The 288,358-nt window shown below is 31.7% G+C and overlaps 4 protein-coding genes and 1 pseudogene across 5 annotated transcripts; 2 read left to right on the top strand and 3 right to left on the bottom strand.

The window, feature by feature from the left end:
* Positions 1 to 57,616: 57,616 nt before the first annotated feature.
* On the bottom strand, positions 57,617 to 195,524 carry LOC136984818 (ribosomal protein S6 kinase alpha-5-like). Its single transcript, XM_067281961.1, has 15 exons — positions 195,181 to 195,524; positions 106,841 to 106,909; positions 91,017 to 91,235; positions 85,758 to 85,873; positions 84,177 to 84,287; positions 82,749 to 82,832; positions 81,425 to 81,528; positions 80,697 to 80,847; positions 80,453 to 80,614; positions 80,262 to 80,381; positions 80,087 to 80,163; positions 79,859 to 80,003; positions 79,591 to 79,761; positions 74,593 to 74,802; positions 57,617 to 61,536 (listed from the first exon to the last, which is right to left on the bottom strand). The coding sequence occupies exons 1-15, from the start codon at positions 195,344 to 195,346 to the stop codon at positions 60,637 to 60,639; spliced, it is 2,805 nt and encodes a 934-aa protein (XP_067138062.1). The 5' UTR covers positions 195,347 to 195,524; the 3' UTR covers positions 57,617 to 60,636.
* A 7,368-nt stretch (positions 195,525 to 202,892) lies between these two features.
* Positions 202,893 to 224,856, bottom strand: LOC136984821 (thioredoxin-related transmembrane protein 1-like). The gene is made up of 8 exons (XM_067281964.1): positions 224,673 to 224,856; positions 214,581 to 214,696; positions 212,312 to 212,357; positions 212,048 to 212,176; positions 209,163 to 209,208; positions 206,152 to 206,253; positions 205,880 to 205,987; positions 202,893 to 203,169 (listed from the first exon to the last, which is right to left on the bottom strand). The coding sequence occupies exons 1-8, from the start codon at positions 224,822 to 224,824 to the stop codon at positions 203,011 to 203,013; spliced, it is 858 nt and encodes a 285-aa protein (XP_067138065.1). The 5' UTR covers positions 224,825 to 224,856; the 3' UTR covers positions 202,893 to 203,010.
* A 19,519-nt stretch (positions 224,857 to 244,375) lies between these two features.
* Positions 244,376 to 246,953, top strand: LOC136984816 (insulinoma-associated protein 1a-like; annotated as a pseudogene).
* Positions 246,954 to 271,589: 24,636 nt separating this feature from the next.
* LOC136984802 (cap-specific mRNA (nucleoside-2'-O-)-methyltransferase 2-like) lies at positions 271,590 to 274,844 on the bottom strand. Its single transcript, XM_067281946.1, has 2 exons — positions 274,824 to 274,844; positions 271,590 to 274,725 (listed from the first exon to the last, which is right to left on the bottom strand). Exon 2 carries the CDS (start codon positions 274,602 to 274,604, stop codon positions 272,376 to 272,378), a length of 2,229 nt encoding a protein of 742 aa, XP_067138047.1. The 5' UTR covers positions 274,605 to 274,725; positions 274,824 to 274,844; the 3' UTR covers positions 271,590 to 272,375.
* Positions 274,845 to 274,979: 135 nt separating this feature from the next.
* Positions 274,980 to 286,320, top strand: mRpS2 (mitochondrial ribosomal protein S2). 2 transcript variants are annotated; one of them, XM_067281974.1, is made up of 4 exons: positions 274,980 to 275,075; positions 275,152 to 275,247; positions 285,518 to 285,795; positions 285,871 to 286,320. In XM_067281974.1, exons 1-4 carry the CDS (start codon positions 275,033 to 275,035, stop codon positions 286,249 to 286,251), a joined length of 798 nt encoding a protein of 265 aa, XP_067138075.1. In that variant the 5' UTR covers positions 274,980 to 275,032; the 3' UTR covers positions 286,252 to 286,320. The 2 variants fall into 2 exon arrangements, with proteins under 2 accessions (XP_067138075.1, XP_067138074.1); XM_067281973.1 differs by having other exon boundaries at positions 275,152 to 275,252; positions 285,523 to 285,795.
* Positions 286,321 to 288,358: the final 2,038 nt, after the last annotated feature.

The following is a 288,358-nucleotide window of genomic DNA, read 5'->3' as shown; positions in this document are numbered from 1 at the left end:
ATAATACAATAATTTAAAAAAATATATCCAGCAACGAGTTGAGTAACTTTCCTGGCAAAAACATTTAAAATTGTGTGTGGCGCCATCTGTTATCAGATTTTATTTGAAACGTTTTATATTTTTTATTATTACAAAATAGGAAAAAAGTTTAATTTTGAGTTTAGAGATAAGTTTTATGATAATAAAAAAATTATAAATACTAAAAACAAGGAGAATCTCTGGAAAGTCTGACTTTACTGAAGGTATCTCTATCTCCGCACCCCTTGACCTTTAACCTCCAAAATTTAAAAGCATCAACCCCCCTTATACACAAAACTCCATTCAAAATTTCAGAAATTTTTGACAAAAAGCAAGGAAGTTATTAACGTTCAAATGCCTCCCCGAGACCAAAAAAATGTAAAAATATTGGGGGTTCGATTGCCATACTTTCCCTCTGTTATTCATAACGTACAGGAAATTAAAAATACATGAAACAATATACCAAACTAATCAAAACAGTAAGCTGCTCAGCTCATTTAATGTCACTCCTGCCCATACATAACTATAAATTAGTCTTATTTAATGATTCAGCATGACCTTAAAATCCTGAATTATCTCAATATATAATTTAACATATAGTTTATATATTAATAATCTCTTTACTTGCAAATTATCCAAAATTATGCCACATAATACTCTTGTAATATTGAATTATCTGAATATAATGTTCAATATGTACATTAAATACTAATTGTCTTGACGTAACTATTTAGTATACTCTCAAATAACTTTATTACACTTTTATAACCACCGAATTACTCAATATAGAAGCGCAGCATTTAATTACCCAAACATTTAAATAATATACCTCCACATATAACGATGTATATAGTTATTAAAATAAATTAGTGTGCCCAAACTCCTAAATTCAAGACCAGGATTTTTATTCTCATAATGACACGGCTGTTACGTAACACGGGAAAGTATTGTAATCTCCTGTGTCAAATTTGACCCTCGGGATTTGCAAATCATCTCGTTTTGAAACCGAAAAAAGTCAAAAATGGGGATAAACCCGTGTGTGTGTGTTGGGGTGATTTTGTTTAATTAATGTCTGAGGATGGGGTGAAGATTAAGGAACGAAATTTGGCACAGTAACTTAGTATTATATAGGGGGGGCATTGATGCTATTAAATTTTAGAGTAAGGAACTGGAGGAAGTGGGGCATAAAAGGGATCGTGTGTTGTTTGTTTTATTTGTTAACGGGTGGGAGATCTGTCGAGGGGTGCCTTTCTGGTGGACTTTCAATGGGAAACTGGCCCTTATTTAGGTGTTACAGAAGCGAAAAAGCCCGGAAACTCCACGTAGCCAGCTCGTTAGCGAGGCGCGAACCCACGCCCGATTACCAGTGTTTTATCCACTCGGTCACTGGTGGGCATCATGTGTCGTATCTTGAGTGGGGTCGTATTTAATGAAAATTTTACTCGTTTTTGACGTTTATAAATTTTTAAAAACTTATTTCTACACTCAATATTAAACCTTTTGTCTCTTTATAATAATTAATAATATAAAAGTTATTTTTAAATAACAGATAGCGCCACACACAATTTTAACTTTGTGTTAACGTATGTTAAGCATAAAGTCCAGCAACGAGTTGCTGGTTATACTAAACCGTTGAATTTAGATAGCACATTCCATGCAAGAATCATATTGCATATAACGATCCATCGTGTCAATTATTATAATAATATTGACCTTAATGATTCATCGTGTCTTTTAAAATATGAAATAAATCCATAAAAATCAACTGTATTAGATGAATCTTCACTTCGATTTAGCGTCATTAATCTTGTTCAATTTATTAATTCACATTCTCCTCGAGTTAACGTCATATGATTATGATGTTGTTATATTTATGTTTAGAGTTTTATAAACTTATTAAACTTGCATTTAATTTGAAAACAATGTTGTTGAATTTTGTAATTAATTTGTAAAGTTCTGAAACATATTTAATTTTAAATTATTGAATTCTAAATTATATAAATGTTTATTATTATCTGTTACAAATCAATAATTAACTTAAGAGACTACAAATTAGAAAACAATTTATATTATTGCTTCGTGCATTATTAATTAGAGAGCAATTTATGCACTTACTTAGTTCTGATTTGTGCGTAAGTTAGTACATAGGTACTTTTATAATTATCTATAATAGTATGTTACTACTTACGAGTTATATAATTCTCAGCTCAGTTATACTCGCTAATCTAGTCAAAAAGTAAGTATACAAAATTATGTTCTCTAATTTACACTTAAAAGTAAGTACAGTACTTTCGTACTGTTCTTGCTTACTCTTCTTTGCTTACTATTTCTTTGCTTACGTTTTGCTTACTGTTCTTGCTTACCCTTCTTGGTTAATGTTACCTTAGGTGCCAAGATGGCGGCTTGTCTCTGATTCCAGCAAGGAAACAGTGGGACGCACGTTCTAACCTAACCTATTCTAATAATTTGGTTGCTAATAATTATGGTAATTTATTAGAATATTGGTTAGGTTAGAACGTGCATCCCACTGTTTTCTTGCTGGAATCAGAGACGAGCCGCCATCTTGGCACTTAAGGTAACATTAACCCTCTTCTTTGTTTACTGTTCTTGCTTACTATTTCTTTGCTTACTCTCCTTAGTAAGTAAGTACAGTAAGCATATAAGTACTGTACTTACTAATTAAACTACATTGATAGTGAATGATCCTTTAAGTAAGTCATCTTTTTAACCAAAAAGTACTATACTTACCTTTAACTGTAAATTAGAGAACATAATTTTGTATGCTTACTCTTGACTGGATTAGCGAGCATAACTACTTTTTGTATGCTGTGGATTACACAATATAATTCGCTTACTTACGTTTTTGTTTTTAAACTGGTACACTTAGTATTTGCAGATTATGAACAAAGCTCTATAATTTACCTTATAAATTCATTAAACGATTATTTTCAGTTCTCATCCACTTCAAAAATTCAAAACTAATGATGTAAAAATGAGTAAAATTTCTGTATATTTTCGATCCATTTTTCATTCTGAACTAAAGATAATGTAATTTATTATTTTTCACTTTTTACTATAAATATTCATAAAAGTAAGAGAGGACAAGCTTTTAGCTCCATCCTCATGCAAACTCTCTAGCGAATATTCAAAATAACGTTTGCTATTTAAGAAATTCGCTAGGAAATATTTTGTAACGACTTTATTTTAACAGAATATCAAATTTTGCTTACAAAATATACTTCTGACGAGGGGAAAAAATGTATATATATATATATATATATTTCAGAACTTATAGTAAATTTTATTTTAACTATCCTCGCCATATTTATTTTCTATTTATAAAGGTATAATGTATACTAAACCATTTTACTTTAACATCAATTTCCCATTTTCAAAAACGATTTTTAAGTGAATATTTTATATGTTCTCATTACAGTGTGTGTGTGTATATATATATATATATATATATATATATATATTTCCAGTTGTTGTTTTTAATTTTTGATAGAATAAATTTCACTTTACAAATGGTAAATTTTCTTGTGCAATTTTTATTTTATTTTCTTCGTAAGAATTTTAATGGCACAAGGAAAAAATTTAATATATATTTCTCCACTTGAATATATCAAATTTTCGTCTCAACTTATCTCCAGGAAACCAATTCTTTGCTATACAATTTTATTGTCGCTTTACTCGTTACCTAGATGCACATTTTATTTATTCGTAATTGGGGAATATTTCAGTCTTATCGGCTCGGACCAATATTTTTATTTGTTACTCTTTAATAGAGAAAATATTTTAATTATAAGAGGGGAAAATATCTAATTGATAGATTGGTGTATAGTATGGCCGTTGAGTCAGTAAACTCTGTTAAACAACGAAAAGACCTAGTCTTTTTTTTATTACAGCCTTTTTATAGCATCTTTAATGTTTTTAAGAATTTTTGTTTTCTTGATAAGGTAGAAAGTATTGATCTCTTCCTCCTCAGAACTCGCCAGTGATCGGGTGGCTAAAACAAACTAGTGGGTTTGAGCCTCACCAACAGCTTGTCGTGTGAATTTTTTCGGGTTTGTATCGTCTGACCTCTAAATAGGTGCCAGTTTCTGTAGTCTTATTCAAGTATTTTGTCACTTATAAAAGCTTTAATTGTTCAGGATGAGATTTTACTTATTTAGGTAAAGGTAGGATAAGAATAGAAATCAATGTCTTTAACGAAAAAGATACTAGCTACTACAAAAGATAGCACAGTGGTAAATACCTAGCGTTAAATAGGGAAGAAAAGAAGTGAATAATTCTCATTAATTTTACTGAAACTTCAATAACAATGTTTTTTTACTTTTTGTTGAATCAATCGGATTTGTTTGACTTACATATTTCAATAAAGTTTTTATTAGAAAACACGTATGCCCTCTTTGTGGACCTGCCGAACCGATGATGGACATGATTAAAAGTCATCTTAGTGCCCACAGGCAGAACGAATAAGTGGAGGAAAAGTTAATTATGGCCAGAGGTAACCATGCGACGACGATTGCACAAATGGTTATTTCTGATTCAGCTGAATCGATGGTTTTGAAGCCATCGCGCAGCACCACACAGAATCAACAAAACATTAATGCTGTTAAATTCTGGAGTACAGAACTTGGGGAGGGGGGTCGTGTGTCGTATTCTAGTGGGTAAGACTTGATTACAAATTCGCCACATACAGTTCTAACTTTGAGCTAGGATCACAGTGTTTTCTGTTTTTTAAATGAAGATTTTATATCAAAAATTCAACAAAATTACTCCTTGCAAGCTTCTGTCATTAGTTAATTAAATTTAATATCCTAGTATAATTGATAATTATCGGGATTTCTTCCCGATCCACTTAATCTCCTGTTTCTAAATCAGATAAATGCCGAAAAATCGGGACGTAATTCTTCTGATACGAAACCTACAGGTGTGAGTTTCGTTCATCTAATTATTGCATATTAAACTAGATGTATCAAGTATGATAAACTACACACTACTGTACGTTATAAATGTAGTAGATAGGCGCTTTTTAAGCAAGTAGGTGAATTCTAAAATTATTTTTTCGGGGTTTTTATCATAAAAAGCCTAATATAGGACAGTATAAAGTTGTCAATTTGTAAAAGAATAATAAAATAAAAATACTTAAATCTTTAACATATTTTTAATGTAAAATTTCCATGTAAATTAACATAATTTGGTGTTTTAATTCACTCGTGTACGTCAAATAAATCACATATTTACATTACTAAAGCCTATTTTATGTATGTAGCTAACTGTAATTATATATTTTTGCTTCGTCAGTATGCATGCCTGTCCTCCGATTTAGCGAAATATAAAATATTGGGGAATAATCACGTAGAAGCGAAGATAAATGTCGATTTTCCGATTATAATTCTACTAGTTGCTCCATTTTATTTACCATTCTCCAATAACATCAACCAGATTTACTTAATTAAATCAACGTTTTTTTATTTACAAAATGTGCATTTTTAAGTATTTAGAATTATAATTTAAAGAGAAAATATAAATTAAATGAAGTAAATTTCTTTTTTAAATATCTCAAATTCATTCATGTTTGATCCATAAAATATCTTAATCCTCTTAATTTCCGCACGACGTGATCACTTGAAGCATATTCGTTTAGAAATGGTGCCACTGAATTTTCGACATATTTTTATTTTTTCGAAGGGGAAAAAATATTTTAATTGGGTTAATTTTTGTATTTTAAACCATTTTAAACCATTTTTTCATTCACGAAATGAAACTTCTTCCATTTGAATTCCCTTTAGAGGAGAAGAATTATCATTTTGAAAGCGTTTTCTTCCGTGATTAATTCTTTAAATATTCGCGAAATTTATCATCGATTTAATCCTATTTAAACATCATAATCAAATTATCTATTAAAATATCTTTTTGGTAAAATTAAACCGGCAAACCGCAATTAACATTTCTCATCATTATCTCTTATGAACGTTTATAGAACTAATTTGCATAATTTTCGTGCCGAAACTTTCCCTATAATAAGCAATTTTCCCCGAAAATATTAATACTTTAAAATTTCTAATTCAGTCAAAGTTTAATTTTATTATTATTACTATTATTATTATTTTAATTTAATTTAGAATCTCGTGTTATGTACATACTAAAATAATTGGAAATGCAAATTTTAATTAATGCCAGAGTTGAATATTTGCATATATTTAACCGGTTTCTCGAATTTTCGTATTCATTGTGTAAAAATAAACACCGCACATTCGAATTCTTTCGAATTCGAATAATAATCGAATCTCGAATACTCGAGTATTATTTAGTAAATTTAATTATTTTACTTGAGTACATAATGAACTTAATAGTGGTGTTTTGCTTATACTGGAATCGCTCATAGTACTGTTTTATTTACACCGGAATTGCTCATTGTTGTGTTTACTTATATTGGAATTGCTCATTGTTGTGTTTACTTATATTGGAATTGCTCATTGTTGTGTTTACTTATATTGGAATTGCTCATTGTTGTGTTTACTTATATTGGAATTGCTCATAGTACTGTGTTTACTTATACTGGAATTGCTCATTGTTGTGTTTACTTATACTGGAATTGCCCATAATTGTGTTTTACTCATTCTGGAATAGTTCATAGTGGTGTTTTACTCAATCTGAAATCGCTCATTGGGTGTTTCATTTATACTGGAATCGCTGATAGTAATGCTGGCATTTTATACTGATGTGAAAACACTCACTTTTCTCACATAGCATACATAAGTGCAGCAATTTTTATCAATTCAAATACTTTGAATTTGTTAAAGGAGCAACTTCTCTTTCTGAGGAACCCGGGATGGAATCCTTACGGGTCGAAAAAAACAAAGGAATTTTTTGGGGGGTGGTCAGTCTAGAAGGCCTGGCCAAACTCGTAATGGGCTTGTTAAAAGGACCTTCTTAGCGTTTACAGTGCAGAAAGAGTTAAAATATATGAAAATTACTCACAGTAGAGGGTAACTTTTATGTTTAAAATATACTTATTATTTATCGAAATTACAAAAATGCATTATTAATTGCAAATTTTGTGACTGAATTAGATGCTCGGGATTTTTGGAATTACTCGCAATACTTAATTTATTACAACATTTTTTATTTAAATTAAAAATAGCTAACAAGAAAAAAGAGGAGGCTTTAAAGTCGATGAAGGTATCGAATGGCCATTAACATACACAAAAGATATAATTCTAGAAGTAAATCCCGAGAGACAATGATAGGTGTAGTGAAGATAGAAATGGTTGCTTGGCAATTGACGTGGACAAGTGGGAGTTTTATTGGTTTGAGTTAATCCCATTTGATCCGTGTATATGGCCTCCTTTTCTTAACCGTGTCTTTATTTTCTTTCTCTTCTTTCTTGCATCTCAACTGCTTCATTTATACATTGTGGCTCTTTTATGTTGGTCGAATGAACGGAACAAAAGTGCCATTATTTCTCCATATATTTTCCTCCGGGCATTAAATTCACGACGTCGATATTTCAATAAATGAATTCTAATCTCTTCTCGAATATAATAAACATGTTTTAATCGATTTCTTGACATGATATTGGACAGACACTAAATTTACTCGACTTCGTTCGGCTTTACCACGCTCTTTTGTCTAATAAATGTTTATGTTGTACTTAATTTTATTTAGTGCTGCTGTAAACTTATTTATAATGATAACTTCTGTAATTTTATAACGGTTATCGATCTGTTTATATGTAAATTTTTTAATTATAAAATAGCATATGCGGCATTTTCTCTGTTTAGGAAGCGAATCTTCTTTACGTTATGATAACGACTTCTATTTAGCGTTTCGAAATTCGCGCTATATCGAAGAATTATGCGTACTAACGAGGTGTATACACGAATTTGGCTGTGAGAGAAGTCGTTACTGAAGGTCTTGTACTTAATATTTTTGAGAAGAGGGGTGCGCTTTATCGAGGTTTTTACTACGTAAGCAAAGTTAATATTTGTAACTTATTATGCAAAGGCCAATATCTTTCGTAATATAATATTTGGTCCTTTACGTTTGGCTGTCTGTACGTTTTTTATCTTTAAGTATATCGAACACTTTATATTTTTACATTATGCTCTATTTTATTAATAGACTTCTGTTTCAAGATGTTAATTGTTTTATTCCTCTGCAAGATCGCAGCTTGAATGAAAATTAATTATTAAATTTTAAGTGCGTGATAGTGAATGACATATGATAAATGCTCGTATATAATAATAGTATCATTAATTTCGTTTCACTAGAATGAAACAAGTATTTTTATACTGACGAGTCCATCAGATAACAAAATTTAGCTTTATTAACTAATTTATCAGCGAAAGAATTTATGGAATATTATCTTTAATGTTGAAATAACACGGTAGCTGCCCTTCTGTACAATTAATTATAATTGAAATATCTCTTTAATGTACAGTACATTGCATATTAACGTACAATTTGATACAATATACAGTAACTCTACAAAACAGTCTGAGAACACTGGTATATACCTAAATTACATATGTCTGTAGTATAACTGTATGAGTCTACCTATCTGTAAAGCGTGTACATCACCGGTATATACCAGTACACGTGTACCCGGATTAATATAAACCTTAAAAGTTTCCGTATGAAGTTGGTACCAGCTGTGCCATGTTTGGATCTGTATTACAAACATATATGACTTTATACAGGAAGGTATCGTTTAACAGTTCATACAGACATGTCTGCAATCCATGCGAAACCATATACGTTCCTATCATGTGGTATATGCTGTGCCATACCGTATGTGGTATAAACGTGTATGGTTTCACGTGGATTCTCTGAGCTGGTACACGTATATACTTATTATGTATTTGTCTATAGCATACCAGAAGCACACACTTTATATTGTATCAGCGCCAGATATGTTTGGAAATATCTAGGTTTATATTAACAAATGGAATCACACGTGTATAAGCCAATGTCATACCATCTATCCACGTACTTCTAAGCCAAGTGTGTATTTATTATAATCATTTTTTTCATTTATTATTAAAAAATAAAAATGAGAAAATCTTATTAAATAACAGAATGAACTGTTATTACTTTAAAATTCCATCAATACTTAAATATAAAGGCACTACAAAACATCCCTATTTTTGTAAGCACGTTCCTCTTCACGACTACGATTTAATCTATTCAAATTGCATCTTCTAATGTAGATGCAAAAAAAAAATTTATTTAAACACATTCTAAACCTCTTCTAAACATTCGAATTCACATTTATTCAATTATTTTCTAAACATGAAAGAAGTTAATGAATATTCACGAAGGGACATTGATCTTTTACAACTAATTACACGAAGGAAAAGAATGAAAACTTTAAAATAAACATGCGATAAACATATTGTATACAACAATATATAAAATAATAAATTTAAAAGAAAAAAATATATATATAAGAATACAACCTTGTTTACTGTTTATTAAAAGCACGTTTCCTGTTTAAGAAAAAGACGAAAACAACAAGAAAATGTTGTAATATATTGGATTACTGTTTGTCTATAAAAACACGTATTTTTATAAATTTACAATAAGGTAATGTTTATTTTCTATTTCTCATGCCAGAAACCGAGTTAATAAACAACATAATTTAATATAAATTCTTAAAAACAACTTCCTCTTCCTCTTAACTGGAAAATATATGTTGAAATTATCTATTCAAGTTTCTTTTTTCAATTCAACATTATAAAGTTTTTAATGGAATTACGAACTTTTTCTGTAAATACTTCAGAAACTTTGCACACGTTTTGTACAGGAACTGAAAAATTCATGTGTCAATTTCTACAGATTTATATTCTCGTTAATGGTATATTTATCTTGTTCGTCTTCCGTTCAATTACAGAACTGAGAGTACATAAAATTGTGTATACATAAAAAGAAATACGCTATTGGTAATTCATTTCATAGCTCAGTTTAGCTTTAAATAAATAAGTTAAATAATTTTTAAACTTTGTTAATTTTTTTTTAATTTTCCGGCTGTTGTATATAAGAGAGAAAATACGGCAATCGATCAGAAATTGAGATGCAATTTTAAAAAAAATTGCACATCCTTCTGCTTGTCTGTTTTCCCTTAATCGCGAGAGGAAAGTCGAGACCAAATATGGAAGCAAGATGCCCCGATTAACTACATACAAACAGTTATTACAGTAAATCATGAGGCACTTGTTTATATGTACACTGTTATATTAGTGTATTTGTATGTACTTTAATACATTAGTGTACAAATATACTTAGAAATAAAAAATTACATTGCTAGGTTGATAATGTTACAATACTGAGCATAAGTTTGAATTGGTAGTATGCAAAGAAATTCGTATCTGTGCTTTTCCATTGTTTGTTTTCGTTGTTAATAAAAGATAACAATAGAAAAGTATATAAATTGATAGTGATACTTAAATTTCTGTCTCTATTCTTTATATTTTTATCAATAATATTAATAATATAACACACCAGAATTTTTCTACCTCAACATGCCTGACCCTCTAAAAGATATAACATTGGAATGTATATAAATTTACACTTAAGTCATATAAAGAGCTACACAAAGCTACATTGTCTATCTGTACTGTAAAATTTACCATTTATATCACAGAATTTCACCATTGTTCTCTTATCACTATCAATAGAAAGAACCGAGCAGGTAAATTTACACTTCAGTTACTCTACAGATATACTATACATACAAATTTACATTCTTGACACTACGCAAGTAAATCTATACTTTATCCATCACCTAAACTAAAGTTATTGAAGTTAAATTGTACAACTGCCACCATCAATAAAGGTTATACAACAGAAACTTTCACACCATCGACGAAAAACATCACTTTATTCACCATCGACATGCAGTAACTGTAGTATATACAACTCCACCCCTCGGTAACTATAGATTAAAATCTTTGTATAGAAGAAAATTATAGTTTTACACACTACAAATTACTCAAGGAAATTTGATTTTTTTTTCTTTTTTTGCATTTCAAGAACAAAAAAAAAACGACTAACGAGTTGCATAACTGTCCCGGCATGAAAATTAAGATTGCGTGTAGCGCCATCTCTTATTATATTTGTTAGAAAATCTCATTACACGTTAATTATTATAGAAGGACAAAAAGATTATTTTGAGGGTAGAGATGAGTTTTTTGTAAAATATTGTAAACGCCTAATAACGTAAAATCTTCATTATGCCCGATTCCATCCCTTTATCTCTCTACCCCCTCGACCTTTAACCACCAAAATTTAACAGCATTAAGACCCCTAATATACAAACCACCCTGCCAAATTTCATAAATTTTCGACAGAAGACACAGGAGTTATTAAGCTTCAAATTAAGTGAACGAAATCGTCCCCCTCACAAACCTCATCATTTCAAGGGTCCCCCGAGTCCAAAAATTAAAAAATTTTGGGGTCGTATTTATATATAACAACCGGGAAAATAAAAATACAAAATTTATTCCATAAAATTCTGAAATATTACAGGAATTTTTTTAAAGAAGTAAACAACTTTAAACACGTTTACAACACACAACTTACCTCTCACAACTGCACTTGTATAGCGTAAGCGGATACATTTTCAGTTTACGCCATTACAAAACGACAGCCATGCATATAAATTTGCATCTAGTAAGCAAAACTTTAAAGGAATTTATAAATTTATAATCGATAACAAATCGAAAATATGCGAACGAGAACCGACATTGAAAACTTCAAAAAGTTATACACGGTAATATTTGGGATACAAATTTTTATTATGATCTAAAAACACCCTCCAGAAAAAAATAAAAATGTAGGAAAAAAAAAAACATTTTTTTTCTACATTTTTCTCCACGTTTTCTGGAATAGTTTGATGGCATTTTTTATATCAGGAAGTGGATATTTTATGTTTTTAGATATACGCTCCATTTAGTTCAATTTTACTTTTATATAATAAAGTTTATAACATATCAGTGGAATTTTTAAGAATGAAATTTCTTTTTTAGAAAGGGAAAAAATGTATTTTATATATTAGGCGCTATATCACGTCATACTTTTGAAAGAAAATTGAACATCTTAAAAGTAGATTGTAAGAAATATCACATTATTATTATTATTATTTTGTTTAGATTTTCTGATAAATAAACTATAAACTTTCTGTAAAAATTAGACGAATTTTATTTAATTTTTAACTTATTTATATCGTGTTTTTTTCATCTATACGTACTTTTTAATTGGGTGATAATGCGCATTAATGTGACTGCAGCGTCAAATTTGCCCTAGCGACTGGATTTCGAAGCGAGATTTTTCTCGAAAATCGGAGCTCGTACTAGGAGCAACACGTATGCCAAATTTGGTGGAGATTTGCCCAATTGTTTTTTATATAGAGAGCTCCGAACATCTACTCATTAATTATGATCACCCTCTTGCAAAAAGAGCAAATTAATTTTTTTTTAAATGGCAAAAATATTTAATTGAAAAAAACTTTTATTTTTCAGAATAAATTCGAACATTTCTTTTAAAATTTATAGTAAAATGTTTGTTGTAAAAATTAAAAAATTACAAAATAGTTGGGGTTCTTTTCTGTATGTATGAATGTTAGCGTATGTGGGAGGCACCATTTTATTCACTTACTTTGAAGCTTAATAACTCCCGTGCCTCTTGTCAAAAATTTGTAAAATTTTGCAGGAGGGTTCGGTGATAGGGGGGAAGTGTTTCTAGAAATTTTCAGGAAAATCGGACGATTGGTTCGGGAGATATGGCCCCATCTTCCCGGTAGAAGACAATAAACTGTATAAAACTGTATAATTTTTTTAATCGTTTTATACATTTAAAATTTAGTCATTTTACATTTTTATGTAACCAGATGAAATTTTATTGATATTTGTTTTAAAAAATGAAATATAACACTTAAAAAAATTATATTAATTAAATTTTCTGCATTTTTATTAATTTTTTTTTACTATTTTTTTTTTTCCTGAAAACTTTATTGAAAATTTTTTAATTTTTTCCCCCAACAAATTCTTTTTGAATATTTGGGTTTTTACGAAAGTTTTTGAGAATTTTAATAAAGTTTTTTCCCAATTTTTTTTATTCATAAACGGTTTAGATTTTAACCGTTTGCTATCTGTCGCGGTTCATTGGAACCCCTGCAATAGACCATGACTATGGCACAGGGATCCATTATCCTGTACTTTGTATTTGGTTATAAAAATCTATTACAAAACTTATTTAATATATCAATTAACCGGAAATAGTGTCTAATTTAATCCCTAATTAATCGGTGTTTCTACTCCTAACCTCTCCATATCTGGTCTCGATTTTAGTGGTGTCTTGCACCTGTACATAATACTTCTACTGATAACAACTGGTCATCTTACTCTCGAGAATATTTTGGATTGGAATCACTTCCGGTTCCTAAGATTTCCGTATCAGGCCTCGATTTTAGGGATAAGACACTACCAAAATCGAGAGCATTAGGAATTAACTATATAACTTTTAAACTCGTCTCACTCACAATTTAATGGGATTTAATCTGCGAAAAATTCGCCATTTTAGAGGGAAATTAGTTTTTCAAAGTTAACTTTTTGATGAGGGTTTACTTTATTTAAATTATTCATAAATACGTTTTTTTAAAAAAACCCACCCCAATCGAAATTTTTATAATAGTAATTCAGAAAGAAATGATTATTAATAGAAGTAATCAGTCGGAGGGTGTGACAAAAATCGAACAATTGTTCACACTTTGCAAGTGAAAGTAGGTTAAAAATGTTTGATAATAACGTAATTATAAAGGTTAATGTAGATTACGGTCAAAGCAATTTCAACTCCCGTGCAGAAGGGGGGAATGGAATTTGCGGGTTTTTAACAATTGCACTAATTTTCTTCGTTAATAATTAAAACCCTTTCCGCTAGAAAATCACCCCTCGATTGGCTGCCTCTTCAAATATGTACTTTTTAATAATTCATTTATTTTATTTTAATTTTTGTTTTTAAATATTTAAACAACTTCCCCGTGTAGAAACTTTAGTAATAATGCTCTCTCGATTTTCCGGGTGGTTTAAGTGTAGCAATTTGCATCGGGATCCAATAAATTCTGTGACTTTTTGAATATTTTATGTGGTGAGTAACTTCTCCAGAAATGACTTTTATTAGTGCGATTTTCCGGCGATTTACACATTTGCCGGAAAATCGAGTCGTTCGGATTTATCGGTAAAATGACTTCGGAATATTTCCTATTAAAATTTGCTAGAGAACTCCGATATTAATTATAACGTCTCGATTATCCGGTGAGTTTAAAATGCCAAGATTCGAATCAAGTCTGGGAGTTTTTTGAGTAGTTTTCTGTCGTGTGTAAGATATTTACTCGATTTTCCGGTATAAGCGCACATTTCCCGGAAAATCGAGCGATTGTTGCTGCTGTTAAAAATGGAATTGTATCTGAAAATCGAATGGAAAAAATAACTTTAAATATTTTTACTAAATAAAAAAAAAGTGTGTAGAAAACTATATTTTCCGGCATTTTTATTTTTCCGATAAATCGAGACGTTGTTTTTATACACGAGAAAATAATAGAAAATCAAACTAGTATTCAGTTTTCTAGGTTATTTTTAAATATTCGTAAACAGATATAAAGTTGTAAACGTGCATTTTCGATTATCCGGTAAATTTTCGCATTTTAAATTTGCCTTAAAATCGAGATATTAGAGTTAAGTTTCGATAATTCAAGCACGATCACAATAATATAGAGAATATTTATTTATAAAATGATGATGATGATATAAACTCGATTTTCCGTTCTCTTTATTTATGAATGTATTACTGCGAAGATTAATTAAACGGTATTTAGCGGGCTTTTATTTAACTACACGTCGTTTTAATTAATATTAAAAGTAAATTAATGCAAGAAAATTAAATTAAAGCATCCTTCCGTAACGGTTTCTTGCACATAATTCGATTTACCAGAAAGTTTCTCGATTTTGTAAACAACATTGTTCATAAAAAAACTAATGTTTTTAAGAATTTTAATTCGATTTTCTGTAAGTTGTTGAAAAAATTAAGCAAGAAAATTGACCGGTAAATCGAAAAATTGTATATTATTTTATTTTATAGTTTAATTATCCGTTTCCCGGATAAAGTTAAGAGAGACAACTGAAAATTCATTGGAATATCGAGTTAGTCTTCTTTTAAAAATCGATTATTATTAATAAACCACATGCCAATAATTCACGGAAAATCGAAAATTCCACTAATTAAATTTTGCGTTTTATAATTGTGTAATATTAATTCGATTTTCCGGTAATTTACTTTCAGAAGGACGAAGTTAGTTTTTGGAATGTCGTTTAAGTCATTTGTAGCAACACTTTTTAATAACGTTAACGAAAATTTTTACCGGAAAATCGATGTCATAGATTATTTTTTCCTTGTTTTTTTCGTTCGCTATTTCGATTTTCCGGTCAATTTCCGCTTAGGTCTTGAAAGTTAATGGAAAATCGAGTTAAAATTTTTATCAGACTTTAAAAGTGAGTTTGATTTGACAATGACTTTTTCATTAGCTTGGTCTCGAAACCGGAACTTCGGTGGAAAATCGAGTTAATCAGCAACTTTTAAGGTGAAAAAATCGAGCTAACACAATATTAAACCGATTTTCCGGGCTATTTGTGCTTAAAGAGGGAACCTACAGTCGAAACAAGTTCGTTGATTTAACATTGATTTTTATAAAATTAAAATACTTCTTTAAAATGTCGCATCGTAACATAAGCGCGCAGCCGGTTAATCGAATATCAAAGGAAGTACTGTACAGACTGTCATATTTCTGACAATTCACGCTTAAACATATTCAAATTCAATTATATAATTGTTCCACTACAACAACCCGGAAAATCGAGTTAGCAGCTTTTCATTTTAAGCTAATTTCGGAATATTCAAATCGATTATCCGGGAATTTTATTTTATTTTTAAACCTAGAAATGTGTAAATATTCATTCTTATTTTGTTACTTCGATTATCTGGCAAACTTCTGTTTGCGAAATTGAGCGAAATGTTTTGAATTGAAGTGGCTCGCATTAACCCGATTTTCCGGTCGTTTTCCGTTTTAGAACTATATAATTTAACGGAAAATTTCGCTTAAAATGAAGTCGAAATAGTATTTTGATGAATGTTTGGAGAAATGCCCGGATAAACGAGTATTTGAAAATGAATAAGGATAATTTATCGCAAAATCTATTACATCGATTTTCCGGTAAGAATGCGTTAATAGTAATTAAAATTGTAGTTGAATCTTTTTAGAAGTAAACTACCGGAAAATCGAATTAATTAAACAGTTATAAATGGAAAATTCGATTTTCCGTGAAATAGTCACATGGTTTATTAATAAATTTATCGATTTTTCTAGCAACTTCATTTTGTCCTTCCCCTTCAATTTTTACTTTCTCGGCTATATAACGGATCTATAAATTCCCATGGCACTGTTTGTTTGTCTGTCCTTCCTTAATCTCTAGAACGGTTTGGACCGGAAGTCACTTTTCCTATATTGAAAAATTTTTTTTCCATTATGACCTCCATGGATGTATTGTTAACAGGAAAAGTACTGATGTACAGGGCAATACACTACTAAAATCGAGAGTATTGTGACAGCCCGGCATTGTGAGGGTGCTATTAAATTTTGGTGGTTAAAGGTCAAGGGAATGGGAAGATAGGGGGGTTCACTTGCTAATTAATAATATAAAAAGCTTTAAAAATAATAACTGATAACAGATGGCGCCAGAAGCGAATTTAATTTTTCTTGCCGGGAAAGTTAAGCAACTGGCTGCTGGCTTACCGGTCATTTTCTATAATTAAATTTTTTTTTTCGAAAAATCGTAATAGAATAAATGAATTTTATTTAAATCTCACTTCTAGTGCCATTTTTTTCTTGTTAATAGTCGCAGTTCGGGGGAGGAAGGTTTGACGAGAAGGTGGACAACGTTGGTGACAGACATTAAAGTCGTTTCACTCAATCCTGAATGAGATGAAACCTGAAATAAAAGGCTTTTGATAGCCTGATAAATCTGAATTAGCTCAACTTTAGCATCTGTTCATTGGCATCGTTAATGCTAGTTACTAGATAAGATTTTTACTGTCACGTTTATTTTTCCATCCCGCTAAATGGAATTACACCGAGTTGCGTTAGATACAAACAGATAGAGAAGATGAAAAGAGTAAAAATTTATGGGTATAATCCTCTTATAATAGATAATCTTACGGCTATATTAAGCAGCTCGAACTTTCATGCTAGAAGCAGTTGTTTAATAAACAGGTTACAAAATTCCCTAATTGTATATATTTTACATATTTAAAATCCTAATAGAAATTCTCGAATTTTCGATACTAAAGTTGAATTTGGGGTGCAAAAAAAATGTAAAATTTATTGATTTGGCTAATGAAATTTCGAGGCACAGAACATGAAAAAAATGCGGAATTTGGAGGCACGGGAACATGAAAAATGCGGAATTTGGAGGCACAGAACATGAAAAAATGCGGAATTTGGAGGCACGGAACATGAAAAAATGTCGGAATTTGGAAGGCCACGGAACATGAAAAAAAATGCGGAATTTGGTGGCACGGGAACATGAAAAATGTGGAATTTGGAGGCAGGACACTGGGAAGCAATGGGAGAAAATGCGGAATTTGGAGGCACGGAACATGGAAAAATGCGGAATTTGGAGGTACAAAATGAAATTTTAGTGTTTTTTTTTGGTATCTCCAAATGCAATTTTAGTTACAAATTTTTTAAAAATCTAGCAAATTTAACGTCCCAAAATTAGAAATTCGAGAGCACAAGAAGAAACACTAAAAACACGCGCAACCGTACTTATGTGAATGTGAAAACACACAGAACAGATGAGATGCAAAAAATGAAAACACACGAAAAAAAATTCCTTATTGGACTCATACTATTTATTATTTTTCCATTCAAATACATGATGTAGAACCTTAATATAATGCACATTTTTCCATTTGTGGATTCGATTTCCTATAGTCCTAAAAATTGAAAATTTTTTCCTTTTTTTTTATTATTATTTTTTTTTATTTCATTTTTGAAAATTACTTTGCGTGTTTGATAAGAAATTGCGTTTTGGAAAACAGATTGCTTTTTCTTATTTAACGGTATTGTTCTATAATAAATAAGGAAAACAAAAATAAAATTACAATGTAATCAAATTCTTCGCTCTTCTATGACTGATTCCTTGGCTACAAATTAAGCAAATTCGTGGCAATTAATCATATTTTTTTAAATGGTTTTTACGTATATGTAAACAGAATTTGTATTGTCTTAGCTCCCTGTACAGTACATCATACAATAGAGTCGTGCTGTCTTACAGCTTCCAGGGGAATATTTTTGAACTGAAACGACGTAACTTTCATTCTAAATCGGAAGATCTTGTGTAGTTAATCGGGAGTCTCCTACCTACCCATAAGATATTACACCTATTTAACTTCGTTCTCGAGATTAACGAAGGACAGACATACAAACGGACAGTGTGAATTTATAGGTCTACAATTTGTTTAAATTTTTGCTCGGTTTTTTTAATAGTAACTAAACAGTAAATTAAAAGCAGTAATAGTATTTTTCAACGTTTTTATTCGTCCTTTAAGAGAGTTTTATTGTAAAATAAAAATAAAAAATCAAAAAAGTACAAAAAATTCCAAGTTTCAAAGCTTAAAAATATAAAATATATTGGATACAACATTTTCGCATCGAAAATAACGTAGAGTTTTCTAAGTTTTTGGCACTTTTTCTTTAACTATAAGAAGATAGATTCGAGTGGAATACGTGACAGAGAAATATGGACAGGATTAAAGAAAGATGAATAAGAAAAAGGTAATAAGCATAGAGGAAATGTAGAAATATATATATTACTAAACAAAAGGTTATATGTAAAAGACGGTAGAAGACAGAATGAGATGGAAATTTATTGGCTCTATAGCGTAGGAAATAAATTGTATTCCCAGGAATATTACAATAAATTTGTAACGATGTATCAAAGAAAGATAGAAAGAATTGGAGCAGAGATGTACTTGAAAGAAGACTGCATACAGTAAATATGAAGTAGATAAGGATAAGTGGAAAGATTGGAAGTAAATAAGTTTTCTGCTGTATCAAGAAAACATAACAAGAAACAAAAATTCTAACCTTTAAGTTACTACAGAATTTCCTTTTAAAATATTAAGAATTTCACGTGGAATATATATATACATATACAGATTGTTAAAGATTTTACAATTATAATAATAAGAGTTAGAAGAACAACAATGGAAATAAGACTGTGGTACTTAAAAATACAGAACGTGACTTTTTCGGAAGAAAAGTTAAAATTGTGTGTGGCGCGTGTGTTATAAAATTTTGTTTTAGAAACTTTTCATATTATTAATTATTATAGAATTGAAAAGATTAACTTTCAGGGTAGTGATAGTTTTATAGAATTTTAAATGCTAATAATACCTCACTCGAGAAATGACACATGACCACCTCTATCTCCTCACTCCCTCGACCTTTAATCTTCAAAATTTAACGGCATCAACCTCCCTTATACACAAACCTGCAAGCAAATTTTCAGAAATTTTCGACAAAAGAAACACTAGTTATTAAGCTTCGAAGAGAGTGAACAAACTGCTACCCTCTCCCACACATTAACATCTATACATACAGGAAAAAATACCCAATTTTTTTGTATTTCTCGACGTTCCAACGTCCCCGAGTCCAAAAATGTAAAAATTTTGGAAGGGTCATACTTTTCCTGTCAAATATATAGCAATATAACGAGTAGTGTCTTGCCCCTGTACATCATACTTTTTCTGACAACAACAGAGTCATGAGGCCTCCTGCTCATATCTGGTCTCGAATTTCATCTATCGAACACCATTCTCGAGATTAAGGACGGACAGACAGACGACAGTGGAAATTACTTAACATTAAAAAATTATTTTCTATAAATTTTTCTATTAAATCCAACACGAAAGAAGACGTAAGAGGAGGAGAATGAAGTAGGGGAGGAAAAAAAATAGAAAAATTTTGTTTGTTATCTAAAAATTTCTAGAAAATATCTTTAAAAAGTTCTACAACTTTTTAATCCGTACTTCAGGTATCCAAGACTTGAAGTAAGAAACTGCAAGGCTCTTAGACATACAATATCTTTACAGTTTTTTCTTCTAGATTTTTTTTATTAGATTTCGAAGATATATATATATATATATTAGATGTACAGTACTACAAAATGAAAATTGTACTTTTACTTTTTTATTGTTGTTTTTTTCCTGTGGAATGAAATGTAGAATATCTGATCTGTTAAACTTAATTTTCTAAAAAAAATGGGGTGAGATTGGAAGTAGTAACTGATGTAAAAAGGAGCAGGAGGAAAGTCAAATTCTAAACTGGATTTTTTAAAAAATAAATGAAAAGTAAAAATAGTCAATAATATTTTAATAAAATGCATTTTTTTTCCTCTTCTTTTCATTTGAATTTCTGTGGAAAATTTATCATCGTTATTGCAATTATTGGAGATCGATGAATTAAGAAAATGCAAATATTTTTTCCTTTGTTCTACTTTAATTTATTATTATTTCTTTCTTTTTTTAAGGAAACTAACAAAGAAAAATACAATCAAACTGTAAAAATTTAAATATAATTTCTCTTATTTAATTATAAATTTTCTTAAGCGTGACAGAAATAAATTTCTGTAATTTCCATTGAAATTTTATTTTATTTTTATTTTTTTCCTAGGAAAATGCTTTCGTAGTATTTTAAATTGCAAACGATCTCGTCACGAAATTTTTACGTGGATCGTAAATTATCTTCAATAAAGTCCGTTTAAAGCAGATATACATGATGAATTACCCGCTTATAATGTTTATATGCAATATTAACATTGGCTGATTTTGTAGAAAACTGGAAGAAATGAAATGTATACGTTTGTTGCTTCATATAATTTAGGGTGCTACCCGTATATGGGGCTATATATATATAGTATATTTACTTACACACACATACATATGGAAGTCGAGAGGGTAGGGAATAGGAATTCTATATTTCATTTGTTCAAAAAAACAAAAGATAATGGGGTCGTCTGAGAGGGAAAAGGGGGCCGTTTTTCCCCTTAGTCGAGAGCTTGTATGGGGCCTCGGGGGTAGAACGGGCCTTATATAAGAGCTTGTATAAGCTCTTGTAAATGAGGCCCCGGAGTAGTGCGTGTCTTGTGGGGGGGTGTACAAGCTCTTGACGTTCCCCACAGGTATCTGATGATTTTTGAACTCGTCGACTAAATTTATTTTCAACGACAATGCTGTGGATATGTCGTTCTTTAACTTTTCAACCACCTTTGTAAAATTGCCTATATTTTTGTATGCAACAAAGCACGTGGGGATCATCATCTAGACAGGTGACACTAAAGATGTTGATTCCTATACACTCTGTCGAATACAAAGAAATATAATACTTTGCAAAGACGTCTGGTGGTTGTAGAAAAACATATTGTTTGAATATTACATTTTTTCCCTTTTTATCCCAGACTTTTCATATAATCCGCATATTTATATGTACGAAATATATTGTAATGTTTATGTATTTTATATCCAGGTAGACAAAGTAATTTATGACTTTGTTGCAGAAAACAGTATAAACCGGCGGTTCTCAACCAGTGGTACACTGGTACGCAAGTAAAAAAAGGTTGAGAACAACAACGTTTCTCGCATTAACTTATAGTAAAGTTTTAATTATTCGCCACGTGTGTTAAATATTTTAAAAGAAATAAAATTAGGGCTTAATTTGCAAGTATATAAAGCATATATATAATATATAAATTTCCTCGTAAGAGTAAGTTGTAAAGTAAATTTTACTGCTGTTTTGCCTGAGGGGGGGGAAAACCTTGTGTTTTACATAAAAATGAAGAATTTATTTTATCCACTATCTTATTTTTCGATTATTTATAAGGGTAATATTTCTTCTTTGATCAAATAATACAAATTTTTTTTTCTTACGTATAATTTAAGAGCACTTTCTTAAGCAGAATGAAAATTTATTCTTGAAACTTTTACAACTAGGAGCAACTTTTTCTTTCTTTATTATTATTATTATTTCAGAAAAAGCCAGTACTTTATAACGTGAAAGTAACTTAACTGATATTTAGTTTACTGCATTGTTTAAAATCAACACGAGATTGGCATTGTTGAGAAAACAATGTTAAAATTCTTGACTATTCGTAACTAGTTGGAAATCTGCATAACATAGAAATATTTGTTCGTATTAAAGCTACGATAATGGAATTTATTAATCATCACTTTAAAATTTTGATTATCAGATAATTCCCTTATTAAAATCTATAAATTACGTATTAAAATCCACCAATTTTTTTTTCTTTTTCTAAATTATAAGTAACGAGGTTTCGTTTAAACCGAACAATATCTCCATAATAAAATAATGGAGTTCGGTGCGCGTTATACACGAACACACTCTTTATTAACGTAAAGGCGCGGTTATTAACCGTCTTAACACGAAAAAAAGCAGTATATTAAGTAAGACTATACTAAATTAACAGGAAAAAAAATATATATTGAGTGAGTTAAGAAGGTCTTTCTTGATAAAATATTTAAGGTAATTCACTAGACACCGTCATTTCCCTTTAATCTTCGATAGATGTCATTCGAATTTTACAGTAATAATGAATTAATTTGTGTTTTAAGTGTTCGAATTTAATAAAAAAAAACAATTAAATTCTACTCTCCTGTGCTGAATTTAATACTGTGTGGGACGAATATCATTGGAGATAAATGAGTAAACAACGTTAAAGGATACATATATATGTTTTTAATCATGCAAGGATAAATAAATATGTTTTATGAGAGAGAATATTATGGAAATTCGAATATTTTTATTTAATGGAGCATTCCATCTAAAATAAGTCGATAGAATTCACTCTCAACTAATGTTTATGTTGTTCGTCAAATATAGGATTACTTTTAAATTAAATGAGAGAAATATCTATAAAATTAATCTTTGAAAAGATATTAAAGATAAGATGGAAAATTTGAATGAGAATCATTTGTTTTTTTTCTTATTTTTTGTATACTTAACTGATTAAATTTAAAAATTCATTATTTAGATGGAATTTATTTTTATCGTTTGCTTGAGAATATGATCGTTTCCAAATCTACTTCTGCATTTTTATCTGTTTTTTTTTTAATTCTTAATATTTAAATTATTTTTGCGCTAATTAAAAAATAAATTCGATTGTTTTTCTAATTTTTAAATTAGATTAAAATTGGAATGTTTTCTTTTTACTTTGATCTATTTGAAACGTACTCTAGAGGATGTGTTTTCATTTATTTTTCTTCTTTCAATGTATTTTATGTATTGTTTTCTAAGATATTTTATTAAATTTTTTTTAAGATTAATTTTTTTCGTGATTCTATAATGATAAAAATAATAATATACAATTTTTTTTGTGTGTATTGTGCCTGCCCAATTGGATTTTCGACGCCCACTGATTAATTCATGCGATTTCTAATATAATTATATTCTGGATCACGTGAGAAAACGTTATTGTATGACGTTCCCCCTTCCCTCCATTGCCCCTTGTTTCCTCAGTTTCCTTCCTCCCCAGCGCTTCTTGTTTTCCTAGTTTCCCTTCTTTTCCAGAGCCCCTTCCTCGAGTCTTCTACCGTACCCTTGAGGGGTAGAAGACTGTAGGGGATACTAGAGGGGAAGGGGGCACTAGAAATGGAAGACAAGATGGCAATGGTCTGAAAAGTTTGGGAAACAGCTCTGTATTGTTTGTGTAAATGTTAAATAAAATACAAGTGAATAGTGTAGTGTATCGTACACCTTTCACTTTCAATCACTGCGTATAATGTATACGAATGTATGCATATGTACAGGAACATTAACAATATACACGGAACTGTTTTAATACTTAATTATTTAAATACACCATTTATTAGTAAAGCATACATAATTTTGTAGTCGTTTCTATTATACATCTGTATAGATAAGTGTATTGATCCAGTCCTTGGTATAAGTTTTATACAACAAACATTTAAATCTGTTACAACACCCACGCATAATTATCATAAATATAAATACATGCATGAATACACACAGTACATGCAAAAAATTTAAGCCAAAATTTAGATTTAAACACCATCAGTATGAGCTACACATAGCGTATGTCATTACATAGTTTATATTAGTGTACTGTACTATATACTGTGAAATGTACAGTGTATGTATGTACAGCGTTTTATGTACATTAATACGCAATAATATACATACCGTATTTTAGCTGCAAGTTTCAAAAATTATAGACCTATAAATTCCTACTAGTGTTCGTCATTTTGTCTGTCCTTCCTTAATCTCGAGAACGGAGTTAGTTAGATAAAATTCGGAACTACATACGGAAAAGATAGGGGCAAGAGGCCCGGATTAACAATACAGGAACATCCGGTTTGTACCGGAAGTCACGTTATTTCAATTTAAACATTCTCTCCTGAACAGAATTAGATACGTCACTGGCATGGCTCTATTCTTAACAGGGAAAGGATGATGTACAGGGGCAAAACACTACAAAAATCGAGAGCATTGTGACGAAAAACTGCAGCGCGAAATTGTGATGTCACAATAAATAATTGCTCGTGATTGCGTGTGTGTGTGATACACTGTAGTGGCGTGTTTAATACATACATATATAAAGGAAAGAGAGGGGTCAGTTTACCACTGTACAAACTACACAAACTTAAAAGACAAATAACTCTGCCAGAAAATGTTATAAAAATAAATATTAAATGAATTATTTTAAACATTTTAAAAGGCGAAAAATGTTTAAAAAAATATATTTTTATTTAATTATTTTAAAAAAATGATTTATGATTTTCTTCAACGACGTTAATTTTTTTAAATAAAATAACATTAACGATAATTGCTTTTTATTTAAAAAAAAAAAATCAATAAAATTCAGTTTTAAAAAATATTTATTTAATTTTTTTCCCTTAAATTTTTACTTGTAAAATTAATCACCAATTTTGAAAATTAAGGGGAAAGAATTGGTAAATGGATAGAAATTTGATTAAAGTTAAAAATTTTAATTTAAATTGTTTATTATTATGGGAATTTTCGTGTAATTCTAATTAAGTTTTCGTACTGTAAAAAATTCAAATTTAAAAAAAAAAAATTATATTATTAGAACTAATTATCTAAATCGAATGATATGCAAAATTAATTTTCAAGCTCCTTTTTTAAATAAAAAAAAAACACATTATATATTATTTAATTTTTATAAACCTTTAAAAAATGCCATGTTTAATTAAATAGAATTAATTTTTTAAATACATTTGTTTGTTTTATTTATTAATTTTTGTTTAATTTATGCCTTTTTTTTTAAAAAAAAAAGTAATTTAATTTAGTTAAATATTATTCTTTTGTTTTAAGGATTTTAAAAGATTTTCTTTGCATTTTTATAATAATTTTAATTGCTTTTTTTATAATATATTCTCATAATATACGTAATATTTTTATTTATTTTATTACTAATTTTTATAACCTATTTTAAATTAAATTATTTTTACATTTTAAGAATGTTTTTTTTTATATTTTTTTACGTAATTCATAATGTAAAATATATACATTAAAATATAGTTTATTTGTTAAATATTATTCCCGTATTTAGAGGATTTTTTAAAAATATTTTAGGGTGATTTTTTTTAAGTTCGAAGTATATTTTTATTCCTATTTTATTATTATTATTATTTTTTTTCCTATCGATTTGCATGACATATATCCAAAGAAACTTGAGTCAACAGTTGAATTACAAAACAGAAAATCCTTGGATTTTAGATTTTGAAGTATATCACACTTCTGTCAAACGCTTATAACTGATTCATTCCTTTTTTTTACTTTTTTTTTACCTTCGCGTATATATCAAATATTCAATAATTCAGATTTTTATGTAAATAAAAATAACGGTTTGTGCTTTTGTTTGGGAAATATAATAATAAATAATAATAATAATAATAAAACAAATTGGCGGTGGATTTTGAAAGAAATTTTAATTGTAATCAGTACACCACTAAGTGTTGATTAACGCTTCGAAATCGTCTTTAAAATGTCAATAATGTTAAAACAGAGAATTTGTTATTTCTTTTTATACAGTAATTATGTGTTTCCCACAGCTCTTGTTATTTTAACTTTCTGAAAGTGTATAACTTGACGCTGCGCCAGGCGATTTGTTGCCATGAAACGCGATGCGATTTCGTTGGTGTTACATAAGCGACGCGATACAATTTGTTGCCGTGAGGTAAGCGACGCGATGCGATTTGTTGCCGTGAGGTAAGCGACGCGATGCGATTTGTTGCCGTGAGGTAAGCGACAAGATGCGATTTGTTGCCGTGAGGTAAGCGACAAGATGCGATTTGTTGCTCGACACATTAAAATCATGTACACAACTCAACGAATTTAATCGATTTATTGTGACGCGACGCGATTTATAGCATTAAAATACATATACATATTTCTATATAATTTTCTTGCCAAACATTTCAAAACAAATTTACTTTTCTACATTGACTCTTATTTAATTACCGAGCACTTCTGTATTAAATCGTTCATCTCTAATTAAATCAGGTTGATACACAAACGTCACCTAAAAATACCCCTAAGTACAGTACATTCAACGTCGCATCGATTTTTTTCAGTGATTATTCTTATTTTTTCCCTTATATATATATTTTTTCTATATTATACACAAGATAAATTTTGTTTTCCCACAAATATGAGAAAATAAACTTTATTTCCCCCACGTATTACTACTGTAAACTACATTTACTTATGGAAAAATAATAATCATAAATAAATTCGTTCCCAATAGAAAAGTAAATGGAATTTTTTCAGAAAGGAATATTCTGTAAATATGGGAAGATATAATAATAAGTATAAACTTTTTTCCATAGTTTATTTCGTTTTTATCTTTCTCATAAAAATATGGAATAAAATATGGAAAATGCCTGCTTTTTATCAGCTGTGTTTTCACATTTAGAAATTATAAAAAAATATTTAAAAAATTGTAAAAAATGCAAAAGATATCCCCCTTAATACTCTGAAAATATTTATTTTATATTTATTACATTCATGTTTATTGTAAGAAAGTCAACGTACAGTACATATCCTTTTCATATTTCACAGTACATTCGCTTCGTATTGTCGAAGAAATAAACATGAGAAAGTAAAGATCTATGAGAAGAGAACTTTATTTTTATATTTTTAAAATATTTATCTGTATCTATATATATATATATATATTGTTTACATCTAACACGTCACGGATTTCTATAGGATCGCCTTATTAAATCTAGCGATATGGATGCGATGTATGGCAAATCCCTAAGCAATCTTTTAGTAAATCTTTGATACTTAAGTGCATGTGTCCTTAAATATCTCAATTTTTTCGCTACAATTTTTCTGATATTTTCGATCGGATTTTTGTTCCAGCGAATGTAATCCGGCTACCATATTTTGTAATAACGTTATAGCGCGACAAAGTAAGGAAACGGGGGCGCGTGTTCTTGTAAATAAATAAATAAAAAGTTACATTTTTATTTATATTTTTTAAAAATTCGAATTGATATAAGTGGGCAAACTTTACCGGAAATGATCCCGAAATATGTCCTCTTTTTCTATAAACGAGTTGCAATTCATGTTTCTATTCATAAAGATGGATGCTGCTCTATTGAATGGAATAGATCCTTGTGAAGTAAATTCAGGCATATGGTTTGATATCAATTTTCACCATTTTGTTCTATGTGTCGACTTTATTTTATCAAGGAAAGTGAATTTCTTTTTAGTATAAAATCTTTCACGAAGTTTGCTACAGTTTAATATATTCGAGCAGATCGATAGAAGCTCTTTACAAAACTGTAGATGCATAGGATGAGCCTGAAGTAACAGGCGCTGGTTTTATTATTATTTTGATTACAGTATTAATTAAAAGTCTTCTTCGTGTTATTAATATTTTAATTATTTAAATGTTAAAGGTTACAACCGTAATAACTCTATGGTTACAAGAATTAAATGGTTTTTCTAAGGCCATTTTGGCGTTTAAGTTTTGTATTATAATAACATTTGATAAAAGGAGCCCACTAGACGAGTCAATAACACTACCAACGCTAGTAGTTGGTAGTGGATTCGCGCCTCTCCTTGTTACGTGGAGTTTTCCGGGTTTTCTTCACGTCTAAATAGGGGCTAATTTACTATAGAAAGTCCTCTGAGACACATCAACCTTCTGCAGATCGCGTTACTGAATACAAACAAATAAAAATAAAGGCTCTGTATCTTAGTACACTAGGAATACAATGGAATAAATAATTTGCAACAAATATTTATGAGACCATTTCCATTACAAGGCACAATTTCTCGTTTGGCAAAATGATCCTATTCATTCCTGTTTAATTATTACTACAAGTGGTCCATTCACATCTGTACTGTTTCGTTTGGTGTGTGTAAATATCGCAGGTATATTATGTTCTATTAAAATTTTTTTGCTAGAATATGAAATTTCTAGTTAACCCGTCGCTTCTGGACCACCCTTTATAAGTTATCTTCTCTTATTCATTTACGTATTCGAGTGTTTACGACGAAGTAGTGAAATTTTGATCGTTCTTCCAAAATATTTTTTCAAGTTTAATATTTAAGTCGCAAATTTTCCATAAAAAATCCATAAAGGTAAGAAATATTAAAAAAATGGTAAACGATCCTTCATCTATTTGATGAAATGCATTTACTTGATGAGAAATCTCAATTATATATAGATGAATTTTAGTATTTTTTTTCTTTTGTTACACTAGTTATACATTTTTTAGTTATTGAAAACGTTTTTAATAACATATATTTATGTTTACATGAAATTTAATGCTATTAATTAATTATCTAAGTAGAGCTTTCATTCGATATGGATAAAATTTCACAGGCTAATTCAAATAATAATGAAATTTTCAAATTTTTCTACTCGATTTTTCTACTTAAAACTATTTTACTGCTCAATTTTTCACATAAAAAATAATTTGGAAGTTTTCCTGTATGTATCGATGTTAGTGTGTGCGGGGCACTATTTTCTTACCTAATTTTTAACTTAATAACTCTCGTGCCATTTGTCGAAAATTTCTGAAATTTTGTAGGAAGGTTTGTGTGTTAGGGAGAAAAGCTTCTAGAAATTTTCGGGAAAATTGGATCATTGGTTCGGGAGATATGCTTCCCCTTCCTTACTATCTCCCGAAACAATCTGAAGACTTAAAGGTAATGGTAGAAATTACTAGGGATGAAAATAAATAATGTCTGGAAAGTATGGCTTCCGTTGAAAACCGTTTCGTAACTGAATTACAGACCCAAAAATCGATTAATGACAGATTAATAAGTATATACATTTTATGAGACACTTTTTTAAACGGACACTAATTAGTTTGCATATTAAGTATCGAAGTGGGATTACTTCTTACTTATTTTGTGTCTGTAGCGAAGCGATTTTCAATAAAGTTATTCTAATTTTCACTTTAAACAAGTGATGACTTTACTTTAAAACTCTACCATAATTACCATAAGAAACTGTCACCTTATCATTATTATAAAATATAACAATAGTCCTATACATTATTACAATGAATCGTATTATAAACAAAACATTAAAACCAAAAAATTGCAACTCAATATTTTTATCATCAAGTGGCAATTTAAGGCATACAATATAAAATAAACCAGCAACGAGTTGCATAACATTTCTGGTTAAAAAAGTATTTATTTAAAACACATTAAGTTAAAGTCTTGTATGGCTCCTTCTGTTATGAGATTTTATTTAAAAAAAATAACTTTTATATTATTAATTATAATAAAATGGTAAAAGTCATAATTTTGAGGGTAGAGATGAGTTTGTTAAAATGACACATGACCTCTCTTATCTCTTCACCCCTCGATCTTTAACCACCGAAATTTAATAGTATCAATGATACTTTCCTGTGTTATAGACACGAGAACCAAAACAATGAAAAGCGTACATAAACACTAATATAAGAAAGTATCACTTAAACACTAATGACAAAGCATGACAGAACCATCTATACACTAATACAAGTACTGCTTAAACACTAAATACAAGTAAGTACCGCATAAACACAAACATTTAAACACTGCTACAAAAGAATAAACACTTAATTGTCGCCATATTTTTTTTCTGTAGCAGCATTTATCATATATTTTAAAAACTTCGTTTTTTCTACAAAAAATAAATGCAAATATAAAGATGTAAACAGTAAGGTTTGTAAGCTAAAGAGTCAGTGGAAAATGCTGATGTAGGCAGCAACACAGTTAAATATTATCAGGAAGTATTACCTAGACAAGCGAAAAATAGAAAGTCTAGATCAATTAAATCAACTAAGAAAAAGAATTTTTTTTCTTTATTTTTTTTATATTTTAAGTGAAACTTTCTTTACGCAGCGATGAAGTAGTTCAATTAGTTGACATCGATCAAAACAATATTCCCCCTTTAAGTCGGAAATACGTAACCAAGCGTACGTAAAAGATATTCAAAAATGCAAGAAACCATCTGAAAAAATTCCTTGATAAGAAGTTTTTAATGAAAATGGCAAAATTAATAAAATTTCAGATAACGATTCTTACCTCAAAGAAGGGGGGAAAAAATTAGGGAAATTTTCGACCCGTGGAGAGATTCGGCGATAATCCGGGAAATTTGAAGAAAATTACGGGTTTTTAAGGATTTTTCGCTGATTAAATGGTCTGGTAAAAAGAAATTCTCCTCCTTTTTTCTTTGACATCTATATAGAAACAGTTTTTAAATGTCTTAATTGAAAGATTTAAATGTTGATAGACTGTATTTAGGGAAATTTCTTTTAATTCTATGATTTTTTCCGGGGATTTGTTTTATTTTTCGTTAAAATCGAAGGCATTGGGAAAATTTAATTTTTATTTCCTCGTTCAAGAGACGAGGGAATAATTAAATTTATAAATTATATTTATATTTTACTTGATTATTTTTGTTAGTATCTATTACGAAAAAGGTAACTTTACATAATTCAGTTTTTTCCCCCGTTTAAAGAAAATATAATAGGGAATTCTAGGGAATGTTAGGGAATTTTTCAAAACAATATTTCAGCTTTTATTCGTTTGTTTTTTAAAAAGCTCGAAGCTAAATTATTAATTTAAAATTCTTCAAACTGCTTAAAAATCCCTGCTATCTAGCAGGGATTTTTAAGCGGTTTGGGGAATTTTAGATTGATTTAGGAATTTGGGGAAATTAGGGAAATTTTCAGGGAAATTTCAAAACACTAATATATCTAAAAAAGGCTTTATTACGTTTAATATGCGTAAAATTTACGTTTGAATTTTTTTTAGTAAGAATTCTGTCTAAGAACGCTTTAAAATATTGACAAATACGTGCTGGAATTATATATAAATTCATAAAAATGTGGTTTCAAATTAAATTATTTAGTGTAAATTCAAGAAAATTAGAAGGAAATTGGAAACTTTGATTAGGCTAATGATAGCAAAAGTTTCCTTAGCACGTTGTGGATAACAAATTGGAGAAATTTGATCTCTGAGGTGGTGCACGAAGTGAGATGCAGACCATAATTTGTCTTTTAATTATTCGAGTGGGGATTAGCATAGACTACACTTAAGAAATCTCGAGTTGGAGATGATCGTCTCCATATTTTTCCCTCCATCTTCTCTTCTAAGCAAATAATTTCTGATGTTAACTAATGTTAACAAGTTTATTCTTAACTTTAAGATAGTAAAGGCGAACATCTTTATTTATTAAAGAGGTTTTTCTCTGCTGGCACACATCTGTGTTCATCTTAGTGTCTCTTCTCACGTGTGTCACGCTAATATTAATTAATACGTCTCTTCTTGCCCCATTCGTGTTAATGTCTGTCTCTTCCAGCCACGTAATTGTCTTGTGTTCTCGTATTCATATAATCATTTTTCACGGTCTTACTATGACGTGATAATGTCATAGCATAGTTAATGTCAACTTTTCTTATATTTATGCTACTAACTCGATCACGTTATCGTTGTGTTACTTGTATTGTTAATCTTCTGTGCGGTATTATACTCACGTTACGATACTTATCTACACAAACATAACAGCATATTAATATTAGCATTACAAATGTATACAAACTAAACAATTTATCTTTAAATCTATTTATTTAAAAAACAATCCAAACACGCTTAAGCGAAAATACATTTTAAATTAGAAATTTACTTGTTTTAAACGACCGATTTTTTTTATTATCGTACATTCAGAATTCAACCCATATTGGTTGGAGGCCATAGGATTTATCCTAGAATGACCTCTCGTACCTACCAATATTTACAGTAGTAAGTTTCGCCCGCACGCGATCGGGATATACAGTACATTCTCTCCACCCCCACCAACGAAATTACAAAACAGCAGACGAATACAAAAGGTAAAGACACAGAATAATTATAATACCGTAGAAGAAACAAAAGTAGTAGTGTGTCGTCACCAATAAATTCCAAATACGTTAACGTAGCATCGTCTAGATTGGTATTTACAGCCCCAACTTGTAATAGAATAATGGCGGCGGTTAGTGCGCAAGCGTGGTGCAACCATTAGCGGAGTATTTCAATCCCTGTCGTAGCTCAAGTCGTAACTCTTACTTACCACTCAGCCCTGTTTGGCGGGTTAGGGCCGCTGGGGGAGATGTCATCCAGATATTTATGAACCTCTCCCTCGTCACGACTTGCCTTTCACACACACACATACACACACAATTCCATCCTTTCTCTTTGTTAGAAAACCCAAACAACTTATGCATCCTGACGTCGAATTGTTGCATGCAACTTTCGCAATTAAACCATTCAAACTTTATAAGTTTAGGGAATTGAACGACGTTGTTTTCAAATGCCAACACTCCCCCCGGCCATTTTAATTGTAAAACTTTAAAATATTAAGATTTATTTATGTTCGGGAGGAATAAAAATAGAACAATTGCTGTATTATTTATTTATTTATTTATTTATTTAAATATTCGCTGAATAATTTAATTTTTTTTTTTTTTCAAATAAATTTCTAGTGTTTGAATCTTTCTTAAGCCGCATTTTTTAAACACTTAAACGAATTATATATATATTTAAATTGTTTGTTCTTTTTATAAAACATCGCGTTAAAATTTTTTAAAATTAATTAATTAATTAAAATTAATAATAATAATAATAATTTACGATGATGATAATTAATTTGTCCGTTTTTCTTCTTCTTAATTGTATTTTATTACCATTGTTGTTATTATTATTATCCTAATTAAGTTTTTTTTCAAATTACTCTCTTAATTGTTACTCTTATTTGTTTTAATCGTTTTAAAGTCGTGTAATTAAAGTTAAAAATGAGCTGTTGTTACTGGTTTGTAAGTAATTTACAAATAAAATATATAATGATGCACGTTTTAAGGATATAATTAAAATAATTGTATTGTTTTTACAGCCGCTACAATTAATTGATGTAAAATGATAAAAGTGACCATAAACCCTTTTTTTTTAATTATTATGAGATGATTATTATTATTATTATTAATTGTTCTTTTTTGCATACAGAAAACAGTAAGAAAAGTACACCACTCTTAGTGTAATCAAAGAAATACTTCTATTGTTTCATTTAGTACAACCAAAGTACTACTTTTTCTGTTTGTTTTCTTTTATTCAACCGATATGCTGCTTCAAGTCACACCTTTTTCCCTTCCTTATTGTATAAATTACCTATTACATACGTAATAGTACAAAGAAACAATACAAAAGCGGTGTTAGAACTCGCAGAAACGAGGAAGGAAAGAGGTAACAATTACACTACAATAAGTTAGTAAACCGTTTCCTTTTATTAAACCAATAATTCTATAGAGATTTTAGTGTATTGGTGGCAAGCAAATTGTCATTTTTTTTACAAATTACCAGCAGCGTTATTACCGTTTGTTTCCCTGTATCGTAACCGTGACACTGTTTATACAAGTCAAAACACCATTTCTGTATTGCTCCCTAAGCATTGTATACGTAGATAAGTTATAGTACAAGGAAACAATAAGGAGAAGACATAAACTTAGGCGTCAGAAGAGTGTTTAAAGCTTTCAAACTTTTTAAAATAGCTTTTTTATTGATTTCTGACGGAGTTATAAAACGTCCAATTTAGTAAAGACGGTGACAAATATAGTAGATGTGTTTCGATGCATTAAATTGGTTGCTCAATGGCAGCCATTTCGTTTGATGAACCATTCTGACAGACATTGAACCATGAAACCGTCATTGCAAAAGTAAAATCGATAGAAAATTCATTTACATTAATTACTGCCCCTTTTTTTGACATTTCGACGTTTAAAATATTCCAGAAAAATTATAAAATATTTTTATTATCCATTAATAAATCATAAATTTTAAATTTTACAGGTAATTTACAGTCAAATCAATTTATTTTCCACGCGAAGGGTGCTTCAGAGTTGACAGTTTATAGGCCTACAATTTAAATTTATACTGTCAACACGTAAAGTTAAGTATAGATATAATTAAAAATTGGTATAACAATGCTAAAAAATGAGCTTAGTTGTTATACTTCCAAGAAAATCGAACAGTAAAATCGTACATAATCGTAAAAGAAAACTAGCCGTAAAAAAAAGGTAGAGAAACGAGATGCGTATAGAAAATATAGTATTAGACCGGCAGACAAACAGACAAACGTTGGAAATGTCTCTTTCGCTGCTACTTCATTGCATTTGGAATCGCCAGTACTTCTGTGCAGATAGCTATCTATTCCACTATTCATCGGGGTAGAGGACAGAAATTACCCCAATCACGTCTCGCAGTTTAGGGGATTTTTTCCCCTCCCCCTCTCGCTCTAGCGGGCATTGCAAAGTTAGAAGGCAACTCTTGATGACAGCTGGCAAGTGCTTGTTAGTGGCACTCCAATCGCATCCAACTAGGAGCAGAGGCAGCAGCGCTCCTAGTTCTTCTAGTGGAGGTGAAAGAATGATCAGTCAGTAACAGAAAATGGCGGTTCACGGGAGCGTGATAATACTGCTTTCCAACCAGACAATGTCGTTTCGAAAACGTTAAAGATCTGTCTTTTGAATTTCACTGGATGGAAAACGTTGGAAATTCTCTATTTCTTTATTATTATTATTTGGTTTTTTTTTAATTCTCTTTTAAACGTGATTTGGAGTTAGTAAATCGTGGATGATAAGTTAAATACTTGATTCACTTTTCGAGCGGAAATTCCAAGTTTCTGACTGTTTTATATCGATCGGTTGGTTGTTTACTTGATGATTTAACTATTATTTAAAGATTAAAACGTTTCCAAACTCAATTTTTAGTGGTAAAAATCCTCTAAAAATCGAGTTTATAGGGGGTTTAAATCTCGACGTTTTCAGACCTGCTGAACCCAAATAAAGTCAGAGGGGGTAGCAATATTACGTTTAATATCTCGGAATAGGGTAAAGATTTAGGAACGAAATTTGGCACGTTAACTTGTATATACGGGGCATTGGTGGTGTTAAAATTTGGTGGTTAAAGGTGGACGGGGTGGGGAGATAGACGGGGTGACGTGTCGTATCTCGTCTACGGTCGGACATAATGAAAATTATACTCGTTGTTGGCATTTATAATATTTTAGACGTTCATCTCTATTCTCAAAATTAAGCTTCGTTGCCTTATTATAATAATTAATAATATATTGTAACGGATGGCTCTTTACACAGGTTTAACTTTGTGTTAGTGTCGTAGTGGTCCCTTCATAATGATCCTGTCTGAGTGCCCACTTTCAATCTTTTAATTGTTCCAAAGTACAAATTAAAATCGTTATTTTTAACATTTAAACTTTAAAAAGCAAAGTAATTTCTGTGTTTTTATCAAAATTTAAAAAATTACACCACCCACCGTAATGATTTTAATCAATTAACACGATTGATGTCTGTCATATTGGATTGAATACCAACATAACACAAGTTAATACATATTTTAAAGCGTTATAAGTTAATTTTTTGAGAATAATATGGCAAAACCTTGATCTCCCTGAAGGAATAAAAGGAAACACTACCTAGCTATATCCCCCTTTTTTACTTAATTATCGTAAAACACAAGTCAAGATAGATTTCTGAAAAGGTTAATAACTCCCGTGCCTTTTGTCGAAAATTTCTGAAATTTTGTAGGGAGATTTCGGTATCAGGGGTAAATGTTTCCCGAAATTTTCAGGAAAATCACATCATTGGTTCGGGAGATATGCTCCCACCCAGCAATCAGAGTGGCCAGCTCTTTTAATATAGCTATACACTATTCAATATTACTTAATTGTGATATATATTTAAGTAATACTAGAGATAACGCCCAGGACCTATTGTTGGAATGTTTTTTTTTAAAAAATCAAATAGAAAATCGGTATTAATCGAAGAGAATTTTGATGGAGTAACATACCTAATAATACAGGATAAAATACTTATCTCGTGAAATTTGTTTTCAATCAAAATAAGATATTTATTACTGTAATCTACGTCATATTTTGGCCACGTAAAACCCTTATGTGGGGCTCTATATGATTTGCTTCTTCATTAATAACCCCGCTTCTTTGTCAGACTTGTCTCTAATGCGCTATAAATATACGAGGAGAACTTAACGACATACGCACCTGGCGACAGCTAACAACACACCTCTCTACACAGATAAATCTGACACCGACCTTATTGTAACTAAATACGAGAGTTTATTCCTTTTGTTCGTCTCCCTCACCTCCACTTCCTCTAACGAAGTAGAAGGGTCCCACCTTTATATAAGGACACGTAGTCCTGTGTTTATCTTCATCCCCACTAATTTCAGTGAATATATTCGCTTCCTAACTTCTACATTAACTAAATACGAGTTAAATGGGGGTGAATATATTCAGGTGTTGCTCCATTCACCGTGTTCAATCCAAAAATTCCATTTAATCCCGAAAACACGGGAGGGAGATGCTAGAGAATTTTTCTTGTTTTTAACAAATAAAGAATGATTTTTTTTCTTTCTTTATTTCTCTCGTGTTTTATCTAAATTAAATTTAATTAGATACAAGGAAAAAAAGGATGCAGAGTTGCCGGTTGATGTAATTATAAATTAATGATCTATTAAAGTTTAGTGAGTTATTTTTAAAGACTTTAACGTTACCAAATAATTTGCTTAACACCGGGATCAAATTTATTATCTGAAAAAAATGCAGGAAAACAAATTTCTAAGCATAAAAACAATGTAGTTAATGCTTATTTCTCGCAATTGTGCTCCTACTTTAACAATTAAAAATGAATGTACAGCATTAAGTTCTTGTACAATATTATAAAAATATTAATAAAGTCACGCTTTACACTCGCATCTATTACGTTAAGTTGTGTTTACAACGCCATTTATTGTACTTTTCTTATGGCAAACACGGGAAAATCGAACGTGGGAGGGTGTTTGGGTGTTTAAAGTTGTGTTAAAAACTCAATTTAAATGGCTTCGACGTCCATAAATTTCTGTCGGGAATGCCATTTGGATTGGCCCAATCGCTAGGAAATTAGCCACAAGAGGAGCGAAAACTTAAGGTGGACGTTATCGTTACGTTTTCGATTATCTCAGTTTTGGTACAATGATAAATTATGTTCATTAATTTCTGTCCACTTTAATCGAGTTTTCTATTTTCAGAGTTGACTCTTTCGCCTCCATCGATTGTTAATTATTCTCATTTTCGTGTCTTTCGTCCTCTCCAATGGCGATAGATTCGAGAGAACGATAAATTCCCCCCCCCCTTTCACCAATTTGACTCCGCATGCCAAGGCATTAATGCCCTCCCCCCATTTCTGCATTTATACTCGATTGCCCGGTGGGATTTTTTTTTGTTTTAAACTTGCAACACGATTAATTGTACTTTTTTTGCGGTCGGTGTTAAGTTTTTAATTATATTGCCGTTTGATAATTTCAATTATTTGGCGGTTAAGGTGTTTTAAATTGCGTTTGGGCTGTCGTAATTTTTAATTGCGTTGAGAGTTGGGTGGTTTTAATTGTGATACAGCAACACCTATCTGAAACACTTTACAAATCCAAGGCCCTAGTCAGTTTTGCGCGTAAATATAAGGCCCTGTTTTTCGATTTTCTGCAGCAATTTTCATTGATATTCACTATAAAGATGCTAAAATAATATTTTAAAGACAATTGTCCTTTATGCTACCGAACTTTGGAGGTCAAAGGTCGAGGGGGTCGAGTTGGGATCGGACTTAATGAAGATTTTACTGGTTACTCTTGCCGGGAAAGTTAAGCAACTCGTTGCTGGATTGTTTCAGATAATACGTACAGTATAAACCTCGATATAACGCTTTCCTAAATGTTAAAGCCCAATGATGGGTCTTCCTCGTGAATACACATTAAACAAAACAAAACAAATTCTTAAAAAACAAATAAAAAAATGAAAAAGTATTGATTTTTATAATAAAAAGAAATAAATTATATTCTTTTGTATTTTAAATATTTAACGTTTAATCAATTATTTAAACGAAGAAACAAACACAAAATTTTTACCTTTTCATAAATTTTTATGCAATTTTTTTATATTATTTTCTTTTTAATTTATTTTTCCTCGAAGATAAGGACTTGATTAATGAAACCAAACTTTATCATTTTGTTTTGTACCCTTTTTTAAATTTAGAATTGTATAATTAAATTTAGTCGGGTCGAAAATAAATTAACAGCACGACACAACTTTATTATCAACTGTCAAGTAATCGAGTTAAATTTATAAATAAATTACAAAGTTAGTGTTAATAAAAGATTTATTATGTCTTCTATACAATTTTACAGTCTTATAAAACTTGTTGAAACGTAAAATGTATATATTTTTTATCCTAAAGTTTATAATGTAAATCAGGTAATTTTATCGACCCCCTTCGTGTGCAGCTCGCTCTGTAACAATTTCAAGCACCCCTTTTTGTTTTCTGCTCGCTCTTTAACAATTTCAAGCACCCCTTTTTGTTTTCTGCTCGCTCTGTAACAATTTCAAGCACCCCTTTTTGTTTTCTGCTCGCTCTTTAACAATTTCAAGCACCCCTTTTTGTTTTCTGCTCGCTCTGTAACAATTTCAAGCACCCCTTTTTGTTTTCTGCTCGCTCTTTAACAATTTCAAGCACCCCTTTTTGTTTTCTGCTCGCTCTGTAACAATTTCAAGCACCCCTTTTTGTTTTCTGCTCGCTCTTTAACAATTTCAAGCACCCCTTTTTGTTTTCTGCTCGCTCTGTAACAATTTCAAGCACCCCTTTTTGTTTTCTGCTCGCTCTTTAACAATTTCAAGCACCCCTTTTTGTTTTCTGCTCGCTCTGTAACAATTTCAAGCACCCCTTTTTGTTTTCTGCTCGCTCTTTAACAATTTCAAGCACCCCTTTTTGTTTTCTGCTCGCTCTGTAACAATTTCAAGCACCCCTTTTTGTTTTCTGCTCGCTCTTTAACAATTTCAAGCACCCCTTTTTGTTTTCTGCTCGCTCTGTAACAATTTTGGCACCCATTTTATATCCAGCGTGCTCTTAAACAACGTGGTTGCCATTTTGAATCAAATTTAATTCAATATATGCAATTTTTTAAGCAATTAGAACGTTTATTTATTAAAAATTTCATTGACTAAATCCCATACATCTTGAATTCTATTGAATACAAAATGTAGCTCGTTCCTTTCCTTATATTTAAATTTATAAAACAATCGAACGATACGGACGCCATTTTGAATAAAGTTCAAAAACGAACCTGCCTGTGTTTCTTGATTTAAAATCTTATTAAGGTACACTTTTATTGTTAAAAAAAAGCTACATATTTTAAATTACATCGCGTACAAAATGGCATTCATTCCGTTCACACTAATAAAAAAAATAATCAAGATACTGTATTAACAAAGTCGCCATTTTGTTTCCATGTGTATTCGAGCGGAAAATAATGCAAAAATTTTGGAAATAAACATAAAAATCTTTAATCAAGAGTAATAATATTAATAATTTTTGTTTATTTTATTATTTTTTTCTCTCACTTTTCCATCTAGTTGATGATTAATATCAGAAAATTTTTAACTTAATAAATCTTCCTGATTAATCGCATGGTAAATAGATGCAATTAATCAAAACAATTTTCTAGAATAAATTGTCTGACATTCTATTTCGTAGACTGTCATTGTCGAGTCAATTTTCTAACCATTAAAAATTTTATTTTAATTTTTTTTTTTCTTCTCCTTCTCCTCCTCCTCCTCCTCCTCCTCTTCTTCTTCTTCCTGGCATACTCCGGAGCGAGAAGAATTTGGGATTTATGTAAATTATACGAAGAACAAGTAATTGATTTGTCTTTTCTTTTTTCTGAAAGTCAATTTGTTGAAGAAAAGTTGCCTTTTTAGTAGATGGAGGTTTCCTATCGAGATGACAAAATAATTGACGTGATATATATATAAAAAAGTGGGTATATATATATATATAAGAATGGACAGACTAACGAAGGGTCTTTTGAAAGACAACACGTTATAATTTGGCCCCCCTCTTTCTTACAGAATGGTGATTACAGATTACATAGATCAAGTATCTTTATGCTCCAATGGTTAAAGATAATGAATCTTTCCAAGCATGTCTTCCACCTTATTTCTTACGATATCCAGTCTTATCTCGTGGAAAAATATAAGGAATTAATGAAGAATTTGCTTTGTTAAACGTGTTTATATGGCAAAGAAAAACGATTTTTTTATGGTTCCGTTTGTGTGATTTAATAACAATTCGATTTTTTTTTTTTTTTGGATGATGATTTTGTTGAGATTAGGTAAAATTTTTTATTTACATTTCTCTGAAAATTTGCTTGTAAAGAAGGTAGTTTATATACAAATAAGGATGGGATGAGAGAGCTTTTTTTTATGCAAATGAAGATGAAACAGTGATCTTTCTTTCCATTCTCTTAGATTTATAAGGATGCGGAGATGAGGATGCGGAGGAAAATCGTATTTAGAGAATGTAAATATTATGTAGTATTTAGATTAATATTTATGCAAGTGAGGATGAAGTAACTATGGTTTTTATCATCTTTTCTTGCAATTTTATAAACTTTCTTATGAAAATATTTAGTGTAATACTGTAATTTCTATGCATGTATCAAATCGTTGTTGCATCCTTAAAGATGAAGATGAATGAACAAATATAGTATTTAGTGTAGGATCCATTATATAAGCATATTTTAAAGGTTTATATTTATAGGAATATAAGCAAATTTTCAAGATGTATGTATGTACAGTACAATTCTACTTGTTTGATTTTTCTACTGATTTATATCTTAACAAAAGCATAAATTTGGAAACATTGAGAGCAGATTTGGATCACCCCACTACAAATTCGCACCGTCCTGTATAAATTTAAAAGCATTTTTATTTGTTTTTTTTTTAAGAAGAAAAATCCAGCCACAACTCCAATTTTTTTGGTCAGTAAATCAGTCGAAAATGTTCCATCTTCATCACTTTTATCCACAAACTCTCCATCACGAAACATCTTAAAAATGAACACGGTAGATGTGGCACACAAAAGGAAATGATATATACTGGTCATCCTTCTTTCGTCTGCCAGTTGTACAACCTTTTCGACTAGAAGAAAGTCAATCCTTCTGACCGTATTTCCCAATCGTGGGGTATGTATGAACAGCTCGTGCGAACTATATTGTCCCACAACACACATAACTGCAGCTGTATTGATATCAATATGTCATTTCCTCCGCACTTCTATGCGTTTCTTTGACGTGAAGAGGTATCCAATCATTGTGTTCGTTCACATGTGAAACATCTTTTTTTAGTACGAATCTCTACAGAAGGAACCTTTCTCAATTTTATTTTATTTTTTTATCTTCTTTCCTATTACTTCATCTCTACCGAGTTATTGCTTAGCTCGCTGACTTCTTAAGAAACTACAAGAAATTCGCTAAGTACGTTTTTAATAGGCGAAAAAAAACAGCTGGATTATCTGTTTTGTGGTTTTAAAAAGTTTAAAAGTATTAAATATATATATATATATAAGTTCGTTTCAAAGCCGGAAAGTGGAAAGAACTTATTTTCTCAATAATTTCACATTTTAAATGGCTTAAAATGATGCAAAAACCCGCGTAAAGCGTATAGTTTTTACTCTTAAAGCGTTATTACGAGGTCTTCTGAATTTATAATCGATTTTAAATCGTATATAATAAAGTATAACCCGCATAAAACGAATAATTTTTATCTAATTGATGTTGAAGTAATCTAATATTTTAATCGTAGAATGGATGCAAAAAAAACCGCATATAGCGTAACGTTTTCATACGTAAAAGCGCAATTACGAGGTATTTTGAATTTTTATAATCATTTTTTTAAAAATAATTTATAATTAATTTAAGTATTCCTTATAATGTCGACTCGTGTAGACTCGAACTCGACACAGGACGTGATCTGAATCTACAGCATCCTTCCTGTTTTCCCTCTTCTTCCCCCTTTATCTAGAGAATGTTTCATTATAAAACACAGACTTCATTAACTACAGAATTTATTTTTAACATTTAAGAAAAGTACAGGTGGGAAATGGAAAACTTACTTTCTTTTTCCCCCTTTCCTCCTCCTCCTCCTCCCTATTTTTCAGTTTACTTCAAGAGCATCAATCTTACGCCACTGAAGATAAAACAAGGGTAAAAAAATACAAGAAAAAAATAAAATAAAAATGTTTACTTAGCTGAAACTTAATTAATTAAGTTTTCAGTTAATCATTAACAACTTTATACTATAAACTGTCAATCTCGTATGATCTGAGGGAGATTCAAAGTTTACAGCACATCCCCCGCTTTACGACGGGTGTATAAATTTTAATTTACGAATGCGTTTACGATTTTATTCTTTTGTAGATCGTTTATACACAATACTGTGTACTCAATACCGAATTTTCGGGAACGTAATACAAATTTTAGATATCGTGAGTAATGTAAACAAGTTGTCTCGCTTTACGACGGGATTCCAAAAATCAATTTATATAAACGGGTTTTCTGCTTTATATTGAATATTATTTTTAACTCTTAAAGGCAATTTTATATCTCATAAATCTTGCATTTAATATTTTCTGACTGATGAATAAAAACATTTTCTTTACTAAACCCCGATTTACTGTATAAATTACTCTTTTTTTTTTAAATATTTTTCTTAGCTTTATATTAATTCTACGACTCGATTTTGCTGGATAAAACTCGCTTTTTCGGGGTTTTTTCCCCTTTTAATTTAATTATTTACCTCGTTTAGACGAACGAAACGTTAATTTATAACTTTTAAACCTCTCTAAAACGTCCTAAAATCCTCTTTATAACGTACACAAAGACGTGTAACGTATCTTTATATAAAAATTTTTGATTTATTTCTGTTATTAAATAAGGATTTCTTACCTTTCTTCACTTATATATAAAAATATAAAACGTACGTATGTCTGTACTTAGCAATTTTAAACGTATCTGGACTACTTTCGAGTGATTTATTGCTATAACGACTTGTATGAGCCCATAACGATTTTGTCGCATTTATAGATCGATATGAGAGGATTTAAAACATATTTGGACTCTATTATAACGATTTCCTGCACAGATGTACCTCAATATAACGATTTACGACAAAAGTTGACCCCTACAAACGATTTAAATGCTTGTGGACTCCTATATAACTCCTATAACGTCTTGTATAACGATTTATAACATTCGTGATACAGAGAGATTTATAGCGTGTATGACCTTTATATAACGCTTCAAACGTACATATAACGAAAGAAGATCTTTATATAGCGATTTATAACTTATTCGGACTCCTTTATAGTAGCTCGAAACCTCTGTATAGCAACTTACAGCACGTATGGAGGTTTAAATGATTTATGACCCACGAGGCCCCTATATAGCGATTTAAACATAGTATACTTGAACCATTACATAACGATTTATTATAAATGTGTTTTATGCAGCAAATTACGACATGCATGGACTTCTATATAACGACTTAAAGGTTCTATAACTTACAATGTAGATCCTTATATCAACATAAAACTGTGTAACCCCTAAATAACGATTTAAACAGAATTCAAATCAATATAATAATAATCATCGACAAATGTGGATCTTGTATGACAATTTTTACATATATTATTCTTACATAACGATCTACAACGTATATGGACCCCCCTATATAATAATTTTTACGTATATAGCTTTGGTGTAACGATTTAAAACCTATATGAATCTTCAGTGACAATATTCCATATGTATCACTTCTATATAGCGATGTAAACATATTAAATCTCGGTTAATGTTACCTATGGTTCCAAGATGGCGGCTCGTCTCTGATTCCAGCAAATAGAAGAAGGAAAACAGTGGGGAGGCACTTTTTAACCTAACCTAACCTATTCTAATAAATTACCATAATTATTACCAACAAAATTATTAGAATAGGTTAGGTTAAGTTAGAACGTGCGTTCCCACTGTTTCCTTGCTGGAATCAGACGAGCCGCCATCTTGGAACCGTAGGTAACATTAACCTAAATCTCTATATAACGGGGGGTTGGTGTTGCTCACGTCCGTAGGTTTAACCATTAAGTACCCTACACGTGACCCCTGGGTGGTGCTAAACGAGCAGCAATCTTCTGGCAGCCAGTCTATCTGAAAAGATCTCCTGGCTACTCATACATGACACCGCAAACTTTCTATATAACGATTTATTACGTAAATTATATTTTTAAAAATACAGCAACGAGTTGCGTAACTTTCCAAGGCAAAAGAGTTAAGATTGCGTGCGGCGCCATCTGTTAAGAGATTTTATTTTAAAAACTTTATATAATAATTAATAGTATGAAAATGTGAAAGCTTAAATTTAAGGGTACAGACGAGTTTCATAAAAACATTGTAAATGATAATAAGTAAAATCATTAACTCACTCCAGATATGACACGTGACCCAGCTCTCTCTCCTCTCTATCTCCCCACCCACTCGACCTTTAACCTCCAAAATTTAATAGCATCAATTACCCTAATAAACAAACCTCCCTGCAAAATTTCAGAAAGTTTAGACAAAGGGCACACGAGTTATTAAGGTTCAAAGTGGGTGGAAAAAAACCGTACCAGATGTCTACCCACACACCCATAGACACAGAAAAACCCCCAAAATTTTTGCAATAATTGCAAAAATTTTGGACACATTTCAAGGTTCCTCCGAGTCCAAAAATGTAAAAAATCTCGGAGGGTCGTAGTCATACTTTCCCTGTGTTAAATCCTAGTTTTACTCTCCTGTATGTTGTGTATAAGTACACTTAGTACATAATTTGTGCTGATATTTATTCATAAATTGCAATGATTGATCGATGCCCTAATGTGTGATAACAGTAATAAGCGCAAGATATTGTCAGAGTTATAAAATGCCTTAATTATAGATTCCTGTTATAAAGTTTGGACAGAATTTACGTCATCAACATCGGACACCGTCAATACATCGAGTTTCTTAAAGAAATCGCATTTAGTCTGTTATTATGTAAGAGAAATTCTACTTTAAGGTCAATTCCTCAAGAGGAACTTCCTTAGTAAACTGATCACTTCTAATGGAGTGTCCTGTTACGTAACTGGGATATTTTTCCTTTTTTTTACTCAAAAGAAATAAGCAAAAATTCTGTTTGTGTAACTCACTGGGCAGTTGTCTCGCTTGCTGTTTTCTTACGAAAAGGGAGGGGAAAAAAATAAAGAACACAGCGGAAATGGAATGACAAAATGAGTTTTCTAACTCGAGTCAACACTTCAGCATGATACTACAGATATGTCAACATCCCGTACATTGATCAACGAGAAAATACCTTCTTCGCTGCCATTAATACACCAAGTATCTTTATAAACTCACATAATTACCTTCTTTATAAGAAATTCGACATAAAAGTACACAGGAATATACTGCATCGTACTGTAAATTACTTGTCTTTAGCAGCGTGCCACGGAAGAAAAGTTCGATATTTGTAGCAGGTTGGACCTCTATATAACGTTTTACTCCGTATGTGTACCTACAGTGCCTCGATAAGGTAAACTGCTGATATATCGATTCTTTGCGGATAATTACAATGAGATATTTGAGACCCCGATGTAACGATTCGTGACGTATAAACTTCGTATTTCACGCGGATCGTTATTTAAAAAGTGTATAACGACATATCTTACAAGAACCTCCCGTTTAGTGATTAAAAACGAGCGGATTCCTAGATTAATTGTCATTTTAATTAATTGTATTACTTAACTTGTACTCGCACATTGAGTTATTTATCTCATAAATCATAACAAAAGGAGAACAAAGGTACAGATTTATCAAATAAGGCAGATAAAAACACTATAATAAGATATTTCCTCGAGAGATGACGATTAGTCAACATCAAATAATGAATTCCACGCTGCACCTTTCTAAATGACACTCTTCGATATCATTATCTCTTCTATTGACAGTTATCTCTTCGTTTTCGACAGTTCGGTTGTCTGTTCGATTTGCTTTAGAATTAATGAAGTTAAACATACATTTCATTTTTACCCTCCATTCTGTGTATTTTTAACTGACTTTTTGTGTGCTTTTTACACAGATCGTAATAAGCAGGAAAATACTTCAAAAAAGGGTAATCAGAACACACGTTTCAGACATTAAACATAAACGCAAAGCATCAAGGAACAATGCTGTAGATAAAAATAGAGTGATGCTGTATGGAAACATAGAACAATTTTGAACACTAGCTTAGTGTCAAAGTGGAATATAATATACAAAATACCGAATACGTGAACAGAAAATAGCCTATGTTACGAAATAATACAGCAATAACATAAGACACTAATACACAGTATGGAACACACGAAAACACAGCACAAGCATACTATAACATTTAGTACAGTGAAGTGGAACACTGGCATAGAGCAAAAACAACAGAGCATTTAACAACAAGAACACGAACAGTGGATTTTACTAAAGTAGAACACTAGCATTAAACACGCGAAACATAAACACAGAGCGACACAATACGAAACACTACTACATTGTCAAACGGAAGAGTAGCACAGTTACAGCGTAAAAAACATCGAACACTACAAGCATTACGTGTATAGGTGGCGTGCTGGTGTTCTCGGTCAATACGTCATACTACACTAACACAAACTTAAAAGTAACTTTAAAAAAAATATCTTATATGCGCATAATTTATTAAAAACTAAATCAATTAACAGGCGACTCGCTTAAAATTCCGATATCACGCATTAAACTGTGTTAAATATTTTAAGAAATTCAATAATTAATAAAGGAAAAGGGGGAAGAAGCGCGGGGAGAAAGGGGAAGAGGGAGTGCGAGCGAGAGAAGAGAAAAACCTCTTCCCTTCTTTAAAACCAGAGTTGAATTTTTAACAAAATATAAATCCATTTAACATAGGAAAATGTTTAAATAATTCACAATTCTCTCATCAAATATTTAAAAATAGTTTTTTACTTTATAGTTTTACGTTCCTCCCCCCTTTAAAGAAAGAAAAACTGCGACTCGAAAATATACTAAAAGCATCTTTGCTCTTTAAAACTGGAGTCAAAAGTTCGCCTACGAAACTCGCTTTCGGGAAATTTAAAAGTTTCTTTTCCTTTTTTTTACAGTCATTTCTCTTAAAACTTATAAAATACAACTTTCCCTTTCGTCTTAATTAACGTTTTAACATTTAATTAATCGATAAATGCTTTCCTTAAGTGTTAAAAGTCCATTTTTTTCAAGAAAATCGTATCGCTTTCTAGCTGCGATTTTCTCGCTGAGTTAGTGTACACTACTACTACTGTGTTGTTTTTTTTTTCGTAGCTTTTTAACTAGCGATCTTATGAATTTCTCTGCGTAATTAAACGAATTTGAGATTATCTCGTTGTTTAACTGAAGATTTTTGTCCCCTCGTAATTCTCTAACTGAATATCTTACTGTAACGTAAATTTGCGATTTTCTCGCCGTCTACATTTCGCGATTTTTTAAACTCTATCGCTCTAACTACAGATCGTCTCGTTCTGTAACCGGCGATTTTTCTTTTATATCTGTATTATAGTAACTAACGATTTTGAATTTTCTCGCTTTGCAACTAGCGACTTTTCACCTATCGCTCTAACTAGCGATTTTGCGATTAATTTTCACTTAACAAATTGCGATTTAGCGATTATCTCTTTATCAAATTGCGATCTTAGCGATTCGACGTCTCTTAAAAATGCATTTATTATACATTCCTGATTTAATTTTCTATGTTTTTTTAAATGGTAATTAAAACTTTTCTTTAAGGAAGGGAGGGAAAAAAAAGGCGAATATTAAAATGCTGGACGCGATTTTCTTAAAAGGTAACGAGATATACAAACGTATGTCATTAAAAATGAAGCAGTTTTAATTATTTTCCGGTAAACAAGGTAATTAAGAATTTTTTCCATAATTTAATCTTGCCGTTTATGTATAAAAATTCATTTTTTCCCCGCTTATTATTAAGCGTTAACGTTATGCAAATTGTCTGAGTGTTTTTAGGGACCGTCCCGGTTTTTATTTCGTAACTCGAGCGTAAAAATCGTTACGCATCGATCGTTTAAAGGTGATGAGATCTTCTATTCACTTCGTAACTTCTACGTTAGAAAGAAAACATTTTTCGCTGTGTAACTAGCGATTTTATGGCTTTATCGCTCTCTAATTTTGAGATTCTTCTAGTTTTGTGAGCGAGATTTTTTTCGCGACTCTCTTAGTTTTGCGAGCAAGATTTTCCTCGCGACTCTCTTAGTTTTGTGAGCGAGATTTCCTCGCGACTCTCTTAGTTTTGTGAGCAAGATTTTTCGCGACTCTCTTAGTTTTGTGAGCGAGATTTTTTTCGCGACTCTCTTAGTTTTGTGAGCGAGATTTCCTCGCGACTCTCTTAGTTTTGTGAGCGAGATTTCCTCGCGACTCTCTTAGTTTTGTGAGCGAGATTTCTCGCGACTCTCTTAGTTTTGTGAGCAAGATTTCCTCGCGACTCTCTTAGTTTTGTGAGCAAGATTTCTCGCGACTCTCTTAGTTTTGTGAGCAAGATTTCCTCGCGACTCTCTTAGTTTTGTGAGCAAGATTTCCTCGCGACTCTCTTAGTTTTGTGAGCAAGATTTCTTCGCGACTCTCTTAGTTTTGTGAGCGAGATTTCTCGCGACTCTCTTAGTTTTGTGAGCAAGATTTTTCGCGACTCTCTTAGTTTTGTGAGCGAGATTTCTCGCGACTCTCTTAGTTTTGTGAGCAAGATTTTTCGCGACTCTCTTAGTTTTGCGAGCAAGATTTCCTCGCGACTCTCTTAGTTTTGTGAGCGAGATTTCCTCGCGACTCTCTTAGTTTTGTGAGCAAGATTTCCTCGCGACTCTCTTAGTTTTGTGAGCAAGATTTCCTCGCGACTCTCTTAGTTTTGTGAGCAAGATTTCCTCGCGACTCTCTTAGTTTTGTGAGCAAGATTTCCTCGCGACTCTCTTAGTTTTGCGAGCAAGATTTTTCGCGACTCTCTTAGTTTTGCGAGCAAGATTCTTCTTGTAACTAAAGATACTGTAATTGTATAATTAGAGAAGGTTTTAGCCTGCGATTTATTACGATTCGTTATAACTGGCAATTTTGCTATTTTGTAGTTTAGTATCCAGCAATTTTGCGATTTTTGTAGCTCTATAAATAGCAATTTTCTGACATTTTTTTCGCTTTGTAATTGAAGGCTGCGATTTATAACTTGCAATTGTGTGATTTCTCCTGTGTAACTGAAGATTTTAAGATTTTTCTCGTTCCGTGATTCTACTTTCGTTAAAACTAGCTATTTTTCTTGATAGTAAAGTTACACAATGCGTGAGTATAGTGTATAACGTGCGAGTATTCGCAGCATTTGTGTAATATCAAGCGATATTTTCAAGCGAGAAAATTTTTAAAATGTTGATACAGTTGAACCTCTGTAAAAGGCCTTGGGAACATACATAAATAAGTTTATACTTGATTTGGGCTTAGAAGTCACGTTTTTGCTTTACGTATTACGAAATGAATCTTAACACCTCAAATTAGAGCCGATAAAGTCGAAATGCATTTACTAGTTACGCAGCAAATAAGAAAGGAGAAGTCACCATTTTATTCGCCATTACGAAACAAAAGTAAAAATGAAAATTTATCGAAGAAAATCGTTAAAGATTATGAAGTTTACCCGATATTATATTTATCAATATAAGAGATAAAGCATCATTTGACCATATTTCATAACTATTATAGTCCGCTGACGTCGATAGAAAGCAGAAAGGAACAACTACTACAACTACTTCTACAGCAACAAATTGAACAATCTATTGTCTGTCGAAAACAGTAGTCGTTATACAAGTGACAAATGATCTTATGTCGTATTTTTGTCTCCATAAACCTATCACAGAATAAAGTTACGACAAAAGATTTACACACAACTTCCATTGATTCCGACAAATCTGCTTTACTTCAAACTCCTCCATGTTTATGGGTAATGGTGCAAGAAGAGGAGGAGGAGGAGGAAAAAAATCTACCCGCAATAGGAAAACATCCCCCAAAAAAACCGTTTCTACTAAAATATATGCAACTTGCTGTATATGCCAAACGTTCTCCTTTGTACAGCTTGCAAACTCCCCCCCCTTATCGATTGTACTGTATATCTTTTGGTATTGTAACAATCGTTACGTTTGAGGAATGGCATCGTAACTCGAAATCGCTAAACAAATAATGTCACAAATATGTCTCATAAATAACATCTGTATGTAACTGGAAATTTATGTATCTTGCTGTCGTTGGTATGCTTTTAAGTATAAAAAAAAGCCTTTCCACTCCCGAATTTAGATGCTGTTACGTAGTTCTGTACACCGGAGTTCATAATTGTGACTCCGTTAATTATCTGTGTTGATATTGCTATCAGACCATTGCTATTAACTAGTCGAGTTAATATTGTTAATCGGTACCTCAATAAAACCGTGTAATTTAATTTATAAACGCAATGTATACTTGATTTAATTTGACGAATTCGCGTTATATCGAGGTTGAATTGTTTAATTATGCCGAGTTGTGGGCTGTGTTTTTCATTAATACTTCCGTTGGGGACATCCATTATTGTTTAAGGTGAAGGGGGTCGTAAAAAAAGGTGGAATAATTGAAGATTGTCCTCAATTAAAGGTGTTATTTTAGGGAAAATGGGGCTGTCCATTAATTACGTGTACAGATTTTGAGCCAGTTTTCAACCCCTGACTTCCCGCTGTGTACAATGATGCACTTTTGCAAACCCATTTTAATTATGTGTGCAATAGTTCGTGGATCTCCTGACATTGTAGAAATTCTGTATAATTTAATGTATTCTAGATCCTAAATCTTGGATTCTTCCATGGTTCTCATCGTTGATACAGGAGAAGGTTCTAGAAAACACGTGTTTTTGCAATTCGGTGACGTAATGGAAGCACAAATTAAATTATCCGAGTTTGGTATCGATAATCAAAACAATTATTCTCGTTGATAGTTTGATATCATTAATCAATCTCAAACGAAACCCTTAATTCCTTCAGAAAACACAGAAGTGATACGTCATCCAAGCCTTTTTATTTAATTATTTAAGGCGCCGGTGTGATTTATTAACACAAAGTTAATCAAAATACCCCTAATCCCCCAAAAAAAGAAGTTAGGAGAAGGAACCTCCGCAACCTCTTGGCATTATTGTGGCACCTAGAGCAACATTTTCGTAATTAAATTGCCATCATCAGTGAAGAAGGGGGGTGGAATTAATTTCTCCTCCTCTGACCTTTCACTTCAAAACTGTAGAAATGATTGATTCCAATCGAAAATTGACCACTCCAAATTGTAATTTGTTTAATTTGAATTTAGTTTCGGGGGTGAATATTGTCATTTCTTCGACGTCTATCGTCTACCTCTTAATTTTCGACGTCTCTACCGAAATGTCATGACCCGAACAATAAACAGAATAATTCTTTATTTCTATTTTTAGAATCGTGAAAGAAATGGAAACGTTTTGGAGTCTCTCTTAAGAATTTCAAGGGACTTAATTTTATTTGGATTCACGTTCTTAGCTATGAAAGTTTCTAAAGAAGTACTCTACTGGGATTCCAGGAAAAACGGAAGAAAGTTATTTAAAAATGTGTTGTGCTGTACTTACGTCTATGTTGTGTGCTTATATTTGTGTGTCTACTTCCATGTATTGTGTATCTGTCAACGTCCAGTGTGTGGATATAATTCGTCTTTTGTGCTGTGTGTGTGTGTGTGTGTCTTGTATTACCATTTTTCTCGCTATTATGTGTGTTTATACATGAATTTTACTGTTTGATGTGTTTTATATGTGCGTTATGTGTTGCGCCTGTATTTATGATTACGTATCTTTCTTGTTGTTTATGTATTTTATGTGTTCGTCTCTCTTGTGTTGCGTATAAGAATTTTAGTCTGAATGATATAAATAAGTAAAACTAAACAATAGAACAGTAGAATATGTACTATTGTACTGTAACCAATAATAATGAAAATTTTGTGTTTTCTTTGTGATAATACCTGCAATACCAGTCTTAAGAACCAACACGAAAACTTCATTAATGGAATTTAAATTTTACAAAGAAAAAAGTCAGTAGAAACAATGAAAAAACAGTTAAACTAAGAACAAGACTTCAAAACAAGACAAATAAAAATACAAAGTAGAAACAAAACAAACACAGAAGGAACAAAGCAAGCAAACGTAGGAACAAAAGAAAAAAAAACAGTGAAAGAGAGAGGGAAAAAATAATAAAATTAATGAAAAAACAAGAAAAACACAACGCAAAAACAGAGGAAGAACAATAGAAACAACACAGAAACCAGCGGAAGCAAGACAAAATAAAAATACGAGACATAAAAATAAAAACAAGTCAAAACAATGCAAAAAATCAGCGAAAACAAGGCAAAACGTACTGTACCATTTATGTATTATAACTTAATGATTACCATTAATTACATGCCTACTGTTTTTAATCACGCAGTTAAAACAGGAGGAAACATCTATAAATGAACACACAACTTGGTTACATAAATAATAAATTCATAATAATGATAATCCAGAATAAGAAGAAAATAAAGTTATTTATAACAGGAAAAATATATATATATTTTTCAAAAAGTGTATTAATATTTGATGATCATCAAATTAAATTGCCTTTTTAATAATATAAAAAAGTTGATTTTCCGAGAGTTTCAATGTAATTAATATATAAAATTATTCTTTTTAAAATATTTTCAATGAAATTACATTCAAAATTCAATTATTTAATAATAGAAAAATACGGTTAAAAAATAATAATAGTGAATAATTAAATAAAAAATATTTCGAATATTTATTTAAGTTTTAAAAATATTTAATAAAAATTAAACTTTAAAGTTACTCTTTTTAAATATAATTTTATTCATTTCTTATTTTTTATTATCATTTAAACACGAAAACGAGTGAAGTTTTTTAAAAAAAAATATCAAGAATTAAGCCTGAAGGGTGTGAGAAATAAAATAGAAAAAATTTCCAGCAAAGAGTTGCCTAACTTTCCAGGCCAAAACAGTTAAAATTGCTTGTGGCGCCATCTGTTATCATATTTTTAAAAAACGTTTTACATTATTGTTATTAAATGTCAAAAGGCTTCATTTTATGGGCAGAGATGATTTTTATAAAATAATTGTAAGTGATAATAACGAGTTAAAATCTTCATTAATCCCTCTCTCTATCTCCCCACCCCTCGACCTTTAACCTCCAAACTTTAATAGCATCGAAGCCCTTAACACGCAAACCTCCCTGCAAAATTTCAAAAAATTTCGACAAAAGGAACCGGAATTATTAAGCATTAAGTTGGGTGAACAAAATCGCCCCCCTCCACACACATTAACAGCCATACATACATAAAAAATAATCCCCCCCCGAAACTTTTTGCATTTCTGGACGTTTCAAGGACCGCTGAGTCCAAATATGTAAAATATCTTGGGGGTCATTTTTGACCGGTTCCCATACTTTCCCTTTGTTAAATACAATATTTTTGATTAATTCATTAAATGAAAGAAAAACGGATGCTTCCATTTTTTTTGTGTGTGTGTTATTTATTTATTTTCTGTGGAATATAAAACAAGGGATTGATGTTTTCATTAATGTTCGACATCAAAACAGGTTTGGGAGACATAAAAGTGTCCACTTTACTATATAACAGAAATAGGAAAGGATAATAAAAACAGAGGTCAAACAAAGTCTGTCTAGTTATTGGGATCAAGATATCTACCAAAAAAGTAAGGGAAAAAAACAAAAGGGAATACCTTCCTTGTAACTAAAACAAGTCCTCATAAAGTATAAACCCCCTTTATTACAAAATTAAGCCATTAGTTGCCGAAGCAAACAGTTAATCGAAGAGTTAATACTGTACCATAATTACGCGATGATCATCGCGGTATCGTTCGCTGGAAGCCCCGGAATTATTCAAATGACGTTATTTAAAAAAAAAAATCTTAAAAAGTCTCGGCAACCAATTCACTAAACCCAACTCTTCCACTTAATTTGTTAAAATGGCCAATAAGATAATCGCGTTTAAGCATCGTAGGGGAATAAATGAGATGGAAGGTATCATGGCCTTTTATGAGGCATTAAATTAATAGCCAGGTAATTATAAGGCTACCGTAATTAAAGAAGAGTTGGGAAAGGAGGGTTTTCCTCCTGAACAAAGAATAAAAATCGTCTTCGTAGATTGGTGCCAGATTGTTTTCTGTAAAGGTCGACTCTGCCGTTTCCCTTTCCCCCCCTCCCTCGCAAAGAATTATGCTTTCCGCATAGCAGCTGTGATAAATGGGCATCGTCGCAGCTGCTGAATGCAGTTCTGCAGTTCGGATGGGGATGAATGAAGCTGCACCACAGAAAACACTTCTCTAATAAATGTTTCTATCGAACACCAGAACTTCTTTCTGGTTGCGTCATCCTTATTGATCTTATTTACACTTTGTTCTGTCTTTAATAAAATTTCGGCCTTACGTAGGAAGAGGGTATTTGAAAAGATGCCCCGGGCATATCTTATCTGTTAAGAACTGTTACCTATTTATTTTTTTTAACGTGGTCCTTCGGGCCATTCTGGCTTATTATTCCCCTTTACAGTACTCTTCCTGTGCCGCGTGGAATGGCTATTTTTGTGTTACTTTGAAGGTATTGTAGTCACGAAATTTCCAGTTGGGTATTGAGGTAAACGTAATCGAGGTGTCTTGTGCGAGAAGCTCGATTTTTACAATGTTTAATAATGTTTTACGTGATTTTTTTTTAATTAAAAGATTACGATTTAGGGAGTTAATTGTAAATAATTTCCCGCTTTATTACCATTTGTAATGTTTGTGGGGAAAACGAACTTAAGGGAGATATCACAATACTGAAAAATCGGGAAATTTAATACTGAGTTTTTAGGGAATTTTTTTTTTTGCACTTCAGGGAATTTGTTTTATCGAAATTAATTACACGAATTCCTAAGCGGATAAATTAAGCGGTGGTTTTTCTCTTCTGGTAATCAGGGAAAATTTAGGGGGAAAAAAGGGATTATAGGGAAAAAGGAAGAAAAGAGGTACTTATATGAAAAGGAATAAAAAATTCGAGTAGAATGTATAAAATTAAGAGACTTTTTAACGTGAAATAAAGGTTATTTAAGGGAAAAAATAAGGGAAATTTGAAAAAATTAGAGAGAATATGGCATCGTTTAGACTTCTTTTTCATTTTTAATCAAAAAAATAATTAATTTTAGCAAAACATTATAACGTAACGCTCACAGTTATGTGACAAAATTTACTGTTTTATGTATTTATAATTCACTAATTACAGTAATAAAATACACTTACAATAGAGGAATTTAACTTGGTGCCTCCATCTACCGGCATAAATATAAATTAAAAACAAAACAAAAAGAAACGTTTTGTCGTACGTTTCTAGTAAGAATTGGTAAATTTTTCCAAAGATAAAAAGTTCTATAATTGAATCAAATAATAGTAAATTATCCAGTAAAAATAATTCTCGAATTAACAAAGGGCGCAGACAAGTATTGCCAACATTTCGGTCACGCAAATTTCAGGTCCTTAGGGAAATGTCTAGTGTTGCGTAGGCAAGCAAACAATTGGCTGCAGGGCAAAGCAGGCAAATTGCATGACCGTAATAATAATAATATATTATCGATTGGGGCGACGATCCCTCTTTCTTCCAGTGTCATATAAATTCGTTAACCGCTCTCTTGTTCTACCTTTTCCACTTGTTTCTGGCCATTTGAAAAATTAAATTAGCTCGAAAATTTCCCGTTTAATCTTCGTTAAAATGCCGACTTTTCCACGATACAAATTAACTGATAAGTGCATTAATTAGTTAAATCCATTTAGAATTTCGCTTTTATCGCTCTTCTTGCTCCTTGTTAAAGTTGGAAAAATCAATGAAGGGTCGGCTTCGCCGCATTACTTTTCTCCATTTTTAAATGACTGCACGGTTCGACTGCCGCCATCTGGAGGCCGATAGCTGAATTATTAAGCAACAGTCTCCTGTATATTGAATCATTTTATAAAACAATACTTCATATTTTATAAGAATTTGGTCGGATATCAACGAAGATGGCGGAGGAAATTGGTTCTAAAGTGGCACTGTTGTGAAGTTGAGTGAGGAGCCATTCTGAAATTTGAAAATGCCAGCAATATGAAGTTTACAGTCAGAAAGAAAAAAAGGGAGTAAAGAAATTTTTCACTTTTGCTCTGTGGTCTGAAGAATTATTGAAGAGAGATCCTTTAATAGTTCTAGATGTAACAGTTGCTGTGTCGGCATTCAGTTTGAAAACACCACTTTAAGCTTAATGTAAAAATGTGTGTGTTTGGGCTTTAAAATTAAATTATTCATATGATTTAAGCTATAAATCTAAAATGTTTGTACAATTTTGAATAACCTTGTTTATATTCTTGCAAATTTCCAATCATTAGAGAGAATATCAACAAAGATTTATAATTTGGTGTGTGCATATTCCATTATTTAAATAATCAGAATTGTGCATAATTCAATCTTAATGATCTATTCAGTTTTTCTCATATAATTATAGTTAATAGCATTTTTAAAATATTGTAAATGTATCTTAAAACCTTTGCTAGAACATTTTATTTGATCAAAAAAACTGTGTGATTCTCTAAATTTGCTAATCACATCTGTAGCTTGGGCTCTGTCTCTTAATTTAAAGAAACTCGGCTTGTTGATCTCATTTCTTTTGCGGCGAGTATAATTATAATCCATAATCCGAGCGACTCGAGTGTATCGTACGGTGGCGGCCGTCCCGATTTACTCGCCGTCGATTAAATACCGAACGTAACTTAATCTCTGTCTGTTTTTTTATTTGTGGGAAAGTGGCATGTGTATTTTTCCGCATAATTAGCATTTGGAAAGTTGTTTCGGTGTTTACTCCTGCCAAAATTGTTAACTTTTATAAGAAGAAATACAAAAAATGGAACAACATAATCATATACTTTATTGATCATTCATAAACATACAGTTTATAATGTTGATAACATCCTTTTGAGCCGACAGGTACAAGCTCTGACATTTATAAGGAGCGATGAAGGAAGATAAATCTGATAATGAGCGGCAACAATCACAAATTATGACAGATTATGATTACTTAGAGACAAAAAAAAAAAACTTTAAAATAAGGTAAAAGAACACTATCAACCTGGTGGAAGATATATATATATATATAATATTTTATATATATAAATTTCCAATATTGCAAAGATTTCATTAACAGGTCAATAGTGGAATGTGTTTTTTTTTACAATTTTTTTTAAAATATTTTTTGATAAATAAAAATTATATTAATTCTATGTAAACATCCCTGTTGTAAATCACAACTCTTTACATTCACATATATATATATATTTCAGTATATTAGAAACTATGTAACTATTTGCTCATTCACCATAATTTATTTTAAACTTAAAATAAATGGATACCGAAAATATTGAGTGCATTGACTATTAGAAATTTGATATTTTAAGTCTAATTGAATTTAATTAAGTTACGGGAACTTAAAATTGACTCCAAATCATCCCGGAGATTAGTTTTTGGGGAGCGAAAGTCTACGGATTGACCTTCTCTAGAATTAAAGGGAGGACACGATCGAATTTTGTGAATTTTCCCCCGCACGACAATGTACAAAATCGAATAATCCGGCGCGGATTGACGGTCGATGCTCCCTGTCTAACATAAATATATTTTAATCAATTGTAAAAATAAAATTGAATCATTTTTATACATTATATAATGTGTGTGTATAAAGTATAATTATAATTATAATTATAATTATTGACTAATATATAATATTTACCATTTTATAAAAACAAAAATAAATAGTTAAGAGTTGAATTTCTCGAATTATAATTTTTCTTTTAAACTTAATATATTATATATATATACATATATATGATTTTGTATCCATTAATAGAAGGCACAATTTCCACCACACAGCGATATGTGTTATTAAATTTTCTTTAAACGTGAATCTAGAGGGAGGAAAAAATCTCTACGAACTGTGGCAATGTCAAATCTCAAAGACTAGAGAGGCTATTTTTCGGACGCTCGATCTCGAGCAACTCAAACTAAGGACGTGGAATACCGAAGAGGTACGTAAAACGTATTGATTTAGTATACTATTGCTCATGAATAGACGGAGATAAATTTTGACAATTGGCACATTTCTCTTTGCTGTTTACTATGAGGATAACATTGTTTTTTTTTTTTTGTTTATACATGATGCATTTCTGCGGAAAAATATATATATGTATATATAATTTTATCGTTTTATTTTTAAGCTATTGCATCTACGATGACGTTACGGTAGCATGTACGTATTTATGATTATAAGAAACACTTTTTTGTCTTCTCGTAAAGATAAATATCTGACTAATCTTACAAGACATAATCTTTTGAAAAATTAACATATTGCACATCTCTGTATCATTTTCTTCTTTTTCTTCCTATGTACAATTATTATTATTATTATTATTATTAATGTATTTATTTTCTTATTATTATTATATTTATTTTTAAATATATTTGCAAATTCTTGCAAACTTTACAGTATATATATATATATATGTATGTATGTATAGGAAGTGATATGGAATATTTATTATAAAAAATTCAAATTGCTTACACTTTAAAAAAAAAAAAGAGAGAATGTTTACAGTGATGATTTTTTTTTTCGTTCCCTCTTTTCCATTTAGATGAATTTTAACAAATATATTACAATGGATCAATTAAAAATAGCATTTCATAAAAGTTTTGTAACCTCTCTTGTATATGAAAAAGCTTCTGCCAAACGTTATCACAACACTGCCTTCGACAGCTAACTAAAAACTCAAGAGACATAAAATTTCATTGAATTTCTCAGGAATTAAGACTAGTCTATATCTAGAATGTTAACAACTCTTGCCCATTATTTTAAGTTGGAATAAATAATAATAATAAATCTAACTCTTTTTTTTTAATTGTTTTTAAATAAATTACATATTTTCTTCAAATTTCATTAGTATATATCTTAATTTCTTTTATTTATTTATATAATATAATAATAATAATAATATATATATATATATATAATCGGTTTGGCTAGAAAAATTGACTTTCAAATGCTGCTGTAAAAACCAATGTTATATGAAAGGAGATGGGACAACAATTAATAGTTTGCTTTGGTTACCAGCAGCTTATTTTTCTCAACCATATCCCATAATTTGTATTTTTTTTTTTTTTTTAAATGTATACATATATAATTATTTATTCCCTGAAATCACATTTTGTGAATGTACATTAAAAATAATTAGTGCAATCTTAAGAGGCACCTATTATTATGCAATAAGGCAATACGACCCGTCCGACGCTCGGAGGGCGACCCGCCGAACGTTTAGTTTATAAATATATCGACAGCCATCTTCGCGGTGTTGCGGGATCCGGCGGGTCGCCCTCGCCGCGTCTCGACAGAGACTAATATAGAGATTTTTTTAAAGTTTTTACATAATATGAGATGATATTCAATATAAAAACATTTTGAAATTTTTTTTCTTTTCTTAATGGAAGAAGTGAAGCTATATAAAGTAAAATATGATATACATATAAAGCATTTATGTAAAAGAAAACATGATTTAAACCAAAAATAAAATAAAATAAAAGTAAGCCTTTACCTTTGTAAGAAATTGCATTGCTACTGTGTTAGTTTGCATTTTCAGGCAATCAAACTCTGAAATGATCTGATGTATTTCTATGTCGTTCTACAAATTAACGTAACTCATTACGGTGTGGACCCTCGAGTTTTATGAAAATCGGGCAAGGTGCCGTCCAATACAATTTTGTTTGCAACAAAGTCCGAGTTTTTGGGCGAGTAACTTTGTCGCATCGTGTAAGAATTAAAGCAAAATTTACAGATAAAAAAAGCTCCTATATTTGACTATGCTATTTACAGTTTTGATAATGATCAATCAATCACTATTGTTTCGATTTTCACCTTCTTTGCCTTCTTCTGTAGCGACGGAGACAGGCGTTCTTCTATCACGATGCAGTCGTCGTCGCACTTCGTGGCTTCCGTGTTTGCTAGTTTCCTTTTCCTAGAGCGTGTCGTAGGTCCCACAACGATTTCGCCAGAAACGGCTGGATTATCGTTCGCAAAAACTGCATCGGTCATTGCACAATGATGTTTCGAAGCATCACCTTGTTGAGATGGAAGAGTCGATAGGTAGGCTGTGACTTTTGTGTCGGAATAGTTGAAAACGGAGCTTAGTCCTGCTTGAGAGTCGTCTCTTGTGGGAATGAATCCGAGTGACTGAACAGAATCACAGGTTTTTGTTGGAGTGGATGAGACAGAAAAACACGAAGATGACGATGACGATGATCTTGCCGAACTAGTAGGAGAGTCACAACTGCTGCTAGTGCTACTAATGGAGGAGTAACTCTGAGCATCGGAACTCTTCTTAAGTTTTCTTCTCTGGGCCAGGGGAGCCGCAGAAACGTCCAAGAGCCTGAAACCTCCTCTCGTCGCCATGTGAAAAGCATCGAAAGTGGCCTTCAACGCACAGTCGGCCACCCTGGGAGAAGACAGCGAACTCAATACGTCGGGAGTCATCAGAGGAGTACCAGAGTAGACACTGCGCGACTGACCCTGAACCCAAGGATGTGTCCTCAGCTCGGCCATGGTTAAACGCTGACGAGGATCAACAGTCAAGAGACCTCTAATTACATCTTTGGCTTGGTTCGACACCATTTCCCATTGTAATCCAGAGAAATTGAATTCACCTTCTTTGATACGGTGCATTATTACAGCTGCACTAGCTTCTCTGCTGTAGGATTGAAAGGGTGCCTTTCCAGAGAGCATCGTATACTGCAGAAGGAACAAATTATTATTATTATTATTATTATGAAAAAATTTTAAATTATTTTAGCAATAATAATTTTTTGGATCATTTCTGCTTTTGTGTATGAAGAAATGTTAAATGGAAAATATTTTCTAATCACCATTTACCTGCATATAACAGACTAATAGTAGAAGCAATGGTCCAAGAATATAGATTTTTCCTTTGTATCCAAAGATATACATACTTTATATTAAAATTTTTGTAGTTGTAAATTTTACATGAAAAAATCAAGACTAAGCATGCAGAATATTTTCAGGACCCAAAATTTCCCTATTGTTGTCTATAGGCTTTGCATAACATAGCTGAGACACTAATCTATGTTATTGCAGCTATTGCCGTAATGTTATTTTTCTGCTGCAAATTTCCCCAAACCACATTCGTGTATTCAGGTATATTCTGCATCCCTACTTAACTATTCTCGATATAACTTATTTGTTTTACAACACAAACTGTTTTCAGGCATTTGTCAGAATTGCTTAGTCTTGGGAGTCAACATTTTTGTGAGAGTAAAAATTAAATTTTAAAAAAGTGCCTTAAATGTTCATTCTTACAGTTCAATTAAGAAATTGGTTGGCTCGAGTCTTCAATAGTTAAAATAATTTAATTTTAAAAAATTTTATTGTGGAAATCTAGAGATAGAATGAATCATATTATTACTTGAATTTAATATTGAGACAAAAGTTTTTAATATAAATAATGAAAAACAAAGCTAATGCAGGAAATTATTTGAAAGGTTTGTACAATGATCTTAACATTGATTATATTTGAAAGAAAGAGGTCCAAATTGTATTCTAAAAGCTCTGCAAATTATTTTTTATATCATGTTTCTTTATTCTTGGACTTTTTAAAGGGCATGGCGGTTCTAAAATCTACTAACTCGATAGCTACAGCATTTATATCTGAAGTAAGTTAACAGTTAAAATTACTACTAATACTATAACCTAATATTTTAAGCTTAATTAAAAACAATCCTCGACGTTAACAAATACTAGAACTAGTTTTTTAAAATTATATTCTGGAATTTTCTCTCTCTCTCCATCTCCATCTCTTTAGTAAATTGATTTTATAATAAGATACATACATACATACTGTATAATTATATTTAATTTAGTTGCAATTTCACTGGTGATAAATGTCTGTAAAGTGCAATTCAGTTGAAAGAAGAGTGGGAAAGTATGTAAATTAAGAGAATAAGGGATAAAAGTAAGATATGCAATATCTCTAAATGTAGCCCCAACATGTACATAATGTAACCATACACCTGAGATGGCTTTCAAATTTTAAAAGGTTTCATGATGGATAGCTTGTCATCACTACTTGAAGCATGAAAGAGTGAAGAAAGAAAGTTGTTTGGTGCAATTGTACGATGTCTCATATACAATGATGCATGAGATATCACCAACTTTTGGAGACCAAATGGAATAGAATCCTTGAACTGTGGGACATCACATTATTCTTGCAAACTATTGGGTTGTTCGGAAAGTTCGTAGCGATTTTTGATAGCTGACAGTTGAGACACCGATTGACGCAAAAATGATTAGAATTGTACAAACCAATGAATATTACGATAAATGACCTTGAGACGCGTCCGTTACAAAAAAACCGTTAAGATTATTCAAATAGCGTTTAATTTGGCTCATTGCAAAAATGGATGCAAACAACGTGCATTATCGACACTTGTTTCTTTTCTTTTTTCGTAAACGCAAAAATGCTGTACAAACAGCAAAAAAGATATGTGATGTTTATGGTGGGAGTGCTGTATCAGAATCAACTGTTCGAAAGTGGTTTGCAAAATTTAAAACGGGTAATTTCAGCCTTGAAGATGCTCCTCGCTCAGGAAGACCTCCTGTTATCGAAGAGGACCATATCAAAGCATTATTGGATGAAAACCCTCATTACACAACTCGAGAGATTGCAGACATAGTGAAGTCATCAAACAGTACTGTATTTCAACATCTAAAGAAGCTCGGATACGTGAATCGTTATGACATTTGGATACCTCACGACTTAACGGAAAAAAACTTACTGGATCGCATCTCCATTTGTGATTCTCTTGAAAGACTAAATGAAAATGACCCTTTTCTGAAGCGTTTAGTGACAGGTGATGAAAAGTGGATCATTTATAACAACATCAGCCGAAAACGATTGTGGGGTAAGAAAAATGAATCACCATTAAAAACTCCAAAGGCCGGTCTTCATCCAAAGAAGGTCATGCTCACTGTCTGGTGGGATTGGAAAGGAATCCTGTACTATGAGCTGCTTCCACAGAATCAAACAATTGATTCTGATAAGTATTGTTCCCAATTGGATAAGCTGAACATGGCAATTAAAGAAAAACGTCCGGAACTGGCCAATAGAAAAGGCATTGTGTTTCACCAAGATAATGCCAGACCTCACACGTCTTTACGAACACGCCAAAAATTATTGGAACTAGGCTGGGATGTTTTACCCCACCCCCCTTACTCACCCAACCTTGCCTCGTCAGACTACCATTTGTTCCGTTCTCTACAAAATTCCCTTCATGATAAAAACTTTGATACTTTGGAAGCTTGCAAAAACCACGTGGATCAGTTTTTCGCAAAAAAAACTGGAAAGTTCTACGAAGAGGGTATCATGAAGCTGCCCCATAGATGGCAACACGTCATTAAAAACAATGGCGCGTACATAATGGAATAAAAATATATTTTTAGTATTAAAACAATTTCTTTTATTTCTCTTAAAAATCGCTACGAACTTTCCGAACAACCCAATATGTTATGGCCCACACACGATAAACGACACTGTTGGTGTCCTTACAATCATTACAATATGCAAACACAACAATGAAAAAGTGGGGTACAACAAACCTCTGTGTGGATAGAAGTGACAGATGCTTTTGTGAAATCTGCAGTTTAGGGTCGATAATTAATAGAATAAATTATAAAATTTATTGTTAAAATTGAAATTAATATTCTGTTAACTTTAACTAAATTTTATCAGAGGATGCGTCACGCGGAACTTCCTTTGAAGGGGAGAAAATATGGGAAGTGAAAGTTTATTCATATGTGTAAATTCTCTATAATTTGTAAAGAGAGAGAGATTTAGAAACATAAAGCATTATGTTAAAGTGTTGATACCAAATGAAGGTAAAGTCAACCTGAAGAAAAGGAACATGACAGAGAAGGGGAAAGAAATTCTGGTTCGACGGAAATCAACTTCCTTTTGTGAAGCCTTATCTCATAGACATTTGATGTCATTTTTAAGCTGTTACCCCTCAAGTGACCCCCTTTGTGCATCCTTTCACGTGGGAGAAATCCATCTGTTTGATTGGACATTGACAAAGAATATTATCACAATTTGCACCAAATTTGGGGAGTTAGCCATTACCCTTCATGAGAAGGAGGAGTTTCTCCATGAGATACTTGTGGCTGAACTCCTAACTATCTCGAGAAAGAGTACGTATTATCAGGCACTCCACTGATAGAAGAACCCTATGGAATCAGGAATATCTATGAATCAACTCCCGGGCAGGGTGCCCCAGCTTGTTTCGTTTGCGTTTATTAGCGAGTTCTGTGCATCTATTTTAGGCTTATTGTGCCTTTCGATTGCGCTCATTCATTTTGCGCTTTAACGAATCCTCAGGGGAAGCGGTTACTGAACCTCCCAGTGGTCCTGCCCGCAAGTAGCCCCTAGTGGGCAAAACTAATCAGTAACTGCGATTGTTCAATACGATTGAAAAGAGTCCTTTTAAGGACTATGGCCAAAAGGCCAAAATCTTCAGAAACGGACGACGAGACGTCGTCCCTCGAGATGGAAGTGTCTCTCGAGTCAGAGAGAGTGATTCGTGCGGAAAGTATCCGCGATAAAATCAAGGAATATATGGTGGAAAACAGCGCTTGCAAGATGACCCAAAAGCACACAGTGTTCATCTGCGAGAAGATCGAGATGATCATAGATTTGGTAAGGCAGAGTGAAGAAGATCCGCTGCGAATTGCAATGGACGACATTAACCAAAAACTGGACAAAATCCTTACAACGCCAACAGCAGCACCAGTGCAAAGTTATGCACAAGCGGTTGCGAAGACAGCGAAGCAGAAGCCCAAAGAAATAATACTAGTAGAACCCGAACAAGAAGGTGAAGATCCAAAACGAACTAAAGATCGTTTAAAGAAGAACGTAGACCCACGACAGCTCGGAGTGGGAATTCAAGCCATGAGAAAACTGCGACGCGGCGGCGTGGCAATTGAAGTCGGCTCTGAGGAAGAAAAGAAGAAGCTAAGAAAAGAAATAGAAGAAAAGACTGGTTTGAAGACTAGAGAGCCAGCGAAGAGAAGACCCCGTATAGTTATCTATGGAGTTGCCAGGGACACTCCGAAAGAAGAAGTACTGGAATGTTTGTATGAACAGAATGACATACTAAACTGCAATCTGAATACTGATGAATTTAAAAGTGAAGTAGAACTGAAATTTAAATATGGTAGCCGAGAAAAACAGACAGTCAATTGGGTGGCTGAAGTCAGCCCAAGGGTCCGCCAAGTACTGTTGCCCAAAAAGAAAATCAATCTAGGCTGGTCTAGATGTGGCTTGGAAGAATATATAAATGTCACCCAGTGTTATAAGTGTTGCAAAATCGGGCATATAGCTAAAAACTGCATGGAAAAGGATATAGTCTGCAGCCAATGTGGACAAAACCATAGGTACAAAGACTGCTTGAATAAGGGCCGTGCTGAATGCTGCAATTGTAGGCGGGAGAAACTTAAAGAAACAGGTCACAATGCGTGCGACAAAAAGTGTCCCTTGATACAAAAAGTAAGACGAATGATAATTTCTAAGATAGACTATGGCTGTAACTAATCAAGAACAGTTTAAAACGATCAAAGTTTTACAAGTAAATACGCAGAAATCAATAGGGGCAACTACAGCGTTGTGCAAGATAATGGAGAAGGTAGATGTCGCACTTGTTCAAGAGCCCTACTGTCGTAGAGGCACTCCGGGCTGCCTGAGAACGTCGTACCAGACGCTATTTGACAATAGTGAGACACCAAAAACTCTGATGATAGTTAACAACAGATCAATCCCAGTGCTATACTACGCACAATGGAGTAACAAGAGCATGACTTGTATTGAAGTGGGACACGGAAGAAGTAGTATCGTTATGGTTACCGTTTACTGCCCGATAACAGAGGACCTTGGTCCATTATTGAGTGAGCTGGATGAATTGATTAGAAACTTTAAGCATAAGTGTATAATAATCGGAGGAGACCTTAACGCCCACTCACAAATGTGGGGCGATCCCGGCAACGATGAGCGAGCTGACCTTTTGCTCGACTTTGTGAGCGCTAATGAACTGCACATAGTGAATGATCCTAACTCCCAGCCTACTTTTGATGGCCCAAGGGGCCATAGCTGGATTGATATCACGATGTGCAACACCAGAGCTTTAAGGCTAATCCAAAGTTGGGTCGTGGCTCCGATTACCAGCCTAAGCGACCATAATTACATCTTTATGGAAATCGGACAGTGCAATTGGATGGAAGAGGAACAAACGGCACATTATGCCATCAATAAGGCCGACTGGAAGCTCTTCCAGATGAAACTGGAAGAAACGATAGAAAACTTAAGTCTGGACAATATATCACATAGTATAGAAGCAGAAAACAGCATAACTAGGTTTCATAACAGGGTTATTGACATATGCAATGAGACTATTCCGAAAAAGATGAACAAGAAGAGAGCAGTCCCGTGGTGGACTAAAGAACTGGGCGAGATGCGGAGAGTAAACAATCAACTCCGTAGAAGGTATCAGAGAACACGAAACAACCAAGAAAGACATAGAAAGCGAAGTGAATATATGGACCATTGCCAGGCCTATAAGCAGAAGATAAAGGATGTTAAAATAAAATCATGGAGAGAGTTCTGCACTAGCAGTTCAACCAAACCATGGAATTACATCTATAAGGCGTGCGCGGGAAAGCTGAAGCTACCGCAATACCTTACAGCCTTGAAAGTAAACGAAGAGTATACAGAGGGATATGTGAAAACAGTACAAGCGTTGATGACGGGGTTTTTCCCGGAGGATGACCCCGCAACCGACACGACCGAGCATATACAAATAAGAGAAGAAGTATGCACTACATACACAGGGTCGATGGACCCGATGTTTACCGAAGAAGAGATTAACAATGCCGTACAACGGCTCAAACCAGGCAAAGCACCTGGACATGATGGTGTGGTGGCAGAAATAATGCACAAAATTTGGAATATCAACCCCAGTTACCTCAGCAAAATATACAACTTATGCCTCAAGTTTGGAATCTTTCCTAAAATCTGGAAGATAGCCAAGTTGGTCATCATACCAAAGAGCGACCAAGCAGAAAAGAGCCTGGTCAAAAGTTACAGGCCCCTTAGCCTGCTACCAGTGATGGGAAAAGTCTTGGACTTCCTCATCAGCCAGAGGATAACTCAACATCTCGAGGACATAAATTTCCTCAGTCCAAAGCAGCACGGTTTCCTTCCGAATAGGTCAATGGAGGACGTCATCTGCAAGGCCATCAATGCTATAAAAAGTACATTAGACAAGAATAAGTATTGTTGCAGTATAAGTTTGGACATACAAGGGGCCTTTGACCATGCGTGGTGGCCCCTTATCCTAAAGACGCTGAGAAAAGCAAGCTGTCCCGTGAACATCTATGAAGTAGTCAATGACTACTTAAGCGACAGAAAAGTCATCTATAATGCTAACGGCTCAAATATACATAAGATACTCAGCAGAGGCTGCCCTCAGGGGTCTAACTCGAGACCTCTATTCTGGAATATAGTGTACGACAGTTACTTGAAAACGAACAAAGGAGAAGGCATTACTGAGTTAGCGTACGCTGATGATACAATAATAATATACGGCTCAAACTCAAGAAGAGAAATAGAAAACACTGGTGACAAAGTTCTAAATCTAATAACAAAGAGGGGTAAAGAACTCAAGCTCTACTTTAACCCCCAAAAGACAAGAGCGATCATATTCACAAGAGGAAGAACTCCCGACCTATATAAGAGACCACCAATAATAAAGATGGAAGGACATAACATAAAAGTGGAAAAAGAAATGAAATACTTGGGAGTGGTGTTGGATCACCGTTTAACATGGTTGCCACATGCTACTTACGTACGGACAATCTGTACAAGCCTATTTAACGCTCTAGCAAGAGTGGCCAAAGTGAAATGGGAACTAAAGAGTGAAGCTATTGCAACAATCTATAATGGGGCATTTATACCAAAGATAACTTATGCAGCGGGTGCTTGGTATGAAGCCGCTGAAAAAGGAACCATCAAAAGAAAGCTAAGGAGTGCACAGAGGGTTGCACTATTAAGAATGACTAAAGCATTCCGCACTACCTCCACGGAAGCTTTGATGGTGATTGCCGGGACAACACCAATAGACTTAGTTCTTCGGGAAAAAGCTAAAAGTTATAAGTGTAGAAGAGGACACCCAATAAGCATAAGTGACCAGATATATCATGAGAGGGATTACGAGAGGCAGCCTACGGCCGCCATGTTACCTAAACTCTATAATCGCAAAGCTATTAAACTTGCGGAAGAAGAGGATAGAGATGAAATAGAAATTTACACTGATGGGTCTAAGGTTGAGAACAGTGTGGGAGCATCGTTCATTGTAATAAAAGATAAAGAGGAAATTCATCAAGCTCAATATAGGTTAGACGATAGATGCTCTGTGTATCAAGCAGAACTGTTCGCCATTCTCCAATCCATAAAATGGATTCTCTCCACCAGTGTTTCTGGCCCAGTGATAATAAACACAGATAGTCAAGCTGCAATCTACACACTGCGGCAATTCACTGATAAAAACATAATGGCCATGGAAGTCAAGAGTATCATAGAGGAACATGATCTTAAAATCAAAGTGAGATGGGTAAAAGCCCATATTGGAATTGAAGGGAATGAGAGAGCAGATGCTCTCGCCAAAGAAGCCACTCTACTTACTGATGTCTCCTATGATAAAATCCCAATGTCATATATTAAAAGACTGCTACGGCAGGAATCAATTGATGAATGGCAAGAGGAGTGGAGTTATAGCGAGAAGGGACGGCATACATTCTGGCTGCTCCCAAATATTGAAGAGATAATAAACAAATTAAGATGGCTTCCACAGGATTATACCATTACACAGCTATTATCAAACCACTGTAACACAAAAGAATATTTGAGAAAGGTCGGCAAGCAACAAGAAATATCTTGTGAATGCGGTAAAGGTGACCACAGCCTTGAGCACGTTATACAAGAATGTACAAAGTATGAGAGAGAAAGACTACAGTTACAGCTCCTTGCTAAAGAGACCATTAATGCCACTAACTTGGACTTATACATGATAATCCGGACCAAAGACATGATCCAAGAGGTGAGAACCTTCACGCGGAGAGTACTGTCGTGAATGAGGGAGCGAGTTGCTCCCCTGGCGACAAGAGTTGCAATTTTGTAGAGGCAGGATGCCTATGTATTATATGTAAATAACTCTTTTTATGTATGTTTTATGGCTTTATGTGTTAAATTGAAGTTCGAATTAAGAAAATGTCTCCCTTGTGGTGCGAGCAGCGGTACAAGGGTGTTACTGATCCCCGAAAGGGGAAATGATGATTACCTAATGAAAAACAAAAAAAAAAAAAAAAGAATCAACTCCCATATCACAGACAATTGGAACATTAAAGAAAGACCTCGATACTTGAAGACATTGAGAAATACTTCTGAGGTTGTATGTCTTGTTAGATATTTGTAACTCTCTCCACACACGACTTAGAATAGACTTCCATGTCTGTCTTACAACTATATGTAAGTTAGGCTTAGGTGGAATAGCCATTGAGATATTTGTAAGATGGAATTATGTTATTCGCATATATCCTTTGTAATCATTTAATTTTTGTATATTTTGTATCTATCATATAAATGAATTTAATAAATATGTTTAACAATTACAAATATATTTATCTTTGACTCAAATCCATCCAGGACCCTCCCACTCATTATTCCTCGCGAGATATAATTTGCATTTCAGTCCACACTGACTGACTGGTGTCAGGAAAAAACAGACAACAGGGGCTCCAACATGTCCTTGTTTAACAAAATATCTTTGCAGATACCTGTCTCATCTTAAAGGAAGCCATACCATTTGACAACCGGGAACTGATCGTGCAACCGATATGTCGATTAAGTGACAGAAGGTTGTTTCTAACCTGTTCTGCCCCCAATTCTAATCTCACACTTTTGTGACTCTTTCCAACACAATACCAAACCAATTTTGCTCATGTTACTGCAAAGATAGCCACCATCCACCTACTTCATGTTTTAAGCACCAAAGCGGATGCAGTGTGGTATAGCATTTATCAATGGTTATCTGAGAACTGTCATATCTCACGAAACCAAACTGCTATCAATAATGCAATATATAGATGATCTGCCAAGGAGAGATGCCTCCTGGGAGAGTTTTCTATGGGAAATTAATTTCTGTCCATATAGAGTTTTCCAAGTTCACATGTGTTACAGTCTATTGGAATGTGGTCGTGGGTTTGTGCATCATCCGTGTTCAGTGACCCAGCCATTGGCAGGGCCTTGTTGATAGTTTGTCTAAATACATAGTGGTGTGTATTGCTGCATACAACTCGTGCACTCATGGAAATTATCCAGGATTTATTCTGTAATATTTCCACAAGTTTTACATTGTTCTATGATTTTTCTTTCATGGTTATGCAATTTTGCTAATTGATGACTGTAAATTATAGAAAATTCGTTACTCTAGATTTTCATTTTAATTTAATTTTTAAGAAATCATAATACATTTCAAAATTTCACATAATAACACCACTGTAACGCAAATACAGTGTTTTACTGATTTAAAAAAAACATATATATCTAGGTAAGTTATGTCTATTGAATATATTGCCAATAATATCATGTAGAAAATGAGAAAAAGAATGGACAGCATCAGCATTGTGTACATTTACAGAAACTGGTATAGTATGGATAATCATCAATATATATTATAAAAGTAAGTGTATAATATGCATGCGCTAAAACTCAAAAACAAGTCCCGGTACGATCAAGGGAGTTATATGGTGTGGTAGCCCTCTATCCCCCATCCATGAAGAAGGTTCCTGTTTTTACCTGAAGAGCTACTGTTAAAGATATAAAGGCTGAAAGTTTCACCCTCTAGAAATTTCTAGAACAGTCCAGAACATTCAAGAGTATTCGAGAGCATTCCACAACGTTCCAGGATGTTCCCAAACATCCCGGAACATCCAAGATCATTGTGGAACACTCTCGAATGTTCTGGAACAGTGTGGACCATTCAAAGCCTTTTTTGTGTGGGTGGGACTACCCATTGGTGGGAGTATATAAAGCAAGATCTGTGATGGGTTTGAACGTCTTAGTGTGCGTCACGAGAACGCACACTAAGAAGGGATTTTTTCAAAATTCCTCCCCACGGAGGAGAGGGACAGGATTGAGGCTTAACACTTCCATCAACAATGGAAGTGTTAAGAGAAAGCGACGTGCAAGACGCAGATGCAGTTTTTTTCATTTTTGCGGGAAATAAAACATATTTTCAGACCCATCTAAAAATTCTCTAATTAGTCTGGAAACAGGGGGACCCAATTCTTGCAATCTATGAAAATGGGTAAGGTTGACTATAACGTAATAATCTTAATCTTCGCTATCATTACTTTTGCCAGAGCAACACCAGGCCTATCTGCTATTTACCTCATTACAGGTATATTGAAAGGATGACGATAAGAGCCAGAAAAGAATGAAGTGAAGCATTCTATTTTAATCTTGCTGCAAAGTTTCTGCTTTGTAATTACCATATATGCCAAACAAAAGAGCATTTCTTACCAAATATTTTCTAAGAATTCTGATAAGTCTCATATACTTGGAATATCATTTGTTAGACATAGTTTCAAACAACAAATATTTGAAGAATTATTCTGTAATAACAAAACTACTTTTAAAAAGTTAAAAAAAATAAATTTTTAACCTTTTAATTCTGTTCTCTGTTTAATATTTTCATGCAATTTTTATTGAATGATAAAACACTGTACAGAGATGGGTATAATTGAAATTCAAAAACATTGAAAACTTCTTCACAATTACAATTATTAAGATATGAATTATTACTAGTAGATAATATTTTTTCCATTAAAAATTTTTCTATATATGGAATAAAAGTGTTGACTGCATTCCAAAGATAATTTTGCTTCAGAATTACTGAAAAGAGTACTACAATAGATAATTGAATTTGGTGGTTTTGTTTGCCTATCTGCTTTGCAGCCATCCAGTTAACTGTGAAATTAATGTGTGATTTTGACTATATGTTAATCTGGTTAAAATATTTGAAAATGGAAGAGGACAGCAAAGTTTACATCCCACTTTTATACATCAGTTACCTGTGAATGCAACAGCAAACATCATTTATAATCAGTATTTCAACAATCATAGTAATTGTTTTCAATTTGATCAATTTTCTGGAACATTTACAAATGTTCTATAATCGAACCAATATGCAATAACAAATTTGAATTTAAAACAGTTCGAACATTTGGTTAAAAAATCTAAATATATAAAAATATTTATAACAATGTCTGAAATGTTATCAATTTAATACACCTATGTACTCAATGAAGACTAAACATAGTTGAAAACAAAAAATTGCATCTAAAATCGTACACTAGAAGACGTTCTTCTGGTTAAGTCTTAATCCTTTCCCTCTCCCCCCGAAGGGGAATTTTGAAAAATCCCTTCTTAGTGTGCGTTTTCATGATGTACCCTAACTGTGTACCAAATTTCATCTCTTTGGCAGTTTGCTCTGAGCAATGTCAAACCTAATCAGTCAGGACAAGTAATTTTATATATTTAGATTTATTATATATTTCATCGAATTTTCATACTATACATATATTTATGATGTAAATGCATGTATTTAATAAATTTTCTATAACTAAAATTGCTAGATAACATATTTCAAATTCCTAAAAATAAATTTCTTTTCCTGAAACTAAATCCGGCATTCTGCATTTGTGTCTGCCAAATTCATTCTCAAATTTGGTTTGTATCATACTGAGTAAAAATTTGTATTGTTAAACTTAACTCTATATTAGTACGTATAACCAACAAGCAATGAGGTAGGTCTATAATGTGAAATGAAAAACTTAAATCTAATGATCTGAGATTTGGGGTCCTGATCATATTTGAAATCAAGACCTCTCGGGACCAATAGGGAAGTCAAAACTACACGTCAGCAATCTAAAGAATTACTGAATAATGCAAACAAAACAATCAGAATAAAAATTATAGTTAGAAAGGTTGAAAAGTGAAGGATGTGATTATTGAATAACAATAAATTCTGAATGACATAACTAAACAGTTTATATAATTGATTAAGAAATTAAGCATTTTATAATTCAAAGATCGGTAACTGTTGAACTCCATTAGAGAATTAACAAGTAGTAATAAACTATTTAACCATGATGGCTGCACAATGCTTAATGTGGGAATAGTGAACATTTACTATTTTAAATACCTTTGAAGTTTTAAATTCAACCTTCAAAAAACAATCTATTAGGTTAACCTATTTTTGTTAGTTTTGCATCCCCTTAAATATTATATTAATTTAATTCTTAGATATGAAGACATGCAAGTTTTTTGTTATTTCCACAGTCTTCTGCATAAAAAATAATTTTGTTGTAATGCTGCATCATAATATCATTAAATTAAGCAATCATCATCTGCAGAGATGTAGCTGTCCATGTAATTTGGTTGATTTGCAATTCAAGATAAACTAAGATAAATGTACTTTGTAAAAGACATCTTAATATTTGCTACTCTTATAGGAAATTATTCTACAATTCTGGAGTTCATATACAATGAAATTGGCCTCAAAGTATATATATTTATATTTCCAAAACTGTCTACTTCTAAAAACACTTTCAGATGGGTATAGAGCATTGTTATATAAAGTTTAAAACATTTTAAATTTTAATACTTACCAAAATTACTCCCAGGCTCCATAAATCACAGGATTCATTATAACCATTATTATCAGAACCTGTAATGGCTTGTTTTAGCACTTCTGGAGCAGCATAATGAAGTGTAAAACATGGAGTCTTCATTGCTTGATTTTCAGGTTTAAATCTTGCAAATCCAAAGTCTACTATTTTAATTTCGGAATTTTCAGATTCGTCAGAAAACAGGAGATTCTGTAAAATTATTAATGATCAAAATCAGTAACGAAAAAGTGATATTGTAGTAAGATATTCCTCTACAATGCGTTCTGCTGTCAAAAAAATGTAAAGATTTCAAGGTGTGCCATGAACTATTACGCTTGAAAATTAAACACATCTTTCTTTACAGTTCAAATAACGTTTGTATTTAAAAACTTAAAGTCTAGTATAATTACAATTTAATTAAACTATTTTCAATAATTAATTTACAACTTATGCTTTTCCTCTCTGAGACGTGAACGTCAAATGCCACTTACAAGATAGCAGTGCTCAATGTTCACGCTTTAGAGACGAAAACTTCGGCTGCAACCTCGCTATTATCTGTGTTCTTTGTTTTAAACACAAAACTCTGTTAATCAATAATCGGAGACTATTTCTGCCATACTAGACAATATTTATATCAAATTAATCAATACTTATATGCAACTATTATTTATATTCTAGTAACATAACTTCTATTTTCTTCGTAAATATTTCTACGATGACTGGATTACCAAAATAGACAAATACGATCATAATATTTTGTAACAATAATTATCAACAAATTACATGCCAAATATTGTGCGAATTTTTTGTAGCTTGTCGTTACAAATAATATTTAGTGAACTATATAGCCATTCAAAAGGATGCAATTAAAATTCACTTGCTTCTCTAGCATCGAGCGCGATTAGAGATCTCTTGCTAACATCGCACGGAGTGCACCGTAAACTAGTCCTGGAACTAGCCGACATTCTGTGCAACACTTCCTTTTTCCGTTTCGACGACAAAACATATCTGCAGAAACGTGGTGTTCCGATGGGCAGCCCGCTGTCGGGCGATTTATGCGAGTTGGTCATTAGAAAACTGGAACAAAGAATCATACCCCTCTTTATAGGAGGTATGTCGATGATATCTTTATCTTATGGAAAACTAAGCCCAATATAAATAGATTCATCGATGCAATGAACAACAACCCATATGGACTCCACATCAAGCTTGACCAAATAAGCAACACAAATGCAAACTTCTTAGACATCCATATGCAAATAGATGGCAACACAATATCCACTAAAGTCCATTACAAACCATGCTACACTCCATTATTCATCCCTGCCGTTTCGGAGGACCCCTTCTCTTACAAGGTAGCTGCCTTCCGTGCCCTTACGAAAAGAGCCTTCACGCACCACTCCAGAATCGAGGACACCATATCTGAATTAGAGCGCATCCAGATCATAGCCACAAGACACGGCTATAGCCGTACATTAGTTCATAACCTTGCGTCTGCACATTTGCATCATACTGACAACACCAACACACGCACTAACGACTCCAATACCACTCAAGCACTTGTAGTAGTTGAATATAATAAACACCTAGACTCCATTTACAGGGAAATTGCCGCATACACCAACAAAAAGATCGCTTACAAAAGACGTAACACTATATATGACCTCATGCGCAATTCCAAGGACATCGTAGATAAAAGAATGGCACCGGGGGTATACTCTGTTCCATTATGGGATAGCAGATTCCAAAGAGAGCTTGTATACATCGGTTCAACGAAACGGTCGCTCGACAAGCGTCTACGCGAGCATAAATATGATATCGACTGCAACAGAGGCACCACTACCCTCTCTGCTTATGCCTCAACCCCGGGCATAAGTGCTGATCTGCAAAACGCGGAATTGATTAAAATATCCCACCAATTGGACCATCTGCGATCCCTGAAAAGTCTTGAAATATACAAGGCTGGACTGCACACAACCTGCATCAATTCTAAAGATGCATGTAACATTTCTCAAGCTTGGAAGTTTTGTTACGAAGGTGATGTTCCCCATAGCTCCATTTAATTTGTTTGTATATGGATTGTAATTTCGTTGTGTTTTGCGCCACACGTATTACGCATGCCAACACGTAACACGAATGCGCAACGGTTCTATTTGAAAATTTGAATACGTTCTGGAACAGTTTTGAATCTTAATAGTTAGAACCTGATGAAGACCGAGTTAACGGTTGAAAACGTTTGTTTTCAAATTTTTATTACTGGTTTTTAAAAGGTTGAATGTGAATTATTCTCTAGCATCAATTGAGAGCATCAGTTTTGCCTTAAAATTGACATCATGCACATTTAATAAAAGCAATCAGTGCTTTGTTTTAAATGATTTTTTGATACTATTCAAATACGTGTAAAGATTTTCGTTCGGAACACAATTCCGAGTGTGACAATCGATAAATTAAGACACACTTTACTCGAGTATTATTCAATATACTTTTGTATAATACTCGAGTAAAATTCCTTCTAGAATTCTAGAACAATTTTAATTTTTCTATTGAATAATAAATTAGTATGTCTCCTACAGTTATTGATTTAAAAGTTGTTAAATTTATTCATAATTAAAAAATAATATTATAGATATATATTAGGCCAAAAAAACATAACTCATATGACTGTGTATTACAAGAAAACATTTCTTTCGAAATTTTTTTTATAAAGCAGAGAGGTGGGAAGCCATGACATTGAACTTGCCAATCGGCCATCTTACTCATTCGACTATGTTAGCCCACAATTCATTTTTACAAACTCTATGTATAATTAACGTTGATATCTTACAAACTCTTGTGCATTAGTCAGGTAAGTGTTCTATAATGTATTGAAAAAATCAAACAAGGCAACAATTAATGGTCACTCGAAAGAACATTTGATATATTTTTGTGCCTTAATTTCAGAGTATTTGAAAAAAAAATTTAATGAATGTTGGGATTAGTAATATAAAGAATCTTTAAACCCAGTGCTGAACAAGATTTGTTTCTGTCAAAACAGACAGGAACAAATCAGAGTGGCTAGAATAAGAAAATTTTCCTGATGTATTTTTAATTTCAGTTTATTTATAAGTAAATTGTAAACTAATTTTTTTGTAAAATAGTTTTTAAAATCTGATTATCGATACTGTATTTCACACAGTAAACAAATAAAACTGAATTATTTTACTGGTATTAGCCTTTTATGTAATGAAAAGGTTGCAAGAATTTAGCATTTCTTTCTATTAATAGATTTGGAATAGACATTCTCAATAAACAAAACTTTTGACATCTTATGTATAGAATGAAACCATTATGGAATTTGGCACATTTATCAAGCAATAGATTTGGATATAGGTTTAAAAAAGATGTAAATGACCATATTTCCTTGATTAAACCCCAGTCTCAAATAAATCACAAGTTGAAAAGCATGGGAAAACAATGTTAAAGTAGTTTAGAGTGGTAGGTAAGGAGTTTAACTAAAATTCTACCTCTTCAAACTGTCTATAATTGGGCAGTACTTTCAACTCCAAGATTCGTGGGAAACTTTTTGAAAAAAACTGTGACTTTTCCTACGCTAAATATTCATAATAGACTTTATAAGTTGAGATCTTGACTCCTATGATGGCATCACAAACATCAGTAGACATGAATAAAACATACTCATCAAATTGGAAAGCATTGAATCAAGTTAGCTATGAAAACAGTAATCATTTTAAGTGTTTACAATAAATACAGTCAATAAATGGTTTTGATAGTTTGGAAAATGTATCATTGATTAAGGTATTTCTTTCAATTTTTACTTGTTTGTCTCCTGTTGCATGGTAATAAACCCCAGTTCAAAACACTCCCAAAATTTCAAATAACTCCCCAAGAATTTAATCAAGGAAATACTTATTAGAAAATATAAAATTATTTTCTTTAAAAAAACTTAAAACATATACAGTAAGACCCTGCTTAACATGGGGGATGCGTTCCTAGACGAAAAAGCGCTAAGCAAAACAGTGTTAAATGAGGTCATTTTAACATAGAGTAAATAGGGAAAGGGGAACATGCGACTAAAAATAAACAAATTTAACTATAATTTTAAGTTATATTATTACGCAAATTAAATATAAAAATATGTTAAATAACACACAAACACATGCACACAGAAATCTAAAGTTCATTTTTTGTGATGAAGATCCTGGCTTTTCTGAAATTCTTGTTTTTTTGCAATAAAGTCATGTAATTTCATTTGTCACTTATTTTTTTCTTTCCTTAAGCAAATGTCAGTAGCAGAAGATCACATCCAAAATGCCTCGTTTTGCTTTTGTACTCCTTTCAAAATCTGGATCATTTGCTACAATTTGATCAAGGATTTCGGTTATCATTACCAAACTTTTACTAAGAAAATCTGTAGAAAAATTCTTTGGGTTCTTTGTTTTCAGAATCACTATTTTCCAGTTCTTGAAGGTCGTTGTTGGTAAGACTCTCACCAGAAACCTGCAGTAACTCCCCAATATCCTGCTCGTCTACATCTCCTACTCTGGCTGTATTTATTAGGCTGACAATTTGGTCAACCTAACGATACAGCGATAGGCTCTTCTTGTTGAGAAGATCCTATCGCTGTATCGTCATCCCAATTCTTGAATACCTTCAGCCATAACTTCTTCCACACTTCATTCGGGCATTTATCGGTGAAGTCGATATTGCCTATGTCAAACATAATGTTATATTTTTTCCCAAAATTGCACAAAACAAACATAGATTTAAGGGAAGTACAGCACTATGACAAATTGCTACCTTTTGCCGATTATTTACGAACACGAACCAATCATATTATGTACGAATCAACGAAATGCCACGATAATTTGAATCAGCATAAATTTTAAGCTTTTTTTAGGCTTCGAGCAGACCGGATTATATTGAATCAGTGTTAAGGGGGGTCTCTTACTGTCTTACTGTATTAATTTACTTTCTTATATATACATAAAATAGACAAACCTCTGGTTTGAGATCTCTATGAACAATCCCTCTTGCATGCATGTAACTAACTGCGGATACTAACTTCTGGAATATAGAAACTGCTTCTTTCTCAGTAAATCTCGATTTTCTTCTTATTTTTTCTAGAAGTTCTCCACCTTTTAGGAGTTCCAATACCATATATGTATGGGTCTGAATATTAAAAATATATGTGAAGTTAAGAGTTGTTTGAAGAAGATTAATAAAAATATCATTAAATGTGAATGTTATAAATATTCTAAAAACCAACCTCGTCTTGAAATACTTCATAGAAATTAACAATATTACGATGTCCTTGACAAAACCTAAGGAGTTGAATTTCCCTAGTGCTATCAATACGACGGCTAATAATTTTGACAGCGTAGGCAGCACCGGTTCGTTTGTGAATACATTTTCTACATATTTAAAATTATAATAATATAATATAAAAGTATTAAAGTATCTAATAAGTAACAGTAATATTTACAAATGGCATTACCTGCATACAGAAAAGCTACCATCTCCTAGAAATCCTTCTTTAATGACAAGATCATAATGTTGGAAAAATGGCGAATTCTAGAATTAAATAAGGAAAAAAAAAATGCACATCTCTGTTAGTAATTTGACAGAATTTAAAAACAAATTTTTATAATATATTTTTATTAAGTATTTACTCTGAATTTCGCTGCCACTAAATGAGATGTATTTGGTTTATTCTCATGGGACGGACCAAAAATATCATCACTAACTGCATTTTCACTAAAAAGTACTGAAGGTGCTACGTAAGAATAACCCTGAAGAAGAAAGCAAAATTTTTATTATACAGATATTTGAAAAAACAAAGATCAACTTAGAAATAAAATACCTTAAATAAAGTATCATCACTCAGTGGAGTTGCAACAGGGGAATTAGTGGGTTCCATCTCCGTGAATTCGGCAGAAAAGTTACTCACGTCAAGTTCCCCCGTAATCTTAGGCACAAATGGTGCAGGAATTTTCTTCTGGGCAAGCTCATCCCAATTAAGACCCTGAAAATATAATCAAATCGTAAAATTTATAAATAAATCATCCTATATTAAACTTCAGAAGGAAGAGAAAATAATTAATTACCTTAAAAAATTTATGCCTTTTAAGTTCAAGTGCATCTCCGACACCTCCACCCAAACGTTTTCTAGGATCTTTAATCAGTAATCGTTGTATGAAGTCCTTGACTTCTGGAGATAAATGTTCGGGAATGGGTGGTTGGGTCCTCAAAATACGCCTAAAGATGGATTTTCTTTAATAATTCCAATAAATTTTTTTAAAAATATGATTAATTTTATATAAAATCAATATATTTCATGTATATTCACTGTTACATGTATTTTACATTCTTATTAAAAGTGATTATAAATACAAAGTAGAAGAGAATTGCACCTGAACAAAATTAACATTGGCACTGCGCCAAGGTCATATTATTATTACTATTTTTTTTCGTTTTAGAATTAACAAACTTGGAATTTTTATTTGTAATTTTAATGCATAAAATTATTTATGAAAGAGTTATAAGACGACTACTTTATCTTAGAATATAACTATGAGATTTTTAATGTAAGAACAATGCAGATGAATGATTCATTTTTTGGTAGAGAAAAATTGAAATTACATAGTTCAATGATACAAGTACATTAGAACCAATAAAAACTTTTTGATTTTCATTTACATTTAATTACTACTATTTATAAATATTTAACAGATTTGTATTCGTATTAATAGTTAACTTAAGAATCAACTGGTTAATTAATTACAAAAATTAGCATTTTAAATTTTAACTTTGACAAAAAATTAAAGATACTTACTTAGAAATTTCAGATTGCGTATTCTTTTCGCCTTCTACTGTAAAAGGTGATGCACCCGTAAGCAGTTCGTACGTCAAGACACCAACGCTCCACCAGTCGACAGACTAATAATTAAATTATTATACGTTAAATAATTTAAATTCACAGAATTGTTAAAGAATTAATTGATCAATCTCTTAATATCTCAAGCCATTTTCAAATTCTTGTTTGGAGAAAAAGTGATGCAATTACACTTCTAACAAAGAAAGGATCTAAAGTGTTATCGTGAAAAACAGTGTGATACATTGCTCAAACATATTTGACAAATACTAACCAATGCCAAAATTTGAGCTTATAAACCAAATTATGTTTAATTGGGACATATATGTGAATCATGCCAGTTTGTGTAGTTACAGATAAACACAAGAAAAACTCTTCACATTTTTGTGTTACATGACGAGTTTGAAGTATGGAGCCAAACAAAAACAAACAAAAAATGTGCTATTTCAACACAATCTACTGTAGAACATTCCTCAATGACACTCGAGTTAAAACAGACAAAAAAGGTTAAAATTATATGTTAACACATCATACTTTCACAATAACTATCATCTAATTGACAATTACTGCACATTAATTTACATGCCATATTTAACATTAACCATTGTTTGATTGGCACACAAACAAACTTCTACTGGCATCTTCTGTTGTTCATAGAACCTGAAATTTTCAGCACAAACACCTCCAATCATCCCTAATCTATCTAACAGACAAACTTGCATACTGAAACCCACAACAACCATGGAGTCTTCCCTCGTAAGAGACTGAAAACATCAATCAGTTAATTTTTGTTAGACTTTTTAACATTAAAAGTATTCGATCAATTACATCATCACATATATTTGCATGTAGAAAAAGATTTTTTCCTCGTTGCAAAATCTATATTTAGAACAAATATATTTTAAATTGATTAATGAGATGCCGCTACAATACTAGATATTCCAATCTGACTAAATGGATTTGTTCGTCGACGTTACTTCAAAATGATAAACTAGTGGGAACAAACGACAATTTACCATCGATCTTTGGTGAATGTTTGCAATTTATACAGATAATTTTCTATTGAGTTAGAGAATGCCATTTCTTGCCACAGATTTCAATAAAACAACTTTGTGATATAATGTGAATAAATATATTACGATATTTACTCGTATTCATTTGCAAAATCTCAACCGACTTTACGATATTTATTTGTTAAATTAAGATTAAATCAGATTAAAAGAAGATAAATATTACAAGGCTATAGTGTGTATCTTCTTTTAAACAAACCAAAAATAATACTTACAAAATCATGTCCGACATTGCCACCTTTAACTACTTCAGGAGCCATATATTCTATCGTTCCACAAAAAGAGTAAGTTCGTTGGTCCTGAAATAGGAAATTGTATCAAAATTTAAGTAAAACACTGCATTATAACTTTATCGCGAGACTAAATGCTTACAATTTTAAAAACATTATAATTAAACATCCCAAAACTTTCTACAATACAATTTGATGTTGACTGAAACAATTAATAAAGTTCAAAAATATATTTGCATCATTTAGAAACCTGGTATATTTTTATGTTGAAATTAGTTTTTAACAGAATGTAGATAAACCATCCATTCATCCATTTTGTATCTTATATAAAAGACAATTTGCTAAAACTGCTTACTAAGACCATTCATAAAATGAAAATGAATATATAATCATTCAATTCCTAACCCGATTATTTAAATAAAGCCAAATAAACTACCACATTATCGGGCTATTTTAAGGATAATTTTAATAAATATTTGTAAATTTATTTGATTAGAGATAGGTGGTTAAGTTTCCATCTCTTGATAAATTTAATAATTACAAATAAATTAATACTTAATTTTTACTTAGAAAGTTCTGGAAGAAAAAAATAGGTCTGAGCATAGACTCGAACCTGCAACTCCTGCAAACTGTGCAGATGTGTTGTCGGTTATACTACCTGGACCCCATGCGACCTTCACGAGTTGTGGGTTGCTCAATGTTGTAACGTGGTGCAAGTGTTTGCTAGCACCACATTACAACATTGAGCGAGAAATACAAATCAAGTGTTTACATTTACTTAATTTTTCAGTGATTTTTCTCTCATTTTACTTTAACTTTACGTTAACTAGAAACCCTTCTGAAAAGTGAATTTTGTTTATAATTCATTTTCAATGACTAATAAGTAATTGGAAACAAAGTATCTTAAACCAAAATGCTTTGTTTTATACTTTCAAAAAGAAGAGAATTCCATTTGAGGTATAATATATATATATATATTTTGATCCAAAGGAGGAAAAAATTTATGTATCTTATTCCAATAAAATTAATTTTATAGAAGTAAGGAGTTGCACGACATACGAATAACGATTTATAAATTTTACGAGCGGACTCATTTTAAATTATTGTGGCATTAAAATTTGTGTTAACACTTCTGTTATTATTACACACATGTATATGCAAATAAAGTTGACCCTTATATATATATAATTATACTTATAATCAGTTAAGTGAACTAAATTTAGTAATAACCTTCAGATATTGAGATAAAAAGGGCTTTAAAATAGATCTTTAAACAACAGATAATATGCTATTATCGCTAATAGTTATAATTTAAAATATTTGATAGTGTTTAGAAAGATATTTTTACTTGATAAATTTCGGTTTAAAAAATTTGACCCCTATAGTTTAAAATTAGAAAAATGAATTATTTACCGTTTCATGAGGTAGAAATTCTTTACTAAGTCCAAAATCTGTTAGAACAACATGACCGCTGGAATCTAATAAAATATTCTCCAATTTTATGTCTCTATATATGATGCCAAGCTAGAAAATATTGAATTTATTTTTTAGTTTTAAATTCGAAGACAATTATACGTTCGTACAGTTATAATTTTAACATATTTGTCAATGAATTAAGTAAGAATCATATAAACTTCATCTCTTAAAAATTATCATACAAATATATACATTAATAAACATATTTTATGCGCCGAATGTTTTATAAATAGACTACAATCAATGACTTTTTTATTTGTAAGCTGATATTTCATTGATAAAACAAATACAAAGAACAATATTTTTTTATATTAGAAATCATAAATCCAAGTCATGCAATTAAATGACATAATTAAAGTATATATATATATTTATTTATTTATATTCCTTAATAAAAGCCAAATTAACATATTAAAAATACTGTAATTATAATTTTTAAACTTTTTAATATTAACCAGTTTCTTATTGAAATTTTATAGCTTAATTAAAACAGTTACATCAAAATAATGAGTGAGGCTGAAACTGGTTATGGTTTATACAACACATAATGTTTAATATATTACATTTCAAAGCTGTTCTTTCAGAATGCCACTGAGGTGGTTCAACCAGAAGATTTAAAAGCATTCTGTTCTATTAAAAGTATTGATTCCTATATCTATAAACATCTCAGAACTGTTTTTAATAATAAGCAAAGCAATTGCCGTAACGAATTGGGCTACTTTATCGCTATTATTAATAATTAATTTTTATGTTATTTGGTAAGTTAGAGGTAGGTGTTAGGTGCCACCTCTAAATTATTTAGTAAATATTAAATTTAATAAGAGATGGGGCCTAAAGCCTACCTCTAGTGCCATATAACTTAGAAATTAATTATTAATAGTAGCAGCAAAGTGGCCCGATTCGTTACGGCGATCGTTTCGCCGATTGCTATATCTTAGTCTAATTCATTTTGTTTAAATTATTTATGTAGAGTCATTATTATTTTCTTTTTAATACCCGATATATAATCTAATCATTTAATATTTTGTGATTTGGAAACGTAATTACTTTAAACAATGTGCATATGTAGAAGTAGAATTAAAAAATAATTATTTTGATTTAAGATGAACTGATAAATGCAAACGCTGTAGACAAAAAATGGATAGTTTTATACATATCACATGATTTTTATCGCTTCATCTATCATTACATTTTATTCAATGAGGATTATTTAGTACGTTGGCAAGAAAAATTATTATCTGCATCGAAATATTATCTATACTGCAGTCGTATTCTTTTTAAATTATAAACTTCAATACTAGTAGAGATGGTTTGTCATTATTGTGTATCTGTTACTTGAAACTTTAGAAAATCTTAGCTCATTAAAGCCTTTACCTTCTTGTTTAAGTAATGTTTTATTACGTTCTAAATGTTTATTATAAGCAAAATCTTTGTTTAGTTTTGAAACTTTACGAATTTCTATTTTTAAAAACTTGACATAATATACAGTATACTTTATTGAAATATATAAAAATATACCTTATGTAAATGTTCCAAGGCTAAAATGATTTCGCCAATGTATATTCTAACTTCACTTTCCATAAAATGTTCTCGGTTATATAGATGAGTGAACAATTCTCCTCCACAAATGTAATCTGAAAAATTTTTTAAATTTATTAATAGAACTTAACGATATTTAGTTAAGTGCTAAATTATGGACTTGAAAGTAAATCATTTTGACTAGCTATTTAATTATATAAATGTAGATTCAACTCAGAAAATTACATTTAAGACGAATTTCTATTTTACCCAATGAGCGAATCATAGACTCATTTGGGAGATATCTTTAGAATATCAAATTCAAATGCGTCGCGCTAACCTTGTGTAGCTTTGCAGATAATATTTAGAACGTAACACTAATGTTTTCAACCCATTTCTAGGGTCTTCTTCGGGTGTTCTGTAAGTTTTTCTGGAGCAATATGAGTTAGATTCTGATTTTTAAATGTTCCAGTCTCTAATGCTTCTATCTTCAAAATTTATTTTGCAAAGCTACACAAGGTTAGTGCAACGTATTTGTATTTATTATCGCTTTATTTGTTGGATGGATTTGAATATCAAATTATAATTACCAGTGTCTTCTAGTATATATCTTCTAGATAACTATCGGTAGCTATTATTTACATCCCCGCTAAAAAATGTAGTGTTTCCTCTCATATTTACTTTAATGTAGATTATATGTGCACGTCCTAGAACAGTGGTTGCCAAAACAGATGCTATCATCCCCTAGGTGGTGACAAGTAAACCTAGAGGGATGCTGGAGTCAGTGCCCTAACCAAATGATCCCTTTAATCCATTAAACAGGTAAGAAGAAAAATTGTATTTAATGGTTTCCAGATATGGAGGAAAATGTACAGTAAGCACACAAAGTGAGGTTTGTAGAAAAGTTTTTCTAAGAATATTTCCAAGCCTTTCTCACACAAGGAAAAACAAGTTAGGAGCATTGGGTATAAGTTTATGAAACCAAGGGAGCAGAGGCTCAAAAAAGTTTGGGAATCACTGTCCTAGAATATTTTGTTTTGTAGTCGACAATGACATTTCAGGTACAACAGACAATTGGAATTATCAGAACAACACTTTCCTCTATTAATCCATTGTATCAAAATTTGACGGCTGCATGCTTATATCTTATTTAATATGCCGTGAATGAGTTTTAGGTACATTTTACAACCATATTCAATATAGATTTACTAGTCAGGAAACTAGACATTTATGTAAGAACATAAGTATATTTCATTTATATATAATGCATATTCATACTAAGTTTCATTTAGGTCATGCATGATAATACTACAAATCTCTATCATCACAACATATCAACTTAGTTAAACAACCAAATCAATTGGGACAGATCCTTATCAGTTTTTATAATCATTAATTCCATATTATTTGCCTAAAGCTGACACTTCAGTAAATTTATAGTAATTTAGAATAGAGTTAATAGTGTTCTAAATATAAGATATTTATATATAGTAAATTTATAATGTGTTAGTCTTTAACGTAAAGATGACTGATAAAATTTTCTACAATCGAAATAATGTTTTTGATCAAATTTGGACTAGTGTATCTGTTAACAAGAAGACTTTCTTTAATTACTATAATTCATTTTATATAACTGTACGATGATTTAACAGTTTAGTCTAGTTATATAATAATACATATGTAACTGCATTCAATATTTGTATACATCTTATTATTCATTTACATGGCTTCGATCTTCCATAACTTAAAGAAGCTGCGAATGTTTCGTAATTTATGCAATGTACCGTCCTCTAAGCTAGTACCATTACGCCGACACGTCTTTCTCGATCTATCGACAAATCTAACGTAAATACATTAATGTAAAATTGGCCACAAATTGATTAACCACAAATAGTTTTTGTTAGAAATTTCATAAAAGATGAAACATTATAGAATATTTTCAAGTTCTCCGATATAAAGCCTTATTACCGTCCGAGCACGTAAAAACATCTACACTAAATTATTGATAAATTATCTTCGATTAACTAGTTTTTGGACCACCATGTAAATGTAAAGGTTCCAAGATTGTATCTACAAATAAAAAAAAAAGTAATGTGCTCAAATCCATTGAATAATAAGTTAACATACTTCCATTCCTAAACTGTATTGATATTATTCAAACGGCTTTCAAATTATACATATAAAGTTTAGATAACGAAGCACTAAATAGCTATTTTATTGTTAGAACTATAACTGATCAAGACGATTTGTAATGATGTTTGGAGCAATCATCATCATCTCAGTTTTGTACCGTGTTTTAAATATAATAAATTATGACTCATAAAATTTAGAAAATTACAAATATATGTTGAAATATTCATTATTGTTTTGTACACAATTTGCTTTCATCACCGCATATTTTAACGCGCGTTACTTTATCATACTAAAAACTCGTCATTTCAGATTTTAAACGTATCTGAGACCCGACGAGTTAATTTAGACGGCGTACAAATTAAAGCGGTACAGTAGTTTAATTTGCCTTCTTTCCGGTAACTGTTTTTACATATACAATCGAAACGGTTACAAGGAAATTATGTAAAAATAAAAATTTATAATAGATGCTGATGCAAAAGAAATGAAGGCATTTTAAACAAAAATGAGGTCAGGAATACAGATTTAATTTGAAATATGTAAACATATGAAATAAGCCGAGCCGTCGTATGTAGGTCATTAGTTCAGTGAGAAATTGCAGAGAAACTACTGCTACTAAGTATAAAGGGAAACTAATTTTTATAAAGTGATTTCTGATGTATGGGAACTTCTAAATATAACGTTTGAACTGAAAATAAACTATAATTGTTCTTAATATTTAAAAAAATGGAGCTACAAGCAAAATGTAATGTATATAAACATGTTCCATATAAAAAAATCTTTTGATCGGTTGCAAGATATGTTCTTTGTTTTCAATTAAATTTAAACAAGTGTACTAGTTTTACTGTAACTATTAAGAAAACTTTAAAATATTCTATATATATATATAAATAATATATATTATATGAATGAACATAACTTATTACTGCTCAAAAATAAAATTATACTGAAGTTATGCCGATAAATACAACAGTTTTTGTAATTTACTTTAGAAGCTACTTATCTGCGTGTTAAAAAAATCCGATTGTTATGCTTCTAAAATTAATTTGTCGGATCTTTTATCGAGACACAATTTTAACTATTTGACAAAACTAATTCGAGAGAAGAAAACCTGCCTTATTACAGACAATTTTCCTAATACTTTTGGACTTCTTAAGCCTGTCATTAGAAGACGAGTCCATCTTAAAAATATCCTCGTAAATACAAAGAAACTTGTCGACCGTTTCCTACTTTATTGGAGACGTTTAGAATGCCTTCCTTAATTTCTAAAAACAAGGTTTAAGCAAACTTGAACATTTGAAAAAGTTAAATTTGATAATAAAGAACTTTCGTGTTGTTATAAAACTCCGATAAAAAGTTTTTTCTTGTGCTTTCTGTATCGTCAATGCTACAAAAGTTTAAATAATACTCGTCGGTATTCTGTAAGAAAAACAACCCACTTCGACGATTTTCGTCGTCTCAAAAACATACAATAAAAATATCACCCGAATAGCCATTCTTGTATTATTTGCATTACTTTTCTGTCTAAAATATGCCAAATTTTTTTTGTTAGAAGCATTGTATTTACATTGATGCAGATTTTGTAGGCAGTAGATCCATAATTACTTAAATAAATTTAAAATTACTCTAATTATTAGCATATTCATTCTGATCTATGGCTAAAGCTAAGAGTAAATAAGTCTAAGTAAATTATTACTCATTTTGTATATAATGAGCAGCATTATTATTACTTCAATATGAAAATTAAGAAAGAGATTACAGATTAATAATTTAGATAAACTAACATTGTTGACAATTTATAGCTCATATACATATGATTAAACCAAGTACAATAATTTGGCTTTTGGTTTATTTTAATTAATTGATTTAAGTTTAGTACCAGGAATGGGCTATAATAACTATAAAAATTTAATTTCTTACAACTACAAAGCATTTGCAAAGAGAAAAATACTAATTTAAAGAACATTGTTTATTATTTAAAGTTTTTAATTCATAAACATTGTTTTAAATCTGTTTAATTTGTTCTTCTCCAAATATAAGCATCCAAACCTGATAGTAATATATTAAAGCCAAACGAATGCCAAATTACATTGAGCTATATCATTTATAATCAAAGAGTGATATTTCTTAGAGTGATGTGATTATTAATGTATTCGGTGCCGAAGATACCTCGGAGCATCTTATACTGCCTCGCCTAATACGACGAGGACATTTATGCGTGCCCTCAAAGTTTAATTATAAGGGAGAAAGTTTATTATTATCTTACTGTACCCTTCAAAGAATATATTTCATCCAGTTGATTTGCATTAGTATTCTGTACATTAGTTTTTTTATAGGCGCAAATCAAGCGCTACGTCCTATTTTTCGAGGAAAAATTTGACACTTCTAACATATATATTATGAAAAATAAAAAAACTAAGGCACATTGGTAGGGAAATTGATCTTATACTGGTAGCAGACATGTTAATAGTTTTTGTTGTGTTTTGTTTATTGTATTATACTCTTACAACAATCATTAAACAAACTTAATACAGTGAATTATGTTTTTAATAACATATTTGGTTTATGGTTAACTTGAAAAATTGCTTTAATTAAACTGTTGCTAGTCGTTAATCCTGAAAATGTATGCAATGTATAACATTTTATTTTATTAAAAAATAAATAATTATTGTTTAAAATAAGATTAAAACTTGATATTTACATAAGATTCCTACATTTCTTTTTATTAAAAAGGTGCTAAATATTTCAGAATATGACTAAAGTGAAATATTCATTATTTTGTAATCACAAGTGATTAAAAAACTTACACAAGGCATTAGAAAAAAACAGGTGGTTTCTCAATATTTATGGCTGGATACTACCAGCTTAAGACATGATATGCAGGTGTTTTTTTCTATTTCTAAATTAACATTTGTTGATGGATAATAATTTATTTTCAGGATTAATAGTGTTGACATGTTTAAGCTTTATTTCATCACGATAAAGTTGTTAGCAGTCAAATAAATAATGTTATCTCCGATTTGGGTTATTCTATTTGAAATTTCTACACTTTATTAAGAAATAAATCTCCCTTTAGGATAAAAGAATGATTTTAAGTACATATACTCAAGAAATATAAAATATACTTACCAAGAATAAGGTGCAATTGTGCATCAGTTTGAAAGGCATAATGCAGAGTAACTAGAAAAGGTGACTGTCTTATTGTTTCCAAAACTTGTCTCTCCGTTTTTGTGTGTTCTAACGTCTTTTGCTTTTGCACAATAGACGCCTTCTTCAACACCTTCATTGCATACAATTTTCGATGATCGTGCCCTCCAAGTTTACGAACCAAAAAGACTTTGCCATAAGCTAAAAACAAATTTTTTAAAATAATTTAGATTTTATAATTGGATATTAGACATTAGATTTAAAAAAAAACAAGTAATTGTTCTTTAAAATAAGATTAAAACAATCATTTATACAAAACAAAAATCAGATTTTTGCTATTGTGATATTCTGTGTGGCGATAACTACTTTGTTTGTGAATATACTATTGAAACAATCAATTTAATCCGACTTTTAATTGGATGTCACGAAATACAATTGAAGATATGGAACGTGACAACGGTTATTTGTAATGTCAAATCTCGTAAGTGCAGAATTTTCCCGTCGGAAATCAGATTTAAAGTGACTTCGAGCTAACTCACAAACTATTATAAAGTTGATATAAAACCACTATTTCTTTGGCTCAGAATTATTGGATAAATTGAGAACAACTTTTACATTAATTAACAAAGGCAATAGATACTCCGTAGCCTTTCTAGAAGCAATATGAAATTGCTATTGTCTAAACCATTGGAGTCTGGTGAAATAAATTAATATTATTTTTACTAATAAAAGATTTTATCTTTTGTTAGTAAAAATAATATTAATTTATAAGAATACAAAACACTATGGGCCCTAACTTTTCTCCAAACACAAGAAAAATCTCCAGCTTCTACTCTGAATGGCCCCGGGGAAAATTAATGTATTCAATGAAGGATAGTCATTGCATATTACTATTGTAAGTTAAATATAGTACAGAATAAAGCATGAATATAGAAACCTTAAATATTGTGCTGAGTAGTTTCAGAATATTTGGTATTGCATCATTATAAATATCATAGTGATTATGAAGATATTCTATCATCAACAAAGCACTCAAAGGTAATTAAAACACTTAGAAACAAAGTTTTTGAGTGTCTTTAAGTGTGAAAACATTTTCAAATGCAAATTCTCATCTATAATAATATACAATTAGTTACAGAAAGATCCCATTCATTAAATTACTAACAAAATAAAAACAATCAAATACATATTTATAACGTCTGTTTTGGATACTCCCAAACTTCAAACTTCTTTTTGCAAAATGAAAACGTTAGAAAATTCAATTTCCTGTATGTACTGCGGAGAAAGCAACCACGACGACACACTTTTATTTTACTTATTTGTATTTCTCTCGTGAATGGGATGATGTTAGCTAGTAATTAATACATCATTTATCTTTATTCCTCCAGGTGAGTCCTGAAGATGGGTGTATAGCTAAAAGTGATTTTAAACTATACACCCATCAAGTTTCATTGTAAAAATGCAATTTGAATTGCACGTAATTAGAGATATATGTGTGTATGTAAATTTTTTTAAAATTTAATTTTATTTAATTCAGTTTTAGCAATTTGAAATGACTTACTATACCAATTTTTTTTCTAATGACCCCCTTTTTTAAGACTTTTCGGGTCTCAAAAATTGGGATGCGCATTAGAATTAGGCACAAAATTGACTTAATACTGCCTCATTTGCATTGTTTGCTCTTCATTATGCTTGGCAATATCAATATAGTCATGATACAGATCCCTCCCACTTCCTTGGTTTTCATTTTGGTTCTTGTTTTAGTAGTCTGAACTAAAGTAAGTCGCGTGAACAACATCCAGCAGATGAATCTATTATAAAGCTGTGCTTAAGCAGAACTATGTTGAAGAACACGTATACAGATATTTAAGTGTGATACTACATATATGATAATTTCCATGCTTGCGTATGCTGACGTGTAATCTTGAAAGCATTGCTTGCTTGCTTGCTCATCCTCTGATGGGACTACAATGGCTATTTTGCTCCATGTTGAAAACACTGATAATATGGTAATTTTGACTGTCATTTTGTATTATTCTCCTCTGTATCTGATAATGAACACATCTGAAAATGTCGATATCATAACGCACTGTAAACATGAAAATTTTGAAGAGTTTTGTGTGTTTATTACTATTTGAATGTATTAGCATTTTGTGGCTGCATTTTTGATAGTGTGTGTTCTTTTTTTTGGGTTTTTACGTACCAAAAATAAAGAAAAAATCCAATAGAATTGAGAAAAACACTAATAAATTTCCATTTCTGAGTAAAAATACTTTACATTTACTGAATTACAAAGGTTTGCTATTTTTTTTATATATTGTAAAAGCTAAATTTTAAAACCTTATAATAAAATTTACGTACAGAATATCATATTTTATTTAAATTGTGGTTTATTAATAATATACATAGTAAATTTGATAACATTTAGCAATTTATACAGAAACACACACACACTTCTAAAATAGTAGGCAATTACCACACTAATGAATTTTTATGAAAATGCAGGTTTTACTGTTATAAGGTTCAATGTCAAGAAAATGTATAGACGAAAGCTTTTGTTCAATGTGATAATATGCAGAGATACTCGTATTTCTCATAAATGTTCATTTAACGACAATTAGCAACGTACATTATACTGAGATTTACTAAACTGACATCACAATAAAGTCATATCCTATATATTACAACAACATCGTGTCTTTCGTAACAAATTTATTGTAAGAAATGATATTTTTGCCCGCCTCAAATGCCGGTTCTGAACCCGAACGTGTCCGACGATGATAATTAAAGGGATTTTTAAATAAATTTTTGTTTATAAAAGCTTATTTCTGTTACGAATATAAAATTGGTTTAGCGTATTTATGACAAAATTTAAGATTTAATTACCCTGTAAATTAACAAACACGGTTATCTAATGGTAAATTTATGCGTACGGCACAGTAATATTGTTTTAAAAAAGAAAGATAATCATATTTGACCAACTATTACACTTTTAAAGCTGCAATTTTTAACATTTTGCAAAAAATAAAATCTCTTTTAAATCAAATTCTGTTGGAAGAGGAAATATAATACTTATCGCAAGCATAAACGTTAATTTTATTACAAAGTTTATATCTTGTTCTTAACTTTCAATGACTAAAGTAAAAAATTTATAATAATGAGAAAAAAATGTATCGTATTGGTGCTTGTAAATGGCTTGTTACTGGCTTGTGTCCAACACATTAAATGACTACATTTAAGTCAAGAAAATGACTGTAATTTTTTAAATTTTAGCCAAAAATATAATGCTCGAAATATTGTTAACTGCGATTCATTCGTTCCATTCACCTTTCAACCGAAATTTCTCCTTTTATTTAAATTGTATATAATATAAATACATATTATATACAGCTTCAAATCATATATTGTATTTAAAAATTATTATTACAAAAAAGTATTAGCGAGATTGTAATTGTTATAAATTGAATAATTTAATTTAAAAAATCCAATACTAGAATGAAATTACATTATAATATCGTCCTTAAAACGTAAGTTTAAAAAGTTACGAGTTAAATAAATGCTAAAAAAAGAAGTTCGATAAAGAGAATTCTATTTATTTTTTTCAAATAATAACAATATATTATTATATCCAGACAAAATTAAAAACAGCTGATTACTTTCCTTACATTCTACATTTCTTCTTTCGATATACCTGAACTAGGACAAAATTAATGTCTGGATTCCATCCAAGAATTTCTTACTGTTAACAACTATTCAACTTTTTCTATGGTTTGAGCCATCAAAAAACTATCCGACGGTTTGCATAAATTAAGAAATAATCATTTTGAATTATTTACTTTTTCTAATGTAAAATTTGTTTGTGTTGCATATTTTAATTCATCTAATATCTATCCGAATTATTAAATGTCTTTTTAAATTTAAACGGTGTAATGTCTTGCTTAAAATATTTCGAAATAATGTAATATGTATCAAATCGTAAGCTAGTAATAATATTTTTACGACAAAACAATAACGGTTTAAGGTTTAACGTCGACAATTTGCGAGGGGATTCGATATTTTAAAGTAACCCGATTGTAATATCTGTTTTGATAACATAATAAATGGGTGAAATGACTGACATATGTCTAACCTACATACATATCATTATGCATACAGATACGTCATATTATGATATAGATATATTAGCTAATTATATAAAAAAATAAAAATACCTAATTAAAGTCTCGTACAATTTTTTAGTTCTTTAATTAAACGAAAAACAGTAGGATCTAACTTGAAGCAAAATATCTTTTCTATCATACAAATCTGTCTGTATGTAAACATTCAATCCATAATCCAATTTTTGAATTAAAGCCCAAACAAACTACCGGATTATAAGGCTAATTATAATAATTATAAAGTATCTTGACTGTATCAAGATAGAAATCAAAAGGAAGAATCAAAAGGAGCGGAATTCGGGACACGGTAACCCAATCGCCTACCAATAGCTAAATTATTTTATAATTAATTATTAAAATTAGCCTTAATACAGCCTGATAACCTTGCAGTTTGTTCGGCTTTAATACAGATTTCTCGACGAATCTAATTAAAACATTTATTGATTTCTCACTTCTTTACATTTAGAGTCGAAAATCACACCTAAACACAAATTTTCCAGCAAATAAACGTAAAAAACTTACAGATCGAACATTTTCGGCCACAAATTTATCTGCCATATTCAGGAAAAAACGTCTGATCTGTAAGTTTTTTACGTTTATTTGCTGGAAAATTTGTTTAGGTGTGATTTGCAACTCTATATGTACTGTTCCAGTTTTTGATGAAGTTATATTTAGTATTCTTTACATTTTTTTAATATATTCTTTTCCTAATTGTAGCACTGGTAATTTTATAAGAACTTCTCATATCTCATAGCAAAGTGGTTGATCTTAGCCAGCCTATTTTCTGTAGTCACCACATAAATTTGCCACCTTTAAATTTTAACTAGACACCATATTTACTTGAATCTACAATGTGTCTTAATTTCTAAATGCTCATCACCCATAGATTTTTTAAATAAACAATAAGAGACAAATTCATGTCAACAGAATCAATTCTGTTGACATAAATTCGTTTAAAGCTATGCATCCACAAAGCCGAAAGTAAAGATGTTTGTTTATAAATTTGTTTGGTATTTACTGCATGTAAAGTAAGTTATATATCACTGGTTTCTATGGTATTGAAGTTGAAAACTCCTTCACTTTTCATGTTAGGCTCTTCTGAATGAAAACTAATGTTGTTTTAGTTTTAGTTAACTAAAACTATGCACTAATCAATAGTAGATTCGATGTTTACATCACAGCTGTAATCATACTCGATGCCATTTGAACCGTCGAAAATAAAACATTTCTTGAAAAAGAATGTTGCACAACTTTTCTTGAGATTTTCATCCAAGTACAGTGAGTGATTGGTTAACAAACATAATCCATTCCAAGACTTTGTTTGTTAACCGATTAGTGATTTAGCATGAGATTTTATGGGAATTTGATTAATTCGTTCTAGAGACTCCAAAAAATAAAAAATATATACTTTCTTACTACATTTATTTACATGTAATAATAAAAATACATATACAGTCTTGCATTTTTACTTGTCTTTTTTTTTTCCATTTGTGGGGGTTAAAGAATCTGTCCAATGTCAATTGCTTTTCTCCATTCTTCGGGATTTTTTGAAAGTAATTAATAGTATTATAATTGTAAAGATCCCAAGCCTATTAACCTCATTCTGGTTTGGATGCCATTTGGATGCCCATTGTTCTGACATCCTCCCACTTCTTCAAAAGATCGTTAATTGTTTGCGACTTATTGATATATCTTTCATAGCTAAGATTGTGTTTACTGTAGACCTGTTCAAGCCACACTGCCTAGCACCATCAGGAATCTTCTGCACTCTCTCTACCTTGGGTATTATCTCTTGCTTGATTTCTACGGTGAGCACAGTTCTTGACACTCCACTCTTTTTATGCTCCATAATATTATCAGTTTCTTTTTTAAATAATAAGTTCAGAAAAGCACTTACAAAAATTAAAGAACAGAAATCAATTAGTGCACAAAAAATTATTTAAATGCAAGCCCGAATGAAATTCGAAATTTGGTATTAAAACGTTAACGAATATCCAATAGGACAGTTAAACTCTCGCCTTTCGTAAATAAAAACTGACACAAAACTTCATGAGTACTCACCTGACAGTCTCGCAAAGACTATAAAAAATTATTTGTCAGAAAGATAAGCAAAAAGCTGGAATTACAAGGGAGAGTTTCAAAATTCAGAGGAACACTATCTGATCAGTATTGGGTTGAGCATGCACGTCCACGTCTTCGGAGTTCCAAAAGGTTTAAAATTGTCACCTGGAGACAAGGGAAGACCAATCGGTATTCACTATTTTATGTCGATTCTTTTTCTGTATGTTCTATGAAGTGTTCATTGTCTGAACATTAAAATCTTTCGCAAAAGTGTTCGTTATCCGATCACTCGCCGTACTTATGACATTACTGTAATAGACTAATAAGATTGAGCTAAGTTGACTTCTTAAATATTTTCTATTACAAATATTGGTCTAATAAAAACATTAAAATGGCATAATAGAATTAGTGATTTACAGTGATAAAGAAATAAGACATTTCTCTAAGTCATTAATTCTATTGTCACATAACACTAGATATTGCTAATAATCACGCAGTATGTCAAATCCAAGACGCACCCTATTTTCATAGATACTAAAACCTGAAAAAGTGTATGTTACATTTCAGTAAATATGGTAAATCGATCATTTCTTGACTTTAAATCTAACGGCATTTAAGTGAGGAAAAAATAAGCACATCAATTCCCATTGTCGTCGTTATTTTTGTTTTTATAAAAAATAATAGTACTTCATACAAATTAAATATAGCATTTCTTCGCTACATTTGTGTGTAATAGACAAACCGGCTCGTCTCCCAATCTCTATTATACCATAAATTTCATAAAAACATCTAGAAGTTTGATTCTTTCGAAACTTGTATCCCAAATTGTAATTACCCTTGCTTTTGTCTTTTAAGTTTCCATTATATAATAAATAGGTAAACAACACACTAGGTCAATAGTAATGTTTACAATTTATAGTATTGATTGAGTCAGTGTATATTAGGTTACTGTGGTAACATTATCCTGTTTTTATATGTAAGAGTTACTACTGTAATTTGTAAACCAATCTGTTACTACTTAGTTACAAAAGAAAAAAAAATAAAATAAACCCCATATCATTATTAATTTTAATATATCTTACATAGAAAAAATACAGTAAACGATAATTTTATGCAATTATTGCTAAAATATAAGAATCTATATTTGATATAAATTTTCCCGATATATTATATCGGTCGATCAGTGTGCCATTTAATTCTGTTCACTTTTTCAAATTCACTATTTTTTGGACTTCAATTTTCAAATTGTAAAACTAGATTCCTACTGTCATCTGTCTGTCAGTCCGTCCAACCTTCCTCAATCTCAAAAATAGAATTAGAGAGATGAAAATCGAGACCAGATATGGAAACCTTATGGGCCAGAACCTCTGATTAACTGTATACAAACTTCTAGTCTGGACCAAAACTCGCTTGATTTTTTAAATTTAAACATGATTAAAAATTGCAACCCAGCATTGGTTTGAAAATATTTATGATGAAAAAAAAAAAAGGATTTCTATATTTGAGTCTGCTTCTTATTACAGCTGTATGATAATCACTTAATTCAATTGTTATTTCTTATGTTATCTAAAGACATTACACAAGATTTCGTGCTATTTCATTTCATTAACGTAAATTGTCACATTTACTGTATTTTCCCTAAAAGAAATAAGGAAGTAACATTAATGGAAGAGTAGAAAAACAAACATTCAATCCACCTTCAAGTTATTTCAGTCCTTTGCACACGACTAAATGTAAACCAGTGGCGTAGCAAACGTAACTGGCGCCCGGGGGCGCGACACTTTATTGGCGCCCCTCCCCCTCCAGAAACACATATAGTTTGTCTTAGAGACCATTTGGGCACCCCTCTGCAAGTAGTGCCTGATACACCCCCTTGCACCCCCTCGCTACGCCACTGATGTAAACCTAAGTTTTCTTTTACTAAATTTTCTTCTTTAAGTTTATGGAAAAACGGTGATCATTTACTACTTTAACAGGTTCCAGATATAGTGTTTACTACTTTAACATTGAAAGTTTCGTCAAATTGTTAAATTCGAATATTTTTCATTCAACTGACGAAAACTAATTTTACTGGCTATTAATTTAGATAAAATTATATCTGTTAAACTTGCATTTATCCTTTTGTAGATTGCACTTTTGTAAAGAAACAAATGTAGAATGCATCTTAACAAGTAATTACCTGGTTGAAAGACACTTATTAATAGTTCTATACAATTACACAGACCATCAATTTCATCGAAAAAAAAATTATAAGAATATACCTTTGCTCTCATTTAGAACTAATCATAGAAAATAAAGAATACTAAATTGCAATTGTTGATTGTTAAGCAAAAGGTCACTCATTTACTTATTATTTCAAAGAGCGTTATTAGTTATTTTAGTCATTAATTTCATCTATTTTGTGAGTTAACTCTACTCTGCATCAGTTTGTTGTATAATTAATAATAATAATTATGACAACAAGAAGTATTAAATTACCTTTGTAATACATTTTTAATAACAGATTAGTTTCAAATAAACCAGAAAACATATCTGCAATTAGAACAATTTCAATATAAATTCAGAAAAAAGTCACTAGTTAATAATTTCATTGATGAAAGCTTATATTAGTGAGCATTCGTTAAAATGTTTTCTATTATTGTTACATTGCCACTTTTTATTTTTGTTTAACTTTATGGCCCACTTCTTTACATATATATGTAGAAATAAATCTGATATAATGTGGTGTATAGTTTGACAAATTCTGACTTTAAGATAGAATTTGCAAGAAAAAAATTTGATATTTGAAAGAAATATAGTCTACAGAAGAGCAGCTCATCCACAAAAAAGTCAACATTATTTTACAACTTTCACTTTTGTGGCTTAAACGTTGACTACAGGCTACCCTCGTGTATTAGAGTATTAAATCTATTATAAATTAGTATTACAGTTTTCATTAAAAATGAAATCGGTTTCATTACTTCCAGTATTTTCTACATGGCCAAATAAAAACTACATACAATTTTTGGTTCTGAAAACCTTAAAATTAGTGAAATAACCAAATGTTTTTAAATTACACTCTCAATTTTGAGTTCTTAAACACTAGAATGTAATTAAACAGTTATAACAATTTTCAAGCGCATAGAGTCCAAAAAATGGATTACTTTTTTACAAATTTTGAAACCGCGTCTTCCCGTTTTCTCTATTTCCCCAGCACGACGAAGTGTAATAAATCGGACACTAGGCAGTTTTTACCATTCTTTATTTATTCCATTTTTTGTCGATACGTGTTTCGGGTTATTAAAACCCCTCCTCGGTCAAACCCGAAACACGTATCGACAAAAAGTCCGATTTATTGCACTCGTCATACTGGAGAAATAGAGAAAGTGGATTAAACTTGATTGCTTGCCGATCTCTCAATTAGTTATACGTTCTTCGAAACTTAGCATAAAGTTGCTATTGTAAACAAATCATACAGGAATGTTCCTTTTGATCGAATAACTAGATTTATTTTCTACAATTTACAACGGATATGCATTTCGGGCTCTATTCCCCTCTTCGGTCCTTATTTTATTATGTAAAATCAATTATATATATTCGTACTATTAAATATTCAGCTAAATAATCTGACACGAAATTAATCTATATTGCATCAGGAGACCGCGTTGATATAATTGAATATACAAGAAAATCGTACTTTCTTGTAGTGAAATTTCTACCTTACTGATTCATCTTTAGTGCATAAATTGTTCTTAAAGAAAAAACTCCAAAACATATTAACCATTATATAGTCGATAAATATTTAATCTACTTGAAATATTGTAAAAGATAAACAATCTCCATTTCACATAAATAAATAAATAATTTTAAGCACAATTAAATACTATCCATCATACTTATATAATACGATTACAAGGTTATATATAATTAAAATTTGAGAATTGATTTGAAAATAATTCCGATCTTTAAAAAGTTGATTTAATTATCTGTTAGCCAATTTAGCATTGCTAATTATACAATTTGATTCAACATAATTGTTCGGTATCAAATAAAGAAACTAAAGTCAAAGATCTCTTAACGTTTTCAAAGATCATTCATCTTCATCCCCAGAAAAAATTAATTTGAATAAATTTAAAATTTCATTCGAATCAATTATGATGCCTAATTAAGTTTTAGACATTTAAATAATAATATACTATAACTGTATAACTAAAATAGAGTAAATAACGACATTTCAGATGGAAAAATGTGCCCAAAATATTTATTTATAAAAAACCATTTTTACAATTATAATACAATAATGATTAAAACGAGTCTAGTGTACAGACGGCGAGGACAGTCGCACACTGTAGACTGAATTATTTTAACAAACCATTTCTAATTGGGCTGCAGTTTGAAAAATTTGTAGACTTTTAATGGTTATTTTTCAGCCTTAAACGAAAGAAGTGTTAATTTGTACTAATTTATTCCATCATATATAATTTTTAACTCACTCTGTGTTTAGAATTAAAACAAACCACAGTATAATTTTAAAGCCTAAATATATCTAAAAGCCAGATCACTTCTGGATTAGAATTAACTCAATTATTATTAATTAAATTATGAATTTCGGGCTAAATAGGGATGATTGAGTCATCCATCCATCTTGCGTTAAAATTAATCATTTAATTAATTAATAATTAGCTTAATCTAGACCAAAAATAATCTAGCTTTTAGTTACATATTTGTATCGCTGTAAACGTAGTGTTCTTTAAACACATGTTTTAATATGTCATTTTAAAATAAATGAACATATATTATAAAAATTAAATTTACTGTAATTGTTAGAAACTTCATTCAAGCCTACTCACTGCTTCTGAAGACAAACAGATCTTTGAAAACAGATATTAAAATAATTAAACACAATTATACATTATAAATAACAGATCTATTTATAGATTGATTTTTATATTAACTGTTTTTCTTATTCAAGTATATTAAATAGGATCGACGACGATGATAAACTATCGGATAATTAAGTCTAATGCCGCTTAACATAATCTCCAAATTACTTTTAACAAAACGCAATGGCTCGCAAAATTAGTTTTATAAATTTATATAAACACGAATTAAGAAAGTTTTAGTAGAATCTACTAAGAACCGTTTTAGCATTTAATGTATCGTACGATTAAACACCGGTAGAAGCATCTATCGTCGGTGTAAAACGTTTTGGCAGTAAAATTTTAATTTATATCTACTTTATATCTGTTTTATAAAGTATCATTCAATCATATTCATGCTTAAAACCATAATAAATTCATTTTTTCGGATAAAATTTAAATGTTACGGAGCCGATGTTAAAATATTACGAATTAGCCAGAAATCTACTTTAGGAAACAAATTGACGGTCTTTACTGATCAGCAAGCTAAGCATATTTCGATCAACAACATTTTAAACAGTTATGCTGTATTTTATCTGAAGACTAATGTAAACATACGCAATTTATTAACAGGAAATACTGGGGAATGAGGCATTAATCAATATACTGTATATATTTTTAATAGCATATTACCATTACATTTAATATTTTGTTGAATATTTTACCTACTTAATATCTATTCAAGGAGTTTACGGGTATCCTTTCTCATTTAGTGCCGAAAGTTGTACGACCACGAGCATTAAATAAAAAAGACGCGTCCTTCCCTCGCTACGCCTTTGATTAAATGCTAGTTATTTGTCATTGAACTACTAATTCATATATTAAATACAGTATATATGCTATTGTAAAGTAGTATTAAATGTTTTATAGTTTTAAGTATGCATTTTAATAAACTTAATATCCATCTATCATTCTAATAGTAACTTAAAGACAAATTTTCATACTTCTGCTTTGTTTAATAAGTTATCGATACGCAGATTTGATTAGAAATTATTGAATTTATAATAAAATAGCAGCTGCTAAATCTTTTATAAACTGGTATGTGAAATCTAACCATATGAAAACAGAATGATTTTTAGAAATCAAATATGATAAAGTTTGTCTTTTCGTATCTAACATGGCACAGTGAACTTCAGAGGTTAAACATCATGTACTTATCCTATTAACCTTTCATTACATGTTGCTAAGAATGTTTTATCAGCTCTTTGTTATCGGTGTCTATAACTTAAAAAAATTTTTCTAAATGATGAAACGTTATCAATTACAAGATGTTACTTAATAATTAAATATGTAAAATGACACTAATTAATCTATAAAAAAAATTTCCGCCGCATATTCTCTTCGCCAACCTATTTTAGAGAGATTTAAAAGATGGTTCATTGCGTTATTAATTAAGAATAACGGAACAATCGCAACATAATTACGATTCCATTAAGAAGACAATGGGAGCTTTTTCGTCGAGATTCAAATTAGTTTGTAAACAATAGCCTTTGTATACAGAATGTGGGAAATTATTTTATTTATTTTTAACGTTCTTACCGAATATAGCACAATCATAAATCAATGTTTATAAAATTAAGCTTTTATATTATTAAATCGTAATGAATAAATACTGTAAATGTATTGAGTAAATTTGACATTAAAGGAATTTGGCAATGCTAGAATTTACATTTCTCTTTAATATTTGTAGGAAGAGATAGGTCTATCGAGTTTCCACTTTTAAAATTTCGACGAATAAAGTAACATTTCGGTCCTTTGTTTTTATATCAATCTTAAACTTTACTCTTGTGCATTTATTAAAGAACAAACACTACGACTGCTACAGAATTTCAGATCACTAATTTACGGCAAAACAGATTACGAACACTTATCTTGAAAAAGATAAGAATTTTATCACTAAGTAAAAACAAATTTTATTTCCCTTTCCGGCATGATATTTTAAATAAATTATTCTAAGAAATATATATATTTCTTCTGTATATATATTTATATATAAAAACTTATTTTCAAATTTAAGTTTTTCTTTACATATATGTATATATATATTCACTAATCAAACTGAACTACTTTATAGAAAATAAAAATAAAATGAATCTCCACATATTGCAATTTAAGAGGTCAATATATTTAATGGAATTTATAATTGATCAGTGTAACCATTCAAGTTTGAAAATGTCATAACATACGTGAAATCTAAAAGTCGACGACCCTTTAAAGGGGGAAAAAAAAGGATTAAATTTGCCAAAGCACGATTTGAAAATATCGATAAAATCTTATAATTTAGTTTGAATAATATTTAAATCAATAACTGAATCGAAAGTTAACACAGTTAACAAAAGCCACTTGCAGGTGTAGTAGTAGCAAATGTCAAATCTATTCTGAACAATACTACTACTCATACAGAGTTTCTACCATCAACTGTGTTAAAAAAAAAGAGAACTGCAATCTTCCGGAAAAAAATCTTAAACAGTGTCTGTTCTTTATTAATCTAAAAAAGGTCAAACGGATGTCTCAAATGAAGAAATAAGGTCATTAGTAACTGTTAATGTGAATATTTTGTTTAAAAAATAGAAGTAAATAAATCATTTGTTCATAAAAATCCATATAGTTTCCTACTTATTCTAATTTCATTCCAACTGTGATATTGAAACAGATACAATAACTAATATCAATAAAAAGAATAAACTGCTCTTGCTCAATACAGTGACATACATTTCCCTATAGTGTAAGAAATTAGCATTTAGTTTCATTAATTTTGTTTAATCATCTTTCTGTCCTAATTTTTATTTATTCATTATATTTACACTAATATATTTTTTAATTTTAATTTTAGTCATCCAAATAAATTCATTTATTGCCTTAACTGGACCTTTTAATAAAATTCGGTCTAACTCGCGTACTTTGAAGTACGTAACATTGCTTTAAGGTTTACGTTTTTTTATTCAAATAGTTCTCTATTAATTTTGGATGTCACGAATCCACCGTAGTACGAAATAAACCGAACGAAGCATTTTTGAAAAAGATATTAAAGAATGTTTAGTACAGTTTAGACTGAATTAACAAGATTCAAAAGTATTGAAACGGATGGTAATTGTTTCTTTGGTCTTAATAAAGCGATGTTTCCTGTACTGTTTGAAATTTGGAAGGTGTAATTTTATGACAGAGTAACGTCTTAACGTTAACCTGAACTGTTTCCAAGCATTACACATTGAAATACAATGGTTTGAGTTTATGCTAAGATTTAGCAGTGTGAGTAGTGTAATATATTTTTAGTCATTTTGTGTTAACACTCGGAGATTATTTGCAGGGATATTAGTTAGAGATGCTACTTTTTTCTTTGACCTTATTAGAAAATTTAAATTTTTAACTTAATTATTCTATTTACAAGAATGAACGCGCAACTCAAAAATGCTTAAATTAAAAACTAAATTTTATTAGAAGCGCCGGTCGAAACAATACGTTAATTTATTTGTAAGAGAAGAATTGGGAGTCTTTGTCTAAATTTATCAATTAAACAACCTTGATGTTGTAAGGGCAGAAAAATTACCTACCTATAGGCAGAGAGATCTGAATTCTAACAATTTTCATTAATCATATCAATCTGTACTGTCGTACGCATTAAATTTTACAATTTTATTTAATTTACCATCATCATCAACCACAACAATACTAAAAATTTACTTGATCTGAAGCTAAAGAAATTTATTAAAGGCATTACGATTTCAAATCTTAATACGACAAAGTATATACTGTAGACTTTAAATACATTACTAAGTAAATGTAAAAATAGAATTTAAACAGAGCATTTAATAAATTTCAAAATAATCTTTTAATGTATTATTTAATTGCATTTTCATATTTAAAATCATCATTTAAATGCTAAGAAAGTTTTTAAATAACAAATGCAGAATACATAGTTATTGATTCTTTTTTCTATTTTAAAGACTTGCGTTATAAAAATAATTGATTTTTCTCCCCTTTCCAAATGGATCTACTAATTTTGTTACATTTTTTAAAACTTAGTCATTGTTCATAATTTTTTACATAAGAAAATTTATGTCACAGAATATAATCTCAAGCTTCCTATTTATATACTTAATATAGTATTAACTATCTTATTCACTAAACAAATTGACTAATTTAGTAAAATTTAGCCATAATAATATATTAAAAAATATATATATATATAGGTTTAAAACTAGTTTTTATTTTTCACAATTATTAAATTAAAACTATATCTAAAGCACGTTTGGCAGGATAGAGGTATGTTTTCACATCATTTTATACCTTCTCATTATAAATACATAGGGATAACGTCAAACTGAGAAAACAAATGCCCGTCAATTTAAATATTGATTTTCACATTGCAACGCCTACGATTTTCTTTCATTTCTTCAATATTCATACGTTAACGTTAACTAGCTGATGCAATACGTTGCAGAAGCAGTCATTCTGAATGTCTGTCACAAAGTACATATACTTGTCATTGACATACATTAAAAGTCATTGATGGTTACCATTTCTGCAAAAAATTGCATTCGCTAATTATAAGATAAACCTACGAGAATTTGATTTTATATTGCCGAGAATCTCCCGCATTAGAGTGCCGGTAAATGACATTACATTTTATCTACGGTAGTTCGAAACTGTACGACAATAAGAATATTATCGAAAAATATAATTTATTTACCTCCTGTTCCCAGTACTTTAAGCAATTCAAAATTGGCACTATCCACCTTTCCACAACCACTCAGGTTAACTGAAATAAAAAGAAAAATTTATGTCAATTTTATAAGTTACCCTACTTTATTTTATGCACTATTTATTATGTGATGCTATGAGTTTTTCAAAAATATTTATTTTTTTGTCACAGTCACACAAAAATACATTAAAAACGTTTTATTTATATTCTTTTATATTTAATCATTAAATTCTTAAAGCTATCATGCAGAGATTTGTTAGAATAATTTAGCAATTTAATTATTTCCTTAAATATTAATTTAATACATTTTATAAGTGCCAAAAAACAAGATAAAGATCCTTTCAGTGATGACAGAGTGAGAAAAATAAAAAGTCACGTCGTCGAAGAACATACGCGAGCTCCCAAAATCCAATTCAAACTGCTTTCTTGAAGACAAGCAGTTTGAATTGGAGGCAGTTTGAAGTAAATTCACTTCTTTAAGTGTGCTAAATACAATTTTAATTTTCCGTTTGTTCACGGACGGCTCGCTCCGTTAATATAAATATCAAGTAAAGCAATTAAGTAAAGTTAAAGATGTTATTCTATGCAAATGTAATAAATAAAAAATTACATTTTTACAGCATGAAATATACTCCAGTTTTAAATTTAAAAACTGCATTTGTAGATATTTTATTATTTTTTAATTTGAAATGCTGTGCACGCTTATTTTTAAATGTTATAGGTGTTTTCAGAACTTTGTTTCCAAACCTGAAGATGCATTTACTATATTAAAAATGTTTTTATACTTCTGATGTAATGTTAGGTAAATGACAGAAGTCAATCAATAACACAAGTATGTAATAAAATCAACCTTTTCCCAACAATTTCATGCTTCAGAATAAATTAAATCTGTAAGGATTGATCATCGCGCAAGTTAAACTTAAGGTTATATAATCTCATATATGAATATCCATTGGATGATTGCTCCGCATACATTCTCTGATTCTTTATTGAAACTTCAGATTATAATCTGCCATAACAGCAGTTTTCAAATTTGCATATTATACCTTATTCATCAAAAGTGCATCTTATCTTACAACGATCAGTAAAAGTTAGTTTTAAAAACAAGAAAATATTAAATAACACTTACGTTAAACCTGGTAACCGGAGTGGTTGCGTTACAGGATAGCTAATGTTTTCGAGGCCCCTTCTGGGCTCTTCTTCGGGCTTTTGCGTAAATAATAAGCCGGACATTGAGAATTTTTTAAAATCTGCTGGTAGGTTTGCACGTGTGGCGATTTGAATGGTGAACTTCTCGAAAGAGAAAATATTCAATTCTCAACGTCCAGCTTATTATTTACACGAAAGCCTGAAGCCTGAGCCCAAAAGGGGCCTCGAAAACGTTACCTATCCTGTAATATGACCACTCCGGTGACCAGGTTTAACGTAAGTGTTATTTATATCTCATCCCGGTGTGTGAAGATGACTAATCAAGAAAATATCGTTAAGAATTTAATAACTTCAATTTAAAATTTACTGCATTATTTTGTGTAAAAGTATTTTAAATAAAAATCAAATTTCGGAAGGAAATCTGTTTTATTTTAATCATTTTTGTGTGGAATAATGCTGAATTAAAATTTTTATCTACAAATCAAACCTCCAAATTCCTTTATATTATGATTTCCATAAACTGTTTAACATAGAGTATGTAATTTTATTCACGAAAGTTTACATATTTTTCTGTTAGCAAACTAAGCATCAAAACTAAATTTTAAGAAAGTTGCAGAACAGAAAATCTACTTTAAAAACAAGCAGCAACTAGGAATAAATTTAAAGTTCTTAGCATTCTAAGTATGAAGATCATTAGAATATCATATAAATTCTTTTTGTGGTTTTGAAAAAGAAAATACTGAAAGACATTCTAATGATTTTAGAATATAGAACAAGAATTTTACAAGAGAAATTGTAAAATTTAAATTAAATATAACATTTTATAAGATACTCAAATATAAGACTGCAATAGACTAACAAGAGTGAGCTAACTTAATCTCTTATACATATTATTATAACGTCAATCTGCTGAATCATTAAAATGATGAAATGCAATTATTGTTCTCTATTGATAGAGAGATAAGACATAAGGCACTAGAGATCACTAATTACGATATATTACATTGAATTTAGGATGCATCCAATTTTCAAAGATACTAACACCTAAAAAACAGTGCATCTTACGTTCGAGTATATAAATTAATCTTCTAATAACAAGGCATTAATCAATATGAAGTTCACCAACCTTATATAGGCCTTGCACATAAGAGAAAAAACCATTACTAATGCTTTTGGTCTACACTTAAGACCTTCAGGTAGGTTTTTCTAAAATTGAATCCTTGATACTGGCATTCTATTGGGTTGTTCGGAAAGTTCGTAGTGATTTTTGATAGCCGACAGTTGAGACACCGATTGACGCAAAAATGATTAGAATTGTACAAACCAATGAATATTACGATAAATGACCTTGAGACGCGTCCGTTACAAAAAAACTGTTAAGATTATTCAAATAGCGTTTAATTTGGCTCATTGCAAAAATGGATGCGAACAACGTGCATTATCGACACTTGTTTCTTTTCTTTTTTCGTAAACGCAAAAATGCTGTACAAACAGCAAAAAAGATATGTGATGTTTATGGTGGGAGTGCTGTATCAGAATCAACTGTTCGAAAGTGGTTTGCAAAATTTAAAACGGGTAATTTCAGCCTTGAAGATGCTCCTCGCTCAGGAAGACCTCCTGTTATTGAAGAGGACCAAATCAAAGCATTATTGGATGAAAACCCTCATTACACAACTCGAGAGATTGCAGACATAGTGAAGTCATCAAACAGTACTGTATTTCAACATCTAAAGAAGCTCGGATACGTGAATCGTTATGACATTTGGATACCTCACGACTTAACGGAAAAAAACTTACTGGATCGCATCTCCATTTGTGATTCTCTTGAAAGACGAAATGAAAATGACCCTTTTCTGAAGCGTTTAGTGACAGGTGATGAAAAGTGGATCATTTATAACAACATCAGCCGAAAACGATCGTGGGGTAAGAAAAATGAATCACCATTAAAAACTCCAAAGGCCGGTCTTCATCCAAAGAAGGTCATGCTCACTGTCTGGTGGGATTGGAAAGGAATCCTGTACTATGAGCTGCTTCCACAGAATCAAACAATTGATTCTGATAAGTATTGTTCCCAATTGGATAAGCTGAACATGGCAATTAAAGAAAAACGTCCGGAACTGGCCAATAGAAAAGGCATTGTGTTTCACCAAGATAATGCCAGACCTCACACGTCTTTACGAACACGCCAAAAATTATTGGAACTAGGCTGGGATGTTTTACCCCACCCCCCTTACTCACCCGACCTTGCCCCGTCGGACTACCATTTGTTCCGTTCTCTACAAAATTCCCTTCATGATAAAAACTTTGATACTTTGGAAGCTTGCAAAAACCACGTGGATCAGTTTTTCGCGGAAAAAACTGGAAAGTTCTACGAAGAGGGTATCATGAAGCTGCCCCATAGATGGCAACACGTCATTAAAAACAATGGCGCATACATAATGGAATAAAAGTATATTTTTAGTATTAAAACAATTTCTTTTATTTCTCTTAAAAATCGCTACAAACTTTCCGAACAACCCAATAGATTGGATTGTGTCTCCAATGTATTAGAATTCAAACTTTTTTAAAAATTTTTCCGAAATATCCAATTTGGTGTGTCTATTCAGTCTATGCACTGCCTCTTATAATGTTGGGTCGAATATGGCCTGCCACGCTCTTGAGATTTGTTTTTCTTCTTTAAAATTGATGGATAGACCCTGCAGGTGTGCCTTAAATATTTTTGAAGTGATTTTTATGGTGTGTTTTTTGTTTTAGGGAAGCTTGTTGGAGTTCTGGTTTAATCTCATTATCACTTGCATATATAGCCAAGATTTGTCTCTTCTTTTCTATATCAATCTTATGTTCAAGAATGCACTGCTTAAAAAACCTCTTCACACACCTTATGTATAGAAGGTCAAAGAAATCAACTCAGAGACCAACATCAGATCATCAGAACACTTTATATCACGATTATCATCGCCAACATATGATGCTAATCCTGATATAAAGAATGCATATGGCATTCATATGTTATAACTTTACAATGGAGAGAGAGGGAGAGAGAGAGATGTCTTGCTGGAGAGTGCACCTTGTTGAATTTTTATTCTGCTGGTATCTGAGTTTATTTATTTGCCTTTGCACCATTTTATATACTAAGCTTTTGGTGTAGCAGTGTGTCTTAGTGATTTCTACTATTCATTTTAGCTCCATTTATCCTAAATGCGGTGTATGTGAGGCATTCTAATAAGTGTCCTAGCAGTCACCATCTTGCAGTTGTAAGGATCATTGAAGCTGACAAGTATGTATACTGGAAGAAAGCTCAATTTGTGGTAGATTTTTGTGTCATATCCATTACCATTAAAGGAGGAGACGATATCTAGAAAGTAGGCTTTCATGTAATTAATTTCCTCTAATTCAATAGTGACACCATATGGATTTTCATTGAAGTTAGACTTTAGACTTAAGTTTTCCAGATGATGCATACATCATCAACGTATCTCTTTTATACATTTCAATATGGAAGAGGAATTTAGGAATGATCCTGGTCTGCAAGAGATGCCCTACAATTTCAGCTAGGTCTCCAGATAATGTGCTACCCATAGGTATTCCTCTTTTTTGAAGAAACATCTTTTTGAAGAAACATCTTTTTTGAAGAAACATCTTGTAGTAATAATATTAAAACACAACAAACAACTGTTTGTTGTGTTTTAATATTATTACTACTATCGTTAGCGCATGCGCATTTTAATGCTTTCTAATACGCAACGACATTTTTGCTTTGGAATTTATTTTGAACTTTTGAATGTTTGTATTGCTTGTATTCTTACAAAATATCTATTTTTATTTACATTAGAAAGAAAATAGTAAACGTTACTTCAAGAGAATAAAGCCATTTTATCATCTATCTAGTCTTTATTTGAAGATTATTTAAATATCTCACAATTACTATATAAATAAAAATCTTATATAATAAAACTATTCAAAACTCAAAAGGATTTTGTGAATCCATTTGAGTTTTGAATAGAGCATAATATTTACAAGAGGTTTATTAGCATAAACTTCAGTCCTGTAGTCATGAATAAATCATTGGAAAGTTAAATTTATAAGACAAGCTGAAAATATTGTGACCAGTATTTCTCTCTTTTCCAACCAGCATTAGACCTATTAGCAACAGCCTATATGTAAAAGAAAACATAACAGTCTAAAGCCTAAGTTTCATAATGTAAAGTGAAAGCATATATTGCATTATAATAAACATTACTGTATTTACAAGTTACGTTCAGTTATTTTGACAATGTTTTGTCAAAAACAACTGTTTTCATCAAGTTACTAAATGTCTAATTATAACAAAAGGATAAACAGATATTCTAAATAGCCAAACGAGCTAATATGAAATTTTGAACGTTGTTTTCTAATGACTCAATATTCAAAATGATATCTTTTACTTAAGATATATTATTAGTCTAAGAATAAGCAAGAAATAAATTTAAAATAACTCAATAAAATATAATAAACAATGCTTCTCAAATGAATTATTAACTCGACAGGTCGGAAAATTAAAGTAGAGAAATCACGCAGGGAATGTCCGTCCCCAAAAGTACGCTTCAAGTAAAGATCTACAGTGCACACATTTTATAAGGATTTTTTTATGCCTTTAAAGTATGTAAAAGATATGCTTTAGTTAAAAGAACTTTCGAAGAAATGGTGCATTTAGTATGAATTTTCTAGGAGTCCTTATCATTTGTCCCCCAATCGCAATTGATAACAATGACCGAAAGTTTGATTTTAATAGGCAGATTATTTTTAATTAATTTTATATAGGGTGTTTTGAGACCAACTGATAATAATAACAATAGCCGTTGATTACATTGTCTGTGATTATAACCAGATTCCACTGTATTCTTGATATAATTTGTATTTTATAATTTGTATGATACAACTAGTGATAGGCATTCCAATTCAAATAAGATTAGAATGAATTTCATTCAGAGAATTTAAATTTTAAACTAAAGCTAGAACTTTCAATTCCTTAAGACTGTAATGTTTCAAAAATCTAATAAAAAAAAGTAATTAATGAAACAACCTTTGTCTAATATGACGTAAATATTTTAGAAATTTTTAAGTTTTATCTTCAGATTTTCCATTTTAGTTTTGTTCAATGTCTTTAGAACAGTGCATTAATTTTAGAACACACCCATTAACTAACATCCTGCCTCTAAGATTATACTGTCATATAAACAAAAATACATTAAAAAGAAATAAATTTAAGAATCCCTTTACAACTTATCAAGTATCGTTTCTGATTCATTATTGTATACGTAAGCTTACAAAGACAATTTTACTGTTCACACAACTGCATCTTAGCATATAACAGTAAAAAACCAAAAAATGACTTTTTCAGAAGATGGTATTTATTTTATCTTTAAGTAAATTTATTTACACACGTAGCAAAAACTTCAAAAATCTTATCTAAACGGTCGGAAAAATTCTGCATCTGCAGTTTATAATTCTCTTTTAAAACAGGAAGAGCGTAACGTTATTCAAAAATATAGTTTAAATGATTTCGTAAATTAAGATTTCCTAATTGGGGATTGCGATCGACTGGTTGCAAAACATTGCGATGTATGAATCATACATAATAATCTAATTTAAATTATATATATATATATATATGTTTTTTGTCTGCTGTCACATGGAGCACGTATGTTAACAAGCAAAATTTATGCATCTATTTTGTTACAAGTTTTTATACTGAAATCATAAAATTTTGATTTTTATATTTCTTAAATGACATTTCAACTTAAATATGTGTTTAAAATTTTGTTGTTGTTGTTTGCTCTAATCTCTACTTTGTCTGAAAACATATTTCAACACTGTTTACCACAGAATTAATAAGCATTTTTAATGCCAACTTCTTAAGTCTGATCATTTAAAATTTAACAAAGCAGACACTTTTTTACATTTATTCTATACATTTTTTCATTATGATCTTTAAGATTGCGTCAATTGAATCTATGCAATACTTGAAGCACACGCGGTGAAGTATACGGATTCTTTGAATTACATGCTTAACATCATCGCTACCAATTGCATCTGCCTTTGTTTAGTGAAAATAAGCAAATGTGAGTAAAATTAGAGAAATTATACAAACCCTATCTATACAAATAATACTTTCCATATTTCTGATACTTACGCATTAATCAATTTATATGCTAATTATAAATGTCTCCATTAAATGAATATGCAGAAAAAATTAAATTTAAATGTTATATGAATGAAAACACCATCATAAATTAAAATTACGGTAAACCCTCGCTAACTTGGACTAATTGGGGTACTGAAAAGTCTGAGTTAGCGAGGTGTTTTCTCAGACGATACAGAAAATGAGAATGTGGATATACAGTACAGTAATTTAATTTATTGTGATCGGCACTATACAGAAGTTTTACTGTTGAGATTATCACAAGAAATGAGCTCAAAAAATTTAATGACAGTACAGTATACAGCAATGTACAGTCTTTAGTAATTTACTAACTCCAGTGACATAATGCACAGTATTGTAAAGACTTCTGAACATTGAAAACACTCATTAATTATAATTTTTCTATTGTCAAAAAAAATTTATCTAAGTTACACGAAGGCCGAATTATTGACGATTTACGATATTTTTTTAAATAAATGCAAATGTATACTTTCGTTTCAAGTTTCTTCAACTCGTAGAAATTAAATCGCAGACTATTATTTAATTATATATTCATTCTATACGGAATGATACAGTCGAACATAAATTTGCATTTGAAAAAGCAGATTATACGTAAGTATTTAAGAGTTATTCAAACATAATTTTCCTGGAATAACTTTATATTATTTTACTGTATTAATTTTTATCTACATAAAATACAAAAACAAATTTAATTTAAACAATAATCTTTCTATAAACCCTTTAAAAGTTTGAAATATGTCAAACAAAAATATTTTCAATTATTTTTGAAAAAATTCCAATTAATCACTGTTCTATTCAGTAGCACATTATGTTTCTTTGAGACCCTAAATGCAAATTTGTTATAAAGCCCTTTATTTAAAACTGTTTTTTTAAATTAAAATGACAATAAAATTATCAATTTATGAGTCACGTCACTGCATTTGCCAGTGTGCAAAATGCACACTGTTTAAACATTCGTTAAATTTTTACAGGCGTATTATCTTTTTGCTGTGTAATTTTTGAGGCCTCACAAGATGACGAGGTCTTAGGCGCACGCCTAGTGTGCCTATTGGGTAATCCACTACAAGTTTTATTTGTATAACTAATAAAATTATGAATTTCTTTGTGTGTTTATTAATGATGCGTATAATTTCTATTGTGTGTTTATTCAAAAACGTTCTATATACATCGCATTCCATTTTGCAAGCGTCAAAGAACCTGACAAAGATCTTGATGGAGAATCAGAAACGTTAGTTCGTTAACTTTCATCGTTTGGTACCGGAAATCTGAAGGTTGAAGAGGTTGTATTTGATTCTATTAATGATGCCTCCACTGAATCCAAAAGTATACTTAATTGCATTTACAGAGAAAACATACTAAAAAACCTGCATGAAAATTTAACTGATATAAACAATTTTAAAATTTTTCCTCAACACATTTAGTTATAATCTACAACAATCACGATTCCTTTTTCAACTTAAAAGGCAATAAAATTATTAACCTTAAAAATTAAACATTTTTACTCTGAATATTTTTGCATAATCTTTTGTAAGTTTTTAATAGAAACAAAACATTAACTATCTATCAAGAATTAGAAACTTATCAATACAAACTTCCATGTCCTAGATTGTTGTTTAACAGGATATAGACCATGCAAGAGATATCTTCCTAGATCCATATGCATTGGTATTTTATACAGAAAAACCCTTGAGAATAAAAATAGAAATTCAAAAATCTCTGAAACTTTAACCCGTTTTACATTTTGACTTAATGTTACCTATGGTTCCAAAATGGCAGCTCGTCTCTGATTCTAGTAAATAGAAGAAGGGAAACAGTGGGGACGCACGTTCTAACCTAACCTAACCTAACCTAACCTATTCTAATAATTTTGTTGGTAATAATTATGGTAATTTATTAGAATAGGTTAGGTTAGGTTAGGTTAGAAGGTGCGTCCCAACTGTTTCCCTTCTTCTATTTGCTGGAATCAGAGACAAGCCGCCATTTTGGAACCATAACACTAACCGTAAAATGTATAAAAATTATGCTTTATTGAAGCAAATTCTTTAAATATTTTAAAGTCAAAGGATTTTCAAACCCGTGTTTCATCTTTGGCATAAATTATTCTGAAAAGTTAAACTTTTTACAGCAATTAATTTACTTTAGAATGATTAATTTCCTTTTACGTTTTGAAATATTTTATGGTCCAGAAAGAAAAGTTTTGAAGTACTCCAGTTTCAAATTAACTTCAATAAAGCATAATTTTGAATAATTTAAGTTACATTTGGATAAACTAAAAATATAATTTATGCATTGAAAAAAGATTATGTTTTCTTCGAATAATTGTACAACTTTTAAGTTTCGAGAATACTAATTACTTATATAAATAATCTTGATGAATTATTACATTCGTCATGCAAAGTAAATACAGAATTTAAATTATCTGCAATGAATTCAACATTCATATCTATGAATAGTTTTTAAAATTATGCAGAAAAATATCTCTATTCTCAATATTAACAATAATATGTTGAATTATTCAAAAAGAAAAGAAAAATTGATTGCTTTTTGATCAAATGCTTTCACTTTCTGAAAAGTCAAGTTAGTGCTTAAATTTGTAATGGGCTTTTAAAGTAAATCTCATTTTCTGACAGACTTAAGACATATATTTAACAATAAAATAAATCAATAAGTAGAATTTCAAAACTCAATAGACAAAAGTTCAAAACATGGCTAAGGTTTTGTACAAACAAGAAATTAGTAGGAAAACAAATACAGCTGTTCTGAAGGTAACCACGATAAGATTAATCAATAACAACATACAATGAAAGTGAAAACAGAGTAAACGATACCAAAATCTATACATTTATCAGAGATTTAACAATGCAGTAAAACGAGACATGGGAACCAGAGATTTTAGCAGTGATATTCCGTCGAAACCTGCCATCAATGAAAAAAAATGCATGATGTTGTAATAGTTATATATCGAAGATTAGATGTCATTATTTGATGACGACGATAATAAGGTCCATTAATTAAAAATTTCATTGGCATACTTTCGATATATCCGATAGAAATTTATCTAAATTGCTCCGAAATCATAAACTATTATATGATTTGCAAACTGCATATCTATTCAAGAAAGGAAAGTCTATGTCGGAACAGAATTTACATCATTTTATCTCAAAATATGTCAGATTCTACGACTAATACACAAGTATCTTTTCTTTTGTTGTCATCTTTATGATATTACAACTTTAATAAATGACTTTATTGCATGTTTTCAATTCAATAAATCACCATTAAATCAGTGGCGTAGTAAACGTAACTAGCACCCGACACTTTATTGGCACCCCCTCCCTCCTCCAGAAACACATATAGTTTGTCTTGGAGACCATTTGGGCACCCCTCTGCGAGTGGCACCCAATGCATGATACACCCCCTCGCTACGCCACTGCATTAAGTGGATCTACATAAATAATTACAAATGAAATTAAAATGGCAAAAATCTTTCAGAGTAAAACATCTCAAAGTTTACAGAAGAATTAATAATTTATTTACCATTTAAACAAATTTTGACTTTTAATTTTCTCTTCGAACGTAACCAATTAACATTTTATCTAAGATTCGTTCGGGAAATGAAGCACGTTTTAAAATTACAAATTATTCCAAGAATCAGATTAAGGAAAATGAAAACACAAATTATTGCATAGTATTTACGTCACAGTTTAAAAATACTCCGAACATTCTTCATTAGGTTATTTTTAATTTCACAGATACAGAAATAATACCAGATTGTGAAATTTTCATTTATATTATAATCCTCGACAAAACAAAAACATGTAAATACTGCTACATTGCAGAAGTCAAGCACGTGTCGCGAACTTTTCCTTACTACGTTAATACAATCAACTTCTCCAATAAACCAAGATTAACATAAATTTCGAGGCGGAGGTTTCTTTACGGACCGAAAATTCTTATTTTAATATCAATAACAATTACAAACACCGAAAGAAAATTCTATCGTACATTCTGTTGTAACCCGCACATTCTTAAAACTGATTATTATTAAAATTCGTCCTATAAAATAAATACTAGACGTTGCGCTTCTTTGAAATTTAAATTTACAAAAATGTAATAAGAAAAAACAATTTTGCAATAACAAGCTCAAATATCAAAACTATTTGTATTTCAAGCGAGTGATTATTATTATTTACTCGAAAAAGTTTTTTTACGAATTAATTAAATGCCATGGAGCGTAAAATCTAAAATAATATTTACATTATTATAAAATATTCCAAATTAATAATTCTAAACACAAATTTATTTATTAATTTAATATATTTTCTTTAAAGATTCAAAATAAACAAGACCGTCCAATGACTGACAAAATCCAAATACCGTACCTCTGATGATAAATCAAAAATTCGAATATTTTGCTAATTATATTTAAAGGAAGCCCTTACAACAGAGAAAAAGAGAGCCCGAACGGGATTTGCCGTCGCATTTATACCGACAAATGTTTACTTTTTAAAGTCGGTCTCCCTTTCAAAATCCGCAACAAAAAAAAATTTAAAGATGTCAAGTGCAAAATATAATTAAATATTTAACTCGAGTCAGATTTATAAACAACGTCCTATATAAAATGACTGTTAACATTTCCATCTACCTTATATACAGGTAATAAGTTACTCAGCCATTGACCTGACTTAGATCATTCACCCTTGCAACTCTAAACATTAGACATTTGTTTCCGAACCTTACGCAAACGGCGGCTTTAAACTTTTTAAAGCAATTCGGAGGAAAGGGGCGTACTTTATGTTCGACTACACGTAAATTATTATAACTATCAGACGCAAGAACGGCAAAAAAACTGCATGTGTGTCAATGGTAGTCGTCTCCCGCGGCCGTGCCAAAGATAACACGGCGCAACCGGCGCTTACGAGGAAAACCAGCCAAGAACTTTAAACGTTCGTAATAATAATCATTAATTTTTTTTAATATAAAGGTTAATAACATTTTTAATAGAGCAACTCGGACGTAGCCGAAGATATCTAACATCAAATCGAAACCGCAACTTATATATATATATATACTTTTTTACCGTACGAACAATTAAATCGTCAATACCGATTAATTATTCGTACAATTAATTCAAACACTGCATAAACAGATTTAATAAATCCATTTCATCACATGTGTGTCTGTACAGATAAACAATGTCAAAAGGATTATGCAAGAATGTAGAATACACTTGCGTAGTGTTATTTAATGTTTGATCACAAGTGAAGTAGAGAGAAAGAGATAAATAAATTGGAGGAAGACCTAAATGTTCAACTTTCCGAAGTTGATTGCCACCTGTTGTCGCCGTTGACCGACGAGGGTCCTATTTACCGTTTGTACAACTCAGTACAACTACCTGTCCTCATTCCCAGCACGATAGATAAGGAGCAGGAGGAGAAGCACGGCAGAAAAAAAGAATAATAATAATAATAATAACTCATAGTAAAGTAGGTTAGGTAAAGATCGATTGTATTTATCTACACATACGTACCTGGCCTGACCATTTCTGTGCGGCATACAAGACCAATTCTGAAATAATCCAAAAGGCGACGAGACAGACCGACGATCCACGTCACAACATGATCGGTAAACCATTAAATGCCCCGAGTGGAAGGCACAATTTTAACCCATATCACGTAAATAAATGGGTTATTTCGTCTTGCCAATGCTTAGAGTATCCATAGAGGTGGATCGGGTGATCGAAAACGGGTGCACTTTACTATATTTGGAACGTACACTGATCGTAGAGAGAGAGAGACTGGGCGACGTGCGACTGCCTCCGACCTCTCTCTAACTCGCACTGAATCGGCGCTAGGTGGCGCGACCCGCTTATCGACGCAGGAGGTCGCTTCTCGATGCTAGCGCTACACATGTTCCGTTTTCCCTTGACCCGGGTGCACATGGGAAAAGGCCTGCGCTGTTGCCGATTCCTGACCAATTCTTCTTATGCAACACCCGCGCCGATGTGTAAAACGTCCGTCTGTCTGGCCGCGGGCTATAACAATCGATATCGAGACGAGCCGAAGATATATATACATTAAAAAAAAAAACTGTAAGGAGACAAGAGAGCGTTTCGACTTCTTCTATTGAATTTTTTTGAAATAAAAATGTGCGAAAAATTATTTCGTAAATGTTCTATTAATTATAAACTAAACGCACATTCCGCCCTTGAGGTTAACCGGAATTTTGCTCTAATTGCAATTCCAATCGGAGAAAAATATAGGAGGGGGAAAATCCCACGCGTCTATAAAAATGGCTATTTTTATGCTAATCTTCTAAATATGGCTATTTAAAATAAAATAGAGTGTCACATTATCTTGTTTCTAGTCTCCTGCATTGAATTTTTTACAAATTTTTAAACATGCGATTTTAAATATTTGCGAAATCGCAAGTCGCCATTAGCGCAAAAGATTTCCGTTCCAGTTTTGATGTCCATGAGAAATTGTTCGTAATTCAAATTTCGAATTTTTGTTAAATGCAACGTACTAAGGAGCAACCGTTCCTGTGACTTTCTTAGAAAGATGAGATTTTCTCTTTCCGTTTGCATTATAATTGAAATTTTCGATAGGGATGCAAATTTTGGCACGTTTCCATTATTAAAACGAATTTTTCCATAAAACGCATTCAAATTGGCATTCTTCTCTCAGTCGACGTTGCATACGAATTAAAAATAATAATTTTATCGCATTTTTTATGTACTTTATTAACGAATATTTAGTTCAGTGCGAACCGCTATCATACCGAAAGATTTACAAAATATTGCATGAATTAATTACGTTAGCCTATATAACTAACCTAGTATTTAGTTTTGGGCATATTAATTTGTGACTCCCATTTTATATATAATCCATGTCGACCCGTTATGCCCATTTTTTTATGCATACATAAAGTAGAAAACGATGTCAAGTTTGAATGATTCAAAGCTTAGAAAATCGAAAGCAGAAACAAGCGCACAGACTCGCAGCCCTCCTCTGTGGCACCCCATTATTCGCATCACGCTTCGAATTTCCGGTAGCAGTTTATGGTTAGAGGGTGTGGTAAGTGATGTCTGATCTCCTCTACCCGACTGGCGCGTGCAAATATTGTCTATTCTTTTAATATCCCCGAACAGTAAAATTTATTTTTTTTCTCGCTTCCTAATTAAACCTGGAAGTTTATTCTAAGTAAATCGGGTGACCAAATGGGTCACGTGCATTAGGTTATGTAAGTAGGACTGTACCAACAATACGGGATGAGAAATTAGGTAAAGAGGCGAAACGGGCTGGATGGAAAACCTTAAGTTATTATGTAAATAAAATAATTCTCGAATTACTCGGATAATAATCGTGCACGTATACGTGTGTTTTATAAGTAAACACGACATATTAAAGCAAAATTACGTTCTAAATATATCTGTTAACCTGTTATTATTCATTTTAATTTTTCTAGCGAGAGTTTTATTGTATTTTTGTGGCAAAGAATGGAGCCAGATAAGAGGTTTTCCCCCGTTCTTCCTATGCAGGTTCGGTGTTTAAACCGGATACAATTCATTATAATTAACCTTCGGGTTTTAATAAGAAACGACGCAACGTTTCCGGTGGATTTTTCAACAAAAGTAGACGCGTACGAAAGAATCGAAGCATTGTCGGGGAAAAAACAGTAGAAAATCAACGGCTGAACCACGCAGAAACCGAAGAAACTTCGTAAAAAATTAAATGGAAACAATGTATTCCACTGTTTACACTTCCAGTCTTGTTTGCTAGAGGATTTTTCTATTTTTAAAATAACCGTTTTCTAATCAATAAACGCAGCAAAACACGTTAAAATATTCAATTTTACTAGTTATTATTTGTTTAAAAATAAATAAATAAATAAATTCGGAGTAGCCGACTTGGCTCCCGTTGTGGCACCAGTGGCACAATTGGAGTCTATATTCAAGCGGGACGTAGTTTAATAAACGCCGTTTAAATCTGATCGAGAAAAAAAAAGGGAGGGGGGAGAGAAAATTGAAGATCGAGTTGCAAGTGTGTATAATAAGAACAAGGCGATAGAACAAGAGTATTTTAGAGATAAATACAAGCAAACTTGCACCCTGCAGGGTGATGCGTGATGCGTGAAAATCCAAAATAAGGGCGTTGTACGATAACAGGGCGCGGTTTTTTGATCCCTTTCTACAGGAAACGGACACTGTACGGTCTAACAATAATCAAAATTCGATTTTTTTTTCCGCTTTCAGGCTCGTGAGAAACGAAAAATAACAATAATAATAATAATAATGCAATTATAATTAATTAAATAGATGAAAAATTCGGTACGAAATACAGGGAACACAAAGATAATATATGTGACATATTCTAGGAAGCAGTTCTAATTTTGGACGCATTAAACCGCATCTGAATTCTTTCCAAAAATCTTAAACAAAAGAGAAACGTGTAGGCCCTAATATATATATATATATTATAATTTATATGCATTTAATTATTAAATAAAACAAGTACTTTCACACTTACGAAAGTTATTTATCAATTATCACGATTAGATAATGATGATATTATAGCAAAGTGGCATAGGAAAAATCTAGATACGAGTTAGATCAGAAGGAGACTGTAAGAGAACGTTCACGTGTTGTAACATATTTTTTAAACGTGGTTCCTCCTAAAAAAAAATAATGTTTATCGAAGTAAAAATGAGGTTATAGAGAAGAGAAAATGTTTCTATGTCGGCCAACAGACTTATAAATAGGAACAGTTTTTAGTGATGAGGAAAGGAAGAAGATGAAGTGCTGTTGAACTTCCTCACTTCTAACGAATTTCTAAGCGGTTTAAATTAGTAAAATTAGCTTAAAATTTTTATTTTATATACATAAAATTATATAATTTAAAAAATATATATATATTATAAGGTTATTTTATGTCAGTTTAATTATAAGCACTTCTTCTTCTTCTTAACCCACTTTCCAAGATTTATTTCTGTTGAAGACAAGATAAACGATGAAGAGATTCCTAAACGATCATCAAAGAAATTGAATTATGACGTTCGAAACGTAAAACTGGCGCAATAATTCTTAATTTTTTTTTTTTTTTTGTATTTTTTCCACTTTCTTGAACACTTATCGATCTTTAAAAATGATCTTTGAGAGTTTAATAAGTAACCGGTTCTCACTAATTAAACTCTTTTATATGTTGATTTTAGAAGCTGATAGACAGACAGAACGTGATAAAAATCTATATAAGTAAGTACCAAAATGTCGACGATCCTATTCTACATCTTATACATTATCCACGATAATTAAGGCATATTTAATGCTTAAATCGAGCGTATTACACCCCGCGCATTTATGTATATAAATGCGCGGGATCTTTGGGCATTTATGGCACCATAAATGCCCCAGAGATCAGTTATCCGTACGTGTTTAGACTTACCTACATTCATTTTCTATAACTAATTATGTTCAGCTGTTATCCTGTAATTAGAGTTCACGGTCACAAATTTCATACTGCAAGTTTACAATAGAAAGGGGGAGGGAAACAAAATGTCGTTGCACTTTTGAAAAAATTTTAACGTAATCTAATGGTTACAGCATTTTAAAAAATACAAAATTAACCCTCTCTACCGACGATAAGACAAGAAATATTATCTAATTAATAATTTTAACTGTTTTATCTCTTAAAAATAAACAATCCAGTCACATTTTTTGAACGTAAACGTTAAAAAAAGTATCAAAATGTTTCGTTTTGGGAGAATTTAGAAACGAGTTTTAAAAGGGAAACAACTTTGTTTATAAATTTTCATAAAATTCCGAAAGGAATCTCCTATAAATAATGATATTTATAGAAAAATAAATTAATTACCTATTGATGTGTATATATATATAAATATAGACATTAATTATTTTGCTTTATATTTATCCGAAATGCTAATTTTTGCGCAAGTAATGATACCGAACGAGACAGGGACATGTAGTGAATGTAAAATACATTTTAAAATGTCATCCTCTCGGTTATATTTTAGTGTAGTTATAAACAAACGTTTCGTAGTACGTGTATTGTGTTTTAGTTTCCTTTTACGTGGGGGAAAAAAGAAATACACAACCGAAAATATCGTGTGACGAGAGTGATTTACAGTTAATCTAGCAAAACAATACTAGAAAAAAAAAACACATCTAAGCTGAAACTAACAAATACTATAGCAAAAAATAAAATTGTTGAGTGTTTATTTTTCTTTGTTAACGTGTGTGTATGTGTGTGTTCGTTCTCTCAGCTAGAAAATACAAGAAATATTATGTCTTTAATATGATGAGTAGAAATGTAGGAATCATATAATAAAACACTAAAATGGCGAATAAAACTGTAGAAATCAAGAAAATAAGAGTTAAAAATCGAATAATAGGATTAAAAATTAAGTATTTCAGACGCTAGAATATTTGAGTGTACTAAAATTAGTGTACTGAAGTATACTGAACACTAGAGAAGTGAAAACAACACTAGAAATGTGAGAAAAATATCAAGACAAAATGAATACTGGGATGACGAATAAAACGAGAATCACGAATAGAGAAATAGAACACCAGAAAACATAAAAAGTTTCGAATGTAACACGCGAAAACAACACATCTACATTGATAGCATGCAAAAATCTACATACTGTTTATTATATTAAATTTATTTCGTTACAGAATTAATAGCGTAAGAGAATCAAATACTTTTTACATAACACAAATCCCAGCGCGGATAATTATTTTTTTTTTTTTAAACAAGGCTCGATACTTCAGCCTCGGTGATCATTAAGGTTACGATTATAAAAATCGAATTAATTAAATAACATCAAACAATTATATAAATATAATTTAAAAAAGAAAGAATTGGGGGATTTTAAAATATAATAATGCTGTTTAATAAATATTTAATCGCATTATAAATTTATGTTACACGCGATCGTTATCAATTATATCCGTTTATTTGAAAAAATTCTGGTGTTTCATGCTGTCGATTGGATTTACGAGATCTCTTTCCATAAAAATGATGATAATTACACCATTAACTGTGGCTTTATCACCACAAAAATGACGATAATGCCGCAAGTCAGAAATCAATAAATATACCACGAATTAATTTGTCAATGGTCTTTTATTTGTGGCAAACACGTTGCTTTCTGTGTAGAAGAAAATGTAGCACACCGGCAATTCTTTTAATTTGTGGCAAATCCGTTACTTCTGAAGGACCTCCTGGAGGATTAAATGATCCAAACGGTGATTTTGCCACAAATTAACTTAATTTGTCAATTTTATTGGAGTTTTGTGGCAAAAAAAAAAAAATGTGGTGTAATGTAACTTTTATTAACTTACAAGAAATTAATCATTTCCTGAATTATTTTTCTAACTACAATAAAACCTGTGTAACCGGAATCGCATTGTACCGAATATTTATTTTTCCAGTTTGGCAGGTTTCCGTTTGGAACAGGTTATTTTTTAACACGGAAAAACCGCCTTTCCGTTTTAGACAAGTTTTACTGTATTTGCCCGATTTCGAAGCTACAAATTAGCTAATAATCATCGTAAATTATATTAAAAGTCATTGAAATATAGACGAATCCATCACAAATTAATAAAACTTAATTAAATCTGTGGCAAAATATTATCACAAAATAAATACACCGTAGCGTATGTAACAAAGAAAGCGTCGAGTGTGTCACAAATTAAATATCAGCACCATCAAACAATTAAAAAAATAATAACATATTTCATTTCTTTATTTACTTTTTTACCCTTCTTTTACTTTAACTTTCGATAAATAGAGTAAAATGAAAAGATTTTCCTGACATGCTTCCTTAACTATTTTAACCAGGAAGCGATTGTAGATTAAAGGGTTGGTAGTGAAGCATGGAACTTGGCCCAGTTCTTTTAAGTTGTTAACAGCCCTTGGCTATCAACTTCATCTATCTTTGTCAAACGGATCGGATACAGGACATAAGTTTGGCACGTGTCACTGCTAACATTTCGGCCCCTTTGCCCTCTCCTGTTAAGTGACCACTGTCAAATTACACGGTAACTTATCTACCGCTGCTGAAACGTTAAAGATTATTGCTCCATTTTTTCTTTTTTTTTATATATTTTTATTTTAAAAAAGTATCTTAAACAGGTTAAGCACTCCACCCGATTTACTAAAAAAGACCTTCACCTGTTAATAAAACAATAAAGAGCATTGTAAGATAACCTGTTTACATGAAAAATTCAAATCGAGAATGTTTCCTGATGAAAGGGAATTTTTGTTAATACTTTTCTTTTTTTAGTTTAGAATTTTAACAATTTACTGAAATTGAATAAAAGATTTAATTAAGATGCACGAAAGTTTAAATTTCTTTTACTGCTGGATCGCTAAAGCAGAGCATTTTCTTCTGTGGAATGAACCTCGTGAAGAGAGCAATGGTGCATAGCCATGCAAAAAGGCGTGTTTGCCAAATTGACTGAATGTTGTGCCTCTTATACTGTACATTACGGTAGTACCTCATGCGAATAGTATCCGTACAATGTAGTCCCTCCAAAAAAAAGCAGCCATGATTGATAGAGCTGGAATACAACACGTAACATTGAGGAGGAAAAGATCCCTTCAGTCGGGAGCACGCGATTCCTCCTTATCCACGTATGTACACAGATTTAAACTCGAGAAAATGACGTTTAATCATGAGACCCTTGGTCAGATGCAACTGTTCATGCGGCTATTCAGATAACTGCACACTTACATACACATCAGAAAGCGTGGAGAACAAATGTTCGTGAAGGTTACGACCTCCGAGAACGTGTTTTTCATTTCCTGAATCGGGAATTATTACTTCCGTGTTATAAAATGGAGAAATTTTTATCGTCATAAATTTAACTAGCGTGAAAAATTATACATAAATTTTTTTTTTAAAAAGAATTATATGCAAGACTTTTTTTTATAAAATTATTATTATTATTATTATTATTTTCTATTTGACGAAATGGCCTATAATAATAATTATAAATGCAATTCTAGAATTAAAAAAAAAGTATATAGAGCTTTTACGAAGAAAAATGGCGATAATTATTGCCATTTTAAAGTGTATTCGTGAATGTTTAAACAAGCAAAATACTGTGAAAGTTAGCGAAAAGTCAAAATTAAATTTTTGTACGTATTAAGATCAGTAAACAGGTGAATATAAACATGTTATTGTAATTGTTATTGTTAACTCGCGCTTGCTTTAGTGTAAAGCTAAATAGACCAAACACTTACACTAGGAAATTTATAAAAATTTTTCATAAATATAAACAGCATTTTAGAGAAAACTGTACGAAAAAAAATTATAATAATAATTAAAAAATAACACACAGTATTAATTGCTTAACTGTAACGAAACCCGTTAACGGTGTATTTTCTAATCATTTACATTATTTTCCAGATCATTGGTTTGTAACTTTCTACGACCAGCCACTGATATCACCATTTTAAATTCATTTCCCATTAAGAAAAAAAAATGGCGAGAGTAAAAACTTGTTCGATAGCGGAACGAATTATAATTTTATAATACTGTAAAACGTGTATAAAAGAACGATTACTGTGTTGTAATTTATGGGTAAATGATGGGCATCGGCAATAAGAATTGCATTTTATTTGTATTGTGTGTTGCAACTGGTGGAAAAGCGATGAAAATTATCAATAGGATACGGCTTTCGGTGCCTTTGTAACGGGTCGACAAATAACACGCGATACAAGATTTATCCAGGAGAATTGAGGGTTTATATATATATACATATTGGGAAGTGAAATCGTGCATCTTAACCCGAACGTAGCGCCTTATCATCCTCTATCGATTTGCTAAAGTAGGTTAACACCGACGCAACGGACAAGTGAGTAGAGGGGGGAGCTCAGGATTTTCAAATAAACACTTGGCTCAACAGGCAACTCTGTACGTAAATATGTTTTGGAATTCGAGAAAATTAACTGACGGTTCGAAAAATATGCAAAACTAAACAAAATTCCAATCTAGGATTAATTTTACAATTCTCGAATGTCATTAAGAGACAAAGACCCTTAACCAAGAGTAATATAAAATGGGGCAATAACCTAAATGCGAAGCTCATTGTTTAAATATAACACTAAGAATTACGAATTTAAGTGTCTTAAAAAAAAAATCAACGGTAGCAAATGAAAATTAGCCGTGTCTCTAACAATCGAAAGCCAAACTGACGACCGAGTATCAAGGACGATGATAAATGGATTAATTTCGTAAACATTACGCAAAATAACGCCAACGTTTATAACGTTTGGCGTAAAGGACACAACGTTACAACGATTTACTGGAAAAATAAACGAAATTTAATAAATTAAATTATTTATGACGTTAATTTCGTGTACGAGGAAAGAATCCCTTAAACTAGTTTAACGAATGAAAATAACGTTATAAGCGGATGAATAAGTTTAAAATATCAAATAATAATAATATATTTTATTTTATAAATATGAACTAGAGACCTAGTGAAAGCAACCTTTCCGTTTTAAAAATAGAAAAGTGGAACAAACACAACGCCTGATAGAGATGGGCGAGTTTGTAGACCACGTCCAGCTGATGTCCTACTTTTTTACTAACTACTTTTACACTCGGTACCCCCTTCACCCCCTTTATAACGATCGCAGATCCTGCTTAATTCGTATACTAAACCGAAGTGGAACGACGTATCAATTCGATTATATAAAAATGATTCGATATAGATACCTCTACCCCCAATTGCAACAGCATTTAATTAATAATAATATTATTATTAAGTGATTTTCTTGAATTTTAATTGAATGAATAAAGGTTCGAATCCCGTTTTTGCCACTTAATTGGTTCTTGGAAATTGCGTCGTAAAGCGAGCGGATATATTACCTGTGAGTCAAGTATAATAGGCATAAACTGAGATAAAATACTACAGAAATGGAGGAATTAAATGCAAAGACATAACTGAAGATTTATACTGTTTTTTTTTTTGTGTGTCGTAAAGCAAGAATGTAAGACGACGTGGTCGTAAAGCGGGGGTTTAAGACATGAAGTCGTAAAGCGGAAATTTATTATATAAGGATTTTAGTTACATAAAATAAATGAATTATTTTTCTTTTTATAAATGATAAAATTGTTATATAATTTCTAAGAATTTTATTATAAAACTCCTTTTAAGAAATTACAATTTTATTAAATTTCACTTATTATTAATTTTTAATTTGAAGAAAATGTTATACTTTAATTTAAAATAATTAAAATCACAATTTAATTACAGTTAATAACAACTTATATAATTATATATAATATAAAATTCATATAAATTTTGAAAAGTTTAAATTTTATTTAATAAAAATAACAGTTTAAATATTTAACTGTAATTATATATATAATTACAGTTCAAAAAATAAATATATTTAACTGTGTATAGTATTTATACTCACAATTATAATTAAAGCTACACAAAAATTGGTTAATGTTACCCTTGGTGCCAAGATGGCGGCTCGTCTCTGATTCCAGCAAGGAAACAGTGGGACGCACGTTCTAACCTAACCTATTCTAATAAATTACCATAATTATTAGCAACCAAATTATTAGAATAGGTTAGGTTAGGTTAGGTTAGAACGTGCATCCCACTGTTTTCTTGCTGGAATCAGAGACGAGCCGCCATCTTGGCACCAAGGGTAACATTAACCCAAAATTTAATTTACGATTTTGCATTAAACTTTTGCAAATCACAAGTGAATTGATAATCGTATAAAAGTAAAACTAATGAATAAATAATAATAATCATGTAATTAACAATAGAACTCACCCCCCATTTTAGATGTAATATTGTTGTATAGAGTATAATCATCGCAATAGAGACTATACAATCTCAGATTACGATACTTAACTAAGTGAATTTCTAAATATACGGCGATTACAGATTAATCCGGAACAATTTGCAATTAATTATTTTGCAAGTTATTCGATTAGTTCCATGTCAAATTTCGTAACTCATTTATACCAATTGAGAGTTCCGAGAATCATCTACAATGAGCTAATTTGTATCGAATTTAGGCACAGATCTATGAAGGACACGCTTATAATTTGATATTTTGACATAAAAAATTCAATTTTTTTTAAATGAATGGTGCGATTTTAAACACGAAAACAGTAGAGAACCGAAAATCGGAATCAATTGAGGACTGGGGTTGTTCAGATTAGTGATTTGTTCCGATTACCGATTATGTACGAAAAAATACATTAACCTGTCCGATGTTCAAATTTTTCTCCGTTGCGCGTCGCTTTGTGTTGAATTTTTCTCCGTTGCGTGTCGCTTCGTGTTGAATTTTCGTCGATTTCAAGCCTAACGAAAATTTTTATAGTAATAATCGAGGCTATTGTATCATTAAAAATTATTTCTTCATTTTGTACAAACAAAATAAATATATTGAAGAATATAAAAACATGAAAATTATACTTTAGAAGTAAATCTAGTATCAAAAACGTTCGATTCAGCACGACACAGTCCGACTGAAAATCGTTCCGATTAACGAGTCTCTCTCTACTGTATTCACTCCTACTCGAAGGATCCATGCACGTTATACCCAATTACAGAGAGAAATTATTTAAATTTCGGTTTATTTATCATTCAATTATCTTATTCTTTTAATATTTGAATACTTTTAGACTAAATTTACGATTATTCAACGTTATACACCTTAATCCTACTCTAAATTATCTGTAGATATGAACTCGTACTCACCATTTTCACCCATTTTTCGTTAAAATAAATTCGATTCCGATACCGAAAAACAAAAATTATGTTATTTTCGAAAGTAATAAGTGGAACTAAAATAACATTGCAACTGGCTGACACGAGAACCAAGTTCGAACTGAATGAAATTATCTGGTCAAAGTATACTTAAAAATACTGTAAAATATCCACGGGATACTCGTATTTAAACTCCTTTGTTCACGCTAAATTGCTTGTACAATTTGGGGAATTAAGAACCTGTCAATCTTGTGTGATTGACAGGTCCTTAATTCCCCAAAGGGCTTAAAGGTAAATGAATGTTTTATCGATATTCACACACAGAAATAATTGTTTAAAACACTTCTTTCTATTAATTGTCAAAAGATAATTAACAGAGCAGGTTTTTGAAAATAATTTCCAGAATATGTAGTCATTTAATTCCTATTTACTTCTTAATTTTCGGTATAATACCCTGTTATAACTCATCTTCCACATAATAAATATGTATGGTTAAAGTTTTAATATAAAATAATTTAGAAATTTCAAAGGATTTACACAAAATCACGGCAAAAATACGAGAGAATTAACGGAAATTCGTTTGAATTTCGGCTAATTCGTGCACAATTACGGGACGAAAATTCATCTGAATTCTTAAAATTGATTAATATACCAAGATTTAAATCGTATTGTTTGAATCCTAAGACAAAATTTTCTAGTTTTAATGCATGAAAAGTTTTAAAACTTTCGAGAATACGTAACAATTTTTGCCATAAACACGGCATTTCAATCTAGTTAACTGCGGCGAATTAAACGCACACACACCGGATTAAGTACACCTGTTCTAAAGAGAGAAACCATTTGTATCGATGTAACAATTAGATTTTCTTCATAGAAAAGCCGTTATAGGCCTACGTTACGATAAGGACGACCGTGCACAAGGAGGAAACACTGTACTGTAAAGGAAACAGGAGGGACAATATTCATATTCTTCAGTTACTGACATAAGTACAATTACATCAGTACAAGCGGTTTATAGAGGGGGGAAAACCCCTTCTAATTAACCTTGTTATATTTGACTGGAGGGTGGAAATACGAGAAGGAACAACAGCACAAATTAATATATCCCCGTGTATTTCCATTACAAAACATTAAAAAAACAGCGTAACAATAGAACAAATTTCGATATTAATCAATGTGAATTTATAAGAATTTTTTGTTTCTGTATTCCCTCAAGAGAAACTGCATCATAACTGTTTCATCATCATTCAGATTCCACGATCATTAATCATCATCATCATCATCATCATCATCACCGCGTAAGCATTTTTTAAGAGCGAGTAATCGATTCATTACAATAAGTTAACTGCTTTTTGGATCACCCTTTATTAGATTCCTTTAGTGGCAATTTTTCTCAAGTACCAAGAAAGATAAATTCTTGGTACTTTAAGTGGTACAAGAAGGATTTAGTTTACAATTTGTGCAGCCAGAATTTTAATTTTTTTTACATAAAATTTTGCAAAATTTTCTCGAAAATCATTTTTAAAAATCGCATTTATTAATATACATATCTATGTGTTTTAATATCCTGTTCCATTTCCAGAAATGATTGCAGCAGGATGGTACGAACTTGGTCGAATAAACCACTTTATTATTATTATATAGGTTGATCTCTACCAATTCTATGGAATAATTTAAGTATCCTAAACGATAAAACACTAGAAAAATGACGCAAACGCGTACAGGGTGGCCCGTTTATATGTATAAACGGCCATTTTTCTAACGTAAACACTAAATTTCCAGCTCTTTTGATAGAATTAATTACAGTAAAACCTGCGTGAACCGAAATCTCACGGGTTTTTTCCGGTTTGGCAAGTTCCGTTCTAAACAGGTTTATTTTTTAAACAGGAAATCGCTCCGTTCTGAAGAGTTTCTTCCGTTTAGACAGGTTTCCGTTTTAGACAAGTTTAACTGTATAACATGCAACTATAATAGCTGCATGCTTAATTTAGTCTTTATCAACATTAATTTTACTCATAATTAATGAATTTATACAGAAATTTTAATAGGGTTTTCTTACTGTAATAGCTGCAGGTATTAATGTGCATAATTAATTAATTAATTAATTGTATTATTTAATTAAATAATAACTTAAAACGACGTGAAAGTAAACAAGAAATATCCTCTAAATTTGCTATTGTAGCAGTTATTAATTTTATTACTACAGTAGACTATAATATTAATTACATATTACTTATTAAAATCCTTAATTAATTTAAATTAATTAAGATTTTTTTTAAAAATCAATTTCATTATTAATATAACAAAATAATTACAAATTAACTGCTTTTACTGTAACAATTTTATGAAAATTTGATAATATTTTTCCAGTTCATGTATTTAAAAATACACAGAAAGTTTATATATAAATTTATGTATGCAGGCCCTATAAGGGGACAGGTCTTAAAAAATATTTGTTACTAATTATTCATTCCATTGACTTTCCGTACACAGCAAGGCCTCAAATAAGAAAAGAGGCCTAATATATGTATGTACATACAATCAGGCCTGCTCAGAGGCCGGTTTTTAGGCCCCACACTGGCACTTACAAATTCCTAAGAAAACTTGAAAAAAAAGAGATTATTTTAGGACCCCAGTAATAACCCTGTTAATAAAATGTTGACAGAATGGCAAAAAGTACAATTTAATGCTTCTGTAGTAACAAATTTCTTGTAATATTTTTTGCAATTTTCTTCCTGTTTACTCCTAATTAGAAAAATATTTGGACTGTCAAAACAGTGTCAAGTAACCGTACACACGTGTTAAATTAATACTTTTTTTTAATAAAAAAAAATTATTATTATTATTTAAAATAACTTCCTAAATAAGGAGAATTTAAATATGTTCCTTTCTGTATTTGGCTTGAGATTTCTTCTTAGCTTTAAAACCTCCCAGGGGCAATGCAGGTGGCCATATGCATAAGAACCCCCATTAGGGTCATGAGATGACAAGTTAAGATAAAATTACCAGAAGGAAAACATAAATTACACTTCATTAACTCTCCAAACATTCCAGGGATTAGAAATTTACAATAAAAATTCATTGTTTGAATATAAATTTAACTAACTTACAAGACGTTTATGGATACGAATAAAGTATCTATCATGAATTTATTTTATAACCATATATCTTGTGAAAAGTGTAAATTTTCTACTCTAAGCCATTCAGAAGTTGGAATTCGTAGTCTTTTAAGTGTATTTTCTATTCTTCTCCAGGAAACTTTAAGGGTTTTTTTAACGTTACAGGAGGTTTATGGATACGAAAATCAGTGATAAAGGCTTTTCTTCGTGTCCACAAACCTCGTGAAATATTTCCTTTTTTGATAAAATGGAACGAAATGATTCAAGATATTGTTAATTAACGTCTGATTTATAAAATATTAAAAAAATTAACGTTATTTTAGTACAATTTTTTAATTGAAGTTAAGCTAATATGGTTGAATAAATCATAACAGAACTTAAATTTCTTTCTTTCTTTGAATTAATACGGTTGAATAAATTATTTTTACAGCAATTTCAAAACACGAAAACAATGGAAAAGTACATAAAAATTATATTTAAGCAGCGGAAAATTAAAAAAATAATAATAATAAAATAAAAAGTTTAATTATTTTTCCAGTTTTTTCAAAGGATAACACAATTCGATCAAGTGAAAATTTCAATATTTTTCCAACATTTAATGCTTTTGGGTATTAAAAAAAATGCTTAATCGGTAAAATATATGTTTTTAAATATTTTAGAGCAGCTTAAACTATGGAAATTAAAATAAAACAGTGCAAGAACTGTTGCTATGGGGGCGAGATAACTCATCACTATAATCGATTTTTGGTATTAGAATCACGTCCCGAGAAGGGAGGGAAAAAATGGCATGGAACGTGTTGCAAATGACGTATTTTCGATCTGAAAAGATCGTTCCGAGTGTCAAATGCGCTTCAAAATATGTTACAAGCCAACGAAATCACGTGTAAATCCTCTACGTGTAGCTATTACATCACCCTTACTCGCGATGATGCGTATCTACAGTGAATAACGCCATACCCCGATGTAACGTAACCTTAATACGACGTCTTAATAAATGTAATCTTAACTGATGTAGTTATAAATTATTAAATTGCCAAAATTACAAAATGCAGCAAACACAGTAAACTGTAACCCAGTTTCAAAATGGCGACTTTCGGTCCAAATTTCGAGCATTAATAATAATTTATGGTAACGATTTTTAATTCTTTACTTCCGTTTCAAACAGGAAATTAGCTTTAACAATAAAGAACATTTGTGAATAACAATTGTGTTGCAGAACTTACAAGAGGGGAGGGGGGTTTGAGACTTCAACCGTTAAGTTCGTGCCTCTTGATTACCAAGGGCTTTGTATTAGAAAACAATGTAATGGAATCGAACAGTAAGTTTAGCAAAGTGGATGCAATCGAGTTTGCTCTCACCTGTCACCCCCCATTGTTATGATAATCTTAAATTTATATTCTAGAAAAAAAAAATGTAGAAGAGGGTTCTGTTGGGTACAAGAATATGTTATTACAGAACCAGAATAAACTCTGCAATTACAGTTCATAAACTGACATTCTCTGTATAAAATACGTAAATTAATTGTTATTTGATTACAAATTTTTAAATATAAACCCATAAAACTATACGAAACTACTTATTTATGAAAAACATTTCTTTACATCTCTATAAACAACTCAATAATTTATATAACTTTTTTAAATAGAATTTTATATAAAGACCTCGTTGCCTAGGGTTTTGCGCGAGCTTTTTAGATTACACGTGACCTTAAGCTATAGACTTCCATTGTTAAATACAGACATATTGGTGAGTTAGATACTTCGTTTTTTGTTTTTTTTAACCTATTATTTACATATATACATCAAAAAATATATTTAAAAATAATAGTGTGATTATTTACGAATAATTTAAATTATTTTATAGATATTTTCAAAATTATAATTATATATAATAATATAATAATGAAGGTACTGTACATACGATGGTATTCGATGGTAACTGCTTATATAAATTAATTTCTATCGATTGTCCTCGTTAGATTTCGAAATAAAATTATCAAATAAAATCGAAATAATAATAATTTAAAGGAGAAACTAAAATATTTTCCCTTTAGACAATCTAAATTTGGAATTTTCCAAACAATGAAAGCATCTACCAGACTGTAAGATGCCGCGGGGCATCTTGTCTGACCAAATTCTACATTTTCAAATTTTTTAAGCATTATTTTGTCGCAATATTTATTCTATTTTAGACTTTAATTTTCATTCTTTTGTCAGTTAAAAACCACTTTCGAAACTTTCCATAACCGCTGTTATTTATAGCCTATCCATAATTTTCCTTTTATTATACTTTAAATATTTCTTAACTTTATGTGCTACTTAATTTATATTTTATAAATTTAAATTAATAGAAAATAAGGATGCATTTTATACCTTAAATGAGCAAAAATGCCTGAAATTATGTTAAAAAAAAAAAAAAAAAACACTGCTACAGCATGCATCATTTGAAATTAGATAAAGAATAGCATTTCTACAACACGTGTATCTTGAAATATGCAAAACAGAACTGAAATAGCATATATTATTTACGGTTAAGGAAGAGGTGGCAACATTACAGCTGGACTTTCCCGGCATTCTTTGTTTTCATCCCTAATAATTGCTACAATAACCTTTATGTCTTCAGATTGGTTCGGGAGATATTAAAGGAGGTAGCCATATCTTCCCAACTAATGGTCTGATGTTCCCGAAAATTTCTGTAAACATTTCCTGCCGATACTCAAATCTCCCTGCAAAATTTCAGAAAATTTCGACAGAGAACACGGGAGTTATTAAGCTCCAAAGTGGATGAAAAAAATCGTGCCCCCAACGACACGTACAAAGAAAAAACCCCAACTTTTTTGCATTTCTCGATGTTTCGTGGTCTAAAAGTAATTAAAAACTCTTGTGGGTCATAAGAAATTTTGACCGATCGCCATACTTTTCCTCCGTTATAATATAACAGCAAGAAAAATATAATAATAAACAGCACTATTATGTGAAGCCACCACTGTTGTAACACGCATTATCTAAACACAAGCAAAATATATTATTACTGCAGTACCATCACTCGAAGTGAGATAAAGAATACTTACGCTGCAACGTGTATTATTTAAATTATTTGTAGATTAACATCGTTCAACAAGAGGCAAAGTAACACTTCTGTAGCACATATGAAGAGAAATTAGCTAAAGAATAGGACAGCTTGCATTGTCTGAAACAAGCAAAGAATACAACCAACACAGCGTATATATGTTATACCAAATTAGCTAAAGAACAGCATCGATACAGCATTAATTATTTATAATTAACTAAAGAACTTGACTGGAGAGAATTTAGTAAAATAAAAAAGGAAATTTGATTTCCAAACCGGATATAAATAGTTTCTTTAAAATATTTTATATATTTTATTCAATTTTCCTTATAAAAATCTAAGCATCTCTCCGTCTGATAGAATTCCCACGATAAACAAATATAGAAAGATGGTGATAAAACGTTTCTTCTCCAGCAAATTTTCTAGCATATTTATAGCAAAAATTTCAAATTTTTGCTATAAATTTAACTAAAGATTAATGTCATTTTCCTGTCTTAAAAAAATTCTTTTTAAACAGGATAATAAAAGTAAAAAAAATGGCAGCCATAGACTTTGCTCCTTGAAGCAACAGTTTCTATTTAATCTGGATTATAAAAATTAGCGTAAACGACTTATAATAATATTAATATACGTTTTACTTTAAAAAAAATACACTTTTAGATTATCAGTTTTATCAGGAAATTTTGCGTAATTCGAAGTAAAAAAAACTCGTTCGCTATCGGTTTCCCATCCGACATGTTAATTGCGTAAGCGTAGCGTAACGCGTTTAATAAGCTTCAGTTCAAACTTAACTGCGTGTTGTTTTTTCTTTATTCTATAAGCTTCAAATTAACTGTATCTATAATACATAGGCATGTGACCTTGTCTACACTTTACTACTACAGCTTAACATACTTTCTCTGTATTAAAACAAAGAATTACATCATAAAACAAGAATGAGATAGATTTACGATAATCGACCTTGAGAATTAGACAATTCTATTCTTATTAATTTATCACAGGTTATGAAACTATTAAAGCATTATCCTAAGGATTCATACATCAAAATAACACTTCAAAAACACCATTTTTTTCATTTTAATTTAAGAAATAATAGCTTAAAAAATCCAAGCACGAGGCGCGACTTCGCGACGCGATTTCCAGAGATTTATCGATTTTAAGCGAATTTAACGTATACAGAACTGTATTTTCGTTAAAATTAAACATTTGTAAATGATTTTTTATCGCTTTAAACTCCCCAAAATTAACAAAAATAACGTAAAACTTAAGAGTATAAACGTGACTCATCGTTGTGTAATTGCTAACCATTATATACCATTGTTTCGCGGAAGATTTCAAGTGCATAAACCTGATGCTTTCGACGAGAATATTAAATTTAAAATGCTGTACATGAGCATAGTTAACCAGTCTATACTTTATTAGCGCGTATCTGAAGCCAGATGTTAGAAAATACAGCTTTAAATAACTATGCAAACGGCATAGAAAAATGGCAGACGTTAAAAACTTCCTTTTTTTGTCTCGTGTATTGCTTCTGATGGACTTTCGTGATAATCAAAACAGTGATTATACTTCAAGGATACAAATATTGGCATTCTAAACGACGATCGACTCATAAAAAAATGCATACAAAGCGTTTGATTACCATATTAATTTCAGTCGACACACAACTGTTGCAGGCTGATTTTTCACGCAATTTCGCAGAAAAATAATTTAAAAAATTAAAAAAAGTATTGTAGAATTGTAAATAAATTTACGAAATATTAAATTAAGAAAATTACCCATTAATTTCTGGTAATTTTTAATGTTAAAACACCGCCCATAAATCGAACAGCGTGAATTTCTCGTGAAGAATCGCGGAAGAACTGGAAAAATCATTTCAAATTAATTATTTATTAATTTTTTAATTGATTTTTTAACGTTAAAACGACGTAAAACTTAATTAGAGCGACCGAATATTTAAAAAAAAAATGGCGAAGCAAAGCACGTGTAAATCTTATGACGTAAAGAGAATTGTTCCTGGAAAGCAAACAGATCAATGTTTATCTGATCTTAAAGGCTGAAGAGGGTTCAAGAATCGTTTATGAGTAAAATGATCGGAAATATAATAGAAAAAAAAATTATCTGTAATGACGTAAATTTGGAGTATGTACGGTACCTTTTACGATCGAAGTAATGTTTGTTTTAAGTTTTAAAACCTCAATATCCTAGTTTTCTATTGGTTAATGGTATAATTACACTTCCTTAATTGTAATTAGGATTCATAAAAAGATTTCTGAAACTTTAATAAAGAGAATTTAAGAACGTCTAATGCTGTTAACAAGGCACTGAAATCTGATAATACTAAGTAAGTTAATTCCGAGTTTATTGAACTGTAACTTTGAAAATTTTATTCTAAATATCTTTAAGTATTTTTTTTTTTCTTTTTAAGATTTAATTTTTAAGAACTGGATTTTCTGAATTTATTTATTTTTTTTTTATTAGCATCAATATATCTTGGTCTTCTTTTCCTTAATTAAAATACGAACAGGAAATTTGTTTTGCAAAATGCATTATAATTTATTACTTCTTCCACGAATAAATTCGCGATTTGTAGTTAAAAATTTGTTGTTTTTTGTTGTATCAGAATGTCTAATTTCTATAATTAAAAATTATTTCCAAAATTTAAGATTCATGCAGAAGTTTTAAAAGTTTAATGTTTTATTATAATTAAACGGACAGTTATGCAAATCTTAGTTACGTGTTTGGCCCTAACTTCGATCTCGTTCTTCCTCAATCTTATCCCGAAGTTTGTCATCGCGCTTTGGAGAAATCTCGAAAAACTGAAGATTCTACACTCGATAACTTCGACACAGCCAGTCTTTGAACTAGTTTAACACGGTGTCTTCGAGAGTTTTTCATGAAAAAAAGCCTGAAAACTTCAGGTGTAGAGAGTATGTAGGCCAGTCAACTCCCTTCCATGGTGTTTTTTATGAAATAAAAGTTCCTTGGTGCAAACTTCCATAGTGCAAGCTTCCCTGAAAGGATGCTTGATCACGCAAAGATTGTTTAATTCGAGAATCGAGGGCACCATGCAAGATCATTAAAGTCGAGGGCACTATGGAAAGATCGTTTGATTCGAGGGCACCATGCAAGATCATTAAAGTCGAGGGCACTATGGAAAGATCGTTTGATTCGAGGGCACCATGCAAGATCATTAAAGTCGAGGGCACTATGGAAAGATCGTTTGATTCGAGGGCACCATGCAAGATCATTAAAGTCGAGGGCACTATGGAAAGATCGTTTGATTCGAGGGCACCATGCAAGATCATTAAAGTCGAGGGCGAAGCACCATGAAAGTAAGTTGATTGGCCTACATATTCTCCACAACTGAATCCTACAGACTTCTTTTATCGAACAGACCTCGAGGACAGAATAAGTCAAACCAATCCAGAAACTTTAAAGATGCTGGAGTCTTCAAGTGACTCTTCTTTCAAATGGTGAACTTTGGAGTTAGATTAGAAAAACACAGAGATCGAAGTATATAAAATTTATAAACTTTTCAATGTTTAAATTTTATTAACAATCTTTAGACTTTAAAATTTCAATAATTTCATTAAAGTTGAGGGTAATATTTTTTTTATAATTTAACGAAATTTAATCCAAATTATGATCTATCTTATCCTTTGTCAGCAACAGTTGATGTAACCTGTGCCACTTCTCATTTGTTTTAACTACTTTATTCTGTGTCAAGGATATTGAATTTTTGTGAAGCTATCAAGAAAAATATACACTTTTACCTCAACAAGAATATATAATGGAAGCTATCAAGAAAAATATATACAATTTTATTATGATTTTCCTCCAGTTTTAGCCAGCAGGCATACAAAAGTTTCTTTATAAATTAAAGCTTACGATAGAAAATGATTGCTTCTCCTATCTATCAATTAGTAAAAATAAGAAAGGATGGAAAGGGAAAAAGTATATTATAAATATTTTCCTTTTAAATTTATCTAAGACCTTTCCTTCTATCAAAAATTAAAAAAAAAAAAATGATGGAAATACAATTGATGCTTGCTGTCTATCGCCAATAATCTACCAAAAGAAATGCTTCAAAATGCACAAAATAAAGTATTTTCGCAGGAATAACGTGTTTAATTCTGTTTTAAATAATCTTAAAACTTCATTAATAATGACTTATTTTTAAAATATTGAAATATTTTCCCATAAAAATGTTTAAATGTCAGTAAAAATGGGATTTTGGAGGGTAATTACTTCCCCAGTTGTTATATTACACAGGAAAAGTATGGTCAGAAAATAATCCACCAAGAGTTTAATTTTCGGAATTGGACCTTGAAACGTTGAAAAATGTAAAAAAGGGGATTTTTTTTTTTCTGTATGTTTAGATGGATATTTATGTGAGGGGCACGAATTTGTTCATCCACGTTGAATCTTAATAACCGCTGTGCCTCTTGTCGAAAATTTCTGAAATTTTACAGGGAAGTTCTTGTATTAGGGAGAAATGTTTATGGAAATTTTCATGAAAATTGGACCATTAATTCGGGAGATATTAAGGGGATCTCGAGAACTAATCTGAAGACTTATAAAAGTAATGGTAGTGATTATTAGGTATGAAAACAAATAAAGAATGAAAGGAAAGCCAAGCAACAACATTGCCAGCCTTTTTTTTTTATAGAGAAAAGTTAAGAATTACACTTAAAATTTATAGGAATGTATTATAGGAAGCAACGTACTCTTCTCTTCCAGTTGCTTCTACATAACAATACTAGAATTAAAAACCTAATAGAGAAAAAAATATATTAGATAATGAGGAAACAGTAAAGGAAATGAAAGATAGAAATCTCCAACACTTTAAAAAAGTAGTAACAATTGTTCATTTCTATATTCAAACAGAAGAAAAGAACAAAAACTTAATTAAAATCAATAAAAAATCATAATCTCTAACATTAAATATAATTTAAAACCCATAAAATATAATTTGAGTTAAGTTTAAACTTCTTTATTAAACATTTTAATTAAGATAAACTATTCTTAAGGAAAATCTGAACAAGGATAATGTATTTAAGTAATCTCTTCTATAAATATGAGAAATCTTTTAAACAAATCGATCAGAAGGAAAATCTAATGATGATGTAAGAATTCCCAAGCCCTATTTTTGATTGCATACAACGAAATTCCCAATTGAATGCAATCACTTGCATCAAAAATATAAATTTTCATTGTCTTTGATGCACCTGATAAATCAAAAATCACCATTTTAAACATAACATACACACAGATGTCGAGCACAAGGATGTAAATGATAATAAATTTTAAATTAGTATTAATTAAATAATGATAATTTGAAGGGGAAATGCTATTTGAAGGCCATTCTTTAATTTAAAAAAAGTTATAAAATGTCTTCCACCCCTGAAAGAAGCCATTTTAAGAGACTATAAATGCTTAAGAGGTGAAAAAAGTTACATTATCGTATGTCACTTTTGAGAAATATTTATTATTCTAAGAATTTATTTTATAATAGGGTTATATTAACAATTAATTAGAAGTTATTCTGTTACAGAACTGAAACACAACTGGAGTTTGTATTGTTATTTATTTTTTAATTTAATTATCGAGTGTAATGCGGTATGCTCATTAACATTCTAAATGTTTATAAATAGTAAACAGTGTTATAAATAATAGAAATTGTACCTAAAATATGCTTTAAACTATTAGAGTTATACATAAAAATAGTTTTAAAACAGTTATGAATAACACAATGCTACATAGAAGCACTACAAACAAACAAAAATCAACGAGTTGCGTAACTTTCCCCACAAAAAGTCAAAATTGCGTGTGGTGCCATCTGTTGAGATTTTATTTTAAAAACTTTTTATGTTATTAATTATTATAAAATGTCAAAAAAAACTTAATTTTGGGGGTAGAGATGAATTTTATAAAATATAAATGTTAATAACGAGTAAAATCTTTATTAGGTCTGATCCTACTCCAGATATGACAGATGACTCCCTATCTATATCTCCATGCCCCCTCGACCTTTAACCACCAAAATTTAACGGCATCAATGCCCATAATACACAAACCTCTCTGCAAAATTTCAGAAATTTTCGACAAGAGGAACAGGAGTTATTAAGCATCAAAGTGGGTAAACAAAATCGTGATCTCCACAAATGCATTATAAGCCTATTATACTTTGGAAAGTAAAATAAAGAAAACTATAAACAAGAATAATACAGTAAGAACGGTAAACAAAACACAACTTAAATACAAAGGACTCTTACAATGAACAATTGAGGTAAACAGTGCTTGATTTAGCCGTCCTCTGAGAGTTCACTATAACGAGAACGGTACACAAAAGCGTTATAAACGGTACACCAGTACAAACTACGGTATACAAAAGCAATAAACCAGTACATAATGCGAACAATAAGAATTATATATATATATATATATATATTAAGGCAGGAGAAAGCAATGAAGCTCGAAGGTCAGCAATTGATATTCTTACTTCAATCACAATTCCTCCCCCCTTTAATTATATATCAAATAGTAATTTAATTCGACATGAAAGAGAACAAAAACAAATTATCATAAAATATATTCATTTCCCCCCAATAAATTTAATTGTAAATTAAAAAATAAATTTCACTTTTACCTGCTTCTCCACACACTTAATTGTTAGTTTATTTAAATTCTAAAAGGGCCAATTGTGAAAATTAATTCCAAAAATTGGGGAAAATAAAGAGGTAAAATAATTACAACATTTATTTTCTACATTAAAAACATAATTTATACACATTAAACGTTATATATAAACCTGTATAAATATTTAATCAAGTAGCAACTTGGAATGTACCATTTACATTTAAATTTAATTATATATAAATAATTTTTACATATATATTATTAAATTTATACTAAATATATCGTCAAGCTATCAAAACATGTTTATTTTGAGCGTTTGTATAACATTTTACTATTATCAAGAAGGAAACACGAGACGAAATAAGAGAAACAGGTTTTTAAATCCAATAAAATAATTGAATTCTTATCAAAAATACCATTTAAAAAATCGAAAATATTAAATAATAATAATGTTTTATTTAAAGTCATTTATAAGGAAAAAATAAACAACGAGTTGTGTAACTTTCCCGGCAAAAAAGGTTAAGATTGCGCGTGGCGCCATCTGTTATAAAAAGTTTTAAAATAAAATCTATTATTATTAATTATTATAAAATGGCAAAAAGCTTAATTTTAAGGGGGGTAGAGATGAGTTTTATATTAATTTTTTAAAACCTTTAAATGCTAATAACGAGTAAAATCGTCATTAAGTCCGACCCCTTTATTTCCCCACCCTTTTCACCTATAATCACCAAAATTTAGTAGCATCGATGGCCCTAATATACAAACTTCCCTGCAAAATTTCAGGAATTTTCGACGAAGGGCACACGAGTTATTAAGATTCAAATTGGGTGAACAAATTGGTGTCCCCCCACACGTACTAACATCCATAAACAGGAAAAACACCGAAATTCTTTTGCATTTCTCGAAATTACTATTTATAAATACAAATGTTTATATTATTAAACAACAGTATAACCTGCGAATAGCGGACACCAGAAAACATTAAACCACGTGTGGTGTAAAATAATCAGTTTCCTTTATTTAAATCACGAAATTGAACAGATTAATCGTAATAAACACGCTTTCTACTTAATTTTTAATAATCAATTCTTAATTATCACAACAATTAAAACTGTAATTAATTATTGTAATTGATTATAAATCTATTTCAATAATTAAAATACGAATTAATATAAGAAATTGATGATTTTAATAAACCACGTGTTCAATTAATCAATTAATTCATTAAAAAATCGTAGAAAATATGTTTTTTTAAGCATCAATAAAATAATTATTTTATAAATTTCTCTATTTTCAATTCTTTTAAAGTGAAATAAATATCAAATTAAATAAATCAACCCATCATTTTTAAGCAATATAAACATATAAATAACCAATTACTCTATATAAAATTTGTAATTTTTTCCCCTTTCTACGCTCAAATTCAACTTTAAGAGGATAAATTTTAATATAATTTATTATTATTATTATTAAGAAAATAAATTACTAGTGTATGTAAATGTTCATTATATAATGGAGTTGAATAAATTTGAAAATAAAATATAAAAATACACGCTTATGAAAACGATTATCATAAATTAAACGTGAAGAAACTTTGTTTTTAATCTAATATCCAATAATAACGTATGCTATCTATCATAAAACGTCTATTTTATACGAAAAATTACTTTTATTTTACTAAAAAGTAATATTAAAAATACGTTGTTATGTTTATATTACAGTAAAAAACCTGTTCAAAACGACTTTTACGGACGGACAGACGGACAGACGAGAATTTGTGCGCCATTTGAAAATTGCATTCCAATAAAATAAAATGGCGATGCAAGAATTTAAAAAATGGGAAATAATATAATTAAAATAAATTAGAAACATTTTTAAATGAGGAGTTCTGGCAGAAGAGATAGAATTTCAAGGTTAAGGCAAAGTCAACTCTGTGTCAATATCTAAAGACAAAGAAAAAAAATTTTAAGAAAAGACTTCCTCCTCCTCCTTTCTAAGAAAAGTTTCTTTAATTTTTCCGAAAATAATTAAAGTTATAATACGTAAAATTAAGCATAGCATACTTAAAAAAAACTTCTGGTTTATGCTTCGAGCACCCTCCTATAAAAGGTGACATTTATGATGACTTTTTACCTATTTATTTAGGATATAAAAGAGCTTTAGAAAATGGGAAATGGTACCTTGCCAATAGGAAAAATATCCTAAAAAAAGTAGTATTTATTATCGTCGGTAGTCCACCTTTTTTTTTAATTTTGAAGGTCGATCTTACATGCCAAACGGGAAAATATTTAAGTAAATACAGGTGTAATGATTTAGGGAAAATCTTTAGGGGAGTATAGATGAAGTTTGCAGAACTTCATATATATTTAATTATGTAAAAATAACTCTAAAGTGGGTTATGTTTGTGCGTTAAGATTACGGCACTAATGGAACGTCAGTGTATTAATCGGTTCATATAAAACAAGCCACTTTAAATTACGTAGGCTCGTATTATGTCTAGAAAGGAAACGTTTTAATTATTTCTGCATTTATTCTTATAAAATAGTTTCCCAAAATAACCACTTGTTTGACTAAGAGAACGGACGAACAAACGCGTAGACATAATCCAATTGCAAACAGTACGTTGGTTGACGTCACCGGATGACGACAGAAAAGCGATGTGACGTCTGACGAGTACATCCCCTGAAAGAGGAGCACCCGTTACCTAGGTGATGCTATATTTATAAAGACGACGGAGGTAAACAACCTTGCTACCACTTCGTGACGTTTCCCTCCATATATCTACGTCATTTGACACGTCACACCGGATCAGCTGATTTGGCGCTTTCGATGGCGATCTTCGATCCGCTATTGAATACAAATACGAGGTTACTAAATTTAGATTTCCTCGGATTGAATTGAGGATATTTGTTAAGATAAGATTCTTAGAAAGAGACCAAAGGTCTTTGGCCAAATATTGGAACAAATATGAGCTTTCACGACTACACCACTTCGTCTGGTACGTACTGTACGTGCAAAACGTGCGTCGAATATCCCTACACCTTTCGCTGTTACGTGTGACGTAGCCGCTTCAAATCAATACGCGGGATATAAACAATGGACTTTTAGTGTTAAAAGACACCGTACAAACACAGGAAGGTGTCTAGATTTAGTCGAGACGAGGCCTGGACGACATCCGGTAATCGCGGCTCGTGTTTAATGTGTGGTAACGGAGACAGACGCACGCGCCAGTTAACTTCGATTATCACGTGAGAGATTTCGTGACCATTCTCCGAAATCCCACACATTATATAACTGGAAGAACATTGATCTCCATCCATGACAATGCGTAGTATCACACGGTGCAACACGGGTATCATCGACACGTGGCATGCAATAACGCCCTTAGATACAAGCATGGGTCGATGGCATTCGTAGATATCGACTCGTCGCGACAACTTCAAGACAATTTTTCAAAATCCGAACAATGAATAAGATAATTAATTGTCTAAGAATTGCGTCGTGCGATTGGAACATAAGATTACGCACTGTAAATCGGTCGTATTCACTCGTTTTTTACGTCGGTGGGCCCCCGAATTTCTTCGATAATCGGTCCTTCACGTTTTCTAAAATTAGAAAAGACGTATATGGGGGGTCCTTCAGGGGATATGCCACGTATAATACTATTTTCAGAAGTAAAAAATGGAGCTAGAAGCAAAAATAATATCCACAACAGGGGGTGCTTGTTATTTTTCTACAGAATTATAAAATTTCGATTATTTTACAATACAGAAATTTCAAGTTAGAGCATCTCAAGGACGAGATATTTCTAACTCTATTGTCGAGGTCCTTGGCAGGATTCCAATAACATTCGAATCTCAACCCAAAGCGGGGCTATTGATCTAATAAAACATTATCGTGTGGCCATCTACAAGATGGTTGCATCATACTACCAATTGTAATAAAGCAGAACGGTAAATAGGATTTCGGGGAAATTGTCCCTTTGCGTAATAAGACGTCAACATGTTTTTGAAGTTACAACTCGCGTAGTTTTCACGGAAAGTGATGTTGATGTTGGGTTTATCTAGTGTCTGAAGATAGCGAAATAATCCAGGGAAATCGTACAAACTCTGATCAAAATGGCATCGTTATGTTAAAAGAGAAAAATTGTCTATTCGTATCTGAAATTACTTTCGATTCCTGTGAGACGTAAGAAACTGAACTTAAGAAAATAAATATGTCCTTTAAAAAATGAATTTCGAATAATTTAAATTCCTGGCTCCCATTTTTTTTTCAAAGTTTAATCAGCTACGTACAAAGATTATTTGAAAAATATACACACACAGATCGTGGCGTATGATAAAATTCTAATCAAATTTATAGAAAAATGTTTACTGATTTGTTAAAATTTAAATAACCGGGGGCTAAATGAAGGGAATAAATCTTATAAACCCTTACAGGGAGCTTCCCGAGATTAAAAACAAAAAATGTATCAAATGATGGCTCGTACGTGAATCAAACTTTATTCGGGTCCATTCAAACAACGTTGTCAGAATGAAAAACTGAAACAATCGCCGTGTCATTTCTTTGCCGTGTAACGAAACACAGTACAATGTATGACACATACACCGAGAACATAATACGTTTGTTTGAATCTATTCAAAAATGTTTGGATTTTTGCCAGGATGTGAATTTAAAAAAAAAATTATCAAATTTCCCGAAATTATACCGTAATAAACCCGTGGATATTTCAAAAGTTAGTTTAAAATGCTCCCAAATGCAACGATAGATCTAAACTTTAAACAATTGCACACTTTGATACGAATCAATGACATACAAAAGTTGTATAACGTTATTTTTCTAATTCGTTCTGGCAATAGAAGTCATCAAAAATAAAATGATTTATTATTGCTATTATTTAAAAACAAACGAGAGAAAAAATTAACAAATTTATCATAAAAAAAAGAAGAAAAACATTTAAAGAGGTCAAGTATCTGTTACTAAATTTTACCATCATTTTTTTGTTGGTTGTAAGAATAATTGCTTATTACGGGAAGCATGTGTTAATTAAACCTTAATTAGAACAATTCCTTTTATAAATGGCAATTTATAAATAATTTCGACTCGAAAAATAAAATTTATTTTGCCAAACGATTCCTTTGTCGATCACTAATTTTGTCTTTCGTCACGACAACTGCTCATTTTTAGTTGAAATTTAAAAAAAAAAAAAGTTTAAGTTCGTTTCTACGTTTATTTTTAATTAAAATCAAATTTATCATTAAATAAATTCGGTATTTATTCAATTTTTAATTGTTATAAATTAAAATCCATTTCATTATTTCGCCCACGTGGCGTGAAATTGATTTATATAAATTCATTGTTTGAAAAACAATCGATTTCTTTTATTATTATGAAACTGATTATTTATTTTTCGAAAATGAAATGGATTAATTTGCGATATTTAAAAATATTCATCAATTTCTCATTAAGTAATCAATGAAATGATTAAAAAAATCATTAATTATTCACTTCATTATTTAAAATATTCATCAATTTCTCATTATTGAAAAAAAGAAAATTATTCAATTTCATTGTCACAAATTAATCCATTTCAACAGGGAAAAAATCAATTTCCTTTGTTATTATGAAACAGATTTATTGTTTAAAAATATTCAATTTCATTCCACGTGGACGAAATCGATTTATAACGATTGAAATCGAATAAATTTTTAAAAATCATTCAATTTTATTCGTTGAAGAGCAAAAATACGCAATTTTCTTTAAAAAATTAAAATAATTTATCTGAAATTTTCCTCTTTTTTTTTCTTCTGTAATTTTTACGATTTGCGTAACACTTTCCTGGCAAAAAAGTTAAATTTGTGTGTGGCGCCATCCGTCACGAGATTTTATTTTAAAACTTTTTATATTATTAATTATTAAAATTAAGCTTTTGTCATTTTATAATAAGGGTAGAGATTAGTTATATAAAATATTATAAATGCTAATAACGAATAAAATCTTGACTCCACTCGTGATATAACTCTATCTCACCACTCCCTCGACCTATAATCGCCAAAATTTAACAGAATCAATTCCCCTAATACATAAACATCCCTGCAAAATTTCATAAATTTTCGACAAAAGGCGCACGAGTTATTAAGCTTCAAAGCGAGTGAACAAAATCGTGCCCGCCACACACGCTAACACATAAACCCCCCAACTCTTTCGAATATCTCGACATTTCAAGGTCCCCAGAATCCAAATAAAGCGATTATCAAATGAAAAATATGTACGTTAAATATATATTTTGTTTTCTTTAATTTTTTTTCTACGAATATGCACACAATACACCAAAAAGAAGCACACGAACATACAGTGTATAACTAGCTTTCGTGCACGAACGGATGGCATTTAATAGACGTGATACGAGGTTATTCACTACGTACTCCTACTACTGCACCCTGAAAACGCGTAAATAACTACACACCAACGTCGTTGGCACACGTAAGCACGTACTAGAATTTTTTTTTTTCGTCAATAAAATTGCAAAATATCACGATTCCTCATAATTATCGTGCATTCTTGTCATTAAGGACCACTTTTTAAATTACAGAAAAAAAAGCAAAATTAACTTTTAACTAGAAGCGATTTTTCCTTTATTTTCCGTCACCCTAATACGAAAAGAAGGGGGGTGGTGTGTGTGTGGGTGGAATTTTAATACTTTAAATCTCATTAAAAGTATTTTCGATACGCTTACTTAGAAAAGTATGGAGTATTTATTATTCTATATTCACTTCGTTTATTTTTAGAAATAATTCATAGCAGTACACCCACTCGTATAAGACTAGGACACGTGAGGAGTTTGTCACGTTCGGAAACGACAGACGAAACACGTGACACGGCAGGGGGGAAGACAATAAATGGAGGCGATTCGCTGGTTTGATTGGCATATAAATATACTAGATTTTAAGTTATGAAATTGCGATTTTTTTTCTCTTTTTTTTTAAGTGTTTAACCTGGAATTAATTATCGTCATTTATTCTACTCGGTGTGACGAAATTAAAGAAATTATCCTTGAGGGATTCGGCAAGTTTGGGGAAAATTTATGACTTCATAGGAGTAATTTCTGTCTTTGGAAGTTCTTACTTGTTTTAAATTCCCTTAAGGGAGTTAAATAAATCGAAGTGAAGTGTAGATTATTCTTTTCTAAATAAATTATTAGGGAAAATATTTACGTGTTGTAAATAATGGTGAATTAGTTATCATACTCGATATGAAAATATGGGAAATTTTCAATAATTTCTCAGATTTTAGGGAAATTTATTTTCTTTACATATTACTCTTACTTTCCCGGTTGTTATATAACAGGGAAAGTATGGCGATCGGTGAAAAAAAAAGACCTCCCTCCGAAGATTTTTGGCTCGGGGGACCTTCAAATGTCCAGAAATGCAAAAAATAAGTGGGGGTTTGTATGTGGGGCATGATTTTGTTCGCCCAATTTGAAGCTTAATAACTCCCGTGCCCTTTGTCAAAAATTTCTGAAATTTTGCAGAGTGGTTCGTGTATTGGGAGAAAATGTTTCTAGAAATTTTCAGGAAAATCGAACTATTAGTTCGGGAGATATCGCTCCCAACCTCTTAATATCTCCCATATGTTCTATCGTAGCATCATTTGACATTAATACATTAATACAGTGACATGTGAGAATCTTAAAAATCTATCAAATTCTTGTCTTAATATTCTAAATTTCTTTTTAATTCTAGAATCCTGTAAAAGCCCTGAAACATCAGAATCCTTCAGGATCCGGAATTTTTTAAATAAAAAATATTTAGGACAAGAATTTATGAGATTTTTATGATTCTTATACATTACAGTTTATTAATGTCAAATGATGCTACGATAGAAATTATTATGGGAAATCATGGCAAAATTCCTTCCTAGAACTTCAATTCGGTGAAAGAATTCTAAAATAAACCTGCAAATGGAGTTTGGAATAGGATAAAATTTCTATAATACTAGAAAATGGGAAACTAACACTTGAATTCTACGAATTAAAAGAATTCTAGAGTAAAAATATGATCTAGAAACGTTTTAAAAGGATTTAATAAGTGTAAGGGCCTTCAAATATTCATCATAATAGAGTTTTTACAATTTTAAAAGTCATTTTTTTGAAAAAATCCAACATTAAACAAGCAAATATAAAAAAAACATCCATTATAATTTTTACATCCTGCAAACAAATTGACTTATTCTTCCATTGCTTACTCAGGTGTAACTTATCCCAAGAAAATATGATAGATGGGAAATTTTTAAAATAATAATTACAATAATAACTCCTGATTCATCACACTTTTAAAAGAAGAAGAAGAAATTAAGAATGATTCAACAAGATAATTTATTTCTTAATATTAATAATTACATAGACGAAGCGACGTTTATGGTGGTAACAGATTTGTGTGGATGGTCGACACTTCCTTTTTGTCCCCTCTATAAAAAAAAACCAGTTTAGATAAAAATGAATAGAGGAAATCCCGTGTTTAAGAGGTATTAATAAAATGGAAAACCTCGATAAGATGCAGAATAGATAAAGAATTCAAGGTCCACTACATTAAAAAAAAAAATCCACTAGTAGTAAAATAGTAGTAGTATCTTAGCTACAAGTTTAATTTTGAGCCCGTTTACCTTGTGTCGGTCAGTTGCCTGTTTTTCAGGGTGTCCTTTTTGGTGCAACGATCCCGTTTCGATAAAGTAGCCATACCTGTTTCCAGTTTTTCCTTTAGAGAATAACAATTATTCTATACGCTGTACTTTTTTTTTTGGTTTATTTTATGATTTTCGAAAGTCGATACTCGTTTCAAAATATCAAAATCATGAAATTCTTTATCTGTTGACCCAATTTTATGAATATTTTACATAGAAATTGGCTAGAATTAATCGTTTCGGGTGCGGGAAAGTAGGAGGGACGATCCAGGAAAGAGCCAGAATTTTTATTATGATCGATCGAGCGCATGTTCTCGGCTTCACATAACGAAATTTTTTTTTCATTGTATAAAACAATAATAAATCTTAGTTAATGGGCTGTGAAATGGGCTCTGTTTAGTCTACTTCCTGTTTTTGACCATGACCCAAAACGTTAGGAACTTTTTTTTATAATAGGAGAAACATCAGAGAAAAAATGAGTTAAGCTGTAATTAACTGAGAGAATAACTTAAGAGGAGATTTCAAAAATTAAAACACCGGAAAAAAAGTTAATTTAATCGTCACCTGATCCTTTAAAAATTAAATAAAAGAGAAAAAAAAAAGAAATGTTTGGTTTCTGAGATCGAATGACGAGTTACTGTCGTTTGATCGACGATCGAATGTATCGATTTTAAAGTTAAGCCAAAATTAAATAATTTGCCCAATTAATAACAAATTAATTATTAATTCATTAAGTACTAACGCTGATCCCTGGATCATCAAAGGGAGCAACTTGAGATTAGCATGGAGTGTTCAGTATCTTGCTTTATTTTATGTTCAAGCAATGTTCGGAACGTTCTATCCGACTAATTAAACGTGTTCATCAACGCTAATCTGTTTAAAATTATCAAAATTGATACGTTCAACACAGTCCAGGTGTTCAAGTGTACATTCAGCTGATTGACAAGCAGAGGTTAAAGTCATATTTAGTGTTTCAATATCTTTAAAATTCTATTTTTGTTAATTAAAAAAAAAAATGTTAAATAATAGTAAAGTGTATGCATCCTTATTGAATTTCCATACTGTAATTAAGTAATTTTCTTACAAAACAACAACTTCTTGATTAAATTATGCTAGATAAAGTAATTGCTGCTGTACTTTGGATGCTGTTGTGTTATCTATTTACAACCTTACACAGATCAAAACAAAAGATAAACATTATGTAAAGAGGAAACTTTATTCTTGATGCAAGAATCTTTTCCTCTTTCCTAAACTTTTCCTGGAAAAATATCAATATGGCAACAACAAAATCTTTCTATAATAAAAGTAAATAAACAAACAACTAAAACTACATAAAGCAGACATAAGAATGATTCATGTCAGGTTTGTCTCTGTTTATGACTGGGAAATAATGTAGTCAAATGTCCACCTTCTATACAAATGGGCTGAAGAGCGTCTGGGTGTTTCCGAGAAGTCCTCTTTGGTCCTTTCGCGGTTACGCCGACAATAAAAACAAGTTGTTATCTGTTCCGAGACGGAGTTAAGAGCCTTATTACATCATAATCTTAAGTATTTTACAGGCAGAAAGCATTTAAAAGTCTGAAATTTCAATTAAAACACCCTGGTTTTGAGATTCTGCATGAAAGTTCAACATTAACTACTTCAGGAACAAATTTACTACAAAAAGTAATGCAGATATTTGCATTAGTATGGCTGTAAATAATCTTTCTTTGCATAGAACATAAAATTTAATACAGTATTAAATATTTTGTTATGCTACTATAGTAATAAAACAGAATACATAATAAAAATTCATTTGATTCATTACACATTACTATTAAGGGTTTTTATATTGGATGAATATACTGAATTCTGTGATATGTGTAAGAAAGTATAGTTGAGAAAATAACTACTTTAGGAATAAAATCACAGTAACAGTACACAGTTTTGTATGAAAGTAGCAATAAATTATGTTTTTTAGCATAGATTTTGTTAAAAATATAAAATTTAATATCATTCTGTTGCTATGCTACTACAGTAACAGAGTATACATGATTTTTTACTATTTACTAAATGTTGTGTGTTTAAGAGGTTTTTATACATCAAACTCTTCTACAATGCATCAATATGAATAAATGTATAATAAAGTACTGTGTGACTACTTACTTTAACAGTAATAAATCTATGTAAAAATTAGGAATTAATTATTTTAAGTCAACAGTAATCTTCTTCAATTTAGTAGTCCCACTCTTGTGAGGTCACTGCTGCAGATCAGTTTCTTCCATTTCACCCTGTCTTCTGCAGAGTTCCGATCCATTGCGAGAGCCACCGCATCCTCAAAAACACCGTCAAACCGTCGTCTTCCCAATCTACCTCTTCTCCTCCCGAGAAGATCTATCTCCATCACGGTTTTCCGACATACTCCAAAGGACTTCTTTTCACTTCCCAGAACTGCTGCAAACTCTACTCTAATTTTCTTACAGATCTTGGCTTCCAAGTTCCTCTTTGATCCCGCCTCATCTCTTTAAGTCGACGGTAATATAAAATTTAGTATTAAATACCATTCCGTCGACGCTATCCAGTGATTTTTCACTATTTTAATTGCATATTAAAGGGTATTTTTTGTCAGCTGTGCCCGTTAAATGTTTCCAATGCAGTTACAGGAAGAACACTTCAGAAAATATAATTATAGATGCTACCAACTGCAACTTTGAATCTATAATTTACTCAAGTTTGGTTATTACTTTACAATTATTTTTGTAGAAAGGATCCGCAACCACTTCTGTAAGTATAAATCATAATAAAAATAATAATATTCTGTAACTATTAATCACACTATTGTATGAAATCCATATAATTATTTCAAAACTTGAATTTCTACATCAATAATTCTCGCAGATGCTGCTACAGGAACAGAAAAAAAAGTTTTTCCATTTGAAATGATGCTTCTAAATTTTTAATGCATGAAAACTTATTTAAAAATCTGAACAAGTATCAACCTTAGAAGCCTCCAGCAAATCTCTTCTACTATAGGAACAATCATCATGTGAATAAATAAAATTTAACAATCCCATCTTGGATGTAATTAAGTATTCAATAGCAATAAATTCTTGCATACAAGCTAAATAATAAAACAACTTCTAATGCAAGAAAGTTTAATGCTGCTATAGCAATAAAAAGGAGGAAAACCAGTTAATTCCCCACTTCCAAAAAAAATAAATAATTATCTCTCACTAGATGGCAGCACGGGTTAACTTCAGTGAATTATTTATAATTTTTTTTTTAATTTATTAACTAAAAACTGGTAAAACTTTATTCTAAAAAAACGTAATTATTTCGAGAAATTTTTAGTAATTTTATTTCTTAATTAATCGCCATTTAATTCGTGTCGTATATTAAAACTTGGAAAATCCTTCAAGAAAATGCTTATGACCTTGACATTTTTTCAATTTTTAGCGATTGTAGTACAGTAATATTTCACTTAATTCGTTAGAATTGTTTACATCTCCTGTACGTTGGCTTCGGAGCGAATCGAATCCACTTTAAAAAGTTGGGTGTCGACAAATCCTTGAGATATCAAAGGTCAAACTGCGAGACCTTTAAATGGGTCACCTACAATTTAAAAAGGATTAATGTGTCAAAAATCACCCCAAAACATTACTCACTCACAATACTCGTTCAACCTAAACGTATTTGAGTTGTAATTACGTTGCAAATGTAGTCACACACCCAAGTGGAGAGAACCTCTTTGGCTCCACACCTCCCAGAACGTAAACGCGAAAAAAAAAAAAACTACTTTTACGTGTACTAAACTACAGAATCACCCCTAAAATACATCTCCGATGCCCTAAAATTACGTACAATTCGTTTTACGGTGGTGAAAATCGATAAAATCCGAGATCCTTAAAGAATTTTGCCTCGAAGTGCATGACGGCTCTCACGTAATTCGTGACCCACTGTTCCCATTTTTGCCTTTTTACTAGATTGCACCACATCATCTTCACGTATACCTCTATCGATAGCAAATGACTTTAAAATTTTAAATGATATACGCTCGTTCCCTTTCTCTACATCTTTGCAAACTAGTTTAAAGGGGGGTGCCACAACGTGAAAGCTAATACACAGACTGCAGGGGTGTTGCAACAAGTAAATTTGGCTCGATTTAACGAAGTTTTATATGAGTCACCCTCCCGTCGATGAGTCGTATCGTTTCGGTTTAATGTAAAAAAAAAAGAAAATTTCCGATTCATTGCTCGGGTTTTCTGGAAGAGGACCACATTACGAATCTTCTAAGATGTCAATGATTGAAATTGCAAAAATAGAATTCTTTCGTAACGATGAATTGCATTAAGTTGTTAGTATGTATGAAGATGTTGCTTTTTTAAATTTAGCGTTAAATTCCTGGAATTTACATCGAGTTTTTAACAAGATGGATGAAGCACGAAGTCACGCTCCACGTTACGCTACGCCCAGATACTATCCATACGTTAGTTTGGCAACGTTTCGATAAAAATATGAAGTTCCTCTCCAGTTGTTTGCTGTTTTAAATCGAATTTATATAATCTTCTATTCGCGTATTGATTAATTTTTTACGATTCTAAACTGACTGTGGTGATTACATTAGAAAAATAAAGGTCGACTGGCGAAAAAAACTAGGTGAGACGAGATAAAAATGAGGTGCTATACGTCAATTTACGTAACCAATGCGATCGGTACGGGGAATGTAAACACGGCAACTGTAAGATAATTTTTCATAGTCTCAAGGAGAATCTGTAAAAATTCTCCAACTTATCGCTATTTACTTAACCGAAAATGGCACGAGTTACTAGGAGGATGGCTTTCTTTGAAAGTCAAAGGTTGCTTCAGCAGTTGAATGTGTTGTAATGTAATCATTATTATTATTTGACGTATAAAAATGTAATTAGATTTTCGAGTGCCAGAAAACTGCAATGTTAAGTACAGCATAACTGAACTCGTTAGAAGAACCATAAATGGGGAGGACAAATGGATTGGAAATCAAATTAAAATAATTTAAATGCAATTATTAAACATGTTTTTATATTCGTAAAGAATATAATGATGGTCTTAAGAAGCAAAAATATTTCATTTTTAAGACGCAAAGCCATGTTCTTTCTGTTGAAACTGGCTGCTGGCATCTAAATTTTCTACCATTCAGTCCATTACATCTAAATTATGTTTAATTTCGTATGTCGATTTTTTTCTATTTTATTTTATTCCTTTATGTTTGTTATGGTGTATTTGTATTCTGTTTAGACAGCTGAAAAAGGCTGATGGCCACAGTGTCGTAAATAAATAATAAATGGTGAAGCCAGTGTTATCCTATGGGCAAAAATGGCAATTGCCTGTATTCCCCATCAACGGGGGTTCCAAAACCAACCTTTTACAAACTCATTACTATATTAAGAATATCAAAATTTAAATTTGGGCCATATCTGCGGACCGAAGATTGCTGGCGCAAGCGCAAGGTGTACTAGCACAGTGCAAAGGTCACGTTAAAAACGAACGAGGATACCAGGGAGATTCCCCCGAACAAAAATGTTTAAAGTCAGCAGTGTACGTGGGCCTACTGATTCAAATTTTTATGGTATACTCGACTTAGATCCTCATTCAGATAGGGAATCATTAACAAGGTCTAAAAACAACTTATCTCGCATAGATTCTATTCATTCTTTTATTTCATTCTAGGCCCATTTCCATATTTATAACAAATTTTATAGCTTAGTAACAAAGTTATGCTCTGTGGGTTAGAAAATAAATTTTTCGAGATTTTTGTAGCAATTCTACTCTATAATTATTAATACACAAGCATTCAAACGCACCGTACAGTACTGTACTTCATCTTTCCATAGTGATTCTTATCAGTAATTTTAAAATCCTGTTTACTACGTGTTACAGTATATATATTTTTAGATTGTGATATTGTCTCCATATGCAGCACCCATTTTTAAAACACCGAACTACAAAACATTCCGAAAATAACTATCGAAAACGGCATAAAATAAAATGACAGTTCTTCTTCATTAAGTTTCGTTATTCTAGAAGAAACGTGCCCAACTTTCTATGTAACAGAATCGCCACTTAATTTCGGAAATTCGATTAAGGCAAGAGGAAGAAGAAAATAAAAACTATTAACTACAAAGTGCAACGCATTAAACGCCTTAAAAAACTTGCACTTTCGCTTGTAGATTCCATTAATTTTTGAGATGAGATAGGTGCATTGTCCTTGAAGTTCCGCTTTGCGTTGTTTTGGTTTCATTTCGCAGATCGAATGGCGCATATTTTCGGCTGGAAAGAACAACAACATCGATTTATCGCGGAGGAATTTTGTTTTTCAACTCGTATTTTCACAGAGTACTACTACTTTCTTTTCTCTCTGTTCATTACACAAGTGATAATTCGCCTCTTCCTCGGTAGATAATGCCATAGGAAGCGGGCATCGCCGTCTTGTTTTTTTTTCTTTATTATTTACTTTGTTAGATTCGCACAGGAATTCTTCTGCTTAAATCTTCAAAGAATTCTCGAATTTACCTCCAGATAAAGTAAATCTATCGATTGTCCTCTTATTAAATCATCGTTTGAAAGCGGCAATTAGCATTGATCGCATCTTGAATCGCCTTCATTTCCTGCTAATCATCACTTGCAAATTGTTGATCCGTACTATCATCAAATAAAAGAAACTTATACTAATGACTTTCTGAATACGGAATTAGTTTAATTAAGACGAATTTAAATTATTTAGAAAAATATATCTTAGAAAAATTTAATTGCAAGAAACTTGATCTAGAAATTCTAGATAATCGCTGTCGAACCCGTGAGGTAAAGGGCGTGATAAGTTATTATTATATTCGAATTAGCTGTTAGTAAACTTGATCTAGTCAAACTAGGTATTAAAGTTTGATCTTGTTTTACAATTCTCAATAATTTATAAACACGAAAAAAGAAAGGAAAAAAAAAAACTGGGAATAATATAATCTATAACAGATGGCCCGATTGGAAGCAAACAATAACGATTTATTTTACTTATAAAAATTCGATACAACTTGTCATTTACGTGATAAAATTAAGTACAATTTGCAATTATTAGCCTATTAAATTACTTTTTATCTTCACTCGAGCCTATCTTGTAATGAAAATTTGCGAAATAACACCCGGGTACAGGACATTGACCCTTTACTAATTTCATACGCCTATGAGCTTTACAAATTTAAAACGTTACTGCCTGAAGCTAAAAGAAAGAAAATGGAAGAAAGTTTTCCTCGTAGATTCGTTATTACTTAAATATGTCACGCGTTAGGAAACGTAGTTTAAAATGCACCAAATTGTACACAACTTTCAACAGAAGTGAAGACGAGAAGCTCAATTTACTCGTACATACGTCCAGACTGTGCGACCTACATTCGTCCATTTATTTCCAAGCTAATCAAACATGTAACTTAAAGGTCACCAAACGTTTCCAATGGGTTAACGAGGTGACAGCGACGAGAAAACTATAGAATAACTCTCACCTACTTGTATAAATTGCGTTCTAAGTAGCTTAAAAGTCTAGAATTTAGTTCCGCATATCACAGGATAAGTGCGCTTGGAGTGTCTGCTAACTCTTAAAAAAAATGGCGGATTTAAAATTAGTGTTTAGTGTTTGGATCCCTGTAATAATTTACCGCTTATTTACACTAAACATATTTTTAAAAAATCGATGCAAGATGATAAAAACCGATCGATTTTTCCAGATAATTATCGGGTTAACCTTGAATCAATTGTGGAATATGGAAGCGAAATGAAACGGTTTTGAAGTCACAAATCGATGATTTTTAGCCTTAGTTAAAAGTTTTATCTTTTGTTATTGTTTGTGTGACTCTGCCGAATAGAAAGCGCACGTCCTTGATCGAGCCAAATGAAGTTACACTTCGATTTACTCCCATTGTAAGTTTAAAAATAAAATTTTAAACTCCGGAGAATCCGTCTTTAAAAATCACCACCATCAATGCATAAAAACTTAAAAGAATTGCGTTAATTAACAATTAATTTTGTATTATTTCGGCAATTTAAAAAATTCCGAATTGGGTGCAATTTTGTACACCCGTTTTGAAGCTTAATAACTCCCGTGCTTTACGTCGAAAATTTCTGAAATTTGGCAGAGTGATTTGTGTATTAGGGGGGTTGATGCTATTAAATTTTGGCGGTTAAAGGTCGAGGGGTTGGGGAGATAAAGGGGTCGGACTTAATGAATATTTTACTCGTTATTAGCATTTACAATTTTTATTTATTTATTACAAAACTCGTCCCTACCCTCAAAATTAATCTTTTTGACATTTTATAATAATTAATAATATAAAAAGATTATAAAATAAAATCTCGTAACAGATGGCGCCACACGCAATTTTAACTTTTTTGCCAAAAAGGATATTATCTTCTTAGATTTTTTTTCATTGTTACGTTTGTGTGTGTCTAATTGTTTTATTTTTGGAAGTTTTAATCGTTATTATATTCGGCCTTTATTACTGTAGTATTTTCGATTTAAAAAACGCAACAATTAAAAACAAACAAGGAAAAACGCAATGATTAAAGCTGTCAAACGCGTAACAATTAAAACCTTAAATACGTAATAATTATTTTAAAAAACGTAACAATAGAAACGTGCAACGTAATTATTCAATAAATTTACAAAAGATAACAAAAGTTTTCCTCAATAGAAACAAATTACGCGTATCAAATACAATCCTAACAAATTACACGCATAAATCTGTCCATTCGTTGCCGAATCGCATGAAAGTAACACTATTAACTCTTATACTAATGAAGTAATAAGGAAAGAGTTACGATTATGCCGATAATATATGTTTAGCACGTTACGATAAGAGACGGAAACAAAATTTAATGAAAACAATTTCGATTCTGGTAACGAAAACCCATTAAAACATTCAAAAAGGAGTGGACCACACTGTATTTAGAGAAGAAAAAGAGGAAAAAAACAATGTAAAAAACTCTACATTTTCCAGGAATTTTCTTATTGTACTGTTTTCTTTTTCTGTTGACTTCATCTTACATTATTAATTTATTCCATTCTGGAAAAATTGAAGTGGCGACTTTGCTGCATCTTTTGTCTATTGTATACCAAAGTTTAAAAAATAATAATAATAAAATATATATATATATATATAAAAATATTCAAATTCTATAAGAAAGGCCATTTCTGTGGCTTATTCTTTCTTCTGGTAATACTACAATGGTCTCAAAACTCAATTTTAAAGGGAATGTATAAACTTACTTCAACTTTTTTTTTGTATTATTTTCTTATTTCTTACTTTCTTTAAATATTTTGGTGTTATTTTAATATATGTAAAAGTTTGTATTTTTTTAAAATGCATTAAATAATTCTTATTTAACCATTGTAAAGAATGAATTTGAACACTTTAATCATATTTTTTGCAGAATTTCCAGTAGAAAAGCTTGTTCTGAACTCGCCTGGGATAAAAAAAAGAGTTAACTGACCCACCTTGTATATTTATAATATGAAAAAAACGTCTATGTGTTTCAATATGTTTGTTGTGTTGTTTTGTATGTACTTTTTTGTACACACAACACACACACAGAGCATCTAACTTAATAAACCAAAGAAATCATTTGTCAATTTAATAGACTTATAAATTAAAAAATGTCCTATTTTCATGAAGAAAAAAACAGTAAACAAATATTATTTAATATTTTAACAATAATAAAATTCAGAATTTTTACTTATTTTATTGTCGTCGGATAAAATAAGTTAAATAAAGGCTTTTTAGTTAGAAGCAATTCAATTCTTTAAAAAACAGAGGAAAAAGAAAATGGATTTTAAGAATAAAAACTTTGTTACATTAAAAAAAACTTTTTAATTTTAATTAAAACTCTCCTTTCTAGATAAAATAAGTTCTTTTTTTTATTATTTGTTTATATTTTTAAACATTTTTAAGCATTTAAGATCCGAACAAAGTCTTTTTATTTTATGTTTCCAGGAAAAAAAAAAAAAAAAAACAAATGCAAAATGGCGTACCTAATATTCAATTTAAAGAAATGAAGTTTGCAGCAGAGATGACTTTTTATTGTTTATTTTTAATGTTTACTAAAAAAAATTATTCCTTAAAATTAATTATATCTTTACCAGTAATTGAGAAACTTAACTACTACAAATTACCTCCCGAGTTTTTTCTCCTTAACTTATTTTCAATACATAATTTTTGTTTTTTAATTTATAAATTCTTATCTTTAGCATTTACTAATTCTTTTTTGTATTCCATCGATTATTTCTTTAATTTTTTAAAAATTAAATTCATTTCGACACACTTACGGATGTTTAAATCAAATTAATTTCTGCTTTGTTGGAATATTAAGGAAAATAAAATTTCCAGTGTAAAAATTAGAAGAGGTAAAGGCATATGGAGGAAAAACAAAAGAAACTTTGTATAAAAATAAAATTAAAGAAAGTCTTAAGAGGAATTAAATAAAAAGTTTAGTTTCATTTATTTATTTTTTTCTTTATGGAAAGAGATTGAAATCTTATATATAAGATGGAAAAAAATCTTTAAATGGAGGAAGAATTAAAAATATTACCTGGAGGAAGAATTAAAAATATAAGATAACAACAAAGTGAATTTTATCAAAAAGAGGAAAGAATTTAGTTTAAAAAATTACAGAATTTATATTTATAAAAAGTTTATAATCTGCAGATAAATCTCAATTTTATATTACAGTTTTTTTATTACATTCCGAGGGGAGAAAATTTCTGAACGTTTAAAAACATTAACGATTAAATTATCGAGGATAAAAATTAAATTCGAAACATTTTAATAAATCAAAAATATAAGCTACCTATTTAAATAAAACAAACGAAAAATAATATTTTAATTTTTCTAGCTTTCGACATTTCTTAACTTTACGAGGAGCGAAAGAGCCGAAGAATTAAATTAAAAATATTCAAGGTTAAAATGAGATTATCTTCCAAATTGTTTGATATTTTCCAACATTCTTGACTTCTCTAGATACATTCAATTCTTTAAATTTTCTGTTCCTTTTTTTCAGGTTTTCTAGGTCTTTCATTTCTAACTGCAGCAAGGTCGTTTTATTATCAAAAAGGGTAAATATATGGAAATGACTTCACAGAACTTATTAAAACAAAGGAATAAATAAATTTAAGATTATTTCTATTATTTGGCTTTAGTATTTTAAAATATTAAAGAATCAATTTTTTTTATAAATAGAGATTAAAAAATTCGGGACAAAATAATACAATATTGAAGACTAAATACAAAAAACTAATTTTATTTATATTTGTTGAAAAAATCAATTACTTTTATGTATTATAAAGCATTCGTGAACAATCCTTCAGACTGCATGAGATCCTAACGTGTAGCCCAGGGCTTTGGCAACGTATTTTTATTTTCCCGTTTTCTGTCTCGTGCTGTTATGCAACTCAAATTAAACTGATATTCACGACGAAGAATATTTACACTAGACTCGATCGGCGAAAACACGAGAATAAATTATTATTAATTTGCATATTATTAGCATATATTAGTTTAGTGCCTAGTGTACTTGTGATTATGAAGTATTTTGCTACTCGACAGACTTAAAGCCTGCAACTTTATAAGAATAAAAACGTGCGAGACCTGCCGAAAGCTTCCCCGAGGACCTCGTCCAGAAAAGGTTGCTCGTAACTGTTACAAAGTATACTCATTTATTAAGGATTTCCTAAAAAATAGACAGAGGAATTTATTTAATTAATGAAAAACTGCAGAAAAGCTAAATAAAAAAAACCCCTACAAAATTAATTTTTATTGGGGCAAAATATTCATTGAAAATTTAACTCTTACATTTAAATTTTAAATTTTTATGTTACAAACTAATTGTTAAAAGAAGTCACTAAAAATTACCATATTAAAAATTCAATTTACTGATTTGCACTTTTAATAGCAATTATTCAATAAAAATGCAAAATAAAATTACCTTTTTCAATGCTAAAAATGCATTAAATATCTGAATTAATTAAATGGTTTATTCTAATTTTAAAGTTAAACTCTGAAAACAGAAGCTTAAGATAGATTTAACAATGCAACACAGCATTAATTTGAATAAAATTAAGAATAAACTTAATAACATTTAATACATTAAACATTTTTACAATCAAAACACTAATACCTAAGATAAAAATAATGTAAAAGTAATTTCATCATATCAATTCTTGTTTATTCTTTAGCTACATATTTTGAAAAATTATTTAAATTATCCATTTGTAATCTAGTCAGATTCTTTAAGTCAAGACAAATGTCTCATTGCAAATTTGCTTTATTATTTCAAATATTTTGTATGTTTTACGCTCTCTAGAGAATTTTTTACAATCTTTTTAAAAATTTTACTAAAAATAAGTTTTATACATAAACATATGATATACATCTCAATGTCAGATGTGGTAGCTGTATACACGTAATGTGAATGTATGTCTCTTTAATCCGAATAAATAAATCCGGTAGACTTCCTCACAGGAAGTCTACCAGATTTATTTATTCGGATTAAAGAGACATACATTCACATATGACATACACTTTACATTATGTAAAGTCTATATCATATATTGTTTAAAATCTTAGCTATTACAGGATTTTGAATATTGAACACCAAGACAGAACATCAACAAGCAACAGGATGTGCGTGCATGTGCACATCCTCTACAAGCATAAGAACAAAAGCAAAATTTTAGGATACCTATGCTAAAAACTGCCACCGACCACACATTTTCGTACGACGACACTAGACATACCTTACACGCTTCTCTAGCAACTAAGTTTAATCAAAACAAACATTTTCTGCCTGCTTAATAAGCCTCCATTAGGTTACAGAATAAAATTTAGAGAATCTATTTGGATGCAATAACATCTAAATCATAAAAAGTTTTGATTTTCCAATGTAACAAAAATTAGAGCATAAAATAAAATAAAATTACATTAAAAATAAGGTGTTATCTGGAATTTTCTTATACTGGAGAGGTTCCAGCTTAGACTATCGTTGACACTTTTGTAATTACATAAATTGGTACTTAATTTTCTAACTATTCATGTTTGCATGGAGTTAACATCTACATAATTTAATTGGAACAACATTCAGTAAATAATTATTCAAAGTTAATGTACTGAAATGCTACAACAATTCGTACCATGTCTTTCTTGTAAATTACCACAACTTTTTGAAATTTCTTGACCATAATGAAAGCAACAAATCATAAAAAGTCAAATATAATAAAAATGATCATTTACATATTTAAATAATTTATTAATTTATTAGAAGCTTCTATCCAAATGGCAATTTATGTTCAATGAATAATTTAAAAGACGTCATTAACCGAAAGTCTGTTTTGACATAGAAATATGAATAGCAACCAGTGTTAAAATCAATAAGTACTACAATAAACGTCTTCTACTATTAACACTGCAGTGAGTAACACAAAGTCACAGACAAAAACCTTTTACAGTGTTGTATACGACAGAGAATCGACTAACGTTTTCGGCCTCCACCGAGGCCTCCTTCAGGTTGAGAACAAAGAAGGCCTCGGTGGAGGCCGAAAACGTTAGTTGGTTCAATAAGTACTGCATAAATTATACGTTACTTTATTTCTTATGTTATATAAATTCATCTTCAAAATAATTTTTATAAGCTTGATTTAAAGCTATCTTTCTCTATTAAGAAGTTTTTATTCACAGTTCACTTTAAAGAAATCAAATAATTTATTAATTATATGAATTCTTTCAGGTAAAGTTATAAATACATTGTTTAATAATTTCTAATAAAGTCTTATATTCCTTACGTTAATATTATTTTTAATATTGTAATATTTACTTAATAACATAATTTATTAAAAAGGGGAAATATCGTGTTTGCCAGCAGTTATCGAAAAGTTTTAACATTAAATAAACAAATTATAAGTGACAAATTTTATTTTAAATTTAATATATCATCACAAAACTATCTTTTTTAAACAAACAAATTATAAATGTGATTTTCAAACAATTTCATGCACACGTAAACTTGAATGATGATAAATATTCCCTCGTAGGAATAGATTTATCAAGACGCGAAGATGTCATCGATTTTCTGACGACGGAATAAATGCCAAGAGTTCAAATTTTTAAATAAAAGTCAGTCGTCTCAAAAGTAAAATTATTATTCTGCACGTTTATTAACTTGGCACGATAATTTGATTACGCATGCCAAGTTAATTAGTAAGCCAAGTGGACGTATGACGAAAGAAAATTAGAATTTATCCGAGATATTAAGTTCGACTTTGGCTTTTTTCCCTCTGTCGAAACATTAATAATGAATTATTTAAAATTAAGTTTACTCTAGAGACAAATATTCCAGAGAAGATTTTTTTTTAAGTGTTGCATAAATGTTCCATAAATTTCGTAAATGTTTTAACATCAAGAAAATTATTATTCTAAACTATATAATTTAGTAATGTTTTATAATTTAATTTTATATTAAAATTTAAACTTCATACTTATTTAATCAATAATGAAAATTTTATGAGAATCACATCATTTAATATTTTAGTAAAAAAGTAAAGTAATTTTCATACAAAATTTAATTTATTAAATTTTAAATGTTAACCTTTACGGTTAATGTTACCTTAGGTGCCAAGATGGCGGCTCGTCTCTGATTCCAGCAAGAAAACAGTGGAACGCACGTTCTAACCTAACCTATTCTAATAATTTGGTTGCTAATAATTACGGTAATTTATTAGAATAGGTTAGGTTAGGTTAGAAAGTGCATCCCCACTGTTTCCCTTCTTCTATTTGCTGAAATCGGAGACGAGGCGCCATCTTGGCACCTAGGGTAACATTAACCAAATTTACTTAAAGTAAAAGTATCTCAACTTTTCTTTTTTAATAAATAAATTTAAACAGAAAAGATTTCAGAAAAACAGAAAAACAGAAAACAGAAAATAGAAAAAATTATTATTTTAAAATAATTAATTAAATGCTTTTGATAATCATTTATAAAACTTTTCTCCTATTTTGATATTTCGAAATAAGATAAATGAGACGAGAAAAATCTGAAAAACAATTACATTTATTCTGTTTTATAAACAAACTTTTAGATTTGTAAACAACAATGCTATTGAATACTAACGATGTTGTTTGAACTATATTATTGCGTACACCATATTATCTTTTTGTTTATGAAAAGATATTTTCTTGTATAGTTTTTAAATGAAAGGAAAACATCTATAATCTTACTTAAGAATACTTCCGTGAAACAACAAACTCTCTCTAAGAAATGTTTTTATTTCAGTTGTGGAACATCTTCAGCTTCTTTTATTTATTTTTTTTTTTCAAAAATAAAATGAAAGTCTGTTGTCATTACATCCAATGTTCCTTCTAGGCTGTGAGGCCGCGCACAAGAATTTATGTGGCGCGCAGGCAAGCACACACGCCGATTTGAATTGTTGTTTACTTATTTCCCACTCTGTCTGCAACGTGATTATTGCTACGTATATTTCGATTAAATACATTACATCATTGACAAATGATAATATTTTGTATGGAAGTATGTTTTAAAATGAATTTTAATCTCATTTATTTGCTCAAAGAAGTATATGTTCCACTCATCTACAAAAAAAATTAGAGAGGACATTGATTACATCAGATCAAATACCTTTCAAATTCACTTGATGAAACACTTGTGAGATCCAAACATACCAATTAAATAAAAATACATGAACAACACAATAAATACCAAATATAATTTACTGTAAAATAATACAACTGACTAAACTATTATACATGCAATGTAACAGGTGAGATACACAGTCAATAGTACTAATGCCAATTTAGAAAGTAGTAATAATCTGAAATGTATGAGTCCAGAACAGCTGTCCACCTCCTGTCCAATGTCATACTATTGATGCTAGATTCAGTTTGGGTTGCAGATTGTCATGATGTAGAGATGTTAATCTGATGTGCAATGCAAAATCACACATTTAGTAATTTATAGCTACCAAAGAGGTTCTTTTATTTATATGGAAGATTCGTGCATAAGTGTTCATTGACACTTTATAAGAGTAATACTACTCAAGAGACAGTTGAATAAGATTTGACCATATATCATCATTAGATGTCATTCTAGCATATAAACTTAAAACTACGACGATGTAATTCTACGTGACTACGAGAGTTATACCTTAAAAATGTTTAATGCAAAAGTTTTGGAGACTTCTTTAATAAAAATACATTTGAAATTACGAGGCCAATATAACCAAACCGAGGAGAGATATCGAATATAAACAAACAAAGTAAAAATAAGCTTATTTATTGTTAAAGTCAAACTTCTTCAAAGTTATTTTGAAAATGTTTATCATAATTTAAAGATGTATAAGATATTAAAAATAGTCAAAAATTACAACATTAAGATGAATAAGCTATTTTAAACAAATATACAGCATAAGATATAAACAAAATAAATCAGAATCACTGCTATTAAAATGCATATTATAATCAAATGTATATTGATGTATTTTGATAGTACGATTTTATACTTATACCAAAATTAAACATTTGTTTTTAATTTAACTAAAATACAGAACTAAGTAGTTAAAAATAAACTCGTAAATTTATATTATGATCCATTCAATTATTTTTCAAAAGATTTAAAAAGATATTTCTTTTATTTTACACAATATAACAGGTAGCATAACATAATCTGAATAATAAATAATACAAGAAATGGTTTTGTAAGATGTAGTTATGTATTTTTATAATTTAGTGCAATGCTGATAAATCACAAAAGAAACCGGAAGCAATGCTATTTTTCTTGAAGGAAAACTTCTAAAATACATACCATAAATAGTAAAAGAAGAATCTTGGTATTTCATAATATTAAATGAAGTTCAGTTAACTGAAAGTTCTTATTTATTTTCGTGTCACGGCTGAAACCATTTTGTATAATTATATTCACTTATTTATGACAAATTAATTATTGATTTACATTATAACTTTTTATTTTTAATTTATTTAACTTTATTCAGTTCCTTTATTGTAAAATCTATACCATAAGGGGCCATCCATAAATTACATTTGCATGAAATTTATACTCCTCCCTCCCTCTCTTGTCCAGTTTGTCCAAGTTTCTATAACCCCCCTCCTCTCTTCAATGCCCTACAAAACTTGACTCCCTTAAAACCTTTATCACTTTATGAATGATAGATACCATAAGCAGAAAGCAAATTCAAAAAGTTTTGAAATAAATATAATAAAATACATAAACTGTATAAAATTTAATGAAATAAACGAACATCTACCGAAGCTCAACTCATCCCTTCCCTCTTGTCTGACTTGTCATAATCCCCTCCCTCTCTTCCGGTGTGGACATCATTTATCGACAGCACCTACGATTTTCTAATACACATTAAATTACATTTGTAGAAAACACAAAATTATTTTTTATGTTGCCATAATATATTTTAATTATTGCTTTCGTGCTTTTAATAAAAATTTTTTATATAAATATCTTTAGATGTTGATACTTATATAAGACTAAAATTACTTAGAATATTACCTAGATTTAAAATGATATAGATAAATCAGACAAGCAATCGGCATAAGTCGATAATTTGTTTGTCGTGTCACATGCCAGCTGTTTAGCAACAGTACGTAAAATTGCAATAAATAGTAAATTTGATTTTTAAACATGGAAACAAAATTTACAGATTAAATTATATAACAGAAATCTTTACATCTCCATGATGTTTTAGTTTCTTCCAACTACGTTTAATGTGTAAATACCCCGAGCTACTTTAATCAATACTTTTCTTAAAGCCAGCATTCTAACTGGCTGATTTTTCGCATATATGATAAACCAGATATAAAATAATTTAATTTATTTAAACAGATTATTGCATTATCAATGAATCTAACTGTAATACCTCTACAAGCTTGTTGCAACATCCTGGAGTGTCATGAAAATCACGTTAAAAAACACTACTGTAGAGAAACAGGCTTGACAGTTCTGAATTAGAATTTACTTTATCAGCAATTTTTTCCTTCTAACAACTATTTAATTTATTTACTGGCATATAAGACTTACTTGGTTCATTTTCACACGATAACAATTTTGAGGATAATTGACTATCTATCTGGAAACTGTGGCTGAAATGATACTGTTTTCTTTATGGCATAATATTAGTGGTATTAGTAGTATTCAATGTTTTCATTTTTTATTCGAAGACATCAAATACTAGAAATTATTCAAGTATTTACAACAGAATTCACCCAACTCTATTAAATATCATTTATGTATGTCTTGCACTAGATAATCTCTTCGATAAATTATCAAAACCGTCACATTACGATTAACATTTTGGCTGTCGGCATTTTTGGGCTAATGTCGGCCTTTTTTTTGGCCACGGTGCCAGCTTTTTTCGAAATTACAGATCGAGAACTTTATGGCCGGTACCTAAAAAATATGGATTTTTCATAATTTAGATGAATCAAATTTTACTTTAGTGTTTATAAATAGGAATTTTATCTTTAAAGCTTTTGTACTCGAACATAACAATAGTTAATTTTATATTTAAATTTAAAATCAAGTTTTCTAACTTTTATTAACTCTTTGTTTTATTATAATTTTAAATTTTAAATATTTTATAATTAAGTATAAAGCATTATTATTATTTATGAATCTAAGCATGTTATACTTTGTAAAAAGTCATCAGTTCATTTAACTTATTAAAGTTAAATATTGTATCGAAGTTGTGTAATTCATAAAGATGCGATTCATGTTGGAATTCAAAATCATCGTAATTATACAATGAATGACAACTTCTAAAGTAAGAAAATTTGATTCATAATTTTAATATTAATTAATTATTCATAATTTTGGCATTCTTTTATGTCATTAAATTTATTATTAAGAATGCACAATCAAAACAACAAAATCTAGCACATTAAAAGTTATTTTAATGCTGGGGGTTTTCCATATCAACAAATATTTTCTACCATTTTAAAATGGTCAACGTTCTCGACTTCCTAAGAAACAGAAAGTCGACGTTCGTGCAATAATATTTTTGTTGCCGATAAGTGAACTAAATATATCCCACAAGCAATTCATTATTTAAGCAATTTACTTTTATATCGTGAATCTATACAAACTGTTGCAGGCACTGGAAGTTTACATATGCCTTCATAAAAGTATATTTTTGGAATGCTATTTAGTTACCTCTATACAGCTTCTTAGTTTTCTCAAATAGACTGAAATTGTCCTTCTTTCAAACTAAATTTTAATTTGGTAAAGAGGAAACGGTCAGTTTGGGCTCTCCAGACTGTTGAGGGATTCTTATTCCCCAAATTAAAATTTCCTTAGTATAACAGTATTATTCCTATACATGTTTTTGAAAGAAGGTGAGTAGAACTTGAGCTGGGAAGAGACTGGTGCCAAAGAAAAATTTGACATCTATCAAGACACTAAGTTGTCATAGTGCATGCCAGTTGGATACAGTACTGCTTGAGTTACCTTAGCTCTGTTGGTTAATTAAAAAACTTGAAAGCATTTACCAGAAACGAATTGTTAGCTCAAAGAAGTTGAAGTTATTAAACAGGAAAATATCCTAATTAGAAAAAATAATATTTCTTCATTTGTGTTTTATTTATTTTCAAAATCTCTAATATCTAATTAACAATTAAACTCGGTAAATAGTTATTTAATTTGATTTCTTTTGTATAAGTAAATCAAAAAGCATTTCAAGTACATCAATTGAATAGTTTGAAATGCAATTTTCAACATGGAATATAAAAAATAAATTGTGTCTTATTAAAAATTACAAAATAGAAAAAAAAATTGTAAAATTGGCTCTTTTAACAAACAAAATTAATACAGCTGACCCTTGATGATCCGACGCTTTTGTAATCCGACATACCTCCCGTCAAGGTCACCGTAGTCCCCATCCCGTTACGTGTCTGCTTGCACAGAAGGATGCCGCGACACGAATCTCCCCACCCAATTCTTACACGACGACACACATTTCTTGTGTTTTCCGTGAGCAGTTCTGTACGTACTGTATTATTTATGCCTGACATACTGTATGTACATTTATTGGCTTCCATATTTCTTTTAATAAACATGTTTTAGTTAACCGAAATGGGTGTTTCATTTCCATATTAACCTAGGCAGCATTTTACTCATAAAATGTAGGAATATTGTAGGCTACTGCTAGCAAAACAATGCCAAATATGTAATCACTTTTGGTAATCCGACACCCCTTTGGTCCCATACCTGTTGGATTATCAAGGGTCAGCTGTATATAAAAAATTCACAATCAATCTTTTAATAAAACATGTTTAAAATTTTTGATCATCAAAGAAAAACTTCCAGAAATAATAGTCCCAAAGATTTACATATTTAAATAATAATGACCAAACAAACAATTTTCAGTCAATTTAAATCATTAACCATGTTTTCTTAAATTCCAGTCAGAGACGAATGGTTAACAACTCGAAGATAAAATAGAATACTTTAATGTCATATTATTGGTCATTATTAAAGACACGTACTTTATACATTCAACACCAATCTTTTCTTGTAGGATCTGACATATACCGTAGTTATTGTGAAAACTTTTAGTACTGTGTGTCGTTGGCATTAGATCCTACAAAAAAAGGTTGACATCAAGCGTATAAAGTACATGTTTTTAATGTTGTATCGTTGGTCATTTTTAAAGACGTATTTTATCTTCAAGTCGTTAACCATCTGTCTACTGCTGAAATTTTAAAAAAATGGATAATGATTTAAATTGACCCAAAATTGTTTGTTTGGTCATTATTATTTAAATATGCAAATATAAAAACTTCCAGGTTTCTCCAGTGGTAGCTCATAAGGAAGTGTTTTGTGAGTCTAATGCCTTTTTTTTTGTCAAATTTTATGGTTTTTTAATAAAATGTTAGTTTATAATATTCCTATAAATGGCATCTGTTAAAATATTAAAGACTTTTTATATTATCTCTTTCATAAATAAAAAACAAATATATTCAATTTACATGCATATTTTACTGCTTTTAAAAACTGAAAGTTGTTCTTGTTTTTAGCAGATTCAAATTTGTTACGATCATTTATACTATTTTCTACTTAGAAATAATGATAATTTTTGACATGATTTAATACATTTAATCAAAAAGTATAAATTTATCTGTTATTAAAAATTCTACACACAAAAATTGGCATGATCCTCCTAATTAATATATATATATATTTAATTTATTTAATTTCTTCAGTAGTATGCTATATCAAAATTGGGTTAATGTTACCTTAGGTAGCCAAGATGGCGGCTCGTCTCTAATTCCAGCAAGGAAACAGTGGGACGCACATTCTAACCTAACCTAACCTAACCTATTCTAATAATTTTGTTGGTAATAATTATAGTAATTTATTAGAATAGGTTAGGTTAGGTTAGAACGTGCGTTCCCACTGTTTCCTTGCTGAAATTAGAGACGAGCCGCCATCTTGGCTACCTAAGGTAACATTAACCCAAAATTGCTTTATGTATCAAATTCATTACTTAAATTTTATTTATATTTTAATTGAGCTCAAATTTTCTTATATGCTTTAATTAAGAAAAATTTAAAATGTTTTGTGTTTTCAGTGCATTATTTGACAATGACATTAAACTTGTTGCCAAAAAACTAAAACAAAGGACAAAGTTTATAAACAGAAATTTAAAACGTGATGACTTCAGAATTGTTAGCTAATGCTAAGCAAAGAGTAAATGACAAAGAATAAAAATATTTACTGTTTTTATGTAGTTTAATTGTTAGAAATAGATGCTTAAAATTACATTTTTGTGATAATAGTCGTAAATTATTTCTATCGAAACTTTAATTTTTTTTAATTAATAAAGTAATATTAAATTATATGATTTGACTCAAAGATAGGCAGTTAAGATTACTAATTAAAGATTAATTTTAGTTAAATAACTTTAGAAAATTCTCAAAGAAAAATCAACCCAGTTATAACGATATGAACCTGCACCTTCTCCCTTCTATACAATTGCATTACCAGCAATGCTACATAAACCTCCATCTGATCGTTGTTTCTGGCTCTATATTAGGTTAGACCATAAAGGTATAGATTAATTGTATCCCAAACTAGAAGTAAGTTAATCAATCAAATGGGTTACATTAGCATAATTAAAACTTAAAAATAATCTTGCTTTAAGTAATGTTTCCCTATTAAAAATGGGCTTTGATTTAATATATTTTTATAATTTTTGCAAATGTATCCGTCATTTATTAATTTTCTCGTAGTTTTTTTAAAATTATTTTTCATTAACTTTACAATTTATCTGTTTTTATTTTTAACATGTTTTTTTGTTAAATTTACAGCCATTACAGATTATTTTAAAAACTTGATTTGGTTAATGTTACCTTAGGTGCCAAGATGGCAGCTCGTCTCCGATTCCAGCAAGGAAACAGTGGGACGCACGTTTAACCTAACCTAACCTAACTAACTAACCTAACCTAACCTATTCTAATAAATTACCATAATTATTAGCAACCAAATTATTAGAATAGGTTAGGTTAGGTAGTTAGAACGTGGGTCCCACTGTTTCCTTGCTGGAATCAGAGACAAGCTGCCATCTTGGCACCTTAACATTAACCCTTGATTTTAATATAGTGAACCTCACTTAATCTCATTTTGTTATAATATTGATGAGAAAAAATACAAGTTGAATTTTCTTTAAAAACAGTAAAATTGACCATGATTGGAAATTAAATGCCGGAAGTTGCAAGCACTATCCGATAATGATGATAAAATTCTTTTCAGATTAACGTAATTCGTATTCATTGTAATTTCACCTTTTTCAAATAACATGAACCTATAGCCACATTAACATGTAAAACATCATTTAACTGGATCTATTGGGTTATGTAAAATCAATAGTAACTTTTTTAAATAAAATTCACAGGCTGTTCATATGTGATTGAAAAATATGTATGAAGTGCCCCAACGTTCACAACAAGCATCACATATCTATCTTGCAAAATAACAAAGTTATTAGAAAAGCAAGAAAAGTGACATAACTCAAAGACCTCATATATATTTAACTGATAACACTTCATATTTGATGAGAGCAGAGCTACAGATACATAATTACTATACTATAGAATATAATAGAATTTACTGCCACAAATACTTACCTAAAATTTAAAAGTAGCTTATACAGTACTATAAGTTTTATAGTATTCTTTAAGTAGATTTTTCTCAAATACTGCATTTTTGAGTTGTGTCACCTTCCTTGCCGGGGTGCGATATAAGAAATGATGACCAATATGGTTATTTCGTGCTCTGATCATCTTTATTTTCCAGATTCTCATAGATCCATAGTTGGAAGTGATCATTAAAAAAATTTATCATCCTCTACTATATCTTGAATTCACATATCAGCACACAATGATGAGACAACATTTAATATATATTTGTTGTATTCATTTCTTCTATTTAAATCTCATGTAAAATTTTAATGCTGTGGTTGATGTACCCACATTGAAATGCAAGTGGCAGCATCTCCCATACTAATGCTCTTCCACCTCTTACTCTCTGTCAGCCCCCACAAGTTTAAAAGTAAACAGCATAAAAAATAAATCACATGCACTTGACCACTGCATAAAACAAAAAACAGGCACATGAGACTCAAACACTACACTGCATAAACAGGCACAGGGTAAAAAAGAATAAAACTTAATTTGTGCTTTTTGTTTTTATTGATCATTGTCATGTGTATCACTGGTTCATACATGTGTGGTTGTTCGTACTGAGAGATAGTAATGCCCGCAAACAAACGTTACTAAGGGGATACATAAAACAGATGTACAAACAAAATATCCTTTATTTTCCTCCGAACTGGTTCTTTTAGTACAGATCCCAACTTTACAGATATTAATATTACTAATTGACAAAAGGGTGGTCTATTGTCTTCTCATAAGCATATAGGTAACCCGCACGTATACATACAGTATCAACCCGACCAACTTACAACTAAGCTTATACCTATCTTAAACCTAAGAAAAAAAAGAAAAGGAAGAAACAGATACTTAGGGAAGTATGTCAGATAGACACAGTCAGATCTTTTCACATTAAAATATTTGTATTAGCAAGAGAATGCACTAGTACTTTAAACAATGCATTATTGTCTTCATTATTAAACAGTATATATAAACAATTAAACAGCATACTGTGGTCTCTACATTGTTGTATTAATACAACAATGCAGAGATTGAAATGTTGTATTAATTGACAGGACAAAAAATGACGACATTTTAGTCTCTTCTACATATTTTTTAATGTATAAAAATCGTCAGCCATTTTTAAAAGACCGAGTCAGTTTGCAGATTATCTGGTGCACACTCACAAACTGCCAGTGAGCCACAGACTATACTTTGAGGACTATTGGTCTAAATCAGGTGTGTCAAAGTCATTTAAACAACGGGCCATTTAATGCAACTGGTAAGATTCATGCAATTTGAAGTGAGAATGCAAGAATATAAATAGGGTAATTAAAACGCATTATGCAGTTTAGTGAATTCAACTCAACAATATATAATTGCTATAGTATTGCTTTCATCTAAACATTTTATTTAATTTAATTTACATATTTATAAAACTAAAATTAATTGTTTTTACCGGAAACTTGCCAGTGCTTTCTTCCTCCTACTAGTTTTCCAATATCTGGATTCAAAGACTGAGAACAAATAATCTTTATTATGGAAGATAGATGTTTATCAGATAATCTTAATCTGTAAACTGTTTTATTTAATTTCATGCACGAAAATAATCGTTTACGTAAGTACGTACAACCAAAAAAGCGTAAAATTTGTGTAGCAAACTTTTTAATTTCTGGGTATTTTTCATCTAAATAGGAATATATTTTGGGTGTTCCTACTTCTTGATATTCATCTTTTCAAACCGAATCATTCTGGAAATCAATAATTCCGGTTGTATCAAAGTCTGAGCTTTTTCGGCTTCAAAGGAAAAAGGTCCAACGAAAAGAGAAAAAATTTCTTGTAACTCTGAAATCATCAAAATGTTTATCAAATTCGTTTTTGATTTCTTCAATTTTATCAACATATTGTCAGTTTTTTCTACAAAACTTGCAATTGCATCACGCATGTTCGTTATTAATTGATCTTTGCCTTGCAATGTAATATTAAGATTATTCAGATGGTCCGTAATATCTGTTAAAAATGCTAGGTCTTTTACCCACATTGGATCTTTCATAACTGATATATTTTCATTGTTTTCATCTTTTGTTTCAAGAAATATTATTTTTTTCTCCAAAAGAAGATAAAAGCTCTTCAGGACTTTGTGGCAGGACAACCAACAAACTTCTGTGTAATAAGGAAGATCTTTGAATTCGGATTCTAAATCTTTAAGGAATGAAGTAAATTGGAGATGGTTAAATGCTCTTGATCGAATAAAGTTGACTGTCTTTATAACCGTTTTAATTACTTTGTCCATTTTTAATAATTTTAAACTAAGAACTTGTTGATAAATAGGGCAATGGAAAACTGTGATTTTAGGTTTATCTGGATTCTCATCAGTCATGACACAAATCCTTTAATTTCACCTGTTGTCGATTTAGAACGATCAGTTATTACAGAAATATTCTTATCGGGAGGAAGCTTACATTTTTCTAAAATGCTCCGTACGGCATCAAAAATATCTTCACCAGTTGTTCTGTGAAGAGGGATAACTTCCAACAATTCTTCAGTGATCCTCACATTATCATCACAACAACGAAAAAAAAAGCAATTAGTGCAACATCTCTTATATCCGTGCATTCATCAATTGCAATTGAAAAGCACTGGACTTTGGTAGATATTTCCTGTAGTTGTGAACTGACGTCATCTGCCATTTCCATAATTCTGTCTACCACCGTATTTCTCGATAACGAGATATCTCGAAATGCACGTACCTTTTCTGGACAGATGAATTCGGCAGCTTTTATCATACATTCCTTGATTAAAGAACCGTCAATGAATGATTTTGAATGTTTTGCTAATAAACTGCTTAGCCAGTTGCGAAATAAGCTATTTATTTCATTGTTACCGATTCATTGTTAATGGCTCTTGTTACCGATTCATTACTATTCATGAATTCTGTAAGCACTTGTTGCTGACTATTAAGTGAATTCTTCGACGTTTTTAATTTTTCTTCTCTTATTTTTCCTTTATGGCACAAAAATTGTTCTTTGTGATTAGTGCTATAATTTCGCTTAATGTTGTATAAGTACAAGAATACTCAAACACCAAAACACTTGCTGAGCTTACTGCTATCTTTAATTTCTAATGTTTTCAACCTAATTTTTATAGGTCATCTTCAGAAAAAATTAGGTTGAAAACATTAGAAATTAAAGATAGCAGTAAGCTCAGCATGTGTTTTGGTGTTTGAGTATTATTGTAAGTAATCTGCTGAGGAGGTGAAGATTGTTGTATAAGTATTTTTTAGCCACACTAATTGTTTCTTTCCAAATTAAGCACGTAATTTTATTGTTCGCTTTCAAACAAAAATAGTTCAGCTTCCACCTTTCTTGAAATCTTCCTTCATCATCAATCTTTCATTTTATATTTAGCATTGAAAGTGACATTTTCTGTATAAAAATTAGGATTTAAACTTAAATTTTAAAAAATTCAAATAACTGCAACTACATATACTTACTTTTTTTTTAATAAGTAATAAAACAACACACAAATCTTTAACACGTCGATCGAGACAAAGAAACTAGCGCAAAAGCCTTTTGTTAAAATTTGAAGAAAATACGGTTACACACACCTCGATTGCGGTGGCCATGCTACCCGCCGTATATGGCTCTGCAAGCGAAAAAACGATTTCGAAACTAAGACTTTTTAGCAAATTTTGAAGCTTGGCATCTCTAGATTGAAATTGGCTTGAAGTTATTGGCGAGGTGCATAACCGTAGCCTAGTCTCCCAAGGTTGACCAGTACATCACAGCATATGACATATGATGTCGTAGCAACAATGCAACAGTTACTTGCTGTTTTCTTTGTAACATATTTGTTCTGTATTTCATTTCTATTGCAGAGTATCGTGGCCACCAGTTTGACACCCCTGGTCTAAATGAATATTCTTACATAAAATATTTTTCGCAACTCATGGAAATGCTAACTAGCAATCTTGATAGGTATAATATACAAAAGTAAAGTTTCAAAAATATTAGAAATGCTCAGTTATTACTGCATTACCATAAACATAAAATAAGCCTACAAATGTATTTTCACAACTATGTGTAATTTGCTCTTATTACCTCATAACTTGTTTTGGTTAATGTTACCTATGGTTCCAAAATGGCGGCTAGTCTCTGATTCCAGCAAATAGAAGAAAGGAAACAGTGGGGACGCACGTTCTAACCTAACCTAACCTAACCTATTCTAATAATTTTGTTGGTAATAATTATGGAAATTTATAATTTTAATGAATCTAAAACAGTGGAAATCGAATAACTGACAACCTATAACTTCTTAAGTATAAAAACAAACAAGTAATAATTTAACATAAGAAAAATTACAAAATGTTTCACTTTTGTAACTAGGGCGACCACCCCTCCAGGTTTGACCTAGAGTCTCTAGGCTCATTTCTGAACTCGGGGACCTATGATAATTTCTCTAAATTGCACTGATTTTTAAGCATCAGTAAATAAAATATTAATCAAATTTTCAAGTACAGTGGAACCTGGCTTAACGAGCACCTCTCATAATGAGTAATTGACATAACGAGCAAAACAAATTGTAAAAAAACGACTCGCTTAACGAGCGACATTTCGCATAATGAGTGACGAGAAGAGGGGAAGTCCCAAACCGTGCGCATATTACGTCAGTCTGTGTTTAGTACTCGTTTCCTTAGCATCTTAGTGTCGCTCGTGATCACATATTTTTCCAAACTTGTGTTCGGACATATTACATATAATCAACAACAATCATAGTCCATTATATAATAAACATGCCAACTGATATGCTAAATTCTTGGGCTATGTAAAGGCTATAATTAAAAATTAAATAATTCGACTAGAGGTAGGCAGTTATGCTGCCATCTCGTATTAAATTTAACGACCAATTCCAAATTAAATTTCCATTTTTTTTGTTTTCTGCAAATTGAATTCACATTTCGGGTTGGTTCATTCCGTGCTAGAAGAAAAGATGACGATGATTCAAGCTCCTTAACAATGTATATTTGGGCTTACCCAGCCTCACTAAGTGAAGAGTGGGATGAAATAGCTTATCGCATGACCAATATAATACAGTTATGGTCACATGATCAGTATAACACAAATGGTCCTTATGTGACTAAAATAGTCTCCAGGCTTACAGTGCTTCAAAGATGTTCTTGGATAAAATTGTTTGGTTAAGTTACAACAGTGCTTCATAATTAAAGAAAATTTTAAATTATAATTAGCAATTAAAAGAAGTACTGTTTTATATTATGAGCTATTCTAAATTACTTATTTTAACATACAACATAACTAGTGTAGCGCTTCGCTGCTATGGTGGGAGATATAAAGGGATGACTTCCACGTGTCAGGCATTTTTTCATTCTTCTGTTTCGTGGATCGGGGATCTGGAGCGGTGAAGATACGAGAGAAAGGATTCGAAGCAGAGCAGCCGATCAGGAAGAAAAAAAAAAGGACAAGAACCAGCGAGAAGAATCTCATTTCGTAACTACGTGTCCCACGAAATACGGCGACGGTATCTACCATCTTGTAAATGTTTGTATAGTTTTTTTAAGGTTTAATCGCGTATTAGTTTTAGTCTCGCGATTAATTACTGTTGTAATCCTAGTGTTATTGTCATCCTTAATTTTGTTAAGAACGCTGTTTGCCTGTTTAAATCAGGCGATCATTTCCCCCTTTTTGTGTGTGTAATTAATAAACCTTTGTTTGTTTATCTATACGCTTCTACCGACTATTCATTTCCACTTCCTTTCATACCCGCAAACCACGTGCTTGCGGAGACTACATTGGCGTCCGCGACAGGATAGTGAATAGTCGGTTTAGCGTACATCCCCTCATTTCATTTTCGTTCAGTCCGTCGCACATTCCAGGCCCTACTATTTGTGTAACGTATTCGTCGCTGCGCTGCACATCTTCGGGTTTGAAAATTTTTTCTTTTCCTTATGGAAAGCCATACTGTAGTATCATCCGGATTGGCAATGGAGGGGATCAGTAATGTCCCTATTGTTACCGGGTTCATGGGGATGATCCCATGCTTTACGAATTCGCCAGGCGATGTTTTGGATATATGTCGCTTCTTTCAAACGGTGGAAAACGTGGCGTCTCTCGCAGGTTGGGAGGAGCAAGTCAAAGTAACCGTGGTTCAGGCCAGGCTTAAGGGTGAACCACTGTCGGTGTTTTTTGACCTAAGGGACCAAGGCATCACGAGTTACGACGAAATAAAGAGGGGTCTCATTAAATGCTTCGATCGGAGGGACAAAGAACAAGATCCTTTCAGTCAAGTCCTAAAAATAGCCCAAAAGAGAGGAGAGAAAGTCTGTGAGTACGGAATCCGCATAAGGTCTTTGTTCTCGCGCGCCGTGGCTCATAACAGCAACTTGGCCACGCTCCGGGATAACGCTGTGAAAGAGTGTTTTTTGAGAGGTTTGGCCACTGACATCCGGAGGCAGGTAATGCAAAAACATCCGGACACCTTGGACCAAGCGATATGTAGGGCAGAGGAAGAGGAAGAGATTGAGGCGGCTTGCGGAAAAGGGAAAATAATGAGCGAGGTGTGCACGAATTCAGAACATAAGGTTTCGTCCTCTGAGAAAGAGGATGGCGTGAACAGCCGTATTGCAGAGCTCGAGGGTCAAATACGGGCATTGACGGAGTCGGTCGCATCGTTAACAGAATGTATGAAGGGAAATGGGAATCCCGATAGAAAGTGGAGCAATGAGAGAAGATGCTATGCTTGCGGGGAGAAGGGGCACCTGGCTAGACAGTGCAATAAGCGTAGGCATTTAAACTAATGGAGGGCCATTTGGGAGGTCAGACAGATGGCCAGAGCGTGAGATTGGAACTGACCACGAGGATCCAATTATCCAGACGCGGGTTACCGACAATCGAAGGTCTAATATTAGGTACCATGGTTACTTGCCTAGTCGACACGGGCGCGGAAAGGACCGTTATTAGAGACGAGCTAGCTGAAAATATAAGAAAACAGAATAGAAACTGGGTTGTGTTTAATGATTCCTGTATAAGCGGAATGTCAGGTGCTCTCCTGAGAAGTGATGAGGCTGTAATTATCGATTGTAGATTCGAGAACGGGTGTAGGGTATGTGTTAAGGCTCCTAGTTTGAGTTTTCCAAAGGGGACGGACTATGACTTAATTTTCGGCATGGATGTTATTTGCCAACACCCAGAGCTGCTGACTGGCATCAGAGTAGTTGTGAATAGTACGAACCTGAGGGGAAGTGGGGATTTCTCCATTAATATAAACACTGAGCTAGGTGATAAGACGGAGTTATGGAAGTTGGATCACCTTGAGGAGAAGGTTAAGGAAAGGGTGATTGATGTGTTAAAAAGGTATCCAAACGCTGTGGCTAACGAAGTTTCAGAGTTATCGGGGACCAAAGATCACGTGCACTCCCTTGAATTGACGTCTGAGTGTCCGATAAAAGTTAAGCAATACCGTATCCCATACAGCTACTTGCCTGCCCTCAAAAGACAAATTAATGATCTCCTGAAGGCGGGAATTTGCGAGGAGAGCACGTCAGAGTGGAACTCCCCGATACACGTCGTTCCGAAGGACTCTGGCGAGCTCCGCGTCACTCTGGATCTGAGGAAGGTAAACGAAATAACGAAAACGCAGGTTTTTCCGATGGCTAGGATCGATGACATATTGTCTCAGCTTAATGGGAATAAATATTTTTCGGTTCTAGACCTTAAGGCGGGTTATTTTCAGATCCCCTTGGATCCCAGGGTAAGGCATGTTTTCGCGTTCTCCACACCTTGGGGCAAATACCAACTTTGCCGGATGCCTCAAGGGGGTAAGAACAGTGGGAGATTTTTTCAATATGTCATGACGAAAATCTTGGCTAAGTTCGTAGGGAACTCTTGCTTCGTCTTTCAAGACGACATCGTTTTGTTTTCCCAAACATTAGAGGACCACCTTGATTTGTTCGATCGCGTCATCAGCACCCTGAATAGCGAAGGCCTTAAACTTAACCCAAAAAAATGCCAGATATTAGCGGAAGAAGTTAGTTATCTAGGGCACATAATTAGTAGGGAGGGAGTACGTCCGGACCCGAGTAACATCGAATCCATAAGAATGGTGAGGGCGCCCCAGAGCGTGAAAGGTGTCCGCAGTTTCCTTGGCGCGGTAGGGTTTTTTCGAAATTTTATACCGTCCTTTGCTGACCTGGCCGCACCGCTTACCGAGTTAACAAAGAAGGGAAAAAAATTTGTGTGGGGTCTGGAGTGCCAGCAAGGGTTCGAAAAGTTGAAGGAAGCCATCGCCACACCGCCATTATTAGCACACCCTAATTTTAATGAACCCTTTTTCTTACACACCGATGCTTCTAAGATAGCGGCTGCTGCAGTGCTAGAGCAACGCAGAGAAGGGGGCTTAGTACCGATCGGCTACTTCAGTAAGAGGTTTCAGGGGGCTGAACTTAATTACTCGACCATAGAAAAGGAGTGTTTGGCCATAATCATGGCCCTGAGGCATTTTAAGTTTTTAATCTTGGGGCAAAGGACAATAATTCTCTCCGATCACAAGCCGTTGGTCTTTCTTAGTAACATCAAAAACGGAAGCAATCGCTTAATCAGATGGGTGATGGAGCTCATGGATTATGACATCGAGGTGCAGCACGTTAAGGGCGTGAATAATAATGTGGCGGACTTTTTGTCAAGGAACGTTAATGGGGTATATCACGTTGAGGTAGGGGCCACGAAATTTGTTATCCCTGATAGGTACGATATACGTTTGTCGCAAGACAGAGACGAATTTTTTGGACCTATTAAACGGGATTTAATGAGAACTCCTGATGGTAACGGCATAAGGAGTAAGATGCCACAGTATATAGTAGTGGACGAATGCCTATATAGGCAAAGTTATTTCAGGGCGCGCGATCAGTATCACAACCAGGTCTGCGTGGGGGAAGACATTTCCAAGGAGTTAATCAAGGCTATTCATAATAATAATCTGTCGGGGCATTGGGGAGTACGGAAGACGATGATGAGCATCGAAAAGCATTATTATGTCAGAAACCTAAAGGATAAAGTAGAGGAAGTGGTTAGGACCTGTGAAAAGTGTCAGAGGCACAATATTCATAAGGGAAAGGCCCCATTTCAGGAGAATGAGGTGGCTAATGCCCCTTTTCAGAAGATCGCCGTCGACATCATAGGTCCCCTTAATACGACGAGTCAAGGGAATAGCTTTATCCTTGTGATGATCGATATTTTCACGAGATTTGTAGAGATTCACCCCTTAAGAGATCAAACTGCGTGGTCGGTTAGCAATGCTATCTTTAACTCAATAATCTGTCGTTATGGTGCACCCGAAACTATTATCTCGGATAGGGGGACGAATTTTCTTTCGTCCCTGTTCTCCGATTGTTGTAAGTGGCTTGGGATCAAGAGAAACATTACTACAGCCTACAGACCGTGTTCAAACGGGTTATGTGAAAGAGTTAACAAGTCGCTAATAGAGATGATATCAAAGTCCTCGGAGAGAGGAGGGGCGGAATGGGATGAGATGATTTATCCGGCCTGCTTCGCTTATAATAATTCGCACCACTTGGCAATTGGCGAGTCGCCTGCATTCCTGTTATATGGAATAGATCCCCGCATTCCAAATTTCGAACAACACGTCGATGAAAGCACGACTGACGAGCGTAGGACGTTTCTCATCACAAAACTTCGTGCTCTAAGGGAGTCGGCAGGGAAACGCGCTACCAAATTTAACGAGAAAAGAAGAGAATACGGGAGTAAGGGGCGAAAATTGGAGAAGTTTTTAGTAGGACAAAAGGTCTGGGTGAGAAAGAAGGGGGGGAAGAAAAATAAATTCGCGGATAAATACAAAGGACCCTTCCGCATCATTAGAGTCGTGAACCCGACTACGTATTGCGTAGAAGGGTGTAACTTCAAAGACAGGGAGACTGTCCATGTTGACCGTATAAAGATGTGCTACGGTGAACCGGTAGAAAAAACTAGGCGTGGGGAGAGAAAAAGGGGAGGAAAAAGGCAACCTAGCGATCATGAAATAGAGGATGAAGAGGAGGGTCAAGATGGGAGATGGAACAGGAGATTGAGGAGCAGTGATGTTAGGGTAAAGGGTGTTGGTAACGACGTTCCGCAGGGGAATAGCGCTGACGAAGGCATAAGCAAGCGACCGTACAACCTAAGGCATCGTGAGATTGACTTCCGTAGGCTACACTACGGTAGTTAATCGTCTCCGAGGGGAGATATGTAGCGCTTCGCCGCTATTAATTATATGTATATATTTATGTATTTTTTTTTCCATTCTTCTGTTTCGTGGATCGGGGATCTGGAGCGGTGAAGATACGAGAGAAAGGATTCGATAGCAGAGCAGCCGATCAGGAAGAAAAAAAAAAGGACAAGAACCAGCGAGAAGAATCTCATTTCGTAACTACGTGTCCCACGAAATACGGCGACGGTATCTACCATCTTGTAAATGTTTGTATAGTTTTTTTAAGGTTTAATCGCGTATTAGTTTTAGTCTCGCGATTAATTACTGTTGTAATCCTAGTGTTATTGTCATCCTTAATTTTGTTAAGAACGCTGTTTGCCTGTTTAAATCAGGCGATCATTTCCCCCTTTTTGTGTGTGTAATTAATAAACCTTTGTTTGTTTATCTATACGCTTCTACCGACTATTCATTTCCACTTCCTTTCATACCCGCAAACCACGTGCTTGCGGAGCAACATAACTAGTTATCATTTTAATTTCAGTAAAACAGATAGTTAATATAGCAACTCTTTTTTTAAAATGAGTTTTAATGAGTTTGCAATGCAACTAAATAAAAAAAAAAAAGATTTAAAATATACTAACATTTATGTAGAGCAAATTATGCAGAACAAAATTGGCAGCATTTGTTGGTTTAATTACCATATTACAATATCATTCTTGATATTCAAGATATACGCAGTTTACATCTGGAAGCCTGCCAATAAAAGTAATTACACCCAAGAGAGAACCAAACAAATGTAACTAGCTATCCCAAGTACCTTCAAACTATAGCACTTCGTATTACAGTAATTATCCAACCAAGTAAACAGTATCATAACATACTATAACAAACACTTTATTGTATAAATACACATCAATATGAAAATCTCTGTGAAGACTCCATTCTAACCTGTAATCAAATAATTTATTTTTCTTAATTTTTTGACTTTAAAATATAAATTTAAAAAGTATATCCAAACAATTAACGATTCATCTTTTGCCTAAAGTCAACAAGTGTCTTTAGAAACATGAAACGTATACACAGGTATGTATTATGAGGTACCAAAGAACTATTAGTTTTGTTTTGATTTTATTACCTTAATATTTAAAAATCAATGCTAATTCTTTGCACTATTCTAAAAACTAAAATTTATCAATAAAATAAGTAAAAGATTGAACTTGTAAACACAAACTCATCCTATTTTGGAAATTTTTGAGTCATATTTAAAATTAAATATGCTGTATATATTGCACATATTAAAAAGTTTGGAATATGATTTATTAGCCAATTTTTTAAAGTGAAATGTCAGAATTTCAGCTATCATCATTTGGTTAATGTTACCTATGGTTCCAAAATGGCGGCTCGTCTCTGATTCCAGGAAACGGTGGGGATGCACGTTCTAACCTAACCTAACCTATTCTAATAAATTACCATAATTACACTCAAACCTGTTTTTGTGCGGTCTTTTTTTTGCGATTTTTTACACGTGCAATGTGTTTTGTGCAATTATTTTTGTGCAGTAAACCAATTTGATTGAAATTCATATACCGCACACAAAAAATCACACAAAACAAATCGCACAAAAACAGGTTTGAGTGTATTACCAACAAAATTATTAGAATAGGTTAGGTTAGGTTAGAACGTGCGTCCCCACCGTTTTCTTTCTTCTATTTGCTGGAATCAGAGACGAGCCACCATTTTGGAACCATAGGTAACATTAACCTATCATTTATATATTATAACAATATGTTTAGTACAAAGTTTAATTTTGCCGGAGTATACTGTGTAGCAGTGATCACCTGCCATAAATGTGCATGAGTGAATGACCTACATTGACAACAAATCTCTCTCACTTAGCATTTTTTAATCCCTGTATGCAAAGACAAAAAACATTCATTTTAAACATTATTTCGGGATGGTATTCCAATTATTTGATTTTAAAAAGTTTTAATTACCTTTTATAAGTCCTTTATGCTAACAAAAATAAATAAAATTACTAAAATTATTTATTTATTTTAACTTAATAATACAAGTCTCAAAGGTTAAGTGCCATCACTAATCAAGCAGAATAGAAAAATCATTAAAACATATAAAGTAGTAGGAAACAAAACAAAAAAAAAAACAATTAAAAAAAACTAAGATGAAAGATTAATTAATTATATAATATTCTTTTTATTAAAGTTCTTGAATAAATGAAAGTTTATATAAAGTAATTTTTCAATATTTAACCCTAGAATACAAAGCATTGTCATTTCTATGATACGAGTTGGTCAATTCTTATTTTTCTCCTTGTTTTGCACTACCTTGCTGCTATTTTTAGTACCTTCCTACAATGTTGCTTGGATTGTGCGTAACACGTGCAGATTTTAGGAATTATTTGTTTGTGGGATAATTAAAACTTTGTGACTGTGTGTGTGTGGTGCCTAGAATAAGGAAAGTCGTGATTTTATTTCACGTGTATGTGAATTTTGTCTTTATATAGAGCACAATTCAATAGATCAGTCATTATCAAAGTGGGCAGTGCGTAAATGTAGGGCAGCAAAGGGGCATTGGAGGTAGGATCCTAACCAAATAGTGATTATAGGCAAGGTTTGAGTCGCTTACAAATCTTCCCTTTCCTCTATTAAAACAGGTAAGAAGAAACATTGCATTTAATGGTTTCCAGATGTGGAGAACAACATATGGTTAGGATACAATGTGAGGTTCATAGAAAAGTTTTTCTAAAAATATTTCCAAGATGTTCTCACACAAGGGAAAATTGGTTCGGCAGCATTGGGGTACAGTTGGGGGTAATGGATATAAGTTTATGGAACCAAGGGGACAGTGGCTCAAAAAAGTTCAGGAATCACTGATAAATACACTTTTTTTTAAATTCTTTAGTTTGTACTCATTATCGTAGACAAGTATTGTTAGAGCAAATGATCTCGATTTTGAGAAGAAAATTTTGCAATAGTTTGATGCAAGAGAAGAGATCTGAGAATGATGCAAGTACAGATGAGAAAGTTGAGGTCATTGTGATGACTGACAGAGACAAATATAAACTTGCTTCAATATATTGACAGCACCAATGATAGTGGATGCACAATACATCAACAGCAGCCTAAATTTAAGTGCAGAAAACTGGAGATCTCATGTTCTGAAGAGAATTTACGAAATGAAAGTAGAATGATTTAAAACTCTCTGTCTACTCCAGAAAATCCAAATACACTTACTCCTCCAAAAATGATTATTAGAGGAGCAAAACAATCATTGCTTCTCTGCACAACCTGCTAGTCAATCATCTCGTCACATTTCAAACAGAAATATTATTCATTTTACTCGGTTACATGTTGGACACACGAAGGAAATAAAGAGAAATGATTTCCTCATCCAAGTGAAGAGATAAGCAAACCACGAGTGAAGAGAAGAGGCTAGAATCACACGCCATGCAGATACAATTGCATCTCTTCATACAAAATATTTTACAAAAAAATCCTGTTATTTCCGAAAAGAATCTAACTTCTGGAAACAAAAGAATAATTTGTCGCATCTGCCCTTCAAGAAAAAAATGAATAACTACTACATATTATAGCCAGTGCAACAATGCATATCAAATCTAACATATTTCCATCATATGTTTATTATGTTTCATATCAGAATATTGACTGACGGTAACTAATTAATAAAATAAAGTCATAAAATTTATCGAGCTTCGTGTACCTATACTAATGATTTATGCTTTGTGATCGAGGATTAATGCGGAAGAGAAAAAAACGTGTAAAGAAAGTGTAGTTTGTAACATTTACTTGGTAGAATGGAAGATGAAAATAAGATTTATTTTTAGTAATAATGTTAGGAATTCTAAAATTTATGTGGAAAGAAAGAAGTAGAATGAATTTATATGCAAAAATCTGTTCAAAGTATGAAATGCATTTTAAATTCTGGAAGACTTAAGTGAACTCTGGGAATAGTTGTTCAGTAAGAAATAGACATTGGACAGGTCAGTGTTTAGTTTGTTTAGCAGAGAGGGAGAAGCAGCTGACCAGATAGCGATAGCATAGTCTACTAGTGATTGAATGTTTACAAAAAATAGCAAGCAAAGAATAGTTTTGGAGATAATAAATTTACAATTACTCCAAATTATTTCACAATGTATAGATATCTGTTCATTAAATTGTCTATTTGTAAATGAATCTAAGGTTACACAGAGGTCAACTATTTGTTGAATTTCATAATTGTCAGCATAAAATTTTATATTAAACAGTTTCATCACATGAAAATTTTATATTTTACCATTGATTGAAAGATTGATTTCGTTGAGTTCAGGGATTGATTTGTTTAGATCTTGTAAAGTTTTATAGCAGTTGTTAGTTCGATGTCATCTTCGTACGCAACAGTAAAAGAGGGAGAGAGAGAAAGAAAGAATTCTGTTAATGTAAACTATGAAAAAGAGAGTGCCGAAAATGAAGCCTTCTAGAGGGGAGAAATCTCACGATGTAAAATCAAATATTTTAATTTTGCATTTATGTAAAAGAAAACCATTATTTAACCGATTTAAAACGAAGTTATTAATACGAAAGTTATCGGAAAGAATTTTCAGTAGCAATCCGAGAATTACAAAATCAAACACTTTGATGACGTTGAGGTAAGCAGCTAATTAAGTTTTGTTTAGTTATAAAAATTTTTTTTCTTTTTATTAAAGACAACACGAATACTTATCTAGAATTAGCTATTTTAAAATTATGTACACAAATATGAAGAAATTATCAAATTCATATTATGTAAAAGTTTGCTTATAAACTAAATAATAAAAGATAAAACAGTCACATTGTTCAAACAGATCTGTTCTGCTCTCATTTAAATATTCTAACAAAGTTGTTTGTAAGAGCCAGACTCGTATGCACTTGCATTTATTCCTTCTTAAATCGCAACAGAAACACGGTTTGGGTCCAAGTATATCAATTAATGCTATCTGATAAAGCATATTTTATATGCAATTTTAAAAATGCAAATAAAATATGCATTTATGATTTTCAATTCATATTTTGCAGGTTTTACCTTTTTCAGGACTAAGTAAGTGCTTTATAAACTTTATAGCTATTTGCAAGTGCTATTTTTTTTTAATCATCTGCAGTCTACTTCTACTACCTGTGTAGTGAATCGTTTTTGTGTATGTATGGTTCCTGTGGGAATATCACACCACCACCTAATTACAGATGAGCTTGCAAATTTGAACATCTAATTCACATTATTTTAACCCAGTCATCCTGAAATATCTTGTCAACAATTGTATACATAGAAACAAATTCAATAATGTTTGATAGCATAGAAAAGTTATAAAGTTTTATTGAACACATAATTTTATTCGTAACCGACTTCACCGCGTACTTCCTTCGTCGGTGATATCCAAAGTGGTACTGCCAAGTCCAAGGGAATGGTACTAAAGAATGCCAGAAGACAAGGAAGCAATAGGAACGTTGGAAGACAGAAGACGAAAATTCATTTTGTACTCGTCGTATTCTAACAAAAAAATTTACTATTGAACTTCACGCAAACACAGTGAAGTCAATTTTGAGACATACGACTTTATATTTGTTAATAAACTACTTTAAGATACTTTTAGACAATTATTTTATTCTAATACATGTTTTTCAAATCACTTTGTCATCTATTGTTGCATGTTTATCCTCCCCCACTTGATGTAAACAGATGTTAGTGAGATTTGCTCGCAGACAAAAGTAGTTATGCATTTCAACTTACAAATTTTGGTGTAAACGACTGGCACTTTTAACATACATAATGCACACTTCAGGCATTATAATATGGCATTTTGCATATATCTGGTATTTTGGCATGCATGCTTATGTTCATATATTACAATTTTAAATGTATCTACATAAACCAAATGTTTTTGATATCTAAAAAAGTGGATAAAGATCGTTTTTAAATTTGAATTTGCAACAGTTTGATTTATAAGTGAAAATCTTTTTATTTATTCATAATTAATTATGAAAAACATTGACATTATCTTCAATTAAGAAGATCACACACAATTCGCAATGATTTTAAATAGAGAAAAATACCCTAATATTAAGTTTACACACACAACATTTTTGTTTAACATAAACACAGACCAATTTGGAGTAATACTTTTATTTTAGACTCCATCTTGAAATGGGATAAGTTTGATCTGTTGTAGCGAAAACGTTCTAATGGAAAATATACAAGATAAAAAGTTGAAGTATGTTTGAGTTCCAAACATGACCGATTATATAAATCAGTAATAGCATAAGCAGTAAGTTATATACTTCCTATGCAACACAATCCTTGTTTCTGAATAACTATTTGACTATTGTCTTTGGTTTAAAAACTATGGCTGAGATGCTGATAGAAACAGATATAAATCACTAAAAGTAAAAACTGTAAATATGGAAATTCAGACACTAATAAAACCTTTAAAACAGCAAAAACCACTTAATTACAAACATTTTTGGCCATTTTTTAAAGCCCAACCCGAGGATGGTCTTTAAAAATGACTGACAGCATTCGTAATTGAATTGTTTTTACTGTTTTAAAGGTTTTATGAGTATCTAATTATCTAGAAATATAAATCACAGCTTAATTCTAGCCTTCATTTCTGTAATTATCCTTTCTATTCACATTATATAAACTTAAACTCTAAAGCACTGTTTGCAACTAGACTATCAATCTTTTCAATCATTTACAGTTTAACTGATTCTGTAATTCAATGCATATAATCCACGACAACTTATAATGCAATGGATGTATTATATTCCATTAAAAAAATGGCTAAAATTGAAATAAAATCATCACATAATCTGAACCAGCTTACTCACACCTGCAAAGTGGCCACTGAAAACTGACAGTTTCTATTTGAGCCAGTAACGACCATAAAGACGATCTTAGTAAGTTTGAACAAAGAAAAAAGCTGTTTCGTCAGTTCATAACTGCGAGTTAAAATCGGCGGATAACGCACACATTTTCAATTTGATTTCTGCACGTTATCCTTACAAAATGACAATTTTTTATCGTACGCAGCTTACATAGTTATAAAGTAATATATAAGCATGAAAAAAAGTTAAACTCGTAAAGACTAAACTCATTTCCGAAAGTGATTTGTATAATGCTAATTGAAGATTATCTATAAAATAATATATTTTTAAGTGCTTTTGAACTGATACATCCCTATGATTTATCAATATCAGTATCATAACATAAAACAATACTTTATCGAACTTTTATCAGTCACACTGGCATGATTGTAGACAACATAATAATAAAACAGGAATTGATAGGATGCTAATTATGTAAACAAATGGAAAACTAGATTCTACTGTAAAATTTTCACTTCCTTTTAAGCTATTAATCAAAACGTACAGTGATATTGAAACTAATAATTTTACAGAACCCTAACAAAGATGATAAACATTTAAAAGAGGTTAAAAAAATAAATCGTGTTTAAAATACTACAAATACATTTAAATAAAACTTAAATATGCTTCCCTTAATCCAATAGTCATTTAATGTAATTTCTACTTATGAATATTTATCACATACGAGAGTAATAAAATAATAATTAAAGATGGTATTTATAACATCCATGACAACCATTTAAGCTAATAATAACTGCCAGCTTATTTACATTTATACAAATCAGCAAAAAGTACATATAGTGGGTTTCTTCACTCCACCGAGTGTGACTCGTCCGGTCACAGATAACTCGTCTCCCTTATACGATTAACTCGTACGAAAGTTTAGCGGATTAAAGTGGCACAAATAAGGCCGTACGTCTCGTTCCCGTCGATTTAAAGCACCGTCAGAAGTATAAAAGCACATATCCACATTTAAAACAAATGGTATCACACGTAAAAAAACTCCAAAGACGTTTTGAAATTAAAGACCCAAAGTTACGTTATTGAGTATCCAAAAAGTATAACGAGAAACGACTTCAAATTCTTATTTAATTGAAAATCTTTTGTACTGTCCTAAAGGAACATCACATTCTCTCCACACTTAGAAAACGACAACGCCGTAATAAACAACTAATGACATATTTTACTCGTCACCATTACCAAACACGCCGACTAGGCCGTAGCCTAGGATGCACCGATTCTGGGGGCACATAACTTTTCGTTTAACCCTAAATTGGGCACCATTCGACACAATTAATATTCTTTTCGAGTAAAAGTAATCTCTCGTAGAACAAAACAGTTCGAGTAAATATGTCGGCAGCAGAAATACGTCGGAAGCACCGCACGATCTATTCGTACGCGGAACATCGAGACAAATATAGCGCTCGAGAGAAACCCCGTCGATTCATTTATATTCGTAAACATTCCGCTTACGACAGTTACATTAATATAAGAAACCGTTCGTGCGTTACGTATCGATCCCAATTGTTCGTCGGCAACTTTTAACATCCTTTACAAGTAGTAAATAAAAGCACTTTAACACGAAATTTACTTAAAATCATTTTATACAAGATGTAATTTATCTTATACTGGCAAAAATTCTACAGTTTATCACCAGGCGCCTCTTTGCTACTCACAAATTTAGGGAAGAATCATTCAAAACTTTCAAAAGCTTATTAATTTTAATAATCAAAAGCGTAACTTTATTTAAAATTTACGTTCCGACGATTAAAAAAATGGCGTTTTAACGAGTAATCTATCGAGTGAGGTGACGAAATCGGGTATTAAACTAAATCGAATCGTACAACGTGCAAGTGTCAATAGAAATTAAAGATAGGTGCCGAAAGGAAAAATGATTCCGTAAAAAAGTAAAATTAAAAATAGACTTCACTAACAAGGAAAAACAAAAATGAAAGGAGTGCAACAGAGTCAAAGTCAAAGCAAACTCGCACTTCCTCCTCTTTTAATCGCCTACACATCTGTTTGATTAATCAGTAGCGTATTGGAGTAGACGAAACACATTTAATAAAGTAAATTCTATGATATCCGACGGATGCCGTTTCATTCTAAAGCGTAGAGATTACGAGTAGCGAAAGAAACCGTTTTAATTACGGAATGGCGGGAGTGTCGCGCCGCACGGCGCGTCGCGGCGCGAAGAAAACACGCGAACGTCTTGTCAACGAGAGTTACGGGGATTGGTCGACGGCGCGCGACCTTGAGAGATGGGTTTTTATCCCTCCCCGAACGAGCACGGCTTCGATCTTTTAAATCCCTATTGTTAGTAATAGACGAACGACTTACCATTTTTAAGTTCGTGTGTGATGGTGCGTGCGCTGTCGGTGGGTCCTTCGCCCACCGATGACGACGACGCCATGGTATCGACTCGTCGTCTCGTCGATTCCGCTTCACCATCGAGCTCCGTGTTTAAACTTGGTCCAGGATCCGTCGGCTCGACGAGCTCTGCCATCGAGACTAGACGGACGAGGCGGGGAGGGAGGAAAGAACGGGGAGACGAGTCGAAAAAATCGCTTTGGCGATTGTTACGCGCGCGCGATGCGAAGTCGCGTCGTTCCTCCGACACTTACGACCAAACTCGAGTAACTGGAAAATGCGTGTAACGCGTTTAGTCATCGTCGACTGTGGTAGTTCGAGTTGTGTCCGACTCCAACCGAACTGATTAACGCGGCTCGGTTATGTTTATAATATTTTTAAAACTTAAAATCTCGTTGATTTTCCTGCTTTCGACACGTGCTGCCAGTGAATCTTCCGTGATTGACAGTTTAAATCTCCTTTCCACCTTTGCAAATTCCTCTTCCTGGTACGCACCCACCCGCAGTTTTCGTCCTTGAAACTCATTTTAACAAAGCTTTCCGGATTACTGTGTTTTTTTTTTTCTAAATATTTCAAACACTAACACTTTAAAAACACCGGGTTTTATTAAACACCAGCTACAGAACCCTTTAAAAAACTAAAAGAAGGGGGGGGGAAACTGAAGTTCCTGTTTCTGGCGTGTTGCTGCTTGACTTTGTGACCGATTCGTGTCTTGTTTTAAGTCACGATATTAAATTTTCCCAAATTCTAGGAATTTTTTTTTTTTATATTCGAAAAATGAAAAAAAATGGTGTAAATTGGGAGTAAAGTTATTAAATATTTCGTTACCGCTAATTGTTTGCGAAAATATTACTAGGAAATATTTTGATTGGTGTAAACGAAATTTCCAAGGACAAAATAACAATCATGGTTACGGTAAAGTTTTCTTTGTAAAAATACAATTCTGTATACGGTTGTTATCGTTTAGGTTCTCGTTGGCTACCGATCAAAAACGTTTTAATTGTTATGTACTGTACTTTCAGATTAAGATTTTAGAGGCCCTTTAAGCATTGTGGCTGATGTGGATAAATGTTGGGGATGGCCAATCACAGTAATTTTCAATGATTACACAAAATTAGGCGTGTTTGTTCTGTCCAGTACTCATTCCTATTTTAATTTTTGTAGTATGGTACAAAAGAAAAATGAAAAAAGAAAATACGTTGAAACCCCTCCCAATCTTCTACTAAAATATTGGGAGAGATGGCCCCTCTGTCTTGTATGGGTCAATACTCATGCTGTTAAGTATTGACTGTAGTTTTTACAAAAGGGCCCCCACTAAACCTGAAGTCAATTAAACCAAAATTGATTTTTTTCATCAAAACCAGTTTGCCCACCTCTCGTAGTATAAGTCTCCGTAATTAAAAAAGTCGAAATAAAATCGGCCACAAAATAAGATTCTCTGTAAACTCTTCCGGGGACTATCGGAATCGTAAACTGTTTTTCTGTCGATTAATTAGTCGATTGTCAAGCATAAATAAGCGCGCCTCGGTATCGTAATGTGGGAAACGATGTCCGAACGACTCTATCCGTAAAAAATTGTGGAGTGTCGGAGGAGATTTGAACCGAGTTTTCTTGTAGTGATATGCTAACGTCGTGCCACCTGGCCGTATTTTCTTTAGGACAAATTCTTTGCATAAGTTTGGAATTAAAAAATCTTTCTGGGGGTGTAAATCTAGTTCGCCTCCTCGTGGTGCACCCCAGATAACGTCTACTCGTGAACTAAATGAACTAGCAACTTTTGGCGTCCAAATAATCCATAGGATCTCCTGGACAATACACATCTTTTCAACCTTTTCAATTGAACTTTTCAATTAAACTACATATGTCTCCTCATTACAAAGGTCCTTATAAGGGCCCTAGTACCAAAGACCTTGGATCTCAAATTAAAATATGTCAAATTAATATTGAAGGCATTAGTCGAGCAAAATGCCAATACTTACATAGAATTCTAAAGGATAACAAAATTAACGTAGGTTTAATTCGAGAGACTTGTACCGAGAACGAATACCAACTCCAAACAAGAGGTGTGATTTCTGGTTTTGAACTAATTGGTTCAACCTACCACAAACGTACGGCACTGCAACATATGCCCTAGTGACATTGAGGATGTCCTGTTTTGCAAAGCAACCGCCGACGATAACATTCGTGTGGTCGCTATACGGGTCGGCCAAATTACGATCGGCAATATCTATAAACCTCCGGCTACAATTTGGCCACGACACGTCATACCACAATTACCTCATCCTGCTGTCTACTTGGGAGACTTCAACAGCCACCGTGAATGCTGGAAAAACCTGACACTGATCAAAATGGTGACATGGTAATTAAATGGGCAGAGGAAAATAATCTTTATCTTCTGTTTGATGCTAAAGATCGATGCACCTTTAAATCCGGCGCTTGGGGTCGTGAATATAACCCCGATTTGTGCTTTGTGTCTTCGGATAAAAGTAGACAACCGTTACCAGCTACACACACAGTTTTAAATCAGTTCCAGCATAGCCAGCACCGTTCAATAATTATCGGAATTGGACTTAGTATTCCTATAGTAAATAGTATACCATGCGCAAGATAGAATTTTAATAAGGCTAACTGGACTTTGTTCTCAGAAGATCTTGACAAATGTTTGGGGTGGATCCCACCTACATCCAACAACTTTAAAAGGTTTGTTGGAGCACTGTTTAGTGTAGCCAAAAAATGTAAACCTAGAGGATATCGCAAGATTTATATCCCTGGATGGAGTGAAAAAAGTGAATTACTGTATAGGAAGTTACTAGAATCTGGCGATCTTGAAATAGGAGATGAACTATTATGTAGCTTAGATGATGCCAGGTGCCTTAGATGGATAAACACTGTACAAAATTTGGATTTTATGAAGTCAAGTAGGAAGGCGTGGTTCCTGCTTAGAAGATTGGGAGGAGCAAACCAGGTAGAGAAACCTTGATTACTCCAAATAGTATTGCAGAACACATACTAAATATATCTAGAGTTCCTAGAGATCGAGAATTCACAATTAAGATTAAAAAAGAGCTTACATCCATCAAAGCTAAATGTATAAATGATACAGCGTATTCACTACCCTTTGTTACCAAAGAAATCTCTGCTGCTTTTAAACAAATAAAAGCTGGTAAAGCCCCTGGAAATAATGGTGTCCATCCTGAATTCCTGTTACACAGCAGCAAGTACACTAAGCAATGGTTGGCTCGCTTCTTTACTGACATCCTACAGAAAGGTAATATTCCTTTTGCTATGAAACAAGCTAAAATCATACTATCTTGAAACCTGGATAACCTAATGATAGACCAGAGAGTTATCGACCTATTTCACTCTTGAGTGTGATGTATAAGCTTTTAGAGAGACTTCTTTACAACAGATTAAGCAATACAATTTTTGAGAACATTCCAGTAGAGCAAGCTAGTTTTCGACCGAATAGGAGCTGTATAGACCGGGTACTAGCCTTTACTACTTTTGTAGAGGCTGGATACCAAAAGCAATTAAAAACATCTGCGGTATATGTCGGTCTTACTGCAGCATATGATCCAGTGAATAGATTAGGCCATGTCTGGTGGCATGGCTTAATCTATAAACTGCTCCGAGTAATACCCTGCTTAAAAATAGTTAAAATAATTGATTAGATGTTAAATAACCAACCCTTTCAAGTTATCATGGGAAATTTGAGAAGTAGGATAAAAAAACTAAATTATGGCCTATCTCAGGGTTCTGTCCTGGCACCACTGCTTTTTAGTCTTTACGTGGCTAACTTGCCTCAAAGGCAAGGACATTTGAATATGCAGACGATTGGGTGATTGCCACGAGACATAAAGACCTTGCAATTACAGAGAAGATCCTGACAGAGGATTTATCTACCTTAGGACAATATTTTCGCCGGTGGAGACTTCAATTGAGTAAGACAAAAACTGAAGCTACATGCTTTCACCTTAATAACAAACTGGCAAATGAAGAATTAAAGGTTTGTTTTGAAAATAATTTACTGAAATATAATAAGAACCTGAAATATCTTGGTGTCACTTTCGATAACTTTATCATTTAACACACATCTGATGAATCTTGCTGTCAAGGTTAATACCAGAAATAACATTCTCCAAAGGTTATGTGGAACTATATGAAGCTCTTTGCTGTCCACCTTATGGATCTCTGCTCTTGGCTTGGTTTTCTCTGCAGCGGAATACTGTGCACCAGTATGGATGAACAGTACTCACGTTAAAAAACTGGATGTCCAACTAAATAATACCCTATGTATCGTAACAGACACTCTTAAATCCACTCCTATTTATTGGTTACCTATTTTGAGCCATATCCCTCCGTCTGTACTCCAAAGGGATGGCGCTCTGCTTGGGGAATATGGGAAAATACTGTCCAGTCCACAACTTCCGATTCATCAGGATATTGATAACCTCAGCATAAATCGACTTAAATCAAGACACCCCCCTCTCTCTTAAGAGCTAAATCCTTGCATTCCAATAATTTCAACCTTACTGAATCATGGAAAAAGCTTTGGGCCGACGTCTCTCCGGTGGACAGTCGACAACTTCCTTGTATCACAAAGCGACCACCTGGATTTGAATTATCCAGAAATCTTTGGAGTGTGTTAAATAGAATTCAGACCAAACACAGGTTATGTAGGGACAGTATTTTTAGGTGGGGAAAAGTCGCATCCCCACAGTGTGATTGCGGTGATGAAAGACAGACTATACATCATATCTTGGAAGATTGTCCAATAAGATCTTTTCCAGGACAACAGAGTGACTGAAAGTGCTCTAAACTATATTTCTAACATTTATGATCTTTTTTCCCTCTGTTCTTTTTACTAATTAGATGTGTAGCCATACACTAAATAAATAAATTTTTGATATCAGATAAGGTTCTTTTTATACATTGCCGATTTGCATACTACACATGCTTACAAAAGTTAATTTTTCCTAATTCGTGTCTGTACCGACATCCGTTTATAAAAATATAATGGAATACTACATAATATTTTAGTCATATTTAAACCCTAAATTAGTGGGATGCATGCAGTTCCATTCATTATTCACATCTCACAATGAAATAATGCAAATGAATCTCTAGTTGGGAAGTATCGAGATAAAGGTTCAGATTTAACACAAGAACCCCCAAAACTCAAAATCAACTGAAACAAAACAGAAAAAAATGTATCAATAACTAAGTATAACCATAAATAAAAATTTCTCGTTTGCTATCTCACAAACAGGTTAATATAATACTTGTAACATTTAACAAAATTGGAGTGTTCGACGTGATCTCGATTTTCTAACACTCCAATACAGTTCGATAAGCCTCGAACATCTCGATTGGTAGTTTAGGTAATTATTTAAATCATTAAATGCAGTTATAATAAATTCTCTTTTACCGATTCCTCGAATATCACAAATTCGAAGTTCACTTATTGTGAAAGTCGCCAGTATTTGTGTTCTTTGTTTTGAAGAGAGAGAAGTTTATATAATAAAACTGTTATAAAACTATTTTTCTGGAGCTTCTTCAAACACATTCTGAAGAAAATAGCAGAAAAATTAGTGTTGTATTGAGTGATATTGATATTGTACTGTACCTTACACTGCATCAGATGGTGTTTCAATATCCAGAGCTAGTATCAACATTCTCTTCATCTTCCTATTCGCACGTATCAGTTTCTAAAGCTTATTTTTTTACGAACATGCATTAAAGCTGTTATGTTATCTTAAAAAGAGGAAGAATTTCTACTTCAGGCTGAAAACTGCTTCTGATTGAAATGATGATGATCTGTGTTCAAGTGTGTTTCTCCATCCTTCCCTATCTTGAACCATTTGTATCATTACTTATAGTTCAAGATTTCTGTAGTTAAAGGACAATTTACACATTAATGAAATCTTAAGTTTTCTAAATTTGTAGACAATATGCCATAATCTTGAAGTGAGGAAACTTTTTAATTGTATTTGATGTATACAATAAAAAGCATTTTGGAATTATACAGTAGTACAATCTCGGTAATCCAGCCGTTTGCTTGTTCGACACATCCAGTAATCCAACACTAGCGGGTATTACCGTTACTAGTACTGTTGTCGTAGATAAGCTTCTCACTAAACACTGCATGATACCGAACCAAAATTTTGTCACAATATTAAAGATTGTTCACATTGTCATCTTAGGATACTCAAAATAGGTATAGTATCTTACAATAATAATACAGTATATATATATATAAAAACTAGTCCTCTAAAATTTCCACTAAATATAGTGAGAAACCACAAACTTATCATCATCAATTACAGCAATGGTAGTTAGATGATAAAATAGAAGACAAGTGAAAATTAAAGGACTGACAATTAATTTGAGAAATCTAGAATACAGTAACATACAATCGCTCTCCTTTCATATTTTATTAATGTTCTGTATATGTTTATGTATTATTAAATGTACCAATATCATGCAAATCAATGTTTTCTTCCCAAATGATTAAACTATCAAATTCGTCTAACTTCCAATAATCTGGCAATCTTTGCTATCTGACACATTCGGCTCCGTATACGTCGGATTGCCGAGATCGTACTATATTATGTCGGAAATAGCGTCGCTAATAACAAATACGATAATTCCATGTTAAAAAAGCGTTAGCAAAACTGATAAGTGTTTACAGGAAATAATTTTCGATATCTTAATATACTAAGCTTAATTTTGGCATTATAATTTTGATAGGCAATTATTAGTACCACACTTTCAGAATCAACACTCAAAGTGGAGGTCAGGTGCTGCAGATACCCTTTCTTTATAACAGCTAGCTAATTTGTCAAGGTAATAAGGAACGGTTATCCAATCTTAGGGTTGCAACGAAGTAACTGACGACAATAAAAGTTATATTTGCTAAAAGTACAAGTTAAGTATAAAATAACGACATTTAGTTCCTGTAATCGGAGCCTTATTTACGGAAATATGCGGTAATAGAAACTTCCATACTTTTCATTATAACAATTATAATAATAGTGATTTATAACTTTGTACATTTGTACATTAAAACAAAAAATAAAAACCCAAAAACAGTTTAATTATAAATATTTACTGTATATTTTCATTAATTCAAACTACAATATAAGTAAATTCTAATGTCAAAAGAGATACAAATTAAAAATTCATTAAAGAAACAAACTAATTACTAAATTGTTAAGAAAGCATGTTAATTATTATTTGACAGTTTATTTATACATGTAATTTATTATAAAACATCAAAAACTTTCAACAGTTTAATGTACAAATATTTTAAGCTACTGGAAATTAAAAAAAACTACACAATTCTAGCATAAAAAATATCAAAACTTCGTCGAATCGGATTTAAATGCTAATACGCTCCGAGTATGTAATGTAATTTTTTACTTATTTATTCTGCTTATCTGCTTATAAAATATTTGCTTATGTATTTTTATGTAAAAATATTTATACGTTGTGTATGTGTGTGTATATATACATAAGTATAAACTCGATAAATCAAAAATTAAATATTGAGCATTTCATCTTAAATTGAAATGTTTTGAAATCGAATTAAATAAACGCACACCACAGATAATAACTAAAACATTTTGACTACATAAAACATAAGTAATGTATTTAAATAAAGTTTTTTTTTGTTTTAAAAAAAAATTAAGAACCAGTTGTTATGGAAAAATATGTTTCGATCCGAATTTCCCGTGCAGGAATAAGTTTCGTGTGTTCCGTTGCATATATTTTAATACTAATTTTAACTGTTCTAAGAGTTCAGTCTTCGCTTTTGTCTTCGGTCTTTCTCTTCCTCAACTCCTGATCTCCCAATTTGGCATCTCTAACTTTGTCTTTTACGTCGTCTTTCGTGTCGTCTCTTATGTCGTCTTCGTCGTCGTTCTCGGATTCGTCGTTATCGTCGTCTCCGTTCTCTTCCTGTAATATTTTTAACGTTAACATCAAATTGCAATATAACATACTACTAATTAATTATAAATATATTCACTTATCTAAGAACATTTAAGGTTGTTCAATACTTCAATTGTTTATCTTTAATGGCTATAGCAATTTATGTAACACACAGCATTGTCTTAAACACTTTCTAAACGATTAAAGAACTCCTTTAAGTATATCATTAAAATGCATCGCAGAGAGAAGATGTACGGTTATCTGTTCACAGTATATCCAGGAAAAACAGAGGGATGCCCATAGTGAAACAACATGTGTATCCTTCAAGCTTTGTCTATACTATAAAGGACCAGATTCTTAAAGAATACACCACAACTTTGTCACACTATAAGTTCAAAAACACGAAAAAAGGTGTACTTTATATTCAAATTAACATGATAAATATTTTATAGCAGCCTTTATATAGTTCAGTCAATGAATAGGGAAGTTCTTTCTGTCTTTTCGTATACATTTTTAGATATTCAATTTCTCTATGAAGATTACTAATACGTATAAAAAAAATAAATGATCTAGTGACTAACCTACTGGCCTATTAAGTATTGACCTATTTGCATATCTAGCAAATTAGTCACGCTGCTTTATTCATTATCAGAAATGTTAATTTAATATTGATCTATGTAAGAAATGGAATTAATATTTTCAAAAGTTAATGTCAGACAGTTGAGACGATTAGACAATTAAGTTAAAATCTCAAGTGTAATTAAGATTTTAACGAACTTTAAGAAAGTAAATATCCTCAAAAGAAAGTCGAGGCCATCAATATGTTTTCAGTATTTCCCATGAATATGTAGATTAGTTTTAATTCTTATTATTTAAATCTTGAGATAAAAAATATTTGTTGTAAGCATTAAACATTTCCATTCAAATATATGACGAGTTTCAAAGTTGCCGGTGTACTTTGTTTCGAATGACAGAGAGACAAATGAATCCTTTACGTTTATACTTCTTAAATGTATAAAGAGGATGGCATTAACCTAATACTAATTCTTTTAATTTCGCGAGTAGAATTTTCACGGTCCCTTAAAACAATCTCCGGCAAAATATGGAAGACCTCCGTTCCCCTTTGAGTAAAACCAGAACAGACCGGTCCTATTCTAACATTAAATTAATAACTCCGAGTCCACGGAAATTGCCAGGTAGGTCAAATGCATTAAGTTCTACATGACTAACACATTTTGTCAATGCTAGAACACTGAAGGAGCCCTCTTTTTTCAGAGTTAAACATTTTCAGAACATAAATACCATAATCGAAATCCACAAACAAAAAAATGAAACGTAAACATCAATAACTTGTTCTAAAGCATTTAAAAGTTTGAAAATTTGTTTGAAATTATGACATTCCAACACACGATGAAATGGCAGTTTTAAATTGCATGATAACATGCAACACTTGAAACTGGATTTAACTAAGTACAAATAACAAAACTACACCAGTAATAACCAGCATATAACATAACGTAATAAATAAAAATGATTTACGACAATTTAAAAATTGTCGTCGTAAGGTTGAAAAGCAGTCGAACATACGTATGAAAATCCTAACATCGCTTTAAATAAAATGGAATAATTACTTCATTGGTGGCAAGAGTGGACGTCAACAACAATGACGAATAGAAATTACAAATTGTTAATACAAACATAAATCACCTGGGGTGTATTCTGGATCTTTGGCATTTTGTAATAAAGAGAATACGGTCGAGTTTCTCCTGTAAGAGATTGTACGAGATGCTACGTAACTTGGTTTGTTCCCACAATTTGTAAATCTTGGAGAGATGTTGGTTAAATCTGACAACTTTGTGGGTTTTAGATTCATCCTTAGTTGTGTAACCAAATACTTAAGGATAAAATTTTTGACAAGGCTTGAAGGATATTCATGCAGTTTCATTGTGTGTGTAATGTAATTTAGTTCAATCTCTCTGTCGATGATGTTGATAGAGTGGCCGAAAGCTCTTTTGACCAGAGTTTTGTAGCAATGTTTTAAACAGATAAGGATTTCTAGATTATGTGAAATGAATAATGGCCTGTACTCTGATTTTCTGTAAACTTTAGTCAAAATGTGGTGGCTATCAGTGAGTGTGAAAAGGATGTCCAGGAAGTGAACTTGACGGTAGCTTTGTTGTTCAAGACAGAGGTACAGGCTGTAGGGACTGTTGTCATTGAATGTTAAAAACTGGGGAAAATTCAGTTTGTCGCCAGATTATGAAATCATCATCATCAACATAATGAGTGTAAAGAACAATCTGATTATTAGCAGATGGGAGAACCTCTTCAAGGTCACAAAGAACTAGTTCACAAAGGCTGCTAGATACTGGGCTGCCCATAGTGAAGCAACATGTGTATCCTTCAAGCTTTGTCAAAAATATCATCCTTAAATATCAATCTGGTTACACAACTAAGAAGGACAAATCTAAAACCCACAAAGTAGTCAGGTTTAATTATCATCTTTCTAAGATTTACAAGTGGTAGAAACAAACCAATTTAGCATCTTCTACTAGAGATATCCAACTGTATTCTCTTTATTACAAAATGCCTATTTCACCTTTTTATGGTAGGTACAGTGACTAAATAAAATGACAATATCTAAAAACTCATAATATTAATTAATATATGAATATAATTTCATTTAATTTTTAATATCATAAAAAAGTTGATAAATTTTTACGAGTGCGTACGTTACCTCAGATTTCTCGTCCTCTTTTTCCGAGGATTCGCGTTGCGAAGTGTCGGGAACGGGCATCATCGGTGCTTTGGCAGGAAACATTAGATCAATCATACAAACAATTATCTGTAATCAAATTATATTTTAACATGTCAGGTCCAATGTTTAAAGTTTAATAGACTGTTTATATCAAAATGTTTGAAATTTTCCTATAAGTTTTCCTTTAAATCTTCCTAACCTAAAAGCTACTCGGTTAAATAAACTTTTTATCAATAATAAAATATGCTTACCAATCCAAGCAATGCTCCTATTACTATCGTTGCCAATGCAAAAATAATATAAGATCCCCAGTACGGTATTCCATATTCATCTACAATTTTATTATGGACAGTCTAAAAATAAAATGGCTTATTTTAGCAAATATCTTGATTTGTTTAATACAGTATTAAATTATAAACTATTTAGAGTATAAACAATATTCTCTACTTTAAATTCTCTATTCTTACAACAAAATGTGAAGGTGCGTAAATATGTCAAATTGAGACTCTTTCTAAACTTACAAACAACTCCATCTTAAAATAAAAATCTGCTTTATTGCAATAGAACCAACTACATAAAAATTTCTTTTTTCTAATACTTCTGTCCATTTGTGTCTAATTTTAAAGAGTCCTGTGCACTAATGATGTTTCACGTATCTAAATGCCTTTTACCGGTGTGTGTATCATCAACAACAAAGTAGTTACAAACGTTTTCGAATTTAACGGTTCTTCATTGGGTAACGATCCCCTAACGGAATGCGCTTCGATTCAAAGTCGCGAAGAAATACGATCCGGAATGTTGTCCCGACCCGACGACGTCAATAAGGACCTGCGCGCTAAGCATGTTGAGTTCTAATTTATCATTTTATCTAGTAGGGCCTGCCATGCCGTCGATAGAGCTATTTCGTCCTTGTAGTTAATGCAATTACCTTCATTAATATCATTAAGGCATATGTAGTCACCTCCAGCCATCTGAGGTGGTTAGCGCGGCGGGTGGTGTGGATGACCTTTGCCTGGGCGAAAATAGGTGATATTAATGATGGTAATGATATTAATGAAGGTAATTGCATTAACTACAAGGACGAAATAGCTCTATCGACGGCATGGCAGGCGCTACTAGATAAAACGATAAATTACAACTCAACATGCTTAGCGCACAGGTCGGTATTGACGTCATCGGGTCGGGACAACATTCCGGATCGTATTTCTTTACGACTTTGAATTGAAGCACATTCCGTTAGGGGATCGTTACCCGATGAAGAACCATTAGGTTCGAAAACGTTTGTAACTACTTTGTTGTGGATGATATGCGCACCGGTGAAAGGCATTTAGATGCATGAAACTTTACTGTTCTCCAGTGTAGATATTCTACCATCTTTCGATGTTTAGGTGCTTTTTTTAATATGCAAATGAAACATTGCTCCAGAATTCTTACATTCTTAATGTCATACCAGCTTCTAAGTACTACGGGTTGTTCCTTTGTGGTAAATTTAAATAATTGGCTACCAGAAATAAGCATTTAATGCAGATAATTTTATTTTATGATGAGATAATTCTCATATTTCCTTTTTTCTTTTTTTAATTGTGGTCAAAATTTAAATATAAATAAATAAATAGAGAATACAAGTTTTACTTTTGTATATTAACAACTGATACATTAACATAAGTTCTACACAATATCTGAAATATAAAAGATTAATACACAAACTGAAGTTTGGTTTCTTTCTTTAGTAGTCAAAGAAAAATTATGTTAAATTTGATAGGGATTTAGTATATAATTAAAATTAACCATTTCCACAGAAAAACATTAAAAATTAAATGTTTAAATAAAACAAGGAAAAATCTTAACATTACAGGGAAAGACATTTCCCTGTAATGTTAAGATTTCACCTTTGTATGAACGTAAGATGTATTCACAATAACTTTTCATCGTACTAATTTTTAGAGTTTTCGTAAAAATCACAAAAGCATTCATTTTCATATTAGTACATGTCCCAGGATAAAAACTAACAAAATTCCTCAAAATAACATTTGCAAATTGTCAAAATCCATCAATGCAAGAATTATTCGTTGTATATAACATATTCATTAAACATTTGATAAAATATTTCAAATTAAGGAAACAGTGCCAGGATTATAAATTGTGAATTGAGTTTAATTTTTTGAATTCAATACAAATCTACGTGGACAAGATTCGTGGAATTCCATATGAATTTTAAAACAGATAGTAAGTGAATAAATCAGGCCTGTTAGTTCTTAATATGATCAAAAATAAAACAAAAATTGAATCTAGAATTTCCTATTCAAAATACATTAATACCTCGCAGCTTTCGTTATCGTCGATTTTTTTCGCAAAAAATTTGTCTCAGTTTTCGTCGATTGCCTCGGATTTTGTCGGCGTACCCAAGTGACCTCGCTGTTAATTTTGCAAAAACACATGCAACATTTCCGTTCCCCGAACACTGGGAGTTCGGTCGTGGGTTTGCGCTTTGCCAGGACGGGCTGGTCACGTGGAGTTTTCCGGGTTTTTCTCCATGTCTGTAACGCCCAAATAGAAGTCAGTTACCCTTAAACAGACCACCCAGAAGGCATTATTCCCTGCGATACGACCATCATAAACACATACAACTACTATTACCTGACAATTACATCACACTTTACCACAGGGTGATATAGGCTAGAAGCTCAGGTCCAATTAACTTCTACAAGACAAGACATTACCCCATGTGTCTAGCCAAACAATTCTATTGCTTTTCTTTAGAGTAGTTTTTTTATATTAATTTCTTACTGCTTTTAGTATTTAACGCTATATTAATTCTCTATAAAATGTGTTTTTGGTATGTATTTTGGACTGTCTAAAACAAATTAGTTGAATTTACATTGATTCGTATGGAAATAATTGCCTCGGTTTTCGTCGGTTTTGGACTTCGTCGATTGTTTACGGACAAATTATCGACGAAAACCGAGGTATCACTGTATCATCCAATTTTTGTTACCAACTTCATAACTACAACTTTAACTTAACAAATGGCAATTAAGATTAAATTTAAAGTTAAAATGTATGAATTTTATTTCCTTGCTTCATTTGCCATTCATCTCTCATATGAAATGTTAACATTAATTGTAATTATGCAATAAAATGTGTTGTTATGGATTAAATTTCAGAAAAAAAGAATGTTTCCACTTTAATTTTAAATAATAAACCTAGTTAATGCATGTACAGTAGATAAAATTATTACAAGAAATTAATAAATTTTACTTACTCTAAGAGTCATTGATATTTTGAAGAAATATGAAACAATAGACATTCTGAAATAAATAAATAAATAAATACATAAAATATTTTAAAGTAAAAAACAAATAATAAAGGTTACATATAGTTACAATTAATTACATTTTAATTACATTTGAAACACTAAAGATCGTTAAAGTCTTATATATAAAAATCAAGACAAAACTTAGTATCAATCACAGTTAAATACTTTTAAATCAAAAGTGTTATGAAAATGACATTTTAAAGCCATTTAAATGTCTATCATCATCTGCAGTGTGAAACAAAGTAATGATAAAATCTGGCATTGAATGAATTAACATTTTCCGCAAAAATAACAGATTAATATAACTTCGTAATCTGCAGCAGTCGTTTAAATCGCTTCAATTTGAAGAAATGTATTTCATTACTTATAAAATAAAAATAATACAATGCATGCGTTTAATCCTCAGAAACATGTCATCTTAACCTTTCAACAGTGGAACAGTCAGGTGTGGGGCTCCCACTTAGTTGTGGAGAAGAAATGTGGGAAATTTTTAAAGTATATTTTCAAGCGTTTTTTCTCATTACCGTTTCGGAAAAAGATTTTGTAAACAGTTCTGTCTAGTAAAGAAAAGTCTTTTTTATTGTTACATAATTCATTTTTTATGTGAATTTCTTTTTCGCGGTAGTTTTTGGCTAGTTTTTGGCGATACCCCCAAAAGAATTTAGCAAGTATAGTCGTCCCTCACCACTGCCACACGATCGCCTTGGACGATTATAATCATCCCTCACTGTTAAGAAGTTAACATAAGTGTGTTCAATCTATTAAGGAAGTGTCCTTATCAGCTTTAAAAGACAATATAATTCACCATATAAGAAGCATTTCTCCTGATTTGTTGTATTCTAAAAAGAAGCATACTGTGCATAACATGGACTTTCTATCCCAAAACAATGGTATCAAAGCTCAACAGCAATGTCAATGGCATTTTTCAATATCACGAATGATTTTCAGGCTGTAAGAATAGATTTTAAATTGCATTTTAGATTCGTCTTTATTTCTTTTCTGAACTCCTTTATATGGTGTCTGATTTTGTACAGCCACGTACTTCCCCTATCGGCATATTTTAGAAATAATTTTTTTTCCACATAATACTCCTCTCTATGCCTTTACGTACTAGTAAACATACAAATTTTGGTGCTATTCTGCTTACTCATTGTAACTACAGGGCACTATAAATAGAAACACTGTAATTGTAACCACCTTGTATATAAAAGACATAGTACTCTATTTAAACTCTTGCAAAATGGTATGACAATTTTGGTAGAGCAGGTGTTCATATGGTTCCGATTACTGAGAAAGAGAAGAGAAAGATTTACATAGCAGGAACTAAGAGAACTAAAACTAGGATAAATGAGCATCAAGACATAAAAAGTGTAAAAATAACTACAGCATTGAACCAAGAAGGAACGAGGAAGGAAATGAAAGATATTTGGGACGAAGCCAAAATTATTAGAGAGAAGAAAATATAAAATGCACAAAGCACTCAAGGATTTATAAAAGTTTAGAGGAAGAGATTGTTAATGGTAAAGCTTCAAGAAGTTTAATACATAATTAGAACTCACTTGTGCCTGTGACCGGTGTGAAATTAATTAATTCAAGTTAACGAACGTTTTCTGGACGCCAGAAAACGTTCATTGGCAAACTTCAAGAAGTTTGCCAATGGCTTGGAGGTATATTCTGAATAGGAAAATTCGGGATATAACTCCTTCAGGAAGTAGAAGAAAAAAAGGAATTGGATAGAATACGGCAGTCAGAGGGTAAAAAACTAGGTTTTGTGCATTGATTATATTTTGTATTATCTATGTCAATGTTAGCAGGAATTTGATTTGTGAGTTTTGTGGATTTTGAATTGTTAAAAAAAGAGGTAAGATAAAGTGGCAGTGGGCATTAAGTTAACTACATGTTACTATCTAGATGCTGGAATTTTGAAATGTTCTAGATCATTAAGAATTTTGTGTTCTAAAGTTCTTGGTTCTAATTTGTTTAAAGAATTTTTTGGGTTGTTTAAAAATAACATGGCATTAATCCCCGAGGACAGACAATATAAGTCTAAAAGTGCTTAGTGTTAAACATTATACACCAGTAAAGCAATTATTTCTGATTTACCATTAATAATTTTACAATTCTAAAACAATTTCAACAATTTTAGAGATATTCTTTTCCATTTAAATAAGTAAATTAGCTTAAATTAAATATTGAAGATGGGAAAACTATTGATTTAATAAAATTATTTCTTGTTATTTAAATAAAAATTTAAAATTCAAATTACTTACATATAAACTTTATTTAATTAATAAAAGACAAGACGGCATGTTTAAACACTTGGATTCAATCAATTTAACATTATTCTTACCGACTAAAAGCAGTGTAACGGACAAATTTTCAGACTGGACTAGGACCGAACGAGTCATCTGCTACTGCTGAGGGGGGCAGAAGTGATAAGAGAGTGCATATAAATGGGTAGAAGAAGAAAGCACTTCACTTGTTTTGGAGATGTATGCTAGTATGAAGCGAGGGAGAACGATTTGATAGGCTGGACCTTGGGGTAAGGACTCACGAGTGTCAACGACTTTAGACCTATACCCAGCTAATATCTCCATTAGCCATAACAAGCAGACTGTTTAGTTGTAAAAAATTTGTACATAACTAATGTGTTTGACCAAACCATCTTTATATATTTATGTATGTATATCTTGGTGGCAAAACTATCAAAGTATTTAATCTTGTATATGTTAGAACGGACTTTAAGTTAGAAATCTCAAGATATATATTGTTTGTGTATGCTAAAAAAACATTTGAGACATTTAAATTTTAAATTTTCATAATTAACTTACTGAATAGACTGAGGTGCTTTCCAGGACGAAACTGTATCAAGACTTTTCCATTTTTCTTCTTCTATAAAATTCATTAATGAATCTTTATCTCGTGAACTTCTGTATTGCCGAAAAATTCCATCCTTAACACTACATAATTCAAGTATATTTGTTGTTAGATATAATTTATTTTTATAAAATATAATGGTTTCTTTTAGATTTAATACATTTATTTCAAATTTGAGATTTAAGAAAACTCGACAATAGAAAATAAAGTAAGCTTACTGGTAAATAGTAGGAAGTGCCGTAACCATGAAACGACCACTCAAACCTGTAAAATATTATTATACATTTCATAAAAGAAATATATTGTATAATAAAAATTTATTTACATAACTCAAAATTACAAGGAATGAAAACCAAAACCTAATCGCCTAACTAAGTATTTTCTTTGAGAAGTTTCTAAACTATTTAATTAAAAATAACAATGATCGAATATGATCGACGACAATATAAAACCCGAACTGTAAAGAGAAATTAAGAATAATACAGGATTTGTTTACGGTGACGTTTAAAAAACATAAAATCTTGGTATTAAAATTTTTGACACTGTATAATTATGTAAGATACAATAAAACACGAATCCACGCGGTCATAGATTATGCGGATTCGTACGAGACAGAGTGCGCCTTCAAGGAGGGCAGAAATGGAAGAAGAGCAATGCATATGAAGAGCAGGTACTCGCAGACAAAGTCACGAAGGCCGAACGTTCCACAAAAAATAAGACAATCAAAATATACAATACACTCATATAATGAGAGAAGACTCAATCTTGACCTGGCTATATTAGAATGAACGACGTACGGTAAATAACAAAACTCATTAAGGATAAGATATAATTTGTGAGTTCCCTTGTTACTTTTTCTAGGAGAGAGGGAGGAACAATGACCCATATTGGGAGACAACAGTCGTTGACAGACCGGAAATTGGCAAAAAACATAACAGATAACAGGGAACATAGGAGTATTTGAAGAGATTGTACTACAGAAACACCAAAGGATGCTACATTGTATTGCAAGAGATTTGATGCTTTTGTCAATATGACTTTTAAAAGGAAATTGAGTTTTATCAATAATTATTCTAAGGTTAACTTTGGAAAGTAAAGAAAATAAAAGATCAAGATAAGTTTGAAGAGTGGAGGAATAGTTATTTAATATTTTAATATCGTCGACAAAAGAAATGACAGAGGAAATCGTGTATATAAGCCGAGAAAAACCGATTGCTTAATACGGAACCTCGTGGTATGCCACAAAGTGAAAAATCCAGAAACTGGTAATTGCCTATTTTTATTTTGCAAGTGCATATAAGGAAATAATTGTTAAACCAAGAACAAAAAACAGTGTAATATATCAAAGCATTTGTGTAATACAGAAAGAAGTAAATTGAGAAGGACAGAATCAAAATCCTGAATAATATCTATGTAGGCAATGAAAACTGGATGCTTTTCTTCAAAGCTATGAATTATGATAGACAGCATGTCAGTTAGGTTGTAGTAGAATAGTGACAAGTCCACAATGTTGAATAGGCGTGAGTTGTGGAAAGATGGAAAAGTAGTTTGAATTATCCTAGAAAAAAATTTTGACGGAACAATGGAAAATGTGGGTTTCGGTAATTAAAAAAAAAAGAGGAGGACAACACATTTCTCAGAATAATGGATATTTTTTCCAGGTTCTGCCAAATCAACGTAATCTTACCTCTTTTCAGCAGATCCATAACTCAGAATAATGAATATTTTTGTAATAAGCCAAATTACTACCAGATTACATTGTAAACTTTGCACTTTGCATTCTGGAAATTTGTAAGGTTTGACGATGCACTTGTTACAATCGAATAACTGTGCAAAGAGAGTCGGCAGGCCGATACGATCGAACAAGTGACACCTAGTAAGCATTCCGACACCGGTCCGAGCATAGTGCCGACATTTAACGAAACGGTCGAGTTTTTCTGAGTCGTAAAGACCTTTCTGACAAGTTTTGTCGTACACAAACAGGCTGTACGTAACAATGTTAATACCGAGCAGTTGTTGTATTCAATAGGCAGAAAAGTGGCATCGGAACAAACCAAGGTGAACGAGTTTTTTAACAAATTGTGAAATGCTAATGAACAAATGTAATTTTCCTGTTTTTGTGCTTACAGTATATACAGTTTCTGTCAACATTGTCAACAATATATAATCTTGTAACATACATGTTTCTACAAAATAAAGAGCAGAGAACTCGAGAGACCGAATAATTTCAAGTACAGGTATTTCTTATATGTAAAGGATTAAAAAACACAAATTTTTCGAATAATGGATATTTTCCTAGCCACAAGATGAACAGTTTTAATGTCGTTTGATAATTGTCTTTTTATAACTTGTTTGATGTTACTAAAATTCTAAATCTAACCAATATAACGATTTATTTAACACCCAACTTGTTACAGTATCTAGAATAACATTATTTATATAAAGGAAAGCATTAAAAACAAGAAATTCCATTGTAATTCTGCTTACCGGGATTTACAGTTACGTCTATTTGGCCTACGTGAATCCCTAAATCTTCACTCCAACTTGCGAAATCCTTCCATACGGGATCTAAAGCCTTACATGCGGGGCACCATGGAGCAAAACTTTAAAAATAAAGAAAAAAAATTAATATTTATTAGTTTAAAATGTTAGAGGTACATATTTTTCACGAAAGTTTCTTACAATAAAAGAAAATTAATGCTAATATTTGAATTTATCCTTCAAGTTTATACTATTAATTTTAAATAGTTTAACGTATAAACATGGAAAATACACCAGAATAACAAGGATAAAAATATAAAATTAAAGATCAACTACTTTAAAACCTTTGCTATACACATAAGCAAAAGTTTTAAAAGAACGTTATTCACGAATAAGGCACTCCCGTATATAGGCCACGGCCCAGAGCTGAAGTTTTGAGGTATGACTCCGGAATAAAAACAAATGGCAGAGGAATGGCATTGGGAATAACGTTATTTATGCAAATTTCTCTGTGCCGTGTACTAGTTGAATTACTTAATTGTAAAAATAAGAAAATTTTTTTAAAAAATAATAAAAAAACAGTTAATGTTACCTATGGTTCCAAGATGGTGGCTCGTCTCTGATTCCAGCAAACAGAAGAAGGGAAATAGTGGGGACACACATTCTAACTTAACCTAACCTATTCTTATAAATTACCATAATTATTACCAACAAAATTATTAAATAGGTTAGGTTAGGTTAGAACGTGCGTCCCCACTGTTTCCTTGCTGGAATCAGACGAGCCACCATCTTGGAACCATAGGTAACATTAACAAAAAAAACATTAACAACATTCTGAAAATGAGCCAGAAAAGCTTTCAAGCATTTAGATTTTAAGTGTCAATAGATTTCCACTCCAATGAAACATAACATAATACAGGTTTAATATAAAAGTTGCAATTGCTATAAGGAATAATTCCTATTAAATTTAAAAAAGAAGCTAGGAAAATTATTCGTTAATAAAATTCTACGACGAATACAATGTACGTCACACATTAATAATAAAAAAATAACATAAAATTTAATTTAATATTCCCTCAAACTTTAATAATAAATCATTTGTTTCTCCATAACTAGCTACAACAGCTGGCATTCATCCTTAGCATTCACTTTTTTTACAATTAAAAAAACATTTTGGCATTCTGACTACAGAAAGCAAATTTACTTTACCAAAATAATGAATAAAACCTTCTTTTAGATGTAACCTAAATATAGATAAAGATTTACTGTACACTAAAAATAATTCACAAATTGTCAAAGATGATTGATTAACATCTAGTTTTTTTTTTTTTTTATATAATCCTCCTTTAATTGTATTAAGAGTAAATCAAAAAAAAGGTTAATCAACTTTGCGTTCTTACTGTAATACAAACATTATTTAATAAAAAAAAAAAGTAATTCAGAATTTAACAGTGTATAGAATAGGTTTTCCGTAGTCGTTTACTAATCAAATCAAACCGGAAGCTATTTTTTCAATTACAGAAATGAAATCGTTAGCAGTAAAATATGTCGTTATACACTCGCAAGTGTCAAAAGAAATCGTCAAAGTCAATATTTAAAACAAGGTAAGTGCATTTCGCTTTAAAGACAATGATGTGGTTTTAATGTGTCTTTACAAATAACGGATGCATTCTTGATAAGAATGTACAAGAAAGATGAACGTGTCCTTCAAAATATCTTATTTTAGCTTTAAGGCTCATCAAAGATCCGTAAACAAAAAACGAAGTATCTTTTTCTCTTTCAAGGTATTATTTTCAATCTTTATGAATCGTAACTAACTCGACCATAAATTCGGTCGTCGACTTTACCGTAACTAATATTACGACAAAAGCTTTAATTCGTAACATCCTATAAACGCCTTTGTTTAATTTACACTCAATTAAACAGCATCTAGAAGCACACTACGGAATTATTTTTGTAATTTTAATTTTGAATTCCGTTCTACGATATAATATAAAGTGCAATAAATAAAACACAAATTGCAGGAGAAACTAAAAGATAAGGTTATTAGAGAATAGAATATATTAAACTTTATGCGGACTGTTCTCGGATACTAAGCTTTGGGTTAATGCGTCTTTGTTTTAATGCAGTCGACAAACTAAGGACAATTTTCATACTATATGCCATTTTTCTTTCGGTATAATAAAGTAATAAATTTATTAATTCAATAAAAAAATATTAATTTGATGATTTTAAACAGCATTTAATTCTCTTCATAAATAATGACGTATCTTCATTATTCGTAGTCATTTTCCTTTAACTTTTTCTAAGCTGAGAATTGTTACAGGTTCTCTTTATGACCTTCAGAAACGCACGTACTCTTATCTATAATCTAAAGACAGAACTCATAAATTTAACTTATAAATATATCTCATCTTTATCTGAATAATATACAAGTAATTTAAAAGTTAAATTACTTGTATATTATTCATTTTCTTGAAAATCAGTTATTTAGCACATTCTGCACAATCTCAACATAGTAGGGCAGTGCTCTGTTCTGTTGAAAATTAGGCCTTCCATATTCTCAATCTGTGGAAACAAAGTTCTTTAGCATATCTAGGTATGCAATGCTTGTGATTGTTGCTTCATGGGAAAAAACTCAACTAATTTGACCTTGATGATGCCACATCAGACATTGAATTTTAGACTGTTACAAATGAACTATGCCAAAAATAACTCCTTATTTATCATACCAGAATTACTTCAAAAAATTACATACCGGGGATACGTATGTTGTTTAAATTTTCAGTTCGATCGTAGGTTCGAATGGATTACAAAAGCCGCATTGCGCATGCGCGACTAGTCCGCCCGTCCGTGTATAACTTTACTGGAAAGGAGTAGAAGGCCCAACCTTACAGCATAGCCTTTGAAAAGGAAGGATGAAGAGGTTTAGAGAAAATGAGAAGAAAGAAGATAAGACTAATAGGAAAGTGTGAAACGTCCGTGTATAACGAGTGACTAGAGTGTGTTGTGAATTAACTCTTGCCAGGCCAAAGATAAAAGCATCTCCTCTTTAAAATTTATGCACGTGCTGGTTATGGAGGATTTAAATATGTGCATGGCTTCCAACCATTTGAGGTGTTCAATGGGAGGCGAATCATGGAGATTTGCCTGGGTGAAGTTCGCTACTATGTCAGGATTGGTTACATAACTAGCGAGGGCTGTGAAAGTTCTCCCGTGACAAATATCCGTTAGGTGCTCTTGTATTCTGATGCCCAACGATCGTTTAGTGGAGCCTATATATATCAAATCCCTATCGAACCTGTTATCCTTTAAAGGGACCTGATATATATATATATAGGCTCCACTAAACAATCGTTGGGTGTCAGAATACAAGAGCACCTAGCAGATATTCGTCACGGGAGAACTTCTACGGCCCTCGCTACCTACGTAACCGATCCTGATATAGTAGCAGACTTCACCCAGGCAAATCTCCTCCACATTGCAAATGGGATTTGCCTCCCATTGAACACCTCAAATGGTTGGAAGCCATGCACATATTTAAATCCTCCATAACCAGCATGTGCATAAATTTTAGAGGAGATGCTTTTATCTTTGGCCTGGCAAGAGTTAATTTGCAACACACTCTAGTCACCCGTTATACACGAACGGGCGGACTGGTCGTGCATGCGCGATATGGCTTTTATAATCCATTTGAACCTACGATCAAACCGAAAATTTAAACGACATGCAAATCAAACGAATATTCGACGGATATCGAACATCGATCTAGAAGCTCTTTGAACCTGACGCAGAGCCCAGAAGGGGTTCAAAAACGTTTGTTTGATGATTTTTGTATATGATCACACCATAAAAGGTTCTGGTACGTAATTTTTTGAACTATGCCAGTTCGTGAAGATTTGCTGAGCTCCGTTCCAACAATTACAGCAATTCACTACTCAGTAGATATGAAAAGTTGCCTCGTCGGAAAAAAAATGCTCTCGAGATAGCCATCACTTTCACAAATGAGGTCTAACACGACGGTAGCAAACTTTCTGGCTTACCGAACTGGATATTATCACTTTGTGAAATTACTAAAAACATCATTTAATGTTGATCCTTACCAAAAATAGTCGTATTTGAAACCCCAGAGTTAGCTTTTGGACACCCTGGATGATTTATCTGTGTATTAATACAAAACTTGCAAATTATTCAGATGAATAATTTCTGAAACTTGTATATCAGCTCCTATAAGTTTAATTTGAAGTTTTTACATTTCTCAATAAATTGAATTTGAAAGGTAGATACAAAAGTTGGTTTCTATACCAGATACATCAATGACGTGCTCATCATACAAAGGAAATGACCCGACGTTCAGCAATTCCATCAATGACGTCGACTCTAACCCATATGGGCTTACTTTAAAACTTAAGCAGGAGTACAACACTGAAGCCCACTTCCTGGATGTCTCTTTCTTGTTTGGAAATGGTGAAATTAAGACCAAGATATATAGGAATCCCTCCCACAATCCTCTTTTATTCCCTCGGCTTCTCATGATCTACTTAATTAAAAACTAGTGGCTTTTAAGGCTAGAATTAGAAGAGCCTACATACATTTTGAAAATGTCCAGGGTAAAACTGAAGGGTTGAACTTCATCAAATCCCTTGGCAAACATTTTGGTTTTAAATCTAGATCATCGAATATCCGATCGAGAGTTTTAGGCTGAAAACAAATGACAAACAAAATAACAACACAAGAACCAAATATATGATATTTGACTATGCCTCTCCTCTCCATAACATCTACAAGATCTTGCAGCATTGGCTGCAATGGTTATTTTTAAGCAAAACTCCTCCAGATACAAAATCCTACACAATAACTCCCAAACCAATGCTTATTCCAGGTGTTTATTCTGTTCCCATGTAGGATCGCAGAGTAATGTATGATTTGCAATATATTGGACCCAACCTGAGATCTCTACTTGCAAGATTAAAGAAACGTCAAGACAGCATCCAAAGATTAATCCAGCCACTACCATGGCAACATATGCCTGCTCTAATCCCAATTCTGTCAATGTTAACTGGGGCCAGGCCAAAATCATTCAGAAAGTATTGAGCCGCCGGCACAGTCTTCAATATGCAGAAGCATTTATAAATCAGTTTACTGCAGGAGAGTTATCAATGGCTGGGAAATTAACACCTTAGCCACAGCATGGAGAACCTTTTCTGAGATAAATTCTATGCAACCTTCAACATATTCTTATTATATCTGTAGGAATACTATTCTTATTTCACTTATTATTTTTTTACCTTTGTTTTTCAGTTTATCATCATAATTATTATTTATGTTCATTTATTCTGATTGTATTTGTCTTTTTTTTCGTTAATGTTACCTTAGGTGCCAAGATGGTGGCTCGTCTCTGATTCCAGCAAGGAAACAGTGGAGACGAATGTTCTAACCTAACCTATTCTAATAATTTGGTTACTAATAATTATGTAATTTATTAGAATAGGTTAGGTTAGGTTAGAACGTGCGTCCCACTGTTTCCTTGCTGGAGTCAGAGACGAGCCGCCATCTTGGCACCTAAGGTAACATTAATCCTTTTTTTTATATTGTTGGAGGTCAGTATTCTTATTTTTATTTGTAACTTAAGCAGTCCGGCTTCACGTATACTCTAGAATCTTTTTTCAAATTAGTTTGATTTATTAACTTACATTTTTTTGGGTTCTACTTGAGAAAATTTGGCTAAATTAGGCTGAAAACATTAGAGTAATTCAAGTTTTTGCCATGATTTATTGTTTCTGTGTGGTTTAATTATTTGTTCGTTTGATAAAACGATATATTTTTTAAAAAACCATTATATACTGTAGCCTATATCTTTTGGTTAAAGCAAATAACAATCTATTAATCTCAAACTTCCCCCGTATATGCATTCTAAATAATAATAAATTACTTAAAACATTTAATAGTTAACTATAAATTGCATGAGTATTGTTTATCAAAAATATAAAGCTTATTCATTGAATATTACAGAACAATTTCATATAATTTACTTGAAGAACTTTAACATGAAAATGCAAAAAAATTCTATTAAAACAATTCATCGATTTATAACATTATAAACATTTAATAACAATAAACTTGAAAATATTTATCTATCTTCAAACGAATCTTTTTTTATACATATTTTACATAGTTTTACACTCTATTAACAATGTCAAAAAATATTTTACTATATAATAAATGTTGACATGCTCCATTTTACTCTGTTTACTAGAGCATAAAAAAGATAAGACCTTTAGAAAATCCCTAGTTAGCCTCCAAAGTGCTTATTTTCTCGTTAAATTAAACCATTAAATAATAATATATTTTTATGATTCTTATATTTACTTTAAAATAAAATTGAACAAAAAAAGCAATCTTTATTCCTTATTAAACCTGTTTTCATTGAAAAAGTTTCCCCGTCATTAAACACAATAGTTTGAACGTAACTCCACTTCCTGTTAAGAACCCATTTTCCTCCCGAGAAACTATTTTAACTCGAATAATTTAGCGCGGTACTTCGTTTGCCGCGGGGCCGATACAATTCTTTGAATTTTAAAAACATTTATATTGCTCGGAGATTTATATTTATCGAGGATTAATACAAAATAGAAGTTATTTAGGTGTGTTTTTATTTTCGACGTTAAATAATTAAAACGACGATTGCTTATTCTTTTGCAAATTGCTCTTGCCGGTTACTTTATATAATGTACTACGGGATAATGTATCGCATAAGTTAATAGAAGTTTATTTTAAGATTTCCGAGAAACGTAAATTTAACCGACAAATGGTCACTTATTAACAGGAAAAATGAAATGAATTACTTAAGTTTACCACGTATAACTTAAGTAATAACAATATTTACTGCTGATCTATAATTATTTAATTAATTGCAATTAAGTAATTAAGTAACTTTTATTGATTATTAATGTAATTATTATATTTTAAACTTTGAAAACATTTTTTAACTTAAACTTTCTGTAAACAAAAAACAAAATCTATTATTTCCAAATAAAAGTAATGTAACGCATTATTTTGCATTTTTACGTAGGTAAAACTACTATAAAGCATATTAAGTAACATTAAAAATCTTATCTTCCTGATGACGTAAAGATCTCCTTGCTTTTAGTTCAGTTTTTGTTAGAATCTTTACTGAACTTTATCATCTTTGTAAGCATTTATGCTAATTTAAACTCCTCCTTTCCACAACTGTTGATATATATATAACATTATATTGTAAAACTATTCTTTTTTAGCCGAACATTACCCGAGGATGATCATTTAACGTGGCTGAAAATGCTAATAAAGTTATCGTTGTTGAGCGCGGAACATTTCAATAAAGCCACGGGCCAAAAATTGGCTTTTTGATATTTGTTTCTTGTAAATGAAGACATTTCAAACCTTGCGCACACAGCAAAGCATGTCATTTTCATTTTTTTTCTGAAGGATGTTTACTATTAAAGTACAGGCTTATTGGATGTAGATATTTAGAGTGCATTTACAGTAAAATTTTAATTTAACATGACCATCTGTTCACCTCTGAAACTGACATAAAATTGAGTGGGGAGCTAAACTCGAGTATTTTTCTTTTTAAAAAGCAATTATATATAGTAATATCATACATATACATGTTTGATTTTGCAATCAGCTGAGAATAATGTAAACATATGGTGATCTCTCGTTTAAGTGACTGCCAGTTATGAAATGTTTTTTACTGGTCCTGGTGGAAGCTTACGGGAGATAATGTCTAAAATCTCTCATTTGAACAACTCTCTCAGTTCTACACCCCTAAAAATGTTTTAGACTAACGTATTTTTCCCTCACTTTACCTTTGTGATCGTCAATCACAAGAGTGGGGTTACTTTGCCATAGTCAAACAGGTACCCAGGAAGAAAACAAAGCAAAGAGGATTATCATACTAGACATAATATCTGTTTATAGAAAGAGAATGGCTGCTGGCTATATGTTAGATAAAACAAGTGGTAATGTTTTAGTTATATTTTTAACATTTTTCCATTCAAGTTGGTCAATCTCTCTTACTTATACAGCTTTTATCATTGGTACCTTTAGAGTCACATAGAGAGGTCAGTTGTATTGTATATTATTCAATACTTAAAATTTAGTAGTTGTTTGATCAATAACTACATCAATATAAAATCAAGTTTGATAAACATATTCTTAACTCTTTCTACTACATATTTTCCCAGATATTTTTAAAATATCTAAAAATGTCACTAGAAATGTCAGAAATCAAGACTCATTTTAATAGACTAATACACTAAATTCATCTTTTTTTATCTTTCTATGTTTTATAATTAAATCATGTTTGCATACACGATCATCTCGAGTATAACAACTGCATAACTACTCTGGACGTTAACAAATCTTATATTCTGTGTAAACAATACTGATATTTTAATGGCTCATGATCATTGCTAGGAAAACTCAGCCCACTGGCTGAGTTTTCCTAAGAGTAGAAACCAAAATGTAGATAGGCTTGCTTGCTTAATTGCCAATAAATAAATATATCTTTTAATTGAAAAAAGTTAAATAAGAGCAATAAACACACAGCACTCTCTCTTGAAGAAGAAGAAGAAGAATACATACTTGCCAACCTTTTGAATAGATAATAGCTGGGATGTTGGTAGAAAAATGCTGACAGCATAAAAAGCAAAAAAATTCTTAATTAATTAACATTAATATTGCACAATGCTTACATTATACCTTTAATAAACAAAATTTAATGTTATCTCTGCATATGATATCAAATATTACTGGACATATAATTCTACACCTAGAATTATGATGTGTTGTGTCACCCAACTTGATACGTCATGAATCTTGATATTGCATGAGTCCTCCTGTTATATGCCCTTTGTGCAACGTTTTGCTTTCGTTAACAATTTCTTTTGTTACGGTACAATGTAACATTACTTATGACAGTTGTTATCAGTTAGTTTATTGACTTTCACTGCAATTATGTTTTACTGGTTATTTATTTCCTATCTGTGTCTTTTTATTACCATATGGAATATCTTTTCCTTTTAATAGTAAAACTGATGATGGTGGTTTACCATCATCAGCTTTTTTGAGTAGAGAAACTATGATGCTACTCCAATAATTTGGTATAAGTGTAAGAGTAACTCATTTCTTTCTGCTGATAATTGATTTAACCATCAACATGATGGCACTAAAGTTGCCAGACTTCAAGATGCAATTTATCTTATTTGCCATTTAAAATTATCACATTTGAGCTAAAATTCTCATACATATATCAACATACATATATAAAAATATTAATGCTGTTTCTTTCCCAATCGAAGGAATCCGAGAATGTATTTCTGGTTTGCTTCATTTGTTCATAATAAGATATGTACGTCTTTGGCATATATATTGGTGTTAGACTCGTTAAATGAAGTGTTTATGCGATAATATCAAATTCTTTAAAAATGCCGACAAAAGGGAAAAGCGGAGCATACAAAACGCCGCTAGTCGGCACCAAATGCAGACAGTCGGCAACTACGAATAAAATGTTTAAAGTATGACCAAAGTAAGATTCAAATATGCAATCTGATAAACCAATTTTACAAAACTGTAGATTAAGAATTTAATTTTGTATTACTAGTAATTTATTAATCCAAATATCCTAATTTGCTTACAAATTATATCACAAGACAAATATTTTGTTTTTTGTTCTGAACAATTATATTATAATTAACACAATGGTGATTTGATTTAATTACCTTAATCCAAGATTTATGATCACAACATATTAATTTCCAGCAAAAGCTCTTATTTATTTATATGATTTATTTTACAGTTCAAAGAATAACTAAATATCACATTTAATATCATAAATAAGCAACTAAATATTATTTTCATGCAGACCATATAAGAGAATAAAATCTCATTTATAGCAAACAATATTAATTTACTAAATTCTATTTGTAAAAACACAATTAACTTTATTTGTAGTTTGTTTATGCTGAAATAAATAGAAATCAAAGGGAAAAATGTGAACATAACATTTACTGTACATTTTTAGATGGAAAAACATACAAAAGGTGATTAACTTACAATTCGACCATCCATTCACCGTTTAATATATCTGTCCAATTGTCTTCGTTTAAAACTATTAAATTTCCTTTACATTTAACTACAGTGATAATTTGAAGAAAACTTAAAAAAACGTACACGTGCCATATAACCGACTTCATGGCTCGCGCCATCTTGGATGGCAGCCCCGCCCCGAATGAATAAATATCGAAATGATTAATGATATTTTCATAATATAATTTTCCCGATTATTAACTATTAAATTTTCTATAAATATCTAATAATTTATTTCAGATTTTAATAAAATTTTTATTTCGGCTTCTGTTAAATATATGTTTTTAAGTTTTCGATATTAAAATATAAACATTTTTGAGAGAAGACATTCATATTATAAATATAAAATCGTTAATTAATAAATTAAATTATTTGTTTTACACGATGTTTATTAATAATATAATGTATTAATTAAAATTACAATATTCGGATAAATTCAAATAACATTAAATAATTTTGTTATACAGCGCCATGAATAAGTAGCGGTTGTTTTTAATTCTTTCCATCTGCGGGCACTAAGAAGGCCTTTTTATTAGCGAGTCCATCGTGGGTTCGGCTAAGCCCACAATAGACTCAGGCTCAATATTGAAGGATGGGGCCCGATGTATTCGGACCGGCCACTTTCGGAAAAATTCCGGATCTTTTCAACAATACATTATGCATTAATAGTACAATTATTGTACTATTAATGTGTATTGTATTGTTGGCTATTGTCACCATATACTCTGTTTTGTATATGACCCAATTGATAAGGCCGGTAAGGCCGAAATGAATTTTGGAATAAGTTAATTAAATAGGCTGAGTGTGTAATAAGCCTGTTTATTAGTCATATTAACTAAGTAGTTTTATATTTAAATAGTACAAGCAAAAAGCTTTTTAATATAATACTTGACGCTTAGTTTAGGTTCACATAGATATATAAGTTAATGAAGTGCATCTGCTTTGGCATAGCAATTCTACTCACACTACTTGCAAAGCTTTAGAATCATATCTTCAGAAGCAATGATGTCTATAAATTCAGTATGAAAATAAACTTGAAGAAAATTTCTGCAAGGGACATACAGTATACAAGAACTTCACTTTCTATCCGTCTCCATTTTTTCCCTGAACCACCCAATATAACGAAGAATACATTTTTTGATTGAATATTTAATTACAATATAGCTGCCCAAAGCAGATGGGTTGTCATTATAAAGTGGTTTCATCTTTTTTTTCAGGAAATTGTTTCCGGCGATAGTTAGAGACATCATCGTCAGAATCTCTGATTCACCATGAGACTTTTCCGGAACATTTTTACCTCTACAGCAGTGATGACCCGACTACGGTCCAAATCCTCCCGCAAACACATTTGATACATTACTTACAAATAAAGGAAATAGGCTTACTTTTAGTATACTATATATGGAACATTCAGAATACATGTGCCCGCCTACCTACGACTTGTGCGCAGTATGGCCTGCGTCATAGTAGACCACGGTATTCCACTTTTCCCTACTTAAAATATGCAATTTTTGGTTATAATTAACATCTGTAAGAAACTAAAATTATATTTTAAAATCAGTTCATATATATATATATATATAATATATATATATATATATATATATGGTGGCCAGATAGGCAAAGAGGTTAAAGCCTTGATTTAATTTGCAAGTTCCAGCGGCAAAAGATGGCGGCAAAGATGTTGGACTTTATTCCATCGAAAGAGTTAGCGTTTGCAGCCTCGCAAACAGCCAATTAGATGTAAAGTACTGTCACACGTTTTGCCACGGGTTTAATTCTGTTATTCTCACGTCAAATAAAGCCTATTGCTTTATTGGTTATCAAAAACAACAAATATTCGACTTGAGAATTTTCCTTAGAGGTGAGGAACAGCCTCCACAGAAATGCCTTGTGGGATTGTTTCCGTAGTAATTACCATATTTGTCAACTCCAACCGTTTCGGCAAGTTTTCTCTTTTGGCCACAAATGATAAGGACATTCATTAAGTATCAAACGTTAAAAATGTCGCAAAAGTATATTCTTTTTTAATTTCAAACAATTATAATATTTTCTAATACAGTTTTATCAGAGTCGATGGATATACTGGTCTTTGCGCTATACTCTCAAGTACAGTTAATGCCTCAGGTTGCTGTTAGCTGGCGTGAGAGTCGCTGTGAGGCGACAAGAAGTTTGTTTATCTATTTGGTCAGTAGGTAGTTTTCCCATTTCCAAGCATTTTCGTAACTTTTTTCTACTGTTCTGTCAAAAAATCTTATTCGCAATTACATTTTATAATTTTACATCACGTATAAAGAAACAAAAAGTGTATTTGGTTTATAAAAAAAATCAATAACATGATAATTTTAAATTACAGATGAGGATTAAATTACAAATAATTAAATCGGAAAGCAAATTATTTTCCAGGTTTTAAATAGAGATCTGTTTAAAACTGTTAAAACTAATATCTCAAATACTATAGTAGAGCAGTGGCGTGCCGTCATTGGAAGCGGTTAAAAGCGCCACTTTCACCTTCCAATGACCTTCCCTTGTAGTTTCTAAAATATAAATTTTCATATATTAACGTACTTTGAATTAATTAAAATTAATGTTTTATTATAACTGCATTATGTATCTTATTACAAATTTCTATATTACATGTGAAAAAAACGATAAGATTACCATTGTATATTCGAATATCAGTGGAGGAATGGAAGCGCTTACGAGACAGCGTCCACGGCGAGAATAACTGAATGGTGTAAAGCAGCCAGAGGGCATTGGCGCATGCGCTTTACAGAGCACCAACCTCACCCGGTTTAGCCGGTGGAAGCTACACACGTGTAACGCTTCCAACGTTTCTATCCCTTAGCCACTGGGTAGGGAGCTATCTGGCTAAGTGAATTGTTTAAGATTTAAAAAGTAAAGAGTATTCAATGTTATTTTTATGTACGTTTTATTGCAAAGTTATATTTGATTATAATTTTCTTTTAATTAAACTGTAATTATTTACAGTATAATTAAAAGATACAGTTTAATTGACAGATTTTTCGGAAAAAAATTTCGCGAAAAACGGTTAATTTTTCTCTAAATTAACCGTTTTCTTGCGTCTTTCGTGACGGGTCAGACCTGTCTGATACACCACATTTCCGGTTTTAAACAAATACTGGAAATGACAAAAATAAACAATTTATGTATTTATGTAATTTATGTATTTATCAGTTTAAAAAAACAGGTAAAAGTCGTTTGTAGTCGGACACCCATTGTTTATACCAAACTGCCAGGCAGAAACCATAAATCGCGGAAGGAAGTCGTCCTATGATCGGTGGAAGATCGAATTCGTCTTCGATTTTGACTTTTCTTGCGCTCCAGGTAAGAGTCTCGTTACGTTTAGTAACGAGGGACCAACCACTCGGGAAGCGTGATTGAGGGAGAACGACCAATCAAAATGGATAAAAGAAAGAACGGAGATTGATATAATCTCCGACAATCGAGAACACCTGGCAATCGGTTAATTTCCCGAATAACCAAAACGCAAAAAAAAAAAAAAAAAACAGTTTCTCGCCTATTGTGCCAACCTGTAACCCGTGCCACTTCGGACTTAAACCGTGTCCCGACGCCAACAGAGGAAGTCTCCCCATGCCCTACAGACTTGTGAACGCCACTGTCCCGGGGCCACCTTCCATCGACCATCGAAGAACCACATCGATGCCCAGGATGTCCGAACGACTGATTGTCCTAAAGCAAACTATTTTGTACATAGTATACGTTTATTTGATGTTTCTTTCTTGTCGGTTTTTGTCAGATACGTCTCTTCCGCCACCACGCACGTACGAACGGACCCTACGCCATCACTGACGCGAAATTAACTGATTGCCCCTGGAAGTCGGCTTCTTACAGAAACACAGCTTCCCTATCATCAGATGTCACGGCACGCCACTGTAGTAGAGTTAACAGAGAATTATCAACCTGCTACTGTTAACACTTCTACCATCAGAATGCAATCTTCTATCTTTAATGTTACCGGTAGCAGTGTGATAAGTCTCTGTTATCTCTACTATAGTATTCAATATTTCAGATATTAGTTTCAACAATTTTAAAGACAAGAAGCTCTTTTATAATGTTTAATTAACACTATTATATTGCTACATATTGCGAATGAAAATTTTGTATATAATGTTCTGTTTATAATATATCTGTTTAATAAATAGGTAATGGTAAAATAAGTAAATAAATTTGCATTTTACTGTTTTGTTTTATTACATATGTATGACAATATAATTAGGACAACATAGCTCACCCTCTGATACATTTAAAGAGCCATAGAAATTTAATTGAGATAAAAACATTAACTTTAACACTACATAAAGTGTGCTATACAATTTTAATTGATTTAGTATAGTGAGAAATAGTATATGAGATGAAATAGTTTTGCATTTTTGACATGAGAAATTACACTCACATTGGCTCTACATATTTTGGTAATTTATATAATATTCTGCACAATGAAAAGTAGAATATAAATGAAGATTTATTGATGTCCTATACACCTGTCCTTTGTTTATATAGGTTTAAAATATCACTAACATGTCTTTCTTTTAGCATCCATATCATCACTAATCACTCTCACTGTCAATACCTAATAGTACTGTCTGAACTCTTGCCATCTTACATTTACCTATTTTATTTGTCAACCTTTAACTCATCATCCTCTAATCATATCTAAGTTATTATGTGCTTGTAATTATATTGAATATGTTATCTAAATAGTTGGAATTTCCTCTTTTTTCTTTAACAGTCTATATTTGAAATTCAAGAACTAAATTTACTGACTTTTAATCCCCCTCTCTAACCTGTTCCTAACTTTTTTTTGGCTCAATTTTCATTTTTCTCTATCTCATTAAATTAATAAATACAATATAAATTGTGAATAACATATATCATAACTCTTTTCTCACTGCAAACTACAATAATTAACCTAATATTAATAAATAAATAAATAAAAAAAAAGACATGGGCTTAATCTTGATAAACTTCAAAGCCACCCTAAATCCTAAATCTCCTTTTTTTTGTAACACTTTAGATATATCTTATCTTGACACATGTTTAACATTTCTATACATTTTCATAATTAAATGTATATAATTCTCATCATCATCCCCTTTTCTTCCTAATTCAGAGAGTTATCGGGAAGTGACAGTTGATATTTAGAAATATTAACGACATTTTTTTTAAAAAATAATGTTCAAAACCGGATTAAAATAGTATTTATAAGCAGTCCTTTAAAAGAGACAAAAGCATATATTAAAAGAACACACATATATATAAGAAAGCACATATATTAAAAGAATTTCGAATGTTTACAGCTGAATCTCCCCATGCTCCAGCCAAACTTACGACTATACACGATGGAAGCGCTCGTAGTGGCAGAAATATTTATTAAACTAGTATAGTAGCATTAGAGCTATTGGCAGCGCGAGGACCAGTATAGCTATCGACTCTGGTAATTTCATTATTGTATTCTTGTGTAGTAATTACTTATCAATTACTATTAAAATATTATTGGGACCCTAAACTAAAAATAATATTAATACCTGCATATTTTTCTAATCGTTATTTTTATATTATTAATTAACTGATAATGGTGAGGCTCTGATAATTCCAACTTCTTGGTTAGAACAACCAAGCAGTCCGAATTATAAAAATAATCACCTTACACGTCACTCTTTAAGGCTGCTCTGGCATCACGTGCTCATACGTCACACTCTAGTAATCACCACTATCATTGACTGGAAACATGCAAGTGGAATCGATGCTTTACTGCTCACTAGGCCGAAAGACCCAACACAGTAAATCTTAGTAATATCGAGAACGGAGTTAGATAAATGAAGTTCGACACCGGACATGAAAAACTTAGAGATCGGAAGCCATTAACTAACTACACACCACCGGATGTCACGTGTTTTTTAAAGTAAAATATGACTAAAAATTGCAACCCGGTATTGTAACGATGTTGCAATACGTAATTTTTAAAATATATTCAAACATTTTAGTAATTTTATATTTAAGAATTTTTTATCCATACTTTTTAATATTTATGATTCTATTCCATGATGGTCTAGTTGTATCGAAAGATATAAATTTCTCCTTACACCTGCTCGATATAGTAAGACTTTTTGATTACGGCACGCACATATAATCAATAATTTACGTTTATTTATCAAATTTTACTATCAGATTTCTCAGTTACGGTGCACGCGGATTCAGTGGCGTAGAGAACATAACTGGCGCCCGGAGCGTAACTAGCACCCGACACTTTATTGGCGCCCCTCTCTCCCCTCCAGAAACACATATAGTTTGTCTTGGAGACCATTTGGGCGCCCCTCTGCGAGTTGCGCCCGGTGCATGATACACTCCCTTGCAGCCACCTCGCTACGCCACTGCGCGGATCAGAGATTTTGATAAAAGGGGTGTCATCATGGCAAAGGCGATAATGCCTCACTCTACAGCTCTGGGGATCCGTGATAGAGTTCGTTCGTGGAAATTTTGAGCCGAACCGAATTTGTAATGGGCACGAAAAAGGCTTCTTAGGGATACCTGTTAAGATCTGTCATTTAAATTTTGGACACGTGGAAAATACTTCCCGTTAAAACGTACTGTATTTGAAATTTCCAACACTATAATAAAATACGAACGATTATTTAGAAGCATAATTAATACGTCTAAAATCAATCCTGGTTAAAAATAAGGTAAAGTACAATTAATGAGTTTAATGGAGTAATTACAATCGTTATGATCCATTAATAAAACGTGTTACAGTCGATAATTGTATTTTCGATAATTCGATAATATAATAGAATTAGTCCGCAATAATTGTTTCGAACAGATGTTTCTCTTGTTCCGTCACTAAATAAAACACGTGAATATCTTTACTGTGCTAAGTTATGTGTGTTATAACTATTTTATCATCTCAACTTTTAAATTGTTTAGACGTTTCATTTATCAATTCACTGTACAGGTTACGGGGGTTGAGAGTGGCAAACTTTTGCAGCTGTTGGCAAAATGCATACAAGAACCATTCATTAAGTCCTGTAAATAAAACTGAGTCAGCCTAAATCACAATAATTGTCAATTATTGATGTTTCTCTTAAATTGTGCCACGTGTCTTTGTCACGAAATTTGCGTGCCGCTATTATTTAATGTATAACTGAGTTTTATAACTGAGAAAAGAGAATTTGTCACTGTTCCTTGTCGGGTATCAAATGATAAATGCTTAGTTAATCAAAAAAATTAGTATTAGTGTTAAAGTTCGGTGGTTAGAGTTCGAAGGGTGGGAGATAGAGGGGGGGCATATCCACGTGTCATATCAAGTGAGGTGGGACTTAATGAAAATTTTAATCGTTATTTGAATTTACAATATTTTTGAAACTCATCTCTACCTTCAAAATTAAACCTTTTCTCCTTTTTTGTTATAGTTAATTAATAATATAAAAGCTATTTTTAAAATAAAATCTCGTAACTGCCGGGAAAGTTAGGCAACTCTATGCTGGGTATTTTTTATTTAATTTCTCAGTTAAATTACTCCAGTTTCTGGCATTTTTTTCAGTATCAGAAAATTACTAGAGGGAGGGAAAAAATCAGTTTTGTTATTTATACCAAGAGAATTTCCTCATCCACAATTTAGTAGCTAAAATCATTTTAGTTACCGGTAGGGGTGGGGGGAAAAAATCGAAGGTTTAATTTGTAAATCAACCCGTCTGGCGCCAATCTAGCTCACGAGATCTGTAATGCGATGTGTATAGTTAGATAAGCTACAGTACGTAACTACAGCAGATCGAGTCCATATAGTAATGTACATAAATAGGCTTTATTAATACAAAAAGGGTGTCACGCGAGAGCCACTGTCGTGATCGTCCATGTTTTGTAAAGTAGACCCCATTCGCTAGACGTGTTAATATTTCAAACTCGCTTCCATTTAATGCGTCACGCATTTGTCACCGTAACACGAAACTTTTCTGTCATTCTCCTGTGTTGCTCTTATTACTTTGAATAACAAACAATAAAAATAAAGAAATTCTTTGAAAAATAATTTATTTTTCTGACGATAAAGTCTTTAATTTTAGAAATTTTCTTCACTTATTTTCTGATAATTTATGGAAATTTATTGGAATTCAAACATTATTTATTTATTTACTATTTTAATTTATAATTAAAAAGTTAAAGTTTAAAAAAGGTGTTTCGTGGTAGGAGAAAATTTTATTAAATATTTAATATTTTAATATATGTATACATACATAATTAATATTTTCTAATAACAGGAGAGATATATTGGCTTATTGTTATATATATAACTATATATATATATATATATATATATAGGTCGACAAGACAGGATACAGACATAGAAGGCCTTAGCCTGACTCTCGGTAAGGCCTGACTGACCAGGCGTATGTATACTTGTATTTTATAATATAAAGTATTGTCAAAGAAGCTGGTTAATAAATCAATAAAAATGTTCTATTTAAGATAATAAAATGCATTTTGAAATGGAAACAATTGATTTAATCTTCTTGTACACAGTCAGGTTTTTATTTAATTTGATTCTGTTTTGTCATTCTATCGATAAGAACGATTACAACCCCTAGAAGTGATTTTATATTAGTGGTATGGCGTCGTTAAATACATCAGAAAGTTAAAACAAGAATATATATAAGAAAAAACAATATCCTGACTTTCCATTAAGTTAAAAGCATCTTTACACAAAAGGGTAGTAATCGTCAGAAACATTAAAAGTAACCTTTAAAACTGTAAGGAGTTGCAGAAAATGACCTTCGAACGTATAAAAGTAAGCACCAAAAAAATACAGCTATTCTATAAATATAATTTGAAGTACATCTGATAAATTAATATTAAAAAAAACACTACAACAATATTATAAAGTTTATCTTATTTAGAAACAAGAAAATTTGGCCGTGTATAGAAGAATAAGGAGCCCACCAGCGGATAAAACCACAGAACAATGGCCATTTAGTAACACATAAATGGCTATTTTCCCATAGAAAGATCGCCCGTGTGTCAAGTTCGGTACACAAACAAATATAGAAGAATAAGAACACAACAAGAATATGGCGAATGACTCAGAGAAACGGGAACAAAATTGACAATTTTGTTTATGCTGCAATTTGACATTTATCACGTGCACTTATATTCAATAGAGGTACGAAGTCGAAGTAGAAATTTCCATTCGTGACAGCGCTCCGCCCAATTGGGGGAGGCCAATTTTGTGACTCAACTTGTAGGATAAATCAAAACACAGATCGTGTTCTACTTTACGCATTTGGACAAATCGCCAGAATTTCTATCCCATATAAGTCATCGATCCCCATTATCTACTAGCGGGCACCACGACCATTTACATATTGGAACCACGTCAAAAAACTAAGCGATAACCGATTACTTGTTATTGTTGCTTAAAAATCGATAACAATTTTGTCGAAAATTTTCTACTCCAGCCATTGAATAATAATAATATATAAAAAAAATTGACAGATTATCGGTTACAGGTGTATTTTTCTGTTATACTACACAGAACCGGTTTCAGTGCTACAGAGCCGCCATTTTTAAAATCACTAAACTGTGCGCATGCGTAATTATAATTAACACAGTTAAATTTGGTGTTAATTAAACGTTTATTGTGTGTTAATTTTATAATATGTTTAAAAAAAATAACAAAAATTAAATATAATTAAATTTCAAATATAAATATATTTATTTATTTTCTTAAAATTAAAAAAAAGAAAGAAATTTTGAGCATTTGAACATTGCCATCTAGCGAGGGAAAATTTCTTTAAAGTTGTAAACTTTTGTCATAATTCCCTATGCCATAATGCCCTATATAAATATTTAAGGTCAATGTTATTTTTTAAATTTATTTTAAAAATACCATTTCATGCAGAATTTTTAATTTTATTTAAATATTTAACTACGAATATTTAGTCCTACGTAGAGTTGTGTGACGTCATTAACGTACGTTATTAATTATTCTCCCGGAAACAGTTATAATATCGCAGCTCAACGCTATAAAACTTCAGTCACGTCACAATTGAAAATATCACATTTTACTATGACGTCTCAACCGACAGCATTATCGTCATTATCGACTTTGTGATGTCACAACGGACAGACGATTAAACGATTGTTACGTCATAGAGAAGATATTAAATGATTTAACCTTTTCTGCTCCATATTACGTCGCTTTTAAATCTTTATTGTGCCATATTTAATCTCTATTTGTTGCTGTCACAACTATTAACTTATTAATACGTAATAGTTAATCCTAGTTTTAATTTATTATTACGTCACAACTATTAACTTATCACGTAATAGTTAATCTTGATTCGTTGTTACGTCACAACTGTTCTTGACTTATTATTACTTCACGGTAAATCTTAATTCCTTATTGTTACGTCATAGCTGTTTCTAACAAGTAACACTCACAGGCGGCCTAGACTTTAGTTTCGTGAAATGTAGTCTCAATTATTACGTCACAATGGGAAATTTGTTACTTTTTTATAAAAAATTTCTCTACACTCGGACTGGGGTTAGAAAACTGCTTTTAGGAGGCAATCATTAATGTTGACAAAATGCTGGTTCCCACATCAAGCACGTGACGATTAAAGTAACGATAATGCTTCGGTGTATCTATTACCCTCATTATTTGGGTTATCGAACCCCGGTGGCAATATACCTTTCGATCGTTTCTGCCTTCCAACAAAGGATCGACTGACTTTTATTGCCTGCAAAATGATTCATGGGCAAATATAATGTAAATATTCCTTCGTAACCATAATTAAGAAGTGAATATACGACGTAACGAAAGAACACGATGGCCTTTTTTCTTCGTCGAGCCTCAAAGCTTCTCAACTTTTAAATCGTCTTCTATGATATCGAATGTATTCCGAGGGATCGCGACTCACCGGTTGATACGCGAGCGTAACGATGACGTTTTCAGCTGAAAAAAAAAACTTTAATAATAATTTTAAAATTCCAAAAATGTAATTTCAAGTTTAATAATCTTTATTTGTTTATAAATTAATTAAAATGGAGTATAGAAGTTTTTAACTTTTAGTTTAACTTATCGACGACAGATGGAAGCACGCGATGTCGAATTATAACTGGCAACTTTAAAAAATTACAGAGCAAAATTGTAATTAGCAATTAAATTAATTAATTTTACTGACGTAGAAGCTGTTACGAATTTGTTTTACGTATAAAACAGTTTTAATATTTGTGAACGCGAAGATTACGGAGTTCATTTTGCTGGCTCCGTGACTCCGAAGTGACGTAACGAAGTTGAAAACGCAGATAATTTGAATAGTGGAGCAAAAGTGCCCGAAGGCATTTTTCCAATCACGAAGCTCGTAAGGCCGGTCCTTATTTTCCTGTCGGTACACATTCGCCATTTTATTTATCAAACCGACGATTAGACGTATCGATCATCGGATAACGTAATATGTGGAAATTGCCGCGAAAATTACAGGAAACGGAACGTGCGAATCACGTGGATCTCCGCTCAAAATTGCTGTGTTATCTCCCCTTACGTATTGTTACTGTTCGACGGATTGCCTCGCCTTTCGGCAAGGCGATCCGTCCTTACATCCTATTTCAAATTGGTGGCTGGATTAAAATAAGCGCGTGCTTAAGGCACGGAGGGGAACCACACAAAACTTTTTGTTGCCCGGTTTACTATGGACCGTATGGTGCGCTGAACCAGGATCCACAAAAAGTGGTCCCCTTACAATAAATGAAATAATTAATGTATTTGCTGGCGGTATTTGGGGGCACCAAAGACCGCTCGGCTCCCGGTACCACGCGCTTTTCATATGAGCAATTCTTCATAAATATGACATTATAGGCCTATAGAAAAAGTCTGCGAGAGTGCCTTTAAATTTAAACACTGTCTTTTTGAAAGGACAAATGAAATGGTTGTCTTTTTCTCTTGTTTCAATAAGGTCTTTCGAGTGTTAACTCACTACGTCTAAATTGCTAATTAAGGATCATTTAAAGCTGAAGATACTTGTATACCCCTTTATAACGTATCGGAAGCTGTGTAATTATTCTACAGAGCCTCAAGTTTCGAGTGTAAGAGCGGTTAAATTAAGAGACAATAACACTAGAAAATCGTATTGTATCTCGTACGCCAATCACCTGTTTATGGTAAATTGTTTAGGGGTATGAAAACTAACACTCATTAACGGGAATGCTGGACTATAAATGCTAATACCTGAACCTATCACGCTCGAATTGTTATATAATCGAACAACTCATCAGTAGGAAATTCTCTTTTTGGTTTATCGACTATCACGCCTTGGTAAACAAAACCCTAAAATGGTGTTTGCATTTTTGTTAGGGGTCAATGGGATGCGGTATGCGGATTGGAAGCTTATGTCGACAATCACAGATTCTTGTCGTACGTCCCCCTGGCTTACGAATATTAAAGGAAGGGGAGAACTATCATTAGACACCAGTGCTGTCATTCTGGAACGATAGACACTCGATTGTTACTATAATGATATAGAGGACTTCCGTAATTGTCACACACTCCCTGATTGTTTTCTTTGAAAACTGAAGCAGTTAAATTACCAGGGAATTCGTGTCATTTACTGTAACAGATTATGCAACGGCTCGTAGTGACGAAGAGTAAAATCCCCCAAGAAGGCCCTCGATAGCTTCGTTTAGGGCACTCGAGAAGCTTTTAGTACTACCATTACAATGAGTAATAACCCCCATCCCACCACTATTTAAAGAATTAATAAGAAAATAGGGTCTTTCAAAGATTTAAACACGGAAGAAACTAGATAAATTCTCATAAGAATTACAATACTTCCGAGGCCTTTGAGGGTGTATATCTATAAACAAAAGCTTCACTCTTTACTTAATTTAAATTTTATAGTAAACACGAGAGACAGTAGATAATTAATAGCCGATTATTTTACGTATGTAAACAAAACGGAAGGGAAACAAAAGCTAAATAGAAGAAACTCCATTAGATGGGAAACACGTAATGACAGCAAAAGTTTCTGTACATGAAATTACCCCTCCTTGTGTCAACAAGTTCCGACAGAGTATACAGAATTGTCTGTAATGGGCGTTGCCTCTTTCCAGCTATAGTCAATGGGGCGGCTGGTTTCCTTCCATCAGACTAAAATTTAGTTTCTGTGTAGCACAGGTATGTTTGCTCGCCATCGATTTTCTTTTTTTCTCCTCTGTTCTTTTACTGCCACTTGGCAGTAATCTTTAAAGTAAATTCTATTAAATTTTCCATTAAAAAATAACGATAACTGGAGTAGGTAACTACAAAATATAAAAAATTTATAGTAAAATTTATATAAAAGGCCTATAAGAGAGTCGACAAACTGACGTACGAAAAGTGAAAACGAAATTGGACTGCGAACGTACAGGCTGACGTCGAGAAAATGGCGCAGTATTGCAACAGATGACGGTTTTGTTGCTCGAATAAAAGAGAAAATCGACTAATTATTTTAAAATTGATTTAATTTTTGATCGGGTGTTTGCTTTATGAGCTCGAGATAAAACACAGCATTTAGGTACTCATTTGTAAACCTTAATTCGGGTTTAAAAGGTACAAACATGGTAAATGGGTCACAATATAAAATCAATTGGGGAACGAGAGATTGCTTGTTGTTATTGTTGTCTGTAGAATGCAAATTAAAACCAGGGGGGACACACGAAAGAATTGGGTTTGCTTCGTATTGTATCAAAATGTCATCGCTTCCATTATTGGCGCGTGCACCGACCGCATTTTTTTTTTTTTTGCATTTGCAAAAAAAGAAGGGAGACAAAAACAACAAAAATCGAAGTGTAAATGTTCCATGACTGCAAAATTCCGTCGACTATGATTGTTTACACAACGTTAAAACGTAGAGCCTTTTATTGTTCCGTACCCGATATCGATATTCGGTTAGGATCACTTAAGATAATTTGATAGAGGAGCCAAAACTCGTTTTTAAATCGATTGGTCACGACGAAATTAACGGATGCAAAACGACCAATAGTATGATGCGTACAGAGTGATTCAAATGTCTATCTACACGGGAAGAGGGTTCGTTTTATCACGTGTGAACTACATAGGTGACATTTAAATGTATCTTAATTACGCGCACACACCCCTTCTCGTGTCTGCCGTGGGGGTGCCTCCCAGGAGGAGTTTCTATGGGGGAGTGGACCCTATTTAGGTGTTACAAAGCGCGACTATCGGTGTCGAGTGGTGTTACTGGAGGGCTGAGGATGATTCGGAGGATCTAGTTCTGAAGTAGCGGCAAAGATTAATTGAAAATTTAATAAAACACCGTAGAAACACGGGAAAAAAACAAACAGTCCGAACTTTCAAGTTCAAAAGTTATGAATAAAGACGTGAAGGATCGCGCAAGTTACGAAATTATCTTGGCAATTCTGTAATGGCGGTGGCAGTTGTATTCTGTTTTTACGTGTTTGAATAGAGTAGAGAAACGGCTGTACAAATGAGGAAAGTTCCTGAACTCTATTGCGTAGAAGGTTCAGGCCAACTCGGGTCAAGTATACGTGGTGTATTATCATTATTGCATTTATTTGCCGTTACATTCCTTTAATTTATATCGATAATGTCTATCCAGCTGTAGGTTAGATAAACAGTCGAATCTGGGAAAACAGCTGGTTGCGAGGTGCAACGCCTGTGGATCAACAAATGATTTGAATGTTGGACAACACAGGATACTGCACTATAGGGGTTGGGCACGTGATCCGTTCTCTATTGTTAGTCTGTTGGATGTCATGCTACATAACATTATTCGACTAAAATTGAATAATTTTTTATTTATTTGTTTCTTTTTAGATCTACGATCATTTACAACCGGCCACTTCTTTGATATGCTTTCGTGTAAACATGGATCTTTAATTTATTTCTAATTAAAAACTTTTATTGTATATAGATTTCTAACACCAATTTGTGTGGGTTTTAAGGTTACAATAAAGGGTTTTTATACTAATTTGTCTGGGTTTACGGTTACATTAAAGGTTTTTTTGGTTAATGTTACCTATGGTTTCAAAATGGCGGCTCGTCTTTGATTCCAGCAAATAGAAGAAAGGAAACAGTGGGGATGCACGTTCTAACCTAACCTATTCTAATAAATTACCATAATTATTACCAACAAAATTATTAGAATAGGTTAGGTTAAAACGTGCGTCCCCACTGTTTCCTTTCTTCTATTTGCTGGAATCAGAGACGAGCCGCCATTTTGGAACCATAGGTAACGTTAACCGTTTTTTAATATGAATTTGTGTAGGTTTACTCCCTTCGATATAACAAGTCAAGCGGGCAAGTCATACCCAACTGTATTGTTGCTTGCGAAAGAATAACGGCTCGTTTACCCGTAGAAAATGGTAAAGTTAGGCCTATATTCTTGTTTTCCTTATTAATTAATACGTTTAATTTCTTTAAATTCTAATAAGGAACGTATCAAGTGTAGGCCTACTTTCTATTGTATTTATACTTCTGTAGGCTTTCATTATACCTAACTGTGACCAAAATGCAGGAATAGTTTTAATTATTTTCTGATATAGTATCAACAATATATAGAGACACAACAGATCCTTGTAAATGGCTCTTTCTCTACACGCGGGATGCACGTAGAAATAAAAATGCTAATTAATTTAATATAATAAAAAGTTTAACGTATTCTCTTTATATAGAAGAACATTTGTGTTCTATTATAGACTTTAAACAATAAAAAAAGCGTGAAAATGACAGATTTTATAACTTAAGATTAAGGCTTATTTAATAGTGACGACAATAAAATAGTGGAGATATGGCCATCTTCTTGCATCTACTACACCTGTAATATTTACAATAGCACTTATTTAAAATAAATGAAACACTAGTTAACATCTGGGATAAGCAATTACTCTGTAGTAAAGCATCTTATACAAGTATACCGCCTGTGATTATAGCAGATGACATTGTTTTTAGGCCTGTATACCTTCCAGGTATATCTGAACCACACCTTCAGGTATACCGGCTTAAGACTCGTATATATATATATACAGGAGGGCCGATTGTAGACACTAAATTGTTGCTTTATTTTAATAATAGAAACAGAAAAAAAACCTGGAAAATAATCCTTCCAACAAAACGAACATAAAAAAATAGAAAAATAAAAGTTTTAGATGCCATTAAACGGTGTTTAAAGTCTGACAGACAATGAGCTAGGCCACTAAGCTAACCGTAAGTGAAAGGTGGACGAGAGCATCCACACAGACAAACAGACACACGCTGTCGTTCGTACACATCCAGTGGCATATAGCAGTAGAGTTCATAAGAACGTTTCCCAGGATAGATGTGCAGCTGCGGGGTTGGATGTTCTCACGTCTGCTCCCGCATAACGGCCCTCTTACGACGACAGCTGTATATGGTAATGAAGAGAAGAAGAGAAAAGCTATTCACTAGGCGCCATGTACAGGCACGTGGCAGGAGTGTGGTACACCGAAGGGGGTCCAATTTCGTGTTCCCACGGTCGGGACGCGACCGTTGAGTCGCGTGGACCCCTTAATTGTCACCTGCCCTCCCGGTAAGACGTTGTTCCTCGTCTGAAGTCCGTTACTGCCGCGCGCCACGTGCCGCCGAAAAAGAAGAAAAAAAAAAGAGAAAGTTGTAACAAGGGGGAGCAGTGTATACATAATCGAATTTCGAAAGCGTTAGTGTGTTTGTCTGTCCTCCGAAACGGTAACTTTTCTGTATTTTTAAAGGTTTAAATGTGTTTGGAAGTAAGCAGCCTATAGGCCACTTTTATTTTTCTATTTTAAATATTTGATAGTGAACAGCATATGGCTCTTTTAAAGAGATATAAAGTTAACTTTATTACGAATCTGTTGAGTCAGTAGCAGACATTTTCGAGCAAAATAATTCGCGGCAGGTGTTTCAATATTTTCCTAAAAATTGTAATAAAAATTATTTATTTTTATAAATTTAAATCGTTACTACTGTAAAATATCTTAAAGTTTTCATCACCGGCTTTTGAATTTCGATTGGCGTATGGATTATTTTCGAAATTATCCACATAAATTTTTATTTCTTACACGAAGTATTGCATTCGGTCAAAGAATGACCCCTTTTTAAGATTTTTTAAATATTTTTGGACACTCGGGGAAGCTTTAAACGTTAGAGGATCTTTCTGTGTATATTGATGTTAGCGTGTGGGTGCCACGTTTCTGTTTATCAACTTTAAACCTTGATAACTCCAATGCCTTTTGTCGAAAATTGCTGACATTTTTTACGTAGGTTCGTGTATTAGGGAGGAATGTTTCTGGAAATTTTCAGGAAATTCGGACTATTTTTTCAGGAGATATGGCCCACCAACTTAATATCTCCCGAACTAATCTGAAGGCTTATAAAGGTAATGGTAGCAATCATTAGGGATGAAAACAAATAAAGAATGCCGGAAAAGTCCATCAACGACTTAGTTAATTGTCTAAGCAATGTTAAGCTCTTAAGTTAACAGGAAATTCTAACAGTTAATAAGAAATGTATAATGCCATTACCGGGGAAACAAAGCTTGCAGTTATATAATTATTTAAATTTTGGGGATTTTCCCTACAAGTAGATATTGTATTAACACAGAACCACACACGAAATGTATATAAAGGAAACAAGAATTAGGACAGACATGTCGTGGCTTATTAATTGTCAAAATTTTACTCTATTCAGGGGGGAAAGCACCCAGTTTCTCCCCGTATACGCTTTTATACAGGAAAACCTGAATATCTGAACACTTTGCTGGGTGGAGGATCCAAAAATACTTCCGAAAAACCTAATTTAGAGCCAAACTTCGATACGGAGACGTTAGAAAGGTCGAATAAATTGATATTTTGTGAGAAAAGTGACACGTTTCTCGTGATAAATTGCGTTAATTTGTGTTTTCGGTGATTTTTTTTTTTGTTGTTCATTAACAGACTAATGACTGCGATGTACGTGATCTACTACAATAATAAAGTCAAATATCTAATTTTTGATACGTTCGACGTGACTAATTAATGACTGTACGTCTATATATACGTTTAAAATTAATATTTCACGTATAATCTTGATACATTTTAAGTGTGTACAAGTCTGGAAGCGCGTACGATCTATCACGCTACACGTCGATTTTAATTAAGAAAATAAACAGTAAACTTATTAATTTTTGTATTATCGACTGTAAAAAGTATTAAAATATAAAAATTATGTATAAAAAATAATATTTTAGTAGGTTATTAGTAATTTATAGCGTGTTTTTCGGGGTGTTATTCGCTTGTCCGGTGTAAGCGAATTTGGATAAAATCTTTACAAATTACGAATTTTTTTATTAAATAAAAGGAAGGAGAAATATGGAAATATCTGCGAGTAAGCGAAGATTAAACATTTACAGCTCATATTTGCACCAGCGATAGCTAAACAGATGGTTGTTAATGTCATTAACGTCGCGTTAATGTTTGCAAGCAAACACTTCGGAGATTCTGCTTTGGGGTGGATCGTAAAGCATTGCATTAATTACACGCCATACAGCTTTTACTCTGCACATTAATAGTAGGTGAGATGGTTGATTTTTAAACGTCCACCTGTGTTATTTCTATATTAAGATTCGTCACACCTGCTCAAAGTAGGTACATTCTCTATCTCTCACCTGTTTGAATTTCTCTCAAATCTACAATAATTGAACTTCCAATTTCTATATTTATTTTAAAAAATTAACCCAAATTTTTATTTAAAATATGGAGTAATAAAAAATATAACTTTAAAATGCTCCTAAATAATAAAATATCGAGAGAAATTTCGATTAATTGATGCGATTCTTAATTAAAAATTCCATATTTTGTTCAGAAATTACGAGTGATACCATCAAACTTTTCACGTTTCGATGGTATCACTCGTTATTTACACCCCAAAATCGATTGTAAAGGCAATAAATGGTCATTTTAAAGGTAATTTTATCCGTTTAAAGCTACTTAATACTTTAGAATTTAGAGAATTAGAGAATATAAACTCTGATTTTAAGGGTGAAGAAGGTGAAAAATGTAATTTAAGCGAGCTAAACATTCACTAGAATTAGAGATTTTTCGATAATTTTGCTAGAGGAGTGGCTCTAATTATTCTAAATCTATCAATTCGATAAATATATATTTAGCAATCGAGTTAGAGTTTGAGTAAACAATAGACAAAGGGGGATTATTCAGCTCGTAGTCATGTTCGAAGTGATGTCATGTTTTAACATCTGCAGTCTACAGAAATATGTTTATATCGGCGAATTATAGTGGCTGAAATGTTACAAAATTCCTAAAACAGGGGGGAAAATTACGCATTTTAGAGTATATTTTGAGAGTCGGACGTTTCGGGGGATCCGATGTAAATGCAACAACAGCTGTAGTCCACCAGACGCAATAACTCTATATGGTCACTTTCCCCTAGGCTAGAGGTTTTTTCGAGTGATATGGTCCGCATAAAAGACCGCTTGGCTATTGTTTCCTGCAGTGCCTACAGGCTCGGAGGTACCCTGCAGGAAGCCCCACTCTTCTCTACCCTCCGTACGATATTTTATTACGGTAACTCGATAATTACGTCAAGGTTGATGTAAATTACGGGGATGATCCACCTCCGTCACGAAAATTTCGGGTGGTGCGGGAAAAAAAACGAGCATCGTATCATGGGTTCTCCACACGTCAGATTGGATTATGTGGCAATAGTTCTATGAATCGACAGTCGATGGCGCTGACTGCCAATCACCGTTCGGTGGGGAGGAGTCTAAACGACGTCGGTTACATCCCGTCCCATCCACACACACACACTTCTGTCAGTCGCTCGGCGGGTCTCCATGAACGACCAACACACGGGACAATATGCCTAGAGGTTTCCTGGTTAAGCGATACGTCAAGGGATTCTGCCCTTCTTGGTGGGGGGATGACAAAGAAGGCAACGCAGAAGCCATCTATCCACATTCTCAAACAGTTTGCAGCCCTCTGGCTTACCAAGAAGAGCCGTTAGAACTGACTAAAAATGTTAAGGAGACCCCCGAAACCGTGGCGCCGACGGAAATGTCCAAGAAACGTTCCTCCAGCGGGGAGAGCAAGCCAAAAAAGTCGAGAGCCAACCGAAAGTTGACATTCGACGACGACAAAATCTCTCCGGTTTCCGGGACTTTCATACGCGATTCGGACAGCGAAGACGATCTTCCCATCTCTATGAAGAGGGGTGACATCGATCCCAGCCTCAACGTGGTCATCGTGACGGAGGAAGCACGAGCCGAGTTGGCAAAGATCGAGAACAAAATCGGCGACTACGTTTGCCAACTGTGCAAGGACCACTTCGCCGATGCCTTCGGTTTGGCGCAGCATCGATGCTCCAGATCGTCCACGTGGAGTACAGGTGCCCCGAATGTGACAAGGTCTTCAACTGCCCGGCTAATCTGGCATCACACAGAAGGTGGCACAAACCGAGACCGTCGTCCACCGGCCAGAACTGTAAATCGCCACGCGACAAGGACAGTGATTCGGATAGCATCTGCGATTCTTCCTCGCCCGGTTTGAGCCCACCTTCCAAAATTCAGAGAATGGAAGAGGAACTGTACGACTGCGATAGGTGCGGCAAGAAATTCCGCAGGAAGGCCTATCTTCTGAAGCACCTTCAGAGCCACGAAGTGGATCCGCGACCGAAGCACCCGCTGATGCACCACCTCCAGCAACCTAACTGTCTCAGCCACTTCGCCATGACCGAATTCCTGACGTGTACCTACTGTTCCAGCATATTTACCAGTACCGCCGGACTCATGCACCACGTGGCAAAGTTCCACTCCGCAGATGGCCCTCACCACTTGATGCTATCTTTGGCAGTCAGCGGCTGAATCCGTCCCAAATCTGGATCCGTGGGGATGCTTCGTAAACTATATAAAAATATACATAAATATATATTATAGGATGCAAAATTTCGGCTTCCTGCAGTAAGTGTCATATCATTTTTCTCAGCTTTATTAAGTTTTGTCTATTTTTTTATGGCGCTTAATGGTATCTTGTACAGACCAATCTAGTCCGATCTAGTCTCGCACTAATGATCAAATTTAACTGTCAGTTCGAACTGTGATCGATATTTTTTAAAACAAATACCTTCTCTAGTCTTCTATAGTCGAATCTAACACGGGGACCAACGTTTAATATAATCAAAAAAGGTGAATATATGATAAAAGATCTGTTATTGTTGACGTGTCTATGCATCACACAGACGATATTTTTCTTATTTTTTATCAGATTCTATATTTATGAATATATTAAAGGCTCTAGAAGGGGGTCATTCCCTCCTTAAATTCAGGAAACTACACTCGAGTACATTCTTACAGGCTCAAACTTTTAATTAAGGCCAACTCCTTCCTATTTCCGAACATAGATCTTAGCTTAATTTAGGAAAATATGGTAGGGAAAAAAGGGTCCAAACTTTCTTAAAATTAGAAATTCTAAGTAGGAAGAAGCTTAAGATTATTAATTTACTTGAGATTTCCACGAAGAAGTATTTTGTAATATGTAAACAATTTATCAATTTCGTTAAATGAGGCATCATTTTCAACACTCTAACGTTCGAAAGAACGTATTTAGGTTAGTGTAGAAGGGTAGAAAAATTCACTATAAGGAGGTTAAACAATTTTACAGCGCTCGAAAGTCTCCAAAAATTCTCCGAAGCGCTATAAAGATGGTGTTAAAATCTTCTTAATACAGAGGAATAACACTTAAACATACGCAATTAGTTTAGTAAACAGAAAAATTAACACTTACGAACGAATTATATGTTTATATATAAAAAGGCTTTAAAATTATTTTAAAAATTAAAAGAAAAAAAAAATATATATATATATATTGAGCCTCGTGAGAATACAAAGATATAACTTTAGCACCTTTAAAACAAGGGGGAAGAAAATATATAAGAGATTATTTTTTTATGGAATCTAGTCAAAAATTCTGCACTAATTTATTTTATTTCTATATGGATGTAATTTTTAAAAAATTCAATTCAATTCGCTTGTCTGACGTTTATTTTTTGTATTTTTTATTATTATTTTTCGAAACGAAAGGAAAAAAACAATTCCAGATGATGTATACTTCATGCATTTTTATCAATCATTCCTATCGATTTGAAAATGTAAAATTGTTCTAGTCACGTGATTATATTTGTAACAATAAAAATATATTTTGTTTGTTCCAAAAGTTTTCGCTCTTATTTAATTATTTAAAACAACTCAACCCCTAAAACCCTGTAAATGTGGCTTCTCCTCGCGACGTCTCACGCTTGCAAAGGAGTTTGTTTGCATGATACAAAGGAAATTCCAGTAAATAATTTAAATAAATAAATAAATAAATATATATATATATATAATTACAAATTTTTCGATGTAAAATTCTATACAGTTTAATAATTAAATGTATAAAACGAGCGGGGGAGGGGGTTTAATTAATACAGAAGTTTATTGTGAGGTGATATTAAAGCTCTGCAGCTTCAACAGTCTGGCTCTTTGTCATTTGCATTTTTGAACATCTGTTCTTAATTTATACGAATTTATCGAGAAAATAAAACATTACTTTAATGCGTTTTACATAAATTTTTACGACAATTATATTATTTTATTTAAAAATTATAATTATTTAATACGTTAAAATTATAGCTTTTAAATTGGGGAGTTTTAAGCTCTTTAAATGAGTTATAAACTGATTTTTAAAGGTAAAATTTATGTTTTAAGCTGGGAAAACACCAATTTTTGTACGTTTAAACTACCGAAATATCGATTGAAAAGTGTAAAAACTTAGTTTGGAAGTTGTAAAAAGTTATTTTATGTCTCGTTTTTCGGACGTGTCTAACGTTAATTGGCTGTACAGGGTAGCCGAATTGATAGCCGAAAGTCAATATATATATATATATATATATTTCTAAAGAATCTGCACTTAGACACGTGATCGGCTGCCCATTATCGATCACGTGATCAGCGGGACGAGCGGAAGAAGGTCTCGCTGTGTGACAGCTGCACAGATTCGGGGGAGGGAGGGAATAACTGGGTTGTGTTTTGTTTTCCCGTTACCTTGGTTACAAAGGGGGATCAAGATTCCGTCCAGATAAATACATTTCAGACAAGTCCGCTTAACCTCTATTTTGTATTGTTTTCGTTAAGGGATCGATAATCCTTTAGTCACTTATGCAAAATGACGATAGTTGATACTGACACATCGTTAAACAGGCGTTTATTGCTACAAAAACGAAATAAAAAGGAATATAAACGATACTCCTTCTCGTCGAAATAATCAATTTTTAACTTTTGTACGCCGGGTACAACTTTTCTGCATCATCGATACAAACAATTCGCCATTTTCTAGAAGTTTGGAACGGTCTTAACTGTATGTCTCCTCGTTTAAATGCCATTAAAACGTGTATTTTAAACTTATACACGTGTGTAAAACGTCTAAAAATCTTACAACTCGTATAATAAACAGTATAAACAATTGCTACCTTCCAGTTTTAATTGTTCAAATCGTGTCACTTCAATTTTAATTTTGCCTAAAATACGCATTAAATAGTCCCAAAATCACGTGCTAAATTTCGTCCCTTTCCCTTTTTTTTTAACTTTTCACCCCCACTAAACATACAATTACAGGCTTTAACTGTGTGTACGAAGCCATTAAGAATTCACTACTCAAGGATACACTCGAACATTCTTACAAGAACCCCGACAATAGAGACTTTACACAATAGTTAAGAAGACTTAATGTTATAAAAATGCTTCCAAACGTTCAATTAAGGAGCCACTGTAAGGCAGAGAGGGTCCATTACGGGCAGTACAGAACAAAATGTTTTAATAAAACTATCAGAAAATAAGTTTCCAACGATTTTTCTATCGGACATAAAAATGCAGTACGGTTAGAAGGTCTCTTTCGAATCGAATTGATTGCTAACCATTATAAATGGCAAAGAATCGATATCGTGAGATAACTATTGATAAGTGCAGTGGGATTTTCAATATCGATATACAAAGATAAGTGGAATAGGGGATCGTTAGTAGGGAAATGTTACGTAGTCCGGCAAAGACATTGATTAGCTATTCGTTTCTTAACAATAGCTTCTACCAGTTCACCTTTGACCCCCCGTAAGAGCTATACCTTTTCCACGTGCGCCCTATCGAGCCTTCCACAGTAACCGGATCGAATGTAAAACCCTTAACTTACCATTATATACCATTTTATTGTAGTTTTTCCCTCTCTTATTTCTTACTAAATTTTCGAAAATACAATTAAAACTGTTTTTAAAAAATGAAATTACCATTTTTAATTTCGAAAAAATCGCCTTTTTAACCTCAACAATAGAGAGAATAATATATATATTGACGTTCGAATTTATTAACAGGATTTCACTTAATACTGCCATTAATAAATGATAGGTAACCCCCAAAGACACGAAAAGTTTCTGAAAGGATAGACAAAGCACATGGGCAGTAGCGGACATTAGAAAGTAGCGGCTAATGGGCGATTTGCGTGACATCTCCCGTGGATGTAACCTATGACATTCCATTAAGTGCGTTGAGAGGTCCTCTAACCGAGGACATCGACTGTCACGTGATGACGATTGAATAGTTGTCCGTTCGGATGATGATTGGTTGTGTGACTCGTTCCTTTTTGTGTCCAAGATTCTTTACGAGGTCATTTGTGACGGATTGAAAGTACACAAGTGTTAAAGAAATAACGACTTATTGATGATGCCATAAAGACTCCCCGCCGATCAAAAAATCTGTAAACTTAATTAATTTACCATCTCTTACCCTGTTGCTGATAATGTTTTCTCCTACGAATTTAGAATTTTTTCGTACTTAAAAATTTACATAATTTCAAATTATTTTCAATCTTTGTAACTAAATTTAAGAAAGAATATAATGTAAATGAGGGTAAAATGCCCCGTCAGAAGATAAATTTTGTGTTAATTTTAAAATATTTATAGTTGTAAATATGGAGGAAGGGAAGGTATGTAGAGAGATACGCACTTAAAGACCTGGTTAAATGCATTACTAACTCAAAATTTTGGAATATGTCTCCCCTCCAGAATATTTAAAAGGACACGTCGAGTTAATTTTTAACAGTTTCGAGAGTTTTCGAGCCTCTAGATCAGTGATTCCTAAAGTGGGAGCCATCTTGAGAGCGGCAGAAGACTCGAAGGGAAGAAAAGTGTCTGAAGTGAACCCTGTACATGGGACCACTGTTTGGTGACATCTCGGTATCCAATTTACTAATTAGTTGGTTTTCGAAAGTTTGAATGGAGGTTCTTACTTTCGTAATGTTTAGAGGAGTAGAATTGACTATATTTAATCTTGTAAAGACAAATATAGAACTCGCACGAGTTGCGAATGCGGCTAAGGTCACACAATCAGTCAATAATGCGCGTTACTAACGATCACCCCCAAGGTAACTGATATTTTAATCGTTTAAAGAAGTGACTTCTTCTGAATTCTTAGTGGAAAATAATTAAGGGAATACGAGGAAAGAGTGTTTCGAACCGTGTTGTAAGTAAGTAGTAGACGTAACAGAGTGATGGATACTTTTCGTGTCGGATAGACATCAGCGAGCTAGTCGTCGAAGCACTTCTGTCGTAATCGCGTGGTGACATACAGCGGCACGCGTATATCTATTCTCGTAATGGAGAGGTTTCCTGTACAAGAATGGGTTACCTGAAAAGACCATCACACACGCTCGAACGGTCGTGTTTTGGTGCTGGTCAGAAACGGCCGGTGTCACGCCAACTGATAGCGTCCAGTCACGCGATCTAACGTTAGTCTCACGCAGCAAACCCCCTACAGAAAGACAATTCGTGTTTTATCTTATTGCCTGTTGGTCGTTCCGTTTTTTTTCCCCTCTTTTATTAGCGAGGTTGAGGCCGAAGTTTTCAACGCGAAAACGTGTACGTCGGACGTTCAGCGCCGCTTTCCTGTAAGCCTAGAAGTTTGACAATGGTGTTTGGAACGTCAGTGAAATCATGCTCGACATTCCAAACGCCATTGTCAAGGCTGAACGTCCGACGTACACGTTTTCGCGTTGAAAACTTCGGCCTCAGCCTTGCTGTTAATCCTTCCAGCCGTTGTTGTGTGTCTTCCATTCTTAATTTTTATCTTCTAAATGGCGACCTGAATTATCTTACCCATTAAATAACTAGGATCGCAAGGTACGAAACACGATCGAGTTATCAAATTAGGGATAATTTAATCAATTTTTGGAGAGTGGACTCGAAGCATCCACCAATCTAAATCTAACTTCGGGGTATTAAAATGCCTTCTATGTTATAGAGATCATAACACTGTATTTATAGGCAATAAAAGAGACGATATTGTGAATTATGTATAGAATTCCACTATGTGACTGTAGCATTCAAACTTATGGAATCTGTTAAAACTCACCATTGATTTTAGTTTTAGAACTTTAAATTATGCATGCACGGTAAAAGCCAATGAAAAACAAACATGCAATGTTTCGCCTGTAAGCCTATATAATTTTATCTGGCTCTGTTGCATATTTTATCTACCTATAATAAATACAATAGCTTTATATAGGTCTGCTGTAATGTCAAATTACAGTAGGCCTTGTGAAAGCAAATGAGGATATCATAAATCTATACCAGGCCTTATAAATACATATTATTAATGTACCCCTGTATAGATTGTTTTTTTTCTCTCTCTTTCGGTAAATACATATACCAGCTGAGTAATTACGAAACCTTTCTTACTTATAAGCTCTAGTTCTTTGCCTGCAGTTCGTACTAACCGTGTTCGGCCTAAATTAGCTGCCGTACACGAACTGTAATTTACTTACCGGCAACTAAAATTTCACTTGGTTTCAGTTACGCACCAAGAGCACCACTTAGTGGCACAACTTAACCACCATCAGTGATTAAGTAAAGAAGAGTGTACTACTCCCGTAGCGGGCTCGTAGATACCATACCCTATGTGTAGGTTTCTTGTTTCTTGTTCGTTGTTTTACTTTGATAGTGGCATAATTTTACAAGGGAAGCATTTAAAATTCTAATTGACTAACAGTTGAATACGAGTTGATATGAATCCAATGGAAGCGGAAATATGCCATTTTAAGTGTTAAAAAATACCGTACCAAACAAGTTTATTTATGCAAAAGAAGCAAAATTAGTTTTTAAGTTGTGCCACTAACAAAGCAAAGCAGAGATACAAACACATTTATGATACTTAATCTTGTAGATTCCCAGTCTGGGGGAGGGTTCCTCTCACGGTAGCAAAATGGCCACAGAGCTAGAGATTAAGCGCACCAAAAAATGATTAAAATGTAATAACGAAAGATAATTATAACAATTGATTTTTTAAAATAATCTACAAGCAAACTTATTGGGATTAAAAAGAAATTTTTCCAACACGATCGGGTACACGCGATCGAAATTCGCTTTATAAAATCTTCTATAGAATAAAATAGCTTATAATTCTTCTTGCAATAACAAAATAACGTAATTGTAAGTAGAAATAAAGAATAAAATTTTTGTTATTAGTTCTGAACTGTGGCATTTAACCAGATTAAAATCGATTTAAAAGGAAAATAAACGAACATTTTTTCAAACTTTGAATGAATTTTAAGGAATTTAAAAAATATATAATTTATAAATTGTAATTAATAAAATTCTTCTCCCTCCTCTCTCTTTTTGGCATTTAAGCTCCACTAACGTCATTTTCTTTCTATACGTATATGTATTATTGACGTGTAAAGGGAGACAATTAACGGTTTCTGTCCCTTCAGGGTGGAAGTTGCGCTTTTTGTTTTTTTCTTTTTGTTGTTTTTCTATTTATGGACAGACAATTGGAGGATATCGAACTCGGTAACCCTTTGGGACATCATCCTATCAATTTTGTCTAGCGACTGAGTATATTGCTATACAAAAACACTGCAAGAATAATTAAAATTTTATTTTTATCGGCAATTATTAAGCAATTCGCTAGAAAAATTTACCACCCTCCCAAAAAAACATGAAAATTCACACAAAATAAAATTACCACTAAAATAAAAAAAATACTGGGAGGGGGAGAATAATTTATAGTGGCACCATCTACCGATGAAAATGCAAACGAAATCGAATATAGTTATTATTATTATTTTTTATTTATTTATTTTTATTTTAAAAGTACCAGAATGGAAGAAAATACTGTTAAATTTAAAAGTTTATGTATTTTATTAATTTTTAAATAACTTAAATATCGATAAATGTAAATTGTAGAGGCGAAGCGCTTTGGTAGAAAAGGGGGTATGCAAAATGCTTGCGTGATAAAACTTCACAACAAAACTAATTATGTTACTCTGCGGAGGAAAACATATCAAATCAAGAAGAAAAAAAAATTGGAGGAAAACCGCATCGATATAGTACAGTTTTCAAACGTAATATTGAATATTTAGAGGAATGAATGAATATAAAACATTGATACGTCTGTCACTTTCGCTTTCGTCTATACTAAAATGCAAAAATGGAAGCCTGGATCGATAAAATAAATAAATAAATAAACGTATAAGTGTATAATATAATTGATTTTAACCGTATTTTTTTTTTTTTTTATATAATTTATCTCTTACTTTAAAAATTTGCAGATTTATGTGCCAGTTGTCAAATACAGTCACAATACAGCACTGTATTTGATAATGGTGATTAGTAGGGGCATTTATAAAATAAATAAAAAATAAATGATTATTTTGCTTTTTTTAATAAATAAACAAACTAACTTATATGAATTAAGGATAGTTTTGTAGGCCCTGTTTTAGTTGCAATTGATCGAGTACACCTGGAGTTAAAATGGGAGGTTCAGAATAGTGAGGACCTTACCTGGATGGAAGAGCCAATTTTTATGCCCGTGCCAGGGCATAAAAATAGGGTTTTATAGGGTATAGGGTTAAAAAATGCTTTATTTTTATGCCTTCGGATGGGCATAAAAATATGCTCGTCCATCAAGTACTAGGAATCCGGTGTTGGTTAGCGTATAATAAAGGATTTACATTTTTTATGTTACATAAAAGAGCAAATTTTATTTATGTAATATCGTTCTGGAGATTAAGGAAAGACAGTGGGAAAAGAGCAATAATCTCTTATAACGAAATGTTAACTTAATTTTACGTTTTTTAAACGGGATGGAAACGAATTGCCTTATTATTAAATTCCTGAATAATAAATCCTCTATTGCCAGTGATAAACGTATTCTTTAGAACGTATGTGTAAATATTCCTCATATTATTGTAGTCGATATCGGTGTTGTTCCACGCAAACGTCCATTAAAAGGGAGCAAGAAGTTGGTGTTGTCGCGGTGTTCGTTGCGACAACACCGAACACGCGACTGGGGTGCCACTTTAACTATTTTAGGACACATATTCGTGCCTCGGACGTTTTGTAAGTTTGCAAGCCCATTTTGTACCAGTCGGTTCCCTCCTTCGCTCTTTTACACTTTTTACGAGTCGTACTTCGCGTGTATTTGTCGTGAAAGCCCTCTTTGTGGTGGATTGTGGCAGATTACGTCACGCTACGTTTAATAGGTTTTCGTGTATGAATTCTTTTGTCCTTGTAACGTGATGTTGTTTTAAAGGAGAATGTTGTTGGTAACAAACAAAACATTCGTAACCATGCTACCGAAATATAGGAGAGAATTTTTCCAGAAATTAATACTAATAAAATTTCCCCATCCCCGCACGTTTCGCTGCGATGCTCACCTTTAAAAATTTTCCCAAATTTTATGTAACGTGTAGATTAATTTTTATTTATACAAATCGGCTCAGTTTCGTGAAATAAAGAAGAAATCGAGCGGGTGGGATCGCTCTTAATGATTTAATGGCGTCTTAAGGAGCGATGGTAAATCTGCACCCTTGTTTCGCGAATTTCTTCAGAGATGTAATGATCGGGATGGTCGATATTGATCTGGTGAAGTGACACATATACTGCAGCTAGTGTCACATCGTATGCCTCACAAATTTACACAACGGCTATAGATCGAATGCCACGAATAAAATACAATTGAAATACTTTTAACCTCTGTCTAATGTGTCCCGTGAAAGTCCAATAGAGAAGAGTATGTGTTTTATTTTATATTGTTGAAGAAAATGGGTCTTTTAATCTCATTCAACAGCATTAGGGAGCGGGTCTTTGAATTATTTCGTAATTGGGCTGCAGTTTGAAAATTACAGTCCAATAAATGGTCCGTTTGTCCGATTAACTATATACGAACTTCTGATTGGACCGGAAGTCACGATATTTTTAAACTTAAAATATAATTAAACATTGCAGTCCGGTTTCTACTTCGCTAGAATGCCGGTTCGAATCCCGTTTGCCGGATTTTAATGAGGATCTTTGTTTAAAATAAGTGACGTTACACGTGAAAATTGAAATAAATAATATAACGATCGGCCTCCTTTGCTATTGTGCAAAACTTAAATTTTTCATAGATCATCTGACGTGTCGGGGAGGATCCATTTCTAATAAACTACTGTTATTGATTACGACGAACGACAAGCATTAAAAAAACAATACCGGTTTACAAATAACCATTATCTACGACAGAAAAAAATGGAAAACAACGCCTCATTAGCATGTAAATCATCGTTTTCTCTCAATCGAACTTGTTTATCAATCTGTACCGACAACAATACTAACAATATAATGACAGTGGCGAAATCGACCTTTCCTATAATCATTACTTGTTAATACGATTGTTTTATGACCCTCGATAACAACAATAAAAAGAAGTGAATTAGTTATTCATAAATGCCATTTAAGTTAGAGCCAGTTGTTGCCTCAGCAACAAGTCGTGGTCAGCTGTTGACTCTCCCACAAACTGAGTGGTTTTTGATAGGTTATGGGACCCTTCTATGTGATTCCCACCCCCCTGTAAAACGACTTTTTAAACATTTGGCATGTAAACTACCGCAAGAATTGATGATAATGGAGTAAAGATTGTCGTTAAATCAATGTTCGTGTCGTTACGATAATCTGTATAAGCGTGATACAATCAATTTTACTGTTGCTTCAACTTTATTTAGCCAACTAAACGGTAACAGATAGGAATAAAGGGTGTATTTATATGTATTCTTTTCATTATTATTGATTTTAAAACAAATAATAACAATAATAATAATGACATTAAAGAAATTACCAAAGCGGTCGTGTATTAATAACGTAAATAGTGTTCTTCTGCCCGTAAATAATGATGTAACAACAATACAGAAACGATAGAAGATTAACCATTAATATCAAACAATGCAATTTTATAGTACTTAATGTATGTAAAATATAAAATTATCAGTATATAACGGTTTATAAAGTACTAAGTATCAGTGGCGTAGCTAGGGGGGTGCGGTAGGTGCGGTCCGCACCGGGCCCCTGGAAAACGATAGGCCCATGGGGGCCCCAAAATCACGAAAAAAAGACCCGAAAAATTTTTTCGGGGGCCCACAAATCTGGTTCCGCACCGGGCCCGGAGAATCCTAGCTACGCCACTGCTAAGTATAGCAGATAATGATGCCATTTAAATATTACATAACGTAACCTAAACAATGGTAGAATTAGTTTGTATATGACTTTCTATGGAAAACTGGCCTCTATTCGGATGTTACAAACGTGAAGAAAACCCGAAAAACTTCACGTGGCCAGTCCGTTGCCAGGTACGAACCACGACAAATTACAAGTGTTGGGTGATGTTATCCACTCGATCGCAGGTAGACTCAATACAAAACACTAAACAGGAACTCCATACGAGGAAACACACAAAAAGTGTATGCCTGTCAGCGGCGCATTATAGCTTCACGAGGCCAGGCAAGTTTGAATTAGGAGGCCTCACGTATACAATGTTGACATTTTTCTTCGAAGAAAACATTTTCTTATAAAAGATTGGTTTGGGCCCCTTTTGGTGAGAGTCCCAGGCTTGTTTGCCCATTACTGTACTGTACTGTACCTTGTATAACAAACAACAATGACGGCGACCTATCTAGAAGAATTGGAAAATAATACAGAGAACACAAGATAATAGAATAGTATAAAAGTAAAAACAACTCTAAAAAAAGGATCGGCTTCGAATTAAAATTGAAAAGTAATAGAATTAATGTAAATTTGTTTTACTTTTTCGATCATGAAATATTTAAATTTAATTTTGTAATTTTAATTACCCTCCATCTAATTTGCAATTTTATTTATTTACACAAAACTACGTCGCTGACCATCGACTAAATATTTAAAGAGCTTTATTCACTTCGACAAATTTCAAAAAGTGATTCACTGTCACTGCCTTTCCCGACCAGGGAATTCGAATTAATCTTGGAAAAATACATCCCTTTATTATCGTTCGACGCATTCTTCGATACATTAGAAAAAACAATTGTTGTTTATTATAATTAGAATTTTAAAAAATGGAGGTAGGAGGCGGATTTAACACATTACACCTAGCTCCATCTGTCTTCGTTATTGTTTATTAAGGTGTCCTCTGAGAGTTTTTAGATATTATCTATGTGTCGATATGCATTGCGTATATTTAAATTAATGAGTGTATTTTAATTCAAAAATTGCTTAATTTCGATGGAATAATTTTGGTGCCAATTTTGTTTTTTGTTTGTTAATTTTTTAAATTTGCCGTTTTATGGAAAGATCCTTAACAAGAACTAGAAATTATTGTTTTCGATACTGTAGACAATGCAAAAACATGTTGCGTGATGTCGTGCTGTTTAGGTCTATAATACATATATATATGTATAATGTGTGGAGTATGTAGTGTATGGTTTTTAAACGTGTGTTTAGTTTATAGTGTGTTTAGTTTATTGTTTAGTTTGTAGTGTGTTTAGTTTATTGTTTAGTTTGTAGTGTGTTTAGTTTAGTGTTTAGTTTGTAGTGTGTTTAGTTTAGTGTTCAGTTTGTAGTGTGTTTAGTTTAGTGTTCAGTTTGTAGTGTGTTTAGTTTAGTGTTCAGTTTGTAGTGTGTTTAGTTTAGTGTTCAGTTTGTAGTGTGTTTAGTTTAGTGTTCAGTTTGTAGTGTGTTTAGTTTAGTGTTCAGTTTGTAGTGTGTTTAGTTTAGTGTTCAGTTTGTAGTGTGTTTAGTTTAGTGTTCAGTTTGTAGTGTGTTTAGTTTAGTGTTCAGTTTGTAGTGTGTTTAGTTTAGTGTTCAGTTTGTAGTGTGTTTAGTTTAGTGTTCAGTTTGTAGTGTGTTTAGTTTAGTGTTCAGTTTGTAGTGTGTTTAGTTTAGTGTTTAGTTTGTAATGTGTTTAGTTTAGTGTTTAGTTTGTAGTGTATATGTAATATGTGTAGCGTGTGCGAAAATATTATTAACTTTGTTCTACTTGTTGTTCTGGTTCGAAATTATTGTTAAAATATCTTTGTTGTATGATTAAATACAATACTATTATTAATTTTGTTGAAATTTTTGTAAAAAAGTATTCAACTTGTGGTATTTTGTGCAGATAGTTTGTGAATAAAAATAAATATTTTATTTATTTACGTTAGAGTTGTAATATTTAATAACTGTTATAAAGTAAAATTATTATATAAAGTCATTGTTGCATCATTTCTTTAGATTATTAAGCGTTTAACGAGTCGTATTTATGTATATTAGATTTTACATTTTTCTTTTTTTTAAGTTTGTTTTTGAAAACAGACAGAACTTAAAAATAATTTCAAGCTGTTAAATTATTGTTATTATTATTTTTTATAAAGCAAAGTTGTCATGATATTTATGGGAAAATATAGTTTTATGACGTAATTTTTTATTATTTTTATATTAAAATTTGTTTATATTATAAATTTATGATTAAAAAATGATAAGAATAGATTTTATTGAATAAAAATTGTTCTATATAAATTCATATCATAAACAAATTTTCTACGATTTTTACTTCCACAGCTCGATCAGAAAATCACCCTCCCCCCAGAGATTTTTACATTTTTGGACTCGGGAACCTTCGAACGTCAAGAAATGCAAAAAATAGGGGGGGGGTTCTGTATGTACGGAGATTTGTGTGCACGGGTCGCGCGATTTTGAAGCTTAATAACTCGTGTTTCTTTTTTCGAAAATTTCTGAAATTTTGCAGGGTGGTTTAGGTATTAGGGTAAAACGTTCCTAGAAATTTTCAGGAAAATCGGGCCATTGATTCGGGAGATATGGCTTAATCTCTATAATATCTCCCGAATCAATCTGAAACTTATAAAGGTAACAATTATTAGGGATGAAAACAAATAAAGAATAACGAAAAAGTCCAGCAACAATGTTGCCAGCTTTTTTCTTATCGTTATTACTTATAAAATAATTATAAAATAATTATATATTATATAAGTAATAACGTAGATATAGTTCTTAAGTACTTAATGTGTATTTAAAAGAATGAAAAATACACCCCATTAAACTTTTTTTCCTTTCAATTAATTAATGCATCTTTTCAATTTAAATACGAGTTTAAACTTGTTATGTAAATTGTAATTAACTAATCGTAATTAATATTAACTCATCAGAGACGAATCGAGATAAATTGAAGCGGATCATAATTAAAGAAAAGAGGCGACAAACCCGTTTATCCGGCTTAAAAATTTAGGAAAACAATTAATTGAAAGCAACTAGAAGCTAATTTGGAAGGTGGAAGCGATCAAATCCCGTAAAATAATTAATTAATGAGAGTAAAACGTAAAAAAAAGTAGAAAACAATTTGACGGGATGGAGAATAAAACTTCCGTCTTGGCAGCAGAAAAACAATCAACAGTCGCCAGTGATGAATTGTTAATGGGATCCGATGTCGACGTGTGGCAGATAGGAACCGCGTTGCATATTTAATTGCTTTATTTAATGACTCACATGAACGAACCACACAAAATGACACAATTAAGCAAATTGATGGTTAACGCGAGCAAGTAGAAAAAGGTCGACCCGACGGGACTCGAATGTGGAAGCCTACGACTCGCCCTAATTAATTCACTTCTACAGAACAATATCCTCTATTGAATGAGAGATTTTTTTAAAAAAAATAAAATATCCTTCGATGTAATTTTATTTTAAATGTGATTTTAAAGTGAAAATTAATGTAATTGTATGCGGTGTAAGAAAACAAATTGAGTATAAAGGTTGCTAAGAGAATGGTTGCTTGTTTTCTTACACATCGTCTCCTTTGATTTAAGAGATCTTAGAAAATGGCGTAAAAATTTAGATGTAATATTTAATTTAGAAAATATTAAGTAATTAAAATAAAAACGTTTGTTAAAACAGCTGGAAACATTGTCGCAGGACTTTTCTGGATTCTTTGTTTTCATCCCTATTAATTGCTACCATTACGTTTGTCTTCAGATTGGTCCGGAAGATATCAAAAGAGTGAGGGCCATATCTCCTGAACCATTGCTCTGATTTTCCTGAAAATTTCAAAAAATATTCTCCCCTAATATTCGAACCGCCATGCAAAATTTCGAAAATTTTTGACAAAAGGCGTGGAAGTTATTAAGCTTCAAATTGAATTAACGAAATCGTGCCCTCGCCATACACTAACACACATAAAACCGAAAAAAACACAAGTTTTTACATCTCTCGACGTTTCAAGGTCCTGAGTCCAAAAATGTAAAAGTTTCGGGGTCGTTTCTTTTTGACCTATCGCCATACTTTCCCTCTGTGATGTATAACAGCCGTGAAAGTAAAAATAGCCTTTATTTGCTTGAGATTGACTCTTGACACGAGGATTTCTTGTATCGAAAAACCCATTAGAGGGATTAAATAACCCCACAAAAGCAATTTTAAGGCTTCTAATTGGTAAACAGAATATTATAATTACTTTTCTAACTCTGCATTACAAAGTAGAATAAACAGGAAATTCTGTTTAACAATTATTTTACAATCTCCACTTTCACAAATGGACTAAATTTTCTATTGTGAGTGAATTTTTTATTGGATATTTTTAACTTGTCTTCACTTGAGAAAAAAAAATCAAACTCCTTTGTTAAAGATCCCGATTAGAGTGGTTCATTAGAAATTATAATGGAGAAATTAACACATTCACTTACAATAGAAGAAGGAAACACTTTACAACGGCTTAACAGCGGCACAGGTTAATTAAATAGCAATAAAGATAGAAAAAACACATCAGAATCCACTTCAATCCACTCGACAAGGTGACTCAACCTACTCGGAATATTCTGATTCTTATTAATTACGTGTTAGAACAGTTTCTTTAAACATTTCCAAAATAAAAAAGGAGGGTGGATTTGAAAGATTACCAGTTACTCGCATGGGGATCAGTCGGAGGTGAGCGGATAGAGGATGCAAAGGATGAGTCACTGGCAGGATTTCCAGAGGTTGCGGGTTTTTTCTTCTATTTTTTAATCCCGCAGCGTGGAAAACTGGAGGTCGAAGGTCAAGAGTGACGGGAAAACAACGGGACGTCTTCACTTTAATCTATTCTGATTGATGAGGTTTTATTTAAAGTGGTAATGAAGGAAGTCTCTCCGTTGGAGTACGAATACTTTCACACTTTCCTCTTTAATATTCTCTCGGACATTTTCTTCCTCTCTGAATGGAAATGGCTCATTTCTAAACAATAACGAAATTTCGCTACGTAAAATGATACAAAATCGATGTGCCACACGATAAATTTGCATCTACATCTATTAATTAAACTCAAAATGTAAGCTACGAGATTAGAAGTAAATCCGGTTTAAGATTAACTGGAGTGTTTGTTGTAGAATAATAGGAAGGGTAAAAAATAATCAAACGTTAAATAATGAAAGAAATGTGGAATTAAATTTAAATTATTCAAAAATAATTACACCATATTTGCATAGATTAAAAACTTTGGAAGAGTTTGTGAGTATGTCTACATCGTCAATTGTAGTAGTGAATACTGCTTAATTTATATATAAATTTATACACAATTTTGAGACAAATAATAGTAAAAGTTAAGAAAACACACCCCAAAATCATAATTCGTACGTATTTATTAATTTAGAAAATACAGAAAACCTCCATTAACGGACACCTCTACTTAACGAACATTTTTACAATACCCAGACCCTTCAAATAAGACCACCTCTAAATAACAGGCGAACTTCTCGTTCTCGATGGTGTCCGCTATTCGGAGATTATACTGTATTTATTTCTTATCGAAAACTGCAGGTTCTTAACACAAAAACTTTCAATTGTATTGTACTGTACAATAGAAAATGCAATTCGTTAGTGTTTAATTATGAAAAGCATAAAATCATGTTTTCTAATAAAAGATGAATCAAATCAAACAAAAAAAAAAGTTATTAGGAGGATTGATGACCGATGCTATTAAATTTTGGTGGTTAAAGGTCGAGGGGGTGGGGAGATAAAGGGGGATCGTGTGTCTTATCTCGAGTAGGATCAGACGTAATGAAGATTTTTACTCATTGAAACCCGTCCTCACCTTAAAAATTAATCTTTCTGCCATTTTATAATAATTAAGAATATATAAATTTGTTTTTGATAAAATATCATAACAGATGGCGCCACGCATGCTGTTTTAAATGCTGCCGGGAAAGTTAAGCAATTCATAGCTGGATTTTTTATTCTTGTTAACCAAGTGTTGTTCGAAGTGATTCGAGAAGAATTTTTAGGGGGATTTATTGTATTCATTTAAAGTAAAGAAATATAGTTTAAAAATATTAAAAAGTGTAGTTGAGTGTTGCTTACTATTCTTGCTACAGAACGTAAACAACAGAAAAAGTTTAATAAATAGAATTATAGACATTTTTCTGTAATAGGTAATAATAAAACTTTGGTAATCATATGCTGCAAATTAAGTAGTTTTTTAATATTATCCCACTTTATAACGTTATATATATATACTAATTAGCCAATACCTCGTTCCAATTCTAATTTTTCTGCTCTGTGGGTACTAAGAGGGTCTCTTTTAGCATGAGTTCTACCAGGGCCATAATGGGGCGAGGGACGGAGCCTAACATATTAGCCAATACCGTAAATGGTTACATCAACATTTTTCTCCGTCTCTTGTCTTTTATTTTAAAAAATGTCCTTACCGGGCATATAATAATAATAATAAAGATTAGATTGAGCTCTAGTTTAAGTATACCATGATGAAAAGATCATGGTATACTTAATGCCCGGTAAGGACATTAAGTATACCATGTCCTTACCGGGTGAATCTGAATTTGAAAGCTTTCGAGAACGTCAGAAGATTGAGGACATTCCATATTAAAATCTACACACAAGTCGTTGTATAGTATACATACAGGTTCTGTACGAACGCGAAGAGGGTCTTCTACCGTGACCATAAAGTTAGGAGAAGGGACGAGTATATCTGTACTCGATACAGGTTGTATTAGAATATTTTTCTAAAAATGGTCCATTCTAAATTAAACTTACATGTTCTAAAACTAACAGTAACGGTTATTTCCGTTTCCGGAATTAAAAGACAGCCCTTTTCTGATGGCCTGTTGGAGCATCCTGTGATACTAACATGCTTTATTCTTCATCTGGAAAAGTCTGCGTAGATATTAATTATGATTATAGTTGCTTTAAGCAGTAAGCTTTTACCGTACTTATCACAAGGAGAGAAAGAGATCTCAGTCATGCCAACACCAGGAAGATACAGGAAAATCGGAGTTAATGTTGCCAAGAGCATTTTGCCAAACGTAACTGGATTCGATTGATTTTATAGTTTTTATAGTGGCCTACTAAAGAAAACATCACGACGATTGCGTGTAATGGATTTTGCTTCGTTCATCTTTTACACCATAGTTATGGATGATTAATGGGATATTTTTATGTGTTTAAATTAAATTGTGTCGATGCTTTAAAACAATTTGCAACCAGAACAAAACAGGCGAACAAAATATCGATTGCAACCTTAATGGATTATCAATATTTAGCTGTATTGGATCTGATAGAATGTGCATTAGCACACATTAAAATATAACTAGTGTAAGTTAAATGGGGTAAAAAACTACTAGTTTCAAATGGCCTGCTTGTTAAAGTTTTTAAATATAAACTATAAATGTTTGCATTAAAATGGAATAACAGAATCACAAATCCATTAGAAGAAGGAAAAACTATACAGTTTTTAATATTCAACTGTTGAATGGGCCATTTTAATGCTCAGACATTTCCAGAAACGGTAACTGAATACGTGTCAAGAAAATATGAATTAAAATAAATAATAGATATAAAAACTAGTAATAAATCATAGGATCTTCTAGAATTTAATAGTAGTAGTCACGAGATATTGCAACTGACTGATTACACCTGGAAGCCGATTGATTGGAACAGATTTGATGTTGGAAACGAAAATTTTAACCCCATGACAACAGCGTTAGATTTCTGGAAATCTGCGAAGAATTTTTTTGATGGATATTAAAAAAAATACGAAATTTTATTTGTATTTATGAAATTTTTGGTCTCAGACCAGATTAGAACCGTAGGTTGACACCTTATAACGCCTATTATTATCTCAATATGATTTCATGCCTATAATGGGTCGGGCCAAATTTAAAATGAGACAATAGATATTGAGGAACTGGAAAAATTCTTGAAGTTTTCCCATCCGGACTACGCCATATTTTGTCAGTCATCTCCATTTCTGTTATATGGTAGTACAATAAATGTTCAGCTATTTGTAGGGCTCTGTTTATCAAAATACAAACAATAATACTATATTTCGTAGCTTTTGAATGTACGAATTCAATGGGGGAAGGAAAGGCAATAAAAGTGTTTTCGAGGAATCAAAAAAGAAAAACAAAACACTTGAACAGCAAGTCATGATTATGGCTATGTGAAGATAATAATTACAATCTATATTCATATTGTTGTGACTGAGGAAGGTCTATTGAGGACCGAAATGCATTCCATCGATAAAAGTCATTTTCATTGTGATCTCGATTACTTGGCTCCATTGCAGTTTGATAAGCCTCGTATCTCTACTGACTGGCTATTGAGATAATTATTAATGTTTTAGAGTCAAGAAGCTTACAACTATCTTTTATAACGTTATTTCTTCTAGAAATTCTACCTCGTTCACTCTTAATTCCATTGTATTTGTACATTCACATAGAACGGGATGTATGTGTTACCCAGTATGAATTGGCACAACCTTTTTAAGTTCTATAAAGCAGCAATATTTTCCTTTAATACGCATTAAAGTTAACTGAATAGCTGGAGTTAAGCTTACTATAAACTTCGATTTTTGTTGTTACTTGCCCATCGAATCATTTCAAAGACATACAAACAATAATTATAAATGAATTATGTATCTCTCTTGAATTTTTGTCGATAAAAATTTTTAACAAAATAATAATAAATAAATCAATTTTTTTCGCATTTAGTTAGGACAATTAAAAATGGCGACCAAAACCAATTCAAACAACGTATTTTTTTTAAAACTCTTTCCGCCCTGTGGGCACTAAGAGGGCTTCTTTTAGAAAGGCCCATTATGGGTTCGGCCAGGCCCACAATGGGGCGACCGGGTGGTGAGGGACGGGGCCCGACATATCCGAACGGACCACCCCCCGAAAAATTCATGGGGTTATTCGAGCCGTTCGGATTCGATCCCGGGGCCCCCAGAGCGGTAGGCTGCCACCTTGACCGCTCGGCCATCCGGCCACTCAAACAATGTATTAACAAATAACACCACAGCATTAATTATCAATAAATTTTGACACAATTAATTAATTTACATTTTCAAAACGCTCGAATTCGTAGTGTTTAGGAAAGTCCTCATGTGGATTCTTTGTTAACATATAAACTATTTAGTTATAAGGTGTTATATGGTTTTACGATAAGAAGCTGAAGGCCCAAGGATGGATTAATTAGACAAAATTCCCCGGGTCCGGAAATCAAATTGAAAAATAAAAAGCTAGTTTTCTCGTAGGCTTGCGAATAACTCGATTAAAAAAACTCGATACAAACTTAAATAATAATATATAAATCGTGAAAAAACAAATAATTCTTCAAAATAAAATTATCTTTTTCAAACCTCTAAAGTTATCGCTGTTACATTATTTATTATTCTGTAACTACTTGTATAATTTATACAGATAAATTTTCGTTGTAAGAATATGGATTTATAATTTTGTATCGATGCATGTTCTACTCTTTTAAAAAATAAAAATATTTGCTAAATTATACGAGAGAGAATAAAACAACTATTTTAATGCGGAACGTCGTAGTCACGCAAGCGATAATTTCTTTTTTTTATTGTTTGGACATATTGATGATTTGCATAAGCGATTTTAAAACTTTTATTGTTGGAAAATTTATAATCGAAATTACTTTAATATATTTAATTAGTTTTGATATAACAACTTCATCTCGTTTACGTAGTTTTTAAAACTTTTTCGCCCTATGAGTATTAAGGCGGCCATTTTTTAGCAAGTCATTATGAGTTCGGTCGGGCCGAAGTAGGAAAGTCCAGTGGTAAAGAATGGGCCAACATATCCCTGGGATTTTTCGACTCGTACGGATTCGATCCATGGATCTCCCAAGGCGGTAGATTGCTATCTTAGCCTCAGGCAATCGTTAATGCTTTTACTTTAATATTTGCCAAAGTTTACGGGTGGCCATTTTGTTGTGATTTACTCATTTATGACACTTATATTTGAAGTTTTAATATCTAGAAATTAAAACTTCTACGTGAATTTGCGACTATCTGCCAGCTCAGCACGGAATTGAATTCGTCACGTGCCGCACACTTTTTTTAAAATTGTTCTAATCCCGTGCAATGGAATATAATACCCATTATTCTTATTTTTCAATGTTATATATAGATATACAAGTGTATTTTTGTAATGGCTGCAAGAGTGTTGCACGTCATTTACGACACGAAAAGATGATTTATACTAATGGAGATATAATGATAATATTCGAAGATAATATACAGTAAAATGTGAAGATCTGTGAATCAAAATCCGTGTTTTGTAGATTAACGCAAGGAACCGGATATGGTATCCGATATTTCCAAGGATTGTCTTAGATATTGTGTTTAGTTAGCACCGGGTTCTTGAAATGCCAAGGACATATAATCGATCTACTTTAACACGAGAGGAATGAATACTCTTAACCATAGGGTGATCGCTTGCACAACGATAAAATTACAGTAATAAGTAATTATTAATTTTATCGCTGCGAGATAACAGCAGCACACCGAATACGTGACTCCTGCGTGTATTCAGCGTGCTGCTACTTCGCATTGTCCTTGACAATGTGTAGTAACAGCTGAGGCCACAATCATGTAGACTATGACTGTGGCATTCTTGAAGCCAGTTTCTTTTACTATACTAATAATAATAATTCATAAAAAGCGAATTCGAAGAAAAATAAATTATATATGTATTTATAGTTTTATCTACAAATAGAAAAATAATTAAATAAATTGATTATCTCTATCTTGTAGATAATCGTATAATATAAAATGTGCTATTTTATCTTAAGTGATAAGAAGGAATGATTAAATTGTCGTAGTATGGCAATGATGCAACACTATTAGGGGCCACAGGAGGCTGTTTAATTCCGAAAATTATGATTATAACTTACAAAATATTCACGTTTGAATAAATCTGATTATATATTCTGAAAGCTGGTGTTTTTAAAACGTATTTTGTCCGTACTATGTCCAAATCTAACTCGTACGATTTTGAAGAGGACAGTTGTTTTGTTATAAACAATAAAATACATTAGCGTAAGTATTGTAACAAAGTACAGGTTATATCGCGTGAAAGTAAATAAAATGTACTTTACGTACAAGTTTCATTGTGTTAACATCAAAACCTTTAATGTTATTGAGCGGTAAGGTTAGAGTTACATGCTCTGGCTAAAAAGAAAGTCACATACTTTCGTAATGTAAATTTGCCTAATGACACTCGAACATAGACATTATTTACGTCAAAATAACATTGAAGGAATTCGAATATTTCGCAGCACTAGTATCGGAACCTGATTTTTGGCCTGCAAGCGCTGAGAACTTTTCATCCTATTTTATCAGTCTCACAATGGAGAGGCAGAATGAGAGATTCAGGTTCCAACATATGTGGGTCAACCCGTCCAAGGAAATTCCTGTGCCAATCTGGACTCGAATTTGGGTTCTTCGGAGCAGCAGGCTGGTATTTTTACCATTCTGACAATGAGATATCGGCATTGGAGCATTATAGACCGTAAACTCGTTAAAGGCAAACAAATTTGTGTTTCTTCACTTACATATCGTTGACTAAATCAGAAAATAAGTTGTGATCAATGAAAACTGGTGTTTTAATTCATTTCATTTGCATATTGCAATGATCATGAATCTCTTCACTGCAGTACACAGAAGTTATGCAGTAAAGTGTATTTCTGTATTTCTATTACACTTTGTTTTTTTTTAATTGTTCTCTTCAGGAAGATACAAAAGAACAATCTTTTAGGAAGTGCTATTCCTAATAAATATAGAATAGACTATCTTTCTAAAAATTTGCAAAATGAGAAAATAAAAATGTAACTCAAGAATTGGCAATTTATTTTAAATCAGAAACAATTCTACATTTTCCACATAATTTACCATTCGATTCATTAAATATTTATTTGTAATTAAATTTAAATATATTGGATGTCTCGGCCAAACCGAAATCTTGACTTCCGATCGGTTTGGAGCACCAACCTATTAATATAGGTGAGCTCTTTATTCACCATCGACACTTAATGATAATGAATGTGTAGCTCACCATTATATATGATAATTTAATATATTGATTAATTTATAATTATAACAAACAGAAATATTTAAGAAACAAGTCTTTAAAAACACTAATAAATTCACTTAATAAATAATTCAAAATTTAAAATATTATTCTATTTTTTATACGGCAATTGTCTTGGGAGGAAATAATAAATTTGACCTCATTTGGCCACAGTCATCTTGTTGACTACATACAGCGAGACCCTGTTTACCTAGATCAGGCTTGGCCAACCCGCGGCCCGTCACGTTAAATTGTGTGGCCCGCTAAGCGATATGATTTATCTATTAAAACTTTTGTTTCCCGTTATGTGTATACTAAAACAATTAAATAAATGAAAATTTGCATGTGTCATTGTTATATTGCGCAAGTGCGAGTACAAACTCTTGGTATAACAATAAAATCTTATTTCATTTTGTATTTGTTTTACTTTTTTAAAAGCATGTTTGCCTAAATTGTGGCCCACCGTAACCTTACGCGTGATCAAAGTGGCCCGCAAAACAATTTGGGTTGGTCAGGCCTGATCTAGATCAAATAGAGCCAAAAGATGCAAATACCTGGATAAACCAAACAGTGTGATATTTTAATTAAAGTCTAAAATTTCGAACTGAAAAACACTTTTTATTGATTGAACATAAACAATAGAAACATTAAAATTATATAAATACTCAGTATATATAGTGTTTTTATCCTTGCAAATTTGAGATTGCTACATAAATGTACATTAAGGTCATAAATAACACTTCAACAATCTCACAAACATTGCAAAAAATAATAATTTTTCCACAAATGTGTAAAAATTTAAATAGAAATGACTATGAGAACCAATTGGGATAAAGGGGGTATGACTGTAAGTCATTAATTTTCAATCTATTATTTGCAGTCTTTAAGAATGATTGTAAAATTTAACTTACGGATAAACCAGAAATTTGAAAGCTTTAAGATAAAAATAAATAAATTAACTAAATCACAGATTCAATTTTACTGTTCAACAATAATTTTTAAAAGCACAAAACTGTCTTTACATCAAAAAAAGAAAAATACTGTTGAACCAACTGCAAAATTTAGTATTGTTTTGTATAAAAACATATTTTTTTTTTAACATAAATATTGCTTATTGAAGAAATATTTATATTTTATAGCTTTCTTTAACTTAAATTACGACACTTAAAACATCATATAAATGATACATTTAATAATAATAAATGTAACTTGAATCTGAATTATTCAACGTTTACATGTTTTTCAAGTCTAACCATCTGTAAGCATATTTTAATGTTATCTGTAGGACACTTAATAAATCACAGAGTAACTAATATACACAAAAAATTCATTAATTTATCAATGAAATTTTCAGATTATTAATTAAAAAGTTACATAAACTATAAATTAAAACTTTCTTTAAAAATAAATTGCATATAATATAGTATGCGTAATTTTTCATTACACAGAATAACGTAAATAGTTATAATGTAGCAGAATCAGCAATGCTTTAACTCATTACATTGTGTTAACAAGTATCGTGTTGATAAACAATTATTACTGTTAGATATTTATATATTTAATCTTTCATTTATGAAAACTTACTAATTATAATTTGGAAAATTGTCTGGCTTTATTTAAAAGCAATTGCATTTTTAAAATTGTTATTTATATAATTATAACAACTTTCATGCTTATATAATAGGTTAATTTCAACTATTTTTTATGGTACAAAAATATCATTTAAAATTATGTATGTATGTTTACATTACATACGAGACTATTCTATAAAGTTATTAGGAATATCATTAAAAAAAATAACTTAAAAACTTTTTATTTTGGTAAAGTGTAAGTGTATGTATACTATAATATACATTTACACACAAACACAATATTATATTCTGTCTTTGTGTGTATGTGCAGGAGTTATCACTCTCAGTTTATTCAGAAATGATCTCGTCGAATCACAAAAGAATAGTTTCTGTATTGTCACTTGTTACAAATTCTATCAGGAAACATTTGTCGACATTTGAAATTACAAATTAAATGACAAAAGTTAGTTATACAAAACTTTAAAAATAGCATGTAATAGCATTAAATGTATCTTAGAATAGTTACTATTGGATCGTAAATTATGGAAACGCAGTCAGCACTAAAGCAAGTTTTTGTATAAATTTAAAAATACTTTACTGTAAGCAACCAAATAGATTAACTCTACCAATAAAGTAAGTAACACAACAATAACCCAAGCATACATCAATCAAATTGTCATGCAGTTTTCTCTAATTCATTTATTATTCCTTTAATTTCAATTAACTGATAAAATTAAAAGCATTTTCTAATTAGTTAATAAAAAAAGTATAAATTGGATTGTAATCTTTTAAAAATTTAATAAATAATTAATAAAGGTATGGATAAAATTATTACATTAGTGAAAAATATAAAATGAAAATATGTTTAGTATAATATCTCTACAGAAAATATGAACTAAATAATATATATGTAAAGTACAATTAACGTTAATATAGTCAATATTTATTTAATATTAATATAGTCAATATTTATTTATATAATTCAAACATAAAATTAATAGTAAACCGAGTAAATAAACCTTCATTTTTCTGAGTGATGTTCGATTACCCGATTTATCCAAAAATATATTTGGTTACTTAAATTTTTGAAAAGTTTCTCTTTAACTTTTTCTATCGTACAAACTAAAATCGTTCTTTCACGATCTAAAAGAATGTAAATTCTTTTATAATCTATGATTTAAGATCTTTCTTTCGTGTCCCAATGGAAGTAGCTTGTTGATGAGGAACAGATCAAACTACCTATAAAATTTCTGCTTGGACTCAGAGCTGGATCTCCAGAGTAACAAACTGATATCTTTACTTTGCAATTAATCCATATTATTAATAGTTTTAATCTATACCACGTATATTTTTTCTTACAGCTTTGGTAAACTTGCAATAAAATTCTGAATTATCTATTTTTAACAGACAAGAAAAAATAGTAAAATAATGAATAAAATTACACTGAAAATTCACAACTAAATAAAATTTTCATGTACAGTATGTAAGTTACAATTTGCAAAAATAAGTTCAATATTTACAAGATTAAAACAAGATAGATTTTGAAGATGTAAACAAAGGAACACAAAGATTTAACCAATATAAAAGTAAATTTAATCAATATGTTTATTACATTTGATTCTTTACAAAGAGTAGGAAAACCAATTTTCCACTTGAAAATCACCGGATAAAAATTATTACAATTTTGTACCTAATTAATACACGATGAAACGACATTCAATTAAAATACATAGAAACACCGAATGAGACAATTACACCTTTAACGTGAAACTATGTACAATACATGAAAAATAAATTAGAAAAAAGTTTTTCTAAGTTATTGAAGTGACAGACGTTTTAAAGATATTGGCAGGAATTTTAAAAAATAATCCTTGTTATATATTGATTGTTAATCCAAATAACTCTGATGGCATCAGATATTTCAATCGTTCATTTCTTTAGCTGTTTTAAGTCCAAACTGTTGCTTCTGTCTCTCCAGAGACAATACTTTATGCAAATGAATTGTTAAAATACATATTGTTGATCATTAAGGAATTATTTGCATTAAATGTTGGCATCCTTTTCAAATATCTGCAGTTTGCGTTCATTGCATTAGTAATGGATTATTTCTTCTTTGATTAAAGTTCAACAACTAATGACTATATTTTTTTCCATTTTTATTATATCTTTAAGACAGATGACTAGATTTGAAAATTAAATATCTAAAAACAGTAATTTTTTTGGCTTTTTAATCAATCACTTCATACAAAAATATACATAATGAGAATTTGTGATGGTTATGCACCGAAACATCAATTGGTTATATCAATACTAACGATAAAATGTCATTTACAACAATTTTACTAATTAAAATAGTTTATTTCTCAATTTCGGATAATATTTTATGCAATTGTCGTGTGAGAAAACTTTGGTTGGCTCTCATAACGAATGTGAAAAATGGATCCTCACACAAATATTCAATAGGAATAACTTCTATAACAGTATTCCTACTGCTGGACTCCATCAAAGAATTAATGTTTTCAAAATGTTTTAAAATTTGATTTTTATTTTCCATATAATGTGCCGAAAACAGCCACAGTTGACTTGTTGAAGAATCAGCATCGATACTTGGAGACAGAACAAACATTTCTGAAAATAAATGGCTCAATAGATATATAATGCCGACGGTAAATCTCGTGAGACATCCTTGTAAATATAAAGCGAAACAATCGTTAGCATTTAAAACATTAATTATTTTTATGCAGTATTCAATTAAGTGTTTTTTGGAATCAATTTCTTTCCTGAAAATATGGGAATGTGTACAACAAAATGGATCAAAATGAATTAATTTTGGATCTTTTATACTTTCAACATTTTCATTAAAATTTCTAACGTTTATGGAAAGTGGTAATATATTTTTGAATTCTTCTAACAATGATGTATGTATCTTACAAATATTAAAAACAACACAAATTTTTGATAGCATATTTACCCATTTGACATCATTTTGTACATTATGCCAATTATAACTGTTTCTAGAAAAGTTCCATTTCTGTAACTGTGAACTTGCACCAAATTCTATCCACAAAGAAAGCAGATTAGGATAACAAAATCTAGAATTTGTTATACATTTGTAGGGAAATCCTCCCTTAATCCACATTGCATTTGGTTCTATTGAGAATTGTTCGAATTTGACAGTTTTGAATTCGTTATCCGAAAACGAAAACCATTCCGACAATTGCTTTTTGATTCGTTTTAGTCTGCACTTCTGTTCTTCATTCTGTTGGTTCTGTCTAGAATTAAAGCTGCCACTTCTCTGTGTTTGCTGAATTATATCATCGGGAAACAATTTAGTATTACTAATTTGATGTTGGTGACTTTTAAATTCTTTGGTATTTATGATTTTTTCAGATTTCTTAATTCGTTTAAGTTTGTATTTTGATACATACATGTCCGCACATATTTCTTTTACAGAATTTAAATGAAGACATTCTTTGCTAGTCATTCCTTTATAAAATCTGAGGTTTTCCTTTATGGTCATTTCCTGATAATCTTTGAACTGACTACAACAATTATACAATTGTTCTAGAAAATCGTCAGGAATAATTTCAAGGGGAAATATTGCTTTCTGAAACGAATTACATCCTATTTTCTTCCTCAATACTTCTAATATCGATAAAATATCATTCCTTCCTTTATAATTCAAACATACGACATAAACTTCCGAATTACCCGACTTACTGGTTGCAGGCTTAAACAAATTAACTTTCCGAAAAATGCAGTTTAGAAGATACATGATGCAAATTGCATCACATTCGTAAATAGTAAACATCTTCAATACAAAATTTCCTCCGTCCTTTAAAAGATGTAATGCAATTACCACTTCTGCAAAGTTCAGTGCAACGATGAGATTTTCTTGCTCGGCAGGATTCTCCTGGCAGTCGATACTGCCGTCGGCAGTTATCAAATCTAGTAAATTTTCGGACTTTTTAAGATCAATTTCTAAAAACACCATTAAATCGTATAAATAAACGGGATTTAAAATATTTCCCGTGTTATCGTTTCCGAAATGCCAATTCTTTAAAGTCTTAATGAGGAAACGATCGTCCATGATTGCAAACCCGAGGCAATTTCCTTCATAGTAAGGATTAAGCGTGTTGGCTTTCCATTTCCAATTAACTTTCCACTTCAGGCAAGAAACGTAATGATTGAGAGCGGTGACAAAAGCTCCGGGCGCCTCGCACAGATGAAAACTGGAAAAGTCCCGAACGTCGCAGGGGACGAGAGGATAGGAAGAGAGAATCTCGTAAAACTTCAACCAGGCCTGAGTCAGGAGTTCCGGACCGATTTCGCACCTGACGGTGTTCAGCACGAATCCCGCGCGATTGGTGTAAGTGGTGTGTCTTCTCCATTGTTTGATTTCTTTGTCGTTCAACAAGTTTTTAGTTTCGTTGAGTTCTTTCTTCAACTGTATAAATTTTTCCACTTTCCACTGTTCTGCCGTGAAAAACACTTCCAAATCTGGCAAAATTAATTCGTTTATGGGTTTAAATTCGAATTTTTTCTCAAACAATTGTTGCGCTTCATTAATGGATAGATTTTCCATTATATACAATGTTAACTATATGGAAGTCATTTTATAACGAATTTAGGATAATAAATGGACTTGTAATTAAAAAAATCACCCATAGAACTGATATATTCATCCAAATCATTCCTAAAAATTACTAAACGAAGGAAAAAATCAATATTTTACTAGAAAAAAAAGATCAAGTTTAACATAGAAATGGATTTAACAAAAAGCATAACATTACAATCAACTTACCATCTTCGATTTACGCTTATGCGCAACCAGATGGCGCCGTTATTTCTGAAAATTTAAATATTGATTTATCGCTAATTTTGCTCTCGTTTTTTAATTTAAGTGATAAAATTATCAAAATTTTTGAATTTTATGCATTTTTCCAGCGTAATATATTTGTACAGTTCTTGTAAAATTAGGAAAAATTTAAAATAGATGGCGCTAAAAACAAAATGGCGGCTTTCAGCAGCATGCTCGCTACCTCTCGTCTTTTTAGTGAGTATTGTCAAATTAGAGTTAAGATATATTCATTTAAGTGTAATAATTATATATTTCTTTCGGTAATTTATAGGATATTTTAGAAATATACGTCTGCCTAATGCTAGGAGCTCTACTTTGTCAGCTAAAACTGTTTTGGTTCAAGTATCTTCGCAAGATGAGTCACGTGGTAATGTTTTGATATGAAATAACTTTATAAGGTTCTATTATGTGTCAATTAGGTACAAAAGCAACTCTGAATGAGGATATAGAACGTGCACATAAGATTAAAAATGTCAAAGGAAACCAATGTAAACCACCAGTTCCTTTGACTTTTTTACTTCTATGGTACTTACACATTGTATAGTAGTGTAGCCAAAAGATTTTTTGCTAAGATCAAAGTGCGAGATTGTGGTATCTGCAGTGGATGGCCGACTGGTCACTTGGTGACTGGGAAGCTATCTGCTCCCGGCCTTTCGTCGTGCCTAGCTTGGTCTTTGGGCCAAGCAATCATGGCTACTTTTTGGGCTGTTCCTGCTGCCACCATGGCGCCCTGTGCTGGGGGTCGTTCGCCAGTGTTGGCCCACTGGTTGTAGGGTGTTCGAGTGTGATGGTGGTCCACGGATCCAACGCCTGACTAGCTCGGTGGTGGATCTTCAAACTTTCAAACATCGGTATATAGACATACCCCGGAAGTAGTTGGTGCAATAGCATTTCTCGTATTTTATGAGCTTTTGGGCGTCTGTAGTAAAGTGGAAAATAGTAGATTTTTTGTGTTGTTTTGAGAAATAGTTTCAGATTTTTTCACTTTTAAATTTTAACCTATTTTTAAGGGTTTTCGAAATTCCAAGTAGGCTGATTTCGGGGGGTATATCTCATGACGAATCAACTGAAGTCTGTTGGTTCCTTTGATTTTTTTACTCCTGTGGGCGTGGTCTATGACTCCAAGGCTTGCCGTGGCTTTTTTATAGCATCATCAACTCATTTGCCAAATACATTTTTTATTTGCCATTACTTTTTCACTTACCATGACTTTTTGTACTGACCTGAAATCAAAACACAACTGACAATGTAAAAAAATAGTGAGAATTTTTATGACCGAGTTTCTCAAACAGTTTTTGTTTATTAACAGTAAAATTGTATTGGACCAAGACTGATTCATGTTTTGTGATGCTCTTTTTTTTCACAGAGTGACTTCTTCTCCAGACTGCTCTCTGGCTATTTGCCACTCCAATCACCAAATGAATATAATTTTTTCAAATTGCATATTTTGTGATGGGCAGTGTGACCCCTAAACTCTGATAAGTTTGCAACCCTCTCATTCAGAACTCCATTTGTACCAGTTATATTTAATAGTCAGATAATTTGTTATTTCTCCAATGTATATTGGATGGATAAAAAAAGAATTTTGTTTTTTAAATCACCTGAAACAAATTTATTATTTTTCTATAAACTATTTTGCAGTGTCTTCAAAATACACAAAACTTGGCACTATTTAGATCAATAATTTATGCAACACTGTTTTGTACAGATTATCACTTAAAGATTATAAATGCCAATGATGCAAAGGAGGTACAAAATAAATGGAAGCCTCTGTTAGACAAAACAGACTTCAAAACAGTTAGGAACAGGGTCAAATGTGAAGTTAGATAATTCGGTTGTTAATTAGCTGGACTTTGCTTTTGTTCTGCTTTCATTTAACAATGCTGTAATGCACTGTACATAGTATAGTTTTAATATTTTAATGCCAAACAGCCTAGTCATAAATTAAGACAGCATTTAGTCTTAGGTTATAATATATTGTTGTTCAAATGTCATATTCTATTTGGACTTAATGGATATTTTCTTGTATGTATTTTAATATAGTTCTGTATGTTCTTTTCTGTTTAAAATAATTTTTAAACTATAGTCAATTGTTCTATTCCACATAACATTGGTTAAAAATAACATTCTAAATTGATTCAATTCCATAAACTGAAGATAACAGGAGTCAAAAATATTTTTAAATAAAGATATTTTGGTATCTGTACAAAGCAATTTATTCATAATTTATTCATTTATTTTTCAATAAGCTGGAAATACAAATACACTAAACAAAGTATTTATATTCACACACTATCAAAATAAAGCAATGAAAATTAATAGCATAATCAAATGCATGCAAAGTTTATTAATAATTCTTTACTTTTTATAAGGATAGTTTCCGACTAGTATATATTAGAATGATATTGGTATTATTTTTACAGGAGCTGTCCATAAATTACTTAACTCATATGTGGGTGTGTATGCAAGATAATCACGATGGTGTTTATATAAACATTATATAATTCCTGTCTTTAAATCAATTAGTGTTTGATAAATATGTAAGGATTAAGGTTGGGTAACAGGATGATTCATTTTCATTTTTGAAGTGTTGCGTAGTGAACCATACTGTTTGTGACTGCTTTGTGCATTATGCATGTAATTAATAAAATAATGTTTGGTATCATGTACTGTATATTATTCCTTAGTGCAATTAAGGAGTTGATTGAGGATATATATTATATAATTTTGGGGGTGGTTATATGCAACAGCATTACGGATTGTTACAGGGGAGTGGAGTCATAGTTGAAAAGTATAAAAATAGTATTATGTATACATTTGATAAAATTGCCAGGACTATAATTGTAAAATTAATACATTTTAAGGCTATATAATAGCGAGTCTTTCAATGTCCTTTCTGACACCTCAGGAAAATAAGAGTCTTACGGCTCGACAGTCAACTGTGCCACAAGACTTGTTTTCCTGAGGTGTGAGAAATGTCGTCAAAAGACTCACTATTGTATAGTCTTAAAAGTATTAATTTATTGGCCTTCTTTTTTAGTATTATGTAATTTATGGATGATCCCACAATTTCATTAAAAGTTTTTGCATTTATGCAAGTATTTTAAAAATTATGCAATTTATAAGAGTCATATTGATTTTTTTATACTAATAACAGTATAAATAAAAACAACATACTCATGGCAAAAATTATCTACATATTGTTATTTAAACAATTGTTTGCAATCAAAAGCACATGAGTTATCTGCCATAAAAATCTGCCGCATGTTATACAATCCTAATTAATCATTCATTGTTAATCAACTAACTTGATGATCATCCCATTCTTGTATCTGAGTAAAGATTCAGTTCTTATAAGACCACAAATATTGCTCTGCACAAAATTCACCTGGCAGATAATTTTACTTTTCAGCTGTAGTAAATGATTACTTACCCAATTGATATTCTTTACAGAAATCTTCATCTTTTAGTTTATCCAAACCACTTATACTTTATTAGACAATGTTTTAATCGTTTTTGTATTGATATGTCAAAATCTTTGATTCCAGAGTTTAATTAATGCTCCAGTAGTGCTGTTATCCTGTGTATTTCTTTTTACTCTTATCAGCTCTTCTATTCTACAGTCATATTGGATTTGACCCAGTTTATTACAGTAATAACATTCAATAAACCTTTTACTCACCTGTCTTCCTTATATCTTGTATTTTTTGTCATTTGGCATTAAATATAATTGTTTATTTGATTCTGTTCCTTCTTTCTCTACTCTTCAATTAATAATTGAGCCATTAGGTTTCTCATTACTTCTTGACAAGTAGGTTGCATTTGCCATGAGAAAAAAGTCCCAGTGATTTGATCTTCTTCTTTAACATCGACATCAAGGTTAAAGGTTCGACTTGTGTACTGGTGTAATCGAATAATTCACACTCAACAACTTTTTAAAAAATCAGTAATAGTAACTGAAAACAAACGTTTTCGACCGTTAACTCGGTCTTCCTCAGGTTCTAACTATTGAGATTCATTCTCAATAGTTAGAACCTGAGGAAGACCGAGTTAACGGTCGAAAACGTTTGTTTTCAGTTACTATTACTGATTTTTTAAAAAGTTGTTGAGTGTGACATCAGGTTAGCCAAATTGGCAGCTAATTGTTCCGCTTGGCAAATATAGTTAATTCTGCTGGTTGAGTGATCTGTAAATGTAAAAGTCACATTTTAAGTTCATATTTTGTGCATGACTTCTGAATAATGATCAAATTAATTAATCCCACTTTTTTTTTTTTTTTGCTTTTGTCAGCCACATTATGCTCGTCACATAATAATTATCTAATGAATTTAAAATAATTAGTTTTACTCCAACATCCTTTTCTATCCATTTCTGATGATCTGTCAATTCTGTTTCTTCTAGTACATGCATTAACTGATTCAACGAAAAATTTAAAACACAAGTTGTGAAAATATTTTTATAATGACTAGTAATTATTGGTAAACTTTAAATAAACTACTGTCATAAAAGCCAAAATCTAGCAAAAATGGTAAAAAACTCACATTAACAAACATTTTCCTTCACATTAAAATAAAAAACTTTTCTAACTTAGCAGATTATCCTTCAATAAACAGAAGCTTTTGGCCAATTTTAGTAGTGATCCAATCACCACGATATTAATGCGGTTCTTTTATAAACATTCTAACGCATAGAAACCTGATGATGACCGTTAAAAATGGAAGAAAACATTTGTTTTGAAGAAAATTTAATGCTGGTTATAAGTAATTACTTATTTATTTAGTAGTGATCCTCGGGTTATTTGTACAAAATTGAAGGTGTTTAAATTATAATGGAACATAACAAAATATTTAAATTTAAATTTTTGCTACAGTTGTTTAAAAATTATATAGAAATTCAAAATCATATTTTCTATATGACAATGTACGTGGTAATAAACAAGCAATACAATACATAATCCAGGTATCAAATCTGTCAATAATTCTATATCTTGTATATTTTATATCTTGGGGATTTCAAACCATGATCCCCATGTGCATGAGATATTGTCCTGGTCTCGGTAATTTATACATTTCTCTTTGCATACTTAATTACAGTATATATTTCTAATGCTTTGATGTGTTATTTCTGATAGGCTTGACAATTTTTGCCTCACTTTAATGTAGCCTGGCTAAGTCATCTAAGGCAGTGTTTCTCAACCAGGGACCACAGAACATTTCAAAGGAGCCACAAGCCAAAAATCAACTTTTGGGGAGCTATAATGAATTATTATGAACAGCCAAGAAGAACTTCACTATATAAAGAGTGTGGGAGAATAGTACACCACCTAGTCTACTAGAAGTAACAGCAGCAAGAGTGACTAGAGGGTTGTTAATTACAATGGTTTTCTTAATAGTGTATAGAAAGAGATTGAGTGAAACATAGATAGGAAGATATTCTATGGAAGGAACCAAATTGCAAATGACCCTATTACAGTAAAGGATTACCTGACTCTTGTCATTTCTAAAAAATTTGTAAATCGTAGGGTTCCTTCTGTTTACAAATATTACTTAATGATTAGACTATTATCATACTTTTTTCTGTCAACTGTATTATAACAATTTTTTTATACTTTGAATTCCTGTAATTATTGAGTTAACAACATACATAACATTTTAAGTACATAATGATATGTAATAAAAAAATGTAATTCTAATTAAAATTACATTTAAATTATAAAAATACAGGGTGGGAAAGAAAATCACTTAACACCCCTGCTATAGAATATAGAATGTACCCAAAGTTAATTTGCTCCTGTTGGGAACACATTAGACCAAGGGGGAAACATATTGATGTGTGTTACATGCACGGCTGCCATCTTATGGCAGCCATATCGAATTCAACTATGAAACTGTAAATGGGGAGCCTAGGTGTGTCCGGTGATGCTACCACCATCAAACAAGATGGTGGTAGCATCACCGGACACACCTAGGCTCTTTGCTTTTGCAAAAATACACAAACCTACACTGTCCCTCAGACCAATCCTAGATAAAGCCAAATATTTCTTTAAGATTCTGAAAAATAAAGTACACCAAATAGTAGCAGAACATCTGAAAGATTACCCCTTATCGGTGAGAGACTCCAAAGAGCTAGTAGACACAGTGGGGAAGACACACATAACTGAGAACACCCACGTCACGTTGCTTGATTTTCAAGCACTATATCCTTCCATTAAGAGAGCCAAGGATTAACAATTTTCTAGCTGGCATGAATAACAATCCGTATGGACTCACTCTAAAAATAGATTAGATGTCTACAGCCAGTGTAAATTTTCTGGACATTACCATACGGCTCAAGAAAGACAAAATAGAGACTGAAGTCATCAAACCCAGCTTCCGTCCTTTATATATACAGGCAGAGTCTGAAGATCCACATTCCTCTAAGGTGGCGGCATTCAAGGCATAAACAAAACGTTGTTCACACACAACTCTAGATGGGAGGACACACTCAAGGAACTTCAATGCCTAGAAGACATTGCAACAAGTCACGGGTACAATAGAAACATAATTAGGAATTTAGCTCAGAACTTCTATAGACCACAGAGTGGGCGACGTACCTCCACAGACCAGGGAGAGTCCAACGAGATACCTGACTGGGACCCTAATGCAAAACACACAGTGATAGAATATAACAAAAACCTACATTCCCTATATAAAGAAATAGTGCGAAAGAAGGGCACAAAAATAGCTTACAAGAGACAAACAATTTACTCCCTATTGAGAAATGCTAAAGACATACCTGATAGTTTGAGGGCACCAGGAGTGTATAGTGTCCCGATCAGAGACCATAGGTTCCAGAGAAATTTGGTATACATTGGATAGACCAAACGGTCTACAGAAAAAAGGATTAGAACACAAATATGACATTGCCAAAAAATGATGCAACATATGCCACCAACCCGATGTAGAGGCCGACTTGGACAACACCAGCATTATAAAGAAATCCTTCCAGAAGGACCACATCAGCTCCTTGGAAACACTCGAAATTTACAAGGCAAACAAATTGGGGGACTGTGTAAACTTCGAGGAAAGCTATGCATATCTCAAGCATGGCCTGTGAAGACCATCTGCATTAATCTTATATATAAAATTCTCGTGTCACAATGTTAGTTACCGTACTCCTCCGAAACGGCTTTACCGATTTTTACCAAATTTTATATGTATATTCAGTAGGTCTGAGAATCGGCTACTATCTATTTTTCATACCCCTACTCCATTTCCCCCTTTCAAAAATATATTTATATATGGATTAAGGCTTTTATGTCCAACAGATGGCGCTAACTTCCGACGACCTAAGTTTGCTTTTCTGTCAGGATTATGCTTTTCTGTGAGAATGGATGAAGCAGATCATTTTCTATCTATCTATATAAATAAAATATAATGTTCGTTTGTTCCTACCGATTCCTTTGAAATTTTGACACAACGTTGCATTCGAATACGCACGTGATTTTATATATTAAACATGTTGAAATTCCCCCCAGTGGGGGAGATGGACAGGATTAAGGCTTACCGTGAAGAACTCGGCTTCTATTATACTATTTTAGATGCGGTTTTTTGTGTTTTTAATTGCGTTTTAATAGGTTACGTCAACAGAATATACACTAAAAAGGGATTTTTCGATATTCCCCAGCGGGAAAAGTGACGGGATTAAGGCTTACTGTGAAGAACTCGGCTTTTATTATACTATTTTAGATGCGTTTTAATAGGGTACGTCAAGAGAATGTACACTAAGAAGGGATTTTTTGAAATTCCCCCCACGGGGGAAGTGTTATACATTTATAATAGATACATTTTGAGCCACAACTACGCGTGGATGGGTCAGCTAGAAATTACCTAGAAATAATTTATATGGCAAAACAACGTTTGCCGGGTCAGCTAGTAATTATATATTATTCCCTCAATGATCAGCCACAGCATTAAAATACAGTTATTGGGTACAATCATTCAAATCTGTACTATCAATGCATTTAACAGATTTAAACAATTTGTACTTGAAAACGTTCAAAATTCTTGTCATTCCATAATCAGAACAATGAGAACTTGAAGCAGATTCTAAATAAAGGATTGAAAACGTTTGTTCATTTACTACATTCGAACTGTACCAGAAATCCGTGATACTTATTAGTACCAGTACTAGTAAATTCTTTAGAAAGTTGTATCGTAAATTCTCTTATGATGTAGAAGTTTGCTTAGGTTTTGGTTTATTTCGATACTCATTAAATGTAGATTTAATTAGTTTTGGTTTGGTTTTAATTGTCTTCTATTCATAAATGGCTGATAATCTAAGCAATAACAAATTTATGTGCTAGTTTTAGGTTTAAAGTCTCTGATTTTTACTAGGCATTCCTTCATCAAAGCGTTGTGAGAGAAATTGTAGAATGATATTCCTTTATAATGCTTTTTTCGTATTATATGTACGGTACATCCAAATGCACAACATGACAGAGGCATTTTTGTTTATTATTCACTTTATTCGAAACAAGATGAATGACTAACTATGGATAATAGCCACTTTGTATGCACAATATCACATGATTCTTTACATCACATGAATAGATCTCATTACAGTCAATCCTTGATATATTTTCATCATTTGTTTGCCTCTGCAGTTGGCACTAAATTGAGTATGGTGCTAAACCAAAGAATCTCAAACAATATCACACAAGTTTGCACTTGGGAGATTGAAAGCTGTGATCTTGCTGCTAACAATGTCATTTGAAATGAAAAATCATACATTTGATAATTTACAGATACTGAAGGGTTCTCTGTTTATGAGTAGTAGTAGTAGTGTGCTGCCATCTACTGATATGTTTTAAACCTTATACAGTATCTAAAATTTAAATTTTGTCTTTTACTTTAATATATGATTTAGTTCCATAAAAAACATAAAGGCATATTACATTTTAATTATACTAATGACACTTTAATTAACTGCTTTTCTAATTTTATGTTGCACGTAATTGAGTTTGGTTTTTATTTGCTTTCATTTAATTTTTAAGTTAACAAATGAATGCATTCATAATAATCTTTTAATAATTTGTTTTCAATCATTTATTGCGGCTGCTTAGCAATAACGAAAAAACCTGAAAATTTCATGGAAATTGCTGGCCTGTATTAATGTTGTACGCTTTTAATCAAAATAATTAATTGATGCAGTGGATGTGCACATTGAAGTTAAATAATAAAATGTTATAGAAATAAATTATTTTGTAGTAATATATTATCATTTTAAACTTTCGTTTATGCATTACGGTATAAGAAGAGTAGGTTGCCTTGTAGATTTGCCTTGGATAATGTGGAATGTTGGAAAATTGGGATTCTACTGAATGTAATTAGTGAATATATGTATTGTTATGTATAGAATACTGCTGAAGTAAACATATAATTAGTATTTTGAATGAAAAAGATCAATGATTTATCTTTGACAGCTTTAATGTGTAATTAATACCTTTATTCAATTAATAATTAATTAATACTTATCCTGGAGTAGATTGAAATGGTTAATAAAAACAGAATTATATTTTGATTTTGGCAATTAAAAATTTTCCAATTACCATGTTCTAAAATTTAGAAATGAAAACTGATTTTGAATGTCATAACCCTTTATTATACAGGAATACTACTAATAAGTAAGCAAACTGGATAATAAATTAATGACACAAAGATAGTATCAATCTAGCAAACATTACAGAATTTCTGTTATAAATTTAATAATTACTATGAATATATAAATAAAATCTGTAAGAACTAATCTAGATAACTAGTCAGATTTCTATTCTTTGATGCAATTTAAAAAGATTAATACACACTTAAAATGTGTGAGAACTATGAGAACATAGTTACCAGGAAATGACCAGGTGCATATTGTAAACTGTTTATTAAAAGATCATAAATAGGTGATAATATACAATATTATATTGTAAGTATATACATAAAAAATATAATTAATGACATAATGGTGCTGCCAAATTTATAAAGATGCAATAGACATATGATAGAGTTTTAACAGTTAAATTGAAAGCATAATGCTACATACAAAATACAATGTGGCCAAAAGGTTGCTTTCCAAGTGGGGAAAGAGAATACATTCAAATTACAGATGACAATGTAAATAACTTTGGTGATATTTAATGCAGTCTGTGTGACAGTCAGGTTGAGATTAGTGTGAGTATGGAATGATGTACACTACAATACTCATCAATGATAATGTTCAAAGTACTGTACACTCACTCAAATATGGTGTTGTCCATGATGCAGGACTTCACATGTCACTGTTGCAAGAGTTGCATGCAGAATGTTGTGAAGAATGGTATCAATTCTGTCCTTCAACTCATTGAGGAAGATGGGTGATGTCTGGAAGATATATTTCACACTGTATAAATTTTTAGATTTTTAATCCACTTACTTCAAAAAGTTTTTTTCTTAACTGTCTCTTGTTAATTGAAGTAGTATAAATAGCAGTTTATATAAAATATTGATTAAAATCTCCTGCACTATATTTGCATATATAAAGATTATAATAGTATTCAGATGGAAATTCAGAATATAAATTGTGTTTTTACATTGATATTAATAATAATAATAATATTTTTTTAAATGTAGATAAGGAAACCATTGTTTTCAACCCTTTGGATCATCCAGACTTCTTCAATGTAAAAGCCATGATCAATGTAAAAGAACTGTTTGATGCAAAAGTCCATCTAGGTCACAAAGAAGGAACGCTTAACGAACATATGAAGCCATATATTTTTGGATCTCGTTTGGGTCATTTAATAATTGATTTAGATCAAACTGTAGAACATTTACAGAAAGCTTTAAATTTTCTGTCTCACATTGTTTATCAGGACGGTTTGGTATTGTTTGTGACTCGCCACAGACAAGTAAGCATTTGCGATTTTCCCTCTATCTTTACAAATATATATTCTATTTAATAATTATTTATTTTTGAATTTTAGACTGCTTATTTAGTGGAGAAAACTGCAATGGAATGCAACGAATTTTCCTACACTAAAAATTGGTATACTGGAGTGTTTACAAATTCCACTAAGATGTTTTCAAACGTCACCAGGCTACCGGACGTGGTCGTGTTTTTAAACACATTAAACAACGTATTAGAGACCCACACGTGCGTGCACGAATGTGCCAAAATGCTGATACCCAGCATAGGCATTGTGGACACCAACTGTTCTCCAAATCTGATAACCTATCCTATTCCAGGAAACGACGACACCCCTTCTGCCATCGAATTATACTGTAAACTTTTTAAAATGGCTATTTTGAATGCAAAACAGAAAAGGAGAGAGATAATAGAAAAGTTTAAAACTAATGCAGAATAAAAATGTGTGTATTTTGTAAATAAATTTTTAATTTGTAGATAGAAAAATTAAATGCTTCTTTTATCTTCATTTTAATGATTTACTCATTAAGAAATTAAACACATTAAACATAATCATAAGAATATTAACAATTCAATTATTTCTTTTCTGGATAGTATATTTTTAATTACAAAAGAATTTTATAATTATTTTACATATTTTAAGCTGACTAGCCACATACACACACAGGGTTCCAAAAGTAGGTTTACAGTTGTTATTATTAAAGAATATAGAAGAAAACGCATTTATTTTTATACAGTAGACCCCCTATAACACGGTAGATAAGTCACTTAAATACATGAGCCAATCACTCTGTGATTGGCTCATGTATTTAAGTGACTCGTACAACACGGATTCATATAACACAGAACTTATCTACCGTGTATAGGGGGGTCTACTGTACATAAAAAATCAGGAATAATAAATGGTGTTCATTATCATCATCTAACATCAGTATTTATCAGATTTACTATTGTATATCTACTTTTGCAAGCCCTTGTATGTGTCTTAATAAAATACACCTCTTTAACACTTATAAACATATATGTTTATACAAAATACAGATCTCAAATATTGCTCAATTTAAAATAATTTTATACTTAACTATGTTTAGCCTAATAATTTGTTGAGAAATCAATTTTTGAATTACAGTATTTCTTTTTATTTATTAAAACTATTAGGAAGTAAATATATTTTTTTTTAATAAGAAAAAACTAATGCCAGTTAGTCTTTTTATCAATAGAGGGCAGTATATTTTAAACCAAAGCAAATTGCAGTATTTATGAAAATTATAAATTGTAATTTTAAAAATATTATTAAAAATCATAAATACTTTTTAGAGTTGTGCAGTATATTAGATTCTCAAGCTCTGATACAATAAGTGCATGGAAATGAAACATTTTTTTTTTTTTAATTTAAACATTGCAGCAGACTAACTCAAAAATTAAGTCAATCACTGACAAAAAAACTTTCTATTTGAGAAAGATGACAACATACAATTGGCATTAATCATTTGGTACAGTGTATGAGCATATAATGTTTAAAAATGCTCAATTTGTGTTCTGTATTCTTGTCTAAATCATTTCTGAGTGAGATTTGATTAACAAGGAGTCAAAAGAAAACGTTTATTTTGGAAAATTAAGGCTAAAACGTGTACATGCTTCAATTCTGTTACTTCAGCCACCTTGTATAACGTAAGAGAACTAACTATTGCAAAGACCGACTAAAAAATTAATTCAATTGTATTTTTACATATACAGGTATACCTCGCCTTACGTCGGTAATTGGTTCCAGGAGGGGCGACGTAAGTCGAATTTACTTGTGTAGTTACGACGTAAGTCGAAACTACTGTGGAAAACGTTAATAATGAGCACTTAAAGACCGCTAAATAAGACGACAACGCAGAAACACAGACGTTTTCGTGTTTGTTCTCTAGGATTTATGATGATTATATTAACATTTACTGTAAATGTACATATTTTAATATGATTTTATGCGCTTTTAACGCTTTTCTAGTGATATCACGACTTCAATATTTGTGGCGGACGGATGTAAAGTCGAATAAAATGACAAACATGATTTTTATTTTTCCATATACTTTTTTGACAAACGACGTAACTCGAGCTATACCTGCATATGTTAACTCCAATTGAGAAAACGGTCCTAAATCGATTTACAATTTCGCAGTATATACCACTTAATGTGACTTTTAGGTAACCCTATGTGTATTTTTAACTACTGACACTCAAAAATTTTTACGAGAGCTTTGTCATACGGGATATATATTTGATACAAGACTAAAATCTCTATGAATTCTTCTAAAAATAAGTGCTAAATACAGCACAACACACAGCGTATGCATAATCACAAATAAATATTTACAACACATTAATTAAAAGCTCATGTTTAAATACTGCATTTGATAACGTGGTAGGATAAAGAATTGTTTATACTTTTACAACTGATAAGAAGCCAGTATTTATTCCACTGTAAATATGCACACATTGATTTTTATTCGTTTCTTCTGTAATTGAGCCTTTAAAATATTAAAAATTTCAACTGTGCAAAT

The sequence above is a fragment of the Centruroides vittatus genome, unplaced genomic scaffold (genome assembly GCF_030686945.1).
Source record: "Centruroides vittatus isolate TY-2023 unplaced genomic scaffold, ASM3068694v2 contig_93, whole genome shotgun sequence".
NCBI lineage: Eukaryota > Metazoa > Arthropoda > Arachnida > Scorpiones > Buthidae > Centruroides > Centruroides vittatus.
Note: the sequence above shows the minus strand (reverse complement) of the source record. Positions and strands in the feature narration are given on the sequence as shown.

Coding starts and splice junctions, on each gene's coding strand:
- LOC136984821 (XM_067281964.1), bottom strand. CDS start 224,824: ATGGCGCGAGCCATGAAGTCGGTTATATGGCACGTGTACGTTTTTTTA. Junction 214,697..224,672: donor GGTGAATGGATGGTCGAATT/GTAAGTTAATCA, acceptor TTATTTTTAAAG/TTTTGCTCCATGGTGCCCCG. Junction 212,177..212,311: donor GCACTTCCTACTATTTACCA/GTAAGCTTACTT, acceptor TGAATTATGTAG/TGTTAAGGATGGAATTTTTC.
- mRpS2 (XM_067281974.1), top strand. CDS start 275,033: ATGGCGGCTTTCAGCAGCATGCTCGCTACCTCTCGTCTTTTTA. Junction 275,248..285,517: donor TTCGCAAGATGAGTCACGTG/GTAATGTTTTGA, acceptor TTTTAAATGTAG/ATAAGGAAACCATTGTTTTC. Junction 285,796..285,870: donor TTGTGACTCGCCACAGACAA/GTAAGCATTTGC, acceptor TTTGAATTTTAG/ACTGCTTATTTAGTGGAGAA.
- LOC136984818 (XM_067281961.1), bottom strand. CDS start 195,346: ATGGCAGAGCTCGTCGAGCCGACGGATCCTGGACCAAGTTTAAACACG. Junction 82,833..84,176: donor AATTTCTACCTCATGAAACG/GTAAATAATTCA, acceptor TTCCTATTTCAG/GACCAACGAACTTACTCTTT. Junction 80,164..80,261: donor TAGTGGCAGCGAAATTCAGA/GTAAATACTTAA, acceptor ATTTAATTCTAG/AATTCGCCATTTTTCCAACA.
- LOC136984802 (XM_067281946.1), bottom strand. CDS start 274,604: ATGGAAAATCTATCCATTAATGAAGCGCAACAATTGTTTGAGAAAAAA.